Source organism: Spodoptera frugiperda, chromosome 14 (assembly GCF_023101765.2).
Source record: "Spodoptera frugiperda isolate SF20-4 chromosome 14, AGI-APGP_CSIRO_Sfru_2.0, whole genome shotgun sequence".
In the NCBI taxonomy this organism is placed as follows: Eukaryota; Metazoa; Arthropoda; class Insecta; order Lepidoptera; family Noctuidae; genus Spodoptera; species Spodoptera frugiperda.
In genome coordinates, this window is record NC_064225.1 from 1193174 (window position 1) to 1481531 (window position 288358).

General features: G+C 36.5%; 3 protein-coding genes and 2 long non-coding RNA genes across 6 annotated transcripts in view; 3 read left to right on the forward strand and 2 right to left on the reverse strand.

Annotated features, from left to right (window-relative positions):
- The window catches only part of LOC118276753 (uncharacterized), a 3442-nt gene extending 2806 nt beyond the window's left edge, over positions 1-636 (forward strand). Inside the window, exon 2 of the long non-coding RNA XR_007705932.1 lies at positions 1-636. This exon is cut by the window's left edge and continues 1857 nt beyond it. This is a non-coding gene — a long non-coding RNA (uncharacterized LOC118276753).
- Positions 637-63149: 62513 nt separating this feature from the next.
- LOC126911384 (zinc finger protein 83-like) lies at positions 63150-65155 on the forward strand. Its single transcript, XM_050698315.1, has one exon. The coding sequence runs from the start codon at positions 63211-63213 to the stop codon at positions 64483-64485; it is 1275 nt and encodes a 424-aa protein (XP_050554272.1). The 5' UTR covers positions 63150-63210; the 3' UTR covers positions 64486-65155.
- Positions 65156-77176: 12021 nt separating this feature from the next.
- Positions 77177-83262, reverse strand: LOC126911383 (uncharacterized). The gene has a single exon (XM_050698306.1). It carries the CDS (start codon positions 83144-83146, stop codon positions 77177-77179), a length of 5970 nt encoding a protein of 1989 aa, XP_050554263.1. The 5' UTR covers positions 83147-83262.
- A 9635-nt stretch (positions 83263-92897) lies between these two features.
- On the reverse strand, positions 92898-229177 carry LOC118279399 (uncharacterized). Of its 2 annotated transcripts, none has more exons than XM_035599093.2 (8): positions 229001-229177; positions 166179-166271; positions 150421-150626; positions 135870-135971; positions 132381-132489; positions 123776-123887; positions 113726-113904; positions 92898-100684 (listed from the first exon to the last, which is right to left on the reverse strand). In XM_035599093.2, exons 2-8 carry the CDS (start codon positions 166249-166251, stop codon positions 100584-100586), a joined length of 882 nt encoding a protein of 293 aa, XP_035454986.1. In that variant the 5' UTR covers positions 166252-166271; positions 229001-229177; the 3' UTR covers positions 92898-100583. The 2 variants fall into 2 exon arrangements, with proteins under 2 accessions (XP_035454986.1, XP_050554274.1); XM_050698317.1 differs by lacking the exon at positions 229001-229177 and adding an exon at positions 168423-168567.
- LOC126911385 (uncharacterized) lies at positions 110693-112478 on the forward strand. The gene is made up of 2 exons (XR_007705931.1): positions 110693-110944; positions 111368-112478. It is a non-coding gene; the product is annotated as an uncharacterized LOC126911385 (long non-coding RNA).
- Positions 229178-288358: the final 59181 nt, after the last annotated feature.

Here is a 288358-nt window from a genome sequence, read left to right on the forward strand (position 1 = left end):
ATTAACAGATTTCACCCGACGCTTCAAGATCGGCCAGATGCTTCTCTTATTATAGAAAGAGCCTTGAGGTATCAACATACTCCTAATTACTTAGCAGAATTTGTAACAAATTATAATTTAAACAGGCGATCGGTTATGTTTAGACGCATAGACGGCAGGTTTCCTCAATTAAATATATTTCCCGTATTTAGTTACTCAGAACTGATTATTTTCGCATTGGGCCCATATCAGGTAAAACAAGCACGATCATATTATGGCGAACATGTTCGACAAAATGGCTTGTATGAAATTGAAATATGTCCTGAGCTGGAACACTCTGAAGAAATGGTTGCGGCCGTTGGAGGAAATAGACCTTATTTATTAAGGGGTCGAATCCAGTCGCGCCATGTTGGTCGGCGTAAATATTTTACGTATATTTTAATTGACACTCAGCCCTCGAGTAGTAATTGCTTAGATGCAATATTAGGTTACTGTTGCAACTGTCTCGTGGGTAACAGAACAGTGGGATGCTGTTGCCACGTTATGGCCATAATATGGTATTTGGGTTGGGCTAGACACCAAGACAATATATCGCCGCCAGCATCATTCTTAGACAATATATTACTTGTAATTGAAGAATAAAACATTTAACACTTATACTGCTTTTTTATTTTATTCGAAACTTGTACTCAATCGCCACAAACCTTGAATGCAGCAATAGATCAGTATTTTATCAGTCAGAGAACATTATTTTACCCCATTTAATTGAAACAACCTAAGTATTAGATCTGTTAATAAAATAGTTATTGTAAATGCTTACAGATCAGACAGTACCTACCTAATACAAATGTTGGTATTTTTATTTGCCTTTAAGTCAAGCAGTTAATTGATGTCAAATATAAAAATATAGTTTAATACAACCCGTTCTATTTTATCACAATATGCTTTTATAATCTCATCAAAAATACCCATTTGTTGTGAGTCATTAGTCTCTTTCCATATTGAGTTCTGTTTACTCGAGTACAAGTTTTGCATCGAACCTAATCGTTTTCACATTTATATTGACACTATACTATGGAAACAAGACTAGTAGGTAGACGTAGGCCAGATCAGTGTCCTTTTATACTTAAATATAAGTGATGATCATGAAGTTCCTAATAAAAAACTAATAGCATTGCTGTCCGTAAACGATACAATGCATATAAAATATCAGTAGTAAGTTATCATGTTTAATATAAAATTACTTGTGAATCGGTGCTTTAAATGACATAAAATCTAGATATTATAAAAATACTATTAAAAGGCTATCATATGACATAGGGCTGCAATTTGGGCATCGCATGACAATGCTGACTTTTAGCTCCATACTAATATGGGCATGGTCCTTTGTTCCCTCAAAATTCTTATGTATGTTCATCGCAACATGAAGCAGAACTTCTGCCAATATCTCTGTTCAATTATCCGAGGTCACTGTGGACTTAGTTTGACTAAACATAGTTAAAACTAAGTGAATGGCCAGAATTTGCGTTTCAAGTTTATCAATAATTTCTTAGTCAATACTGAACTTACTTGATTTTAGCACTTGAATGGACCCAATAAACTAGTAGAACATGGCTACTTGCGTCAAGTTTTGTTTTAATTCATTTAAGGACTGTGGTCACTGTTCGGTTAGTGTGGTTAATTTGTCGTCGTCGTATCGTCACGCCTTTTATCTCCGAAGGGGTAGGCAGAGATGCACATTACGGCACGTAATGGCGCTGTACAATGTACACTCACTTTTTACCATTTGTGTTATAAGTCTAATGTAATAGGGAGTGAGCCTATTGCCATACACTGGGCACAGTTCCAGACTCCGTGCTACTACTGAGGAATTTTAGAAAGACCGAAGAAAGCCCGGAAATACTTTGTCCGACTTGATAATCGAACCAAATACTAACGAATGTGATTGGTGGAAGCCAAACGCATCCACAGCAACATAGCTTAACACATCTTTGGTGGAAAAGCACCCTTTAGTGAATGATCGAAACCGTTCGAGTATGAATGAAAACGAGCTATTCCTTTTAAATTCCTATAAACTAAAATAGAACAAAGCAGTACATAAAATGCTTAGTACTAGTACATTTTTAGTTTCAAATCTAGTGCATTGGTTTCAAAGACCAAATGAATAAAATATATTGAGGAGCATCCCTAGACAGATCTCTGCCGATCATATGCTCGAGCGGCTCGCTTTGCACGGACCGTGCAACTAGTGATGTGATAATGTAATTACGTAATAATATATCGATTATGAACTTATTTTGTAATAATCGATATTAGTTATCTAATACTGATTGAGTTATTGGTAAAGCAGACGTAACTAACATGTCGTATGCGGATCTGTTTTGATGACAATCAAGTATATTTTATTAATATCTTTTACAGGTTCCAAACCATATTATGTTTTTGTATATGTAAAGGTGAATCTTTATTTTTCCGTTTAAGTACTTGTTATTTGACAACATTTGCTGTAATGTCGTTGAATATAAATTGAGAGTTTATTTATTACTATGCTTTAATATAATAATAAAAACTAAGACTAAAATAAGTACTTATCGAAGAAATTAACTAAACAGTAAAGCTAAATAATTGTCATTGAAAGTTTAATTTTATTTATCCCAACATAAAATGCGAACAAGAAGAATTTAAGAAAAAAAATTTATCAAAATGGTTTTCATCGTTCGATAAAAAATATTCAACCATCAACTATCGATACCAAACACCGATACACTCCACATCACTAGTGAACCGAAGCGCGTATACAGCACTCTTTGGTACTTTCGCGATAAAGGGCAGCGAAACGCAAACGCTTACGTGCCGATGTCGATAACATGTCGTCAGGACATCGTACGACATATCAAGATATATGTCGCATATATTAACATACTATACATATATATGTATGTGTTCTATCGAACCTTTTTTCTGTCTATGTTGGAATAGAAAAGTAAATATAGAAAGAAATGGTGTAAGATTTTTTGTTGTATGTATGGAGGTAGGAAGGTTTGGTTTTTGAATTTTGAATGTATTTTAGGTGGGTTTAAAAGTACTTAACTTCTTCCTTGACTGTTGTCTTCGTGTCACATAGATTTTGGTGAAACCCGTAGCTGATGGGCTTATCAAAATTTAAGTGAGGTTAGTTGAAGCAGACATCCTTCTCACACAGGACACCCGAAACACCAGAGGCGTTACAAGTGCGTTGCCGGCCTTTTGGGGGTTAGGAATTTAAGGGTTATTAGGCAATCGGGGATTGGGACGAGGGGGTTAATTTGGCCACTGATAATCCCATGCACACAACAAAACGTTGTTTCACGTCGGTTTTATGTGAGGCCACTCTGGTGTTTCGGTATCCAGGGGCGGTGGCGATTGCGTACCATCAGGTGATCCGTCTGCTCGTTTACCGGTTTATACGGTCTTAATTTGGCTTATTATGAGGGAATTTTTAGGTTTCATAATGTATTACGGAATCTAGAGTCATGCTCACTAAGCTAATACATTTTCGCGTAACATTTCAAGGAAATGCAAATTTCATTGAGACCTTCTTGGAGTACAAACCAAATTTAATGAAAATTTCCCGTGAAAAATCAGTGTATCAACACACACCAAAAAAAAAATCACCCTGAAACAACCATCCTGATGAGAAAATCAGCTGAAATTTTAACTGAAAACCTAAACATACGTAAGTGAACATTACACAAAAATCAAGTTTCACATCAAAGAGAGGGTAAACGCGTCAACATGTAAGGTGAGAGTGAAGGTAACGAGACGGGCACGTAACGTTATCAAAGTGATTTCAGCCGAAGCCGGAAGGCGGGGCTAGGGGGTGACATAGAGGCTGTTTTACATAAAGCTGTGTCTTTTACTCCCTGGAGCGATAGGCTTGAGGTGCTTGTGTTAAATGGTTTCGTAAGTGTCGCTTTTGTTTGGTAATTTTTAGTTGTTTTTAATTTCAAGTGGCCCGGTGGTTTGAGACACCCGCTTCTTAAGTGTGAGAGTGCGGGTTTGATCATCAGATTTTAAGACGTTAAAATAGCAGACTAATTTCTAGAAAATTTGTTAGAAAAATTAAGTAGTTCATCAAATCTATGAATGAAAGTGTGATTATTTTTTGAATATTTTATTATATTGAAAAGTCGAAAGAAATTATTTTTAGACTGAGGTAACTATCCAATTCTGCCGAGTACACGTACAGTTATACGTCCTATTAATGGGTGTACATTGTACAATGGCATTACGTGCCGTAATGTGCACCTCTGCCTACCCCTTACGCGATAAAAAGGCGTGACGAAACGATACGACCTCGAAAAGAGAACCTTTCCCACCCATTACAACCTATCATTACCTAAAATAATGGTTTCATTTTCAAAACCTAAGCTCTAAAACCTAATTTACTTTGTTTCCTAACTCTAAGCACCTATAAGACCTAATAGTGACGGATTGCAGACCTTTTTAAGCCTCATTAAGTCACCCTTACCCCCCTTTAGGGTAGCGGGGGTAAGAAAGGGTAAATAAGGGTAAACAGCGTTCGTTTATGTACTTAATCAGTTCTGGGTTATTGGCTACAATGGGTTTTCGGAAAAGTTGTAACTTTTTGTTTTGTACGTAGGTAGAAAGAGTTTCTTTGTATCTGTTATATTGAGTGTGTGTGCTTAAGTATATTTATTAGGACTTAATGCTTCGCTTAACTAGAATGTCGTGGTGGCCCGGAGGTCTAAGACGTCCGGTTCTCATGCATGAGGATGCAAAGTCAAAGTCAAAGTCAAAGCATTTATTTCAATTAATCCTAAATTAGGCACTTTTGAAACGTCAAATTGAATTGTCCGTCAGTCTGTCTGTCAGTGAAGCTAGGCGCTCGTTCCAAAGTGTTGCTTCGAATGGAGAAGAACGAGCAAGAAACTCCATCGTTACTCTTTTCAAAAAATGTTTTTTACAATATCTCTGATACATTATTTGATCATTTACCTATTGTATATATATGTAGGAACAATGTAACGACAATACGACGTCAAAACTATGGGACAATAAAACCAATTTGTAAAGAATATAAATCAAAAAAGCGGGTTGTTTCAAACATAGTGCCCACATATGTACACTTACAATTTTGAAATAATGCTTCTATACAAATAAAAAATAATCTTTAATTTAATTTTTCAAATAAAAAATAAATAAATAACTGCTTGATGCCACAGGATCCCTAGACTACATTGGAATAAATTAGTACTTTAATTTAACGTGTAACTAGTGATCGTATTAGAGCATTGTCTAGTGTGAGCGAGTGTCCAGTGGAGCCGGACCAACATGCTGCCACACATTTTTATCTTCAATATAATCTGACAGTTTATAATATGCCTGTTTACACAGTTCACGCTTTATACAAGATTTAAATTTTTTCTCGTTCAGATTCAGTATGGTGGTTGGTAGTTTATTGTAACACTTAACACAAAATCCCATGAAGGATTTCTGCACTTTGGACAATCGGAATTGCGGTATAGCTAACTTATTTTTACCTCTCGTATTAAAATTGTGTCTGTCGCTTCTTTTTTCAAACAATTGTTGATTTTTTCTCACGTACATAATATTTTCGTAAATGAATTGAGAAGGCACTGTAAGAATGTTTATAGTTTTAAATAGTTCTCTCAAAGATTCGCGACGGGGCAAGTTATATATTGCTCGAATAGCTCGCTTTTGCAAAATAAAAATTGATTCTACATCCGCAGCTCGCCCCCACAGCAAAATGCCGTAAGACATTATGCTGTGAAAATAACTAAAATAAACAAGCCTTGCCGTACCTACGTCCGTTAGCTGCCTAATCTGTCTAACTGCATAAGCAGCTGAGCTTAGTCTCCCCGAAAGTGCTTTTATATGGGGCCCCCATTGTAATCTGTCATCTAATGTGATACCCAAAAATACAGTCTCCTTAACAAATTCTAACTTTTGTCCGTTCAAAGCAACATAACATTCGTTATTTTGTACGTTTGGCAAGCAAAATTTAATACATTTGGTTTTTTTCTCATTAAGCGCCAAGTTATTAATAGTAAACCACTCATAGACTCGAAGAATGGAGCTGTTCACGTCGTCAAAATTATTCGTACGTCGACCTATTTTAAAAATCAGTGATGTATCATCTGCAAACAGAACCATTTTTGGTTCATTTTCGAATATGAGTGGCAAATCGTTTATGTACACTAAAAAGAGGAAAGGACCCAATATTGAACCTTGAGGAACGCCCATTTTTATCTCAGACCCTTGTGAATTAACACCGTTAATATGAACTTTTAGCTGCCTATCTCCTAGATATGATTTCAATAGACGGAGCGCAGTGTTTCTAATCCCGTAATGATTTAATTTCAGCAAAAGTGTCTCGTGGTCAACGCAATCAAATGCTTTTGAGAGGTCACAAAAAACACCTATGGCATCCTGTGCTTCCTCCCAGGCACCAAATATTTCTTTCATTAAAGTAACACCGGCGTCAGTTGTACAACGACCTTTAGTGAAACCATACTGCTGATGGTGGAAGATGGAGTTTTTATTAAAATGATGAAGCATCTGAGACAGTATCAACTTTTCAAACACTTTGCTAAGGACCGGCAAAATAGATACAGGCCTATAATTATTAGGTTCTGTGGTTTCGCCGCTTTTAAATAGTGGGATAACCTTGCTATATTTCATAAGGTCAGGAAAAACACCGTCATCTATACTTTTATTAAAAATCATAGCCAGACAGGGCGCTATAGTTTGAATAATTGTTTTGCAGACTTTCACTGATAGTCCCCAAAGATCTTCAGTTGATTTTATTTTAATTTCTTTAAAGACCTTTACGATCTCTAGAGGATTCGTATATTGAAAAATAAAGTCATGTTGACATGATTTTACATTTTTTTTAAGCAAACTAGCTGAGAGTGTAGCTGAAGAATTTAAATCTCTAGTTATTTTAATAGGAATATTAGTAAAAAAATTTTCAAACTCCTGTGCTACATCACATTTTGAAGAAATTTGTCCAATTTCAGATCTTAATTTAATTTCTGAATTATGTTGTTTTTTCCTACCAGTCTCGTTTTGTATAATTTTCCAAGTTGTCTTTATTTTGTCATCAGCTGATTTTATTTTATTGCTGATATAAAGACGTTTTGCGGCTTTGCACACTAATCTAAAAGTCTTTGAGTACGATGTTACATATTGTTGAAAATGGGGGTCGTTATTATATGGTTTCATGCCATAAAGATCAAAAAGTTTATTTCTACTCTTTCGAATACCTACAGTAGCCCAATCGCTAAATACAAATTTGGTATGAATATCTTTATTTTTGAGTGGCAAAATATTGTTAAATTCCTTGTTTAATAATTCAAAGAAATCGTTGTACAACTTATTCACATTACTAATATCAAATGTTTTTATACTTAATTTACTAGCTAAAGAATTGTTTAATTTCTCCAAATTTCTAAGTGTAGTTTGTCTAAATCTTATTTGAGTTTTTAGCAAAGGTAAATAAGAGCTATACGCAACCATCAGTCCACAGTGGTCGGATGGCAAGCTATTTATAATATGTTTTTCTTTGTAATCACAATTACAAAAAACATTATCAATGCAGGTGGCAGTCGAGGATGTTATTCTAGTTGGTTCTAAAAAAACATTTTTTAAATTAAATGATCCAAACAAATTTAACAATTCCATACTGCTTGTACTATTTTCTAATAAATTAATATTGAAATCGCCACAAACAATTATTGACTTGTGACTAGTAGAAACCTTTCTTAAAACATCCTCCATGACAGAATCAAATAAAGGAAGATTCTGATAATTAGGTGGTCTATAAACACAAACTACAACATGTCTATCCAGCTCAACACAGGACAACTCAATGGTGTGTTCAACTGACAGTGCTACAATGTCTTTCCTTTCTTTAGATTTAATACTATTTTTAACTAATATTAGGGACCCATGCATGCAGGGCCGAAACCTACCAATGGTTCTTCTCGTAACACATTGAACGCCATAGTGGTTTTCTGTTGGCAGTCAAAGACTTAAAAATCAAAAGTAAATAACAAACACTTTTCTTCATAATATTATGAACAAAAATCCCACTGAGGGTGTTTTTCCACCAGAAATGTTCTATGCTACGTTGCTGTCGATGCGTTTGGCTTCCACCAATCATATTCATTGGTACACATAGCTTAGTACTGGTGGAAACGGACTCAGCTAAGCTATGTTTTTATATGGAAAAATACTTGCTATGGATGTGTGCTATAGATGACTACTACCATCGATACATCACATTTTCGAGCTGCGCATCTTCTTTACACAGCTACTTTGCGGCGACGCATCTTCATAGCACGTCTTATTCGCACAGCTACACAGCTTAATATCAGTGGAAACGGCCACACAATTTCACAGCTTAGCTATTACATCCTCACAGCATAGCTACATAGCACATCTCTGGTCGAAAAACACCATAACCCACAACCACGTCATATTTCACCTCCTTGCAAAACAACGTCTGTTCTGTTTTCAACAAACCTTTCAATTTCTTTCGTAAGTCGTAAATAATCGGAATATAACATGCCAATCAGAAAATGGACAGCTTGCATTCGAAATGGAATATTAAGTCATAAATACGTGTCGAACTTCCAAGGCTTGGTGGCGGGTGAAAAAATGAATCCTGTCCATCAAATACTTACTTTATTTATAGGTGTGTATGGTATTATATACTTTGGCAGCGTTGGTAGATTGGATATACATACATACGAGTATATACTACTGAGACTACAGACTGTCTCTTACGATGTTCAGTTTAATTTACAGTTTGTTAAGGTCAATGACCTTGACCATTTTTCATTAGACTTTAATTATGAAAGTCAAACATACAAATAAATAATTCAAAGTAAAAGTACGAGTGTATGTATACGTACTTCAGTTACGTCGAATCATTAAAACTTTAGACACCTCATTTAAAGCAGAACACAGGCCATCCTTTTTCGTTTTTAACGGGAGAAAAACATCCAATCAGTTCTCTCGCCTTACCCAAGGCGAGGGAGTGCCAGACTTACTGACTAAAAACCTCCTCGTTCCTATTCCTGCTCTACGAGCCGGAGCTTCCAGTAACCAGCTACGTGGTCCGTTGCTCCGAGTCTTGCGATCTTGCGACGCCTCCGATTGCTCACTAAACTAGATAAGCTGACTGGAAGGTCTTTGCGTCTACGGGCTTCCAACTAGACATCACTCATGATCTGCACAAAATTGTTAGGTACTTTACTATTTAATTGATATAGGTACAGTTCATTTTAGTTAAGGCTCAACACTGACTTCAATCTTTGTTATGAATGAAACGATCAAGTGTAAGAAGAGAACATGTTCTTCATTCACACAGAAAATCAATATAGTGAAACTTATAAACACCATTTCGTGGGTGTATGGCAAATTTTATTCTACTAGGCTACGATGAAAAATGCTTCGCTCCACTTGGTGGAATTCCTTGCATTGCTACGAGAGACTTATTCATAGTGTTGACGCGTGCTTTTTTGTTTACAATGTATTTTGTTTTATTAATTTTGTTAAGAAATATTCTTAACAAAATTAACATTAGAATAAAATTTATTTACTTGTACCCCGTGAGAAGGCGTGGTTAATATTTTGTTTGTTTGTTTTCATAAAGCAAATTATTAATTAAGGAATGGGACCTTTTGGAACTAGCAAATAGCTAATACTAGAGAGAACAGACGGACATTTTTTTAATATTGTAATATTTGCTTTGACGTTCAAAAGACCGGAACGGCGGTCTATTTGAAACAAATAATTTCGACTTTGAATTGCAATAAAATTGAAATTGGTATTTTTTAAAGTGAATAAATACGTAAAAATATTTTGATTGATTAAACAAAAATCTAAATAAGTATTTCAAATTGATAAATCAAACATCACAGTTAAACAGAAAACCTTTTTAAACATCCCACTACATGTCAAATTATCAAAACATCAACCACCTTTTAATATAAAAGAAACAAAAAAAAAATACCACATAAAATATCCAGCCTATGAATGTGACTCGAGACAAACCTAGCTACGGTTTGGTATGTAATAAGAGGACTGTTCTTTATAAACATTGAACAATATTACCATATACATAGCATTAGCTGCACAGTGTATTGTGTGGGTCACACTTTATATTGGACTAGCTGATGCCCGCGACTTCACTCGAGTGAATTATGGACTTTTTTATGAAACACGCCGTTAAACGAGCAGACGTATCACCTGATGGTAAGCAATCGCCGCCGCCCATGGACACTTGAAACACCAGAGGCGTTACAAGTGCGTTGCCAGCTTTTTGGGGGTTAGGAATTTAAGGGTTGTTGTTCGGAAATCGGGGATTGGGAAGATTGGGAAGAGGGGAATTGGGCCTCCGGTAACCTCACTCACACAACGAAACACAACGCAAGCGTTGTTTCACGTCAGTTTTCTGTGAGACCGTGGTATCACTCCGGTCGAGCCGGCCCGTTCGTGCCGAAGCATGGCTCTCCCACACTTCACTTTGTGACTATAAAAGTATAAGTTTTTAAACTGACATGGTCACTAACACTAACATTAAAACTTAAGACGGGATATTTACCATGTTTATTTATGTCTATGAGTTTCCGATATTTCGACACTGTTGCAAGCGCCATGATCATAATAGACAGCTTACTCTTTTGCAGGATATGTATGTATGTATCGTCACGCCTTTCACCTCCGAAGGGGTAGGCAGAGGTTCACATTATAGCACCGTACAATGTACACCCACTTTTCACAATGCTACTATTGAGAAAATTTCGAAAAACCTAAAAATAGCCCAGCATTTCTTTGCCCGACCCGGGAATCGAACCCGACACCCCTTGCCCGGCAGTCGCACTTACGACCACTCGACCAACGTGGCAGTATAATGACTGGTAATTAGTATAAAATAGAGTGTACCCACAAAAACTATTTGCTCTCATTACCGAGTTTGCTAATTGCTACAATAACACTGAACGCTGTATTGTGCTAAGTTTCTAGCTTAGGTAATACTAGGTTTTGTTTAAACGTTTTGTTTGAGGTGATTATACTCTTGTGTACAAACTTGTGTTTATAATTGTTTTATTATGTAAGTTGTTCTAAAATTATCTGTCACGGCTTTAATGGGAGGTAGTGTTGTGTTTGCGGATTACAATTGTGACGAAATTTCGTAACCCAGATCAGTTAATTCAATTTAAGAATATAAAGATGTTAAATAAATAAAAGAAATTAAATAAACATTGACTCTAGTATGTATAAAGCGGTTCACAAATACGCACTACGCCTCGATCAATGAAAATAATTGCTAACAATTAATAGCAATTGTTTTTATTGACGAAGCGACAGAGACAGTGAAAGTGAAAGGGATAGCTCTTTCATATCCAACTTATACCTAGATTTATTTTTGTATAAAAAAAATATATATTTACTATTGTAATCTTCAAACACAACACTACCTCCCATTGAAGCCGTGGCAGATACTTTTAGAACACCTCATATTGGTTTTCAACAAACACCATAAAACCTAAAACGTATGATATCATCGACATACAAACATCAGCTTTATGTACCATTATCATCAAGAATGAACACATAACCAGGCAAACAATAATCAAACTTCCCTAACCCTTAACACATAAAATCCTATGAAACCAATAAAACTCACGCCCAAACTTTATTCATGAAACGTGACTAAACTTCAGGCAATTATACACCTTATGGTACTGAGAATTTGAAGTACAAGGCGAAGTAATCAAGGGATTTAATTAAGACCATAGTCAACTAAATATAAAGTTTAGTTTCAAATATTTGACTTGACAAATTACGTATGAGGTTTATAGTACTTGGAGTTGAGTTATGGGGTTGTTCTGTTTTGAGGTGTTTGAGTGATATTGAACCTTATGGCTGGGGATGTAAGGTCGTATTTTGTTAGATTGGGGTTTTGAAGGGAAGAAAAATACTTATTTTTTATTTGATATTTAGTTATTTTGTTGAGGACTATATAAATATATATATATTATTAATTCTGTTTAATAAAAAGAAGCTGAGTTATTAGCTTGATTTCAAACACTTAGGCTCAAAAGGGTAAACTCTCCGGTAAACAAGCAGACATATCACCTGATGGTAAGCAATCGCCGCCGCCCATGGACACTTGAAACACCAGAGGCGTTACAAGTGCGTTGCCGGTCTTTTGGAGGTTTGGAATTTAAAGGTTGTTGGGGAATTGGGGATTGGGAAGATTGTGAATCGTTAGGTATTTCAAAAGAAAGGTATTTCACTCCGGTCAAGCCGGCCCATTCGTGCCGAAGCATGGCTCTCCCACACTTTCTTTTGAAATAGCGATTTAAATGTAAATTCTTTCAATCAAACTATTTACTTGGTCGTTCCCCTACAGTTTCGCTATAAATCATGAATGTTAATTCCCATACAAACACCATCGCTCGTCTGCATTCTCATACTTTATTCAAATCACATGAATACTTGAGTGACACGTAAGATGTTAGATCTTTGTACCTAACTTCACTGACAGACAGACTGACGGACAATTCAATTTGACGTTTCAAAAGTGCCTAATTTAGGATTAATTGAAATAAATGCTTTGACTTTTTTTATACTTTTTTTTTAATTCTTTGCAGTATATTTTCTACGAAATCACTGAAAATTTTACATGTGGAAGTTGATTTGTTTGGATGTTTGTCCGTCAATAGCACTAAAACTAAACGGATTTTTCTGAAACGTATACAGACAGTATTTGAGCTAACTTGAGTGATAGGATTAATATTTTTATCTATTCTCAATATTCATATATTAAATTTTCGTGAAAAGAGTTTTTATGTCGCATATTAAATATAGTATACATAGTTAAATGAATTATGGAATGGAAGGAATTTGGTTACACCGAAGCACCCGCAATCCGCAGTAATGTCCAAGGGACATAACTACAGTAGTGGCGTAGCAAACATTGCTACGACGCCGTAGTAACCGCTACGCCGTAGTACATTTGCTACGATTTGTTGTAGTAAATACAGGGTATTTCAACAAGAACTTTGTTTTTTAAAACAAAATAAAATAAAGAATTTGGTGGAAAATGAATAAAATTTTTATTGTATTAATAAGAGAAAAGTTTGGCAATTATGAATAAACATAATGATATCTGACAAATATCCACCACGACCACGCTGACAGATGTTGATTCTTTCATCCAAATTTTTTATCACTTTCCTAACAATCACACCTCCAGACCACATAGCACACCACACAGGGACACGTTGAGCATGCAAAGGCTTTTCAATAATTGCTTTAGGATTTTCAGAAGCCCAAATGCGGCAATTTTGCTTATTGACATACCCTGACAAATGAAAATGTGCTTCGTCTGAAAAAATGATTTTTTGAGAAAAACCAGCAGGTTGTTCTGAGCAAATCTACGACGATTTGAATTGTCGGTCAGCTTCAATTCCTGCACCAGTTGAATCTTGTAAGGCTTCAAAGCCAAATCCTTTCGCAAAATTCGCCATGTTGTGCTTTTGGATAACCCCAATTGTTGAGAACGTCGTGAAATTGATAACTTTTGGTCTTCTTCAACACTGTGGCTCACGGCAGCGATGTTTTCTGTTGAACGACCCGGTCGAACACGTGTTGGTGTTGGCACATTTTGTACCGAGCCTGTCGACTCAAATTTCGCGACCAAATTCTTGATAGCGATCTCAGAAGGACGATTATGTTGCCCGAAAATATCACGAATTTTACGAAATGTAACTTTAACAAAACGACCATTTTCATAGTGAATTTGAATTATTTTAATGCAATTTTTGAGCGAAATTGAATTCATTGTAGCAATTGCCAAAGCACCTACTACGAATACCACCAAAAATTAAATGCCAAAACCTGCCACGTTCTTGGTGTTGTTCTAATTAAAAACAAAGTTCTTGTTGAAACACCCTTTATTATAGTGATTGTATTCTACTTACTAAGTCATTCCATATAAACTAGACTACACTGGAAACCTCAAAAACCAAAAGAAAACTAAAAATTATTTGATTAATGTGTAAATGAACATATTTTTTCCTAATGAAGTAATTTACTGTCTTAAAAAAAATACTTTTGTAAATAAAGAAAATGTAAGACGTCTGGTGTAATAGCTCCTAGCCATTTGTTTCAGACGAGACGAAATACGAGCAGAAAGACGGTAATCACACAGTAAATGAAATCACGCAATGTCATTACGTACATCTCTGTAGACTGTAAGAAAAACAACGTTCTTTTGTAGTGTATGAACTGAAAGTCTGAAACGCTAAGTGGGGGAATTGAAAATGACTATAAATCTGTCTGTATTTGCTTTGGAAATTTAGTACTGGGAAGCGGTATACTTTAGTTTTTCATTTGATTAAAAAAAGCTTTATTTTTAATCAAATCTTGATCTTGATCATCTCCTGTGTCGTGAGTGCCTTTAAAAACATACACGTTCACATACACATGACACCCAGACCCGGGACAAATATTCGTGGATCACATAAAGAGTTGCTCTGTGCGAGAATCGGACCCGTGACACGTTGCGCGGTAGCCAACTTTTTTAGTGCTGTCTAGATTATGAGGCTTTTATTTTTGAAACTATCAGCAACAACTTATATAACGTTTTTTATGGATTTAAATAAGTATTTTAGTAATTTAATGGTTAAAATAACTAAAATTTACGAAAAATTAAATAATTGAAGGACCCAATAAATAATCTAACACGAAATGCCCTTTTCTTACTTCACCAACAAGACAGTAATCTTGCTTCTTTTTTGTCAAAAAAATCGATGTCGATTACAGGTTTTTCCGTCATTATCGAGATATCTGCAACTGGATTAGGATTACTTTACTCGAGGATCGCGTCTAATCTCCATCGACGAAGCAATCAAGTCAAGGTTACTTTATTTAGTCCACATCTGTTTTTGTAACCAGTTGAAATTACTTCCTTATTACATTATTTACTTTCTGTAACAAACTATTATGCTGAGTGATTGATTCGATGTTGATATTTTTTATGGTATAAGCCGGTAAACGGGCAGACGGATCACCTGATGGTAAGCAAGCGTTTCAGGTGTCTATATACCCGAAACACCAGAGGGGTTACAAGTGCGCTGCCAGCCTTTTGGGGGATATGAATTTAAGGGTTGTTGGGGAATCGGGGATTGAGAAGATTGGGAAGAAGAGTAATTGAGCCTCCGGTAACCTCACTCATACAATGCAAGCGTTGTTTCACGTCAATTTTCTGTGAGGCCGTAGTATCACTCCGGTCGAATCGGCCCATTCATGCTGAAGCATATTTCTCCCACACTTATATCCTACAACCTCTCACATTCATCAACACACAAAACAACACGACCTCACACTTCACAAACAAAACAAAGAAAGTCCACAAAGGCTCGAATAATAATTCACACTCAGCGCTAATCTCGAATTGTGAGCTTAAGAAAATCTCAGGACGGTTTCACGTGTCAACGCTTCGGGAGTTTTGTTGTAATGATAAATGAGCCTATGATGGACGAGTGACCTTTTTTGCCTCTTACAACTGAATCTGTGAGCCTTAGACGGTCAATTAGTTCGTATTCTTTCAGTGTGTTTCAGATTTCACTCGGATTTGGTGGGAGGTTTTCGATTTAGTTGGAGTTTCGTTTTTTTGTTGGACCGAAAGAAGTTTGGCGAGGATTTGTAACATAATATATTATGGATAGTTTTAAAATGAACCGAATATCTTTTTTATTCTCGGCATCATTCGGCCTCATCTAGTTATTTAAGAGATTGACGTGTAAAAGAGTTACATTGTATTATTTTTGTATAACCTATTTGCAAAATAAATATCATTTATCATTAGTTTACGTACGGTAATTTTGTAGTTAATGTCAAATTGTCGATTATGGTTCTGATGTATTAAATATATATGATTATGAATGCATACATGCATGATAATAAAAACTTTTATATCCGACTCCGGTCGAACCGGCACATTCATGCCACGAAGCGTGGAAATAACATATTAAAGATAATAAGAAATAGTATATTGTAACGATCACTCCTTCCCAGGTTCCTGAGAATTCTAGCTTGTAGAACAACAGGTCCTTTAGCTTGCGAAACTGCTGCCAATCGTTATTCAGGTCATGCGAACCATTTTTATTTTTCTATTGCTTTCTATTGTTTGTGTAATTAATTGAACAAGTTTAGTATGTAATCGTGATTTCTATTATAAAATGTTATGTAAAAATGTTACTCTGTTTTAAATATAAAACTGTTGTAAACCATCTTGTCTTTTTAGGGTTCCGTAGCCAAATGGCAAAAAACGGAACCCTTATAGATTCATCATGTCTATTAAATAATTCTCTGTCCGTATGTCACAGCCATTTATTTAATACATTTGGGCCATAATTCCTAAAAATATAATAAAGATCATTAAACCTATTAATTAACACACAATTATCACCTCTCTAAAATATCTTCAATCAATTATTCCGCGACAATTTCCTCCATTCAAGCCTCACTCAAACACAATCCCCACTCACACTAATCACCATTCCGAGTCCAAACATTATTTAACAACTTCAAAAAGAACAAAATTAATGACCTTTTGAGAGGCTTCAGGCTTCAAAACTGAAGTTGAAAATGAAAACGTCAGGCTCTTTATTCGTAATAAAGGAAATAAGGCATTTGAAAAAGGAACGCCATGGATGTATTATGTTATTTAGTGTTTCCGTTTCCTGTTTTGCGTGTTCTCTTTTTTTTTCTATTTTAAATTTTTGAATGGAGAATTTCTTTTTTTCATGTTTGTTTGGTGTTTTTGTTTGTTTGTTTGTCAAATTGTTTGAAGGGCATGTTTTGGCTGCTTAATGTTTATTGCTTTCTTTAAAAATAAATTGAATGGATTATTTATATTATTGTGAGTTTTTCCTTAAATCTGTATTGCGTCGTAGTATATTTATAAAAATCGTTTATTCCTCTGAAAAATTATGGTCAGTATAGAGATTTAATTATATCCAGTTAAATATCCAGAACTATTTCAAATTTAATTATGGACATTTTTGTTTTAATAAATGTTAAGTGTGGGAGTGCCATGCTTCGGCACGAATGGACTGGCTCGACCGGAGTGATACCACGGCCTCACAAAAAACCAATGTAAAACAACACTTGCGTTATGTTCTTTCCCGATTTCTGTTTCTCGCAACAACCCTTAAATTCCTAACTCCCAAAAGGCCGGCAACGCACTAGTATTACCTCTGACTGAAATCATATTCTTACTGACTAAAAAACCGTTCCTACTCCTACTTATCCAACCGGAATCCCGGTAAACCTAGGTATACCGCAGCTCAGAAGACAACTAACCCTAATCTCCTCTACACACACAAAAATAATCAGCAAATCACAACTATCTAAATACATAAACTATCATCTAACAAATTACAGTTACATAATAAATACTCTCACAAAAAGCCCCATCCAGCATTATACACAGAGGTAGATCTATGTCCATCATCCGTTTCATCTGCATTAGTCGTCGACGCCTCGAGGCTCCACTTAATAGATTTCCGGACCCTGTCTGTTATACTAAGGTCACGGAAACCTTTCTAGTAGCTATATCTCTTTGTTAAAGAGTAACGAGTGGACTGAAGTTTGTCGGGTATAATAGTTAGGTTAAATTTGTTGGTAAATGTAATTTTAAAATGGGATTCTGGTAATTTTGTTGTGTGATTTCGTTGGTTGTTTTTAATGTTAAATGGTGGTGTATGGTGTATTTGTGATTTATAAGTTAAGGAAAATTGTTATATAGCCATATTGAAAACGATTAATACCAAGTCGTAATTTTTTTATTTCAAATACGTTCTGTCCGTATGTAGTAGGGTATATGACTATTTTTTAAAATTTTAATGTCCTGTAGATTTATTTAAAACATTAGACATGTATTTTTTTGTTACGGGAACAAATACTTTCAAAAACTCAACGTATACTGAAATAACTTCATACGGAGCATAAATACATGGCATTAGACCTAGAACTTAGATGAAGTACTGGAGCGTTATATACGCTTACCACAAAGTGATTCATGTACTCGTTTACCATCTATCCCACAAAAATACAATAATTTTACGCCCCTTTTAATCTAATACAACACTTCTTGACAGTTCCAATTGCAAATTCCCAGATAGTCTATAAGACTTTTCCTTTTACAATACTCTTGAATACTGGCACCCAACTTAACATAGGCGTCTCTAACCAATTGACAACGAAGAAAAAGAATTTAATAATCCAACGCATTCCTATACAGGCAAATAGCGAGCCGTAGCACAGTTTCACAAGCGTAATTTGGCACACACGAGTAAGCGTGTTGGGGTAAACTGGACAGGAGCAGTTCTGGATACAAGATCAGGGGTTCCGTTTAAAGCTCTGATGGTTCTTTAGTGATAGGTACCGCGTTTGACTGTCTTGATGATTTTTTTGCAATTTTGGCTCTAAGATCAAAAGATTTTTACGAACGCTAGACAGGTTTGATAGGTATGTTAAGATTCACATCTACAGTCTATAACTGGCCACTACTGACCAAAGGCCTCTATTTGTACGGAGAAGTTTTGAGTATTAATAACCACGCTTGCTCAATGCGGGTTGGGGATTTCAAACTTATAATTTGTAATTATAAGCCCAGGCTCACGATATCTTCTTTCACCGTATGTCAGTGGTGTCTAAAAAGTACATATAAATCGGAAAAGTCATATTGGTACTTTGCCGCTGGTACGATCCGAACCTGCACTCTCATGCATGAGAACTGAACGTTTTAAACCTCCGGGTCACCTTTATGATTGTCTCGACGATTTAGTGGATAATGCTATTTTTGGAACATCAAGCTTAAATAAGAAATAGTGTAAAATCTAATAGTTGTGGTTACTGCTTAGTACAAAATTGTTACCTAAATCAGTTTTGTGAAAGTCTTTACTTTATTTTAAGCATTTTGTTTCATCACCTTTTTTTAAATTGTTTAGACGACTATACTTTTTATTATTTTAACACTAAGTATTATTTTAAACATATTTATGTTAAACAGACGAACAACAATAATCTTCCACTAAACCTAAAGGCCCCTAAAAAGGGGGTGAAATAGGGTAACAGAGATAGTATTGGATAATATTGACACGAATTTACTTAGTGAAGCGAGGCTTATCTTAATGCCAAGCGTGACCTTGAGGCTGTGGGAATGTTTTGGGAAAAACATGGCGTAGTTTGCCCCTCTTTTATCTTGCCTTAAATTTTTTCTCCATATATGTATGACGTTTTATGACAATGCATGGAAGTTTTATGGTGAAACGTATATTGCTTAGCTGTTGTTCCCTCGTGGTCTTTTTATTTATTTTATAGCAGATTCTGTCAGTGGCTTGGCCCGTGTTCCTGTGGGTAAAAGTATCTTATCACCCAAATCATCTCATACCCTGTCTGGATACAAAATTTCATCAAAATCCGTTGTGTAGTTTCAGCGTGATTAACGAAAAAACATCCAAACAAACAAACTTTCACAATAATACTATTTACTCGTATTAGTGTGATACGCTTTATTTTTTGTTAATTATAATTGTGTACAAATACTTGTCGATCTAAAAGTCTTTGGGGGAGTTCTCTATGTTGCTATATATTATATTATGTCCTTTTTATCGACTTAAAAAAAGTAGGAGGTTAGTTTTTTTTATTTTCCAAAAGTAGGAACCTATTCTATATCTACCTTGACTTAACTGAACTACGTTTGAAGAATTTTGAAAAATCTCAAGTTCCACTTATTCCTCTTTCGAACCCGTCACTCTAGCGAGCAACAAAACCCATGGGACCTTCGATACATGAAATTTTATAACCAATAAACGTCTTCTGAAGGCTGAACAAAATATGTGTAAAATGTTTCACTAAGGCTGTATGAGGCTTTCAATACGCTTCCTGATTTCAGTAAATTTTACTAAGGAAATGACTTTCAGATGGGGTGTCGTAAATGTTGGCAATTGATATTTTTTTTATATGTTATGGGAGAAGTGCCGAGAGAGGCATGCTTCGGCACGAAGGGGCCGGCTCGACAGGAGTGATATCACGGCCTCATAGAAAAACTACGTGAAACAAACTTGCGTTTTATGAGTGAGGTTACCGGAGACCCAATAAATGCCCAATCTTCCCAATCCCCGATTCCCCAACAACAACCTTTAAATTCCTAACCCTCAAAAGGCCGGCAACGCTTCTGGTGTTTCGGGTGTCCATGGGGGGCGGTGATTGTTACCCATCAGGTGATCTGTTTGTCCGTTTATCGGCTTATATTTTTCATAGTCAAAGCATTTTGTTAATAATGCCGTAATGTAAACCTCTGCCTACTCCTTCGGGGATAAAAAGGCGTGACGATATAATACTTTTAAACAACATCTTTTCTATTTCTACCATCTTTTCTATTTCTGATTGCTCCCCCACAATCAATCAAAGGTCGCTTTGAAACCATGAAAACAGCGTAAAAAGTCTTTCTATTAGACGTTTTTCTTTTTTGTAATTTCATTGGCAAAGACAACTTGCGGTACAGCCAAGAGAAAACCTTTTTACGCACGGAGAGATAACAAAAGATAAAAAAAAGTTGAAACTATGTTGCCATTGAGTTTTATTGGTTTCTTTTTTAATCCAAGTAATGAAAGCGTGGTTCAAGGAGTTTGGTTGCGACGGTGACGCGTGGGTAGATGGGTTGCTAGTTTTAATGCCAAGATTTGTTTATTGAATAAGATTTTGTAATGAAACAAAGAATACAGCCAAGGGAAATAAAAACTCAAAGTCAAAGTCAAATTATTTATTCCAATTAAACTATATACTTAGGTACTTTTGAAACGACAAGAAAGAAAGAAATAAACTATAGTCTGTCAGTCTGTCCATCAGTGAAACCATTAATAATGTATCTTGTTTATGTCTTTTGAAATACTGAAATACCAGACAATGAATGATTTAGAATTTTGTGATAGATAATATCTAATGCCTCGTTGGTCGAGTGGTCACAAGTGCGACTGTCGGGCAAGGAGGTCCTTGTCAAGTAAATTATTTCTGAGAGTTTTTCAATAATAGCCCAGTAATACTTAGTAGGTCGGCTCGAATCTACCAATCAGAGCGCCGAACACAGAGCGCATTCGTATTTCGATTACATTTATATCATTAAACAAACTCGTACTAAGGGTACTGATATTGCCTTGAATTTGATTGAGTTTTTGTTGTTTGTTAAAATCTCATTAAAAACGATAGTCTTCTTATAACTCAATTTACGTTATACATTTAATCGCTACATAGTATAAAACAAAGTCGCTATTTTTGTCTGTTTGTCCGTATGCTTAAATCTTTAAAATTACGCAACGGATTTCGATGCGGTTTTTTGTAATAGTTAAAGTGATTCAAGAGGAAGGTTTAAGTATATGTATAATACAGGCATAATATATCACCATTGCACCCATGCGAAGCTGGGGCGGGTCGCTAGTTTCATATAAAATACATTGTTGTATGACAATCCAGGCCCTTCTTAGCGTGATATCAAGTTGCCAAGCTTAAAAAAATCAGTTCTTTGAAATAACTACGCAAGAAAATAATGTGTACTGACGATAACTAAGTAATAATACATGAGATTGCAAAAACTTGACTTACGTTATTGTACAGGGCCGTACTTAAATCTGTACAAAAAAATATTAATATCTTACCGACGCAAAGGATATTTTGGAAAAACAAAATATAATGTTTCATTTTATTTTTATTGTGAAATAGTTTCCAATACCAAATTACGTGAGCAGTATAACATTCGCAATACTAGGTAAAAGTACATTCAATTCCCATGACGGGTAAAATGACGACCATTACGGCATTTTGAGTTTTTTCTGAAAGTTTTTTGGACTAACGAAAAAAAGTGTTACGTAAAAATATACAAAAAATTTAGAAAGCAATGAATATATAAAAAATATGAATCTTCAACTAAGGTTCTATGTATACTTAATTATCTAGGATCCTACAAATTTAGTGCCATATTAACTATTCCAAAAGGCCAGTTCTATATGTACTATGTTTTTGGTTGGCTAGCACTTTAAAAAAAGGCTCAAAATAATCTTTTTTTGCGCAAAAATTATTGTAAGATTGTGATTTACAGTACCGTTTCACCAATGGCGTGGTTAAATCTTTATAATTTTTACATCATACGTTTAAAAGGGGTAAAATATTTTGTAAAGAAAAGAAACTGCATCTTTTTCAAAGTAATTGTTGGATCATTCCCTTCAAATCCCACTCTTCTTATTATTTTTCTAATATGCTCCTCCAAGCCTACCCCCAACTCCGGGCCTGCCAACTTACCTATCTTACGATTTTATTTTCTTTGATTTATGATGTTGAAACTTCGACATGTTGTTAGAAGCGAGATCAACTTTTTTGTTATAATACGTGCCGTCAAAAAAATATCTGGAACATTTATTTAGCTTGTATCGGATGTCGACGTGAACGAAATGGGTTGCGTTGCTCTACTCGTGGGCGTTGTAAATTAATTTTAGGTAGGTCAAGTTACCGGGTTAATTTGATGCTTGGTTTTCGCGGAAGGGATGATAAAAGTAGCTAAAATTTATAATATTTTTAATGCATTAATAAAATGGAATTTATTTGTCATCTTTTGGTGGAATGTGTCCGGAATGAACAAGAAAGCAATTGTTTATTTAGTGAAGTTAGAATGAATAAGTTAGATGTGGTGTGATTAGATGTGATGATGTTGTTAAAACCGATGTCTCATCTCATTGGTTACTTTGCAAGTTTGATAAAATAAGATAAGGTCATGATAAGATTGTCCCATGTAATTGGGGGTGAGCCTATTGAGACTTACCCCCTATTACATAGCCCAATCTATGGCAATCCATATACTGAACACAATTCCAGACTCCGTGCTATTACTGAGACATAACCCGAGACCCCTTATCCGGCATTTGAGCAACGAGACAGTCAATAACAAACCTACAGCACAAAAATCATCTAACCAATCCAATAATAAATTAGTTCTAAATGCCCTTCCCTAGGAGGGATCCTACGAATTTTATATTTTGCTGTGCCCGACAGGGTCCATAATTGTGACTAAATGCTGTATTTTTCAACACCTATTATGGATGCAATAAATACTTGAATACTTGAATCCACCATCCACACAACTCAAATACCCCAATAACACCATGTCCTCCATATATCTCAACATTAATCAACGCCAGCGATTTTTTATTGCTTTTACACCATCTCCCAAGTGATAAGATCTCCCGACACCCAATAAATTTAAAAGCGTTATATTACGACTGCGATGCACGGATGATGGCAAATTGTGTCACATATGTGCCATTTGGAGTTACATTTTTTGCTTTCCCAACCTTTGGTCGCTTTAACAAGTGAGATTTGACCTTTTGGGGATTAGGGATTTGACGGTTCGGGGATTTACGGGTTGGGGATTTTGAATTAAGAGACGTTTTAATTTTATGTTGATAAAGTCTAGCTAACAATGTCGTGGTGACTCATGCATGCGGGTTCGAAACCTACTAATGGCAAGTACTAATGTGACTAGTTGCGAGTTATAGTACTTTCTAAGTTTATTACTTTCTAAGGTCCAGATATATATACTAAAGGAAAACATCGTGAAGAAACCTGGGCTTATAATTTCTAATTATAAGTTTGAAATCGCCAACCCGCATTGAGCAAGCGTTGCGATTAATGCTCAAACCCTCTCTGTGTGAGAAAAGACCTTAGGTTAGCAATGGCCACTTATAGGCTGTTGTTGTGTAAATAGATGGTCGAAAAAGAAATGCCTTTAATAACTTTTCTTCACTGATTAATCGGTTCTACAACAAAACAAACTATAAACAAAAATGACTATACAAGAAAAATACCTCTGCTTACCCTTCAAAATCACAAGAAGCGTAATATAACAAAATTAAAACAATAAGCTACATTGTTCAAGCTTCAATGGAACTTACAAAGTCAGTCACTTAAACCACAATTACACTTTATAACCTAATAAAAATTACCGTAAAACGGAACGACACTGCTTATTTATGGTCTTGGAGTAATCGCGAAACAAAATGGCGCCGTTAATAATTATCAGAATTTTTATTATTAGTGTTATGGTGATTCGCATACTTACTTTTTTTTGAGAGTACGGACAAAGTGCGAGATCCACTGATACTGACGATTAGCAAAAAAACAACTGTTTTTATAACTATAGCTATCCTTTTTAGGATAGCCCAAAAAGGATAGCTGTTGATTTCAATGAGACAATATCACTGGTTGAAACATACGCTGTACATATGAAAGGTTCAAACTTCCATCCCAAAAAATGAATTTCGTCATTTAACACATCACACACGAAAAAGTCGAAATCCGAAAATCCGTAAAAAGAGTCGCAAAAAAGTCGGATGTTAACAACAATTTGGTAACAACGTGGTCCTGAAACTTCAGTTTTTCACTTCGGGCCTCGGGTGGACCACTGAAATATTTTTCGGCGTTAAAAACCGTCCGATGGAAGCTAAAAGTTTTAATTGCTCCTCAAATTAATGCCCAACGGTGTAGTTAGTTGGGAAGATAAGGGATGCTGTTTCGGACGGGACTGCTACGATTGACATTGTTTTATGAAATAACTGAGAAATTTTCGAAAAACCGAAAATAGCCCAGTAATACTTTGCCCGACCTGGGAATCGAACCCGAGACCTCTTGTCCGGCAGTCGCACTTGAGACCACTCGACCAACGAGGTAGAAATTTAACGGCGGAGACAGAAGATTGAAGCTTAAAAGCACAAAAAGAGATTGCATAGATGGGAGAAGCCCTTAAGCACCATGGAAATTTGAATTAAAACTAAATAGGTCTTATGTGTCAGCTGTTGTATTTACTTCCAATCCAATTCCAATCGGCCATACCTATATATTGTAAGGCCGAAACGCCTAAATGCACGGAAATTTGTTCTAGATTCCACAAAGTCTGTATAATAAACTACACCTGATGAGACAATTAAATTATCTAACATAGTAGTACGTTCACATTGCCAGAGACCACACTCCCAAAATATATGATGGGTAGACTGCTTGTATTTATGGCATGGCAAAACCGCCTTGTAGTAAGTTGAATGCTTTTAGACTGTGAGGTACTTACTCACTTCGCGCCTACCGTTCCTTTCCCAATTTAATGCCCGTGTGTTTTGTTAATAATTTTTATCTGTGAAGCTGTTTGAGGCATCTCGTCAGCTGCCATTATTTAGTATTAAGCTGTTTTTATCAAGTACTACTTCGTTCGTAGTGGAAAGCGTACAATTCTCGCCTTTAGTTGGTGAGCGAATTTTATGTAGTCTAGTAACTAAAAAAAGGTTTTTTATTAGATCCCAGGGAGACTAACAAAGGTTGTTAGAATGTGACTAAAATCTCATGTTATGAGAGTGATTAGTACTGAGTTATGGTATATCGACTATAGTTTTTTCAACCACACTATAACTTATCAATGACTACTAAATGACTACTATTTAATTACTACTACTAACCACATTGTATTTAAAATTTCGTCGTTTTGTCCTTCATTGGCATCCTAGCAATGTTCATAACTGGTCCCGTTTTAACTCCATTAGGGCCAAGCCTATTTGTCCGTTGCGTCGTGTCATCGTAACAGAACACTAGTCATGCGTGCGGCGCATTGCATTCCAACTCAAGAAACCATCAGACCACCACATATGGAACTCAGTAGGGCTGATGCCTGATCCGGAGCTGCGGACTACCTAGCGGGTTTACCGGGGATCCGGCTAGAAAAGCAGGGCACTCGAGAAACAAGAAACATCAAGCTCGAGAATGAGAAAATTACCATGAAACGTGACGCGCGACTACGCAACGGTGTAATGTAGCATGTCATACAAAATATAGAAAAACGATGCTGCGACGATACAACGCAGCACCACGGCTAATTTTATTGATGCCTCGTTCTTAGGGCTTAGGAGCGAGGCTTAAGGTCATACCTAAGTAAGTTTTATCGGTTAACTTATGAAAATTAAGTATAAAAAGTACTTAAGTGGTATACCATAAAACATTCATTCTAAAGTGCATTATTACTTATTACGATATAACAAACATATGACCTCTTTAAAGAGTCCACTACTACTCCAAAATGATGTTTACCCATTAGCCAAACAAAAAAATTTACGCATTACCCATTAATTTAACTAAAACTAAATAAACCACTCAAAAACCTAACTTAATACCACTTTAAAAAAGTCGCTTTTTAGAAAAACGTTCAACTTAAACCCGTTTAATCTCGTCACCAAACAAAAAGCAAACAAATTTATTAAAAAGTTAAAAATCTAAAAGCGAAAAATGTCGCAAAAAATTGTCTCAAAGTTTTAACCCTGCACACTTAGATGCGGGGTAGAAAAAGCCCCGAACACTTTGTACACAGTTAATTTAAGCAAAAAGTTAATTCAAAAAGTTAATAACATAATGGCTGTTGTTTTGAACTCAAAACGGATATGGTTAATGGAGCATGCACGTGAGGGGTTGAAGGGTTAGGCTTTGTAGTTCCGCGGCTAAAAAAAAACGTGAATTTAATACAGTCCTGAATATAATTCCCAGAAGAGAATTTAACTGGAGTGATACCACGGGCTCACAGAAAACTGACGTGAAACAACGCTTGCGTTATGTTTCGTTGTGTGAGTGAGGTTACCGGAGGCCCAATTCCCCCCTTCCTAATCGTCCCAATCCCCGATTCCCCAACAACCCTTACATTCCTAACCCCCAAAAGGCGGGCAACGCACTTGTAACGCCTCTGCTGTTTCAAGTGTCCGTGGGTGGCGGCGATTGCTTACCATCAGGTGATCCGTCTGCTCGTTTACCGGCTTGTTCCATAAAAAAAGAGGTTGAAGTGTAATTACTATTGTTATAATATTAGCTTTTCCTAGTAGCTTTACCCGGGGGCAACAACTTTGCACTTTCCTACGAATGTAAAATAGGGATGATGACGGGCTATGAAATTTAAAAATCTATTTAGTCTGTCAGTTACGTAATGAAAAGATATTTGACAAGTATTTTTTTTTGTCATATTAGATAACAATACTTACATAAAACGAATTAAAAATTTTAGGATACCTAGAAGTGACGTCACGTCTAATCTCATACAGGCTGATGTCTGGGATATCCTCAGTGTAGTGTAGTGTCAGTTTAGCTCTTGGGACCCGAGCTGCACCGAGTTGGTTTCCCAAATTAAACAGAAAAAAAACTCTAAAAAACAACTAGATTCCCTAGACTAAAACAGCTATGCAAAGCCCAATTTACCTACACAGAGATCTAGCAACAACCGTTCAACAAACGACCTAAACCCAATCACCACTTAACTAGAACACCTCCAATCTAAAGACACGTGTGACGTCACATAGCCCATCTTAAATCGCTCTTCGTAACTCACACGTGTGACGTCACACTGACCATCTTAAGTCTGCTTCCAGTGACAGGGACGTAGCGTGCCTTGGCCCCCTTATAAAAAATTGTTTTGGGCCCTTTTTTATTTGTAGTGGGAAGAAAATCATCCAATGACTTTATCCGCCCCTTGGATTAGACAAGAGAGATTATCAGATTCTTACTGACTAACAGGTACCTTCTTTTTTTTTGAGGGGAGAAAATCATCCAATGTCTTCTCCCGCCCTGGGTGAGGCGGGAGGGAGTGTCAGGCTCTTACTGGCTAAAAACCACCCCGTTCCTTCTCGTGCTTAGAGCCGGAGCCCCGGTAACCTTTTACGTTGTCCGCAGCTCCGGATCGGGCATCAGCCCTGCTGGGCCCCATCTGTGGTGGTCGGGCTCTATGAGGCGCGCGCGGAACGCGACGCGCCGTACGCACGGGTCTGGTTCTGGTCGGGCGGTGAGCTACCCTTGCTCGCCGTCCGCAGACCCGACTAACAGGTACCTACCGAAACTTCCGTGACTGGTAAGCACCTGTGTCATGAGGTAGGCAAGGTCTCTCGAGCCACTCAAAGAGTGGATTTACTACTGCTACAGCAGCCCATGTTTGGGGCCCCCCGTGGCCCTGGGGCCCCGTATAATTGATACGGCAGATACGGCGCTAGCTACGCCCCTGTCTGCCTCAGATAGTCACACGTGAAACGTTACAGTGGCCATCTTAAATCGGTCTTAGAAACTCATTGGAGCGATTGATTGGCCAGGTCAAGCTATCTTCAATGCCTGAAGGTTTATAATAACGGTTGGATACATTGAAGTGGACACAAAGGGTGGATGGACATGCTCATGTAGATATCGGTTGGAAGCCAGCCAATTGAGCTGGTCTGGTGAATTTGGATTGAGGATTTGTTAGTCATTTGTGTGTTGTGGTGGGGTTCTTGATTTTTGTGTTGTTGTGGACAAAACATTAAGTAGTGTAATGCATGGATAGCTTCAGAAAATCCTTCATCAACTTTTTTATGTCACGCCTTTTATACCTGAATGGGTAGGTAGAGATGCACATTACGGCACGTAAGTACAATGTACACCCACTTTTCACCGTTTGTGTTATAAGTCCCATGTAATAGGGAGTGAGCCTATTACCATATACTGGGCACAATTCCAGAATCATGTTACCACTGAAAAATTTACGCAAAATCTTTAAATAAGCCCAGTAATACTTTGCCCGATATAATAATAGTTTATGCACTCGATGATCAGGTTGAAAACCAATCCCCAAGCAGCATTTTGAACATTTTAAACTCCAAAATTCCCGTTAAAATTCATCACAAATATACCTTACACAATCCACACCCATATCACGGATCCCCAAACACACATTAGTCAAATACGTACAAATGTTCGATTTTGTAACCAAATAAAATAAGAGAAATTTCCCCACAATCCGTAAAGGTGGAAAGTCGACAGAAATGGTGGAAAAAATTGTCTTATCAGCATATACTTTGTTCTTGACACGTTACAGATGCGACCATGTACTTTAAGTATCTAAGGGTGAAGGGATGGGGGTGGGCTGTCGATAAAACGAATTTTTGATTGTCGATGTTCAATCCTTATGGCGATTTGATTGGCTTGTGTGTTATGTGCTCAGTGTAGACGGTGTCCATAGGTGTGTTTGTTTGGGATGAGAATTCAAAGTTTTGAAGGTTAAAATTTTATGTGACAATGTGATTATTTATAACTTTGTTATGAAAACTAAAAATTATCTTGTTTACAATAGTAAAAAGTGTTTTTATGATAACTATTATGAGACATACTAGGTTAACTAATAAAAATCACGATTTACTCACGTAAATTAATGGACAAAAGCTTTACTACTTTCGAGTCACAGACTTTTCATCGTGAGCTGCGTGCGTAGACGCGAAAAAATGTACTCGGACTTCTTAAAACTCAATCTTTCTAAAATAGATTCTGATCTTAGCGTATATCAAGTTCAACATTTTTAAATAAAATTTACATTTCATTATTTAACCCTTGATGGTAAATTCCGACCAAAGGCGTCATTTACCGTGTAAATAAAATATATTCATAACTTTAGTAGCATCCTCAGTCACAATAATTTTCAGTAAACTACGTTTAAAAAAACCGACTTCAATATCCTCTTTTTGAAGTCGGCTAACATACTAAAACCTGCTCCTAAGTGTAACAAACACTTTTCTGAAAATCGGTGCAGCTAATTGTGAGATAAAGTCAAACAGAGAACCTCCTTCTTTTTTCAAATCGGTTAAACATTACTCGACTAAAAACACCCGACACGGCCCTACACCTAAAACAACCGACGTTACATAACAGTTTTATCGACACTTCCCCATCCGTATAAAAGCGGGCAGGCCACCTGTCACGCCCGTATCGTTTACATTACGCCGACTTTGTTTCCCGCAAAATGGGGATTAATCTTTCAAGATACTGATAATAGGCAAAGGGTTTTGTACGGGAACTTTTAACTTTTTCCTCCATTTTTTTTTTTTGTTAAAAAGATGAGATTTCTTTAATTGTTTTGTTGTAAACGAGTTGTTGAGTTGAGGTTTTGATATGCAATTTTACTTTCCTTTTAAAACTCTACGATATGTGGAGACAGTTCTGAGAATCGTCAGTTTGCAGCACAAATATTTAAGAATAATATTTTTCTTACTTGAGTACTTTTCGATCTTTACCGTAAAATGGAATGAAAAGATACAGGAATGGGGTGAATATTTTTTTTATGGAATAGGGGGCAAAGCTAAAATCTTAATAAATCTTTTTGTTTTTAGACTCATATATTTTATTGCTCACTGTACCCTTAGTACGAGTTTGCCTTACATTGAATGAACCAACCAATCATAGCGTCGAACGCAATCTTGTTTCGTTTTTCCAACGTAAAGCAAACTCATACTAAGGGTACTAAGCACCAATCGAAACACCTTATTAGGTACAACATTTTTTTTTAAACCAGAAGAATCTTGATACGAGTCACCTGATGTTAAGCGATCAGCACCGCCCATGGACACCTACAACACCTGAGGAGTTCTTTTCTTGAACGTTAAATGATGGGAAAGTGTAGTAACATCAATTCACTCCGTTTTACCCGTACATGGGAAGTATAGAATGGAAACTAATTCTATGTATACGTAAAAGCGTGGGCATATCAATTTACAAAAACTTAGCAATCATACTAAACTCTACAAAACAAATACATAATGGAAGCAAAATCCATTTTTCATTCAATATAAATTTAATTAAATGGTGGAAAAATTTATCCTTTATATTCTTACGTATCATCTAAAGCAACCTGCCATAAAGATTATTATTAATTAATAACTCCTTACATCCAAAGAGATTACTCATACAGGATTAAAAAGCGGTAATCAATAATATTTTAAACCCATACATTGCCTAATGAGTTACGTTCGAACTAGGGATGTTACGTAACTCCGTAACTGTAACCGTATAAAATATAATTATTTCGGATATGGGTGAAGTTAAATAGAGGTAACAAGTTTTTGATTAAAATACCTTTTTTTGAGGGAAAAGAACATCCAATGACTTCTTCCTTTGCCGAGGCGAGAGGGAGAGACTCTTACTGACTAAAACCCCCACCGTTCCAGCTTTCATCGAGCTGGAGCCCCGGTAATCCGCTAGTCAGTCCGCAGCTCCGGTGATTAAAATACTAATTTAAGTATTTTTAGTATAAAGATGATCTATAATAATTCTGAATGCATTATACAAATCAAATCAGAGAGATATTCTTATTATTAATGTTGTTATAGAATCGACGACCATTGGGGCAGGCATACCTATACCTATTATGTAGTAGACGAACATGACATACGACTGGCCCTTGAATGAAAACATCCAATAATACTTTCGTCCTTGAGTGGAATGACGATAACCGCAAAGTGACCGTTAGTGGCCAAGTGCAATAAACTGAAGATTGATCACAATGATACCTTATTTATTAGAGAAGTAACAGGTGGGAGTGTCAAATGTCCGTCACATCTAAAGCCTATGACGATTCAATGTTCTACTATGAACTTACTCGATATGAGAAAGGAAATCCATCAGTGGAAGCAAACGGGTGATGATGTTGAAGATGATCTATAAACCAATATGCAATGTGTGCAATTCAATTCAATGTTGTGTTGGACAAGGGGACTCGGGTACGATTCCCAGGTCGAGCAAACTGGCTTTACATTACAGGTCGGCTTTTCGAAAAAATATCTGTAGTAGCACGTAGTCTGGAATTTTGCCCAGTATAATATGGTAATAGGCATGGGACATACATATGATACAAATGGTGAAAAGTAGGTGTACATTATACAGCTGCATTACGTGCCGTAATGTGCACCTCTGCCTATCCATTCAAGGACAAAAGGCGTGAAATTGCATTGCATCTCTTGTATACTTAGAAATTATTTCTATAACCGTATCCAGATCCGAAACGTAACACATCACTATTTTAAACTAATCCATCATAGCGTCTTGTCGGCAACAAAATGTGAATTTTACTCGCACCATCATTAAGGGAGAGTCTGGAACAAAGTTTCTGATATTTTCACCAACATTGTTCGTTTAAAGGCTTGTTTTAATTTATGAAAGAACTTGATTGTAATGTTAGTGCTGCGTTGTGCTATAATGGAGTGTCATGCTTCTATTGTGTAGGAGACCGTACATAGGTGCTTAGGAAGTAATTTTCCCTTCTTGTGTTAGCGTAGAAGCATTAGTATTGTTATTGTAAACTCAATGTCATATTATAAGTATTTAGTATGATTTTATCGTCACGCCTTTTATCCCCAAAGAGGTAAGCAGAGGTTTAAATTATGGCACGTAATGCCACTGTACAATGTACACCCACTTTTCACAATTTTTGTGGTAAGTCCCATGTAATAGGTGGTGAGCCTATTGCAAACTACCAAACGGATTTTGATGCAATTTGATATACAGAGAGATTATGAGCTGACTTGCGCGATAGGATACTTTTTATCCCACGGAAACGCAAGCGAACCCGCTGGCAGAAGTTAGTTTAAAATAAAAGTGCCCGAATTAGACCGTGACGAATACAATTAACCTAAAAACTGGAATAAGGTCAATCTATAAAAAAAATTACAATAAATCAACAGAATATATATTATATAAGAATATTTTACCCCGAGACCTGATAATTCCCTGGAACTCCATAATAGCTAATTACTTTTACTTTTTATCTTAAACTCGTAAATTGTCGGAATAAATTAGTGCTACGTGCTGACATTTTTTTTTCAGAATATAGAATCCAATATCGAAATCTCACTATAGAGTTGAGTTGATTAGAGAATAGAATTAACAATGATTACATTAGAAGAGTTTAGTTTCATTCTACTGCCTGACTGCCTCGTTGGTCGAGTGGTCGTTAGTGCGACTGCCGGACAAAAGGTCGTGGGATCGATTCCCGGGTCGGGTCGGGTTCGATTACTTGTTTTTTTTCGGTCTTTCGAAAATTTCTCAGTAGTAGCACGGAATCAGGAATTTTGTCCAGTATAGGCTCACCCTCTATTACATGGGACTTATAACAAATTAAAAGTGTCGTAATGTGCAACTCTGCCTACCCTTTCAGGGATAAAAGGCGTGACGTTGCATATACAGAATAGAAGAATTTACTTATTCTAAGTACTTCACTTCACTGGAAGGACCCTTCCAGTGAAAATTAACTATAGTAAATGAGCATTAAGTTGAACTCAAGTCCTGCTTACTCTTGAATCCAATTCCGATCGTTCGACATTGATATTTATTGTGAAATTTCGCACTCTTGAGTTGCAACACTAGCGTCCATTGCATCCGTATTGCGTGGATATTGAATGAACTAAATGGTATTGAGTTTGGCTTTATATTCCGTACTCTGAATGCTATTTTAACAGTTACGATTGGGGTTGTATAGTTTTGACATTGAATAATTATTGAGATTTTATTGGATTGAAATTGCATTGACATTGAAATTGGTTTCAAGAGTAAGCGCCCTGATTGAGTTAGCCAAGAATTATTCGAATAATGCTTGAGATAAGAGAATTTTTAAATCAAAACTTCTAAAGATTTGATATCAGATTGCACGGTTGGTGCGGTGGCTGGGCATCCGGCTGCCGGGCAATATGTAGCGGGACCGATTCCCGCACGGAGCAATTCTTTGCGTGATCCACAAATTGTTGTTTCAGGTCTGGGTGTCATGTGTATGTGAACTTGTATGTTTGTAAACGCACCCACGACACTGGAGAAGATCCTAGTGTGGTGCAATGTTTTTAAACTTAAGAAAATAAACCTTGTTCACATCAAAAACCGTCATACAACGAACCACTTACTTACTTCATTAAATCTCAAAGCGTAGAAATCCCAAGCTAAAACCGCTGAAGGAAATTAGAAAATGACTGCGGAAAGAGTTGAAAAAAAAATACAAAGAACTAAAATCCTGGTTCAGAAGTGTCTAGAATTAAATCCTTTGGCTTGAGGCACCCATTCACGACCGCTTCAAAGTTGAAGAAACGTAATATAAGGAAAACGTTCACTAACCTACTCGTACCCGGTGTAAATGGTTTAAATGTACCGCAAACTTCTACTTAATAGTGTAGACGGATTAAAACTATTATGGATAGCTCGTTTACGTAGGAATTTCGCTTTATGTAGTTCTGTATTTGGTCAAATAATGAAGGATTTAAGAAATTCTGGGCTGGGCTTTATTCGGTTTTTCGATTTCTCAGTAGCAGCACGGAGTTTGGATTTGTGTCCGTTATCATACTAATTATTAGGCCTGTTCAGCAGTGGACGGCTCTCGGCTGATAATAATGATGATGAACATACTAATATTATAAATGCGAAAGTTCGTGAGTTTATGTATGTGTGTGTATGTTTGTTACTTAATCCCATTAATTTTAGTGGCGGCCATTAATTTTAATTTATCGAAATTCATCAAAATTGCGATAGTAATTTATGATTAAAAATTTATATCTGGTAAAGGCCAATCTATAAAAACAATAACAAGAAACTCGAGCTGTATCGGGTACCTTATAACCGCCTTTTCAAATGCGAAACATACAATTTGAATGTCATAAAACAGATAAAAATTTCGTCAACTAAGTTGACTTGAACTAGATTTTACACATCTATTTCACGTTTAATTAGTCATGTGTAGACTAATTAAATGAATAAAACAACACAAATTACCAACTTAACCATCCACTACACAAATACCCAACAACACAACACATCCAACACCCAAACAACTGCCAATTACTTCCCCCCACAATATTAATGTCGCAGCCAATAAAAAACAGTCCTTATTCCCTTTTTAATAAAACCACCATTAAAAGGAAACAAAACACCGTTTTATTATTCGTCGGACAGCCCCTAAATTCGGCAGCGGGCGTAATTAAGCTCATCGGGTGTCGGAATAAATCTGTCAGGCCCGATTGGAACGACACTTTTCATTCGATATAAAATTGCTAATGATCGGATAGGGCTGCATCCACTGAGATGGAATAATTGCGTGGTAAACGTTTGTTGGATGTGTGATTGGGTGTATTTTTTTTATTTAATGTGCTGTTGTTTTATAGGTAGTTATGTTTTGAAGTTTATTTTAAGAGTTTTTGGGTTTTTGTTTAAAGTAAGATATAGACAGATAGAGGTTTTATTAAAAGAAAACCTATTTTTTTTAGGAGGAAAATCATCCAACAACTTCTCCCGTCGTGGGTGAGTTGAAGGGAGTCTCAGACTTGACTAAAAACCACCCCGTTCCTTCTAATGCTTTCAGCCGGAGCCCCAGTAACCTTTTACGTTGTCCGCAGCTAAGAAAACCTCTAACGTTCCTTTTATGTTGCGTTACAAGTTCACACACATATGTGACACCAGATCCAGAATAATCATTAATGGATCACACAAAGTAATGTTCCGTGCGGGAATCGAGCCCGCTGCACGTTGCGTCGCGGCCGATTGCCCAGCCGCTGCGTCAACAGTGTAATCATTTTATTGTATACCATCCATTATTACGTACAGAAAGAAAGCAGATAACATAAAATAATTGGCACAAAGGCAGCCTTATCACTGATACATTAGACTAATGAATTCAATACATTTAGATAATGAATTAACTGAGTAAAAAATATCTTTTAGCTACCATTTTTTTATTATCTCAGAATACATTGTTTGCTATTCTGACTTTAATATGTAAGTTACCTATTTATATTATGGTAATAACAATGGTAAGTTTTTACGAATAACAATTAAATAAAAATGAAAATACAGGGCGTCCCGTAAGTCGACGTCCAAATTGCATCAGATGATCGGCAAAGTTCCGACTGTTATCAGAAAAATATAAAAATAATCGAAATTCTATAATTTTTTAATTACAATCATACCATGATTTGTTTAATTTTTGAAATTTAGACAAACTAAGGTTGCTATATCAAGCATCGAAAATGTAGTTTCGGCTTTGAGGTTAGAACCAAAAGCAAAACGAAATTCTATTTCTAAATAGGTAAAGCACAGAATACTATAATTCGAAATTCTCAGTTGCATAGTTTCTAGAAATGTGTTCCATAAACAATTTTGGTTTTGGATTTCAATTAGTTGTTTGAATTTCAGATAATCCGTTGCATTTATTAACAGTAGTAAGCTAAATATTGATTTTGCTTTTAACCATTTTTTTTTTTCGTAATAATTATCGTGTAATATACTAAATTAATAAATAAAACGGCTTACTCGGGTAAATATATTGAGAAAAGTTCTACTAGTTTCGGAATTACCGGAGGCCCAATTCCCCCCTTCCCAATCTTCCCAATCGGGGATTGGGAAGATTCCCCAAACAACCCTTAAATTCCTAACCCCTAAAAGGCCGGCGACGCACTTGTAATGCCTCTGGTGTTTCGAATATCCATGAGCGGCTTCGATTGCTTTAAAAAAGCACACACACACACAACTTCACGCCTTTTATCCCTGAAGGGGTAGGCAGAGGTGCACATTACGGCACGTAATACCCATATAAGATGTGCTATAAAAAGCATTATAAACATAAAGAGCCCTATATCCACCACTAGATGGAAGCGAGCTAATTATGATCATAAAACTCCCATATCAAACGCAACACTCGGTACTCGATACTCAAACTAGTAAACACTCGACTTGTTAGTAGAGTCTACCACGGAAGACAAATGAACGTTATCAATCTACATAACAGATGAAGGCAGTAGCGTTGTGCAAGACTACTTGTTAACTAATAGTTCTATTGCTTATCAAATGGCTACTCGTAGTTCGTGTTTGAGGAAAAATTCCCGCGATGCTGATTGGATCGGGCCATGAAGTCTGTGGGTATTGTTTTTGTCAGTATATAAATAATATTGGGTTTGTTTGGTTTGATGCGAATTTGCGAATTGAATGCGCTTTGTCTCTGGAACTACTGGTCTGAATTGAATAATTCTTTTTGTGTTGGATTTTGCATTTATTGAGGAAGGTTATAGGCTAGAAAACATCACGCAACGACTAATGGAAGCCGAACTGAATTTGCGAAAACCGCGCGGAAATAGGCTAGAGCCTTCCTCAATATATGCACTATCCAACACAAAAATATTTATTAAAATCGGATCAGTAATACCGGAGATTAGATAAACAAACAAACTGCATAGACATATAAGTTTTTAAACTGACATCACTGACATCGATGAGTGTCCGATATTTCGGCACTGTTGCAAGCGCCATGATCACGCCATGACACTCTATATAATATTAGTATAGACTAGCTACTTCCGTGCGGTTTCACCCGCTCTACTTGGCTCCTATTGGTTACAGCGTGATGTTTTTTACCCTATAGCCTTTCTGGATAAATTCACTATACAACACAAAAATAATAATTCAAATCGGGACTAGTAATTCCGTAGATTAACGCGGATTAGATAGACAAACAAACTCTTCAGCTTTCTATTAGTATAGATTACTCATAAACACAGTATAGTTAACGCACATGACATATGATAGCAACAATTGTTCTGACCCCACGACCTCGATCACTGGCGTAATTAGTGCTAACCGGGTAACCGCTAGTCATTAATTAATTTTCATATAAAAGCACGCGATTGCAGTTTTGATAACATTTTGTATTATAGTACTACACTCCTGTAGAGAGAGGGTTTAGAGAAAGTTCTCTCTCTCCCTCTGATCATTCCCGTGGCCAGCATCAGGGTAGCATCTGTAGATTATATAAACATTAAGTGTCCTTTAATATTGAAATAATATGCGTCATTGATTATAGGTTTCGCCTTACCCACGTAACTGTTTGACGAGGAACTCGACTAGTTTTGAGCCATGTTAGAGGCTTATATTTATAGAGTAGTAGCGCGACAGTCACCGCGTGTCGCGGAATGCGACTCATGAATATGAGCCTTTAACATGGCTCGAAACTGGTTGTCTTTGTTGTTGTTGGTTATGTGTGTCTCACGACAGTTGTAATACAATATCATGCGTCATTGTATAGCATTTTCGCCTATATTAATGTAATACACTTAAAGCTGATAATCCCATGCAAGTATGCAATAACACGCACATAGTGTAATCAATGCATATTTTATACAAATTAGACAAAATGTACCGATATGATGTGTGTGTTTTTAATCAAACTGTTTGTTCATATTTAATCATCATCTGTTCCTATGTTTAACAAGCACTTTTCTGAAAACCCCATTAAAATCAGTTCAGCCAATCGTGAGGTTATTGCACACAAACATACATATACAATGATGTAGTTATGAAATTTGTTTAGGTTTATGTATTATGTGTTTAGAACACAATTCAATTTGACGTTTCAAAAGACCCTAATTAGGGATGAATTGCAATAAATGACTTTGAGAATACAATTATTATTATTAACTTCCATCTCTATAAAACACCATAAAAACATCAATAATATTAAAAAAAAACAATCACCGAATAAACCAAACATCCCCATAAAGAACCCATTAAAAAGGGGGTGTAAACAAAAACACCCCTATACTTTCAATACTCACGCCTAGAGGCCCCAAAAAATAGGGGTCAATTTAATTAAATCGTTCAAACGAACCGCTTTTGGGGGTCTAAATAAATCATGGCAGGCTTTATCAGTGGCCAGTTGGGCTTCTATTAATGAGACCTCCTTGGGATTCTCTGGTGCAAGATTTTAACGCCATTCGACATCTTAAGTCCAATTCAACCCCTTAATGAATGCTGTTTTGCGTTTGATTTGGTAAAAGCGGGATAAAAATTGGTTTTTAAATGCTGGGGTGAGTTTTTTGTTGCTGTGATTGGGAGAGAGACTGCTCAGATGATGAACTGGATTTGCTTCTGTTTGGTAAACTGCATATTCTCTTTTTCCTGGAAAAATCTTTTTTGTTGGATAGCTCATTTATCGAGGAAGGTTATAGGCTATAAAACTTCACTGTGCGACCCATAGGAGCAGAGCAATGAATGATAAATTATATAAATACAAAAGTAGGACTAACTGATAGATTAAAAGTCGGTGCCATAAGCTCATATCAAAATAATATTACTTAACGCAATGTCACGCCTTTTATCCCCGAAGGGGTAGGCAGAGGTGTTCATTACGACACGTTATGCCGCTATACAATGTACACACACTTTTCACCATTTGTGTTAGAAGTCCCAAGTAATAGGGGGTGAGAATCTAACTTAATGCACACGAAATTGTAAACAGCTTAGCTTACATATAAGGTTTAAATGAATAATTTTGTTTAGTACTTCTGGCACCGACCTGTCAGTTAGTACTTATAATAGTCATTTTATGCTTTTGAGTTTTAAACTTTTTGTTTTAGGTTCTGGTTTTTTGAAGTCAGTTTTTTTTTCTAAACAAATAGGCAAATAAATATGCCATAAGCGTTCTATATTAAGCAAAGACAAAACAACATATTGGGACCAAATAACCAACCCATACCCTTTCCACTCTATTATCCCCATCTGTCGCAAAAATACCCCATTTAAGCAAAAAATTTGACCCAAATTTCTTGAAAGCATTAATTCGCGAAATACAGCGCAGTATCTCGGTAAAATAAACCATAGCTTTCACAGTCAAGGAAGTGATTAAATGTGACTCGTAAATCAAGTGGGGCCCAAAAATAGACTTACAATCCATTTAGATTTGTTACTGTCATCCAATTTGTGGTTCCCTCATTGGTCGATCGATTTTGCTCTTGTTAAATTATATGGGTGAAATGCTCTTGGGGTTTTTTTCGGGCTGTTTCTGTTTGTATAATATGTGTATGTGTGTACGTGTCGTAAAATCGGACGTTTGTGGGGAGTTTGGTGATTTTAATTCTTTTTTTTATAGACTAAAATTGATTGTTAAATTGCCATAAATTATTACGGCAGTAGGTGTACAAAGGTGAGTGACCTTGAAAAGGAGATGTTTTTTAAAATATTACAGATTCCGTAATAAGTACCAATTAAGTATATTTATTTCCATATATGTATACATGTCACTTGTTTACTTAGTGTATTTTATTATTACTATTCTCCCCTTTTCCACTGGAGTTGCACACCCGATTAAATGACTAAACATTGATAGAGATAAATCTATGCACCATTTTTTGAGGGGAGAATAGAGAGAGAAGAGATATAGTGTCTTCCAGGTGAGGGAAAAGAGAGTGTCAGACTCTTACTGTCTAAAAACCACCTCGTTCCTACTCACAGTTATCCAGTAGTGGGCTATCACTATTGTTGATGATAATTACAAAAAAATGATTTAAATCGGGAGTTCAATAGACCTTTTTGCGACCAACCAAGATAGCAAAAATAAATAAAATTTCTTCATAAAATTAAGAAAAAAAGTGCTTTAAAATAAAAGGCTGAAAGTTTCTGACTGCAATATCTTAAAACCTCGACTTAACTTAATTCATCGAGGCAATCTTTGAATTACATCGAAATACGTGTTCAATTTATTTATCTGATTGGCATTAAGGGTTTTTAATGAAGAATCTTAATCACCAGTATTAATTAAGAGGTTTTTCTTAATATTTTAAATGCAAATTGCACGCTTAATTTGAAAAGAAAAGTTTTGTCATGCCTTTTATCCCCGAAGGAGTAGGCACAGGTGCACCATGCTTTACTGACGGACAAACTGACGGATTATTATTTATCTATTTCTTTGTTGGCGTTTATAAAGTACCTAAGTATTTATGGTTTAATTGAAATAAATGATTTGACTTTGACTTTCACACATCACAACACGTAATACCTCTGCACAATGTACACCCACTTTTCACCATTTGTGTTAAAGGTCCCATGCAATTCCAGATTCCGTGCTACTACTGAAAACTACTACTACTACATGCACACCAACATACTGGGTATCAAAACCCGAGTGAATAGGTTGCTTATGGGCAGACGTGCTCTATCGTAGGCCGCATCATCACTTACCATCAGGCGAGATAGCGGCCAAACGTCGACCCATTAAATGTAAAAAAAGATATCCAAAAACTTGTAGTGTACTAGAAATTAATGCTTAGACTTTGACTTTTACAATTACTATAAAACATTACATACATGGCCACAAAAAAAATCACAAATAATTTGAAAGAAAAAAAAAACTTAAGCCCAACATCGACTCCACACAGTCCGTGTCCGTCGTTTCAATAATTACTGCAGCGGCTCCACGGCTGCGCTGTTAAGACCAAGAACTACACAGTAGACACAGCGACGGAGTGACACTTAAACATGTAGTATATATAGTACCAGTACATTATGGACGGTATTGGGGACAGTGAGTATCATTAGGTACAAGAGTTTTAATAGTAGAATTAATTACCTATACTTAGTACTTATAACAATTATAGTAGAACGGGCTTATTCCCTAAAAACTCGAAACTAGTAGAGCTTTTATCCATTAATAATACGTGACTTAACCGTGATTTTTTGTTAAACAAAGATTTATTATGTGTGGTACGAACCCGCGATGCCCTGCATAGAAGCAGGTTACCGAGTCACTGCTCTAGCCTTAAAACTACATGCCATCTTAATAATACTAAAAATACGAAAGTTTGTGTGTGTGTTTACGTTTGTTACAAAATCACGTCCAAACAGTTGAAGATCCGGATCCGAATAGATTGTTGACTAAAAATCTCTATTTACTCACGTAGATTAATGGAGTAAAGCTCTATTAGTTTCGAGTCACAGAGGGACTCTTCATCATGAGCAGTGTAGGAAGACGTGCTGACGTCGCGCGCCTACTCTGTGACTAGAAACTAGTAGAATTTTTCTCCCTTAGTATACGTGAGAAAACCGAGATTTTTAGTTAATTTAGTATATCTCACGATATTACGTCATTATAAAAATATAGGAATATATTATTTTTAGTGATAACTAGAACACACATGGGCTATTTTTTATACCACAGAAACACGGGCGAAGCTATGGGCAGAAGTTAATTTGTCAAAACGCCATTCTCTTGCTGAAGATCTCACCCATTGCTATTATCGTGAACTTTTTACTATAATGCAAATATGTCTATCAATAGATTGTATCTAATGGTGCTCCCACACAGCAGTTATATAACGTTATACAACATTGTGTAACATTTATAACAGCATGTAACATACTCTACAACCACTGTTATAATTTGTTTATACACAAATGTTATTGTTACACATTGTTGTATAACGTTATATAACCGCTGTGTGGGAGCACCATAAGACACATACGTTCGACGTTTAGACAGGTCTAGCTGTTGAAATGAAAACCCAAAGATAGGTTTAAATAAATTAAATATTTATTCTAAGTTAGGAGAAATAAAAATACGTGGCAGACATTTTGAAGGGTAAAACAACCAGAGATAAAAATTTAAAAACAATAATTGACATAGACAAGTGTTGACATTTTTTCAGTTGCGTTCATAACTTCCAACATTCTCTCCTGGACGCAAACCCATAGCTTTCATGAATACTTCATGTTTTGGCCGATGAAGTCCTTTGGTCAAGACATCGGCCACCATTTGATCAGTCCCTTTGTATTTGACTTTGACTTGATTGTATGCAACCTTCTCTCTGATGAAATGGTATCGGACGTCGATATGTTTACTTCTTGCGTGATAACTTTCGTTACCTGAAAGACTAATGCAACTTTGATTATCACAATACATTAATAAGGGCCTGCTTTTAAGTTCAGGCCAAAACTCTTCTTGTAATTGTTTCAGCCATAATGCCTCTTGTATAGATGCTGATAGAGACATATATTCAGCCTCTGTGCTGGATAATGCCACTGTTTGTTGTCGTTTAGAACACCAGCTGATAGAGGCACCCTGAAAAATAAAAACATATCCTGTGCAAGATTTTCTGTCTTCAGATTGACTTGCCCAGTCAGCGTCGCAATATCCAACAATTTCACTGTCATCTTTCTCAAATGTTAATTTATAATTAACTGTAGCTTTTAAATATCTTAAAATTCTTTTCAATGCACTCCAGTGTTCTGCAGTTGGCTTATTATTGTATTTACTTAAAGAGTTTACAATGAAAGTTATGTCTGGTCTTGTTCCTTGAGACAAGTATAGCAAACATCCAATAGCTTCATGGTATGGTATGGTAGTAAGTATTTCACTCTCATGTTCAGCTTTCTTTAACTGAATATTTGCTTCACACGGTGTCCAAACAGGTTTACAATCAGACATGTTGAAACGTTTTAAAATTTTCTCTATATAAATTGATTGATCTAATGAAATTGTATTCTGCTCTTGTGTGATTCTAAAACCAACGCACTGCTTGACTCTTCCCAGGTCCTTCATGTGAAATGTTTCCAGTAATTTATTTTTAATATTCTTCATTGTATTTTCATCATTGAAAAAACAAATCAAATCATCTACATATACACTTATAAATAATATATCTTGCATGTTAATTAATCTGTAATATATACAAGGATCAATCTTTGATCTTTGTAAGCCAATGTCCAATAAAGCAGTGTTTAATTTCTTGTTCCACTGTCTACTGGCTTGTTTCAAACCATATATAGCTTTGTTTAGGCGACAGACTTTCTCTCCTTGCTCAAAAGATGGTGGTGGAGTCATGTAAATCTCTTCATCAATGTCTCCTTGTAAAAATGCTGTAACAGCATCCATCTGGTGTATTTGTAGACTATATTTAGCAGCTATTCCCACAAGATATCTTATTGAAGAATATCGGACAACAGGTGAGTATACTTCATGATAATCTATTCCTTTTTCTGGTGAAAACCTTTAATAACTAATCTTGCCTTGTGACGTATTATATTTCCATTTTCATCTGTTTTTGATTTAAATACCCATTTACATGGAATAATTTTCTTACTAATTGGTTTATCTACAAGTGACCAAGTATTATTTTGAATCAAAAACTTATATTCCTCATTCATTGCATGTTTCCACAGATCAGCTTTATCACTCTTCAGTGCTTCTTCCAAACTTTGTGGGTCACTGTTCAGTAGACTCATTGTGGACTCAACATTCATACAAAGGTAAGACGTTGAACTATCATGCATTTCCATTCTTCGATGAGATCTTGTCTGCATCCTAGACGTCTCAGGCTCCTCAACAGTTTCATCTGGTAAGTATGTGTCATCATTAGGATCATCATAGATTGACCCTGAGTGTACACTAGAAGTATCAGATATATTAATATTATCTTCAATTTCAGGTTCTTCACATTGCTGTTCAGATAAAGGTAAGTATAATTTATTCTTCTTTTCACTTATTTTTGAATTAGTTTCATGACATACTTTTTCCTTTTCATTTTCATTAATATTTTCTACTTTTCTTTCAGATGTAGAGGCTGGGACTATATTTCTTTTAATATTATCTTCCAGAAACACAACATCTCTACTTATGATAACTTTTCTTGTTTCAGGATCTACAAATCTGTATCCTTTAGTAGTATCGCTGTAGCCAACAAATATTAATTTACGTGACTTCACATCAAGCTTAGATCTGTTTTCTTTAGGAATAAGCACCATTGCAGGACATCCAAAAATTCTCATGTGACTCAGGTCAGGCTTCTTTCCGGTCCATACTTCATGTGGCGTGGCATCAGATAAGGTGCAGGTGGGAGAGCGGTTCACAATGTATGCAGCTGTAGCTACCGCTTCTGCCCAGAATGTGACCTTGCCCCTCCTATAGAAGTATGTTGCATAGGTCCACATACATCACTGTGAATGACTTCTAGCAAGCTGGTTGCACGGGAGCCTTCTTTGGGGAATGGTTTTCTCATTTGCTTACCTTCAAGACAGGTTACACAAACTGGATTTTCGGTTCTCTGAGACAGCTAACCTGTTGAAATGAAAGCCCAATTGTCTCGACCCGTTAACTTCTCAATAGACATCAATGAGTTATGACCAGCCATATTTAATAAATATTATTTGTATATTTACTATTCAATCTGAAAATAGCTGAAAAAGAAAAAACAAAACACTCGCGAGCGCGGTATCTATACGTGAAGCTATACTCGCGATTTTACTTTTTCTATTTACTGTTCGAAACGCAAAACTAACTTTGAACGGCAGTATTTACGCGTTCTGGGCCCATAACCTGTTGAAATGAAAACCCAAAGATAGGTTTAAATAAATTAAATATTTATTCTAAGTTAGGAGAAATAAAAATACGTGGCAGACATTTTGAAGGGTAAAACAACCAGAGATAAAAATTTAAAAACAATAATTGACATAGACAAGTGTTGACATTTTTTCAGTTGCGTTCATAACTTCCAACACTAGCCACCTCCCTGAGGTACCATAAGCAGTTCACTGTCTGAACCGAATTGAAACGGCCATTGACTCTTTGTCTATTGTGATAACTGACAAGTGATGGGTAAATGCATTTTTCTAACATCAGTGTGGTTTGGTAAGTTTTTTTATAGTATAAGCCGGTATACGAGCAGACGGATCACCTAATGGTAAGCAATCGCCGCCTATGGACACCCGAATCACCAGAGGTGTTACAAGTGCGTTGCAGGTATTTTGGGGGTTAGGTATTTAAGTGTTGTTGTTGTTTTTTTTTAACTCTGCTCCACACTAGCATTTTCTCCTGTATCGTGATTGTTTTTATAAACATACAAGTTCACATACACATGACACCCAGACCCGATACAACAATTTGTGAATCACACAAAGAGTTGCTTCGTGTAGGAATCGAACCCGCTACACCTTGCGTGTCAATACAACTCAACACTGTATTTTCTACGTTAATAATTAATTTAACAGATTTGTGAGTTAAGTTAATAAAGGCTTAATTCTTTCAATCTCCACCATATCCCAAATGCCTAACCTCCATTGGATCAAAAATAAAAACACAAAATATTATAGTAGCAAACATTTATCATTCGATTCCACAGTTTTCCCTGTTCATGTTTGTGCACTGACGAAGTTGTTAGCGGGCGGCGCAGTGATCATTTCGTCTCCGGTTCTGGGTCCCTTTCTTTCCCATTATCTCCGCGTCTTTTGTCTCACTCTCTCATTTCCGTTCCTTCCCTTTTGTATTTGTCTATACTAAACAATATTATAATTTTCGCAGTGTAAGTGAGAATTTGTAGTTCGTTGTTTATGTATTTTTTGAAGGGCTTTGTTGGTATGGGTAGCTAATGTAAATGAATTAATTAATCTCATTTGTCTTATTTTGGGAATATCTGTAATACTAATTACTAATGATCCAATCCCCCCTTCCCAATCTTCTCCGATTCCCCAACAACGTTATTAAATACCTAACTCTAACAGAAATCAAACCCGAGACCCATAGTCCGGCAGTCGCACTTGCGACCACTCAACCAACGAGGCAGTCTAAGTGGCTACTGCTGACCAAAGCCCCCTTCTTACATGGAAAAGGTTTGAGCATTAATCACCACGCTTGCTCAATGCGGGTTGGTGATTTTACATTTAAAATTAAAAGGTTTCTTCACGATGTTTTCCTTCACCGTTTCTAAGTGGTGTCTAAATACTCTTAGAAAGTACGTATAGCTTGAAAAAAGTCACATTAGTACTTGCAGTTGGTAGGTTTCGAACCAACACTCTCATGCATGAGAAACGGGCGCCTTAAACTACCGGGCCACTACCACGAAAATCTTGATTTGAAACGCACAACACGCGAATTTAATCAAAATTCATAAGATGCTATAAATCCAAGGGGTGTCGCTATCCCATAATGAAATTCCATAAAGTGGACCTTTTTGAACCTTTCAGATGGATTAGGGATCTGGGTTTATCAGTCTATTTAAGGGTTTAGTAGGTAGTGGGGTTATGAATCAACGGGTGATTTAGGTTTGAAGGTATCTCATCTCTTTTGGGGTTTTTGAAGGTGGTTCGTGTTGGGTTAAAAGAATATGTGGTCTTTTGGAGAAGTGGTATGTAATGGTGTGTCGTTGTTGATTTGAGTTTCATGTTAAGTAATTGATGATTTTGGATTTGTACGTTTTTGTAAGAATTTCAAAAATTTAAATTATAAGTAGTTGATATTATATATTAAGTATATGGATATGATATATGGTCAAACGTTAAGCATTGCCAATCAATGTGACAATGCTGCCAATCTTTTCGGCATCCTACCTCACTACTCTGATGAGAGGATTATTTTTTCGACGCGTTAAGTTAGGCTTTTTTTTGTTTTCGAGTTGTAAATAATTTTAGTCATAGTTATTATTTATTATTTAGTATTTACCTAGTCTAGTAATTAAGTACATTATAATATTCTTGAGTAATAAAATCATACATTTGATTTTTGAGTCAGGAAAAAACTGGTTTTATTTTAACTTTCGTGAGATATACTAAATAAAATATTATGTTATCGGCTTACTCACGTAACTGTTTGACGAGTAACTGCTGCTACGGCCAGCTCTAGTAGCAGCGGCGACTACTAAAGCTGCGAGTAGCAGATCGACAATCACAGCGACGTGAGTCGCGAAATGCTGTTCATATGTCTTCTAAAGCATAAGCGAAAAAATCCAGCAATCCAACAGATTCAAAACCGAGACACCGATTATATCCCAGCTCCATTGCACAAAGCAAGAATGGATACATTAAAAACTAATACATCTTATCTTGCAAACCAAAGAGAATGCATTTAGCTCTCATCTTTGATGATACCTTGAAGATAAAAGCTTAAAGACGACGCATTTCTTTGTCATACCCACCGCACATCAAAATACGCACAACCAATATACGTTGAACTCTGTATCTAAAAAGAGATATTTGAAAGAGGGTTCAGCTTATACTGGTAGTTCTTACCAGTGTAAGATGAACTCTGATTCTGTAGGAAGTAATTCTGGGGAGGGTTCATGTTATATTGGAAGTTTAGTTCCATGTGCTGTTAGCAGTACTATTGTTACGTTATTGATGACTGACTATTGTCTGAAGCTAATTATTATGGGAAATGGGGGAAGAAAATTGTCTATTGTACTTTTAGGGGGTTTTGAGTGGGAATCCGTGTTTTTGACTTGATAGGACTTGTTTGGACTTGTTAATTTAGTGATTTCAAATGTTATGAAGTTGTTCTACAAATAAAAAAAGTTAAAGAAAAGCGAATTCCTTCTTTAAGGCCTGCAACACACCTGTAACTCCTATGGTGTTGCGGGTCCATGGGCGGCGCTGATCGCTTACCATTAGGTGACACGTCTGCTCATTTGTCCCCTATTTTATTGTGTATATATATAGTTACTTCCGCGCGGTTTCACCCGCTCTGCTCGGCTCTTATTGATCGTAGCGTAATGTTTTATATACATAGCCTATAGCCTATGTCGATAAATAGACTATCCAACACAATAAGAGTTATTCAAATCGGTACAGTACAGTACCCTTTCCAATCTACCCCATCCCCGATTCCCGAACAACAACCCTTAAATTCCTGACTCCCAAAAAGCCGGCAACGCACTTGTAACGCCTCTGGTGTTTCAAGTGTCCATGGGCGGCGGCGATTGCTTACCATCAGGTAATACGTCTGCTCGATTATGTCGGGTTGCATAAAAAAAAACACAAAAATAATTATTCAAATCAGACAAGAATCAGACCAACAGTTCCGGAGATTACCGAATTAAAACAAACACACAAATTCTACAGCTTTATACACACATTGGTATTATAGATTTCGACACACATTTCCCCCACTCCAGTAGTTTCCCAGTTTAGTTTCCGAACATAGACTTACTACGAACTGTAATACATGCAAATATCTGCATTGAGCACGGTGCCGACGCTCAGCCTTTGTTATGGCACCGAAACATTACGTTAGGCTGCCTAGTGCCTATAGTCGGGTTAGACTATATTTTATGTTGTATTGGTATCTTTGGTAAACGTGTATGAGTGTGTATGCCTTTTGATAGCGATGTGTATATATATATCTTTATAGTTGATAGCAAAAGTCTAGGAAAAACTAAAATAAAATCAGAAAGATTTCCAAAAAAATACATATCTATTCAACAGGGTAGATGACTAGTTTATTATTTTAATGTCCGTCTTGTAGATTATTTTAAAATATTAGACACGTATTTTTTATTTTCTTACGGAAGCAAATACTTTCGAAATATCGCTTGACGTCACTTCTAGGTACGTTTTATACGTAGAAATGACGTATTTGCTCCCATTCCTAAACTATTATTAAAGTATATGTTAAAATAAAATTACGCGCCTAATATTTTTTTATTACCAAACTGATAGATTAAGAAGATTTTTATTTTTCATACCCCGTCATCTTCCCTATTAGCGATAATTTTTAAGACGTTTTTGATTTACTTACACTACCTACTCCAATTTCTCCAATATTTTACAAACAAGAGAAAAGTCACTATAAAACATTTACCAACAAAAAGACAATAAAAAATATTTAACTAATAAATAACTGGCTTACAAACCCGAAGCTTCATAAACCACTCAAGCCAGAATAGTTAGGTTAAACCAACTTAAAATATAACTAGTTTATTAACACGATCATGTCAGTATATTAAATCAGACCGTAACTGAACCCTCCCAAGAGCGCAATTGAACCTCTCCGCTTACTTCACGGGATCGCGCTAGTGATGTACCCTTGCGGTCCCGGATTTTGGGATTCCAATTCCCGGGAATGAAGTTTTTGAATTTGATTCTTGCCTTTTATTACGTCATAATATTACACTAGGGAGTGTGTGAAAAATAATATAATACTTACTCAATTTTCACGATTTATATTATGAGATTTATAAAAAAGATGGTAAAAATAATATTGTCATTCAACCGTATTTTCTATGTATATACAATATAGGGTGACTGGTAATTAGTGAACGATATTTAAACACGTGATTGTACTCATGATTACAAACAACATCTTGCTAAAGAAACTTTATTGTATACTCATTAGTTTTATTATTGTCATAATAACAAAATAACAAAACTTCGTTAACACTTAACTTCCAAAATACCTACTAGTCTTCCTATTTTGCGGGTGCGGATGCCTCAATGCTAACTGTTGATCATCCAAAAACACGCGCTGGCGATATTTTGTTGTTTTATTATTGTGATAAAAATAAAACTAATGAGTATACAAAAAAGTTTATTTTGGGAAAGTTGTTTGTAATCATGAATACAATCACGTGTTGAAATATCGTTCACTAATTACCAGTCATCCTATATATAATTACATACCTAATTTGCGTACAAAATACTGAACTAAGTAATAATTCCTGGGTTTTGTTTACGGCCACACATTGTATCTAATTAATACGTGTTTACAAATAACAAATACATTGTATTTGAATTTAAATTAATTAGCAACTAGTCTATGTAATTTGTGTTCACATAAATATAATGCATGAAGTTTATTGTTTGCGTTCGGGCTATAATTATTACATTTTAGGGAACAGAGAGTAAAGTTCCCTAAGTAAAGGAGGATCCTCCGACCAGGCGAGGTGATCGTGGCTGGCGAGCTTTCTATCTTTATTAGAGACTTAAGACAGGTGCAACGCCTTTTATCCCTGGTTAGGCAGAGGTGCACATTACGGCACGTGATGCCACTATACAATGTAACCCCACTTTTCACAATTTGTGTTATAAGTCCCATTTAATAGAGGGTGAGTCTATTGCTATATACTGGGTACAATTACAGATTCCGTGCTCATTACTGAGAAATTTTCGAAACACTGAAAAAAGCCAAGCAATACTTTGACCCGACCCGGGAATCGAACCCGAGACCCCTTATCCAGGAGTTGCACCTGCGACCACTTGACCAACGTAGCAATCACTTTTGAACCAAAGTTCTCTTATTGTCAAACGATTGCATTCTACACGACCAATCCGAACATCAACATAAAAAAAAAAACATCCCGTACACCAAAAAAAAATTCAACAAAAATCCCGGGACACAAAACCCATTTCCCATCACTACGTCGACGTAGCAAGTTCGAACTTCGTACTTAATGGTGCGACCGCACTGCGTTTGACGGAGCACAATACACTGATTGCCGCTAAATAACGAGTTCACCTTAGTTTCTAGCTTAGGGACTAGTAGGGCTTAAAGTCTTGAGAAACCTTAGGAACGCTCGGAGTTGTACAAGTTAGGGTTTTGTGTGTGCCTGTGTTTGTGTCTTGAAAGGGATAAAAGTGTGTGGTGTTTGTTTTAAGTACCTATGTATGTATGTGTGTTAGGAAGCCATTTCTATGCGAATTTTATGTATAATCAGACCAAGTCTGTCGGATGCATATATTTTTTTAAACGTTGAGCGATCTAGAAGCGAACGCGAAAACAACAAATTTTTAAAATCTATTGACGTGGCCTACGGTACCAACCGCACGTGAGATGCGGTGAGAGATCAATTGGCTTGGTTACACCGCATTGCGTTGAAATCGCGTGTCACTGCACCGCTTCGCGTTCACTTCTAGATTACTCACCCAAGATGTTGCGTTCGGCGCGTCACGTTCCGCGCGCGCCTCCACCACAGATGCGGCCCAGTAGGGCTGATGCTTGATCTGGAGTTGCAGATTACCTAGCGGGTTTATCGGGGCTCCGGCTCGAAAAGCAGGAGTAGGAACAGAGTGGTTTTTAGTCAGTAATAGTCTGACACTCATTTTTGCCGGGAGAAGTCATTGCATGATTTTCTCGTCTCAAAAAAAAGCAATAAAATGTATACTTTCAAAACAAAAATTTAACTGAAAACTATACAAAATCAGATCAAAACACCTTAACATAAACCATCAAAATCTTCCACATACACAACCCTCTAACAACACACACGACTCGGACCCGACCTGACCCCTTTTTGCAGCCCTAAGATAAGAACGAGCACCGTGGCATTTCTTATTCAAACTATTAAAGTATCGTTCATACCTCGTCCTAATATTTAAGGTGGGGCCTAAAGTATATTATGTAAGATTAAACTGTCAGGGGGTAACCCTTGACTCACCTTGGGACATTCTTAGAGACTGCGAAGGGATTCAGTTTGGAGCAGCATTAGAATTTGTAATTTTGAGTGTGTTGGTTGTGAGTGAGAATGGTTATTTGAGCTGTTTGGCTTGTTTTTTTATGGTATAAGGTGGTCGACGTATATGGTATAAGACGTTATATAAGACACCTTGTTAGTCGAGTGACTGCCGGACAAGGGGTCTCGGGTTCGATTCCCGAGTCGGATTTTTTTCGGTTTTTCGAAAATGTCTCAATGGTAACACGGAGTCTAGAATTGTGCCCAGTATATGGCAATAGAGCCCTCTATTACATGGGACTTAAAACACAAATGGTGAAAAGTGAGTGTACATTGTATAGCGGCATTAGTGCAATAATGTGCACCTCTGCCTACCCCTTCGGGGTAAAAAGGCGTGACGTTGTTATGAGTTGAGTGTCACGTATATGTGAACTTATATGATTGTAAACGCGTCCACGACTCAGAACAAAAGCTAATGGGTTTTAAAAATAAAATCTTATGCGTTCTTTTTTTAATAATTATAAACTGTACCTAATTTCTATATTAAAGAAAGTATTTAATTAGTCTACCATTCGCCCTTTGACCTAACACAAAGGTCAGAAACCAAATAATTGTTCTCAAATTTAAACAGCTATGAATCCTAAAATGAAATCTCTCAATATTGACTTTTTTGGGGTACAATTTCACTCTGAATTAATTAATAGAAGACCTACGAGTTTAATAAAATACAACCGCTCTTTATAAAGAAGATAACTTTATGTCTGATATTGTGAGAAGGAAGACAGGCTTAATTACCTATAGTATTTTACTTTAGCTTACCGAATCTTTTTTATGATATAAATGGTATAAACGAGCAGACGGTTCACCTAGTGGTAAGCAACTGTCGCTGCATATGGTTACCCGAAACACCAGAGACGTTCCAACTGCGTTTCTTTTGGAGGTTAAGAATTTAAGGGTTGTTGGGGAATCGGGGATTGGGAAGATTAGGGGGAATTGGAACTCCGGTAACCTCACTCACACAACGCAAAAAAGCGATTCCAGCATTAATCACCACACCTGCTCAATGCGTATGAAAAGTGCATCCATGAAAAACAATAGAGAGACAAATGACTAATAACTTAAGTTATACAACATCTACGCCAATAGACTCAACGTCTAAAATTACACAATTTATCTACATTTTACGAAAATCATGTATCTACTTACACTGTGTATCAACACCTATTACATGGGACTTACAACACAAATTGTGAAAAGTGTGTGTACACAGTGGCATTACGTACCATAATGTGCATGCCTACTTCGGGGACTAAAGGCGTGACGATATGTATGTATGTATGTATGTACTTACACTGTGTTACATATTTTTTAAATCGAATCACGTCCCACTCGTCCCTTTGAAGACATTTAACTAAAATGTCTACCGAATATCAAGTGTATAAGGATTTACAATGCGATATTATAAAAATGTTTTACTATTGTATAAAATGTTATACAATTCGTATAATGTTGTGTGTTTTATGCGTGTAACATGTGTTCGAGGTTACTCGAAGATTCTCGAAGATATTTCCTTTTGTTTTATTTACTTGAAAGATTGTTCTTTTGTTTTTGATTTTGTTACATGCAATGTAAGACGCCCGCTTCTAATACATGAGAGTGCGGGTTTGAAATGTACCGAAGGCAAGTATCAATGTGTCATTTTCCGAGTTATATGTACTTTCTTAGATTATTTAGACACCACTGACAAACGGTGAAGGAAAACATCGTTAGGAAACCTGGACTTATAATTTCTGATAAGTTAGAAATCGCCAACCCGCATTGAGCAAGCGTGGTGGTGGTTAATGCTCAAACCTGTTCCATGTGAGAAGCGGCATTTGTTCAACAGTGGCCACTTATAGGCTGTATTTTGGTATTTCGACTGCATTTTGGTTCTCAGATAATGATTTTAAAATAATAAATAGATGAAATTCCCTTTGTCTATTCTTCGGCAAATAATTAATAGTGATATTATATTCGTGTAATTTAGTTAAAGTATTAAACCACCAACCGTTGAGTAAAATATCCATTCATTTTTATTTTTAAAAGTATTATTTTATACATATGATATTCCTCTCTGTTCATATCAAAACGAAACGGAATATTAATGATTCTTCATCCGATATCATCTGTACTTATAATATTACCCACAAAAAGGAAATAGACGAAAACAAATAAAGAAAAAAAAAAACACATCAAATCCCCTAAACGTTTAAGTACCCGGATAAATGATAGAAATACCCGGATGTGCCCGGTTTACGCATCACCGATACATAATACTCGGATATACCTGCTCGAACAGGATTTCCAATTACTTAAACTCGTAACCGGTCCACATATGTTTGTACCGGAATATAATATTCGATATTACCCACAATCCGGATGTGTTTAACCGGGTGCCGTAGTCAACGGATACCTTTATGTGATTTTAATATAATAGCTAATGTTTTATTTCTTTTGTAAGAGTTCTTTTTTCATATTTGAAGATGAAAGCTTGAGGAATATTTTGTAGCATAAAGGGTCGTGGCTTTTTGGTAGTTCTTTGTAGAAAAGAGCAATTTAGTAGAGAGCATAATATCTAGATAGAAGAATTTGTAATATGAAAAACGTGGTGTAGTTATTTAGTTAATAATACTATGGGTAAGAAACTAATGAAATTGTTTCTATTTTTAGGGTACAAACCAAATTGAAATCATTTATGGTGACCGTTAATAGTCAATAGAGATAGTTTTTGCAAAACAGAAATCAAGAAGAAAACAGAAGAACTGTAATTTTGTAGATTGTCTAGGAATACACAAGGATTATTCATATTGGTGCAAACAGAAAAATTGCGCTTTCTGGCTTGAGTACTATGATTGACAATATTTCGCTAATTTTTCATTTGTGTGTTTATGTGTGGTTTAAATTAAGTCCTATGAGTTTTCTCAATACGTATAATCGATTATACACCAAAATGCTTCAGTCACATTACAAGAAATATTTTACTCTTCTCAACCGGAATACCCACTCAAAATAAAAGTCTCAAATTCCGCCCTCACACTTGAATCACAGAATGAACGAGACAATCTAAAAAAACCTACAGAAATAAGAAACTTTTTCACGAGTCCATTAAAGAAGATCCTACAATGAAAACCGGCTTCGGTGAAACGAAAAAAAAATAAACACTTCACGGAGTTATGAACAGCAAAAACTACGAGAAAACTTATGATACACGCGTTAAAGTTACAAAAAAATATCCGTATCGTATACATTTTTTCACGAACTACATACGATGGAGATGGAATGAAATTCATCATTATTCCGACCCTCAGGCTTTGGAAGTGGGCGAAAAATACTCAGAGAGAAAAAAAAACGCGAACATAGTCATGTTTTGTATTGTCAGTGTAAATCAAAATAACGAGGATTCCTAACAAACAAACATATGTTAAGGTTGTTGAACACTAGAGAGACCGGATAAAAATGTGGTTTATCCGGTTTTTGTAATAGTTCGTTGGTTGCAGTGTAATATAATAAACTGCTACTTCCGCGCGGTTTCACCCGCTCTACTTGGCTGCCATTGGTCATAGCGTGATTTTTATTGAATTCAATCTTGCAAAGATAGACAGATTTCGTTTGCATTTTTATTGGTAAATATATAAAAAGGCATTTTAAATAAAATCCAAGTCAATATAACATGAATATGTCTAGAGAGCTGACCAACAGACAGACATTGTGTTTTTTTTTTTATATTGTAATATTTGCTTTGACGTTCAAAAGTCTATTTGAAATAAATAATTTTGACTTTGACTTATGTATAAAGAAAAATATGCTCAAAATTAAAGAAATACGGTACATTAAGAGAAGGAATCGCTTAAGCACTCCTCCATTTTTATGGAGAGGACATTTCTCCGTATATATTTTTAATTAATTGGCCAGCTCCCAACCTCAATTATGTTGGGTGGATACGATACTGACCACAAGTGCTCTGTTCAATATCTTGATATAGGACTGTTGCTTATGTTTTTTTCTTAATTAAAGCGATTAAGTGTTTGCAATTATTATTGTTATTTGATTTACTTTTAGTTGCTAATTTAATGTTATAACGTGTCGTATACATCAATTGACGGAAAGGTTGGTGCGGTGACTGAGCAACCAGCTGCCGCGAAGCGTGTAGCGGGTTTAGTTCCGGCACGGAGCAACTCTTTGTGTGATCTACAAATTGTTGTTTCGGGTCTGGGTGTCATGTGCATGTGAAATTGTATGTTTGTTAACACACCCACGATAAAGGAGAAAATCAGTGTGAGGCAAAATATTACTTAAGGATATAAATGTAAAAAAAAATCCTGTAAAGTTATGTACCTAGTATTCATTTTTACACCTGGGTATGATTCCAATAAGTAGAATTACCTACTGGGCTAGACAAAATATTTCAAAACCTTCCAGGTCTGTATTTGTCTCAGCTTTTACTGCACAACGACGAAAACGTAATGCACTCCAATATTACTTCTGCTTTAAATTTCACAATCAGCTTTGACCGGGAATCACAGCAAATATTTCTGTAATATTGAATTCTTATCCGGACCGAACTAGTGAACGAGGGGCACAAAGGTAAATTTTACCCGGATTTTCGGGTTTGTAAAGGTTAGAGATCAAGAGTTTGCTTGCTCCTGGAAATTTTATATGTACCAGATGTACCTGTTATTTATAATGACAGAGTGAAATAGTTGTCTAGGACTTTTTATATGAGGTCTTCTATCTGTACCCTTAGTATGAGTTTGTTTTACGTTTGACAAGATCAAAACGAAATTGCGTTCGGCGGTTTTATTGGTTGGTTAGTTAGAGCCGGCCAATTAAAGCTCCGAACGCGATCTCATTCATTTCGATCTCGTATTAAGCCTTTTAGTAGGTGTAGCGTAGAGTTTAGGATTTTTGCCTCACTAAAACCATATTGGTGGCCACCGTCAGCGCCTGTAAGGTATGTGTGTGTCCTGTCCTGTGTCCCCTAAGTAGAATGCTTCGGAGCCCCCACGGTACAACACCTGTTAGAACTCATCCCTAGACGTATGTACATGGCTAGTCTCCTACTATTGACCGTCATGACAGAATCGATACGGTTCTTCATTATTTGCATATTTCTACAATAAGATACTCGTTACCCTTGAAAGGTCCTACCAATGTTGAAAGATAAAATTAAATAATACTTTAAGTAGCAGTACGTATTCCATTTTAATTAACATTTTCAAATATTCATAACAGAAGTTCTGTTAAGGCGAAACGTTTTGTGTAAACTTTTAATGGACGGCTCTACGAGCGTTATTGTGAACTTTTTATTTATTTAATTCAAAAAGAATATTTTATGATACCGTACTTAGTAAGTACGGTAGTAGTAGTAAAAGTGTTGACCAAGATTAGGGTCAAGAAAATTAGAACTGACAAAGAAACTTTTTTGTTATTGGTATAGGCCGGTAAACGAGCAGACGTGACCGGATGATAAGCAATCGCCGCTGCCCTTGGACACCTGAAACACCAAAGCCGTTACATGTGTGTTACCTCCAAAGGCCGCCAACGCACTTGAAACGTCTCTGGTGTTTCGGATGTCCATACCTTCAGGTGATCCGTCTGCTCGTTCACCAGCTTATACCTTAAAAAAAAAAAACAACTTAGGTAGGCAAAAAAACTACTTTTAACCGCAGACTAATCTTACACAAGTTATAAAAAAAAACCCCTTGACGCAACACAGCGATTTTAGCGAGCAACAATCTTCTCTCAAGAGTAAAAGTAAGAGTTATTCACACTTGAATAATACGACGTTGTGGCGTTTTATCGTACAGAGAGTGGTTATCGTACATCGCTATTAGGCGCTAGGGTTTGGCCACGGAACTAGCGTAAGACCGCAGATTGTTACAAATGATTCTTTGTAATTTGTTGAACATAAATAGTGGGCAGGTCGCGTTATATTTTACGAATAGTTATGGTTCAGGGTTGCGTGAGGTGACAAGGAAATGGGACCTTTTTATTATGTTACGTAGGTAGGTATTACAATAGACTGCCTTGTTGGTCGAGTAGTCGCAAGGGCGACTGCCGGACAAGGGGTCTTGGGTTCAATTCCTGGGTCAGGCAAAGTTTTTCGGTTTTTTGAAAATTTCTCAGTAGTAGCACCGAGTCTAGAATTGTGCCTAGTATATGGTAATAGACTCACCCCATTACATGGGACTATTATATTACATGGGACTTATAACACAAATGGTGAAAAATGGGTTTACATTATTGAATAGCGGCATCACGTGCCGTAATGTGCACCTTTGCCTACCCCTTCGGGGATAAAAGGTGTGACGTTGTTGTAGTATATTGGAAAAGGTACCTACCCTTATAGAATTATTTTGTTCCTGAATAGTCTGCCTTTGTTAGTCGAGTAGTTGTAGGTAAGTTGAGTGTGGGAAAACCATGCTTTGGCACAAATGGGCTGGCTTGATCGGAGTGATACCACGGCTTCACGGAAAAACGACGTGAAACAACGCTTGCCTTGTGTTTCGTTGCGTGAGTGAGGGTACTGGAGGCCCAATTACCCCTCTTCCTTGTTTTCCCAATCCCCGATTCCCCAACAACCCTTAAATTCCTAACCCCCAAAAGGCCGGCAACGCACTTGTAGCCCTTCTGGTATTTCGGGTGTTTATGGACGGCGGCGATTGCTTACCATCTGGTGATACGTCTGCTTCCTTACCGGCTTATACCATAAAAAAAGCTATCCAAGTTTTTTATGTAGAGAACCATGTTTCAATATTAGCACAAACCATATTTATATAGACTAGATGTGTTAGCCAGTCTTATATTGTTAGTGTCAACAACAAACGAGTGAGTCTAATGGCTGTCGCGTAGTCGGACGTTTCAAGGAAAAGATTATAAATTATCTGGCTCTGGCTAGCTAGACGATATTTTTGTCTTGGGATTTTATAAGTGGCGTAGCGTGTCTTAGCCTCGTATATATAAACATTTGTTTGGGTGGCCTTTTTTTTGAGGGTGAAAATAATCATCCAATGTCATGTGTTCTAGCCCTGTTTCTCAAGCCTTGAAGAGTTGGCTTACCGATGCTCTAACAGCGAGTCCATGTTTAGGGGCCCTTATGATGACGTTAATTAACACCTTGTATGCAAATATATTGGCAAATTCATACGATGTACTCATACTGACAGAAACTTGGCTCATTTCTGATATACATGACGGCGAATTCATTGATGACCGCTATCTAGTATTTAGATGTGACCGTGACAGACTGGCTACGAAGAAGTGCGATGGAGGCGGTGTATTGGTGGCTGTTCGCCGCGAGTTACATCCGTCTCAGGTAACAACGCAATTTAATGCCGCCTACTTTGAACACGTTCTGATACGTTTACCTGCTTCTCAATCCAATAAGCAACATATTATCAGCGCCGTATATTTTCCACCAAACACTCCTGACCATATTTACAACGAGCACTACGATATGTTGCAGGACACTATTAGTAATTCTGGGGTCGACTCATTTTTTATTGTCGGTGATTTTAATTTACCTCACATTAACTGGCTAGACAAGGGCGATCACGCTGACCCATGCTTAAATTCTACTTTATTCAATTCAACCAACAGGCTCTTGCTTAATTTTTTATCCGTATGTAATGGCACTCAATATAACACACTTAAAAATACCTTAGGTCGCACACTTGACTTGTTTATCTCGAATGTCGAGTCCGAGCTAGTAGCGGAGGGTGCGTTATTAAACTCGGACCCTCACCATCCCCCTTTTTCTGTTATAACTACCCTCAACACACAATTTATACCCATGAAACGTCATTCAAAAGTCGGTTTCAATTACCGTAAAGCCAACTATGACGACATTAATAACGAACTTGGCAAAATCGACTGGTGTAAGGCACTCTCTCACCTACCTTCTGAACTGGCCGTTAATGTTTTCTATGATATATTATACGGCGTCATAAAATCGCATGCTCCCTTAACTTGTCAGAGAAGTACACGATTTCCCTTATGGTTCTCACCTAATTTAATACGCATTTTTAAAAATAAAGAGCGTGCTTGGCACAAGTGGCGTACCTATAGAAATTACTCTGATTACGAACACTTTTCTAGATACCGCAAGTTGTTACATAGGGAGATGGCCGCATGCTTCCGCAGTTACATTAACTTGGTGGAGGATAGTATTCCTAAAAATATTAAATACTTTTGGTCTTACGTGTCGAGCCGTAAAACCTCTTCTAATTACCCAAGCCAAATGTATTATAAAGATAGTTCATCTGAAAACCCCACGGTGATAAGTAACTTATTCTCTGATTTTTTCTGCTCTGTGTTTGAACCTTCTAGTCATAATCCACAATCATGGCAACCCACAAATCAGTACTCGGATCATCCGAACTGCATATCCGATCTTTACCTTTCGGATGATTCTATTCATAAAGCCCTTAAATCATTAGATACCTCGAAGGGAGCGGGTCCGGACGGCATACCACCTTACTTTTTTGTAAATACAGCCAAGTCGTTACATACTGCATTATATATTTTGTTTAATAAGTGTCTACAGGAGTGTGTTTTTCCATCGGAATGGAAAAAAGCTTTTATTACACCCATTTATAAGCATGGAGATAAAAACAATATTGAAAACTACCGTCCCATCTCGATCCTATCTACCTTGTCGAAGTTATTTGAACGACTTGTGCACGGCACACTTTACAGTCACTTCCATCAGATTATTATACCCGAACAACATGGCTTTGTGAAAAAACGGTCCACCAACACCAATCTTATAATTTTCGTTGACCATTTGTTCAAGAACATGGATCAAAGGGTGCAAGTGGATACAGTGTACACCGATTTTCAAAAGGCCTTTGACAAGGTTGACCACGCGCTTTTATTGGACAAAATTGCCTTCAATGGTATACGCGGTAACTTGCTACGGTGGTTTGCATCCTATATTTTCAATAGGACTCAACGAGTGGTTATTAATGGTTTTCAGTCGAACTCTATCGTGGTCAGCTCAGGGGTGCCACAAGGATCTATACTGGGGCCACTTCTGTTTATCATATACATCAATGACATAAAAATTTGCTTCAAAAACACAAACTTTTTACTGTACGCAGATGATTTAAAAATTTATAAAACTTGCAGAAGTATTCATGACTGCCATCTCTTACAGGAAGATCTCGACAGGTTCTACGCTTACTGCATACAAAATAAATTGTTTATAAGCTTCCCCAAATGTCATACAGTATCATTCACAAAAAACAGATACAAAGTTAGCTTCAATTACTCAATTAATGGGACTACACTTAAAAAAGTTGGCGTAACTCGTGATCTAGGTGTGATATTGGACTCCTGTTTACACTTTGACCAACACGTAGACAGTATAATTAACAAGGCCTACAAAATGTATGGTTTTGTACTCAGAGCGTCACGTGACTTTGTGCGACCTACCACTTACCTGCTTTTATATAAGACTTTAGTACGGTCACAATTGGAATATGCTGTCCCGGTTTGGAATCCTATTTATGCCAAATATGTTTATATGCTGGAGATTGTTCAAAAGAAATTTCTGCGGTCAGTAAATTATAAATGCAACAAGCCGCGTGCCACCTACGAGCAGTTGTTGAAACAATTCAACATGATTAGTTTAGAGTCACGCCGTTTGTTGCTTGAAGTCATGACACTTCACGGTTTGTGTAACAATAAGTTTGATTGCCCAAGTCTAACGAATCAACTATGTTATGTTGTACCTAGAACTGTCTGTAGGCGAGAGGTGCGGTTACCCCGTCTGTTTCACACTGGAACCTCCAGAACCAACGCTGGGATACGTGCACCTCTTCGGCGTCTCGTGGATACTTATAATTCCCATTTCATGGACATTGACATATTTGCTCTTTCTAATATGCAATTTAAAAGGCAAGTTGTTAAGTCACTAACTGAAACTGTGTAATCTACGTATTAACAACAATCGTACAAATCTTACATCCATGTCCTACATCTGACCGAATTTTAATTTAAATTTTTAATAGTTAATCCGCGAACAATGGTGTGGATCATATGTTTGTTAAGTGTTATTTATTACTTTTACTGTACTAATGTAACATATGATTGTTAATTGTTCCTAAATAAATAAATAAATAAATAAATAAATAATTTTCCTAAAATTGCCGTCAACTTTGGAGCACATGATTTACCCAATGTCAAATTGTTACTGACCAAAAGCCACCCCGTTTCTACTCCTGCTTTTTGAGCCAGTGCTCCAGTAGCCCGTATTCTTCCGTGGCTTCTAATTGAAGAGCACTGATGCCCGATATCAGCTAAATGCGCAATGCCTCAGTTTACCCTTACGACGATACCTACGGTACGGGTAGCGGTGTTGTTGTCTACTTACCTACGTAGGTACATACATAAAAATATATACTTTCCTGCGTATCTAGTTATTTACCTAATACTTACTTTTTGATTACTTATTACAAAATACCTACTCAATATAACAAAAAAAAAAAAACGCTAACCATTTCAAAGCTGCAATAAAACACCAACCAATCACAATTAAGCACAAGAGAACACAAAGTCTTTTCAAAAACAATGTTCGCTTATTTCGCGGCCTACATATTTTGAAGCATTCCTTTGCCACCCCGTGGTACGCTTTAATGTAAACACTATTAAGACTTATTTAGGCCACAAATAAGATGAAAGACGTCGTGGAAGTTTACGACTGTGTTACGCACATCTATTATGTGTTAATTTGTAAGGGATTTTATAGCTTTACTCTGGAGGGTGGCTAAATAGCTACTGCGAACGATATTGCTTGTCGTGTTCGAAAAATAATATCTACTTAAGTGTATCTAATACCTACCTAAATTATGAAACGTAAGTCAAGTTAAGCAGTTTCAAGTTTCAGGAGAAACAGTTTTACAAGAAATAACAATTGTGTGCATTTTCAACTTTGAAACAAAATAAAGCGTAAGAAATTGGTGAGTCAGAAGAACGAACGCTTTGAGAAAACAACCAAAAATTGTCTACTTATTAAGAACTTTTAACATCAAAAAATCTTTAATTTTAACCTCAATTGAATAAACATTAATATTATTCTATATTTAAAATATTAAAAACTAGAGTCAATATATTTTTCGTAAATGTATTTAGTTTTGTAGACATGAACTCTGCGTGGAACGAAACGCGTCGCCGCAGAGCTGTCAAAATGCTGGCTTGAAATTATTGTCAAATGTCAAAACAAACAAGAGTCCTAGACGGATTATTTTCTTGAAAAATACTACAAAACGATAGTTATATAATGGATAAATACGAAAATATGTTCAATACTATATGTAGACTGTGTTTAAGCCAGAATAGTGATAGTAAAATGGTGTCTTTAATTGATAATTCGAGTGAAGATGGACTCAGTTGTTTCGGCAAATCTGTTTCGATAGTGACCAATGTTTTGTTGCAAAAGGACGATAAACTACCTACAATGATGTGCCAAAAGTGTGCTTATCTACTAAAACAAACTATTTACTTCAAATTGAAGTGTGAATCGACGGATAAACAGTTGAAACGACTCGTCAAGAAGAGCGTAAATAGTGACTCTTCAGATCCAAATTACAAGGAAATTGTGTGCGAATACGTGATGTTTAATCAATATTTTCCATCTGAAATTAGTACTAAACGTACCAAACAGAATAGCAAACCTAATCGAAAATTAAAAACGAATAATTTCAAACACAAAAGCCTTCATCAAAATTCCATTGAAAAATCCCAATTAGACAACAATTATGCTGACAATGTGTACGATTTTGACGATTTTATTGACAATGAAGACAATAAAAACAATTTTGGTGACCAACAAGATGAATACTCAAAAGAAATCAACAATATTTTGGACTCAATAGAAATTTTAACAAAGTCGGACACCACTATGCCTACTACACAGCGCTCAAAACGTAAATTGAAAAGAGAACAAAGATTCAAATCTGTACGGAAAATGGAACGTAACTTAATGTGTAAGCTATGTCATAAGATCCTGGCAAACCGAATGACATATGACCATCATATGCAAAGACATAATAACTGTCGATTAATCTGTGAGCAATGTGGTAAAGGATTTCCTATCCTCACCGAGCTACACATGCATCAAGTAGCCCGTCACGGCGTTGGCCCGTACCTAGAATGCGACCACTGTCAGTACAAAGCTCCTAGAAAACTAGACTTAATAGAACATTTACGAATTCATACCGGAGAACGACCGTTTACATGTGACACGTGCGGATTAACGTTCCGTCGAAAAGCTATATGGAGGAATCATTTAATCTGTCATATGGAAAAGCAGGTCCAATGTACGTACTGTCCGAGGAAGTTTTACCGCCATGCGTCAATGTTGGCACACTGTAATAACGTACATGAACGGGTGTACATGTATATCTGTAGTGTTTGCGGTGTGACTTATACGAAAACAGAGACAGTGAAACGCCATATGCTTGTCAAACACGGTATTCCTAGGGAAAAGCAAGGTAAAATACCGAGGATTATAAGTGGTATGAATACCACCCAGTTTCCTAGTAAAGCAGTTTAAATGATATGTAGAGAAAATTGATATTAAGTTACATCAACTGTTTTGTTGAAATACAATCTTTATGATGTTGAAATTAAGTTTCAATTTTGGTTTACACAGATAGTTACTGTAAATGATAATTTTGTATTATTATACCAAGATTTATTGGGTTGTTTTCTTTTTTTATTTTATAAATTAAATGATACTCACCTAGACTGATAGTAGTTAAGTTACATAAGCTCTTTTGTTGAAATCCATACTCTGTGGTGTTAAATTTAAGTGTGGGAGAGCCATGCTTCGGCACGAATGGGCCGGCTCGACCGGAGTGATACCACGGCCTCACAGAAAACCGACGTGAAACAACGCTTGCGTTGTGTTTGGTTGTGTGAGTGAGGTTACCGGAGGCCCAATTCCCCCTTCCCAATCTTCCCCATCCCCGATTCCCGAACATAAATTCCTAACTCCCAAAAAGCCGGCAACGCACTTGTAACGCCTTTGGTGTTTCAAGTGTCCATGGGCGGCGGCGATTGCTTACCATCAGGTAATACGTCTGCTCGATTGCCGGCTTGTTCCATAAAAAAAAAAAAAAAAAAAAAAAAAAAAAAAAAAAATGAAGATTCAATTTTGATTTAACTACACAAATGCTGTAAAAATACATAACATTTTTTTTTTATTAAACCTTGAAAAGTGATTGGGCTTTTTACTTCTTCTTGAGATTAATGTGTTTTACTTACTAGTTTCTTGCGAAATCAGTTGATTGATACCATTTCTATGTAATTTCATAATGAAGTACAGTAGGAGTAAGAATGGGGTGGTTTTTAGTCAGTAAGAGTCTGACACTCTCTCTCGCCTCGCCTCAGGCGGGAGAAGACATTCGATGATTTTCCCCTCTCAATAAAAAACTACTGAATGCGATTTGTATACCGCAAATACAAATCATCGCGTCTTTTACATTATAATTAACAACATTATTTCTAAATAGGGTTGCCAACTACTAAAGTATATCTAGGTCGGAGAAGGAAAATAAACAGTAGGTATAGACATGTGCTACTGGCTAAGCTCGATAAACCTCACAATCAAAATTGTTATTTAAATAAATATGGACCTCAATTTTTATTTAATTAATTAAAGCTCTATTTCTGTCTTCCCGCCACTTTGCATTCATTATTGAGAAACAATTCATTCTTAATGTTCATCCGACATTATTATACTGAAAAAAGTATTTTGTATAACTATTTTATTTTTTGAACAGTAAAAAGTATAAAGTTTTTAACAGTATACTTGACAACCCTACTTCTAAATGACATTCACATTTGAAACATTCAAGTATCTAGGTAGATATGCACCTCTGCTACACTCCTTTGAACATAGAACCATCCCACATCGCTTCCTGGAAAAGCAAGCGCCGTTTTAAAATAAACACCGATCCAGCAAAACGGCTTGCAATCACAAGAAATTCGAATTCATCTCATTTACATAACTACACACACAGACACACACATAAGTAAAACTTCGTACACCACAAACGAGTAAATTCGTTTCCCTAACACTTTGTACGACTATGAACCGACTAAACTTAATCTAGTTGACTAAACTATGTAATGCTCTTGTGTGTTCTGTTCAAAGCGTTTTTGAGCTATTACTAAGCTATAAAGCTGGTACTAAGGCTTTTGAGTTGCATATGTATGTAATGTAGATACCTCGTACTCATCTTAATAAAGTTATTCTTTGCGTAAATTGTAGAAAAGATTGTAGTTTTGGTGTAAGGACAGTCAGTGCAGGTATTTACTGCACAGATAAGAAAATAGGAATTGATTTAGTAGGTACAGAGATAGTAGCTATTATTATGATTTTTTTATAGTATAAATGGGTAAACGAGCATACGGATCACCTGATGGTAAGCAATAGCCGCCACCCGTGGACACCCGTAATACCAGAGGCGTTGCAAGTGCGTTACTGGCCTTTTGGGGGTCAGATATTTAAAGGTTTTTGGGGAATCGGGGATTGGGATTGCTGGAGGTCGCAAACCTCCACGTTTCACCCAAATATCATGGAGGGATTAAAAAAAATCACGGTAAATATCGAGTACCTACCTAATCTCCTTCTCCTAAGGTCCTTTTGCGCTCAACGGTGCGCTTGCTACTTTATCTATCAACTTTCCGGAGCTGCGGGCTACCTAGCAAGTTATCAGGTCTCCGGCTAGAAAAACAAGAGTAAGGACAGGGTGGTTTTTAGTCAGTAAGAGTTTGACACACTTGCCGCACCCGAAGCGGAAGAAGTAATAAGGATTATTTACCCCCTCTCAAAAAAATAAATAAAAATTCAATAAACTCTAAAACGTCTACTCCTATTCTTAGACCAACATATTATATTTCTGTCCTTGACCAAACATATCTTTACATACTATAAACTAGAGCAACACCCCATTACGATAGAGTTGAGCCTTCAACCAGAACTTCGTTATTTACTTAGGTCGAAAGCCTTCTGAATATTTGGCCGATAAATAATGTAAATTACATTATTTTGTTTTGAAAGGCCATTCTGCAGGTCAAATGGTGGTGATCAAGGGCATTTTATGTTTTAAATAGTTTACTTATACTATGTGTATTGTGTACAAACAATATACGGGACTATAGATATAAATTTTTGTCACTTTTTTGGTTATTTGGTGATACGTTAGTTTGAGGAATACCGGAGGCCCAATTCCCCTCTTCCCAATCTTCCCCATCCCCATTCCCGAACCCTTAAATTCCTAACTCCCAAAACGCCGGCAACGCACTTGTAACGCCTCTGGTGTTTCAAGTGTCCATGGGCGGCGGCGATTGCTTACCATCAGGTAATACGTCTGCTCGATTACTATGATTTTGTGTGTTGTGTTGTGTTTCATAAAAAAAAAGGAATGGGTGTCTTTTATGTGTGGTTTCTGGGTTGGTCTGGAATTCAGTACCCTTAGTACGAATTTGACGTTGTTTTTTAATGTTGAAAAGTCTGCGTTAAGCCACCAACCCGCTTACTGCCAGAACGGCAAAGCGAATTATCTTTACATTTAAAGTAATCGAAACAAGTACGCGTTCGGCGGTCCGATTGGCCGGCTCGAATAAACCAACCAATCAGAGCGTACAGACGAGTAACGATGCATATTTTGCATGAAGAGTTTAATTCGATCCGTGACCTAGAGTGAACTATCGATTTTGAAATTATCAATTTTATTTATACCACGACGGTGCCAAGGAATCACACAGCCCACCTGATGGTGAGTGGTTATCGTTGCCTATGAACAGTCAGAAGCACACAATTATATAGGGCGCGAGCGAAATGTTGTTTTGTTATTGTGATAAAAATAAAACTAATGAGTATACAAAAAAAGTTTCTTAGGGAAAGTTATTTGCAATCGTGAGTACAATCACGTGTTTAAATATCGTTCACTAATTACCAGTCACCCTATATAGTATGTCATAAAGTCATGAAATTATTCTGAACCAGAAAAACTCACGCCGACGATCAGTAGGTACCTATGTATAATTATAATCTAGTTAGTCGAACGAAGCGTTAATTTCTAAGTAAGTATGAGTTATAAGAAAATGACCTATTACCCATTACCTCTTTGAAGAAATGAAAGACCTAATAAATATTTTGTCAACTTCCCCAACACAGTTGACCATTAAATTAAACCGTCAATAATGATGACCAAATAATTATTATTCTAAAGGGCTAACCTAATTAATAGAGAATTTAGTGACTGGCGATCGAAGGGTCAGGCTACAAATTAAAGTTACGTGACCGTATTGAACTGAGGGACATTCTTGGAAAACTATGCGGCTTAATTAGTGAGGTCTGACTGTTATAATCATATCATATTATCACGTGTCTTTTTCCCCAACTACCCTTAAAATCTTTTTTTTAACGTTGCCCCACACTATGATTTTCTCCTGTTAGTGCGTCTTACAAACATACAAGTTCACATACACGTGACACCCAGACCCGAAACAACAATTTGTGGATCACACAAAGAGTTGCTCCGTGCGAGAATCGAACCCGCTACACGTTGCGTGGCAGCCGGTTACGCAGCCACCGCGCCAACCGTGCAAATCCTAACCTCCAAAAGGTCGGCAACGCATTTGTAACGCCTCTGGTGTTTCGGGTGTCCATAGGCGCTGGCAATTTGCTTGCCAGGCTTGCTGCTTATACCATAAAAAAATAATGGGGTAGGTAGAATGAGGTAGGCTCTAGCTTTAGTATAAACCTCTCGTTCTTCGTCCAATAGGAAATTAATTAGCGCCACACTACACATCTTCGTAACATAGCTACATAACAACCTATTTACATACTAGGTACCGCTTTGGTTCTTTACACGTGTTGTATATGAGACCATCTAAAAACAAAATTGTACCTAGATTATTTGGTACTAAAGTATATTTAATTAAATTCTCTAAACGGGCAATAGATATATCATTTTCCAATAAGCCTAGGCATTAAATACTTGCCAATCCTAGGTCTTTGTGAGACCCTTGTCAAGTAAGACATTTTTATTTAAATGCCAACTCCTACACACTGATGTAGGAACAACTATATCTTCAGTTAGGTACATAGTTAAATTAAATCTATTTATAAAACTAGCCTTTTGCCAAGGGATCGTCATTGTGGAATTTAGAAGATTTTTGCTTGTAACTATGTTCACTTTTTGTTTTAGTTAATATCGGGTTTTCAGCACTATGTATCCTGTCCACTGCTACTTCAGCTTGCTTATGCTGCTGGGCTATGTCGGCTACTTTTCTTTTTTGCGGATGTCCTCGTTTTAAGGTTAACACGACCTGATTATGGTCGCAGGGTGCCGTTGGATGCAGGTCGCTTCCAACCGATGCGAATCTATAAAAAGTAAGCTTTACGGTAATGGAAGATTTCTACAAACTGGTCCAGTAGTTTCAGGACCTATTCAATTAAAAAAAATCTCTGTAACTGCTACCTCTTGAGGAAAGTCTTCTCCAGCCTTGGGTGAGGCAAAAGGGAGTGTCCCCCGTTTCTTCTCCTGCCTTTCAAGCCGGACCCCGGTAACCCACTAGGCAGTCTGCAGCTTCGGATCTACTACCAACTATTCCTACTCTACCCGTCTCTTACGTGGCTACTCAACAGACTAACCAAAACTGAACGCTCAGATGACAAACCTGGGTATTTGAACCTGTTTTCATACTTCACAGAAAAAAATATCAAATAGACAGCCAAATCTTAGTAACATTTTTTTGCCAAAAATACTCGAAAATAGCGACAAAAAAGAAATTAAGTTCTCTTTTTAAACATTACGCTCAGTCTGTTTATAATTGTACATAATAATTTTGATAAACATCTTGTAATGAGCGAGTCAATTAACCTTTTCATTGCCAACGGACCTAATTTAAGTTATTTTTTCCGTTTCAAACGTTAAAAAGAAACGTGGGCACAGAATTTGAGAGGTTTAAATTTAATATTAGGACGACATTTTGTCCCGGACGGAATTAGGAGTGGTCCTAACTTTTTGTGGCCTTCCCTATGATAATTAGGCCTGTTTTGTATTCCAAGTAGTCTACTTACCTGTTTATTAGTTGGCTGTGATTTATTTATATGAATGATATTGCATTTCTTTTTTCATTAGTAATTAGTAATTGTGAAGTTGAGATGTTTTTGCTTAGTAACAACAAACTAGCACTTATGAAAGTGAACCACAGTTTTACTTATAGAGCAGGTACATAAGCATAATTATGGGATTTGCTTAAAGCACGTACCATTTTTTTTGTTTTTTTTTTTAAACGTTAACCCAAACTAGGATTTTCTCCTGCGTCTTGTGTGCGTTTACAAACTTACAAGTTGACATACACAGTGAAACCCAGACCCGAAGCAACAATTTTAGGATCACACAAAGAGTTGCACCGTGTGGGAATCAAATCCGCTACATGATGCACGGTCAGCCAGTTGCCTAGCCAACGCGCCAACCATGCGGTCAAATTATGTAGTACATAACTGGGTCATACAATTAGACCATTGCATAAAGTACAAAATAAAACTCAAAATAATGCAGCTCTAAAACTAAACTTCTAAGCACATCATGGATACACGTAATCTGCAAGAGTCCGAAATCTCATTTGGCCATTAACCCCATAATATCAGTTGCAACCCCTCACGAAAAAAGCTTAAATCACACACTTAACTTTCCTTTGAAACCGGTCTAAATGTCCCTAATTACGGGCTGGAGCAAGTAAACAGGGCGAAAAACATTCCAACTGGTCCCGATGTCAAAGGCGATACGGTTAACCGTATTTCACCCGGGCAAAAGTAACATGGGATCTAAATGACCAAGGTCCCTTCAGGTAAACGACACGCCGCCCGTGGGACCTAGTAGCCTGCTATCGTTCAAAGTTGATTGGAGGGTTGAGTTGTGATCGGAAAGCGGTTTGTATGTACCGCGGCAAATGTAGTGGAGATTATAGTACTGATGAACTTAGTTCGAGTTCTTTTATCAAGATAGAAGATCATAAGAAAAAATAGGGAAAATAATAATTAATTAAATTTATCACTACCTGAATTATTCCCGTGGGCGTTATAGGAAAGCCAACAAGGTATATTTTGACAGAGACTCGTCAACAGTGATCTCTTATAAATCTGAACCCTTCTAACTGTAACTCCGTTAGGATGATTGTCCATGGACAGCTGGATGATTGCTTAGGTAGGTGTAGTTTTCGCCCGTTGTTTGTTAATAATACGGTACGGTACTTACTTACGTAATATGTTCATCACGTCCATCACGTTCAAATGTGGGAGAGCCATGCTTCAGCACGAATGGGCCGGCTCGACCGGAGTGATACTTACAGAAAACCGTCGTGAAACAACGCTTGCATTGTGTGAATATGGTTACTGGAGATCTAATTACTCCTTGTAACAAACACTTCTGGTCTTTCAGGTGTCCATGGGCGGCGGTGATTGCTTACCATCAGTTGATTCGCTTGCTCATTTACCGGCTTATTCCGTAAAAAATGTGTCTGCGTTTAAAAATCGCTTTCGCCCACAACTTGTATCAATCGCAAATAACAGATGCTGGAAGTCAAGGGAAAATAATTTAGACGTACCTACCTACTTGCAGTTAGACAGATTTTTCCTTTTTACCGCTATAAAACGTGATAGTTCGGAGCGAGACGAGTTTCCAGGGAGCTGAATATATACGCTAAGTAATTAGGATTTTATAGTCTTTTGTATTGCGTGGCATTCATATTGCGGTGTGCTTCGAGTACGGTAATATACTCACGGTAAATTGTCTTATTTCATTAAGGGGTTAAAGGAGTATGTCAATATTCTATTTAATTTCTTACATGGCAGAGTTACTTTTTTTTTTGATGACGGATGGAAACCTTCAAAAGGCGCCTCGCTTTTTGGGGATAAAAGACTAAAAAGTGTGGGATTTTTACCTCACTAGAACCATCCCGATGGCCACCCTCAACACCTGTAAGGGGCACCGAGCCCTCTTAATAGAACTGCTCCGGAGCCCCCAAGATGCATCCCTAAGTAGACATGTGTCTCTTATGAGCCTAGCTGTGCAAGTTACACGGCAGCACGTGACTATTGTGCCACCGTCTTACCTGAGGTCACTGGGTGAGCGCCTAGAGGCCCCATGAGAGAGTTACCTATGCTTCGAATAAGTCAATTCGAACGGAGTGATACCAAGACCTTATAGAAAACCGACCTGAAAGAACTCTTAAGCGTTGCAAGTCTCAAAGACCCATCAGACCACCACAAATAAGGCCCAATAGGGCTGATGCCTGATCCATAATAGCTGCGGACTACCGAGGTTTACCGAGGGTCCAGTTCGAAAAGCAGGAGTTGAAAAGGGAAGGTTTATAGTCATTAAGGGTCTGACATCCCCTCTTGCCTCGGCCAAGGCGGGAGAAGAAATAAGATGATTTTGCCACTTAAAAAAACTAACACCAGAAATGACGTTAATCTACAAAATATGAATACTCACATTCACTACAGTAAGGATCTCTGGATTCGCTTTAAACATATGGAATAGGTAGGGTAGATGACAAATTTTTATTTGAATGTCCGTCTTGTAGATTATTTTTAAATATTAGACACGTATTTTTTATTTTTTTACGGAAACAAATACTTTCGACAATATGTCGATTTGAAATATCGCATGATGTCACTTTTGAGTACGTTTTATAACTAATAGTGACGTTCTCAAAAGTTAATGTGTTAGCTCCCACTCCAAAACTTTGACACGTTTTATGTAAGCATTGTTATCTTATCTGACAAAATAAAAAAAATATACGTCCCTAATATTTTTTAATTACCTAACTGACGGACTAAATAGATTTTTAAATTTCAAACCCTGTCACATCATCCCTTTTATATAATAAAAGGTTACTAATACTTCTTGCACTGCACAATGCTCTTTGTGGCAGCAACGTGCAAACTAATTACCAAATGTGATCCGCTCCTATTCACCTCCTCGTAAGCTATTGGTGACGTTAATCCATTTAGTCACCTTGACAACGTCCGAGCTATTGTGCCATTAGGTGACCTAGTTTTCCTAAAGACTAGATCTAATTTCAAAGGTGTACTGATTCACTGACTGTTTGTGACTTACTTCATCATTGAGCGAGCCAGTACTTTTTGAAAATATCTAAATATTGGCACGTTGTTTGCAAAAGCCTCTCCACTCCCCTCTTCCAAGAATCCAAAGGATATAAAATAATATTTGGGTTTAGTCGGCTTGAAATAATTTCCATCAATCTATCTGAAGGGCCAATAACTGGCCAAAATCTATACTATACTAATATTATAAAGCTGAAGAGTTTGTTTGTTTGTTTGTTTGAACGCGCTAATCTCCGGAACTACTGGTCCGATTTCAATAATTATTTTTGTGTTGGATAGTCCATTTATCGACGAAGGCTATAGGCTATACAAATCACGTTATGTCCAATAGGAGCCAAGCAGAGCGGGTGAAACCGCGCGGAAGTAGCTAGTAGATAATAATTAGCAACATTTTATTAAATTATCTAGTTATTTGATTTTGGAATGGTGCAGATGAGCTAAAAGCTCTTACACATGAGCGTCATGTTACCAACGGCAGAGACAGCGGCAGCCGTCGACGCCATCCGTTGACGCGTCGACAGCAGCATAAAGCATTACAACTTTCAGATAGAAGACGGTTGCCGCTGTAGTGAGCCTATTACCATATGCTGGGCACAATTCCAGAATCCATGCTACTGCGATTTTTTTTAAAACCGAAATATACAACCAGCTATATTTTGGAACACAAAAGACGTACTTGTGACCACACGACCAACGAGGCAGTCCATAATATTTATTTATTTATTTATTCTTCATCACAAAAACAGTGAATGGCGGACTTAATGCCTTAAGGCATTCTCTAACAGTCAACCATAGGGTAGTGCAGAGAAATGAAGCGGATTGATGCGAAGCCAAAACTAATATATGTCTTCAATAATTCAATATCAACGAAAAATCTTCAGCAAAAACCCCTTTTAGCAGCTAATTACGAACATAACAAGCACTTTATTTAACAGTAACACAAAGCGTCTAGAACTCTCAAGATATGGCTGGTATTTTCGCGGCGTTTCCTACAAATAGTTGTGAAGTTTGCCAAAGACAGCGAACTCATTATTAACTGCAGTCTACCTGAACGTCGACTCACTTGAGGTTTATTAAAATGCTTGGATAAATTGATGTCACTTTAGTTTTTTAGCGATATAATCCGGTATTTTTTTTTAATTGCATATATTATTTATCCTTTAAAACTTGCATCATACTAGGATTTTCTCCTGTGTCGTGGGTGCGTTTAAAACATACAGATTCACATACATATGACCCCCAGTCCTAAAACAAAAATTTGTGGGTCAACCAAATAGTTGCTCCGTTTGGGAATCGAACTCGCTGTACGTTGCGCGGTCGCCCAGCCACCGCACTAACCGTGCAGTTAAAATTGAAAAAAAATCTATTGTGATATCTTGTGCAATGATTGTTTCTTTCTGTTGTCAATTTAATGCTTTGTACTTGTTGGTTAGGTTTTCAAGACGCGTCCACTTTTGTTTAACACTGAGAGTAAAAGTTTTCGTCAGTTGTAGTTCACAATGTAGGTACATAATACAGTTGTTATAAATTTTTTTTGAGTTCAGCTGTGTCCTAACCAATAGTAGGCTTAGGACATTTAAAAAAAAGTCATAACTTGTGGTCAGTATCAGTCAGCCAAGCGCGGAAACAATGGAAATCTCTGAAAGAAGATAGTCCATAATAATATTTTATATTGATAGCATAGTCCAGTGGATTGCTACCGGCGTCGAGGATCGCGCTACGATCTCCGGCCACCGTAAGTACGGGCCTAGGACATTTAAAATAAACGTCATTACCCGCCTGTCAGGCAGAAATTATGGCAAACTCTTTTTATCGAAATCCATGGCACAATCCAGTGGATTCCTACCGGGTTTTAGTGATGATGAAAAATGTTTTTCTAGTAAAATTATCTGACTTGGGAACCAAACAAGCTATACCTTATTCTACCAAGAAGCCAGACACAAAATAACAAGATTCCCGAAGTACGCATTCAGCTGGCCAATCAGAAAGTTTCTCTCATTAGTCGATATCTTTTTAGCGTTAATTAGTTAAGTCAACAGTTGTCGGCAGTCGGTTCCCTTCCTGTGCAGCAACTTGTTACAAACGAGCCTTATTGTGTTCTGGACTTCAGTTCTTTGGAAAAAAGGGAATTAAGAAGTTGAAGTCGGTATGTTGTTAGAGTGTTGTTAATTTTTTTTAATAAGATTTTTGATGGAAATATGCTTTCTTATTTGACTGTCAACCCGCTTTGAGTAAGCGTGGTGATTAATGCTCAAACCTTTTCCGTGTGAGATGTTTTTGGTCAGCAGTGGCCACTTATAGGCTGATGACAGTGAAATACAGATTTCACTATCCCCTCAGTCCAGTTTTTTAATACCGATACGATTTTTTTTACAAATCCCGATAAGTTTTTCTCTAACCCAGAAATAGAACTCAGACCACTGAAACAATGAGGCAGAATTTTTTATTTATCTTTTACTATACTTAAATTCTAAATTATAAAACACTAGGGCTTCGGGGCAGCCTGTAGCCAGTTATATACATTTAAAACATCCCCTACCACAGAAAGACTAACAGAACAGTCTCTGCCTACCCCTTTATGTATTTATTTAACTCACAACTTGGACGGATGTAATTAAAAATTTTCAACCTACGCCCTTTTTGCCCAACTGCGCCAAAAAGAGGGTTATGTTTTTCAACCTTATTTCGTTCAGCCATGTTTGCTCTACAATGTTAAATAATTAAAGTTTTTTATACTCGCAATTTTTAATTAAATGTTAATTTTTAACAATTTAAAAAATAATTAAACTTGTAGGTACTTAGCAGTGAGAATTGGAGATCGCAGTTTAAAAGGTTCAAAGTTATTAAAGAGTGCTGTTGTTCGGTCGCTCGCTACTAATGTAAAATCTTTTGCAAGAAGGAGATGGTGACAAATGGGATAGGCCGGCTAACAAGCAGACGGATCACCTGATAGTAAGGCATCGACGTCGGCGATGGACACTCGGGCGGAGGAGTAAAAAATGCATTGGCCTTTGGAAGATCTAAGTGTGGGAGAACCATACTTCGGCACGAATGGTTCAGTTTAACCGGAGTGATATCACGGCCTACCAGAAAACCGGGACGAGAAACGATGATTTTCGTTGTATAAGTGATGGACCGAAGGCCCAATTACCCCCCTTTCCAATCTTCCCGATCCCTGATTCTCCAACAAACCTTAAATTTCTAAGCCCCAAAAGGTGTGATCCGTATGGTCGTTTACAGGCTTATACCACAAAAAATATAAGGAATTTAAAGATTGAGGATTTACTTATATCAAAGTGAAATTGGACACTGATCTAGGAAAGCATACCAAAATTGTGACTATACACAGTTTTGTATAGTTCTGGAAAGCTTAGCCGAACAAACAAGCGTTTGTATTAAAAATAATTACGTCCCAAATATCAAAGTAGGCAAAGAGCCGGCTGTTCAAACGTAATTTGGAAAGACCCGAGGATTGTCATAAGCCGAGTTAATTGAACAATTAACAGCTAGTATTATGACTATACTAATATCACACAAAAGAAAAAGGTTCACAATTATTTCATACAGAGGTTATATGTTTATTTACATTTGTTCTCCACGGACTCTTGGTCCGTGCCCTTGTCATACAATTTGTTTTTCTTTTTACAATAAATTTTATCAATATGGTATCTACCTTACACACTACAATTAACCACAACTATTAAATTATAACTACAAAAATACTTACGCATTAACATATTTGGGTTTTTTTGTCCACTAAATTAAATTTACCGGCGGCTCTGCCAAGTCAGTCCACCGGCGCACTGGGAGAGCCGACCTGCCCCAGCAGAAGGCACTCGTTCACGAGTATGACGTGTGTGTCAGCAATTGATCCGGTCAACCATTTTGTTGGGAACGGAACAACCCAACACACAGCGCCACCGACTGTAGGACATTTATGTGTGCATGACGCCTCAAACCCTGTCGGGTGGGCTGACTTCAACAGAGCTTACAGAAGTCAAAGAGTTAACAATTATATAATTATGTATATAGCAGTTATGTACTTATTTACGCTTTCCGCATACACATTACCCCCGCTATATAATTTTTTATTTTAGTCCAAGGAACATTTCTCACCCAAAAGCGCCCCCACAACTGCCGCGTCTCTGTGTTTGATGGCCATTTTCAGGTTGTAGTCCATAATCCCATGGTCGCTCTCTTCAGCAGCCCTTCTGATCAATTTACTTATCGCGTCATCACAGTTGTCCGTGTAGTAGATGCAACTATGTGTGTGACGCGATATTGCAACTACTGCATGTGGTACGCTATCATGAATTTTCTGCCTCTTTGTTGCTGTGTTCACAACTACCACCTTCGCGGACGAAAGTCCCTGAGCCTCGTGTATAGTGAGGATGCGTGATCCCTCGCCCGACCCGTATCCCTGGTTCTTAAGGGATTCCTTTTCTGCCTGGGTGTGTACCAGGTATAAGGTGTCGGGGAGTGATTTTGGGATCATCGCTCCCGAGAATCTTTTTGTCTCGAGGGATCTCACGCCCGACCTGGACGAGTATATGCCACTGTAAACTGTGTTGAGAGCATAGGCCACGTCCATTGGATTCCTGTGGGTACACAGCAACTCCTGACTTATGGGTGTGATATGTGTAGGGCGGCCGTAGTGGAGAGGGAAGAGGTTGTCACGATCAATGAACGGAAGCTGATTTATGTCACCAATTAGCAGGACCTCCTTGGCTAAAGTTATTCGGGCGGCCATCACCACGGCTCCAAAGTGGTTCATAAGAGCCTCGTCTACCATTAGTCGAGTGCAGCTCTCTCGCCCCTTCAAGCCGTTTACTAAGATGGACGCCATTGTTCGAACCCTAGATTTGGCTAGTAGTCCCCCAAATCGGCAAGATAGTTTGCCTCTGAGGTCATTTGCTGCTTCAGTTGTTGTGGTGACAATTAAATCTTTGTCCGCATCAAACTGATCCACTATCCAAGTCGTTTTACCGCATCCAGGGACCCCGTTCGTCCAGTGAAATCTCGGAGTGCACCAGCTCTCAAAGGTTATGCCGTCCGGTCCGGATTCCGATATGGATTTTGCCATTTCTAATATCCCATCGTCTAGCATAATCCTGGTACACTTGGCAACCACCACTAGGGAATCGTTGGGGGGAGTTTTAAACTTCACTACTCCGCATCGATTTGATTCCTTCTCGTCCAGAGACACAAATCCTGCAGTGGCGTTGTAAGCTGCCATACTACGACTTATAGAGGTTCCTCTCAGCACTCTCGATGTATTATTGTCGTATATGACTGCTTCTGCTGCTTCGAGTCTATCGTCCAGTATCAGCTCGTTACCTTGCAGATAAGTCTGCAGGATGGCTTCGCAATTCCGCAAGTTAACCTGCTTAGTTGCTTCTATTACTGCGACAAACTCGAGAAAAGCGTTTATGAGATGGTCTCTGGGAGTGGCGGCTTGTCGAAGCTTCGGTGGACAAACGTGGCCCATAGCTGCTCTTGTTGGGGATGACCTAGAATGAGCAGACTGTATTTGAGTGGGACAGCTCTCCGATCCTTGAGTGGACTTGGATGCATTTTTCCTGAAAGGTGACGCAATGAGTCCGGTTACTGAGCATATGGCTGTTGTTATTGCCCACATTCTGCCTCGGGACTGTAGTTTTTTATTTTCCCTTTCGGTGGCCCGCTGTTGTTGTTGCAGAGCGCTCTGTTGCAAATATTGTTGCTGTAAACGCTCTGAGCCGCTTGGAGAATCCACCCTTGGCTGGCGCGGAACTGACCTCTTGAGGAAGCTTAAATCTTCCCCCCTGTCCTCGTACACGATGACCTCATGATGTTCCGAGGCCCTAATACAGCCCATAAGGTCTGCCGTTTTCCCTTTCTCATAAGCCACCACTGCAGCGTCTACGCTAATTATTCTGGAGTGTATGCCTTCTACGTCTCCCCACTCACCCACGCCTGACAGCACCTCACATGCTTGTGCAAAACAAGTTATAGAGTCGACGCTGGAAAACATTGCGATTGTTTTATTGCGTGTTCGCAACAATCGACAGCTTCGACCCAACAGTTTCATGTCTGGTAGTGCGTCATAGACTTTACGTCGCATGCTTGTTCTGGATGTGCTGCCATTGATCAGGGAGGCTAGGCCCGGTGAAATAGTGAGCCATTTGCTATTCCTTTTTTCGCAGAAGGCTATCCCTAGTCTTTCGCTGCTGGTGTTCATGAATAGGGCTACACCTCGCAACCGTATTCCTTTGGTGCCGCGTTCTCCATGTAGGAGTATTTGCCTCTCATTGATTATGAGCGGCTCATTAGTACGAGGGGTCTCGGGTACTGCCGTGGCAGTTGTTAGTTGATTCTCCAAGGTGGCTATTTGGTGTCTATTGTTTAATGTGCTGTTTCTTTCAGCTGCCCTGCTAAAGATAGTGTCTATGTAGCTCAGGAAGTGCGGTCTTTTGACTTTATCAGCTAGAATGGTACTCAGATTGGAGGTATCCAGATTTGTATCTATTTGAGTTTCCAAGCTGGATCTGGCGGCCAGAAAACGGGGACAGTCGAGAATAATGTGCCATACTGACTCACTGATGGTTAAGTCGCATTCGCAACCTGCATTTTCTTTTAATTTGAATCGATGCAGGTACTCAGCGATCCCTCCATGTCCAGTCAACGCTTGTACTTGGGCAGGTGTTAACTTTGTCGATCTCACTAAACGATATGCCTCATTGACATCCGGGAGAAACGTCTTAGTGACCTGCCCAGTAGTGGAGGTGGTATACCTGTCCTGCCACTTTCGGATGGTTTCGTCTCTGATTTTCTTTTTGACGTAGGACATGGGTACCATACAGTAGTCTGCCGTGGTGTTATTTTTCTTTTTGGCAGCAATTTTAGCTAATTCGTCTGCCCTCTCATTCCCGGCCGTTCCAACATGGGCCCTCAGCCAGTAGAACCGGATTTCTCTTCCCTGTTCCTCCACGGTCTCCACACACTGCTTTATTTCTTTGGCCAAACGATGGGTAACTTTGGGGTTCTTTAAGATGTCGAGTGATGACCTAGAGTCACTCATGATGTTTACTCTAGTTGCCCTGCTGTCAAGAACCATTTTGGCAGCTCTGTTCAAAGCGTATAGTTCGGATTGGAAAACCGTGCAGGAAGGGTCCAGGCTAAAAGTGGAGAACACCGACTCACGACCGTCCTCCCACCAGGTCAAGGCAGAACCGACGCCTCCCTCAATTCTGCTTCCATCTGTGTATATCTGAGGGCCGGTAATTCCTTGGACGAGAGGAGTTCCAGAGTCATCGCTCTCCAGAAGCTCATAGTTGATAGATATTAGTTTTGAGGGATGTGGCTGATCTAGGTAGTTAACCTGCCTTTCGAGCTCCTTTTGAGGTGGTAAATAGTCCAGAGATAATCCTCTTTTAGTTAGATACAAACTGGCACACTCCTGGACTCTCAAGTCGAGTGGGAGAGTACCCGACAAGACTGTTGCTGATGTGAGCGACACTGTACGATACGCTCTGCAGATTTTTTGTGCAAATCCCCTTTGAAGAGCATTTAACTGTTTTTTAATCAACTGTAGCTCCGTCACTGGGGCCCACACGTTTGCGGCGTAAAGTACAATCGGCTCAATGACCGCTACGTAGATTGTTCTCGTTATCTCGCCATTAAGACCCCATGTCACTTTTGCTGCGCGTGCCAGCTGTTTGTAAATATCCGCAGCTTTTTTACACGTTGCGGATATGTGTGACCTGAAGGTGAGTTTTCTGTCTATGGTGAGGCCCAAGAGCTTTACCTCATCTACGAGGTTTATTCTGGTGCCTGTCATGAACAGTTCTGGGGGCTCAAAAACAAGCCTTTTTGTCAGCAGCATAGCGTTGGTTTTGCTTGCCCCGAACCTAAGCTTGTTGCTGACCCCCCATGCTGCAACTATTTCCAAGGCACCATTTACCGATTGCTCCAGTGCGCTCACCCTATGGTTCGAGAATAAGAGAACGACGTCGTCCGCAAATGCCTGGCAATAAACTCCTTCACCTGTTAGTCTGTGTAGCAACGAATCGAGGATAAGGTTCCAAAAAGTGGGTCCACCTACGGACCCTTGAACACAGCCCTTATTTGTCCCCTTTTCGCTGCTGGCTCCGGCGAAGTTGACTTTGACTCTCCGTTCGCTGAGGTAGGAGTTTACCATGGCATACAGGTTTTTCGGACACTTCCTGGCTATAAGTTGATGTTTCAGGGCCGGCCACCAGGCGTTGTCAAAGGCGCCCTCTATGTCTAGTGACACCAGAACGACTATCTTTTTTTCATCCATCTCTGTTTTTATGCGGTTGACCAGATCATACAGTGCGTCTTCCGTTCCGCGTTGAGGCAGAAATCCATACTGGTTTTTGTGAAGAGTTGGAAGGATGTGCCATTGGATTCTGCCTATCATCAGTTTCTCAACTATTTTTCCAAACACAGACAGAAGTCCAATTGGTCTGTAGGACTTTGGATTAGTGTAATCATCTTTGCCTGGTTTTCGGAGAACTATAACATGCGCAGATTTCCATTGCTTTGGGAAGTATGCCCGCTCTAAGCATGAGTTCGCTATGGCAAGAAACACCTCCCGTCGACAATAAATAGCTTCTGCGCAGATATCAGCTGTCAGACCGTCGGCGCCGGGGGCTTTTTTAGGATTGATCTCATTGAGAATCAAATCCAGTTCTGCCTGTGTAAAGTAAGGGTCGCTTTCCGACAGCTCCTCCATCTCACCTAGACATCTTCCATCCGTTAGTGCACGAAGGTCAGCATGGCCGGGATCATCCGTGGTGGTAGTGTCATCAGGGTAAAAAGTTTTAGCCAACAATTCCGCTGACTTGTCCGGGTTCAGTGTTTGACCCTCAGAATTTCTAAGCAGGGTGTTTTCTCTACATTTTGTTGTTTTCCTGATGACCCTGTATATCCCGTCCCACATGCTTTCCCTCTTTTGAGTCGAGCAGAACTCCTTCCAACTCTTCGTTTGTTCTTCATCGGCTTTTGACGTGTATGTTTCTTTTGCCCGCAAGTATTCCTCAATGACGAACTGTTTGCGAGAGGGAGCTGCGTTCCTTATCCTCCTTTTTCTTCGAAGCACGTCAGTTTTGAGATCCTCTAAAGAGCTCGTCCACCACGGGGGTTTTGATTTCCCTTTCCTCGGCTTATTTTTGGGTAGGGTGGCATCGCATACCTCCGTGATAGCATTTATGTAGGTCGTAATCACGGTTTCCAGCTCTTCAGATGACTGAACACTCATGATACTTTCTGGAGTTATTTGTTTCTTCTCTAGAGAATCTCGCAGGTGTGATCTAAATTTTGTCCAGTTTGCGTTTTTGGTGTTGTAGACTCTTGTTGTTATGGGCTTTGGGGGTTCCAATGCCTTTTCCAGCTGCAAGTCAAACGTTATGGCATTGTGGTCAGAGGTTGTGAGGCCTCTATCTACCATCCAGTTCTGAACTTTTGCTAGCAAAGATGTACTGCAGGCTGTAACGTCCACTATGCTTGTGAAAAGTCGGTCCCCTCTGAGTGCTTCGAAAGTTGGCGTGTCCCCTGTGTTGAGGATGTGGAGGTCCATTTCGTTTAGGAACGAATTATAATCTGCTCCCCTCTGGTTCTCCGAGGCGCTGCCCCACCACGGGCTCCAGGCGTTCACGTCTCCAGCTACGATGATATTTTTTGTGGTCAGTTTAGGTATGGACTCCTTTAAGCGGATTAAATTGAGATGTATGTCTTGGTCCCCCTCAAGGTAAACCGATATCACTCCAAGCCGCAGGCTACCTGAGACCAACAGTATTGCTACTTCAGTTTCTGTTACAAGCTGAGGATCATGTATAGTCCTCAACTGGTCTGAGAAGACGATTACGGCCGCTTTTACTGGCTTTTGTCGATTTATAGTACACTGAATTATTCTTGTGCCAGGGTATTCTTGCATTTCACCAGTGTTCCCTACGTAAGGTTCCTGAACCAGTGCTACAGATATACCTTTTTTCTCCGCAACTTGTAGCAATTCTATGGTGGCTAGCCTGGAGCGATGCAGGTTTGCTTGGATGATACGCATTCTGCCGTTGTTCACCTTTGAGGGGGTTGCGTCCTGATTCGTCTGGTCAACTTTAGCAATATGATATGCGGGAGCGTGCTATAGCATCCCATTTTTGACGTTCTCGACAGACTTCGCTGAAGGCATTATGCGTTGTCTCCGGCCCAACTCCCTGCGCCCTCAAGCAATTCCTGCACGTCGGCGGTTTGTTCGAAAGCCTATTTGGGCATTTCTCCCAAGTATGTGGGTCTCCACAGTGGCTACAGAGATGTTCTTTAGCCTGGCAAACGGCTTTTGTGTGACCGTATTCTAGGCATTTGTTGCATTGGACCAGTGGGGATTGGTCGAACACTGGTCTCCTCTGCAATCCCACATAAATTTTACCGGCCTCCAGGAATCGCTTGTGAGTACCCGGTGACAATTCCAATACAGGGTGACACTCATGTGGGTTTCGTGCCTTTTTTCTGTACTTCACCCTTATGATGTTGTCTTGCATACTGACGTCACCCAGAAGATGTTTGTTTTGGGCAAGTATGAGTTCTACTAGCTCTGCGTCAGTATGGTAGGACAGCACATCCGCTATTCTGAGCAGTGGGTTACTTGCTTTGGCAACTTCCACTTTGAGGTCGTCCTTTTTTTGGACCTGGCTTTGGACCAACTTCATGTCTTCTTTGGTGCTACAGCTGATAACTATCTTTTGGTTCTTAGCCTTTCTCACCTTTTCCACTTTTGCTCCGGTTTTTTTACAGTCCAGAGCAACCCTTATCTTTTCAATTACATTGTCCCCTGTGTTTTTGGGGTCGGTTGAACTGATTATAAGGGTGTGGTTTGGTCTGTGGACAGGTGGTTTGGATGCCACCTGCGCATACGTAGGTTGACGGATTTGTTTGACAATGTCTGCCAATGCCATTTCCGTACATACGCTGTGTGCAGGTGGGGGAGGCGTTCGCTCTTTGAGCTGCCTCATTGTCCGCAGTTCTGACGATACTGCATCCAGGCGCTCGGTGATAGGCTGAAGATTTTGTTCTAATTGAGGAGCTTGTGCCGATAGTGTGGGGGCGTCCTTAATGTGTTCCGCTATGATGTTCATAGTTTTTTTAAGTTCGACTATGTCTTCCTCAATTTTTTGCTGGCTTTGGTTTGTTATTTCTGCTGGAACATTTTGCTCACGAGAACCTAACTTATCATTAATCTCTTGGCTTACTATCTGGAGGGTGGTGGTATTTTCTATGGCCTTGTGTTGCCATCTGCGCAGTTCGTCTAGTTGCTGTGACAATGTTTGTACTGTCGTGAGCAACTTAGCCTGTTTTTCTTCAAGAGATTTGAGGTCTGATTGAGATTTCTGTGGCGATTTGTGACTTAGGTTTAGTTTCGTCACAGTTGCATTAATCTCTTTTGTTGTTCTTTCGATGTCTTCTATCCTCTTGTACGGTTCCATTGTCTCATAGCCCAGCCAAGCACGGATAGCCTTTATTTCTTTGAGGCTCACTGTTAAATCGTTTCGGGCCAATGCTATTTCTGAGGTCAGTTCTTTTGTTACCTCAGCAATTTTTTTGTTGTGGGCCCTCTCGATTGCAATAATTTCCCGTGCATGACGAGACCTTTCCTTCTCCAGGTTTAGCATGTGTCGTGACCTGGAATCTGAAAGAGCGAGACAAGTTTCGTAAAGGGACTGAAGACACTCTATTGCCGTTACTTTAAATTCTCGCTTCATGTTCCCGGCAGATTCCAGCGCTGTTTTGCCCCGCTGCAGCTGTTCGTTGGCATATTTGTTAGCCAGGTCCATGGTAATGCCCGAGCGTTGTCTGCCTGTGGTTAGCATGCTCTTTCTTCCTTGCAAGTCTGACGCATCCTGAGATCCGATTTCCCAGGCTTCGTCGTCTGATAGGATGTCTGCCTGTTCCCAGATTTCTACCTTTTTTATTGCTTCTGCAGCTTGGCTGGAAGGTGAGCGAGTCGTAGATCCGTCGTTCATGGATGACGTCCCTGCCATGGCCATCAAATGGTTTGGCGTACGCGTCAGTGACGCACACCCGGACCGCGGAATGCTCGTCACTGTTTTTTTTACAGGAGATGGTGATGTGATTGTGATGGCGGCTGAGCGCTTACCGCGTGTGCTGCTAGTGGTAGACATTTTTAGTCTTTGTGTAAAACACAAAAAAAAAAGAGGGGGAAATGTGTATGCAGTCTAGTCTAACAGAATGTTTGCTTTGTTACAGTGTTGTATAATATTAGTATTTTATAGATTATGTTAGTTTATTTTCTAGGGATTATTGTTAGTATTGTTAATCTATGAAGTATGATACTATCCGACTGGTCCGCTGATGTCCTGCAGTGGTCGGTGTGTGGTGATGTAGCGCGCACGGCCCGACGTGTGTAGAACCACTGGTGTGATTGGTCCTGATGTTTCGTTCGTTGAGTGTGAAGTCCGCTCCTCCTCGCACGGGGCCAAACAGATGTTGCCTTTCCCAATTGTTGACGACCAGTTTTTACGGTCTATGTCAATGGGTCGGATATTTAGCCCTTAGCACCGCAATTCTTGTGTGCAACGGAATTTGTTGTGTCAGCAGTTTTGCAGTAGTCAGTTGTTATCGCCTTTGATTAATATGTTGATATATACGAACGTGCTGACGGCGCGTGCCTGAATGAAGGTCACGTTCGTGCGTTTGGTGATGCGGCGATTTGTAATTGTTGATATTGTTACCGAAACATATGGTATTATTGTTTTGATGTTTGTTTAGGGACAGAGAGTCTCTTTGCCCTTAGTAGTGCCTGCAGGTTGTGATGCGGCTATACCAATGTTCAGTTTCGCCGGAACGAGGTGATTACACTGACCTTTCTGGGTTTTATTGCTGAGTACCAGGAGTCTGGCTCTTTATTCCTGATCCTGTTGAGTTCCAGATTTGCCCACACGGTCGCTGATGCGTTGAGTATTTAACTTACACTTTTTAACGATCACACGCGATTAGCTCAAAAATATACTATTTATAGCAATTTTTACGCGGAGCTAGATGTTTCTTGTTCAAGAGTCGTACGTGTTCTCTTAGGAAGTAGCTTCATACAGAGGTTATGTAACTGTAATTCATACAGAGGTTATGTAACTGTAATTACTGAAGCATGTAGCCGTATGACTGCAGAGTAGAATAAAATTTGCCACCTCTAGTCTTCTCACGGGCGTTCTGGATCCGATTAAGAGATTATTCTTTTGAATGGAAATCTCAAGCCGTGTGGTAGTGGAGTGGCAGAATAGAATTCTTTAGTCATAACCCTTCTTCGCGTTGGGTATCGTGAGACCCAATCAAGGATCACCTTCAACCAAGAAGCAAATACAAAGAGGAGATGTCATAACTGGATTTCCCTTTAACATAATGCATGACATTTTACGGTGAGCGCGAGAAGTCACAAACGCCCCTCTTTATTTTCCATCTAGCGGTTCCATACTACAAAAACGTTGTCAATTGTTCTTATTTTAATGTGCCATTTTTTGAGCGCTTATAACCTATCTACACCACAAATATATCAATCAGTTTATTTGCACCGTTGCATTGTAAGATATTGCAGGAAAACAAGAAAATATTATACATAAAAAAATTGTAGCCCGAGTATGATGGCTCGAGTCACGGCGCTGATTTTAAGCATTAGCCAGTATGCAAAGGAAGACCATAGTCCATTAACAGACTGTCACAAGCTATTGATGTATGAATACGGAAATACCATTTATAATGATGATATTATCAGATTTTATATACTTTGCCAAAGAATCTTTAAGTATATTTTGGAAGTGAGTTTAGGGGAAAATGGATGAGTAATTAGTTAACAAACTCCATTGGATATTACGGTAGAGTTTAGAAAGATGAGCGATAAATAATGTTACGTGGTGTCGGGCGGTAATGTGTAAAAATAGTATGTTATTAATAACTTTTGTTAAGATTCAATAGAAGTTTTATTATAACTTTCGTGAGACGTACTAAATAAATTATTTTTATGTTATTGGCTTACTCACGTAACTGTTTGACGAGCAGGTTTACAAACATATAAGTTCACATACACATGATACCCAGACCAGAAACAACAATTTGTGGATCACACAAAGAGTTGTACCGTGTGGGAATCGGAACCGCTACCCGTTGTACGGCAGCCAGTTGTTTAGCAACCGCGTTAACTGTAAAACCACAACTACACACGTATACATATATCATCTAATTATAACTTCCACGCACAAATGTATCAAAATACATAATCCTCACAAAACTAAAATCAGATTAACGGTGCATTTCCACCAGATATGTGCTATGCTACGTTGCTGTGGATGCGTTTGGGTTCCACCACTCAAATTCATTGGTGCACATAGCTTAGCACTGGTGGGAACTGACTCAACTAAGCTATGATTTCTTTATATGGAAAATGGCTCGCCATGGATGTGTGCTACGGATGGCTTTCCTACTATCGAAACATAGCATACTTATGCTGCGGATCATCTTCGCACATCTAAATAGCTTAGTATCAGTGGAAACGGTCACATAGTTTCACAGTTTAGCTAGGAGTTGTGGACTGCCTATAGCGGGCTACCGGGGCTTTGGCTCGAAAATCAGGATCGGAAAGGGGTGGGTTTTAGTCAGTAAGAGTCTGACACTTCCTGTCGCCTCGTTCAAGGCGGGAGAAGACATTGGATGATCCCCCCCTCCTTAAAGAAAGACAAAAAAGCTATTACATTTTCCTAGCATACCTACATAGCACATCTCTGGTGGAAAATCACCCACAAACAAAACATTACCGTCGCCTAGCAATTAACTATTCATTCCAGCTCGCTCAATTACACTCACAATACCGTCCTATCATATCGTATTATATCATACAGTATACAGTTGCAAATAATTAGTGTCAGTTTGGATAATAAACAGAAATATACATTAATATTAACGGTACCTTTTTTTAAAGGGGAACATCATCCAATGACTTCTCCCGCCTTGGGCGAGGCGAAAGGGAGTTTTAGTGACTCTTACTGACTAAAAACCACCCCGTTCCTACTCCTGTAAATATCCTAGGTTGTCCGTAGCTCCGGATCAGGTATCCGGATAGCCCTACTGGGTCTGATTTTTGTATATCTGTGGGTTGCATGAAATTTAAGTACATCTTAGTATGTGGTCGTTAGTAAGTAAATCTAACTCCTTTTCTATGCCCCGGTCACGGTATATGGCAAGCTTTGCCCGATAGGTCCGTACTAGCCTGACATTAATGTTTTATTGATAAAACGACCTCTGAGTTTCTTTCGGCAATTCTTCTCAGAGTAGTCCGTTTCGGAAATGCCGAACTCATCCAGATATTGTTTATAATAATTTTGATATTTCCTAGGTTCTTTGTAGCCTATTTGCAATATACATATATTAATTTAATTTCATTTAAATATAAAAAGCCACTCAAAGTAGACACTTAGGTAATTCTACTTGGCAATCAAATCACCCACTTGATCAATAAAGCAGTAGATATATTCAATCAAAGCGTCATCATTATGGTCACAGCCAAACCACCAATGGCATGCAAGCTCACTAACTATCTGCCGCTGACTATACCAACAATTCGTGTTTAGTATCAAACCGCAGCCAAGCCAACTGACAGTTATTGCGAACGTATGACGTGAAACTTCATGGCAATAATACCCACCTTTTACTGCAGTATTAAAATGTTATAGTTGCCGGAATTAATTCGTCGAATGCACTTTGATTAAAGTCGTTTTTATTTATACAACGTGTAACAAAAAGGGGGTATACATATCAAGTACACGGCTTCTAGATAACATAACAAACGATACGGTAAGGGTTTTTTAAACTAATTTTTTCATGGTACCAAGTTATGAATTTTTCAAATCGTGCCGCCGCGTTATTCAAAATTAAGTAGACAGGTACTAGGCGCTCAGATTGACAGAATAAATGTTTCGTAATATTAGCGAGTGACCCCTGTAGTGTTGTGACATGTTTGTATGATTTAAAATCAAGAACCATGCGATACCAAGTATTTGGTACCAATTTTTTTTAAACGTATTTTAAGCTGAAACTTCGTGTAGAGACTCTATTCAACCTGTATTCATCAGGGCTTCTTGATGTATATGGGTATTTTGTTACACGTTGTATAAGTAAATTGTATTGATGTGACTGTTTTTGTTGTTGTGTTACTTTATTATAACTACATAATTATTTGGTGAATCGATGTTTGGCTATTATCTAGCCTGGTGGGAAGCGATTATGCGGCTTACGATGGAGCACGTCTGCCCATAAGCAATCTATTTATTTGGGCCTTGAAGACACCTAGGTTGTACTCTTTAGGAAATACAGACTCCGGCTAAGAATTCCACTCCTTAGCAGTTCGCACAAGGAAGCTTGAAGCCAAGCGCTTCGAGCGTCATGAAAATCACGGTTTACTCACGTAAATTAATGGAGAAAAGCGCGGCAACGTCGCGTAGTCTACAGGCGTCTCCTCGTCTGCGTACACTGCTCATGATGAACAGCTCTGTGACTCGAAACTAGTAGAGCTTTTCTCCATTAATGTATGTGAGTAAACCGTGATTTTTAGTTAATTTAGTATGTCTCTCGATAGTTATTATAAAGACATAAATTATTCTTTTATTAAACATACAACGGTTATAAAAGTAAGCAAAGAAATAAACAAAAACAAAGCAAGTTATACTATTGAAAATGAAAAAAATAAATACAGTCATTATCTACCTCAACTTCTTATTCCTACCCAAACAAACAAAATCCTGAACTAAGAACACGCCGTATTGTCAACAGACAGACAGCTATTACACACGCGCACCCTTTTATTATACCGAAACTATTAATCAAATGCTATTTTGTGCTCTTCTATTTTATTAGCAGACGTCTTCACCCGACGGCGTCTGGGTAACGTCTGACATTATTAAGATAAGTTGGTACTTGAAAATGCTTGGAGAAAATTAAGACGGATCTTGATTTTGCTGATGGATTTTACTTTGTTCCTGCTTCGTTTTGGTTGGTTAGTCACTGGTACGGTTGCCGACGAAAGGGTCTGGGGTTTGATTCTCGGGTCTAGTGAAATATTATTTCGGCAATCGTACAGATTCTAGATTTATACCGAATATTGTTGTTATAGGCTCATCCAGTAGGAAATGGGATTTATAACACAACTGGGTGTTACTTTGTGAATGTGCATCTATTCATCTCACAATATTAACAGCCTATAAGTGTCTACTGTTTACCCAAGGTCTCTTCTCACACGTAAAAGATTTGAGTATTAATTACCACGCTTGCTCAATGCAGGTTGGCGATTTCAAACGTCTAATTAGAAATAATAACCCCAGGTTTTCTCACGTTGTTTTCCTCCACCGTTTATCAGTGGTGTCTAAATAATCTTAGAAAGTACATATAACTCGGAAAAAGTCACACATTAGTACTTGCTGTTAATAAGTATCTCCCCGCCCTCTTATCCATGAGAAGCGTGCATCTTAAGCCTGCGAGCCACCACGACATTCAACGACATCTCTATATACGTATTTATTCTTAAAATAAAACTAAATTAAAGTTACTCATGTCCTTTGAGAAAACTCCTTTAATATGATTAGAGGAGGTCAGTGCACTCTGCTCTCTGATTGTAAAGATTTAAAATTTAATGTAAACAGAGGATTAACGAATTCAATTAAAACTATGTTTTCGTAACTAACGTGATAATCCCAGGATTAAAAAAAACATGTGTACTTGTCTACATAATACCAATTTTGTTTATGTTTTTAAAACATTGTTTTATCAACGTTAAATGCTAAGCAACTTATATTTAATTTCTATATGTTTTTATACTTAATAGGATTTTTTTAAGGGAGGATTATCATCTAATGGCGAAAGGGAGTGTCAGACTCCTACTGACTAAAAACCAACCGTTCCTACTACCGGTAAATCCGCTAGGTAGTTCGAAGCATCGGATCAGACATCAGCCCTACTGGGCTCCATCTGTGGTGGACTGGCGGCTCTTTGAAACACTCGGAACGCGACGCGCCGCCCACACGGATCTGGTTCTGGTCAGGCGGCGAGCTACTCTTGCTCACTACCTATGAGCAAGCTGTTGACTAGGGGCTTGAAGACACTGTTTAATATAAAACTTTAATAGGTATTTATCAACCAGGTTATGGAAATAATATCATTGGTTCTACGCATTAATACATGGCTTAACTTGGAAATCGGACCCAATGCCTTTTGAATTGCAAAAGAGAGCAATAACATTTTTTTTGCATCACGTTCCGACCATCGCCCATTTAGGAAATTTAATCAAAACTAAATATTGCAATTACTATGTCTAGTTCGGGCAATTAACTTAGGACACGTGCACCCATCAAAGACATTTCATTTCGAGAACAAAGCGATACATAATATTTCAGTTCAAACTTCATCAAAGCCGTTTCAGTATAATGAAAACTGAATGAACCCGAAGGCTCTTTCGCTGTAACTGAAATTACAGTTTCAGTCTAAACTACTAGATGAAAAGGCTCTATGTTTTATTGACTTTTTTATGCTGAACTACTGAAAATGCGGCGTTTCTTTTGTAAGGAGACAAATGAAAGTTTCAGCGTTTGAAGCAAATGAGATGAGATGAGATGAGATGGTGCGTTTTTAAATTATTGTTTTTTTTTTGCTTTTTAGAAATATATTTTGTGATTGTTTTTTTGAATGTGTCTGTAGATTGACTGACTTATGCGAGTAGCGCTTACTTTTAAATAACTTTTTTTTTTTTTAATCTGAAATCACACACCGTCTCGTTAGTCTGGTTGCAAATGCGACTGCCGGGCAAAGTTTTACGGGGATTTTTTCGACTTTCGAAAATTCTTCAGTAGTAGCACGGAGTCTGGAATTGTGCCCAGTATAAGGCAATAGCCTCACCCCTTATTACATGGGACTTATAACACAAATGGTGAATAGTGGGTGTACATTATATAGCTGCATTACGTACCGTAATGTGCACCTCTATCTACCCCTTCGGGTATAAAAGGCGTGTCGTTGCAAAAATGCAAAAATATTATGTGTTGTTATTTCAATATTTAACTTACTAAATCTAGAACGTAAAGTACCTCCAAAGTCTGTTAGAACCCATCATTTCACTTTTGACTAGCAGTATTATAACTAAACTGCATGTTCACCAAACTTCGATAATTTAATCTTCGATGCGGCTACATGCGATTAACTATCATCAAAGTCTATTAATACATAAGGTGTTCTAATATTATCAAGCCACGGTTTTAATGGGAGATAGTGTTGTGTTCGAAGATACAAAAGTGAAGAAATTTCGTACCTCGTTAATTCAATTTGAGAACATAAAGAAGTTAAGACATAGTAAGAGGCCCAATTCCTCCCTTCCCAATCTTCCCAATCCCCGATTCCCGAACAACAACCCTTAAATTCCTAACCCCCAAAAAGCCGGCAACGCACTTGTAACGCTTCTGGTGTTTCAAGTGTCCATGGGCGGCGGCGATTGCTTACCATCAGGATTACCCGGCGTGTTACATAAAAAAAAGAAGAGCGAGAGGGATTGAAGGATAGGTAGAGGTGCAGGAATTAAGTAATTACTAGCTTCTGCCAGCGACTTTGCCTGTTTAATCAGATGCAGATATTATAAGTTTGAAATCGGATTGAACAAGCGTGGTGATTAATGCTCAAATCTTTTCCGTGTGAGAAGATACCTTTGGTCAGCAATGGCCGCTTATAGGCTGATGATGTATGTATTTTAGTATGGGTAGGAAAATAAAACACATATAAAAATGAACAATTATTTTATATAATACGCGGCTCGACTTACATTTAGTACATAATGTGGTAGTATTTACAATTTTACAGACATTTTAATATGAGCGTTATCACATTTACACTAAGTTTTATTTACAGTTTTATTTATTTATATAATGTCTAGTATATAATATAATAGAGTTTAAAACCATATTATACATTTTAGACTAGGAATTTATTCACAGAGGATTTTATGATAGCGTACAAAAGGTTTGACTATCAGTACCCTTTTTTTTCAGGGGGGAAAATTATCCAATGACTTCTCTCGCCAGGGCAAAGTGAGAGTGTCAAACTCTTACTGACTAAAAACCACCCCGTTCCTACTCCTGCTTGTCGAGCCGGAGCCCCGGTAAACCCGCTAGGTAGTTCGCAGCTCCGGATTAAATTATCAGTACCCTTAGTATGAGTTTGCTTTACGTTAAACGTAATGGAAACGAGAGCGCTTTCGGCGCTTTGATTGGTTGTTTTATTCGAGCCGGTCAATCAGAACGCCTATCGCGCACTACTGAGGGTACTGACTTGTTTTAGTAAACGATTATATTGAGTGTTTCAGTTTTTTTAATTTTCTGTGATTTTACGAAGTTATTTTATTTTTTAACGACTTCAAATAAAGAAAGATGTTCTTTTATTGACCTGGGTGTATGTATGTACGTTTGTGCGCAATTATCTTACAATTTGCCGAACCAATTTTGAAACGGTTTTCAAAAAAGTGTTTGTTACACTTGGGACCAGATTTTGGTATATTAACCTACTTCAAAAAGACAGTAAAGTCAGTTTTTTCAACCATAGTTTACTGAAAAATATTAAACATAAAAAATAGGTGTATATATTATACAGATTTTTAAAACCTCAAGACTATGATTGATCCTTTAATTTTTATAACTTAAATACTAATCACCTCTGTCAATAAATTAAACTCCAATTTTAGAAATAGTTATACAAAACATAACGTATTCAAGGAGTAAAAATGTACACAAATTCAATATAAACAATATTGGATAACAATTACAATTGTACATACATATATACACATACTATTTACTAAGATAGTGATCTAATATACTACATAGATGGCTTATGTAAGTGTGAGAGAGATGGTAAGAAATTTTATTATAACTTTCGTGAGACATACTAAATTGATTATTATGTTAGCGGCTTACTCACGTAACTGTTTGACGAGGAGCTCGACTAGTTTAATAGCAGTATGACAGTCAACGCGTCGTGTTTCCCGGAATGATCCTCATGAATATGAGCCTTTAGCATTTTTGTTATGGATAAGGGGACAAACGAGCATTCCTGTCACCTGATGGTAAGCGATCAGCGCCGCCCATGGACAACCGCAACACCAGAGGAGTCACAGTTACTTTGGCAGTCTTTTAAAAAGAAGTATGCTCTATTCTGGAAAGTTTGAAGGTCGTATCGGTTTGGAAGTGCCGCCGACGATAGCTTATTCTGTGGAATGAGCGTGGCTTGAAACTTGTCGAATTCCTCATCAAACAGTTACGTGAGTAAGCCGATAACATAATATTGATGGTAAGAAATTTTTGATGGTATCTAAGTCTCTTGATTACAAAATAAATGGCTTTTTTAAGAATTTACGTGCTTGTTACATACTTATGTATACATTTTTGAAGTTTGTTAATGTGGATGCCTTTGGCTTCCACCATTCATATTCATTGGTACATATAGCTTAGCACCGGTGAAAACGGACTCAGCTAAGCTATGTTTTTTATATGGAAAGATGTGTGCTATAGATGGTTTTCTTTATTTATACATTGTATACCAGAGTTGCGCATCTTCCTCGCACAGCTACATAGCTGAGTATTAGTGGAAACGGTCACATAGTTTCACAGCTTAGCTATTACATCTTTGTAGCATAACTACAAAACACATTTCTGGTAGAAAAACATCCCAAGAATGTTAATCGTTAATAGACAGTAGAGACGATGAATGCGTATGAAAATTAAAAACCTATTTAGTCTGATATATCGATGACTGATAAAGTCGATCAAATTTCTCGATACAAAGTCCAACTTGCAACCATTTGATGAACGAGGTATGAACTAAGGTTAGTTAACTTTTAACTTATTATTAATACAAATTCATTCATCATCTTCATACATTTAATTATAATACATTAGTTTTAAAAACGTGTTTTTTTACATAAATAATTTGCGTGGAGTGAAATTTTCAAGGTTACCTTTTACCGTATATTTGAAATTTGGCCTGGTCATGTGCTGATGATAAAGTAGTATACATGAACCACTGCAATTCTTCCCTCGGGAATCGAATGAGTTGATTAAGAAACTTTACATGCAATGCTTTCTGATAAACCTGTACAGTTTTTTTTTATAAAATATGCCCGTAAACGAGCCGTTTATAAACTTGCCATTTAAATTTGAACATTAAATCTTATGTCATAAGATATATTTTGTAATGTCAATACAAAAAGCTGTAAGTGTGCCGGCCGCGAGTTGGCAGCGCACTTGCAGCTTTTTGTATTGTTTTCAATGCAAAAACGCCTTGACGGAGCCATGCCGTTTATGTGTGCGGTGACTTTATCATCTACCATTTTTTCAGTACCTAAACAAGAAGCTTGATATAAAGCTATCATTGTAACAAATTCTAAGAAAGTTAGTTTCAACCATATTGATTTCATTTTACATTGTACAACGCTGACCGCACGTCAAGTTTACAAGCAAAAAACACCTTTATTGCAACGTAATACAGTCGCTGTCAATAACAAGCATGTCACTGTCAAAGAGCGGTGTATTGATATGATTAAAAATTTTATTCGGTTTTTGATGAATTCAGAATTTTTTGTTCCCTACTCAGGCTGGGCAAAAATAATAATAGTTTGCCTGACACGAGAATGTATGGCTTTTTCATCAATACAACAGTATTGAAGGTAAAAAGTGGGACTTTGACTTTGACTGACGTCGAAGACAAAGCATTTATTACCATTAATCCTCAATTCCTCAATACTTTTGAAACGTCAAATTAAATTGTCCGTCAGTCAGTCTGTCAGTGAAGCTAAATGCTGTTCCAAAGTAAAGCTTCGAATGGCGAAGAACGAGCAAAGAAACTCCAACGTTAGGCCGCGAACGCACAGGCAGGTGGCTTGCTTAGCGCCTAGTGTCTAGCGCGTCACCTAGCGAGTAGCCCAGTAAAACGAACGTTCTAAAATGAACATGGATGCACGCCAAGCGACTAGCTAGGCGCTAAGCGCGCAGTGCAGCCGGTCGCGTTCATTTTAGAACGTTCGTTTTACTGGGCTACTCGTTAGGTGACGCGCTTGACACTAGGCGCTAAGCAAGCCACCTGCCTGTGCGTTCGCGGCCTTACTCTTTTCAAAAAAGTATAATAACTGTATAACTTTAACCCCTTTAGAACAAAGTCATCCAGAGCTGCGGGCTTCCTAGTAGATCACCGGGGCTCCAGTTTGAAAAGCAAGAGTAGGAACGGTGTGGCTTTTAGTCAGTAAGAGTCTGACACTCCCTTTCGCCTCGCCCAAGGTGAGAGAAGTCATTGGATAACCCCCCCTCAAAAAAATACCATTAAACGTATAATAGAAATTCATGTAAACTATCTCCATACAAAACGTATAAATTGCACCAATTTGCAAAATGAATCAACCGTAGTTACCAGTAATTTATTTGTGTCTCCAAAATTGTCGGGTCATCGTTTCGTACGAAGAAATTGTATTCTAATGGAAAACACATTAGCCAAATTGGATTTCACAACTACATTTTACATGTTATGCTATATTATGTATCTACATTAGGGGTAGGCAGAGGTGTACATTACGGCAACTATTGCCGCTATACAATGTACACCCACTTTTCACCATTTGTGTTATAAGTTCCTGCAGTGTGACGTCATTTGTTTTCTGGTTAATGCGTAGGTGTTTAATTTTTTTTTTTTAAAAAAACGTTAAGAGAAACTCCTAATGTGGGGCACATTAGGAGTTTCTCCTGTGTCGTGGGTGCGTTTACAAACATACAATTTCACATGCACATGATACCCAGACCGGGAACAACAATTTGTGGATCACTGCACGGCAGCCAGTTGCCCAGCCACCACGCCAACCGTGCAGTCAAATTTTTAAATGGCAAATTGAAGCAATTGACATTTGGACCAACGGCTTAACGTACTTTGCGAGGCATGGTGTACATTGTATAGCGGCATTACGTGCCGTAATGTGCACCTGCAGTTTGCACAGTTGACGCGGTGGCTGGGCAAGCGGCTGCCACGCAACGTGCAGCGGGTTCGATTCCCGCACGGAGCAACTCTTTGTGTGATCCACAAATTGTTGTTTCGGGTCGGGGTGTCATGTGTATGTGAACTTGTATGTTTGTAAACGCACCCACGACACTGGAGAAAATCATAGTGTGGGACAAGGTATAAAAAAATACCTCTGCCTAACCCTTCGGGGATAAAAGGCGTGACGATACACAGTTTCTGATATTTCATCCTTCCATCTTGAATGTACACTTACGGTATACCTTTTACTCGACTTTTCAATAAAAATGGGTCATGCTTTCACCACGATACATCGAGAAAGCGACAAATCCAATTCACTTCGTCAATTTTGAAACCTTTCTCGTTTTAAAAAGAACCTACACTCTTCATTTCTACTGCCTTGTTACGAAGTTTCCTTGTTTCAATTCCCAGTTGAGGTAAAGAATTATTAGGTTGTGTGTCGTCGAAATTTTTAATGCTAAGTGTAGTTTGGAATTGTGCCTAAAACTTGAGAATGTATGTGTTAGGTATAGTGTATTTTCTTTATAATTTCTTTATAATTTCTTTTATATTTTTTTTTCGATAAACGATACAATCTAAAACAAGAGAAGCCCAGTCGTCAAACACCAAGGAAATTGTACCAAAACTAAAGGCGTCCTATGTGTGAAGCAAGTATAACTGCTTTCAATAATAAGTACGACAAAGAAGACTGAACGCTTGGAAATGATATCTCAAAACTCTCAACAAAGAAATAATATCATCACCTCTACTTTAAATGAAAGTCACCTTAAACCATTAACCAATAGCAACAACCATATAACTCTCCAAGCCATAACCACAGTATAACTTTCAAAGAATAAAACTGCAAGTACGGATAGCCGACCCCTTTTTCTTCAAGGTAAAAAGGCGAAATCTTTAAATTCTCAAGGAAACTCTCAATCCATAAAACTTTATAGCTACAGCAACGGAGACCATTAAAACGAAAGGGTCCAACAATCCATTGAGAAGCGAGAGGTCGCTACTGCAAACAATTGTAATCATTACGATTTTATAAAGGCATTGCTTAAAAGTGCTATTAAAATTAGCTATACGACGCATAATGGGCGGCGCTTTAAAAGGTTATTGAATAATAGATTTGTTGAGTACAAAAAGTCTGGGTGTTTTTTGTGGTATAAGCCGGTAAATGAGTAGACGGATTACGTGATGGTAAGCAATCGTCGTCGCCCGCGTCGGACATTCGAAACACCAGAGCAGTTACAAATATGTTGTCGGACTTTTGGGGGTTCAGAATTTTTAGAGTTGTTGGTGAATCAGGGGTTGGAAACATTGGGAAGGGGGGTAATTGGGCTTACGATAACCTCACTCACACAACGAAACACAACGCAAGCGTTGTTTTATGAAATTTACTGAAAGGAATTTGATGAAATTTGTTATACATGATAGGGGTGATATAATAATTTTTATCCCAAGAGAACGCGGGTGAAACCGCTGACCGAAACTAGTTTTTAATAAACTGTAACTGCAGTTCCAGCTAATAAGTCAATTTAAAACCAATATAACACTTTCATTTCATTTTAAACTCCATTTCTTCTTCAAAGCGTAAAATTTTAACCGTCCAAACGTTACATTAACGGGCTCTCAAATTGATTCAAAATATCAAAACGTCAGACGCAATGCACTGAAACCCTTTAATGTCATAATTAAGACTTGGCTACATGCCTTCCATTAAAACCGTTTAAACTTGAGACACTCCCTTTCTAATTTTAGATAAATTTATTTTCATTGGCCATTGTTCTAAAGTGTAGAGCTTGATCAATAAATATTTGTAAATGATAAAATGATATTTATTTTTGCAAATAGGTTACAATGTAACTCTTTTACACGTCAATCTCTCAAATAACTAGATGAGGCTGGCATTTCCCATCGGACTACTCTGAGAAGAAATGACGAAACAAAATCAAAGGGCATAGTCTGTTTTAAAGTCCAGACAAAAATCAATTAAAGATGTCGGAGAATTTCTAGTATTTGAGTTGCACAGAGTCTGGAATTCTGCCCAGTGCATAGCAATAAACTCACCCTTTATTACATGGGACTTAATAACATAAATGGTGAAAAGTGAGTGTACATTCTATAGCGGCATTACGTGCCGTAATGCATCTCTGCCTAGTTGTTGAATAGTTGTTATTGACAGAATTATTTTTGAAAGCGTCTTAATTACAGTGACCTTTGAGTATAATGAATGACCACCAATGATCAAATCCGGATTAACAGTTATACCTCGCTACGAACCAATCTACTCACAGAACCAGATAAGTACGTATATAAGTGGCGATCTCTTGACCCACATCGATGGGAAGGCTCACTGATTGCATCGGAGGTCTCTAATGAGAGGAACGAGGATAAAATTTCCATTTACAAATAAGACTAATAACCGTAGCGTAAGATAGCAAGGTTCTCTTGAAAGTGGGTAAAAAAATATTGATGGTTTTGTGTTAAGAATTTTATTTTTCAATAAAAGCTTTAGATGGTACAGCTATAGGTTTTTAATTTTCCGGAGCTGCGAACTACCTAGCGGGTTTACCGGAGCTCCAGCTTGAAAAGCAGGAGTAGGAATGGGGTGGTTTTTATGCAGTAAGAGTCTAACTCTCCCTCTCGCCTCGCGTAAGGCGAGAGAAGTCATTGGATGATTTTCCCGAAAAAAAGGGTTCCGTAGCCAAATAGCAAAAACCGGAACCCTTATAGATTCATCATGTCTGTCTGTCCGTTTGTCCGTCCGTATGTCACAGCCATTTATTACCGAAACTGTTGGGCCTACATAGTTAAAATTTTGTTTTATTATATGACTGAATAAAAAAATACTTGTCAAATATTTTTCTATTACCTAACCGAGGAACTAAGTAGATTTTGATTTTTTATTCCCCGTCATTATACCTATTCGCAAGAAAAGCCGTGGAATAGCATCAGTGCTAAACTAGGATGCGCTTCTAGTATGATATTAATAGTGTAATATTTTAAACTGTAATCAAATAAAGACTAAATACCATTACTCATAGATACGAAAATCGATAAACAAAAGAGTTCACGTGACGCTTTAAAAACAATGAATAACTGAAAGTTTCTACGAAAAATTATTCCAGATGAAAACATTCAGCCAAACAAATATCACCTTTAACAAGATAAAAATAGATGATAAATTCGATCAGCCTGATATTTTTACCTTGTAAGCAACAAACAATTCTGAAAACGAGGCTCTAAATAAAGTAAAACCAGCCAAAGTAAAAACACATGTACACTCAACGCTCTCGTTACTCCTAATAACCCTTCAAATTTATACGTCAAATTTCACTCCACGCAAAAATAAACCATTTCTCTATTACATATAGGGTACATTTTCAGTTGATGAGCTAGTGAAATTGTCACCGTATCAGATTATAACTGATGAGGGTTGGTAATAAGATATTATGTAGACGGTTGATGAAACTAGGCGAAGAAGACTGCATAGCGGCGGGGTTTTCACCTGCGAAAGAAAAAGATAGATTAATAAATGTCTGTAATATAAGTCTTGTGTTATATTTTTTTGGTTTTTGGACGGTAAACAAATCTTTTTTGGTCTTTTTTTTAAAAAACGTTGTCCCACATTAGGATTTTCTCCTGTGTCGTGGGTGCGTTTACAAACATACAAGTTCACATGCACATGACACCCAAACCCGACACAAGAATTTGTGCCTCACACAAAGAGTTGCTCCGTGCGGGAATCGAACCCGCTACCCGTTGCGCGGTACCCAGTTGCCCAGCCACCGCACTAACCGTGCAGTCATTAGACAGCAAGTAGACAGAAACAAACGAAACGAGAGTGCGTTTGGCGCTCTTATTGGTTGGTACATTCGTACGGGCCAATCAGAGCGTCGAACGCGCACTCGTTTCAATTACTTTAAACGTAAAGCAAACTCGTACTAATGCTAAATTAATTATGTTTGTAACTTAATAACGTAATTCGTCCAGTTTAAAAAACGAGGCTAGGGCTCATATTCACCATTAATGATAGGGCCCAGAAGGGCTGATGTCTGATCCGGAGCTGCGGACTACCTAGCAGCTTTACCTTTTTAAGCAGGAGTAGGAACGGGGTAGTTTTTAGTCAGTAAGAGCCTGATACTCCCTCTCGCCTCGCCAAAGGCGGGAGAAGTCATTGGATGATTTTCCACCCTTAAAAAAGGGGCTCATATTCAAATATGAATGATTTAGCTGCTATACTTTTGCGTGATCGCGTGTCGCAGTGCTGCTTATATTCTTACTAGTCGGGTTACCTCGAACCAAGCCTTGAAACACAATGAATATAATAAATGCTATTAACGTTTTCTTAAACTTAGACAAGGATAGACAGATATTTATGACGGTACGCTTTTAATTTAATGCTAGACTGGATTCTGCTAACGACGCCTTGACTCGCGGTGAGCGTCGTCGTTTGAATTCAAATCAGTCTGACTCTGTTCTAGTGAAGTCAGTTGAGTAGAAATGGACATAAATATTAATTTTGTTACTAATAATTGTATTATTGGGGAAATTTAATATTTTCGAGGTTGAGGTTTGATCTATTGATTGGATTGTTAGTCTAACTGTGTATTGGTTATTTATGATGTCCAGTTTTGGATTAGCAAAAAGTATTATTCAGTCTGCCTCGTTGGTCGAGTGCTCGCAAGTACGACAAACCCGTGCATGCTTAAAGAGCCATCAGACCACCGCAGATGGGGTCTGATGCCTGATCCGGAGCTGCATACTACCTAGCAGGTTTACCGGGGCTCCGGCTCGAAAAGCAGGTGTAGAAATGGTATGGTTTTTAGTCAGTAAGATTCTGACACTCCCTCTCGCCTCGCCCACGGTGGAAGAAGTCATTGGATGATTTTTCCCCCTTCAAAAAAACCCAAAACTTTACTAACACTCATCTCAACGTAAGAATAAAACTTAAAACCTTAACAGTCTTACATCATTTCAATTCATTCTTTTCTATCAAAACAGTAACTAGAAACATAACCGCAACACTAACGACAAAAATAAAAACATTAAAAAACAGCGAACAAAGACTTCAGAAAGCTATTTTTATTTCCTTTCAAAGAAAATATCTTTAAAAGACACCAAACGACTTCATATTAGACTACTGCTATCGATGAAGACATTTTCATAGTATAAGAGCTGCTGAAGCGTCCAAATAAAGTATGTCCTGTAAGGCCAATTTTTGCCGATGCTAATGAACCATCCAATCAAAGCACCGAACGCGGTCTCTTTTCGATCTCGTCAAACGTAAAACAAATTCGTACTAAGCCCACAGATTCGTGGCTTAATTGTTTATAATACGCTAAGGGCAATAATTACAATATGGTGTACAGCCAACTCAGTACATTCAGGTTTGGATTTGTTATGTACCAATATAAGCTGACCGTTAAATGTGTAGAAAGAACATAATAATATAAAGCCAGACTGTGATAAACTGGATTTTTAAAAAGAAGATGATGTGCTGTGCTGTTTACTGCCAGGTTATAACAGTGATTAGTGTCCTTAGCGTGTAATAAATAATCATCCTACAAGCTTAAGTGTGGGAGAGCCATGCTTCGGCACGAATGGGCCGGCACGACCGGAGTGATACTACAGCCACACAGGAAACGTTGTGAAACACCGACGCTTGTGTTGTGTAAGTAAGGTTACTGGAGGCCACTTACCATCAGGTGATCCTACTTGTTTACCATATACCATAAAAAAATTATTAACTTTGCAGGATGAACTTTAATCGACATGTTCATAGCTCTTACACTATCTGAGGAAACCGCTTCGGTAACAATGAAATTAAAATTTACGGTTCGAATTGTGTAGAGTATCGAGATTCTGGTGGTACAGTTATTGACTTTGTAATGTTGGGTGGTTTTGTTTCAATGTGAGAGATATGTGTGTTAAGTTGGTTGTATTTATGACTATGGATGACGAGGACTTATCGCCGTAGTCGGTCATTTAATTGTTTTTGCAACAAAATTGTTCCTTAAGAATAGTGAAAGTCTTTGACTGCCAATAGAAAACTGTTGAAAGCAAATCCTCCGCTAACGTCGGTCACCGGTGACCACCACGGCGTTCAATGTGTTAAGTAATCATTAAATGTCTCTCATTAGCAGTTAATCAAGTAAGTTGAAAATAATGTACCTATGGATTTTATCATCTGATTAGAATTATGTACTTTCAATCCAGTTAAAAATGATTTGAAAATAGGGTAGATTACTGATTTTTATTTTAATGTCCATCTTGTACATTATACGTAGAAATGATATATTTGCTCCTACTTTAATTTGTTTTAATCTAAGTATTGTTATCTTTATCACTAATATTTTTCATGTTTAATATGTTTTCATTACCTAACTGACGGCCTAAATACATTTTTAATTTTCATACCCCGTCATGATCCTTATTATCGAATCTAAAACTATTTGCTTCAACCAGAATCTTTTATTATTGAATCTAAGTTTATTTTTCTCAACACTTCCTCAGCATCAAACTCTATGAATAATAAAAAGAAAAAAGTAAAAAGCGAACGGAAGAAAAACGCTAAGAACCTGAGGCATAGTATCTGCAGTATTTTAAAAAATAAGGTTAGAAGTCAATCAATAAATTCATAATAAATTATGCAAGGTTGTAAGTGAATTGCTGTCGTAAAATTCATTCATGTGGAGAAAAATATCTCGATGGCATATCGGAATACTAAATTATTTGGATGAGGTGCCTACGCACTCGGTGCGAAATACGCTGGGAAGGTGATGTTACTTTCCATTTTGAGCGGTGCGTTGCACAACAATATTTTTTCTGACATTTTATTAGAAATTCTTTTTTTATGGAATAGGTGACAAACGAGCAGAGTTCTGATGGCAAGCAATCAGCACCGCCCATGGACACCTGCAATACCAGAGGAGTCACAGGTGCGTTGTCGGCCTTTAATTCTAACTAAGAAGTTTTCCCCATGGATGCAAGATGAGTCTAATCAGTCGATCGGGTGATTATTTGGGATTAGGGATGCCTATATCCAGCAGTAGACGTCTTACTACTGATATATACATACATACAAAAAAAAAACTTTGCCCCACAATAGGATTTTCTCCTGTGTCGTGGATGCGTTTACAAACATACAAGTTCACATACACATGACACCCAGACTCGAAACAACAATATGGATCACACAAAGAGTTGCATCGTGCTAACCTTGCCAAACTAAGAGATGAGGATAATGAATCGAATCTTAATTAGGGACTTAACCATATTTTACGAATAATTCTGTTAGAAATGATACTTCTGTATAAATATGTACAGTACTATGTACACATAAATTGACTCACCACGATACAACAGATCATTTTTGTTTTTCAGAGGGGATTGTTGAGAGATATACGGAAGAGAGAGATCAAAGAAAAACTGGATATATATATACGTACGGGAAACAACATCAAGGAAAGGAGGCTGTAATAAAATGATCTTTGAACAAGATGAAGCTTGACTTTCTATTTTTGGAAATGAAAACTGGAAGATAGGAAGAGATTGTTTAAATGTAAACAAGACAAGGCTCAAAAAACAAGGAACAGCTTTAACTGTTGCACTTAAAGACATTTAATGATTACTTAAACTATTCCTTAGTAATGCTTTTGTTCTGAAAACAATTGCTAAGGACTGGGTTAAGCAACCATTAAATGACTCGGAGTACGGCGGCAAATAACATTTTTATAATAACTATCGTGAGACATACTAAATTAACTAAAAATCATGGTTTTACTCACGTACATTAATGGAGAAAAGCTCTACTAGTTTCGTTGAGTTTGCTATGATATCCTCGCTTGGTAGGCGGATTAGAAATAATAGTCTGACTATAACATGCTAAGTTTTTCATGCATTTCGCATAATAGGGTAGATGATTAATTTTTATTTTAATGTCCGTTCATAGATTATTTTTAAATATAAGACATGTATTTTTTATTTTCTTACGGAAACAAATACTTTCGAACATAATATTTAAAATATCCCGAGACGTCACTTCTAAGTACATTATTTATACGTAGAAATGACGTATTTGCTCTCACTTCTAAACTTTGATTCATTTTAACTAAGTATTGTTATTACATATTAATTTTTTTCATTACCTAACTGACGGACTACAAAGAGATGAGTGGAAAGAAGGCAGAAACGCCTTTGGCCTGGGGACCACCATGGCTGAAAATAAAATAATAAAATAACTGAAGAACTAAATAGATTTAAAATTTTCATACCCCGTCATCATCTCAATACCCAAAAGAAGAAAATACCTTAAAGCTCTTTACAATACTCATACTCAATTTCCTAGTACTTTGGGAGTCGAAACATGATTTTGATGGACATGAATTTATCCGCCACGATTCCGAAGCTTAGTGCGTAAACCCTGTGAGATGTTTGAAATATTCACGGCCCGATGAGCATGTGATTGACTCGATTCCTTCACCCAACTCTTAGATAGCCGGTTTTGACTCGCTCAACCAATTCTCGCGATCTAAATTGAATAGTTAGAGCTTTGATGGGGGTATTGAAGTTTGGTTATCTATGTTTGGGTCTCGGGTTCGATTCCCGGGTCGGGCAAGATATTTTTTTTCGGGTTTTTGAAATTTTCTCAGTAGTAGCACGGAGTCTGGTACTGGAAATTCTGACAATCGTCCAAATGATTGGAATAAAAAAATTAAAGTACACAAAAAAGTAATGCCGCCGGCGGCGATTGCTTACTATCAGGTGATCCCTCTACTTGTTTACGGCTTTTTCCACAAAAAAACATTCCCTTTCTATGTTTTAGGGATTTTTTTTCAATATTCTCAATTATATTAGGAATTTAAAAAATCAAAAATCTATCCATTTTATTGCAATAATAAGGACCAAGCTTAGTACTTACGTTTCAGTAAACTTTTATTCGACGATTAAGCCGAAAAGCAGCCTGAATTCTGTTATAAGTGTAGTAAATACAGCAATTTGATGGATGGCATAATAGTCCATTTATAATGTTCCCTAATATTTCATCTTCCGATATTTTTCCTTTGAATTCTTGATTCTAGTGTTAAAAGGCCTTTTTGTTGGGTGAGTAGGGGTGGACTGGCCTAGGCTTAGACTGATGGGCACCTATTGTCTTCGATTTACGTATTATATTAAGTTAAAATGTAGTGATCAATCAACGTATTGGCTATGTTAGGACTTACTAGCTTTTTTTTTAGTATAAAAGTGTTTTCTTGTTAAATTAAAAGTAGTCTTAACCGACGAGTATGCATGAAAAGACTGATGACTGTTGATGAAGTGAAAGTGGTATGGAAATATCGTGGTAATTGGCGCTCCATTGGGTCTGCCTACCACCATGGGAGACAGGCGTAAGGTTATATATGTATGTTTAAGTAGTAGTGTTACAAGTACGGTGCCGTTTTGGGGGTTAAGAATTTAAGGTTTGTTGGATTATATGTGATTGGGAAGACGGGTAATAAACCTCACTCACACAACGAAACACTCCGCAAGCGTTGTTTCACGTCGATTTTCTGTAAGGACGTGGTATCACTCCGATCGAGCCGGCCTATTCGTGCCGAAACATGACTCTTCTATCCTTATTTGAACTGTTAGACCAACGAAATAAGTTCCATGGTAAAATATAATTTTGCAGCTATATAAAAATATGTACGACACAAAACAGTATCACCCAATTTGAAGATAATCTTCGCTAACATATTATTATTACGGGTGTATTATACGGCAAAATTATGTCGACCCAATTTCATAGCGTATAATGTGACAAAATTAAATTGTACCCTAATAATAACGGGCTCAAATACTTCCCTATATTAGGAAATTGTAATCTAGACTAATAAATAAAATTGGATTGTCTTTTTTTAATATTGATAAAATATATTTTTATTACGTGTATATGAATACATATACTAAAATAAGTAGCCTAAGTTACTCTTAGCTACCTGCCATTAAAAGAGCCGTCAAAAATTGGTCCAGCCATTTCAGAGATTAGTGGGAAAAATAGACAAATGGACAGACAAAAATTGTAAAAAATGTGATTTGGATGTATGTATCGTTTGGTATGTAGTAAAAATTTGTATTTTGTATGGTATAAGCCTGTAAATAAGCAGATGGATCACCTAATGGTAAGCAGTTATTTTGCTCATGGATATCCGAGGCGTTACAAGTGTGTTGCCGGCCTTATGGGGTTTAGGAATTTAAAGGTTGTTGGGGAATTTGGAAGATTCGGAAAGGGGCTCCGGTAATAATTTAACTCACACAAAAAAAAAACCCAAGCGTTGTATCACGTCGTTTTTCTGTGAGGTCGTGGTACCACTCCCGTCGAGCGTGCCCATTCGTGCCGAAACATTGTTCTTCCACACTTAGCATGACTCTCCACGGTTATTTTAATATTACAAACAGACACTCCAATTTAATTCAGTAGTCTAGATCCTTCACACATTCTGTGTTCACATGTTTTTTTCTCATCTAGTAAGTAATCTTGTAAATCCCGAAAAGACCAATAAATGCCATACACAATACTAATCTCCAAAATCACAAAATTTAATATCACTTTTTTCAACTCAGTGATCAAAGTAGAGACTCTCAGCATTTGACCTTGGCTCCAATGAAGCAGGCACAAAATATTTGACCTTTCTAATGTAATATATAATATCATACTATATTTTGGCGACCCTACTCAAATTAGTCGGCGAGTATTACAATTTATTCGCGAAGCTTATTTTTATAGGCGACGAAACGGTCCCTTGGATTTTTTCACCTTATTTCGTTCGTTCGTTGGATCGTGTCGACGTTACCCGTGTGTAATGAGAATTTTCGACGATCCGTTTTATTTTGTTTCGAGTTTGTCTTTCGAGATATTTTTACTTTTATGTCACAGGAAATTCGTGTATAAGTTAATTATGGTATGAGTGGTTATGTGAATGACGAAATAATCTGCGTATTTGATGGTTTTTTTTTAAATTCATTGAAAAATATAGCAGTTTGGATGTGTGATGATGCCTAAATGGAAAGAATGTTAGAAGAAGATTACATCATCTTCTATGTCAATCTATGTAATGGGCTTTTCCACCAGAGATGTGCTATGCTACGTTGCTGTGGATGCGTTTGGCTTCTACCAGTCATATTTATTGGTAAACATAACTTAGGACTGGTGAAAACGGACACAGCTAAGGTACCTATGTTTTTTTTTATATGGAAAGATACGTGCTATGGATGGCTTCCCTACTATCGATATTTCGCATACTTCAGCTGCGTATCTTCCTCGCACAGATTAGGATCGATTTCTAGAACATAGTACTCGCATAGCATCGCATAGCATAGTTTTGTATCAGTGAAAACAGTCAAATAGTTTTACAGCTTAGCTATTACATCTTCATAGTATAACTACATAGGACATCTCTGGTAGAAGAGCACCATATAGGGACAGCAACTGCACCACTATAAACTATCACTGGGAATTCCAAAATCCGAAAGAATAAGTTTTGGTGGTTCTTCTTTGAGAAGTGGGATAAGAATGGTCTCTCCATTCAAAAATAATTTGATTTCAATAAACTTACCAACTCAATATTAACCCCAATCGAGAAATTAAACCATTTTTTACTCTGAAATAAAATATTTACCAATTCTCTCTCCACTAAAGTTTATCGGGTCAGCTAGTAATAAATACAGCGAAAAATATTAGCCCAGTCTGTTTAATATAACGCTCGTAAGTAAGGAACGCTGAGAGCCAATAAAGCAATATTTGAGGAGATGAAAAAAGAGCAAAAATGGTAAAAACTCAAGCAAACTTGGCTTTAGGCCAGGGAGTATAAAAAGAAATTGCAAGTATACTGTCCTTCTGAATCAAGCATCTAGATTGTTTGGGAAACTGGTATGGTTGTAAATTAATGAGGCGTGGACTGAATGAGTCGATGCTATAAGATTCTTCCGTTTACAGTAATTGACAAAGGGACAACTGCCAAAATTAGTGTTTTACATAGTATAGAATAGAAGAGTCGACGAACGGCGATGGCGACGACGAACGGACTGCGATCGATCATATAAGTGATGATTACATCTAGACATCCGCAATACCAGAGTTATTTGTTTTCTGAAGGGAACCTGGATGTCTTCAAGGCCCAATTGAATATGTTGCTTATGGAAAGACGTGTTTCATCGTAGGCCGTATCGTTGCTTACCATCAAGCGACATAGTGGCCAAACGTCGACTTATCAAATATAAGAGGGAGAGAGAGAATATAATGTTGTACGGGGGGTAATTTATCCAATGACTTCTTTTGCCTCGGGCGAGGCATAAGGGAGTGTCAGACTCTTACTGACTAATAACCACTCCGTTCCTACTCCTGCTTTTCGAACCGGAGCCCCGGTAAAACTGCTAGGTAGTCTACAGCTTCGAATCAGGCATCAGCCTTACTGGGCCCCACACTGTGATGGTCTGATGGCTTTTTGAGGCGCGTGCCTAACGTTACGCGCTGTACACACGATAATCTTTTAGATATGTGTACCATAATATGACGAAATACAATGCCAATTGATTTTTACCAAATTATGTGCGAATATAAAGTAGAAATTAATAGATAATAGACATAATATAAATAGAAAGCAATACGAGACTTATAGTAAAGATTTCACAAATCAAAACACCCAATACCAATAGCATTTAGAAACCAGAACAATCGGATTACTAAGGTCTTAGTCTTGATTGCCTGGGAAAGTGATATTACATTTTCAGTACGGTACCCATAATACGAGTTTGCTTTACGTTGAACGAAAACGAAATGAGAGCGCGTTCAGCGCTGTGATTGTTTTTTTTTAAGGGCGAAAAATCATCCAGTGATTTTCGCGCTTTGGGCGAGGCGAAAGAGTGTGTCAGACTCTTACTGACTAAAAACCACCCCGTTGCTACTCCTGCTTTTCAAGCCGGGGCCCCGGTAAACCCGCTAGGTAGTCCGCAGCTCCGGAGGTAGTCCACAGTTCCGGATTTGACTGGTGCGAATAAATCAGTGCTGATCGCGCTCTTGTTTCGACGTAAAACCAACTTGTACTAAGGCTTCTAATTTACAAATTCTCTTCTACTGAGTCTACGTATGTAGTGAAGAATAACAAGCCCCATGTTATGTATGTCCAACATATGTTTGTTAGTTAAAGTGATATAACATTTTCAGTACTACGAGTATGCTTTACGTTGAACAGCGCCGTGATTGGCTAGCGCGAATAAACCAACCAATCAGAGTGCAGAACGCGCTCTTGTTTCGACGTAAAACCAACTTGTACTAAGGCCTCTGATTTACAAATTCTCTTCTACTGAGTCTATGTATGTGGTGGAGAATAACAAGCCTCATGTTATGTATGTCCAACATATGTTTGTTTGTTTACAACGGTCCGGGACGAGTTTTCTAGGTCACCGATATTGTGTTTGTTACAACAAAGTGCGTCACTTCAAACATATCCAACTTCTTGATTGTTTTGACATGGTTTCATACATGGATAAAAGAAAGAGACTGGATTGGCCTTGTGGGCGGGCCACGCGTGCCGAGGGTGCGAACGAACGTGCATACCGTTGTCATAACGCTCAAATGTTCATACTTACCGGCTAGCAATCGCTGTCATGTTTTGACAGCGTACGTATCTCCGCAAAAATATTATATTATGCCGTCTTGCGCTATTATAACGTGTCGGAAAAGAAACCAGGTGTGTAGCATAGCACGAGAAGGAATTTCTTTTCACCGGTAAGTCCAAAAACATAAAAATACGTGTGATATTTGTAATTATAACATTAGTATTATGAAATTTATAGACAAAAACGATATAATCGCAAGCAGACTAATAGTAATACATTGCTTGCGATAGATGAGTACAATCTTGCACTACGTGAGCAATCGCGCAATGTATGACGTCCATTGCGAGAGTCCCGAGTACCGAAACAAAAGCTCATTTCCACAAAATCTATGACATCGATAGTGTTGGGCAAATTTGTAATCAATGTCGATTGTTACTATGATACAGTCTATTATAATCAATAGCACACTTTATAATTTAAATAATAAGTATTATTTATTACGACTAATTAGTAATATAGATTTTGAGTGAGTTTTATGTTTTTATTTTTTTATAGAATGTGACATATGATTTATTTTAATATTATGTTTTAGGTTTCCAACAGATCCAGGTGTAACAAAATTGTGGATTGACACAACTGGTAGAATTTTTTTTTTTTCAAGTTCCACCACACAGATTAGAAACTGCGTATATTTTTATCTCCACCATATTTATACAGACATTGGTCTTAAAAACTAAGCTTATATAATAATTAATAGTATAATAAATTATGTAGCAAGTTACACGACCAGGTTTAAAACAATTGAAATGACAAGTGGTGGGATTCAGGAACCCAAACTAGGAAAACCTGTACTATGGGCTCCTGGATTACTACTAAATGTAGCATATTTCGTTCGCAACATTTCGATGTTGATAATTACATAATAACAAAGTCAGGGAAAAGAAACTTAAAATTAGGCGTTTATCCGCACAATATCGCAATGTGTAATTCAGTAAGTAAACTGATTTTATTTTAGAAAATTTTAAATTAGTCTCTTTAAATCAGTTTTTTTGTCTAAAAATGGCGATATTTAAAATATCATCTTTCGTAAATTTAAAAAATGAAATAATATAACCATGTTATTTCAATGTGTTCTGTACTTTATACAGATTATTGTAAATGTGAGAGCCCTGTAATTAGCTAAATTAGACTAGTAGAATGCATTTGTGTCAGCTTAGAGTTGTCATGCTCACTCAAAGGTCTCACTGGCGGTGGCACGGGCATTGGATCGTTCGATTCCCTGCAACATGGTTGAGTTGGACGGTGCTGGTGTACGTGTCATGTTGGTGAACGAGCGCTGTCAACTGGGACTGGTCAGCTCCAGACTGTATTAATTTTGTTGTTCTTAAGGTTTTTTTCTATCGCTTTGACTGAATATTAGTTTTACATTGTTCTCACATAGTTCAAGCAATCGATGCAAAGAAAAGCAATGTTATCAAGAATTGTATTGTGAATCTAATTGAAAAAGATCGAAGAACAGATCTTCGATCTTCTCCATAGGAATCTACACTTTGGAACGAGCAAATAGCTTCACTAGAGGGCTGACCGACAGACAGACGTTATTAATATTATTATATTTGCTTTGACGTTCAAAAGTGCCTATGATTTATTTATTTTTTACTGATTTTTAACTTATTGAGTATTAAAATTGGTTTTAAAATTCAGTTGTGTATTTTTTATTTATTTTACTTTTATTACTTGGTTTCTATTTCGCATGAATACAATTTCACAATATTCAACAATACTTGTAAAACAAAAACAAGATTACTTAAATTTTATCGATATCAACAATCGACCTTTGTCTCGCCCTAGTATACATGAGTTTTTATGCGTGTTAGAGTGTACGTCAAATGCAGTCATTGCGTTTGTGTGACAACCAATAGCAAATTCGAGATTTAAATGTGTGTTATTTATTTGTGGGGGTAATCCGCTCAGACATTGGTCTCTTGCTTGTAGTGAAATTAAAGGGTGGGAGAAACGGCGACACGCGTTCTGATACAAATCAGGAACTATTTCATTTCTACTCTCTTTATATGTTCTGTGGTTTCATAACATGATGTTATGTTATTTTGTGACATCATTTTGTGTTATGTTAGGTACATTTTTATCTTAGTCAAGAGCCTTGCTGCTATAAGATACCGTTATATTTTGGTGTTACTGGATTTTGTCTTAGAAGTGAGATAGATGACACAATACAAAATGACTGCACTGTTGGCGCGATTGGCTGGGTAACTGGTTGCCGTGCAACGAGTAGCGGTTTCAATTCCCGCACGGAGCAACACTTTGTGTGATCCACAAATTGTTTAATTTCACTAGGATTTTCTCTTGAATCCTGGGTGCGTTTACAAACATACAAGTTCACATGCACATTACATCAAGACCCGTAATGACAATTTGTTGTTCGCACGGTTGCTCCGAGCGGGAATCGAACCCGCGACACGTTGCACGGAAGCCAGTTGCCCAGCCAACCGTGCCATGCCATTTTGTGTTGTGGCATGACAAAATCCAGTAACACCAGGATAGGCAGTAATCGAACCCGCTACACTTTGAACGGCAGCCAGTTGCCTAGCCACCGCGCCAATTGTGTAGTCAGTCAGTGGTCAAACGCATTCTGTATTAATAATTTTATTATAACTTTCGTGAGACATACTAAATTAATTATTATGTTATCGGCTTACTCACGTAATTATTTGACGAAGAACTCGACTAGTTTCAAGCCATGCTAGAGGCTCATATTCATGAGCAGCATTCCGCGACACACGACTCGTTACCGTTAACGAGTCAACATCGTCGTGCGCCGAATAGTGCGCGTGATTCCAGGCAGAGGGCGCGATGGGCGCGAAATTCGAGTCGCCAGTAGCAGCGTGACAATCGCATTCTGTATTCTAAGAATATGTTTTAGATAACTTACCATTAAAAATATGGACGTATATACTAGCAGGAACAGCGTTGTTCGGCACACAGGTGTAGTTGCCCGCATGCGAGACGCTTGCTGCGGGTATCAGCAGATCGGATAGTCTCTGTACAGGATCCGTGGTGACGTTGATACCTCGTTCCACGTCGTAGTTTATCATTCTGCTGTTGTGGTACCTGAGGACAATAGAGAAGGATTTTTAGTTATATTTTTTTTAAGAAGCAACGTCTCGCCTTTTATCCCTGATGAGATAGGTACGAGTACACAATACGGCACGTAATGCCGCTGTACCATTGTACAGCGGCATTACAATGTGTTTACATTTAAACACATTACACGAAAACCAATAATAATTTGCCCGACTCGGGAATCCAACCCGAGTCTTCTTGTGTGGCAGTCGCATTTGCGTCCACTCGACCAACGAGGCACTCATCATTTTTTACCGGGCTTATAGTGACCAGATTGGCGATATCTATACATAGTATAAAACAAAGTCGCCCATTTTGTCTGTAGTCCCTTCGTATGCATAAAACTTTAAAACTACGCAACGGATTTTGATGCGGTTTTCACTAATAGAAAGAGTATTTTCTCCGACAGGTTTTTATATATAATTGAAATACATTGAAACTATATTAGCTGAGTTATAGCGATTTATGTCCAAGAAGTCAGAAAAAAAATCTAATTGAAGATTGTATTTGTGCGTGCGCCGCTTATACCGTTGGATACAAGTAAGAACAATGTATAGCAAAAACATTGGTCTTTATTAGTTCTACAAAAAAGTCCGCGATGACATATATCCAGCTTTTTTATTTAAGTCACAAAAACTACTTTTCTGTATTAAAAAAACATTTAATTCGTTGGGTGATGTTTAACTGGTGATATAACCAATAATACATATATCCTTATCATAATAAGTAAGTTCATCATCACGAGCATTTAATTTAGATTATTTTTGCAGTTTACAGTGTGTTATTTAGACATATAGTTTAGGAGATATCACGATATTAGTATTGCGGCACGGTACGGGCCGGCCGCGGCGGCGGGGGCAGCGTCCCTATAAATAGCGCGTCGGCGGCAGCGGCTCCCCATTAGCACTTTGAAATTGAAAAAAAAACAAAAAATATAAAAAACGGTACATAAAAAATAAATAATATTAAAAAGTAGGTACTACGACTTTGATCTATACATATAAGACAAAAAAAAATCTGTACATTACTTAAATATTTTTTCCAAAAACTGATAGGGGGGGCGATCAAAGAAGAGTCACAGAAACCAAAAAACATTTTAATATTTTAAACGCGGTTAAGGGAAAGAGAAGTTATTGTGAATTGAAAATTAGTATCCAATATGTGTTGGTGCGTTGACTGTATTTGTCGAAGTAGCGGGATACACGCAAACGAAGTTGCGCGGGTCAGCTAGTATTAAGGCGCTGTGCATAGTCAAAATAGGATTGATTCAACAGTTTTTTTGCCCAATGTTTACATGTTAGAGCAACAAAAAAAATATATGTTAATCTTGATCATTTTTATGAATGGACCACCTTCTCCAAAACACGATTTCTATTAATTTTCTCGATAGAAAAAAATCATAAACTAACCATTTAAATTGAAATTCTAGCCATTGTAACTATATTATTTATGAACATATCTTAATAAAATTAATAACAGTGACGTAATTTAAAATAATAAAGGGATCTGCCTTATTTATTTGTCGATTGAAATGAGATATTTGTAAGAATTAATATAATTCATGATAAATAACTCAGAACGAATCGAACAAAACGTCGTCCGATCATGACATCTATTCGTTTCTCTTTCATTCCTACGCGGACCGGCAGTGACCGCTGAGGCGCGCTGCTTGGTGGACCTATGTCAGTTTGTGTCAATCGCCGCTCAGAAAATAATCATTCACTAACATATATTTTTGCTGTTTGTAATATTTTATTTTGTAATTAGCTTTTTCTAAGTTGGGTTGTCAGTATATTTTTTTGTACGAAATCGATTTGAATTATAAGTTGTGTAAATACAATTAATTTTTTCATATACTACATATTACCGCGTAGCATGGTGCAGATGACACATTCAGTAACGTTCCGTACCATTCTTGAAAGGAGAAGGGGACTTTTGGGTCCAGCAGTTAACTAGTTGAAATGTATATTAAAAAAACCGTAATTTTTTTCTAAGGGAAATCACAAAATATGGTACCTTGTTTCTATCTGGGAAGCGAGAAAACTTAAATTAAGTTATCAAACATTTATGATTATTTAATCATTTATGTATAACGTACTCTGTGATTTAAACTTCTTACAACACTCCTGTCTGATATCAGTCATATACCGATTGACAGATGACACTCGTTCATTGTGTTTCGTTCTGAGTGCGCACGTATTTTCCATGTTTTATTGTTTAACCCCACGACCTCGGCTTTATAAAGGACTTTTGACGGATCTTGCATTTCTAAATTACCTGACTCTCTATTTTGGACAACTGTTTAAGCCTATCAATTGGATATTGACGACATGGATCGCTGTGTAAATTGTACAATTGCGACTGGTCGCAGTAACTCTATTGGCAGAAGAGTCTTGGAATTATTAGTTATTCGTCAGTGGCGTGCATCTCAGCCTGTATAATATGGTATCTCAGTTGGGAAAGATACCAAGAAAATATACCCCGACCCCCTACCCAATTCTTAGATGACATTCTCCTAATTATTGAAGATGAATAATACATATTTTATACTAATATTGGTGTTTTATTTATATATCCTCCTGTCCCTTTTTTAGTTTTTAAAAGATTAGTGCCTACTGCGTCTGAGGGCCTATGCACACCACGTTTTTTAAAAGCGCCGTCGACGCGCGTTTGTAGCGACACAGACGCGATACGTAACACCATAGACGTGTTTAGTGATGAGATGTACTGCTATGATGGATATGGATAGGAAGTCGATGATTTTTTTAATAGAAAACAAATATTGTGCGTAGTTCAATTTTTATTTTTAAAAAACCCTTAATTATGTTGATGAAACAACGGAACATTATAAGATGGGTTAAAAAGTTGCTAAGAAAAATTATTTACTTTTTATTCGTCCAAACTCATATTATTATCTGAGTCAGGATCATCTGAATCTGTATCTGTATATTGACATTATATACACGCAGATAAACTGCACAACTAAACAACACACTTTAATAACAAAATTAAAGAGAATTCAATGTATGCTGCGAGTATCGATAGCGATAAAAAAAATCTTTCTAATGTCCATCCCTAATCATGTGGTACTGAGAGACGTCAACGACATACAGGCAACTGTCACTAGCGCAAAAACTATAGTAGTAGTAAGTTTGTGTAAATTATTGTTCGATTTCGGTTTTAGTCATAAATAAACTAATAAAAAAAATAAATAAAAATAAAATAAAAATGTATACAACATAATATCGAAAAAATAAGAAAACAAAAACTAATACGAGTAATGAGATTCGATCTTAAGGATCACGGAACGCGAATCTAGACAGCAACGCACTGGGCCACTCGTCCATGAAACTATAGTAGCGAAATTACGCACCTAAATAAAATGGAATACGCGTATCAATGACATTTGCACGGTGCACCCCTCAGTACACGAGACCCACTTCACCTGCTTCACCCCCTCAAATACATAAAAGTTGTCTATTCACCGCGCCTTAAATAAGGGCCAAATTAAAAATACCCTTAACCGACGAGCATGTATGATAAGACTGATGACTGTTGATGAAGCAAAAGAGGTGTGTAAGATTCGTAGTAATTGACGTTCCATTGTCTCTGCCTGCCACGGTACTATTATTATTAACACAAAATGATTATTATTTACTAGATAATTCCATAATTGTATCGCCTTCAGTTTGTTTATATTCACTGTTAGATTTTCAACCTTTTGTAAATGTCGTCACTCTACTTAGCTAGTACGATCAAACGCAACCTTATATTCTGTAGCCAATTTTTTGTATCAATCAATCAAAAAATACTCCAATTATATTTATCCCCGGTAAACATAGATCCAAAATAATAGCAACTACTTTCCTTTCAAACAATAAAAGGCAGAAAGGCGAAAAAAGTCACAAGGTACTTTGTTCCTTAACTGCCATATCACGCGTGGAAAAAACATACCTTTAACAATCATCATTTTCTTTGAATACCTATACCGAGACTATAAGGAAAACATAATACAGTTATTTAACGAAAACAATACGCCTCGAGCCATTCTATAAACCATTTTAATTAATAAAAGATGAAAATCAAAATGGCCCCTTTGAAATCAAGCTGACAACAGACTAAACAAACAATGTTAGAACAAAAACAGAAGTCGATTCTACTAAAACATTTTATTAGAGAAGTAAACAACTCGCTACAAATAGGCGATCCATCTTAGTTCTGTTGATTTTATTAAAAAATAAACGTATTGACAATCTGCTGTGATTGGTATTGAAATACTGGGTGGCTAATAAACAATGCTTTTGTATTTATTGGATTTGTTTTCGCCTCAAGGTTAAAGTGAAAGTTTCTTCATTACTGAATCAATAACATGGTACCTATTTATAGACCTTCTGAAGAAATTGTCTTTATTCTAAACGGGGAAAAAACATTCAATGGCTTTTCCCGTCTTGGGCGAGGCAAGAGGGAGTGTTAGACTCTTACTGACTAAAAACCACCCCGTTCCTACTCCTGCTTTCGCGACGGAGCCTTGCTAACCCACTAGGCAGTCCACAACTCCAGCTAAGACGTGCTTATCATCTGCGTACATGATAATTATAGAATTTTCTACTAATGTCAATTTAGTCCCATTCTAGTACGGGTTTTGTATATTGATTATTCTCTAGTATGTTTTAACCCCTTTAAGCATGGTAGAGGGTGACATTATTGATAATCGTTGACTCGATTATAGACGATTAATACGAGAATACCCAAAAATATTTTGTATGGTAGAGGGCGACACCATCGTTAATTGCCGACTCCATTATACACGATCAACGAAAACCCTCGAGCAATTGAACTGGAAAGCTCTTACTGCAGTCAAACTATGTCTCGTACTACAACAATTGATTAAACAAATAAAACCCTAACATATTCTCTCAACAAAAACTAGACCTAACACAACAAACGCTAAAGAAATACATAAATCGTGAATCATTACCAGTCTAAGAGAAAATGTGCCTACCAGCCAATTGGGCCATTTGTCTAGCTATGTAAGAAACTGTTAGATTCAAGCCTAACTGTTGCCAAGTCTTACTGCCAAACTGTATTTGCTGAACAAATTAAATTGATGGAGATGTCTTCGTTTGAGCTTGAGCTTCAGTCGCGTTTGCGTTACAAGAAATATTGTAGTTTGTATTTTTGGTTGTCTGTGTGAACTTATGTTTTAGAATTATTTGGGGGTATACTTTCTAAATATAAATATATAAAAATCAATTGCTGTTCATTAGAACGATTGGACCCACAGTTGGACCGAATTAGCACGTGTAGGTGCACATGGAAGTCCAGAGAAGGTTTAAGCGGTGAGAAAAATTATAAGTATATGAGGTGGTACGTAGTTTGCCGAGCCAGTTATCAGTTCCGAAATATTGTACCTGATTCAAAAACCCATGCTATATGTTTTGTTCAGAATTAAGTACATTGTTTTTATGGGATAACAGGCAAAGGAACATGCGAATCACCTAATGGTAAACGTTAAGCGCCGCCCATGAACACCTGAAACATTAGAGGAGTTTCGGGGTAGGCAGAGGTGCACATTACGGCATGCAATGCCGCTATACAATGTACACCCGCTTTCCACCATTTTTGACATTAGTCCCATGTAAAAGGGGTGAACCCATCGCCATATACCTGGCACAATTCTAGACTCCATGCTACTAAAGAGAAATTTTCGAAAAACCGAATAAGTACTATAATACATTGCTCGACCCGGGTATCAAAACCTAAGAAAGTATTTAACTTCTACTAAAAACTACAGTGAGAAAAATAAACGAGAGACTAAAAAAAAAAACATAAAACATCTCATCCAAAGATGTGTGTCAGAAAGGTTGCAGCTTGACACATTTTTAAAAACTGGACCAGTTTTAAAAGAACAAGTTTTTAAAAGCAATTGGACCGAGTAGTGGGTCGTTGGAGACTGGCCAAAATTTTACCTCGATTTGATTTACTGGAGTTTGAATCAAAATTGTTTGCTTAAAAGTCCATCTTTTAAATCTTGTTATTAAAGTCAAATATCTGCATACTTATTTGTACTTATTTTAAAGTCAAAGTCAAATCATTTATTCCAATTAAACCATATACTTAGGTACTTTTGAAACGTCAACAAATGAAGAAATAAATAATAGTCTGTCAGTTTGTCCGTCAGTGAAGTTAGGTGCTCGTTCCTTATACCTAAAAACGATCAATATTAGCACTTCATAGAAAGCACTGTTTAAAATTTCGTATTATTGCGGAGAATGACAAAATGAGAAAAACTCAATAAGTGTTTCCGAGCACTAGTAATGCATGCACTGAATCAACGGATTTAGAGAAAACATTTGCCTTTTTAATGGGGGCAAACGAACAGACGTGTCATCTGATGGTAATGATTCAACGCTGCCCATGGACATCCGCAACGCCAGACGAGTCACAGGTGCGTTACCGGTCTTCTAAAAATGAATACGCTTGATGAGCCATTGCGAATATCAGGCAAATGTTTTCTCTAGTATTTTACAAAATGTTGTATTTGTGCATCTCATAGTATATACCCTTTCAAGAAATAAAAGGTGAGAATTTATACCATATACATAAACATAGAACCAAGAACCACAACCGTAAGAGCAACTTAATCACAGATATACGTAGAGAAATTCAACATAAAAAAGTATATATACATAGGGAAAATATCCTGAAAACTGCTATACGGAAATCCGTCTTAAAGTCTAAGGAATAGAATGCACATCTGAATAAACATCTCATACAGATGGTCGGCAATAAATCGTTGAAAGAGGTGAGTACTGGTTTCTGTAAAAGAAAGCGTACTTGTGGTACCTTTGTTGGGTTTTTTATGGAGCCTTTAGTGATCAGGCGAAAGAATTTTTATTGCGAAACTGGATACTGTTAGGATCTAGGTCTCGGGTTGAGTGAATGTTTTATGAATTAGAAGTAGACTGCGATTGGATTAGAATATTCCTTTTTTTCTCTCTCATGTCGTACCTTCATTTGTTTGAGTGTATTTTTCTTGGTAAAAAGGTAGAGGCTTATGAAAAGCCAATTTTTCGAGTAATGGTATGATATATGTGTGAATGAGATTACCGGAGGCCCAATCCCTGATTCCCCACAACACTTTCCTAACCCCTAAAAGGCCAGCAACGCACTTGTAATGCCTTTAGTGTTTCAGGTGTCTATGAGCGGCGGCGATTGCTTACCATCAGGTGATCCGTCTGCTCGTTTACCGGCTTATACCATAAAAAGTAAGTTTAAATGCAACACCAATGATAAAATATTCAATCTTTGATCCAGTTCTCATCAAAAGGAACAGAGCAAAAACAAAAAACGAACGAAGAAGTCGTCCTCGATTCAAATGCCTCGCGACAGGCAGTCAGCAAAATTTTTTGATGAGACCTCCAATTGAATTTGCACCCAATTCTCAACCAATCACGGTATAAAATCTATTTTGTGTAGTTCCGTCGGCTGGCTTTTTGTTCTGCCATTTTATTAAACATGTTTATTTCAATAGAAATGGAAATGTAATGTGAAATGATTTCTATTCGAACGACTTATTGTTTATTTTTGTTTGTCTTCAGCGAAGTACGTATACGGTTGATACGTTTGTTTTGATCTTTTTATTAAAGAAGTCGATTGAAAGAAGTGTGCGGTTGATGTGGAATATATTTGTATTAGTTTCTTTTTGTTTATTTAATTTCATTATGTTTGTTTTATTGAGTAGAACTATATATACAATGTGATAGGGGTGAGACTTCTAACCCGTTAAGGCTGAGTACTAAATCTAATTTTATCGACAAAAGTCGATCCCCCTAAAAATTATGGCTATTTTAATATTTTTTCTACTTTTTTTGATTTCAAAGGTTGTATGCGTCGTAGAAACAAAAAAAAAAAAACGACAAAGGGTAGCTAATAACCTTGGCTAACTAATTCATTACCTTTTTCATATGTTTGATAATGTTTTGATGAGAAAAAAAAATCATTTGTGTTGAATGTTGAAAAAATCACTATTTTTCAATATTTTCAATTAGGGGTTCAACACCCCATATTATTTTTTTTGTCGATAAAATTAGATGTAGTACTCAGCCTTAACGGGTTAGAAGTCCCGCCCCTATCACATTGTATAATAATATGTATAATAGTCTTTTTTCGAGAGAGGGTTAGACGATTTTTAAATTTTTCATAAGAAAAAGATCTTTAACACATTACACTCCTTAGGGGGCAAATGATTTATGAACTAACACTGCATTTGCATTAAAAATAAGCATTTTTTTTACAACAATAATGGTCTAAAGGGTACTTTCGCAAATTTTTGCTTTTGCCCCCCAAGGAGTGTATTTGTGTGACGCCTTCACGCAAAAACGGCTTAAACGATCGAGATGAAATTTACAATCATCAAGGGTAGATTATGGTCTGGAATAATATATAGACTACTTTTTATCCCTTAGAAACGCAGGCGAAACCGCTGGAAGAAGCAATTTTTTTAAACGTTGCTCCAATTTAGGATTTTTTCTTGTGTCGTGGGTATGTTTACAAATATACAGGTTCACGTACACATCACACTTAGACCCGAAACAACAATTTGTCGGCCACACAAAGAGTTGCTCCGTGCTTGCTCCGTGCGGGAATCGAACCCGCAACACGTTGCGAGGCAGCCAGTTACCCAGCCGTCGCACCAACCGTGCAGTCTTGAATAAAATATTTTCAAAATATTTAATTTTGCTTCGCTCCGAGAAATTCGCATTCATTTACATTTCCTCCTCACTCTCCAAGAAATCTTCCATAATAATAATAATTTCAAATATTCTCATACGATTAAACAAAGTTAAAACCATGATCAGACTGCGGTTTGACCCAAATACTCGACGGAGAAACCTCAGCACTCCGACCGAATCTTGGAACCTTGGCAATAGCACCACATCTTAAACAGCAGTATATGTCAGTATATGTCAGTATATGTCAGTATATGTAGTACTAGCGACCCGCCCCAGCTTCGCATGGGTGCAATGGTGATTTATTATGCATGTATTATACATATAAACCTTCCTCTCGAATTACTCTATCTATTAAAAAACGCATCAAAATCCGTTGCGTAGTTTTAAATATTTAAGCGTACAAAGGGACATAGGGACAGAGAAAGCAACTTTGTTTTATAATATGTAGTGATGACGCACTACACTTTAAGACGAGTAACTTGCTTCACTGACGGACAGACTGACAGACTTCTATTTGTTGACATTTCAAAGTACCTTTTTATGGTTTAATGGGAATTTAGGGAACAGCGAGTAAAGTTCCCTAAGAAAAGGAGGATCCTCCGACCAGGCGAGGTGATCAGCCTGGCGGGCTTACTGCCCAACTGTTGTTCGTTGGGATTTTCTATCCGTCTTAATTCGCATGTAAACTTCATATGTGCGATGCAGGATATTTGTGACGTCATCCGTTGATTTGCTCGTCGATAGTCTATGTGCGACTTCTGTCATCTGTCACTTGTCAATGCGTCGCTACAGGAATAAAATATGACTTTAACTTTTTTATCTTCGATAGTATTTATTTTCATATGAAAATTGAAATTCCATAAGAAAATACGTGTCTCATATTTAAAAATAATCTACAAGACGGACAATAAAATATTGTTATACCTCTGAGTTTGTTTCGGCATTTCTTCTCAGAGTAGTCGGATAGGAAATGCCGGCCTCATCTAGCTATTTGAAATATTTACGTGTAAAAGTTTTATTTTATGACCTATTTACAGAAATAAATATCATTTATCATTTATAAATTAGTCACCTACCCAATTATAGGAAGATTATGTATGTTACCTATAATAAAACTGACTCACCAGAATACAAAAGCCGGTGCCTCTGTAGTTTGTACCACGGAGCACTGGAGTCGTAACGTTGATCCAGGCTTCAGGTACTTCTCCGTAGGCCCTGAGATCTGGGCTCGCGCCTCTGTGGACAAAGAATATATAAAGTATTAGCGAAGGATTTATTTAGTAGTCGTATATGCATGGATCACATTAAGTCACAGGACGATTTTCTCCCGCAAAAAAAACGGTGTTAAACTATGTATGTGTCCGTTGATATTAAGCTATGTAGCAGTGCGAGGAAGATGTATCGTTCGAGTATGCGATGTATCGTTAGTAGGGAAACCATCCGTAGCATGCTTTCATAGCAACTTTCCATAGCACGCATCTTTCCACATAAAAAAAAAACATCGCTCAGTCCATTTCCACCAGTTCTAAGCTATGTGTACCAATGAATATGATTGGTGGAAGCCAAACGCTATCCACAGCAACGTAGCATAGCACATCTCTGGTGGAAAAGCACCCGTAGACTTTATAAAAAACCAGACAGAATCTCAGTGTCTCAATCAACGATCCAACCTAAAATAACATAACCTATGACATTCGTTGACATTGCTGAATTAAATTCTGTTTTCATTCCATCGTTTGGCTGTTGTTTTAGTATGTTATCAAAACTATTACTGTATAGATGTTGTGTTAACATTGAGTTGATAAAAATACTTCTTATTCAATCATAATGTTGTTTATGAAAGTAACTTTAGCTTTTTGTTTGGTTATTCTCTATAAATAACTTGATAATTTTTAGTCATTTTGTAGTTTCTTTTAGTTGATTGAAGTAAAATTTTGGCTTTGAAATCAGTACCTACTAGATAACATTTAATTCTTATCGGTTAGGTACATTATTATTATTAGAGGTCAAGTAAATCTAACATTTTTTGTATTGAAATTTAATTCCATAAATAATAATTAATTAATAATTCGAAACTATATTTATGATGTTACTAGCGAAAGAGGTATGTGAAAATCGTAGCAATTGGCGTTCCATAGTCATTTCCTACCTCCACGGGAGACAGGCGTGAGGTTATGTATGTATGTATGTATGTATGAGATTACTGAGAATCATAAAATCTTAAGTATCATACTTTGGCTACCGACCCAAATTAAAACAAATGAATTAATGACTCGATTGATTGAGCAGTCTTAGGACTTGTTTCACAATATCTAGTTTCTGTATTCCGTATTCTGGATAGCCTCTATGTATCAGATAACTTTCAATTAAGAATGTAATTTGTATGATGGTGAAATAGGCGCTTAGAACCATTTCTATGCGCCAAATTCTAAACCCAGTTTTTACTACACAGTTGCCAAACCACAGAATTTGCACGCGCTGTAGTAAGCTCAACTGAGCTGGTTCACACAACAGCTAACTGTTATGACAGTCGATAACTAAGCCTGCATACTCGATGGTCTCGACATTTCACCTTAAATCTCTTGTGGTAGCTTGAACGTGCGATATATCGATGTTTCGGTAAATCGAGCGAGTTCATTCGAGTAGACTAGTAATATTTCTAGGCTATTGTGGTATATTGTTGTAGTGCCTAGTCGAACAACTATCAACTATGAAGGATGAATCAATAATTCTTGCATGATTCGTCTGTCTCAGTTTGTGATTTTTAACCCTATTAATTGATTAATGGCTGTTTTTACCGACGTCTTGTCTTTTTTTATATGGTGTAAGGCGGTAAACGAGCAGACGCAAAACGTGATGGTAAGCAATCGCTGTCACCCATAGACACCCATAGACACCCAAAATACCAGAGGTTGTTCGGGAATCGGGGATGGGGAAGATTGGGAAAATTGGGCCTCCGATAACCTCACTCACACAACGAAACACATCGCAAGCGATGTTTCACGTCGGTAATCTGTGAGGCCGTGGTATCACTGCGGTCGAGCCGGCCCATTCGTGCCGATAGCATGGCTCTCCCACACTTAATCTTATTATTTACACACACATTATATTTTAAAATATCTTGTGATTTTGTGATATCCTAACTATGTTAACATCAATAATTATTTTCTATGACACACATAATCACATTATGTTTAGTTACTTGACTGAACAGTTGTCGTGGTGACTGAGCAACTGGCTACGGTGCAACGTGTAGCGAGTTCGATTCCTGCATGGAGCAACTCTTTGTGTGATCCACAAATTGTTGTTCCGGATATGTGAAATTGTATGTTTCTAACGCACCCACAACATAGGAGAAAACTCTAATACTACAACTTTAATAACCTAACTCAGTCAACACAAAGTAAAATCTTCCTCCGCTGACAATCGCAGAGAGTGCCCCGAAATAGGGTCAATAAGGAGATTTATATAAAATATGTTTCACAAAATGTTGTCCCTCCAATTTCTAGAGTAATTCGTTCGCGTTACTATGGACATTACTTTCGCATGACATCACTGGGTCCAACACGAAATTTCATTCCTTTACGCGGCTCGCGATGGATATTAGTCCGTCAGGTCCATATTAAGCCGACATTTTTGCACACGACAGAAAGAATTTAAAATATTACGTTTAAAAGAGGAATATATTATGTTTTAAAAATATTTTACGCGATAAAAATTAAAGAGAGGAATTTCTTGTCAGGAAATTAAAATTAAAAATTGTGATGGGATGTGGCGGTTTTTTTTTACTGGTAGGTAATGGAATAATAAATTAATCGTAGCGAGCTGATGAAGTGGTTTTACTGTAACGAAATTTACTGAATTTTCTTGTTTAATAAATTTCGTGTTAAAATTAACAATATTTCGTCTCTTTTATATCATGTGATTCACCATATGATATAATTTTGTTTTCAAGTGTGGCAGAGCCATGCTTCGGCACGAATGGGCCGGCTCGACCGGAGTGATATCACGGCCACGGCACAAAAAACCGACGTGAAACAACGCTTGCGTTGTGTTTCGTTGTATGAGTGAGGTTACCGGAGACCCATTTACCCCCTTTCCAATCCCTGATTCCCCAATAACCCTTAAATTCCTAACTCCCAAAAGGATGGCAACGGCGTTTCGGGTGTCTATAGGCGGCGGGGATTGCTTACCGTCTGTTTACCGTCTTATACCATAAAAAAACACAATGACACGGACACGGAAAGAGTTTAGAAGATTGAATAGATTTTTAAGCTCAAGCCCATATGACGAATATCAAAAAGTCCGTGCGGCCGACTCGCCGGTTCAAAAGTATAGGGTTAGAAACTTGGCTCTACACGGGATCTGATTACTTTTTGACAGTGCGAGCTATATGGTCTCGTATTGGCAACATTTAACATGAAATGTTTTTGTGGGATGCTCTTTAATGATGATAGGAGCGTTATCAAAACGCGCGCTTAACGCTTGCCATGTAAACATCCTCACGCGAACCCTCACAGCCATATATAAAAGTTAGCATGACATATAATTATATAGTATAGATACATATATATAGTATAGAAATATTTGTCGTCATAACACTTCAGAAATTACATCACTATACACAATACAATTGAAATGTTATGTCACTATTAAATCCATTGAATACAACAAACACTGTCTGGTTGACACTATTACAAAGTGGGACAAATAGTGTTGTAATTGTTTCTGTCATTGTGAGCTTCCAAGAAACATAAATTAGTTTGTAGGAACAGAATGTATTGAATTAAACATTAATCTAACATTATGGGTTTGATTCGTTGAAGAGGTGCTGAGAGGTCTATAATAGGGTAGATGACTAATCTTTATTTTAACGTTACGTAACGATTATTTTAAAATATTAGACACATGTTTTCTTGCGGAAACTAATACTTTCGAAAATACATCGATTTGAAATATCGCGTGACATAGACGTAGTTTTATACGTAGAAATTACGTTTTTGCTCCCACTCCTAAACTTTGATTCGTTTTATCTAAGTATTGTTATCTTAGTGGACCGGCTGGGCGGGAGTGATACACGACCTCACAGAAAACCGACGTGAAACTACGCTTGTGTTGTATTTCGTTGTGTGGGTGAGATTACCGAAGGCACAAGTACCACTCTTACCAAACTTCCCAATCCCCGATTCCCCAAATTCCTAACCCCCAAAAGGCCGGTAACGCCTCCGGTGTTTCAAGTGTCCATGGGCGGTGGCGATTGCTTACCATCAGGTCATGCGCCTGCTTGTTTACTGGCTTATTCCATAAAAAAAATACAGGTCAAACTAAGAACCTCCACTTTGTTGAAGTTGGCTAAAAAGTTATATAAGAAAAAACTAGAGTAAATCTTTATCTTTATAACACAATATAGTAGTAATAACCTTGAACTTATTTACTGAGAGACTTCTATTATTACATAAAATATTCAACCTACATGATATGCTAATATCGCCCTTATTCCACGCATTTCGCATTTTATGTTTCATGAATATCTAATACATAATACTATGCTTATATCATAGTAGCTTGTCGCCTGTGACTTCGCTTACGAAGCTTCGCTCTTTAGATGGTTGTATTGATTGGCGGTTGTCTGTTAGTTGTTGCCTTTAGAACTAGATGGCGTTAGTGGGCTAAGGTATCTATTTAGATTAAAATAGTCTTGATTGTATCATACAATTATTACTATTACTGGGCACATGCTGATTTTGAGATTATTTTTTACATAGGACCGAATTTTAGAAATATTGGGATAATAATTTAGACTAAGGCATACTCTTATATTTAATTAAGTAGTAGTTTATTTCCACATTCCACGGAACGGATTGACTTAGAAGAGAAACAAAATAGTATGACATAATCAATTAAGTAAATAAGTACTGTACATTCTTTTTATCTTTCATCATTTTCGAGCCGGAACGGGTACTTCTACTTATTAGAATAGGGGTGTTTTTTTGTCAATAATACATAGTTTGACACTTCTTCTCGCCTCGCCCAAGGCGGGAGAACTCATTGGATGATTTTTCCCCCTCAAAAAAAGTAGTGAAATTCTTCGAGTAATTTTAGAACTTATTTTAAACCAACGAACAAACATAAATAATGTTCCTCTTTTACAATATATATACATATACGTACTCATATACTTTTATGTAAGCGTAGAAAAATTCATCTGCGTCAGGGATGAATTCGTTTTAATTTTATTCGGAGCTTCAAGTTCTGAAGCTATGGCATATTATTAATTTATATTTACGTCCTTTGGTAATAAGATCCTGTCAGTATCTAGTGGTAGGTATTGTCGAGATGTATAAAATTAAATATATAATTATTTCTTTTATAGAATAGAGTCATACGTTATTTTGCGGAAATCCATGCTACAATTTATTATAGTTTTTTATTCCGCTTTGTGCCCAATTCCAGACTCCGTGCTACTAAGCTATGCAAGATGCAAGTATTTGTCATTTATAGTTCGCCTTTTCTCATTTGTAGATTTTTTATGGAATAAGCTGATAAACGAACAGACTGATCACCTGATGGTAAGCAATCGCCGCCGCCCATGGACACTTGAAACACCAGAGGCGTTACAAATGTGTTGCCGGCCTTTGGGGGTTAGGAATTTAAGAGTTGTTGGGGAATCGAGGATTGGGAAGATTGGGAAGGGGGGTAATTGGGCCTCCGGTAACCTCACTCACACAACTAAACACAACGTAAGCGTTGTTTCACGTCGGTTTTCTGTGAGGCTGTGGTATCACTCCGGCCGTGTCAGTCCATTCGTGCCATGGCTCTCCCACACTAAAAATTGATATATTTGTATAATTAATTTCCTCTGAGGCCATTACGTTTTAAACTCAGACTAAACCCAGACACCAAAATGAGTAGTTCAAGTCAACGACTCTCAAAACAAAAGCTAGACTCATAAAAAAACAAAATATTTCGAAACAAATTAAAACGCTCACGTCGCTCCTAAAATTAACAAGTAACTGAGTTTCGCAGACTCATCTCATAATCCTAGCTATCATGTTAACATTAAAAAAATAAACAAACAAAAAAAAACCTTTTATTTCTACCAAAAAAATTATCCACACATATTTTTTTAAACACCATACAGATTTGGCGACGAAATGAAGCCGTATCCCAGTGTTGCCGCAGTAAAATTTAAAACATTTTAATTATTTTCACGGGTAACCCTGCCCTTTCTAATATGGCGGGTGGGCATTGCGTTTAAGGCCCTGTTATTTACATATTAATACTGGCTCGGGTCGAGAAGTACTGACATTCGGTGCTTAGTCATATTATAAATGAGTATATCGAGTATTTCATTGTTTAGGCTAAAGTATTAGATTGGAAATTGAGTAGAATGTTAAAGCGATGATGGAAATAATTATGTTCTCTAAAGCCTGTCGTTTTTCAAATTCTTATCACTTTTAAGGGGGAAAATCATACATTGACTTCTCTCGCCTTAGGTGAGGTCAGAAGTAGTTTCAGACACTTAATGACTAAAAACCACCCGGTTCCTACACCTGCTCTTTGAGTTGGAGCCTACCGCTTACCGCTTCATGGTAGATATCCCACCAACTCGCACGAAGCGCTTCGCTTCAAGCTTCCTTGTGCGAACTGCTAGGGAGTGGAACTCCTTGCCGGAGTCTGTGTTTCCTGATGGGTATAACCTGGGTGTCTTCAAGGCCCGAGTGAATAGGTTGCTTATGGGCAGACGTGCTCCACCGTAGGCCGCATAAACTTGCTAGGTAGTCCGCAGCTCTACTTAAAGAGCGGAAATGCCTACTTGAAACGCCTCTGCTGTTTCGGGTGTCCATCAGGTGATCCTTCGGCTCGTTTACTGACATAATCTGCTACATGTTTTTGCAATTATTGAAATGCAAATTTATGTTTAATCCAACAATTTAACTGTCGAAAGCAACATGAATAAACAATTGTATTTAGCAACGCATAAAGTAACGTTCTCTTTAAGATTGAACAAAAAAAAAACTGCCAAGATTATAAAGACAAATCCCACAACCCCGATCAACAACCTCACCCCAAAGCCAGACATAATAAAATCCAATAACCCTGAACGACTCACATTCGCTAATTAGCAAGTTTAACGAGATACAGTATAACTTTAATAAGGACTCCATAAAACGTAGCCATTATATTCATGTGACAACGTTACAAGCTACGTAATGCGTCTCCAAGGCAAAATTCTGTGAAACAGGTGTGCTCACTTTACACTTGAAATAAGAAAAATGGACCAAGTGCGAGTCGGACTCACGCATGGAGCTCTGCATTGTATATTCATTTCATATTTTGAGCAATAAATAGTATTTAAAATAACTTTTAGGGGATTACTTTGTACGTATGATATAGGATGAAGGAAATCCGGAGCAAAAGTAAAAATACATCATCTTTCCTTTCAAATAAAAGTATTATAATCTTTTTGTTTTTCAACTGTCTAAGGGTGTTTTTTTCACCAGACAAATATGCTATGTAGTTGTGCTACGAAGATGTAATAGTTAAGTTGTGAAACTATGTGACAGTTTTCACTGATACTAAGCTAAAATACGCCGCAGCAAGCAGCAAAGTAGCTTTTTACTCTTGATACATCATTTGTCCAAGTTTTAACTGGCTAGCTATCACGGTTCCTTTAATACAGGCAGACAGTCACACAGTAAAGCAAAGTCTTAGCAATAGGGTTCCCGTTTTTATCCTTTACTTATGGAACCCTAAAAACTTTCAAGCCTATTACTCTTCTGAAAGCTTAAACTTAAACTGAATTGCTTAAGGCAGTTTAAGTCTAGAATTTTTGCTTATTTGCGACTATTATTGTGCTGAGGTTTTAAAAGAAAATCTTGTTTTTGCAATAAACGTGTGTAAGGTAATGAGTTTTAGGTGCTTTATTCTTTAAAGAAACAAGTTTTAAATGGAACTTTGTCTCACTCTACGAAGTTTGTATTAGACTAAATAGCTGATAATTTCAACAATTTAGGCCTACTGTATTTTGTCTAGGCGGGTTTAATGTTGTCTTTTTGTGGACAGTTTCCATTATTTCTAAGTAAGACGCAAGCATTTGTCATTTGTAGATCGTCTATTGTTGATCTGGAGATGTGGACAACGTAACGGTTACCAGCTCAAAGCAGGAGTTGGACCGGGGAGATTTTCAGTCAGTAAGAGTCTGACACTTCCTCTCACCTTGCCTAAAGTGGGAGAAGTCGATTAATGATTTTCCCCCTCAAAAAAAATGCCATCTATGTTTACGAAAACATATATTCGTTAAATGACGTAATGTGGCAAATTACCTTTATAGAAAATTTTACGCCAGACTGCAAATAAAATTCAAACAAAATTCATCTCTATTTAACATATTGAACGCCGTGGTGGTCACCGGTGACCGACGTTAGCGGAGGATTTGCCTTCAACAGTTTTCTATTGGCAGTCAAAGACTTGTGTAGGAGAGCCATGCTTCGGCACGATTGGGCCGGCTCGACCGGAGTGATACCACGGCCTCACAGAAAACCGACGTGAAACAATGCTTGCGTTGTGTTTCGTTGTGTACTTGTACCGGAGCCTCTGGTGTTTCAAGTGTCCATAGGCGGCGGCGATTGCTTACCATCAGGTAATACGTCTGCTCGATTACCGGCATGTCTCATAAAAAAAAAAAAAAACACAGTATTGATATAAAAATATTGTGTAAACACTCACCGACGACGTCAAGTCTTAGAAAGATGCTCGTGGGAGGGTGGGAGGAGACTTGGCACTCGTAGATGCCAGCGTCCCTCTTCTGTACAAATCTTACTTTCAGCGTCCAGTCCTGGAAATTAAGAAAATATTTTAGAATACTACGAGTATCAGTATATACGTTGGCAAAACTACGAAATGGTTTTTCAAAAAAATCTTATATGGTTTCCTAGGAAATTTTTGGATTTTTGACTAAGAATTGTTAATTAATTGCAAAAAGTACCCCTCTTCCCAATCTCCCAAATTCCCCAACGATCCTTAAATTCCTAACCCACCAAAAGCTAGTAACGCACTTGTAACGCCTTTGGTGTTTCGGATGGCCATGGAAAGCAGCGATTACTTATCAGATGATCCGTCTGCTCATTTACCGGCTTATACCATAAAAATCCACATAATCAGATACACGTATTAATATACATACATATTAATGCCAAGAACGAATTCAGAGTTTATTTACATAAAACATAATAAAATATTTGAAAAAGTAACGAATCTAAACACTAATTGGCTGCAAGGAGAAACTTCAAAAGCACGAGAATCCTTTTACGTAGAATAAAATTAAAAAATAGAAACTTCAAGCTGTTGCTATTTTATTTCCCGTATTACATTAAAAATAAACCATGGTTCCATAATATTAGAAAAGTTTTAAATGATATATCAAGTTTTATTTCGACCTTATTTAGGTCTATAATAATTATGGCTACCGTACTCAGAGTAACTTAGTAATGACTTAATTGACTCCTTAGTAACGATTTAGTTCAGAAAATAATTGCTAATCGGATTAAGTAACCATGAAATGTCTCCGAATAAGACTTGTTTTTTTCGCTAATTCTTTACTTAGGGAGCCATTCGTGACCTTTTGGACATACATATAACATTAAAAAACGAGAGTTTCTCTGTCAGAAAAAAATGTAGAAAATTTGCGTTTCTTTTTAAAAACTCGTAGGTATGTTACCTACCTACGAAACAGAAAATATTTTTTGACAAACCTCACTAAAAGGTTACCTAAATATTTGTGAGAAAAAAACTTGAATGTGGATATAAAAAGACTGCTGTAATTTCATGAGTACTGAAGGGTTACACCACAGAATTTGTGCGGTTCCCAAAATAGGTACGTTTGAACTTTACATGGTACACTGCGCAATAAAATTTGCGTGTTCTTTTCAAATGTTTCTTTGGTATTTTAAGTAAATAAGAACTTGAATATTATTTGTCTGTCAAAAAAGTGAAATTGTCGTGGTGACCCGGAGGTTTAAGACGCCAGCTACTCATTCATGAAGGCGCGAAACCTACCAACGGCAACTATTAGGGTGACTTTTTCCGAGTTATATGTACTATAGACACCACTGACAAATGGTGAAGGAAGATATTGTGAGGAAACCTGCACATTTAATTCTCTTTCATTACAAAAAAAAACAATTTTAACAGTTTTGGGAGCATTTGAAAATTTCTTTACATAAGTTTTCACGCAAAAATGAACCTAAAATAGATATTATACGCAAAGACTACAATTCCTATAGACGCAAACGTGATACTCAATCAATCCAAGCAGAATTAATTAAACTACACTCTCATATTATATTTCCCGAAATTGCCCGAGCATTGCCGAAGACACCCGAAGCAAAATGATTGTACAGTTAAGACGCCGAAGACTTGAGGGTTTAATATCTTAGCCTAGCGCTCACCACAAGCGCTGTTAAGGGCCTAGAATGACACCAAATTAATTAGTACGCTTATTCACTTTACCTACCATCTGTATAAGAGGCGATGGAAGGTATTATAGTCCTTTTATACTTATTCGTTAGAGTGTAATTTTGTTTGGCTTTGTTAAATGTGAGTATAGAGGTTCTTGCTTATTATTCTCTATAGGAATTCCTAGTTTGGAACGAGCTACTAGGTTCATTTTGCCAGACAAGGGCACCAACAATTTTGTTGTAATGCCGACATATTTATGATGTTTTCAGAGCATTATAATAAATATTTTAAACAAATATCAGAATATTTATTTATTTACAGGTAACCGCGCAAGGTAGTCCGCAGCTCCGGATATTTTTGATAGATGGAACCTCAAAAATTAAACTTTGGAGAGGCGGGTAACAGGCTCAAACCCATAAAAGGCCAGCAATGCACTTGTAATGCCTCTTGTGTTTCGAATATCCGTCTGCTCGTTCACCGGCTTATACCATAAAAAATGTTTCCAAAAATTCAGCCATCACTTCAAAATCCACTCCAAAAAGACACATCAGTGACATTATACTAAGAGATCAATAAGTAATCCCTTGGAACCCATTCTATTTAGTTTCTCAAGATATGTGACCCAAAACCGAGAGGAATTAACATGCGTCCCCAAGATTATTGGTTTTCCCAAAGTGTAGTACCTTTGAAGAAACTTCCTAAATCTAAGTTTAGCTAACTCTATCTCCGGAACAAAAGGGGTGAATGATATTATTTTGTAAACGTAATAATATCTCGTTCTTGTATGCAAATTGTTTCTATTTATGGGTTATGGAGGTTGTGTTTTAAGTGCCTGTTAGGATGTTTTAAAGTCAAAGTCGAAGTTATTTATTTCAAATAGACCGGGATGATACTTTTGAATGTCAAAGCAAATAGTACAATATTACAATAAAATGCCTGTCATTACGTGCCGTGATGTGCACTTCTGCCTACCCTTTCGGGGATAAAAGGTGTGTCGTTGCTTGAGATATATTCCTGGGACCTAATTGCGGAATGATTCTCAATTGATTATTTGGTTTTATTTATTTATTTAAGGTCGGCTAACAATTGTTAACACTTTACATTTTTAAAAATACATAACACAACACTACATTCGTGAGTGTGTAACAATCACTTAAAAGCCAACACCACATGCCCTAAATGAGGCTACACATAACTTTTTAGGTTCTATTCCAAAGCCTGTATCGTTTTTTAAACCCTCCATTACGATTACTGGTAACTCTAATGACGTCATAAATAGAGGTTTGTATCTTACTCGCCTGAAAAGCACTGTTGCTAAAATAAGAATAATAATTAAAAATGTAAGTAGCCTAATTACTAGCCTAAGTACTAAGTACACTTAGGGCATCACTATTTAATCTTGTTAGGAGCTATTAACGAGACCTTATAGCCTAAAAATCTTTGCTCTACACTTTCTTAGGCGAAGGGACTTCGTGAAAGTATTCTGGTCTATATTAGTAGCTTAATTTTATTAATGGTATAAACACGAGTTAAGTAATATAGGAAACCTAATGTGTGGCAGTGACCAAGATATCCCAGTCCTTTTCATGAATTTTTGATTCTACCTTTTTTGCTTAGCATTTTAAAATTACCATTAGGGTCCTTTTTTACCTTTTTTAGGCAAAGACTATGTAAAGCCAATTGCTACGATTCATACCTCTTTTTCGTTCACTCGTCAAATACACTTATAGGAAAAAAAATGTAGGAAAGTATACTTGCCTCTGAATGCTGTAAGTGAATAGCCTGAAACCTTTGGTCCGAACTGTATGTGGTCAGGCCAACTGTTAGCAGGTGGTAGTCTTTTCTTCTTATCCATGATACCTGGAACAAAGGAAATTATGGTTAGATGGCTAATGGAAGTGAACAGTTCTGTTGTTTCATTTTTATTTTTATTTAAATAGGATGGCGTTTGGCCACCACCTCATAAGAGTTAGCTGTTCAGTTGGGACTTGAAGACACCCGAATAGTATTTTTCAGTAAACAGACTCCAGCAAGAAATTCCACTCCTAAGTCGTCTATTATTTTTTAATCTTGTATTATTTAGTCATATTTTTTCAGAAACAATCTAAACTTTGATCAAATAGAGCTAAAAAGCTAGCCTTTGTGTTATTCCACAATATAATCTACCCCTATTTCAAATTTCATCCCGATCTCTTAAGTAATTTTTACTCAAAAGACTAACAAACATCCACACTCACAAAATTTCGCATTTATAATATTAGGTAGTCAAACTATGCAACATAAAATAAATTCTCCTAAACGTGTAACTTTTAAAATCTCTTAACTATAGTTAACGGGAGCTTGTAACTCCAGACCTGGGTGTTTGCCAATGTGTTTAAGTAACACTGAGAGCGATTTATCGGAGGCTGCAATGTTGCAAAATGGCGGATTTTACACCGATACGTTAGCTCGTTTTGTTGAGGTTGATATTTAATACTGTGTTACGGTGTGAATTGTGGTTTTGTAGTGAAGTGACTGAAGATATTTATTTGAAGTTTTTTTTTTTTTATATTACGCAGTTGTGGAGCTATGGTGAATTAATAGAATAAATAGTTGCTACTAACTACTAGCTTCTGTCAGTAGTTTCGCCTGCATTTTCGTATGATAAAAGTATCCTATTACCCAAGTCAGCTTATACTTTGTCTGTATACAAAATTTCATAAACATTCGCGTGATTAGTTTCAGTGTGATTGACTCTTAATTTTTTTAATGGAGATAATCATCCAATAGCTTCGCCTGTATTGGGCGAGGCGAGAGAGAGTGTCAGACTTTTACTGACTAAAAACCATCCCGTTCCTACTTCTGCTTTCCGAGCTGGAGCCCCGGTAAACCCGCTAGATAGTCCGCAGCTCCGAATTAACTCTTACTTAAGAGTATATTGGTAAGAGATGATGAAAATGGTCATAGGATTATCAATAGCTGCATTCATAGTATTGAAATAAATCGCTTTTGAAAATACTATTTTTAAGTCTTTGACTGCCAATAGAAAACTCATCATGTCATCGGTGACCACCACGGCGTTTAAAACTTGATTTTAATCTCCAGTTCAACTTCACAGTTCATAGCACAATATAAATAAATAATAATAATAAAAAAACAGTAAATTACACACATAAATCGAGCTTCAAACTTTAATACAACCAAACCGCAAGCAAGGCTCTGATGGTAAAAGAAAATCAATCATTCCGGTGTGTGACTACAACTATTTTTCACACTTAAAACGGTTCAGCGGGCCTGAAAATACAGCTCGCTTGAAATCTAGCTCTGAAAATAAATTGCAGTACCAATTAATTTAATAGGCTAGACCAGGCTTAAATATATTGAGGTACAGTCAGCCATGTTATTTGGTAAGCAGGTGAGAAAATAAAGATTGATTTAGAATAGAGACAGTAACTATTGGTGTCAACCAATAGTTACTAGAAAGTGTGCCCTCACTAAGTCTTCATATTTAGAATGGGTCCCGACTGCTTCAATTTTACGATGACTTTCTTGTTTTAGGGTTTTTGCATTTTCATATTATGAAGAAACGTAGTCGGGTTTTTTAGTTTTTTAATATATTATGTCATCTACTTGCTGTTACGGAACCCTTCATGGGCGAGTCCGACTCGCACTTGGCCGGTTTTTTTTTTATTGATAGTGGCACGGTTGACTGAGCAACTGGCTGCCGTGTAACGTGTAGCAGGCTCGATTCCCGCACGGATCAACTCTTTGTGTAATCCACAAATTGTTGTTTTGGTTCTGGGTGGGTAAACGACGATGGAGAAAATTATGGTGTGGGGCAACGTTGATTTTTTTAATTTGTGAATAGTCTACGTTTAGCTACTATCTCGCCTGGTGAGTAAGCGATAACGCGGCTTAAGATGCAGCACGCTTGCCTAGAAGCAACCTATGTACTCAGCTTTTGAAGATACCCAGGTAATATCCTTCAGGAACACAGACTCTGGCAAAGAAATCCATTCCTTAGCAGTTTACACTTGAAGTAATGGATTCTCCTTAGAAGACACTTGAAGTGATGTGCTTAGTGCGAGTGCGAGTATCTTTGCCGATTGTCTTGGGTAAAGGACGTATATTGAGCATCAATCCGCATTGAGCAAGCGTGGTGATTAATGCTCAAACCTTCGCTGTGTGAGAAGAGGCCTTGGGTCAGCAGTGGCCACTTATAGGCTATTGATTTGAGATGTAAAGGACAAGGAAAAATCAACTTGTACAATTATTCCATACATTTACCTAAATATCTTATTATCTCTTAGCTTCAAAATAACAATACCTTCTTCTTCTCATTTTGAAACCTTCGATAGTCACTGAAGCTGAAAATACGATCTGACTTAAAACTTAGGTCCATCTGCTTGGCTACACAATTTTAGACTTAATAGTTGAAGACGTAGAGATTAGGATTGTATTGAAATTGTGGCTTTGTAGTATTGATTAAGTAATTTTCGTTGAAGGATTTAGATGTTTGTTTCTTATTATATAGCTAGCTTCTGCTCGTGGCTTCGCCTGTATTTTCGTGGAATAAAAAATAGCTTATGTGTTATTATAGACCATAATCTACCCCTGATGCATGACTGCTTCGTTGATCAAGGGGTCGGAAGTGCGACTGCCAGACAATGGGTCTCGGGTTCGATTCCCGTGTCGGGCAAAGTATAACTGGGTATTGATGTCTAATTTTTGTTTTAAATTCCATTTGATATATTATTTAAAAATATTAGACACGTAATTTTTATTTTCTTACGCAAACAAATACTTTCGAAGATAATTATATTGATTTAAAATATCGCGTGCCTTCTAGGTACGTTTTATACGTAGAAATTACTCATTTTCCCACTCCTAAACTTTGATTAGTTTTATCTAAGTATTTTTTTTTCTTATAATATGACAAAATAAAAAAAATGTGTTTAATATTTTTTCGTTATCGAACTGACGGACTAAATAGATTTTTAATTTTCATACCCCGTCATCATCCCTATTATAATAACTTAAATCAATAACTTTATAGGTATGCAATCATTGTATTAATTCCATTATTATAATTTTAATAACTATTTAATTAAAATTCCTGCAATTAAAATAAATATTTTTCGAAATCATACAGAAATATAAATTAAATTTATTGAAGCTTTATACTGGCAGGATTAAGTACAGTTCAAAGAATTACATTATTTTGTATTAAGAACTCGAATTTATTTGATTCGATTCAATCAATTATTCGGTATCGAAATCATGCAAGACTAATCGATTAATTATTGTGAAGCAAGATTGTTTCATTTATACGTGTCAGTATCGAATATTTATCAATGCTATTTATTAACATTAATTAAGTATGGGTTTAACAATATCACATCGATAGAAATTCACGCTTGTCAATTTTCATATAATTAACTATACCGTACCAAAAACCTTTTGCTTTTTCTAAAAAAATACGTTGCCCCACTTTAGTATTTTCTCCTGTGTCGGGGGTGCATTTACAAACTTACAATTTCTTATACACCCAGACCCGAAACAATTTAAGTTTTTACTCTGACATGGTCACAAACACTAGAATTGGAACAACAGTGCCGAAATATCGGAAACTTATAGAAATAGAAAAACATGGTAAATATCCCATTTCAAGTTCCAATTCTATCGAAACAATTTGTAGATCACACAAACAGTTGCTCCGTGCCCGAATTGAACCCGCTACACGTTGCGCGGCAGCCAAGTTACCCAGCCACCGTACCAACCGTGCAGTTTGCTCAACTCAGGCACCGTACCCAAAACCTCGCGTGCTAACCACAAGCACCGAAACGAACACACAACATATTAATCTTCATTAATTCCACACTAACGAAGAAATTAACCGGTTCAAGCCGGAACTAACCGGATAACGCCATGTGAACGGTAATTACGGATCGCGATTAATGTTACTTAATTAAGTTAAATTATTATTGTATTTGTAGATTGTTTATATGTTACATAGATGGTGTAATGTGTTTTATTCCTCAGAGGTAAGCAGAGGTGTCTAGTCTATTTAGACTAATGAATAAAATGACTATATATACAATACGGAAGTTGTCATATTGGTACTTGCCGTTGGTAGGATTCGATGTCGCACTCTTGTGCATAAAAAGGGGGCGTTTTAAACCTCCGAGCTACCACGACTCCAAATATAAATTAAAAAAAAAACAAAAATAGCTATATGTATGACTAACCATAAAATCGAGTGTATAACTCCACACTGACTAAATAATATTTTGCTCAACTCATAAATTTTTTTCTTGCATTACTTTTAAAATACGCCAAAGTTTTCAGTCTCCTACCAATGTAACCAATCTATAAATTCTTACTTCTATCGATTCCAAAACCCACCATTTGTTTTAGTTTACACCTGAGTATAAATTCGACCAGTTTAATGAACAGTTTACACCGGCAGTTACCTACTAATGGACTCGAAAACCTGTTGTCCATTAAAAAAGACTTAAAAATACTCTATATAGTGACCATTTTTTATTCTAAAAAGCAACTAGTTGTTGGTACACTGCTACTTAACATTAAACATATTCTTGTAAGGAGATTAATCCTGACCCATTTTCATTCTTCTTGTGTTATATCTATGCTTCGAAATGAATGAAGTCGAAAGTCAAAAATATTTATGTTAAATAGAACCAGAGAGGTACTTTTGAAAGTCAAAACAAAAATAAATTTTAAAATGTCTGTCTGTCGATCAGTCCTCTAGTGAAACTATTGGCTCGTTCCAAAGTGTAGATTCTTATGGAGAACAACAAGCAAGGAACTCTGTAGGTTACTTCGGCACTGTTGAGCTTATTTGGACTTATACCACGGCTTTAACCTGTTTGAGCTAATTGCCATATACTGAGAACTCCTGAGAATTTCAGACTCCGTGCTACTACTGAAAAAAATTCGAAATAATCGAAAAATACCCAGTAGTACTTTGCCCAACCCGGGAATCGAACCCGAGACTTCTTAATCGGCAGTCGGACTTGAAACCACTCGACCAACGAGGCAGTCATAACACTCTGCCTCACAAATATTTTATCTACAATATATGATAGTACCTATCATCGATAATATAATAATTTATTATATATACCTGAAATTATGCAATCATGTGACATCCAACCCCATTTCTGTCGGACAATAAATAACATAATTGACCGTTCCAATTAAGCCTATATTAATTTTGCTAAATTGGTTGCAGTCTGATTGGTAGTCTACCAACACATAGTATGTAGACATACTAATGTATCAATCGTATTTTAACAAGAAATACATTACGTTATTAATAGTAGAAAGGGTGTGACAATTAAAAATGAAATTAGTCCGTCAGCAAAATATAAAAAATATATTAGACACGTATTTTTGTCATATAAGGTTACAATTACTTAGACAAATCGAGGTTTAGGAGTGGGAGGTCGTCACGTAACGTTGCCCTATAAAATGTAGTCAATCGTGACATCACACGGTTTGAAATAACTATTGAACACAAGTCAACAGCCGGACAAGGGGTCTCGGGTCCGATTCCTGGGTAGGGCAAAGAATTACTGGACTTTTTTTGGTTTTTCGAAAATTTTCAGCAGTAGCACGGAGTCTGGAATTGTGCCCAGTATATAGCATTGGCATATTACATTGAATAGGGGGTAAGCCTATGACTTATAACACAAATGGTGAAAAGTGGGTGTACATTGTATAGCGGCATTACGAGCCGTAATATGCACTTCGGCCCACACCTTCGGGGATAAAAGGCATGGCGTTGCATTTCATTAATCAATCATCGAGCTGTAGAAAACACGGTAGTAATTAAGACGGTAGGGAATTGATTAGGGAGTGTAAAGAGCGCTTATTTAAGACTTTCCTCACACCACTACCACATTTACGCTAATAGACATAACAACGATTTTTCTGTGCATACAAAGTCACAAGCTAAACCTAACTCAACCGAAAACACACCCACTTAACACAAAATCATGACACGGAAAATTGTCCTACTTCCCCTTACATTAAACGACACATTAAGTCGTTTCTTGCTTGCACTACATTTAGCAAGCAAGCATATTTGTGACAACAATAAATTATAATGCGCTTTGTAAGATGTTCGGTTAAATTTGGACAATGTACTCAAGACTAACACATCAAGCTATACAGGACCAGTATAAATTGACCCTTTAACATACGGGGAGATGAAACAAAGCGAGGTCATGATAAACTGGTTTTATTGTACATGTTGATGTGCTCAGTACATTGATTCTTGCTAGCAGTGTGACATTGTTTCCTTCGTCTCAGTTGTCTTGTTGCTAAGCGAGTGTAGTCTTTAATGCTTTAATTGTCTTGCTTTTGAGCGGAGACGTGTTCTTTAAGTAGGTGGATGTTTAGAAGAGTAGGAGAGGGATTTGGTAAATAAAAATCTATTTATAGTAATGGATTTTAATTGATTGTTTAGTGTAGGAGAGCAATTCTTCGGCACAAATGGGTCGGCTCGAACGATGTGCTACCATGGCTTCATAGAAAACCGGCGTGATGCTAGCGTTGTGTTTCGTTTCTTTCCTAAACCCCGAGTCCTCAACAATCCTTAAATTTCTAATCCCCAAAAGCCAGCAACGCACTTGTAACGCCTTTAGTGTTTCGAGTGACCATCAAAAAAATTTGACTTTGGAATTCTGGTTACTAAATTGTACAGAGCCCAGAACCCAGGTTAATTCTAATTTCGATTGACATTGATAATGTGAAATTTAATTTTCATGCCCTTAAGTTGCAACACTAGCGCCCATTATATCAGTATTGGGTGGATGTTGAATGAACTACATTGTATAAAGTTTGGCTTTATATTCCGTACTCTGAATGCTATTTTAACAGCTATAATTGGGGTTGTATAGTTTTGACATTGAATAATTATTGAGATTGTATTAGATTGAAATTGCATTGACATTTAGATTGGTTTCAATATTAAGGGCGATTTTTCACCAAATTGGATGCTTCCACTAATCATATTCATTGGTACACCTAGCTTAGCACTGGTGGAAAGGGACTCAGCTAAGCTATGTTTTTTATATGCATGCTACAGATGTGTGCTTTGAATGAGAGTTATGGATGGCTTCCCTATTATCGATACATTGTATACGCGAGCTGCGCATCTTTGTAGCATATCTTACTCGCACAGCTTAGTACCAGTGAAAATGGTCACATAGTTCCACAGCTTAGCTACATCTTCGTAGCATAGCTACATAGCACATCTCTGGTGCAAAAGCACCCAAAGGGCCCTGAAATGTATACGGTGATAATAATGTTAACCGATCGGTTTGTATCATTTTAAGCCTTATTTATCTTACATTACCGATAAGAATTGCTTATACCATATTACACTTTAATTTGTCTTTTAACACAAACTCACACATTTGTCAAATACATTTTTAATGAAATTTTGCTATCCAATTTTCAGTTCTTCTACTATTGTTTTAGATTATCTTTTTCAGTAACCACTTAATTCTACTTGTACTTATGTCTTACAAAATAAAAATAATAGTCATGTCGTACATTCTGACAGCGCTATTAATTTAATTCTGACAATATTATTAAAAGTAGATGTAATTCTTCTTGCTTAGGTCTTATATGATTTATAGACATACACATTGTAAGGCTTGCGCCGACTTTTCTTGAATACTGAACACATTTTATTACATTTCTCGATAACTTATTATTTTCACTTTGGAATATAATGTACTGTCATTTATTTTAATAATATATTTGTGAGAACTTTATTATTTAAGTAGCTTTGGTAAGAAATGTGTCAGCTGTGTGTGATGTGAGTCCATTAATGGAATTAAGACACTAATGCCCATTTTTGATCGTTTAAGTGGCCACTGCTGACTAAAGGCCTCTTCTCACATGGAGAAGGTTTGAGCATTAATTACACCGCTTGCTCAATGCGGGTTGACGATTTCAAACTTCTAATTAGAAATTATAAGCCTAGGTTTCCTCACGATGTTTTCCTTCATCATTAGTAAATAATCTTAGAGAGTACATATGACTTGGAAAGACTCACATTTGTACTTACCACCGACACTCTTATGCATGAGAAGTGAGCGTCTTAAACCTCCAGGCCACCACGACATCACGACGACGTATATGCGATACATACACCTAGATCCCATTTCTAAAATTTGTGTCTGTCTGTCTGTTTGTTCTGGCTAATCTCTGTAATGACTGGACTGATTTTGACGGAACTTTTATAGGTACTAAGGAGTAACGTAGGCTACTTTTATAACAGAAAAATGATTTAAAATACAACAAAATAAAAATCCTAAACTCAGTCAGAAATCATTATTCTACGCAGACGAAGTCGCGGATAACAGCTAGTCTATAATAAAATTAGCTTGTTTCTTAATACCCTAAGTCAATTAGTAACCAAACCTATATTAATTTCATCTCAATAAATTACTTTAAGTGAGCCTGTTATAAAATTAAGTATCGAAAAAAGAAAATATTTTTCTTTACAATCATTTAAGATCATAGAAAAATAATTAATTGAGTCTCTTATAAGCTAATTGGCTGTGATTATGAACTATCTGACCTTTTTATTTGAATATTTAGAGCTTTTTTTAGCGATATTTAAATTGTAAAGTCATTTAAAAGGTAAATAGATTATGGTATGTTCACGATTCTTGGTCCTAGATGCCATAGCCGTGTACTGTGGTGGGTTCGATTCCCAGGGTGAGCGAAGTATTATTGGGCTTTTTTCGGTTTTTCGAAAATTTCTCAGTAGTAGCATGGAGTCTGGAATTATACCCTGTATATGCTCACACGCTGTTACGTGGACCTTATGAAACAAATGATGAAAAGTGGGTGCACCTATGCCTACCCCTTCGGGGATAAAAGGCATGACATTGCATTATTACCTAAAGAAGCATTCTACAGTCAGCATTAAGTAGTTTGGAATATTTATCGAGAAGTTTAAAACTCTATCCTTATTTATGTAGTCAATCAGACGCATTTTTTCAACGTTTTACTCTCTACTACTACTACTCTTTACTACGTAAACTCACACTTATACTAAAGTCAAATCAAAACCCATTTTTTACTTGGCTTCCGAAAAAAATATCGAATAAATCTACGCGGCGAGGGTCGTGCTTCGAAAGTTTGACAGTTTCCATTCTGGCTCCTGACCGAAATATTTCAATTCTTACCAACATCAGCACCTGAGACGTCGTACATCTTTTGAAAATCCGTTAGGCTGTGGTCTTATTGATGGGAGGATAGCGTTTTTGATAGGAGAAGCGGTTTTATATACATACTAGCTTTCCGCCCGCGGCTTCGCCCACGTGTAATTCGGTTATATATAGCGTTTTTTAATGATCTCAACAGGGCTTTTTCTTCCACAGGCTGAAATCTTGTTACAACTGGAATTAAATATAGCCTGTGTTACTCAGGGATGCATTTGTGCATACCGATTACGTCGAGATTTATGAACTGATTTACGTGATTCTTTTTTTGTTCGACTAGAAGAAAATACATACTATTAAACAAAGTTTCCCGTAATGTTACCTAGCCAGAAAAGTTAAAATCACATCGAAAATACAGGTGTATGCCATGGGGGTAGACAGAGACAATGGAACACCAATTGCTACGATTCTTACAAACCTTTCGCTTCATTAAAAGTCATCAGTCTTTTATTACATGCTTGTCTGTTAAGGGTATTTTTAATTTGGCCCTTTTTTAATGTTATCATAAGATGGTACATTATACAATTACTACTACAACTTCAATTAATTACCCTACAATTTTCATACTACTGATAGTCTCCACAACTACCTATGCATGTACAATATACATTATACCTGGTGTTAACAAGATTATCCACTCGCTGAGCCGACCTGACAACTCCTGGCGCGTGTGAACGCATCGCTTCTCATTATAGGTACATAGCGCTATGCAAACCAGTATAAACTTACCCCCAAATGTGTGGAAAGATTATACGAAGCTTGGCCATGATAAACTGGTTTTGTGTAGCTTGATATAGTCGTGTGTATGTATATCGACTGGACCACATGGTCCATGTATGTACCGCATGTTTAATCATTGATAATCAATTTTAGTACTTATTACTTATTTAAAAGGATTCATATTAGGTTACTAGCTTTTGCCCGCGACTTCGTTCGCGTGGAATAGTGACTTCCGGCAAATTTTTGGTTTTAACCACATAGTTCCCGATCTCGCGGGATCTCTTCAAAAATGAGATGTGGAAGATATTCCAGGGAACTCTTCAAAAATCAACATAATGAGCTCTGCGTTTGCACTTAGGGCATTGAAAAAATAGTTTAAAAACGGACTTAAACTAACTTAAAACTAAAGAAAGCTACGAATTACGAATTTATAACAATTAAAAAAGAAACTATATTACAACCTATCCTCTATGCTATAATAACCAAGCTTAAACTAAATAATTTAAAAGAAACGACTTAAATCTAATCTAATTAAAAAAAAAATTAGACTTACAATTTTATTAAAAAAACTAACTACAGTAACTACTAATAATCGATATCAAACTAAACCTACGTTAAATAGTTTAACCAAAAAACCAGGAAAACCCAACAAATAAACTTATTAATTGACAAATACAACGAAACCAATTTAGAATATACGAAACAGCAGGACCACTACAGACAAATAATCATACGACTGATAATACACTTTTTCTACGATAGTACCGAAGCGCTCGGCCGATACCATCTATCGAGGATAAAGACAACTTGGATTATTTATTTATACTCCGTTCGGGCATTTTCTTTGTACTAAAAGTTTAATTATATTGATATTATTTTTTTCATACCTTTTTACTATTTATTTACTTTTTTTCGATGAATTAAAACAATAGCATGAACCGAAGTCGTGTAACGATCGACATAATCTATACTCCGTTAGAGCATTTTCTTTGTACTAAATGTTTTATTATATTGATATTATTTTTTTCATACCTTTTTACTATTTATTTACTTTTTTTCGATAAATTAAAACAATAACATGAACCGAAGTCGTGTAACGATCGACATAGAATTATTTATAAATAATTTATTTCTTATTTTTATTTTTTGATTTTTGAAATAAAAATATATCTATGTCCTTTCTAAGGTTCTAAACTATATCTGTACCAAATTTCAACCAAATCCGTCAAATAGTTGCGGAGATTAATGGTATAAGCATAGAATGTTCGACGTGATTCTTTAATTTGACATAACTTTTTTATTTATGAACCGATTGACATGAAACAAACACTAAATGTAAATTTAAGCATCCCACAATATATTCGTGAAAACCGCATCCAACTCGGATCAGCCGTTTCTGAGATTAGCGCGCACAGACGAACAGACAAACAGACAAACAGACAAACAGATAAAAAAAAAGTTAATTACATTTTTGGGTTCGACATCGACATAACAATAACCCCTGCTATTTTTTTTATTTTTATTTTCAATGTACAGACAGCACTTTTCTACGATTTTATTATATGTATAGATATGGTTAAAAGGATGTGTGATTAGAATTGGTTTTCTGTACCTGTAGGGGCATTTCTAAACTTTACATACAGATCACATTTAGAGCCGGTTGGCTATTGGCTACCTGGTGGTCGGCAACCCAACTACTAGGTAACTAGCAACTTCGTACAGTTTTCACCTGATGGTAAGCAATCGCTTGCGCTCATGGACATCCGAAACACCAAAGGCGTTACAAGTACGTTGCCGGCCTTTAAGGGGTTAGGTATTTAAGTGTCTCTGGTACTCATACAACGAAACACAACGCAACCTTTGCGTGCCGTGGTATCAATCAAGAAAATCAATCTTTTACACATACAATTTTGTCAAGTCTACTGATAGATTATTGAAAGTAACCGTAAATCGATTCTTAATTCAATGTCAAACATTTTCTTTTAAAAACGTTATCGTTTTTAAATAAATAAAAAAATGGAGACTAAAATTGCTATCATTTGTTAAAATCTGACTCGTATCGCCTGACACGTCTCAAAGGAATTTGTAACTTAAAACAAAGATGAAAGAATTTCTTTTACAATGATTAATGTCTAGTTTTTATAATTAAAATTGATTGAGCAGTCAAATAGTATCGCTTTGCAATTTCGATTTGGTTTGATAAGAAAAAATAAATTGAAAAATAATGATTGCTTTATTTTGCTAACGATTGCTCAGAAAGTTCAATAATTTATATTATTTTTTTATAATGATTTAAACACATTTATTATATTTGATTTATGGTATAAGTCGGTAAACAAGCAGACGTATCACCTGATGAAAAGCAATCGCCACAGCCCATGGACACCCGAAACACCAGAGACGTTACAGGTGCGTTGCCGGCCCTTTGGGGACTAGTAATTTAAGGGTTGTTGGGAAAATTGGTGAGGGGGATAATATTGAGCCTCCAGTAACCTCATTCACACAACGGAATACAACGCAAGCTTTGTTTCACGTCGGTTTTCAGTAAGGCCGTGGTATCACTCCGGTCGAGCCGGCCTATTCGTGCCGAAGCATCACTCTCCCACACTTATCTTACTAAATTCGAACCAAATACTAATATCTCAATTAGCTAATTAATGATTATGAGGAACTAATAAACATATCCGTAGCTTAATCTAGTTTTAGAGGTGATAATAGTTTGTATTAGTAGCTCATTCAAAGTAAATATTGAATTTTGATTTAAGCGGGTTCTAAATGCGGGCTTTCGGGTTCAATAAATGACCAATTATACTGAATTATTCACTAATTCGGTAGTATACTTCAAATCACATCAACATCAACAGCCTATAAGTGGCCACTGCTGACCAAAGGCCTCTTTTCGCATTTTATATAATGGTATGCTTAATTTATGAATACGAATGGCAATGCTGCCAGTCTTTTGGGCACCCTACCTCACGACTCCGATGCGGATAATCTTTTTGATGATTTAAGTTAGTTTTTATTTGATTTCTTAAATAATTTTAAGTTGTAAATATTTCGTATTATTTTCAAAGCAGATAAGGCCGTGCCGTTTGTGTCTCATTTCCCGACAAACGAGAAATTTCATACTCGATTTTTAAGTGTACTTGTCAATAGTCTTAATTATTAAGATGAAAGTGTTTTCAAAATATTATAACTAAATAGTATTTTCTACTAGTCAAACTCAATATTGTTTTCGAAACGTCAAGAACGTTTACTATGAATTTTGCATAAAATAGCGTGTTGTGACGTCAAGAGATTTTTCTGTTTATTATTCCTAGAAAATTACCTAGAAAAAATCCAATGATCTAATCTAAGAATGGACGTGTAATTATTTTTTCAATATTTTATTGTATCTATTGAAAAGTCGAAATAATTTATTTTTGACAAAGAAAAGTACCTAATTATCGTTTCTCATACCCATCCCGCTACCACTTCAAACAAGCACCATACCAGAATAACCATTTTAAGTAACTCTTTAGGAAAATTTTGGAATGTAAAACGGAGAAAATTTATGAGATTTAAACTAAGCTTGGTTCACTGGTTAAATATAGCCAACTCATTAGTTTAGCTTGTAATAAGCCCGCTGCGGGCCAGATAAGTGTGATTAAGTTCCTAGAATGAAAATAAAAATGTTCATTTCCCAAAACTTGGAACTGGTTTCTCTTGATCAATCGTCTTAGTTAATTGGTTTTTTTTAAAGACTAGTTTTTTGTAATTGTAATTGCTTCAGTAGTGGATTTTAGAGAATTTAGTGCTGTTTTTGACTATGAAGATTGATCGTTGTTTGAGAGACAAGAAATTATGAAGATGTCTTGAAAAGACTTGGGTTTTTGTAACTGTCTGCCGTCTAGAAGTTGGGTAATTTATCAACATGTTGTTTACTGACACTAAATCTGTTGATTAAATTAAATTAAAATAATACAATTTTATAAATCTTGTAGGTTATTTTTTTATGGGTGGGGGTGAATTATCCAAGGACTCTCCTATCTATCTATCTACTATCTATCTTCCGCCTTGGACGAGGCGAGAGGGTGTGTCAGATTCAGTCAGATCGACTGCACGGTTGGCGCGGTGGCTGGGCAACTGGTTGCCGTGCAATGTAGCAGGTTCGGTTCCCGCTTGGAGCAACTCTGTGTGATCCACAAATTGTTGTTTCGGGTCTGAGCGTGATGTGTTTGTGTAATTGTATGTTTGTAAACGCACCCATGACGCAGGACGAAATCCTAATGCAGGGCAACGTTTAAAAAATATATATTAAAAAGAAATCATGGGTGCAATATAAAGAATAATCTACTTACAATGCCATCCCCAATATTCCTGATGACACACGGCAATAAAGCAGTGGACCCCGTCTGTGAGGTCACCACGGTATTGTTCTCAGTTCCGAAGTGCTTCTCAGGAGTGTTGCTGTATAGATCATCGAGCGGAGGGAAGGTGACTGTCAGCTCGTTCTGGTCCGGCTTCACTGATGATGAGGAGGAGGTCGGTATTGATGATGATGGACCTGTGAACAATGATTTGGAGGTTAGCAAAGACATTTTTTTGGGACAAGACAGCTACCACTTTCCTAAACCACTGCAGCTCCTGTAAACTAAAATCTACAGTAGGTACCACCATGAAAACACCGGAATAGTAAAGTCATTGTTGTCAGAGACATGAAAACTATCTTGGGTTCCGCAACGAAATAAAACAGAAGATAATACAGACGGCTGCTTAGGCCTCGGTTTGGGCGATGCGTCTGAGCACGCTGCTCATAATGAAGAGTCCCTCTATGACTCGAAACTAGTGGAGCTTTTCTCCATTAATTTACGTGAGTAAACCGTGATATTTAGTTTATCAAGTATTGAAAAGGTGACTTTGAATTAAGCAGTTGTACTCTCCACCAACAGACCAGCATTCAAGCCATTATAACCTTTAATAACGTTGAACCTTTTAATTATTACATAATTAATGCTGTAGATACGAGTACATTGGAATTTAGGAAGACTATAATTAAATTTTGAGCAGCCAAGTGTTTGGGAAACGCTTAAAGCCGGCCAGGTGGAGTTAATGGAAATCTCTTGTATTGTAAGGCAGTTCTGTTGTTGTTTTATTGCAGTCCAAGTATAAATAGTCTTGATTCTGAGCCCTGAGATTGTTTCATAGTATTTTATATTGGAATGATACGAATGACTAATATTTATGACTGCCTCGTTGGTCGAGTGGTCGCAAGCCCCGGTAAACCCGCTAGGTAGTCTTCAGCTCCGGAGAAATTTAAATTATTATTAAAATTTAAAAAAATTAAAAAATGCGTCTGCGTTTGGCTACCAACCCGCTTACTGCCAGGACGGCACAAAAACTCTTTTTTCAAACAATAACAAACCCAACAAAAAAAAAATACCGAAATCAATTCAGCTGTTCTTAAAATTTACGCATAGCAAGAACACGTTAACCAATCCATAGATCACTTACGCATAGCGACAACACATAAACCGATCCATAGATAACTTCCTACCAAAACGACAACCACACACAAACACACAAAAAAATACATCCAAACTTTCAAAGCACAACCACTTCAAATAAAAACCAACAATAATTCCCCAACATTACAACACAAACACACTAAAAGTCCACTTCACTTAGAAGAGCCCTATACAGTACTAGACTCATATAATATATCGTCTAATTAATTTTATTAGGGCCAACTCCAAGACCAAGTTCTCTAGAGACGTCCAGACTTAATTACTAAAGACCATCAATAACCATGTAAAAGGTTCTATTTTTTTTATGAAACAAGCCGGTAATCGAGCAGACGTATTACCTGATGGTAAGCAATCGCCGCCGCCCTTGGACACTTGAAACACCAGAGGCTTTACAAGTGCGTTACCGGCTTTTTGGGAGTTAGGAAATTAAGGGTTGTTGTTCGGGAATGGGGATTGGGAAGATTGGGAAGGGGGAATTGGGCCTCCGGTAACCTCACTTACACAACGAAACACAACGCAAGCGTTGTTTCACGTCGGTTTTCTGTGAGGCCGTGGTATCACTCCGGTCGAGCCGGCCCATTCGTGCTGAAGCATGGCTCTCCCACACTTTCGTTCGTTTCAATTAATTTTATTAGGGCCCAACTCCAAGACTAAGTTCTCTGGAGACGTCCAGACTTAATTACTAAAGACCATCAATAACCCTGTAAAAGGTTCTATTTACAATGGTAACGATAAAATAGGAACGGGTCCGTTGTACCAACGTGTACAATGGTTGGTAATTATCTTTCTATCTCGAAATGGATGAAAGAAAATTGTGGTAAGATTTGAAAGAGTGTTTCGTGAAAATGTTTCCTTTAATAATGTTAATTAGTGATTGGAAAAATGTATTAGAGAAATTTTACAATTTCCTTAATACATTTGTTTGTTAAAAGAGTTACGAATGGAGTTTCTTGCGTGTTCTTCTCCATTCGAAGCTTTCTTTTTTTGAGGGGGGAAAATCATCCTATGTCTTCTCTCGCCTTGGGCGAGGTGAGAGGGAGTGTCAGACTTACTGACTAAAAACCACCCTGTTTCTACTCCTGCTTTTCGAGTAGGAGCCCCGATAACCCGCTGGGCTCATTTGAAGCTACCTTTTGGAACGAGCACCTAGCTTCACGGACGGACAGACTGACATATTGTCATTAAATTTATTTCTTTATTTGTTAACATTTCAAGAGTACCCATTTCTGGTTTAATTGGAATAAAGGATTTGACTTTGACTATTATATTAACTTATGTACCTAATTAAAATTAATTTATTTTATCGTTTTGTTGACTGCAAGAGACTGGACCTCATAATACCTGATTATTCATACAGCATTAGACAGTTTAGAAACTACTGCAATCCAAATACCTACCCACACTTTTTAGACCCAACGATAACCGAGCACCACAACCCCAAATTGCCAATTATGGTCACAACGACCAGGTCATGCGATATTGTATGAAAAAGTCATTGTATACGGCCGACTAATGAAAAGACCTTTGAGGCCCCAATCTGTTTCACTCAGTCAGAGCTACAAAGGATCCAGACCCTAATTTAAAAATTCACACGTGACCTCTTTAAATTAAAATCGTTTCACTATAATATTTATGTCATGTGGTAGGCCTACCGTGAATTTTTAACAGAGGCAAAATGTTTGTGAATGGTGAGGGTTTGTGATCTCTTTATTGTGTTATTATATGACTCTGTGATAGGGAGGATGTTAAGGTTAAGCTGTTGGTTTTCTGGATTTGGTGTTTCGCTGGTTTTCGTAGATTAATATTCTAAAGTTAGTATTAATGAAATTTGGTGTTTGATATAAATATCTAATATTATAAAGACATGTAATTATCACAAATGGTCGATTCGATTGGAGCGATACCACGGCTTCACAGAAAACCGATGTGATAAATGCTTGCGTTTTGTAAGTGTGGTTACCGGTGGCCCAATTACTTCCCTTCTCAATTTTTTTCAATCCCCGATTACAACAACCCTTATATTGCTAACCCCCAAAATGTCGGCAATGCACTTGTAACTTGTCTTTGGGCTTGTCCTTGGGCGGCGGCGATTGATTACCATCATCTGTCTGCTCGTTTACCGGCTTATAACATAACTTAAGACGCATCGTTTCTAACCCACTCGTGTTAGATGGAAAATTTTCGATAATTTAACCATTTCAAAAACCAAAATGCTTCACAAACATCATTCTCAAAACGAACTCCACAACAATCTTCACATTATTATTCCCTATTAACGTATTTAGCTTTAAACCCATTCCTTCCTTATGGTAGGTGCTTAATTATCTGTGGCGTGGTAAGGCGTGACGTCATCTGTCACTTGTTTATAACGAGACGGCGCTCAATTATATGCCTTTTGCTTCGTAAAGGAAATTTAAATGGATGTCATCAGCTAAATAAAGTACTGCTCACATTGGATGCTACGGAAGGAGATTTATGGGAAAAAAGAAATTAATTTACATAAAACGCTTTGGTTACTGGGTGTGTTGGAGGGATGGGAGGCTTTTTTTAAGGGGGAAAAATCATCCAATAGCTTAGACGAGGCAAGAGAGAGAGTTTGAGGCTCTTACTGACTAAAAACCACCAGTTCCTACTCCTACTTTTAAAGCCGGAGCCACGGTAAGCCCGCTAGGTAGTCTGCAGCTCCGGATCAGAGTGTCAGATTCTTACTGACTAAAAACCACCCCGTTCCTACTCCTGTTTTTCGAGTCGGAGCCCCGGTAAACCCGCTAGGTAGTCCGCAGCTCTGGGGGATTGGGAGGCTTACGAGCAGGATTACCTAAAAATTGATATGAAAATAATCGAGATTTTTAATCGATTACTAAGCAATCCTTTCTGATTGCAAGTCCCAACAATGCTGTTAAATCCTAGACACGATACGGCAGCCTTTAAATGTAATTAAAAGATAAATTGCAGAAGAAATTTCATCAAAGCTTAATCATTGAAACCTCAACTCTATTACTTCCAATTTAAATCACACATTTAATCGTCAAATAAAAATTCCCACGTCTTTATAGATATCATTGAAATTTCAACCCTATAATCACATTTCTTGGGTTGCATTTCCCTTCTTCTATAAAAATCTCTCAGCATACTCAAGCTGAGCTTCTTTGTTGGTGTTATTTAACGCATATTCCCAAGAATTCAGTTTGAAATGCCATAGCCATGGGGAAAGACATTTCTGCATTTTTGGAATGTAATTTAAAGCAATTCACGAGATTAGAATTGGATTTTACACATTCTTGTTGCTAAGATTCAAATCGTTTCGTCTCAGGATTGTATGGGCTATTTATTCCGTTTTAGAATTTACGGGAGTGTATTATTTTGGTGTGATTTTTTAAGGAAATGTGGGGATTTTAAGGGATGTATAAAAGTTGAATGGTTACCCGTTTGTCTCTGTTATTGCATTAGGTAAATCAGCGTTTCATATTTTTATTTAGAAATTAAATAATGCTAAGGCAAAACCAAACTTAAGAATTAACTAAGTTGTTGATCCTCCAGAGTTCTAAGTCAAAGTCAAAACCAAATCATTGAAAAAAATAACGCCTCTATTTTTTTTAAGTCAGGTAAGTAATATCCCAAAAACCTTATGTCTGTCAGTAAAATACTACGCTAAAAACCACATCAAAATCGGAACCGAACATCAGGTATATTAAGGTATACAAACAGGTCAAACTGTGAGCACTCCTTTTTAATAACTCGATTAAAAAACTAAAATAAAATAATAACAATACATACACATAAATATAACAAAACCAAGAAAAAAAAAACAAATTAAATTCAAATAAGTAGCATAAAAAATTGCACTACAGAAGTTTTTATGAAACAATTGCCACAAAAATTCTCTTATACGGTCTCAAAATGGCCGCAATTTTACTAAAATTTTTAGTCAACGTACTTTTTTAGCATCGTAGCCATTTTAAAACGTGTATCATCTAATTTAGTCGAGCTAAAAGGTAACCTAAATTGCCTTTTTCAGTCTCAAATCGAGCTAATTTACTGGAACTATGTCTGAATAGCAAACGACGTGAATACTAATATAACTAGTCACTTTTAATCTTGAATTTCTATTTTAAAAGTAGTTTATATACAGTTCGTTTAGTTTGTTCTAAGATAAAACATTTAACAGTAAAGTTACTGCTGAATTTCACACATCAACAGCCTATAAGTGGCCACTACTGACCAAAAGCTTCTTCTCACACGGAGAAGGTTTGAGTATTAATCACCACGCTTGCTTAATGCGGGTTGGCGATTTCAAACTTATATTTATAAGTATGGGAAAGCCATGCTTCGACACGAATGGGCCAGCTCGACCGAAGTGACACCACGGCCTCACAGAAAACCGACGTGAATCAACACTTGCGTTGTGTGAGTGAGGTTACCGGAGGCCTAATTACCCCCTTCCCAATCTTTCCAATCCCTGATTCCCCAACAACCCTTAAATTCCTAACCCCCAAAAGGCCAGCAACGCACTTATATCGCCTCTGGTGTTTCAGGTGTCCATGGGCGGCGGCGATTGCTTACCATCAGGTGTTCTGTCAGGTCGTTTACCGGCTTATACTATAAAAATTATAAACCCAGGTTTCCTCACAATGTTTTCCTTCACCGTTTGTCAGTGTTGTCTAAATAATCTTAGAAAGTACGTATAACTCGGCGAAAGTCGCATTGGTTATTGGATTAATTATTATTGATCTCCTTGAATAAGATTATTTACGATATTTACGGTTATAATTCGTGGAGAGAAGGAAGTTTTGTCTATTAAACCACTCGTGCCTACATTTTGATCAATGGCTTTAGTTAATTTGTAAATTGAATTTGTTTCAACGTACCGAATGAAAATAGACCCTAATTCCAAAGTTTAAAGTTAAATTAATGTTTTCTGCGAATGATTTTTGAGTTAAATGTTTACTACAGGATTTAGTTCAACGAGAATTACTTTAGTTTCCATTAATAGTTTTGTTTTAGTTCTTTTTGTATAGGGTTTAAATAGTGAAATAGTTTAAATTTTGATCTGTTTACAGTCTATTCAATTTTCGGTACTAAGAAATGTTTCTGAATTCAATTGATTTTGTTTTTAGTTTTGACCTGATTTTAATTATAAGATTTGGTTCATTGAAATTGATGATTGGACAAAAACGTTAATCAATAAGTTTCATACTAAATTAACTAAAAATCACGTGGACACACAGTCTACAATCGCACAGCCTATTGTAGGCGTGTGTACTTCGGGTGCATGACGTCTTCCCGTCTTCGCACGCTGCTCATGATGAAGAGTCCGTCTGTAACTCAAAAATAGTGGAGCTATTCTCTATTTATATAACTATACATAATTAACTATTTATTTTAGTTTTAACTTAGTTTTTTTTCCTTTTTTTGGTATTTTTAAGTTGTAAATAATGTGTAAGTAATCATAATAATTTACTTCGAATAAAAACTTTTTACACATTAAACTATCAAATTAATGTACTATTTCGAACTCAAGACCGTATCGTACTATGGATATACATATCGCATGGAACTTAGCAAATAAGTAATATGTATTAGATAAATCTAAAGACTGGTTTATGTAACACAAAAGCGAATACCCAAGGTCAGTACACGAAAATCCCTATAAAGACCTAAATAAAACCTAGTTTTTACTAAAAATGATTTATGATATTTCATAATATTGTTTAGTTTGGGCTTTATTTTGTTTAGTTTTAAAAATCCCTGTCACGTCTTGTTTGTTGATAGATAAGGCCGTTGGTATATATATTTTTTTTAATATTAGTAATAACTATAAAGATAGTTAAAGGCCTTTGATAAGAAAAATGTTTGTTCAAAATTTTTGTGTTGTTTTAAGCCACAACTTAGCAGAGAATTAGTTTTTATATTTAAAGCAAAATGTTTAATAGGTAATAGGTATGTACTAGCCATAACTTTAATATCACAATTATTTTTGTTTAAAGGGAAACTGAACAATGTACCTATGGATTTTTTATGATATTTATGATTTAGGTGAGGCTAGGAGTGTCGTGTCGGACTCTTACTGACTAAAAACCATCCCATTCCTACTCTCCATTTTCGAACCGATCACCCGATATGTAGTCCGCAACTCCGGGTTGGGCATCAACCCTATAGGTTCATTGCAGTATTACTTTCTCTATTACTTTAAGATCATTATCATCATATCAGCCACAAGACATCCACTACTGAACATAAACCTCCCTCAATGACATCCAGATAGGCCGGTTGGAAGCGATAAAAGTTACTTTAAGATAAAACCTAATTATTTAGTACGAGTATAACGCGTAGACAAGTTAATACAATGTATATGGGTTAACATTCTAACCTTATCTTACCATTGACATAAGATCACTCAATACAAAAAAGCAACTTAAACTCGAAACCCCACAAATCAATTCCACAAAAAAGGACCCGAAACAAATAAATAACGCAAACCCGTCTCTAAGGACCAGAAAATTAATCCTTTTTGGTCCTTAAGGAATTTAGCAATAAGTCTTGAAAACTACAAGTAACAAGCACTTTTGTTACTACGCACACATCAAGTTATACAATACCAGTATAAATTGACCGGTGAATGTATGGAAAGATCATATAAAGCGGGATCATGATAAAGTGGTTCAGTAAAGGTTGATGTGAAGCAATGTGTCTTAAAAGACGACGGTCCTTTGTTGACTTATACAATGAAAAAGCATTTGAACTTAACAACATGAACTCAGGTTACTGTTCACAAAAGCCGGAAAATACGGAATGAATGACCGAAAAAAAGGAATTGGATAAATAGAAATCGGTAAGGAACGGGATTTTCGGTGAATTTTTTCTTGTTTTCTAAGTTTGATTCGGTGAGAAGTTTGGGTTATTGTTGTTGTTGAAAATGAAATGAAATTTTGTAGCGACGAAAAAAATTGTTTTATCGGTTTTATGGGAAAGTTGAGTAATGTCGACCAAAGTTATGTTGGCAGGAGTTTTAAAAATGTTTTTTGTTTTTTTTTTCCCGAAGATTTTTTAAGAAATATTTTTCTAATGTTTTCAAGTGTTTTATTGGGTTTTGTGATGTTCGAATTTTGTTCTGTATAGTAATGAGCTTCAAATATTCGTTTTGTAAATTAACCAATAAGACAAGCTATATATGTATAAGGTATTAAAAAAATATCTGCTTCGGGTTTAATGGGAAGTAGTATTGTGTTTGAAGATTACAATACTGAAGAAACGTACCCCGGACCAGGTCATTCAAATTGAGAACATAAAGAAGTTAAATAAACATTGACTCTACTCTGCATAAAGTGGTTCATAAATACGTACGATGCGTCGCTTCGTCAATAAAAACAATTGATAACAATTGCTTTAATTGACGAAGCGATAGAGACAGTGAAAGAGATAGCTCTTTCATAACAAACTTATAAGTAGATTTCTTTTTGTAAAAAAAATATTCATAATCTTCAAACACAACACTACCTCCCATTAAAGCCGTAGCAGACACTTTTAAAGCTCCTTACATAATTTGATTACAAACATAAAGTCACAAAAAATTTATTCAACTAAAAAAAAAAAACATTTCCAAACCACGTAGATACTGTCTCCAAAAAAAAAAGAAAAAAAAATACATCAGACAGACATTTAGATTCGTATTCAAAAAAGTTTGAAGACATCAAATGGGCGTTTGTTAAAATAATGTCATTTAAAAGCAAAGCTTGAAAGTTCAAAAATTGCTCAATGTACGTTTTTCATTGGGCCTGAAATCCCTGTGAGTTAGCCCTTAAGGGTCTCTGAAAGTAAGTCTAAGGCTTTAGTATCGTTTCACTGAACTCATTTCAGCAAATGACTGTGCCATCTGGATTCTCTGTGAACTAATGAAATCTGTGGAAATACCACAGAGTAAGGAATGTTAAGACAGAACGTGAATGTGTGTTTGTGAAATTGTTAGTGTGTGTGTGTATGTGTGTGTAAAAGATAATGGAACGTCATGAATTGCTTAAGGCAAAGTTTTGTTTTGATATAAGAATTGTTTGTTTCATAAACTAAGAAAGAATGATGTTTTTAATTTATCCTTCTAATATTATAAAGGCGAAAGTTTGTGTGTTTAGTTGTTACGTCACGTCAAAACGGTTAAAGAGATCGAGATGAAATTTAAAAAAGGCGTAGATTATAGTGTGAAATAACACATAAGCCTTTTTAGCTCGCGGGAATGTGGTCAAAACCGCTGATAGAAGCTAGATGAAAATAAAAATCAATAAAAGAAAATAAATTCATCAGAGGCGATGTAACATGAATACTGAACCACTTATTTTTCACTTGCTGATGACTTTCTTTCTAGCATTAACAAAATATACGTTGCACAATCTACCATTCTGTTAAATCCCTTCCAAAAATGCTCTCACATAATAGGAATAATGACGGGGTATAAAATTTAAAAATCTGTTTAGTCTGTCAGTTAGGTTACGAAAAAAATATTAGATACGTATTTTTTTTGGTCATATAACATAACAATAATATATGTAGATAAAATTAATAAAAGTTTAGGAATGACAGCTAATACGTCATTTCTACGTACTTACAAAATGTTCCTAGAAGTGACATCACGCTATATTTCAAATCCATATATCTTCGAAAGTATATATTCCCGTAATAAAATAAAAAATCCGTGTCTAATATTTTAAAATAATCTACAAAACGAACATTAAACTAAAAACTAGTCATCTACCCTATTCAATTATCTAAAAGATAACTATTAAAAAGTTTCGTCTAGTTACTTCTACGATTAAAAGTACTACCAAAAAGCAAAAGTTCCCTTAAAATTACTAAGATTTTGCTCAAATGGCCTTTTTAAAGATTAAATCAGATTATCTCGATATAAAAAACGACTCGCCTACATTTTGAAGGACTTTGAATTATTTAACAAGGTTTTTAAGTAATCGGAGCGTTTAGTTAAAATATTTATCTTTATTATTTATTACTATTACAGCTGTTAGGTACTGTTTAATTTGTGAAAATAATTAATTAATTTGGGTTTAGTAGATAAGTGTCAGAAAGAAATATATGACATCGTATTTCTTTTAAAGAATAGGCAGAGGTGTTTTGTTTTTAAGGAAGGGAATTCATCCTTGTTTTAAGTGTGTGAGAGCCATGCTTCGGCACGAATGGGCCGGCTCGACAGGAGTGATACCACAGCCTCACAAAAAACCGACGTGAAACAACGCTTGCGTTGTGTTTCGTTGTGTGAGTGAGGTTGACGGAGGCCCAATTACCCCAATTCCTAATCTTTACAATCCCCGATTTCCTAAGAACCCTTAAATTCTTAACCCCCAAAAGAATTTCTTGTGTCATGGATGAGATTTATAACCAATTATTATGTTATCGGCTTACTCACGTAAATGTTTGACGAGGAACTCGACTAGTTTCCTTTTGAGATTTAAAACATACAAATTCACATACAGTTGTACCACAAAAGCCAGTAGCCCATTGACTCAACACTTCAATACTAATAGACTCTACCGAACTAATCCACCGAATAATTTGCTTCCTAGTTCCTACTACAGAACAATAGAGTATGTTTACTCCTCAAGCCAATCCTGCGGTCTCATCACCGGTCTGAGAAAAGCACACAACAATACTATGACAAAGTACACACATGCTCACCACAAAGTAAATTGTGCAGAAGTATTAGTTTAATGACTGCCTCGTTTGTCAAGTGACAGGTGCGACTGCCGAACAAGGGGTCTCGGGTTCGATTCTTGGGTCGGGCAAAGTATTGCTAGGCTTTTTTTCGGATTTTCGAAAATTTCTCAGTAGTAACATGGGGTCTGAAATTGTGCCCTGTATTTGGCAATATTCTCACCCCCTATTACATGGGACTGTACATTGTATAGCGGCATTGTGCCGTAATGTGCACCTCTGCGTACCCCTTCGGGGATAAAAGGTGTAACGTTGGACGTATAAGTGTAATGTAAGTTTATAGTATTGTATAAAGTCAGACTTTACTTTGTAAAGATTCATGTTAAATTAACAATACAATTAATTTTTAGTTTTCATTCCGCTTGACGACTTTTATCAGTCGTAAGACGTCCACTGCTGAACATAGGCCTTCACCAATGACTTCCAGATAGGCAAGCTTCCAACGTTACCAAATTTAAAATAATAAACTGAACCTTCTGCTCTTATTTCCATTATGTTCTGTATTCAGTGCAAAATCCACATTAATTTTGATCCCCTAACTCCTCCCTCGGAGAGTAGGCTCTCAGTTTAATCATGATAGGTTAGGCCTGGTTTCTGGTCCTTTGTTCCCAATCCCATTGTAATATATATCTTAAATTGTTTTGTTTTAGAAAACAATATCGCTTGGCTAGCTCGCTTTGATTTAAAGGGTGTAGTGTAATTGAGGTTTGGTTTAAAGGGTTTGATTTTTAATCTGTTTAGAAATGTTTGTCTTTATCTTTAAAGAGGTTTCTTTTACCAATTAATATACAGTATGGAGAAATTACAAGTAGTACGCATCTAAAGAACCTTTAGTAATTTAAGGGTTGTTTGGGAATCGGGAATTGGGAAGATTGGGAAGGGGGCTAATTTTGCCTTCGGTAACCTCACTCACACAACGCAAGCGTTGTTTCACGTCGGTTTTCTGTGAGGCCGTGGTATCACTCCGGTCGAGCCATTCGTGCCGAAGCATGGCTCTCCCACACTCGGGCAAAATTACTCGTGCAAAAAGATGAGTCCTTCAATCCTTCATTGGTCGGTCGTATCATCAAGTACAACTAATGCTGCATACAAAACCTCGAACATGTGATTTAATTCCCAAGTCAGGCATTTTATTGGATTACACCGCTTCTTAAGGCCAGACTTAGGCACAAAGTTGGTTAGTAGTCTAGCCATTTGTAATAGGATTAATTACACAGCTAACAAATACATTACTACTAGAATCTTCATATACAAATAATATACTAAACTGGAAAGAAGTGGTTATATATTAAGTTATGTGTTTTTTTTTTATTTAAAAGTGTTTATATAGTAAGTATCTTCGGGATGAGAATAATTGTGGTATAAGGCTATGGGCTCACCCTCTTTATGTATTTACTAGTTTCTGCTAGCGATTTGGCATTTAGTGTATGGGATAAAAAGTATCCTATGATATACCCAAGTGATGAAGATGCCGTGATGGCCCGGAGGTTTAAGACGCCCGCTTCTCATTCATGTGAGCGATTTTGAAACCTACCAATGGCAAGTATCAATGTGACTTTTTCCGAGTTATATGTACTTTCTAAAGAGTGTTTAAACCTCACTGATAAACGGCGAAAGAATACAACGTGAGGAAACGTGGGTTTATAATTTCTAACTAGAAGTTTAAAATCGCCAACCCGCATTGAGCAAGCGTGGTGATTAATGCTCAAACCTTCTCCGTGTGAGAAGAGGCCTTTGGTCAGCAGTGGCCACTTATAGGCTGATTTTGTATCACGCAAGTCACTAATATTATAAATGTAAAAGTTTGTCTGTGTCGATGTTTGTTCGTCAATCATGCTGAAACTTCTGAACGGATTTTGATCGCATTTGGAACACAGTCAGGGTATGAGCTGACTTGAGTGACAGGACGTTTACTAGGTACCTTTTATCGCACAAGAACGCAAGAGAAGTCATTGGCAGAAGCTAGTTTTAAGCAAATATCACCCAACTTAAATCAATTACAAACAATCACCACTAACAAATCAACAAAATCGACACTTACGTACATACATAAACAAAAATGATTTATTCACACAAAATTAAACTATCACTCACAGTCGGCAAAAACATTTAGCTCGCCGTTTAAACCTCAGAGGCGTTATTTATTCAGTTACTTTTTTTTGTTGTCGGTACACTAACAACTAACTTTCGTTCTGTGGACTTTTATGTGGCTTGTACTATGTTTTTTTTTATTTTTTTTTTATATGAAGCCGGATAGTTCGGCCTTTTCGTGTACCAGTCTAGGTTTTTAAATAGAGTTTCTAGAACATTATTCACTCCATAAAGTCGAGTTTTTAGTTTTTAGACTTGATTTTTTAGTTTTAGTTTTGTTTAAATATTTTAGTTTATTCAATTTAAGTGGCGTTAAATGTGAACAGTTAGGTTTTATGGAGTAAATATTGCTGTTTATGAATGGGATTTTACTTTTTTTCAAATTCTGGCTTCTATCAAGTGTAAAATTATAATTATGTTTTTGTGCATGTAATATGTTTTGTCTGTTAAGTTGTTAGTCACATTGTAGGTAGCGGGTTACTGAGGTCCCAGTTCGAAGCAAAAGTAGGAACGGGGTGGTTTTTTGTCAGTAAGAGACTGTCAATACCTATAGCTTTAGCCAAGGCACGAGAAGTCATTGTGTGATTTTCCTCTCATAAAAAAGGTAGTAAGGATATTGCGGGTCTTCAAATTATGAGCACAAGTTCAAAAATATTCACTCTAAATTACACCTGTAAAATTATATGTTTCGTTGTGTGAGTCAGGTTACCAGAGGCCCAATTACCCCCCTTCCCAATTCACGATTCCCCAACAACCCTTAAATTCCTAACCCCTAAAATGCCGGAAACGCACTTGTAACGCTTCTGGTGTTTCGGGCGTCCATGGGCGGCGGCGATTGCCTACCATCAGATGATCCGTCTGCTCATTATTTATCGGTTTATATCATAAAAAAAATATTAAGCCCAGTAGGACTACAAAACTAAAGATATTTCAGTCATAATCTTTATACTCGACCACCGAGTCAATATAATAACTATTATACGAATTCTAAGATACTTTTGTTTCTCTTTGTCTTCAGAAATCCGTACCAAAAGATATTGGAATCCAACTTTATCCAGGTCCTTATTACACACTTAGGTCCTTAAGGAATCCCCCTATAATTGGCAAATTGATAGCTCCATTCTCAACCATAAACCTAAAGGTATAAAGTTGACTTTAGCACGTTACTCGAGATAATGCGTTACCTCTTAGGACTAGAAACTAATTATTGGAATTTCTTTTTGTTTTCAGATAAAAGAGGTTCTTACGTTAACGAGATATAAGTACGTACCTATGTATATACATTTGTAGTTGTAGGTCTTTTTTGATTATATCATCTTATGAAACAAAAGTACTTTTGTTCAATTATCTTAATGATGTAACGCAACGTTACGCCTTTTTATCCCCGAAGGGGTAGGCAGAGGTGCACATTAGGGCACGTAATGCCGCTATACAATGTATACCCACTTTTCACCATTTGTCTTAGTCCCATGTAATAGGGGGCAATGGCGACTGCCGGACAAGAGGTCTCGGGTCGGACAAAGTAAAACTGATTTTTTTCGGTTTTTATTATTTTTATTTTTCAGTGGTAGCACGGTGTCTGGAACTATGGCCAGTATATAGCAATAGGCTCACCCCCTATTACATGGGACTTATAACACAAACGGTGAAAAGTGACATTATGTGCCGTAATATGCCTACCTCTTCAGGGATAAAAAGGGTTGACGTTGTGTCGTTGTCTTCTTATAAAACAAAAATGCTTTTGTTCAATTATTTTGGTGATGTAATTGTTGTTTTTTTATTATTTGAGACCTTTAAATACTAGCATTGTTCATGGCTTTATGTTCTATTTGAATTGAAAGACAGAATAAATGATTATTTACAGTTTTTCAACTGGGTTTTGAATGTGTTGGTATAAAAATATTGTTTGAGTAAAAAAAAAGTTTTGCGAAAAAATCTATTATTCTTATTCACAGTCCTCTGGAATTCTCTTGAGAATTATATAAGAGTGGTATTTTTATCGGTTTCTCATCAATTAGCATACAATTTTAAGGATATAATGCATAATAAAATCCTTTAAAAAAATCCTCTTCTTTAATTTCAGCATTCGTCTTGAGTGTGCATTGAAATTATAGCAAAATCAATTATACGAAAATGTATTATTTGAAAAAATATTAGAAGAAATAGAAAAGACAATGCAAGAAAATCACACACCTGGTACCGAATAAACTTAATATCTTTATATATTTTATCTTATTTTTAAGGTAACAAAATTACTTGAGCAAATACATTAATTAAGTAGATACGAGTAAGTAATTTTCTTAATAATTAACTTGTTTTCCAAATAAACTAATTGTTTTTCCAGTAAACATGACTGAAAAAATGGAATAAAAGCAATGAAAATATGGAACAATTTCCAAAATGAATGACATAAATTACAATTAATATAGACGTTCAATTACTGTCTCGTTGGTCGAGTGATCGCAAGTGCAACTGCTGGACAAGGGGTCACGGGTTCGATTCCGAGGCGGAGTTTAGATTTACCAAGTATATGGCAATAGGCTCACCCCCTATTATATGGGACTTATAACATAAATGGTGAAAGGTTATTTTGCACAGCGGCATTACGTCCCGTCTGCAAAAAATATTATTTGACAAAATCACGTACATTGTTCTTGGTGCCAAATAAATTTAATTTTCTTAATAATAAACTTATTTTTCAATTAAACTAGTTGTTTTTTCATCTTCCAAAATGAATGACATAAATTAAAATTAATGTAATATAATATGTATAGACGTATAATTACCTTCTCCAGCGCCCGTGACTGTGTGTATGAGCAGCACTACAACACACAGGCATCGTTGGCCCTCCACCGACATTGCTGTCGTGGGATCCACACCTGCAACAAAATAAAGATTTTGCGTTATTATATGCTGCTGGAATAATATCTGGAAGTTTATCTAAGGTAGCTTTGAACTGTTAATGTCAATTTTACACCATATGTAATCTTGTGTTGGAGATCAACAAGCACTTTTGATTGCTAAGCTACAGAGTACCGGAGCTGCGGACTACCTAGCGGGTTTACCGGGGCTCCGGCTAGAAAAGCAGGAGCAGGAACGGGGTGGTTTTTAGTCAGTAGGTCAGTCTTCTGATACCCTCTCGCCTCGATCAAGGCGGGAAAAATATAGGAAGATTTTCCTCCTAAAAAAAGCCACAGAGTACTAGGTAATTTGACTTTACCCATGACTCATGGGAGACCCACGTCTCCCTAGAGATGTACCGTAAAAGGCTTTGCACCATATGATAGCGGCTCTAAAGCAAGCCTATTAATTACACAATTGACGAAGGCACGATAGTAACTCATTTTTACACATTGAACGCCGTGGTGGTCACCGGTGACCGACGCGACGTCAGCGGAGGTTTTGCCTTCAACAGTTTTCTATTAGCAGTCAAAGACTTAATAAACCTGAACCTCTCAAACTACAATCTTCACCCATCCATAATCTTATCCAATACCAAAATATACGTCAAAAGACAACATTTTTCAATTTATGTGTTGTATTACATAACAAAGAAGAAAGAGAAAAAAAAAACAAAAAGAATTGGATCCATTACGGCAGTTGAGAGCTCTTTCGTGTCAGCTACGCATCTGATATAAATGGAGTCGAGAGGAAACGTAAAAGATTAATTATTATAAAGAATAAAACAATTCTGTATACAATGTTCTTGTTATCTTTCTACTTCATTGAACTGTGTTATAAATTTTTTTGAGTTAGTACTTTGTGAATATTGTTACATTTCTTTTTGTTCTATGACATTTTTATTCCGGAGCTACGGAATGCCTACCGGGTTACCGGGGTTTCGGCTCGAAAAGTAGGAGTAGAAACGGGGTGGTTTGGTATAAGAGTCTGACACTTCCACTCGCTTCGGATGAATTTCCCCCATTAAAAAGAAAGCACTGGTGGAAATTTAACGGACTCAACTAAGCTATGTATTTTATATGGAAATATGCGTGGTATGGATGGTTTCCCTACTATTGATACATCGCATACTCGTAGGCTCATCTTCCTCGCACAGCAACATAGCTTAATATCAGTGAAAACGGTCACGTAGTTTCACAACTTAGCCATTGTATCTTGGTATTTCATATCTGGTGAAAAATCACCTGGTTATACTACAACATAATTCTTAAAATAGGTCTTAACAAACATGACCTAAGTCTCAAAATCCCACGACACAATACCACTTCACATTTAAATGAACGTGAATTTTTTTGGACAAGCTTACTTAAAGAACTAACACACGCTCTGGGACTGTTTGTCGACATGTCTAGTGGATTGCCATCGTTCTCAGAAACACGCGTTAAATTTTATTACCGACTCTTTCCTCTGACATTGGGAGGTCACCGCGGAGAGTATTTGTATTTGGCAAAGGAATATGAATGTATGTATATAGAGGAGCATTCTGGGAAAAAAATCTTGTAGTGATGTTGTATAGGTACTGTACTATATAGTTATGAGAAGGTTCGAAAATTTTATTAGAAATTGAAAGATTCCTAGGATTTTAGATTTGGAAATCCAATCCAATTTTGTTTATTTTAGCATTACAATTATTGCACTGAATCTGGAATTATGGTGCTTTTCCACTAGAGATGTGCTATGCTACGTTGCTGTGGATGCGTTTGGATTTCACCAATCATATTTATTGTTATACCTAGCTTAGCACTGGTGGCGGTAACAGACTCGGTCTAGCTATGGTTTTTATATGGAATAATGTGTGCTACTGATAGCTTCCCTACCATCGACAAACCGCATATTCGAGCTGCGCATGTTTCTCACACAGCTACATCATAGCAAATCTTACTCGCATAGTTACATGGCACATCTCTTGTAGAAACCCTTATATTTGGTAAATAGCAATGGGTTTTCCAATAGCTATTATTTTAGACACCTTATTACATTCACTTTATCATAGAATTTACTAACTGGAGACAAATTAGTGCTATGTTTGATAATGTGATTTTATATTAAAGTTTAAACTACTAAAATACCTGGCAAAACTCGCCAAACTCGAGCTCCAACGACAAAATTACGCCCCAGGGCTCCCATTCACAATGCCAGAAACAGAAGGAAATATCAATGGTCACCAATTCGAAGATAATACAGAAATATACTGAACTATTCCACCAAATCTGCGTTTAAGCACAAACAATAGGTATTCTTAATAATGGATTATTCAAGACTAATAGTTTCTTGTGTCTATAATTTGATTTGCCGACAATGGCTGACACCAGACCGATCCTATTGTCTTAAAACCTCTAAAGCAATATATTTAAATAAATTAATAGCTATTAATTGCAATAGTTGTTGGTTTTGAAGAGGTCTTAAGTTTAAGAGTTGGTTGAATGAATTTATTTTCTATTTTTGGAAGCTTTGTTTAAATTAAAGTACTTGACGTGGCTTGGATGTTTAAGGCGCCCGCTTCTTATTCGGGCTCGAAACCTACCAACGGTAAGTACCAATGTGATTTTTTCCGAGTTATATGTACTTTCTAAGATTATTTAGATACGACTGACAAACGATGGAGTAAAACATCGTGAGGGATGGTACCTGGGCTTGTGATTTCTAATTGTAAGTTTGTATAAAATCGCGAACGTGCATTGAGCAAACGTGGTGATTAATGCTCAAATTGTTCTCCATATGAAAAGAGGTCTTTGGCCAGCAGTGGACACTTATAGGTTGACGATGATTACGTTGTCAACCTATGAAATTACACTACTATGAAATTACCCACACATGTATATTGTATAACGATAATAATAATTGTGCCGATGTGTTACCTGTATACCAGATAATGTTGCTTTGTGTACATCAAAACATGTACACACATAGCTGAAGTGAACATCGAAACACATCGAAACTATTTCTATCGAAAATTCACTTCACATACCAATCAAACTACCGATTATTGCCACAAAACGTAATCCTAACGCAAAGCATTAATTACACCGAACATCATCAGCTACAACGACGTTCATCCAAATTCTAGACCGAATACCTCACCTGTTAAGCCTATAATTACGTCAAAAACAAACTACTCATACCATATCGGCCCCCAACTCCACCCCAATCGGCCCCCAAACCCCATTTTCAACCCCTTATTACGAAAACATTACATTTAGACAGACAACTTCCACGGGGTGAGATGCTCTTAATAGGCTTCAGCTGTCAATTACTCTACCATATATGTACCTTAATTAGTAATCTGTTAGTTGAGCCCCTTCATTATAGATCGTGACTGTTTCAGGTTGTGAGGGGGGGGGGGTGTTGGGTGGTTGTTCAAGAACATTTGTACTAAATTTATTATGGATAATTACGTCTTTTGTACGACAAAGGTGGGAACTTTGTAATAGGTGTTGAGTTTGAATAATTTAATTCCGTTTCCTACATGTAGTAGGTAGCTGTTTGGGAGTTTGTGATTAATTTGTTAATTCTGTTTGGTTAATAGGATTTTTTTGGCACTCGTGATCTTGTAAGATGTGTCGTATTGTCGCGACTTTTGTCCCCGAAGGGGTAGGTAGAGGTGTACATTACGGCATCTAAAGACTCTGTATAATGAACATTCACTTTTCAGCATTTGTGTTATAAGTCCCATTTAATAGAGGATGAGTCTATTGCCATATTGTGAGCACAATTTCAAACACCGTATAATTGTAGCGTAGCGTGGTAGCCCATAACCTTCCTCAACAAATGGACTATCCAACATAAACAAGATTAATCCAATCGGTAGATTGTAGTCGGTTGTAATCGGTAGATTGGATTAGGCGTAAAGAAGAGACAAAGACGTTAGTGACTTTCATATTTATAATTTGGCACCTACTGCTAGCCTCCTATTGTTTTTGTGTGGTGTTTTATAGCTTATAGCCTTTCCTCAATTAATGCACTGTTCAACACGAAAAGATTTATTAATACAATCTCTTTAACTTTTTATATTAGTACAGATATATATTCATTTTGCATAATAATGTCCCATGCAGGCAATAACAAAAACCACAATAGCCAATCCAACTGTAAAATTAGATTTTAATCCCTCAAAATCAAATATCGAGAGAAAACTAATAACTAATAGCCAAATTGTTCATGTTCATTATATCGATAATTATCATTTATCGAAACCAATTACTGCCACTCCATCTATTAGCAATGTACCTAAATTAGTCACTAATCACATTCCTGAATAATATACTAATGAACTTTGAACATAAGTACATTAGGGCGCTTTTCCAATAGTACTATGTGTAATAGGTAAGCTGTGAAACTATGTGACTGTTTCCACTGATACTAAGCTATGTAGCTGTACTATGAAGATGCTCAGCTCGAATATGTGATGTATCGAAAGTAGTAGACATCCATAGCACGCAACCATAGCACGCATATTTCCGTATAAAAAACATAGCTTATTTTTTTTAAATAAAATTAACAAATAGTAACCAAAAAACCACTAAGGTTTACAACCGTGCTATGGAATCTGCCTTAAATGTTATAATATGGAGGTAGGTACAATAATCATGCTTAAATAGTACTTAGGTAATATTTCTTAAGTTTACATTTGATATTTTTAGGTGTGAGACATTTTTTATCTGAGTCCGGTTCCACCAGTGCTATGTATACCAATGAGTAAATTATGGATTGATTGGAAGCCAAACGCATCCTTAGTAACGTAGCCATAGCACCTCTCTGGTGGAAAAGCCCTCTTAATATCGAGTGCTGAATACATAATATTGAGTACTAAGATTACATTAGATTATCTTGATCATTAGCATGTCATACTCCAAATGGCACGTGTATTAGATTCTAAGAGATTTATTAATGTATGTAAGGTTCAGCTACATTAATTTTGGTTAAACCGACAAGACCTTCAAACCTGTTCTTTATGTAATAAGCCGGTAAACGACCAGAAAAATCACCTGGTAGTAAGCAATCGTCGCTGTCCATGGATACTTGAAACACCAGAGGCGTTACAATTGCGTTGCTGGCCTTATGAGGGTTAGGAATTTAAGGGTTATTGGAGAATCGTGGATTGAGAAGATTGGGAAGGTGGATAATTGGGCCTCTAGTAACCTCACTCACACAACGCAAGCGTTGTTTCATGTCGGTTTTCAATGAGGCTGTGGTATTACTTCGATCGAGCCAACCCATTCGTGCCGAAGCATGACTCTCTTACTCTGCACAACTTGATTCCCCCTAGTCCTTTCCATCAACGAACCACAAGACAATCGGCGAGGCGTCACCGTTTCATGGTGGATATCCCACCCACTCGCACGAAACGCTTCGCTTCAAGCTTCTTTGTGCGAACTGCTAGGGAGTGGAACTCCTTGCCGGAGTCTGTGTTTCCTGATGGGTACAACCTGGGTGTCTTCAAAGCCCGAGTGAATAGGTTGCTTATGGGCAGACGTGCTCCACCGTAGGCCGCATCATCACTTACCATCAGGCGAGATAGCGGCCAAACGTCGGCCCATTCAATATAAAAAAAAAAAAAAAAAAAAAAAAACTTAAACCTTAACCTTCAAGACACGAGTTAAAAGGCCTGCAAGCCTGTGGCTTCTTTAGTATTGCCATGGGCGGCGGCGATTGCTTACTATCCGATGATTTGTCTGCTCGTTTCCCGGCTTATACAATAAAAAAGAAATTAGGAACAGCAGGAAGATGAATACAATGCTCCGAGCATGACTTGACTAAGACCTCTTCCTCATTCAGCATTATATTTAACCAGATAATCTCATTAAGAAGCCATGATTAAAACTCGGTCAGAAGGCCACGATACAATGGGCTAAAAATTCTATTTACGAACCGGGGTATACAAGCCGGTATCACGAATAAATTTCAACTGTACTAACAAAGGATTTATTTATAACAAAAGAGTTAACATTCATTTATTATCTCTCTCGGTAAAGAAGAATTATCTACATAATTATATTTAGTTAGAACATCGCTTGCGGCTTTGCTCCGGTTTTAATTTATAATTATTTCAAAATTAAAAGATCGTATAATGAAACGGCAGAGTAGAATGTATTTATTATAATCAGCCGTGCTGTTCTGGTGGGTCTTTTTATGGTAAAAGCCGGGAAACGAGCAGACGGATCATCTGATGGTAAGCAATTGCCGCCGCTCATGGACACCCGAAACACCAGAAGAGTTATAAGTGCGTTCGAATTTAAGGATTGTTGGGGAATCGGAGATTGGGAAGGGGTAACCTTACTTACCCTACGAAATACCACACAAGCGTTGTTTCACGTCGGTTTTCTGTGAGGCCGTGGTATCACTCCCATGGGGTTAGGCAGAGACAATGGAACGCCAATTGCTACGAATCTTACATACCTCTTTCGCTTCATCAACAGTCATCAGTCCTTCATTCATCCTCGTCTATTAAGGGTACTTTTTATTGTAATGTAGGGGTATAAACATTGTTCTCTAATGCCAAAACAGAACAACGACTAATTTTTTAAACTAGGTCAAAATTCAGGTAACCTTTACAAGCAATACGTATTACTAAGCAAGTTTAGATCCAATGGAAGCTGAATTAAACTTCGTGACGAGTTTAAACGCTTTGTTACGAAAAGGGACGATGAGTAAGCGATTACCGTACCTTCGCAGATTAAAAGATCTGGTTTGGATGAGATTTATAAAAAAAAAACGTGATATTGACGATGCCTTATTTTTTGTTTTGAAGGGAGTTTAAGCAACTCTTTGTGTGATCCATAAATTGTTGTTACTGGTCTAAGTGTCATTGTATATGAACTTTTATGACATACAAGTTCACATACACATGACACAATTCTATTGTAACACTTGTATGTCATAAAAGTTCATAACACATGACACATGAAATGCGTGACGAGCACCCACGCCACTAGAGAAAATTTTAGGGTGGGGCAGAGTTTAAAAAATAAAAATGTTGTAAATATTTTTTACTTTAACCGGACAGTCTCTACGACAGCAACATGTCGCGGATACGATCTTCACATGCAATAAAAATTATTTAATTTTATTTGATCCATTTATTGTAGTTCAGGGACTGAGAGTGATAATAATATTAAGCACGTGGAATTATGTGATCGTAAACGCATCCATCCACTGCAAGACATGAGCCTCTCCAATGGCCATTGAGCTCGATCTTCAGCTCTACGCATCCAACTACTACCAGCCACCTTGCGGATATCATCACTCCACTTAGCTGGAGGGCGCCCTATACTATACCTACGATACAAGAGTAAATCTTAGAGTGAGGCAACGTTTAAGAACACTAGGAAAATATTAGATAAAATAATAAAAAAAAAAAAACACTACAATTCTCTTCTAGAATAAGGTAATGCTACACGCTGTATCAACCGACGACAATGGTTTAAAGCAATTAGTATGATATGACACGTAGCTGCAACAATTAGAAGTTGTTACTGCACCTGTTACATGCAACTGTTACCGTAGCGTTTGTATGTGTAGTGATGTTTGTGTGTCGATATCGATATTTAAAACGTTTTATTTTACTCTACTTTCTATCTTTTAATGATAAATACATTACTATGAATTTTGGTTGTCTGACTGCCTCATTGGTCGTTGCAATTGCATTGGTATTTCCAATGCGGGATAACGGGACACAGGTTCGATTCTTGGGTCAGGCAAACAATTTTTCTCCGTCTGGAATTGCCCAGTACATGGCAATAGCAGTACCAACACCTTCTATTACATGGGATGTATAACACAAATAGTGAAAAAGTGGGTATACATTGTACAGTCACCGTATCATAAAGTGCAAGTGCACCACTGCCTACCCCTTAAGGGTTATAACGCGTAACGTTGCATATGAATTTCTATTTATTAACGTGACGACGTAAGACAAAAGCGATGATATTATATTACATTATTCCCTATTTCTTAACCAACGAACTAACTACCAAATATTTCTAGAGAGGAAAACAGAGGCAATTATGTAATACACGAAAACACGACTGTCGGGAACTATGAAGCGTAAAATTAAGTAAACAGTTTTCGGTTCACGGACAGACAAACAGGTGTAAAATGTTTTTGTAATTAAGGTTAAATGTAGCCATTGTTCATTCACCGTTGTAAACCAAATTAAAACACTTGTATAATTAAGAAAGTAAATGATCCTAAGATTATTACATACCATTTACCATGGACTTGAACAAAAAACGTCTTAACCACCAAAAATATTGATATACTATTTTCGACCTTATCTCGTTTAGTTTAGAGAGGAAAATTGCGAAATATGGGTGTTACTAATGATGTGTCTTAAACACCAAAAATATTGATATACAATTTTCGACCTAATCCCGTTTAGTTTAGAGAGCAAATTTGCGAAATACGGTGTCGCTTATGATGTTGTTCTGTTGTCTTTTATAGAAATCTCGCACTTCAAGCACCGCGTTAGAGCTCATATTTAATTAAAATAGATCTTAAACGTTTTGTTATCTACATAATGTGGGGCTTTTAGGTATTAAGCTTGAGTACCTATATACGCAATATAAGTACGTAAGTAATCTTAATATGTAAAATGCTTTAGTTAATTGAGACTTGTAATTTGGAAATAGTATACATAACAAACACTACACACGTTACGTCCTCTTATTAAAATAATAATATAGCCTATAGAATAATGAGAATTCGTTTTCAAACTTTAATTTTTAATAAAAAGTTAAAAGGGTATAAACATACAATTTCATATGCACATGATACTCAAACCCGAAACAATAATTTGTGGATCACATAAAGTTTTGCTCCGTGCGGGAATCAAACTCGCTACACGTTGCGCGGCAGGCTGTTGTCCAGCCACCGCGCCAACCATGCAGTTACATCATATTAGATAGAACGAGCCTATTGCCTTATACCTGCATAAATGCCTAAATGCATTTTTTTACTACTCTTATGTTTCCTACCAAGTGTCGTAAAAGTAAAAAATACGCAAAATAAACGAATAAACCTGATCCTGTTATTCTCTGTAGAATGCAAAAATTACTTTATCGAAATAAAACACACATTTTATTCACAACAAAAATATATCGACATCAAACTATTCACCAACACCCCTTCACTATAAGACAGCTGTTCTCAAACTTTCAAACAACTGGATTCGCGTTTGCTGTGTAATTTGATTGCTAACGACGCCACGTCCTATCAAAGGGAATTGTCAGGAAGTGGTTCCCAAAGTTTGTTGTTCTCTTTTCAATTGTTCTGATAAGGAAATGAGTTAAAAAGGCGATCGACTTAATATATTTTTGTCTTTTGATCTTCGAAGTTTAAGATGGAATATCGTTAAAGTCTGAATGTTTGGTGTTTCTCTTTGTTTAATTGAATTCTTATTTTATTTGTAGGGGAATAAGGTTTGTTTTTGTGTTTTCAATTTTTTGTACGCTTTAAGGAACAAAGCTAGTTCTATAGACGATAAGGGTCGCTTCATATGTGATGGATATTAGCGTCGCGTAGCGCCAGAACAGATACGGTAAATGTATAGAAAAACAATAGACCGTTTACATTCAATCGTTGATACTTTAGTGCAATTGATGATGCGCTCGACGTATTTCACATCAGATATATATATTTTTTTTAATTAAATATCGTCGTCCTTCTGCAGGGCAAAGGCCTCCCTATCCTCCTTCCACTCATCTCTTCGTAGACCTAAATTATAAACATAACCCAAAAATATGCTATTACAAATAATATTGTTTCATTATTTTAAACCAAACCAGATACTAGGCTCCAAGCTATTTAATAAATATATATATATATATACAACAACCAAAAGGATCTCCGAGCTACAACACGACAAGACAGCCCCAAACTACAACGAAATATAAACGAAGATCTTTTTCAACTCCCAACAACAGCACCCTTATTAAATCTAGTCTAGAATTTTCGACAATAATAGATGTTAAAACTTCCAGAGAAATGAGAAGGAACTCTTTAAATTTTACTCAGTTTGAACTCATTCTCCAAAGACCGTCTCGAAATTTTCCAGACAGACAAATGTTTAAGGACAAAAATAGAAGAGAAGTGTGTATTTTCGTCAGCAAATATTTACTGAGGCGGTGGCTCTCGAATTTGGATTCTTGGGTTAGGAATAACGTATAAATTCCCTAATCTTCGATTGTATGGATGATTTATATGCGAAGTATAGAAATGGGCTCGGTATTTCAAGTGACAAGTTTGTTTTGTAGGTTTAGTGGTTAGATATGGGTATTTCACCTTTACACCTTTGGTTGAGATAAAACGTATTTTTTTTTATTAGTAAACGGTTGTTAGTGTGGCCATGCTTCGGCACGGATGGTCCATCGTAGAAAACCGAAGTAAAACAAAGGTTGTGTTGTGTATCGCTATGTGTGTGAGGTAATCGGAGGCTACCCCCCTTTCCAATCTTCTCCATCCCCGATTCCTCAACAACCCTTAATTTCCCAACCCCCCAAAGCCCGGTAACGCACTTATGACACTTCTGGTATTTAGTTTTCCATACATGGCAATTGCTTACCATCAGGTGGTTTCGCGTCGGTTTTCTGTGAGGCCATGGTATCACTCCGATCGTGCCGGCCCAGTCGTACCTAAACATGATTCTCCCATAAAATATGGAATATATACTATATTCCCTACGATTTATAATCACAAGACATCAATAAAAGTATCCACACCAATACCCATGACAAAACAACCACAATAATTTATGCACATATCTGAAAAAAAAGGACAAACAAAAATCGCCCTTAAAACCAAACAACTAACGGTCATTATCATACACAAACAGTTTTAATGCTAAAGTTTTACGAGTATTCATAAGCGAGCTGACGTCTGACCGACGGGTTGACGTTACAAGATCGATATGTCAAGTTGCTCAGCCAAGATATGCCAATTACGTCATAATATAGTTTTGTACTGCGTTCCAGCTAGGGATGATTTAGTCGCATCAACAATTTTGGGTTTTATCTCGATGGAAGAAGGGCGAAGTTGTATTGGCATTTTAAACACATATAAAAAAATAATATGTCTCACGAAAGTTATAATACAAAAATGTCGTTGATTATAAATTATCTTTGCATTGCAATTTTTGACTCTACTGTTATGGAAATAAAAACTGTTTCCATTCAAACAAAATATTCTTTAATGCAACTCCAAAACTGCTCGACAATACCACTTACAAAAACAATCACCAAATAAGTCAAATACTACAAAAAAACTAATCCGAACCATTCACTCCACTTCACAACCTTTCAAGTAAAAAAAAAATCAAGGAAAAAAAGAAAAGAAAATCCTTGCTTTATACACAGTACAATCTCAACCAAAATCCGGTTTTAAATAACCACAGAAACAGATACGGGGGAAATGTTTTAGCAAATTGAAAATCTGTTGCAGAGAAAGGACATTTGTCTAGACGAGTATCAAATTGACGAATGAAGTACTGGGGACTGATGGCTTTAGTTTTAGAGGGAGATCTGCGAGCTTCGTTGATGTAGATGAATGTGGAAGTTATTTTGTCAGTATTGGAGGAAGTAGGTTTATTTATGGATTTTTTTTTTTTAAGTGGGGAAAATCAACCAATGACTTCTCCCGCCTTGGGTGAGGCGAAACGGAGTGTCAAACTCTTACTGACTAAAAACCACCCTGTTCCTATTCCTGCTTTTCAAGCTGAAGCCCCGGTAACCCGCTAGGCAGTCCGCACCTTTTTTAAGGGTTAGCGGACAAACGAGGTGATAGGCCATGTGATGATAAATGATCAGCGATGACTAGGAAGCTGTTAAATAGCAGAGATGAGTTATTCATGGGTGCGTTACCGGCTTACTTATCCAAAAAATATGGAAAACAGCGATACTGTCGTACGAGTATAGAACTAACTGTAATCATCAAAATAATTCAGTTTGATTGTGTTAAGTCATGTGCGCAAACATTTCTTGTGAAAAAAAAAATATCTTATATAGAATGCACTAGTTTTATACATATAGTAAGGCAATAATCCAAATTTTCCTAGATTAAACTAATATTGTTAACACAAAATTATGTTCGCTTGTTTGTTAGGTGCGCTTAGTAGTTTTGAAGATTATTATAGGAATGTAAAGTCTTAAAGAAAATAAATATGCAAAGATTTTACAAAAATCTAAAAGTGTAGAAAAATTGTTTGAGATGAAGGTATACTACTCGACGAAATGGTGGAAAACTTACTACATAGCTATCGAAATAGCTGTAAAATTGATGCCCTATCGCCCCATCGAAGTTTCAAGTAAACACTAGTATAATATTAAACTAGTTAGTCTCACTCATGGTTTCATACGCTTTGCAGGGCTCCTATTGGTCTAATCGTGAAGTTTCATAGCTTTCTCGATAGATGGACTATCCAACATAAAATATTTTTTCTAATCGAACCAGTAGTTTCAGTGATTGGTCCATTCATATAAACAAACTCTTTAGCTTTACACATATAATACTCGCTACTTTCATGCAGTTTTAACCGCTTCGCTCGGCTGCTATTGATTGTAACGTAATGTTTGATATTTGTCCATAGCCTTTTTCGATAAATGCACTATACAGTACTTTAACATAATAATTCAAATCAGACCAGTAGTTGCGACGTTCAAACCAACAGATAAACAAAGAAACAAGCTTCAGTTTTATACATTGTAGTATACATAGATATAATACATTATACTTATATATTACTTATATACTTAGATTTACAAAACAAACAGTACTCTTAGCCAAATCTTAAGTACAATTGCTTTCATAGTGGTTGTACTGAAATTTAGTTTTTACTTTAAAACTTTGGCTCTCGTAAAGTCTCTGTCTGCAGACTAATGAATTCAGTTTAGGGTTGTCTGTAAACTATTTTTATAAAACATGACATCCCGTTTGGTTTTACGGTGCATGGAGAAAACTTATACTTGTTTAGTTTATGTATACTTTTCTGCAGTAGGTAATTTACATACAAAGATACATAAAAAAGTGGTTAGAAGAGACAATGGAATGCCAATTGCTACGAATCTTACATACCTCTTTCGCTTCATCAACAGTCATCAGTCTTTTGATACTCCAATATTATAGTATCTACAGTTGAATTAGGTAGTTATCGCAACAGCGTTAAAATAAAGTATGATTAAAGTTTATCAATTTATTAACTTTTAATTTGGCCCTTCTTTAATATATCGCCAATCTGGCCGATATGTGTTCGTTTAGGGCGCACTCTAGGTGATAATATATTTAATAAAACATAAAAAAAATCAATCGCCACCAATGATAGATGACGAAATGTGCTGCCACACATTACAGATTAGTTAATGGTAACTATTGTGATTTTTTACAAAGATTTTTAGAAGACAATGAAAAGAAGAAACAATACAATAGAGTCTAAAAAGAAACACAGATGACAATCTTAATTGAGTCCCAACCTAATTAGCTATCGATTTTCAATCCATGCTTCTTTGGCCGATTGGTCGCAATTTTCAGCCCGATTCGTCCGTTAGTATGGACTGTGCGTTGTAAGATCACAATGTCGACAATCAGTCACCTTTGAGTTATACATAATAATATATGTATATTTAGATTTCTACTAGATTTGCAACAAGTAAATCACACATTTACACCCAAAAACAAAATCACCTACCAAATTGCTCAAACATTCCACCAATCGTAGCCAAATCAAATTCGAATCTCATTTGCACGAAAAGAAGTCACCACATCAACAAATCCAAGTCGTTATGCCACTTGATTTTATAGAGAAGCTTAAATCCTTGGAATCACCATCAATCTTCTAAAACAGGGAGCCTTTGACAACCCTGGCAAACAGCCAAACAGCCAGGGTTGTCAGGGTACCAGATCACGATAGTTAATTGTTAAATCCACTCAGAATTAATTACCTCGGTACTGCTAGAAACATAAACATTGGCCTCATTTCGTCTTGTTGAATCTTCGGGTTAGTTTAAAAAGTTCTTAGGATTCTCGATCGTGATCCTTGGGGTTTGTGATTAAAGTTCAAAATTGAATAAGTGGTTTAGTATCCATAGTATTATATTGTGTAGGTTATACATCGAAAGATTGAGTGCAGAGGCTTTTTTATTTAAAATATGTTGCACGCTAAAAGTAATCTTAATAAATATTGAATAGGGATGATGACGGAGTTTGAAAATTAAAACTCTATTTAGTTTGTCAGTTAGGTAATGAAAAAATATTATATACGTATTTCTTTTTATTTTGTCATATAAAATAATAAATATTTAAATAAAACGAATCAAAGTTTAGGAGTGGAAAGTACGTTATCTCAACGTCTGTCTGTCGGGCAGTACTCTAGTTGCTCTATTTGCCCGTTCCAAAGTGTAGATTCCTATGGAGAAGAACGAGCAAGAAAGTCCATAGGTTACTCTTTTTCAATCAGATTCACAATACAATCCTTGGCTACATTGTTTTCAATATCAAAACAATGAAGTAGTCTAATTAAGTCTAATTATCAAACATCATACACAATTCCAGACTAGCAATGTAACTATCACTTCACTCCTATTTTTGGGCAGACAAAAGAAAATCTACGTTGAATGTTGAATGAAAATCACGAGTGCTTCGCTCAGCAAACACTTTTTAGGGATCCATAGCCAAATGGCAAAAAACGGAGCCCTTATAGATTCGTCGTGATGTGTGTCTAAGTCTATGGATAGGAATTTAAAAAAGACATTAATGTTTCTAAAACCATTTTACGTGAAATCAATCGTTTGAAAGTTAGACGCTTCCAAAGTGGAACAATAGTGTCCCCCCCCCCTCTTACTTTTAAAATAAGAGAGTGGGAAAGCTAAAAAAAAAAAATATATGCTGTAGATTTCAACAGAAACTTACAACGAAAATACGTTTGAATCAGATATCATTATTAGTTTAAAAAAAAACCGCAAACGTAACTTTGTCTTTCATACAAACATTATGTAAAACCAAGCTATTTCATAACTTTCATATTATGTCATATACTTGCTGCTACGGAACCCTTCGTGGGCGAGTCCGACTCGCACTTAGCAGGTTTTTTGCAAGCCAAGCGAAGCGACTACGAGTCGTGTTCACTTCGCTTAAAGCAAAGCAAAGTGGAGTGGAACACATTGTAAAATTAACCAAAAATTTTCTCGCTCCGTCAAGCGAGCGTAAAAATCGCTTAATTTAATTTATTTATTAAGAAAGTCTTGTCAAGTCTCTTGTGGATTATATTATTATTTTATAAGTACATTGTACGTTGATAGGGTTTAAGTAGGTATTGCTTATTCATACGTTATTGTTGAAAATAACTTGAATAAATTCAAAATTAAATTTTAAGGGATTGGAGAAGATTATGAATTGTAATAGATACTTCAAACACGAGTTTTCTTTTAACGTTGGGATTTTCACTTCAATTTTCTCTTGTGCCGTTGGTGTGTTTACAAACATACAATTTCATATACACATGACATCTAGACCTAAAACAAGTATTTTATGGCTCACATAAAGAGGGCCCTGTAGTTGGGACATATTACTGTGTAAAAATTGTAAATCACACTGTACACTATAGATTCATTAAAGTAATTTGATTTTATTTCTAAGTCTGAGAGAGCCATGCTTCGGCACGTATGAGCCGGCTTGACCGGAGTGATACCAGGGTCTCACAAAAAAAACGACGTGAAGTAACCGTAGGCCTAATTACCTCCATTCCTAATTTTCCCAATCCCCGATTGCCCAACAATCCTTAAATTCCCCAAAAGGCCGGCAACGCACTTGTAACGCCTGTGGTGTTTCGGGTGTCAATGGGCGGCAGCAATTGCTTACCATTAGATGATCTGTGTGCTCATTTACTGGCTTATAACATTAAAAAACATTACAAATTTTCGCTCAGGCCAATTGCGAAAAGTATGAAAAAAAAACGCCTCAACAAAACACCTAAACGTCCACTGATCCGTTTCTAATACTAGAAATGTAATTAGAAATTCTTCCGAAGTAATTTTGTCTGCTCAAGAACACTTCACACTTTCACGCGGAACTCGCTTAGCACTTAGCCACTCTTCAATGGGAAACTTGTTAAGAATCAGCGTTTAATCTCTTGTTAGTATTATGTTTATGTTTAACGTGTGAAATTATATATTTTTTAATCTGTTGCTTAGCAACTGGCTTGTGATTCAGTGTTGTGTATTTTTTGGATGTTTTTTACTTCATCTATAGATTAATAAACTTATTACACATCACATCAACAGCCTACAAGTGGCCATTACTGACCAAAGGCCTCTTTCTACATAGAGAAGGTTTGAGTATTATTCACCATGCTTGCTCAATGCGGGATGGCGATATCAAACTTATAATCAGTTTTTTTTCCTTTACCGTTAGTCAGTGATGTCTAAATAACCTTAGAAAGTAAATTTAACTTAAAAAAAATAGTTTTGCCTTTGGTAGGTTTACAACCCGCACTCTCATGCATTACCACCACGACTTCTAATAAACTTTACCTGACATACCAATTTTACAGGTATTCTTAGCTTCTTATTTCCTACTTTTATGTGTTCCTTCAGTAGACAACACTTACACGAAATAAAAGAAAAAATAATAAATATCGTCTAGACCCACTTGTTCCACACACCAGTTTCCGACTGAACGCGTTCGAGACAGCTACTCCTAAAGATGGCTATTGATAATGTCAGACTTGACAGTTGATGAGATCTGATTCTGTCTGCTAGTCAGTCAAATGAAACCCTTCTTTTGTCACGTTAAAAAATAAGTAAATGTGATTTTAGGTTATGTTTTTGATCGGGAATTGTTTTGAAAATTATTTTTATAATTTATTAATTTATTAATTTAATAAGGTTAGTGATCGAATAAAAAATGTTGTTTATATAAGAATATTAATTTTAGGATATAACATTTTTTTGTCAACAAAACAAAAAAAAAATTAGCCTACGTTACTCCTTAGTACATCGGCTACCTGCCAATAAAAGTCCCATCATCAACGGTCAAGACATTTCAGAGATTAGCAAACACAAACAGACAAACAGACAAAAATTGTAAAAAAAACTTATGATACATGTATCATAAGTTTTTATGTTTTTGTTTAATACAAATTAAAACGAAGACAATACATGCATGTATCAAAGTAAAGAAACAAAAAATAAAACCCACAACTAAAAAATAGAAAAGAAATTATCACACAAGTCTGTGAAGAGAACCCAAACACAAGTTAACTTGCTGAACACTTGAAAAGTCACTGAAAGTCAGTTCAAAAATAAAAGTTTATTTTTAGTAAACATAGTTCGCCAGTTCACTCGGTGAAAAACTGAGATAGGTATTTGAAAATATCGACAGCTGTTGGAGTGTTTGAATGCATAATGCATAATGTATAAGGTCCAATATGCAATGTGACAATGTTGATATAATGGGTCGCTCCAACCCAATGTTTTCGTCGAAAGGATTTTCCGAATTATTCCGCTTGAATCGTGATTCGGGATCGCTTAAATTTTTTATGTTCTTTTTATGTCGGATTTTTTTTTGTTGGAGGATATTTTTAGGCTGGGTTATTTTTATGTGGTTGATGGTTCTATGAGTTTGCTTTTTGGGTTGTGCAAAATGATTTAATTATCATTAAAAGTACTTTACTAAGAGCGTAGTATTTTTCAGACCAAGGATTTTTTTGTAAGCAATCTCCGCCGCCCATGGGCTATTGAAACACCAGAGGCGTTACAAGTGCGTTGCCGGCCTTTTAGGGATTAAGAATTTAAGGATTGTTGGGAAAACGGGGATTGAGAAGATTGTTAATGGGGGAATCGGACCTCCGGTAACCTCAGTCACACAACGAAATACAACGCGAGGGTTGTTTCACGTCAATTTTTGGTGAGGTTGTGGTATCACTCCGGTCGAACCGGCCCATTCGTGCCGAAGCATGGCTCTCCCACACTTAAATAAAACTATAACAAGACATAGCATAATAAACTTTCACAGTAAAATTATAACTTTGTATCACCATTCATTCTTTTGCTCTGAACAGCTACAATATACGAGTTTAAAACAAAAATAAATGACCGAACAGCTCAAAGCTGTCGGCGAAATAATTCTGAAAAATTCTTTCATAAATAATCGTATTTTCAAGTTTCGGAGTGCCCACTTTTCAATGGCTACTCTTGTCGCAACATACAGAGGGCCAATCCACTCAATTTCAACTTTTAAAAGTACTGAAATTTATGTTTTATAACACTTTATTTTAGTTCCAAAATAAGTTGTCAGTTTGTGAAAGAAAATGTTTTCATTCATTCATTTCAATTGGATATTTGTAATATGTATTTTGTTTCGTTAAATTGTTTTCTGTTTTTGGAAAGAGTGACAGGTGTTGAGTATTGAAAACTTGTCACATTTAATTTTATTTTATTATTAAACTATTTTTTGTACTACGCAATGCCCGTGGCTAGGCTCGTATGGATTACGGACTTAAATAATATTTATATAAAATAATTCCAAAATAAAATAATGCAATTTTTTGCGCAGTTTCGTCAGCTTAGATTTTTTTTATGGAATAGGTGGCAAATAAGCAGACGTGTCACCTGATGATAAGCGAACAGCGCCGCCTATGGGCACCCGCAACACCAGAGGAATCACATGTGCGTTAATGGCCTTTTAAAAAGGAGTACACTCATTTCTTGAAGCTTTTTATGAACATGAATTTTAAGATATAGCACAATTTTCAAAAACAAAAGTAGCCTAAGTTACTCCTTAGTACATCAGCTACTTGCCAATAAAAGTCCCGTCATCATTGGTCCAGACATTTCAGAGATTAGCAAACACAAAGAGACAGACCGACAAAAATTGTAAACCAATATTATTTTAATTTATGTTTTGTATGTATATTCATTTATGCATGTAGTAAAAAGCTGTTATTTCAATATTACAAACAGACACTCCGGTTTTATTTACGAGTCTAGATTAAAAGCGCTGCCGACGCAAATAGCAACGGGGGCGATTGTTCGTATATATTTTATTACTTGTTTGTGAATAAATAATATTTAACCTGCATATATTTACATTCTATTGAATTTTACAAATTCATTATTGAATAGTGAAATATGATAAGTAAAATTCCCGTGCGATGTAGTTAAAGGATCAGAATAACAATTATGTACTTTTTATTCAAAGTATTTTGTTTTATATTAAAACATGTCATAAATATATATTATTTGTTACGCTATAAATTATTATAGGTATGCTATGTAATAACAGAATTATAGAATAAATTAACCATTCTGAGGGTGTTTTTCCAACAGCTAAGCTGTGAAACTATGTGACCAGTACCACTGATACTAAGCTATGAAGCTGTGCAAGTAAAATATGCTATGAAGATGCGTCCCCGCAAAGTGGAAAATGCACGCATCCATAGCACTCATCTTTTCATATAAAAAACACATTATCTTAGTTGAATCCGTTTCCACCAGTGCTAAGCTGGGTATACGATTAGTGGAAGCCAAACACACTCACAGTTCTTTCTCTTACCTTGAGTAAAGCGACAGGGAGTGTCAGACTCTTACTGAGTCAAAGCCACACCGTTTATACTCCTGCTTTTGGAGCCGGAGCCCTTATAAGTCCCCTAGGTAGAAGTTCAATGTTGTGTTCATAAATAACATGAGCAATAAGAAAATCCAAGAATTTCGTTTAAAAATATCAGTTTAACACTCAAAAAACTTCCAACAATGGAGCTAAAATTAAATAACTCACCTTAGTAACACTAAATAAAAATATCAGTAGAAAAAATATTCAATGAAAATATCTTTTTGATACACTGACTGAGTTTCGAAGCGTTTCAATACAATGTTTTCTCACGTGAATGAGCAATCTCTTCTCATAGAAACAACACGATTATACACTTCCTAGCAAAAATATAAACAAAAAATTGCCTCTATATTTCTGGAACCAAAGTTTTTTGAGTTAATCGACCTTTTGCGCAGTTTGTTTGTGTTCTTCTTGTTAATAAGGTTGAAAATACACTGAAAAGTGGGGCGTTTGGCATTGAACCCTTTTTTATATTAAGTTTAGGTAACCAGTCTCATTTAATAGGTTAAAGATTGACATAATAATATGTCAATCTTGACCAATGTAAATGTATTTTTTTATGTAATAAGCCGGTAAATAAGCAGACAGATCACCTGATGATAAGCAATCGCCGCCGCCCATGGACACCCATAACACCAGGGGCGTTACAATTACATTACCGGCTTTTTGAGGGTTAGAAAATTAAGGATTATTGGAGCCTCCGGTATCCTCACTCACACAGCAAAACACAACGTTAGCGTTGTTTCACGTCAGCTTTTTGTGACGCCGTGGTATCACTCCGATCGAATCGGGCATTCGTGCCGAAGCATGGCTCTCCCACACTTAAAATGTATTACTTTGTAACCCGTTTGGGGAAATATATGATTTATCATTTAACGTAAGGGCTCATTATTATTTGTCATTTAATCCCTGATGGCGTAGGCGTATGATATTTATGTGATGTAATAATGGGTTTACGCCAATTATGTTATGAGATCTATGTAATAGACGGTGTGTCTATTGTCATATACAAAGCCCAGTTCCATACTCCATACGATTATGTACTAACATTTTCATAACACCAAGAGAAATCTCAATTTGCATAATGACTGAATCGATACCAGTACTTATTCTTTGTACCCACTACTTAATTAACGAGGCACCAAAATCGAGCCTGATACTTCAGCTCTTTAGTCACATTTGCAGTTCGATCAGTCGGTATTTTGAAATTTTCTCAGAAGTAGCACAAAGTCTAGAATAATTTAACCAGTCAGATCACCCTAACTTCATCAACACCCCTATTAAAACACATAATGTGTGGGAAAGCCATGCTTCGGCACGAATGAGCCGGCTAGACCGGAGTGATTTTTTTTTTTTTTTCAGCGGGGAAAATCATCCAATGACTTCTCTCGCCAGGGCAAAGCGAGAGGGAGTGTCAGACTCTTACTGACTAAAAACCACCCCGTTCCTTCTCCTGCTTGTCAAGCCGGAGCCCCGGTAAACCCGCTAGGTAGTCCGCAGCTCCGGATTAAGCATCAGCCCTATTGGGCCCCATCTGTGGTGGTCTGATGGCTCTTTGAGGCGCGCGCGGAACGCGACGCGCCGCACACGGGTCTGGTTCTGGTCGGGCGGCGAGCTACCCTTGCTCACCGTCCGCAGGCCCGCACTTACGGTGGCCGGAGATCGTCTCGCGATCCCCGACGCCCGGAGTGTCTCTCGCGACGTCTGGGGCGTGAAGAGGTTCGTTCTCTCACGCGCCCCGCCTCCTCCTTAGCTAGCATGACTGCTTCGCAGAAGGAGGAGACGGCATCCCAGTCCCCCTCGCTCCGCACCATGGTCTGAACCAATGCCGGACGCGAGAGGTCGCCGTCGCCGACCACATCCCTGAGGACACGGCGGTGCTCAGCCCATGCAGGGCACACCGCCACCGTATGCTCCACCGTATCCTCCGGGCGGTCCGCACAGTGATGACACCCGGGCGTTTCCTCCCGCCCAATCAGAAACAGGAACCTACCGAAACTTCCATGTCCGGTAAGCACCTGCGTCAGGCGGTAGGTGAGGACGCCGTGGCGCCTCTCTAGCCACTCCTCAAAGAGGGGACTTACCGCTGCAATGACAGCGAGCCCAAGACCGGAGTGATAGCACGGCCTCACAGAAAACCGACGTGAAACAACGCTTGCGTTCTGTGTCGTCTTTGAGTAAGATTACCGAAGGCCCAATTACCCTCAATCACCGAATGTCCAAAAGTCATCAAATTCCTAACTCCTATAAAGCCGGGAATGCACGAGTAACACCTCTGGTGTTTCAGGTATCCATTGGCCACGGCGATAGCTTACCATCAAGCGATCCATCAGCTCGTTGACCGGCTTATACCATAAAAAACCCATTCTCCAGCACCACACGACACGAACCATGTAAATCCCCACAATTATGTATAAAATATATTTGTATGAGAAAGCGAATTGGAGCACTCCTGTCGAACGCACGATAAGCTTAGCTTCATACATTATGTATGGGAGGGGACGTCCGTGTTTTTGTATGTAGTTAGAGAAACTATTGGGGTTTGTACGTTTGGGGGAAATTTTATGTAAGCGGCTACTGAAGGGATGCAGGAGTTTTAGGATATTTTCATAATTGTAATTGTAATGAGCGGGTATAAGGAAGCTTTTGGTTTGCATTCATTTGTGTTTGTACGTTTTTGTGGTTTTGTCATCGAGTGGTGGAGATTGAGAGATTTTGGCTTTTGTTTACAAGTTGGTTGGATGTGTGGGGTAAAAAATTGTGTTTACAGCAAGATACAAATTTGAGCTGTATCTTGGTGCAATAATAAACAAGATACTATGCTAGTGGTCATAAATAGTCGTATGCTTGCTTCCAAATAATGTCCTCCACAAAAAAAAAAAAACGTGTGCACTAACCGCCACTTAAATCTAGGGGTGAACTAAGTTAGGTGAGACTTAACAATACATGATTTTGATTTTCATCAACCTTTGAAAGGGATTGCTTTAGGTGTTCCTTCATCCTAAATAACTCTTACTTATGATTTTGATTCTAATAATTTTAAAAATCATATTTACATATTTTTCTAAACTAAGATCGTTAGTAAACTAAAAAAATATAACTTCTAAACGGCGAATGACAAAAAATTCAATAAATAAAAAAAAAGCGTTTAAATAAAGTTTCAATGACTTTATTACACTACGCATATCCCTGAAGAATAACTTTCAGCATTTAAAATATTTTTTATCACTCTTGAAGAAGAATTACGAGCAAAACTTTACGTCATTATCATTATGATGATAAAAATACAAATATTTTTAAAGATAAATCGCGAAAATTACTCGTCTTTTTATTTTTTAAAGACGTTTAAAAAGTCAAAGTCAAAGTTAAAGTCAAATCAATTATTCCAATCGTTTAATTGAAACAGTACTTTTAAAACGTCAACAAAGAAATAAACAATAGTCTGTCCGTCTGTCCGTCAGTGAAGTTAGATGCTCGTTCTAAAGTGTACCTTCGAATGGAGAACAGATGCATTGATAAGCAATCTGTTGGTATGTGTATCAAAATACTTAAAACTGTTGTGTATTAATTTAGTTACTTTAATATTTATCTATGAATAGGTTGTAGCAACACTTATTATGTGAACTATATACATATATTCTATTTGGTTTAAAAAATTAATACAGTCTGTTGTGAAAATCTAACGACTTTCAATTCAAATCTATTTCGACCAAGAGCTGCGGACTGCCTAGCGGGTTATCGAGGCTCCGGCTCCTAAGTTGGAGAAATCAAAGGACGATGTAAAAAAATAATATCAATCTATTTGGTAGCGACGAGAGCAGAATACATTTGTGACCCCTGTTCATCATGCGGGTGTATGAAACCCGACTAACGAACTACACAACCATGTTAATCATCAAACTTAATGTTTTTTATTTTTATGGAATTGGAAGCAAACGAGTGGAGCGGTCACCTGATGGTAAGCATTCGGCGCCGTCTATAAATAAAACAATTACAGATTCTTTTTTTCCTTAAATAGTTTTTTTTTTCAAATAAAGTCAACAGCTCAACCTCGCCAATTGACTTGAAGAAATCCATTCGTAACCGACCTTCACAGTTACATAAAGAGTGTAGGGTGCCCCCAAGTTGATCAGTAATCCGTACATTACCGCAGAATATATTGGTAGGGTGTGCTCACTGCTATCGATTACTCCGGAGACGTGAAGATGCGCTGAACTCCGCTTTATTAGTTACACTAGAGGCGTTATGTGGAAGGGAAGCAGGCAGGAATTTAATTATTATAGTATTAAACGATAGTTTCGTGTATAAGTTGAATGGAATAGTGATGAAAATTGTGTTTGTTATAACACTTTATGCAATCTGTACAATGGCGGACTTAATGCCAGATGGCATTTTCTATCAGCCAACCGTTTGCTTTAAATTCACCGAGGGAAGTGGAAACTAACGTTTTCTTTTTCTTCTCCTTTAATAATATCTTCTGATTAATTTCGTTGCGGTATCCAAGACTTAGATCATTCATGTCCTTGGGACGCGCCGGATTTCAGTTTTCCGGTGTTTTCATGACTGTATCTACTGTAGATCCTGGCTTACAGGAGTTGTAGCGGTCTTGGGAGGTTGTGGCGGACTTGTCCCTTAAAAAAGTGCCAACCAAGCCCAGGTTTCCTGACTATGTTTTCCTTCACCGTTTCTCGATGGTGTCTAAATAATCTTATTCCATCCTCAGACTATCCTCCTTCAGTATTCGCCCTAAGTATGTATTGTATACCTTTTTCTTTTCAATACACCCATTATGGTAGAAAACCTTTCTACCTCCATAACTGTCGACACATAGTCGTGCCTAACTGCCAACGCGACGACAATATCTGCCTATTAAGGACATTCGCTTTTATTACTATTCCTAGCTTCTAGCTAGAGTGAGACCATGTAATATGGCGTCAACTATACAATATTCATGTCAATTATGTACAAGTATATTGCTTTTATGTATGTACTAAGTGATGTGAATCAGTTGCTTGTTATATTTAATTTTCGATGTAGGCATTTTGGAGTTGAGAGCGAAACCAAAATTATATACTAAATGTTTATTGCCCTACTCATACATATATTAGAAGAAATAATTAAGTACATATATACAATACACAATATAGTTTAGTGCGATGTCCTGCGTAAGCGATTTATAAGCGAAATGAACGCAATACGGTGCGACGCGGCGGCTATGTCCGACGTGTATGCGAATCTTTTCGTTTTTTGTCTGTTTTCGACATTAAAAACAAAAACGTGACGCCACGTTGGCCACCTCAATAGGTTTTGACAGTTTGTGGTTTTAGATCGCTCACATAGAACGTCGCGTCAGCTTGAATATGTACCGATGTTAATAATCGAATATTATATGAAGAGATTAGGTCTAACTAACGATATTTTTCGCGAAAATTCATAGAACACTATTTTAAATGTATTTCTTTTTTGTCTTAAAGTATGTATATTCGTTTGAAGTTAATATTAGTTCAGTCAAATATAGTCCAGACACCAATACATCAAACTAGATAGTATACTCAATGCCAAGCACTGTAGAAACAACAGTATAGTAACAAATAATAGAATTCTACGTTATTGTATTTGAAAAGTTCGAGCGTAAATTTAATACTTATGCTAACCGATTAGATCTAGAAATAGACAGGTCTAATAATGTGATGACCTATCTCAAAATAGCCGATCGATAGACTTGAACGAATTGCTTTTAAACAGACATGGTCATGTTGCAGACTGATTTTTTTATGGAATAGAGGGCAAACGAGCAGACGGGTCACCTGATTGTAGGCGATCAGCGTCGCCTATGGACACCCTCAAGTCCAAAGAATTCACAGGTGTGTTGTCAGCACTGATCACCTACCATCAAGTGACCCGTTTGCTCGTTAGCTCGTTATTCCATAAAAAAGAGACGGACCAATCAAATTCTCTGTTATCCATACGTTCAGCATAGCACCATCCATTTCTTGGTAATAATAAAGAAGGGGCCCATTCCGAGTTAGATTTATATGGCAGCGCCTTTTTGTAGGCCACGTTTGTTATCCAATAAGAGGAAAAGTCCTGCTAAGTATTGATCGTTTGCTAGATAGTTAGTAGTTCTGATTTTTTTGGCGATGAGATTTACCATTATAGTCCTTTTGGTTAAGATTTTATAGTTCAAAAATATTTGGTTACTGAATGCATTAGTTGCAAATACTTAGTTACCGTGTCTAACAGTTACCTTTGTCCAGCCGTAGTTAATTTTTTTATGTAATAATTCGGTAAACAAGCAGACGGATCATCTAGTGGTAAGCTATCGCCGCCGCCCATGGACACTCGTAACACCAGATACGTTATAAGTGCGTTGCCGTTGTTTAGAGGTTAGAAATTTTACGTCTCACTTCCACAACAAAACATAACGAAAACTTTGTTTCACGTCGGTTTTCTGTGAGGCCGTAGTACCACTCCGATCGAACCGGTCCATTCGTGCCGAAGCATGACTCTCCCACACTTAAATGCAGCTAGAAACGGGGTATTGGACCAATTTTCAAAAATAGCATGTTTAAACTTTTCACTTAGTAGTATTTTCACTTAGTTGTAGTTAGTAACTTAATAGCTGAACACCTAAGTTATAATTATGTAGTCACTTACTTTTATTTATTTATCTTTCTTTTATGCTAAAAAAGCACTCAATACTAAGACTTTTGTCTCCGTCATCGATTCGTCCACAAATACTAATTCCACATACACATCACGGCCAGACATGGAGAGAGCAAATATTGGCCGATGATACGAATATATTTGTTCCGTTCCCACAATCCGACAATATGTACTGCTTTGTCTACAATCTGCAGACTATGCAGCAATACAATTGAATGGCATAATAACTTAATGTAACCTTTCCTTGTATGACTTTATATTTTGCTTGAAAGTGTATGTATACTGACGTTGTAATGAGATAGTGTAATTAAATAAGAATGTTTTTTTTTTTGTAATTGTCTGGTTAGCCGAGTGCTTGCAAGTGCGACTGCCGGGCAGGTCTCAGGTTTCACAGGTCGAGCAAAATGTAACTGGGGTTATTATTTAATATTTTTTTTTGTAAATCAAAGACAAAGTCAAAGTCTGTCGTGCAACGGGTAGCGGGTTAGATTTTCCCACAGACAACAAATTGTTGTTTCGGTTCTGTGTATCACTTGTATGTAAACGCATCAACGACACAGGAGAAAGTCTAGTGTGATACAACGTATATAAAAAGAATTATAACGACCAAAGTCGGTTAAAAACAGTGACGACATCGTTATATCTACAAAATTACAACGATCCTCTCAGTAACCAGACCACACTTTGTAAATGAACTTCAAATAGATTCATAATTCTAATTCCCTGACCTTTACATAGTAATAAGAAAAGATAAAAGATTATTATTATTATTTAATAATACATTTGAACATTTAAATATTCCTTTAAAAGGTTTAATGTAGCACAAATTCGGAATATTGCCTCCAGCCATTTTAATTGTACAAGTATTACAATTTCGGAGCTATCTCCGACTTCTATAAGTAAACGTATGTTTTATATATGATTTTCTATTATTATTTCAAGATATATCTTATCTTACTAATATTATAAATGTGAAAATTTGTGTGGTTGTTTGTGTGTTGGTTACTAAGTCTCGTCAAAACGGCTGAAGGATAAGAATAGAATAGGGAAGAAGAGATAGAAATAGTATACCGCTTGTGTTAGTATCAGAACCAGCGTGGCAAGTTTTCTCTGTTCTGTGGATGAAGGGATAGAGATGAAAATTGAGCAGGCAATGATTGAACAGGGGTAGAAACCCTGTTCCAATAATATAATCGTGTAATCAAACAAAAAAAATTATGTTTTGACTATATTATGTACTAGGTTCAGAAAGTGGCTTCACTCGCGTTTCCATGGGATAAAAATTATCTTATAACCCAAGTCAGCTTGTACTCTGTCGGTATGCCAAATTTCAACAAAATCTGTTCAGTAGTTTCAGCATGATTGAGGAACAAACTTTCAGATTTGTAATTTTGTATTAAAATATTAAAACCTATACCTAATAATAACAAGCGATCTGTCTCAGCTTTGCCCCGGTGCAATCTTCTGTCTTCTTATTATTTTTTTGTTCTTCTTAAGCCCCTTCTGAGATAATAAACAATGAGAATAAAAGGAAATAGCGAAGTTTGAAATAACAATGTAACTCAAACTTGACTATTAAATTTTTATTGATTTTATATCAATTTTAATAATGAAATTAAAATCAAGAGTCAGTTAATGTTCGATATTTAATAGTTTAAAATTTGCTTCAAAATGAGCTGCAAAATGCTAAATAATTATTTGCTCCAATTAAGATTTTTAATGAGCTCATTTATTAATCAAAATGAAACTTATATTTTTAAACAAAATAATAAATTACACAACGTCACGCCTTTTTATTCCCAAAGGGGCAGACAACACAAATGGTGAAAAGATACATAATTTTCACCATTTGTGTTATAAGTCCCATGTAACAGGAGGTACTCGTATTATCATATACTGAGCACAATTTCAATCTCTGTGCTACTACTGAGAAATTTTCGAAAAACTGACAAACGCCCAGTAATACTTTTATCGACCCGGGAGTCGAACCCGAAACCTCTTGTCTGGCAGTCGTATTTCGACAATTCGACCAAACGAGGCAAAATAATATGTACAATGTACATTGCACAAATTTTGGCAAAGTTATTGATCGTTTAAAATATTAAATATACGTAGGTATATTTATATCATTTTAATTAAATAATTTTCATACACAAAGCTTATGTATTATATAGTGAACATAATAACTAAAACGAGTTATTTATTGTTTTTCATTACTTCCCATTTTAATTTTGTCGAATTTTCTAATCATGTGGAACTCCACACAGTCTCGAAATAGATAATAGAAACGTCTCAAGAATAATACGACACCTATACTCAAGTAGGTGACTTTCTTAGAAATTGTATACAGTTGAGTATTAAATTAACCTTTCAATTATCCAAAATGTTTGTAATCAAGAAACAAAATGATTAATGAGATAAGCGCTTATGAATTTTAATTCAAGTAGTGTGCAACGAATTCAAAGACGTAGGCGTTACGCTACGAGCGTAGGCGATATGCTACGCGTTGCTACGCGCGTAGGCGATATGCTAGAAGCGTAGGCGATATGTGTACGTCAATTTCTTAACACAAAATTAAAGTAAGTAAAATATATTTCGGTAAGCATTTTTTGAGGAGGCAAAATCATCCAATGTGTTGTTTCGCCTTGGGCGAGGTGACTGGGAGTGTAAGTGTCAGACTAAAAATAACCACGTTCCTACTCTTGCTTTTGGAGCCGGAGCCCTGGTAACCCGCTAAATAGTCCAGCATATATCGCCACGCCTTTGATCCCCGAAAGGTTAGGCAGAGGTGCCATAATGGCACGTAATGCCTCTGTACAATGTACACCAACTTTTCACAATTATTTATGTTGTAAGTCCCATGTAATAGGTGGTCAGCCTATTACCATATATCGGACACATTTCCAGACTATCGCGGTAAGCTAATGACTTATTTGAGAATATACATATTATAGAGTTATTTTCGAAAAGAACAAAAATGTACTAGAAAAGTAAAAAAACGGTTTTGATATACCACAAAAACTGTCAAAACAGATTTCGAGGAACTATATTTCAGACTAGATTAGTTCCCGTTGTCACCCAGTGTATTGGAAAAAGTTAGGCTTGCTACGGACAGCTTTTGACAAAAAATGTTTCGTCCAAAATGACTTGTTTGATTCCCCGAAGGGATACATACTGTCATACGTGGTCCAAAAAATACTGACGGTAAATGAAAACATCGTGAGGAGACCTGGGCTTATAGTTTCTGATTATACGTTTGAAATCGCCAACCCGCATTGAGCAAGCGTGGTGATTTATGCTCAAACAATCTCCGTGCGTTAAGAGAGAGGCCTTTGGTCAGCAGTGACCATATAGGCTGTTGATCTAATGTATGTGTGATTTTAAACCATATTTAGTTATTAAAGACTAATAACTTCAACAATTCATGAGAGAGTTCATTACTGGACTGTAATGGGCCTTTTTTACATAACATGGTGTATCATAATATAGCATAGTAGGCGAATTATACGTTGCAGTTTAAAAGACTCAGGATTATCTATACTATAATTGTATATATACTACTTTTACTACCTACACACATATAATAATAATATGAAGAAGTTAATTTGTTTGAACGTGCTAATCTACTAGTTCAAATTGATTAATTATTTTTGTTTTGGATTGTCAATTTATCGAGGAAAGTTGTAACTTTCCTACAGTCTGTAGACTGTAAAACATCACGCTGCAATCAACAGGAGCTGAGCAAAGCGGGTAAAACCGCGTGGGAGTATCTAGTATATACAATATACATATAACTAAAAACATGACTGGTGTGAAGTGGATGAACATTGTATTTGCATCTCTGTATACTCCTTTTTATAAAGGACGCTTCTGTCTAGTCTCCTTCCTGTCTATATCCATGAGAAGTATAGAGGTGGCAATCAAATGACTCTACCCCCAACAAGCAAAGTAATCCTATAAGGAAATATTATAAGTCTGTCACTACTAATAACGCTCTTGTAAAGGCATTGCGATAGACTTTTTAACTTATAATAGCATTTGCCAAGCCTTAACATACTCAAGTGCATTTGTTTTTATATCTCGGTCTTGTAGTTCGCTACAAGACTGATCTCTAAAACATTTATAGGACATTTTTACTAGTAATAGCATTTCACAAGCATACATATACTCAAGAGTAATAGCCTTTATAACTCAGTCTTTTAGTTAACTATAAGATTATCTTTTAGGACACTTTAAGGAATAAGTCTCCTATAATTGTTTGAAGTAAGACTAAATAATCCTGAATAATATTTTGATCCTATAGTAGCATTTTGTGAGAGAAAATGATATTATAACATACTTAGCTGAAACGATTACAAGTTTGTGCCATCATAGTCTTGCTCGAGACTCTTTTAAATCTAATAGTACTTAAAAAGAGAGCTATAAGATCAAAAAGGTTTATAAGATAGTAGATCAATCACTTTACTAGTAAACAACAGGATCGGGATATAAATCAAGCGCGTCAAGTGCAAACACAGGTGAAGTAATTGAGGGTTCCGCGATCAATAATATTTTTTCACCCTTTTCCCACTACTCAGAAAGTAAAGAAGTTGAAAATTGGGAAGAAGAATACGATTTAAATAACGCAGAGACCACTGACTATAAAAAAATAACAAATGTCAAAAAAAATATTATCCGATAAAATTATTTTAACATTAAAAAATTAAGTACTTATGGGTGTGTTTAAAAAATATGTGGATACAAAATCAGTAACAAATTGTGCATTCATCCTCGATGTAATGGTCATATATACTGTACTGGGAGCAAATCGGGAACCAAAAAAGATTTGATGCAATAAAACTATTATGTTTTCTTGACTACAAACGAAATGAGTAGGTCTATACATATTGTTTATATAAACTGGAAATCCACACCCATTGCAGCTTTCGGATAACACAAAATGTGTATTTGTCCAAGGCCATCTTATATTTGTAAGTAAAATCAAAGAAGATTTTGTCAAAAAACAGTCGACATCAGAGATGGTCGTATCAGAAATACGACCATTTTGTTAATTAAATCCTAAAAAAGGAAAATCGATCATTAACAGGCAGACTTCAAGGGAACCCTAATTTGTTTTAAAATGGAGGAGAGTTATCTGGACAGAAACTGTTACAAATACTAATTTACCTATAATGATTCTATAAAGTACTTAACGAAGAGCAATTTTAAAACATGGCGGATATTCATGACATTGTTGAAATAATTAATTTACAATAATATACTAATGTGCTATTTTTCGGAGGGCATTGTGAAATTAACTAAATTTTGGTACACATTTACAGTAAATATGACTTTCCCACGGGTTCACACCCTATATTTTAAATGTATTATTAGTTATATTTTACAATAACACAAAATAATAGTTACGTTTTTATTAAAAATAAATGACTACAGAACAACCGGCACCACGACCCGAAGCAACAACAAAAATAACCTCTTAAAATATACTTATAACTAATAACTAAGTACATTACTAGTGCCATATAAACAAGATTGCTTTAGTAAGATACTTATGTCAGATACTAACAAGAGCGTTTGTACTTGTAATTGTGTAGTCTCATAACATTATAGAAGCTATTGCGCTTAGTCAAGTATATTATAGGGCTTAGTAACATTTTATAAGTTGATTATAAGATAGATATAGAAATAACTGATCTTATAACTGCGCCCAAATCCAGCTTTGTAGAATGCTACAAGTTTCTTATAAGTGAAAATAAAAGTAGTCTTGAGATCGTTTTAAGTACTGATTTTGCTAGTTGGGCCGTCACCTCGAATATTAAGTAAAGTTCAGATAGTAAAGAAAATACCTACTAATATATTACCTAACTAATCCAGTCTCTCATCCTCATCATAACTTAGTCGCAATTTATTGTCCAAATACACAGAAAAACAATAGAATAAGGGTGATTTTCCAACAGAAATGGGCTATGCTACGTTGCTGTGGATGCGTTTGACATTCACCGTAATTTTTCGTAGAAAAATGCGTGCTATGGATGTGTGCTATGGATGTGTGCTATGGATGTGTGCTATGGATGTGTGCTAAGGATGTGTGCTATGGATGTGTGCTATGGATGTGTGCTATGAAAGTGTGCTATGGATGCGTGCTATGGATTTGTGCTATGGATGCGTACTATGAATGTATGCTATGAATGTATGCTATGGATGTGTGCTATGGATGCATGCTATGGATGTATTCTAAAGATGATCGTGAGTCAGCAGTTCCTTTGCAATAGCGCATTTTCATAGCATCTTACTCGCACAGCAACATAGCTTAGTATCAATGAAAAGGGTCACATAGTTTCACAGCATTAGCTATTACATCCTCACAGCATAGCATCACACATAGCAAATCTCTGATGGAAAAGCACCCTGATATTTTTACCCGACTGCGCCAATAAAACACGTTATGTATTTTTCCTCACAGAATTCATATGGGTCGTAAACATAATCAGATAAGCGAGTATTTTTCTTACATTCGCTCCTAGCAATCAATTTTCCAGCTTTGCGTAATAAAAACAGTTGTTAATGGTATTACATTGTTTGTTTTTACCCGACTGCTTCGGAAAGGGGAGTTGTGTTTTTGATGCGAATATGATTGATTGGTTTTTTCTTATTCTTCGTCTGAGTCATTTCTTATTACAATATTTGATTCTTATATTCTCAGTTTATATCAAGAAGCAAGTATAAAGAGGAGATGTCATAATGTGATTGTGAACTTTGACACAAAAAGAAAGTAGTCCTGCCTAAGAAATAAGGTGTAGATAGGTTATAAGCGCTCAGAAAGTGGCACATTAAAAATAATGTGGACAAAAAAACTTAGGGTGCTTTTTCACCAGAGCTGTGAAATGTAGCTATGCTACGAAGATGTAATAGTTAAAGCTGTAAAACTATGTTACCTTTTCTACTGATTATAAGCTATGTAGCTAAGCGAGAAAGATGCGCAGCTCGAGTATGAGATGTAGTGATATGAAAAATATGAGAGTAGGGAAGCCATAGCACGCATCAATAGCACACTTATTTCCAAATTAAAAAAAATTGCTCAGCTAAGTCGGTTCCTACAAGTGCTAAGCTATTTGTATCAATAAATATAATTGGTGGAAGCCTAACGCATCCACAGTAATGTAGCAGAGCACATCTCTGGTGAAAAATCACGCTAAAGGTACACCCAACACGTCACTTGGAATTTTCTATAATAAACAAAAATCTGGATTTAGGTATGTCTAGAGTCTGACTATAAGTTTTTATTACACAGAATTTATAAAAGTGATGAATAGTGGTTATGTTTTAATTTAATATCTGAACATTAGCTTATAAAAGGCGTGATCTTATGTCATGAATATTAAAATACGGTCCATTTGAAAAATTAATAAAATACAAGCAAGATGAAAATATTTCATAATGTTCGAACATTAGAGCTGTCTGATAAAATGACGATGCAAATTAAACCCTCTCTGTATGCATACAAGGTGTAGTTTAATTTATTAATTAAAATGCTTCACATATTTTGCAGTTCAAATAGATTAATTGGTGCTGGACAATATTGCATTTTTTCTTTGCAATTTTATCACCACGTCATATTCTTTACTATGGCATTGGTATTCTTCTGGACAATTTTTTATGTGTATGAGTTTAGAACTTAATATAAATGTAGTACTTTTTTCTAAAAAAATATCAGATTGTAATAAGGTACGGTACCTACTTCAAGAGAATATCTTCTAAAGTAAATATGTATTAAAACTTTTTGTACTGTCTCTTTTATTGTTAGTTAATAAAAAAAATATGGCAAATCAGTAACATCTAATTTCTTTTTATTTCTACTGAACTGTAATAAGCAATTTCTTTTTATTTTCACCTAACGAGATCTTTCTAAGCATGGAAAATCCTGCAATGAATTCTCACGCCTTGGGCGAGGCGAGAGGGAGTGTCAGACAGACAGCCAGAGCTCTGGTAAACCAGCTAGGTAGTCTACAGCTCCGGGTTGGGCATCAGCCCTACTGGGCTCTATCTATAGTAGTATGATGGTTTTTTGAAACTCGCGCGGAAGGCGACGCGTCAAACGTACGGATCTCGTTCTGATCGGGCGGCATACACACCTAACTAGACCTTGCTTCATAGCACATGTAAATACAAACTAATTGAATATTCAATACACAGACAGATTTCAGATCATTACAGATAGTAGTATTAGATAATAATAGTTACATCAGTCCCGTGTTGTTGTATGTCACGTATATGTTAAATGTGACCAACGTGTGTTTGTGTATCATGATAAGGTAATAGAGACTATCATAGGTGAATACTAGAGTACTGGCTTTAGTAAAAAGTAAGCTATAAGGCTTCGCATTTGTTTTAATGAGACTAGTATTTTTTTTATAATAGCTAACGTGAGACATGTTAAATTAACGTAAATTAATGTAGTAGTATTAATGTGTGTGTGGGCAGGGCGTGTGTGTGTGTGTGTGTGTGTGTGTGTGTGTGGGCGACGAGTGTCTGCGCACACTGCTCATGACAGAGAGTCCCTCTGTGACTCGAAACTAGAAGAGTTTTTCTCAATTAATTTACGTGAGTAAACCATGATTTTTAATTAGCTATTAAAAATAACAGCAATGAACCTGTTATTTTCGTCAATTTGTAGTTGGTGGCAAAACGATGACGTGTTTTTTTTTTGTGATAATGCCGCTTAGCGAGCAATTAGATTACTTGATTGTAAGGAACAGCGTCGTCCATGGAGACTTGTATCACCAGAAGAGCATTGCCCGCATTTTAGGCTTAGGGATATGAGTATCGGGATATTTGAGAAAGCAAATGATTGAGCCATACTTTAAAACTGATACAAATACTACTAGTTGTACTGTAGTAGATATTTTTACGTATGGCTTGAGAAATTAATAATTAACACAAAATAATTTAACGGACAAAATCAGAGGTTAAAAAAGAACTCTTAATAGAGAAAAAGAGTGCTTGAAGGTCATATCGGTACGGAAATATTGCAGACGGTATTTTAATCTACAGTTTTTATATTTTAATCTACAGTTTTCATATTAGAGCAGACATTTTCATAAAAACCTTAGCAAAAGATCTTTATTACAGAACCCAGTATAAATAAAAATTCTCAAAATGAATTAATATTATAATACTAATAGCATTAGCAGTTAAAACTGAGAATGTAGCTTATATTCTGCTATAAAATTATACCTTTTAATAAAACCTCATATTACTTTTCAACGCAAGAGATATTATATGAGTATTAACTCTAAAGAATAAATAAAAGGAAGAGAAACTATTATATCTCTAGTATCTCTACCTCATTTTAATTAACTTTAATCTTTAAAGCATTATTTTCTATACGCAAAGTATACTTGGAAATTTCATTTATGAAGTGGGTAAAGTGGTATTTTGTCATTGCAATTTTATTTCAATCTTTATTTTCCTCAGCTGGGAATGGAATTCGAAATCTCGCCCATCACACTTAAGACGACTATTTAAATCGTAACGACCACTCTACCTATCTTTGTTTAAGTTTGAATTTCTGAAACCTACTAATTACTATCATATCACACATCAACAGCATACAAGTGGCCACTGCTGACCAAAGGCCTCTTCTCGCACGGCGAAGATTTGAGTAATAATCACCACGCTTGCTCAATGCGAGGTGTCTTTTTCAAACTCATAATTAGAAGCTTTTCTAAAAAAAATCCTTCGTCGTTTATCAGTGTTGCCGAAATAATCTTAATGAAAATGTAACCAGAAAAAGTATATCTTTATTTATTTGTCCAAGGAAATTCAAATAATCTTTCAATACAGTCGCAAAACGACTGAGATCACAATGCCTTCCATCCTGTGTCAGCTATTGCATTGTACGGCAGTAGCATCCTAGCAATTTGCATATACTTCGCATCCGGTGTCTATCTAGCATACTGAATGTACAATTTATAGATACAGTTGGGAGCAAAGAAACGGAGCCACTATAATAGCAATTTTTGTATGTATAGGTATGTGTTTGTGTGCGATTATCTCGCGTTTGTTGGAACCGATTTTAATGTGGTTTTCAGCAAAGTATTTTTCAGACTTAGCAGAAGGTATAAAAGTATATTACCTGACACAAAAAAATTAACGGTAAAAAAATATGTGGACTATATATGTTTTCCATCTAAAAAAGCACGCCCGAAGCCGCAGACGGAAAGCTAGACTTCGAATAAATTTCGTTAATATTTAAACTCTATACTTGCTCTAAAATAACCTTAATACATAATAAACTTATTACTTAACTTAAATCTAAGCCCTTCTCTTTAAAACTCCCACAAACAACCCCTAAACCTTAACCGTCACTTATCTAACAAGCAAAACCTAATAATAACTCGTAAACACTTTTAAACATAAAAATTAAGGCAAAAGAATAACTTTTTATAACTAAAGTAATTCCGTTGGGAGGCTCAAAAAATGAGCTATATAGTTTAATCGGCGTCCATCGCTCGCTTTTATTACAGCCCTTTACGATGCTACCCTTATAATATCTTAATAAAGGAGGATACAACCTAAAATATTAGGGAGAAACCTAGCCTTTTTGGGGATGGACATGTAATTTGGAGAGTTGCTCGAAATGTGATTTGGTGGCTCGATTTTTGGGACTAAAACTTGCCTGAGTTGCGTGCTTATAGTAAAATATTCTTTTTTATGCTACGTTTATTTTATAGTTTGCTGTTTAGGGTTATAATTTTCAGTGTGTGTGGCCAGTTTCTTGTGTGATTTGGACCTTGGGTCGGGTTAATTGTTTGGGTGTTCGATTAGCATATTTTTCCGTGATAAATGGAGTTAAAATTTGAGTAGATATTTATGTTTAGTCATCCATTATAAAGTTATTAATTAGTAACAAAAACTGCGGTACAGACAAATGTAAAGCGAAGCGCCACCGCTTCATGGTAGATGTTCCACCCACTTGTACGAAGCGCTTCGCTTCAAGCTTCCTTGTGCGAACTGCTAAGAAGTGGAATTCTTTGCCAGAGTCTGTGTTTCCTGATGGGTATAACCTGGATATCTTCAAGACCCGACTGAACAGGTTGCTTATGGGCAGACGTGCTCCATCGTAGGCCACATCATCACTTACCACCAGGCGAGATAGCGGCCAAACGTCAACCCATTAAATATAACAAAATATACTTATATTTTAAAAAACACAAAACGCCATCTTGCAATAACGACAAAAAAGCCTATTCTCCATTCCACGCACAAAGACTTGACCAGAATCTTGAAAAAAATAAAAATAATAAAATAAAATCTAAACATTCTTTCGGCCCTCTAAGATTCTCGAACATATTCATTTTATGTTTAAGCATTCCAGCCTACCCGTTTATGCCATTTGCACCGTTTACACGTTAACTGAAAAACGGACGAGAACGGAATCCAAGATGGCGCAGAATATTTTTTGTTGTGAGACACGGAGTATGAAGATAAGGAGTGCTAATGTTAACACTGAAAAAAATGGCATTCGAAAAATATATTGTATGCTACCTGAGTATTATCCACATTAAAAATATTTATAGAAATGTAGTGGGAATATTTTATTTAATGTATTTCATATTTATGTAATATGTTTTTATAATAACTAAATTATACTATACTAAGAGTTTTTCTCCATTAATGTACGTGAGTAAACTATTATTTTTAGTTAATTATTTGCGTACTTTCAACTTTTTAATAACATTTGTTCCTAACAAAATACCTATTTTGATTTACATAGAAATAATAATTGGCACATAGTACTACTCATACTATTTTAAAATTACAGTCAATGATGTAAATTAAATTTAACAAATATTTTCCATTAGAATTTCACTCTGATATACTTTGATAATAAACACTATCTCATATACAAAGACTCCAAACCTCTATAATCTACGTTGCGAACCTTTTTACTCAAAACATAGGTTAACACCTGTTTCCTATTTTGAATGTATTTATTTAGAAGACCCTTGTTGGTGAGCGTGTATAATTTTACCAAACTATTTTTGGTTTACCGAGATTATCTCGTATTTATTTTGCAAATGCAATTGTTGACCGAATATGAAAACAAGCTATTTCTTTCTTTTTTAGAGAATAGATACAAATATAAAATTGTGGGTTATTTAATCAATATAAATAGAAATGAATCGACGTATGTATGTCCAAAATGTATCTACGCGTATAACTTCTGAACGACTGCACCAAATGGGATGATTATTTTAATGTCGTCCTTATTGTCAAGAGGTTTGTATAAAAATACGTTATAGAACAGACTTGCTGTTCGTTAATCTCTCTAAAACTCGAGAACTGCTGGACTGATTTGACAGATTTTGGTCTTGTTTTTAAAAATACGACAAACGCAACATACGGCAGATGGGACCACATTATGGGACAGAGAGACACGATCACCTCGCCTGATCAGAGGATCCTCCTTTTCTTAAAGAACTTTATTCTCTACTAGCTTTTGCCCGCGACTTCGTTCGCGTGGAATAGTGACTTCCGGCAAATTTTTGGTTTTAACCACATAGTTCCCGATCTCGCGGGATCTCTTCAAAAATGAGATGTGGAAGATATTCCAGGGAACTCTTCAAAAATCAACATAATGAGCTCTGCGTTTGAATTTAATAGATGTATACTCACTTAGGGCATTGAAAAAATAGTTTAAAAACGGACTTAAACTAACTTAAAACTAAAGAAAGCTACGAATTACGAATTTATAACAATTAAAAAAGAAACTATATTACAACCTATCCTCTATGCTATAATAACCAAGCTTAAACTAAATAATTTAAAAGAAACAACTTAAATCTAATCTAATTAAAAAAAAATTAGACTTACAATTTTATTAAAAAAACTAACTACAGTAACTACTAATAATCGATATCAAACTAAACCTACGTTAAATAGTTTAACCAAAAAACCAGGAAAACCCAACAAATAAACTTATTAATTGACAAATACAACGAAACCAATTTAGAATATACGAAACAGCAGGACCACTACAGACAAATAATCATACGACTGATAATACACTTTTTCTACGATAGTACCGAAGCGCTCGGCCGATACCCAACCAAATGAATGTAACGAAACCATAGCGCGATCTATTTCGATCCCAACGCCATCTATCGAGGATAAAGACAACTTGGATTATTTATTTATACTCCGTTCGGGCATTTTCTTTGTACTAAAAGTTTAATTATATTGATATTATTTTTTTCTTACCGTTTTACTATTTATTTACTTTTTTTCGATGAATTAAAACAATAACATGAACCGAAGTCGTGTAACGATCGACATAGAATTATCTATACTCCGTTAGAGCATTTTCTTTGTACTAAATGTTTTATTATATTGATATTATTTTTTCATACCTTTTTACTATTTATTTACTTTTTTTCGATAAATTAAAACAATAACATGAACCGAAGTCGTGTAACGATCGACATAGAATTATTTATAAATAATTTATTTCTTATTTTTATTTTTTGATTTTTGAAATAAAAATATATCTATGTCCTTTCTAAGGTTCTAAACTATATCTGTACCAAATTTCAACCAAATCCGTCAAATAGTTGCGGAGATTAATGGTATAAGCATAGAATGTTCGACGTGATTCTTTAATTTGACATAACTTTTTTATTTATGAACCGATTGACATGAAACAAACACTAAATGTAAATTTAAGCATCCCACAATATATTCGTGAAAACCGCATCCAACTCGGATCAGCCGTTTCTGAGATTAGCGCGCACAGACGAACAGACAAACAGACAAACAGACAAACAGACAAACAGACAAACAGACAAAAAAAAAGTTAATTACATTTTTGGGTTCGACATCGACATAACAATAACCCCTGCTATTTTTTTTATTTTTATTTTCAATGTACAGACAGCACTTTTCTACGATTTTATTATATGTATAGATTCCCTAAATAATTGAACAAAAAACTAAGCTAGATAGACGGCGTTATAAAATTATAAAATGCATGGTTGGTGCAGTGGAGGACAACGAAATACATAAATCGGTGAATGTTAAAAAAGTTTTTAAACCAAAAGAGAGTTTTTTAACCTAAAAATATAAGAACAACGCAACGGGAAAGTTTAATCAAAACCAAACAGAATTTTTACTTTTCAATACCTCTTCCTCTACCTATGAAAAACTTGGTTTAACTCAATTTTTATTATGAAATAGGAGGCAAACGAGCAGTCGGATCACCTGATGGTAAGCAATCAGCGCTGCTCGTGGACACCCGCAGCACTAGAGGATTAACGAATTATTCTTCTGACTAATTTAATCAAGATTAAACTTATTCACTGTAATAGTTACGGTACATACACAAAAAAAAACTTAAAACTGTTTGAGAACCGCTTTCAAGAGTTAAATTGTGGACTTAATTTTTTTTATGTCGGCTAATGTACCTAAATCCTTTTCCTAAGTCTGAATAATACTATGCTGAAAACCGTAACCAATCGGAAAAAGTGGGTGTACATTGTACAATGGCATTAAGTGCCGCAATGTGCACCTCTGCCTATATCTTCGGGCATATAAGGCGTGACAATACTGTAAACCGAATCAAACTCGGTTCAGCCAAACGGATGATAATTGCACACAGATATACATACACGTCAAACTGAGAACCTCCTCTTTTTGGAAGTAGGTTAAATAATAAAACAACATAACGGGGAAGCGATACAAGCGAAAACGGAATCCACGTAAAAATACAACATGCGACACTTTTATCTGAATCTGGATTGGCGATACATCGAATCTCATTTTACAAGCTTGCGATTCAATTTTCTTTAGCCGTGACAGAATTCTGTTTTGGTAATCAATGTTTATAAACAAACAAACACATATCATATCACACCACACATAATGAATAGCTCTATATTTTAGGCCCCCACCACATCTCATCACATCAAGAACTTATATAAGTGGCTACTGCTGACCAAAGGCCTCTTAATACACTGGGAAGGTTTGAGTATTAACACACTATTCACCACGCTTGCTCAATTAGATTGGCGATTTCAAACTTATAATTAGCAATTTTAAAGTCCAGGTTTCGTAACGATGTTTTCCTTTACCGTTTGTCTGTGGTGTCTAAATAATCTTAGAACGTACATATGACTCGGAAAAAGTCACATAGGTACATGCCGTTGGTAGGTTTCGACCGCACTCTCATGCATCAGAAGCAAGCGTCTTAAACCACCAAGCTACTACGACATCAACAAACAAAACATTCACGTTTAATTTTATTATTAGCAAAAATTTCCTGAACAAGTTTAAAGTTTAAAGTCCGTCCAAACTCCTGCGTCCACTGATTCTTCGAGACTGCGCTGAAAACGGTTGCAACTCTGAAAAATGTTTACTTTAGTTACAGTTTGTCATTCTATTCGTTACGTGAAGTGCTGAATAGGGATTCTATTCTGTTCAAGTTTTGCAGAATTGTTGAATGCATTCTCTTATTTATTTCGTTGCTTGAAACGAAACTTGGCACTGAAATATGGTAGCTAGTGTTGCAAAGTGTATAAAAAATTAAAATGAAGTTAAAAATATCGTTGAATAAGTATCATAATAACATTATTTCTTTTAAGGTTTGATAGTCATAGCTCTATCTTATTTTAGATTGACAAAATTCGTGTCATTACTGAAAATCCCAATATATCAAACTAAGCTACACCTAGCGGACGACGAGTTCGATTTCCGGGCCAGGCAAAGTATTACTGGGCCTTTTTCGGTTTTTCAGAAAATTTCCCAGTGGTAGCACGGAGTCTGGAATTGTGTCCAGTACATGGCAATTCGTTCAACCCCTATAACATGGGACTTACACAATATTTGTGTACAGGTACATTGTACATTGTACAGTGGCATTGCATGACGTAACGTGCATGACGTTTCGAAAAAAAGAGTATAACTAAACTAAACTTGAATCTCCATCCACACCCAAAACTAAAAACCTCCAATGAAACAAATATCAACCCAATACCCAAACACTTTCAGTCAATGAATCTCCAAAATACAAATTGATAGTTCATTTGATCACAAAGTTTCATGCAAGTTTCAGTCTTACAGTTTGCGCGCAAACATTTCAGTTGGGGGCTCATGTTTATTCAATAGTTTACACTGTAAACAGGGCCCATAAGTTTTCCTACTGTATGTGGCGCTAGTGGCTTATTAATGGAGGTCTGGCTATATGTTAGGGGTTATTTTTGTATATTCGTTCTATGCTTTTTTAATGTATGTGTTGTGATGATGATCAGTTGTTTTTATTTTTTGCATGGGATGACATTTGAGCTGATTGGTTTTGGTAACTATTGTCATTTGCATCTCGTCTGTTTCGCTACACAAGCGCGTCAGGTGTGCAAAGGTCTACAGGCTGCGTCTAACTTGCGTGCGTATCGCGTCTGTATCGCTACAAACGCGCGTCGACGGCGCGTTTAAAAAACGTGGTGTGCATAGGCCCTATAGTTTGTAATTTTTATTGATCACGCATTACACAAATTTGTAAATAAATAAATAAATAAATTACTTACGTCATCATCATTATCAACTGCTGGACTTAGGCCCTCTCTAATAGCACGCAATTATCCCCTCTTTGAGGAGTCAGACTTGGGAGGCGCAACGGCATCCTCACCTACCGACTGACGCGCGTGCACTTTAAGTACGGGCGGCGAGCGTTCCGCGCGCGCCTCAAAGAGCCATCAGACCACCACAGATGGGGTCTAGGTAGGGCTGATGTCTGATTCAGAACTGCGGACTGGGTGATTCTTCAAAAAACTTTAACTTTTATTTAACAAATCATTATTCTCCCGCGTTATTAAGCATCATGGTATTTGATTGGTTGAGAGCAGTGTCACAACTTAATTTATTGAAACCAAATTTTGTGTTTCAATCGCCAGAATTGTTAACTTTTGAGTGAGGATAATGACGCCGTTAACTTTTTGTGACTTTTTTTGAAGAATCACCCGACTACCTAGCGTATTTATCGGGGCTCCGGCTCAAAAAGCAGGAGTAGGCACGGGATAGTTTTTAGTCAGTAAGAGTCTGACACTCCCTCTCGCTTCGCCCAAGGCGGGAGAAGCCGTTGGATAACTTTCTCCCCTCAAAAAAGGCGGTATTATTATTTCAGCCTATTGATGTGGCAAAAAAATGTGCGAGTTTAAAACCCAATACACTGACAATTTTCATAAACAACTTCAGATAAAAATATATATTTAAACTCCCCAAGTAAAGCACAAAGTATTGCAGAGAAATAAACAGAAAGATAATGGTTTTATAAAAGGAAAAATGTACTTTATTTCATTATTTTCCCGATAACAAAGCAATAGTCGGTGCAATCAACCTCCCCGTCTTTACCAATCCCTCCTTTTATCAATTAGCTGAAGTCATTCGATTCCCTTTTATTAATCAACCACAGTCAATTAAAATGGAAAAGAAAGAAATATATCTTTTTTCCATCAACAGCAATCTTTACCTTTTTTTTATCTTTTTTCCGTTATGCAAATATGCTGAGCGCGGTATTCTCGTAATTTCAAATGATAATTTTATGACGTTCGATTCTAACTCGATTTGAAAAAGGAATTATATATTTCTTTATTTTTCTCTGTTGGTGTATTTTATTCTTTTATCGGGTAGTATCGTGTTTCATATATTTATCTGAAGTTGTTTTTCATATGATTACAACTTGTTCATGAGCAAATAACTAACTAAGTGTGGGGGAGCCATGCTTCGGCATGAATGGGCCGGCTCGACCGGAGTGATACCACGGCCTCACAAAAAACCGACGTGAAACAACGCTTGCGTTGTGTTTCGTAGTGTGAGTGAGGTTACCGGAGGCCTAATTCCTCTCTTCCCAATCCCCGATTCCCAACAACCCTTAATTTCCTAACCCCCAAAAAGCTGGCAACATATATGTAACGCCTCTGGTGTTTCAAGTGTCCATGGGCGGCGGCGATTGCTTACCATTCAGGTGTTACGCCTGCTCGTTTGCCGGTGTTTCAAAAATAAAAAATGGCTTCATATATGAAAATGGCAAATATGATTTTACCTACAACTCGGTAGACAAAACCGTCTCGCAATTGACCTATTTTATACACACATACATAATACGCGTATAAATATAATTATTTCTACGAATAGCTTATTATTTTCCGGTTAGTGAAACAAAACAAAAAGTTATGGGGAGATATATAAGGCAGGGAAATTTCCCCTTGAATTAAAATTAAACGCTTCTACCTATATATACATATACATGATATAATGTATTTTTAGTGGTTGGGTATAAAATTTGATATATCATTTTCTCATTTGATAAAAATAGGAGGCTTATGGTATCAGCTGATGGTATATTTGTAGTCTTTTTATGGTGTAGACAGAAACGAGTAGACGGATCACCTGATGGGAAGTGATCAGCGTCCAAAACATCTCGTAATACTAGAATTTTGCTAGTTTTATATAAAAAAATATGTTTTCGTTGTAGATATGATTTGAATATTAGGCTATTAAAAGCAATAGACACAAAAACCTCCAAAAAGAGGCGAATGGAAGGAGAGCCTTAATTTCCCTGCAGTGGGACGACCATGACTGAATTAGTAATTAGGTTATAGACTCATTATTTCACAGAATTAAAATACGTTTAAGTTAAACACCTCAATCTAAGCCCTAATCCTTTTACAACACTAAATGAAGCACCGTATAAACACTAAAACATACATCCCTTAAACCAAAAAAACAAAAAAAAAAACAGAAGTGTATATTTGACAAACAACCGTACTCGCAGTTTTTCTCTTTGTGACGGGTTAACAACAAGAGTCTTAGAGAAAAACAACGTGTTTGAGCCCGAGTTTAAATGTTACCATTCGCCACACATTGCCATCCCTTTGGGCACTATTACGTCCTATAAACAGCCCGTGTTAGTGCTGTGTGTGTTTATTTATCACAGGTATAAGTAACAGGTATTGTAGAGATAACAGTTGTTCTTGGGGATATATTATTATAACAGGTGTTGGAGTTGTTATATCTAAAACAGGTCTAGATTTGATCGTTTCGTGGTTTTTATGGTAGAATAATTTACTGTAGATCCTGGTTTAAAGTAGTTGCAGTGGTTTTAAGGGATTGATATATTACTACTATAATAATAAAAAAACAAATAACAGTGTTTTTTTCTTGGGTATTCTGATAAAAGATATTATTGCAAAGTAAATCACAATCACAATTTAAATAACGACTAAATAGTAACTCATTACCTGTTAACGGAATGAACAGGTCTACCTCTGTTACTGAAAATCTATGCTCGTTATATTATAACAGGTATTATAACGTTATATAGGTATTTTTTACGGAACAGTAACAGGAATAACAGGTATTATGTTTAACCTGTTACAACTCATATCCACGTTGTATTCCCCAACACAAGTTTAATTTTTCACCAAGAGTATGTAGGTTAAAAATAGGCTGGAGGGACGTAAATATTGTGGTTATAGCTCCCCGTAGGGCGTGAATGAAGAGGAAATTTCATGTCAATTATGTTTCTATAAGGAAAACTGGTAAAATTACATCTTTGGGGTAAACCAATAGTTTCAATAGTAATATATACAATATTACAATATCTATGTAATATGTTTTGCAACAGTGAGTACGAACAAAGCACATTTTTGACTAAATCTTAATGTATTCAGTACGTGTTTCAGTACAGGAGATACACCATAATATTATAAAGAACATTAAAATTATTACTTTTCTCACAAATTTCATGGGGCCAGATTAATTGACGCTCATCAGCAGCTCTCTCTGATAAATCTAAAACTTTTTAACAACAATCTCAAGATAGAGGATACTTCGACACGCATTCATAGCACACATCTTTCCATATAAAACAAAGCTTAGCTAAGTCCGTTTACATCAGTGCAAAGCTGTGTGTTCCAATGAACATGATTGGTAGAAACCAAACGCATTCACAATAACGTAGCGTAGCACATCTCTGGTAAAAATGCACCTAAATGCATTTCATCACATAGAGGAATCCCATGATCTACCAATGAAGTTGGATGATGTTTTTAAACTACTTTTAAAACAACCATTTCTACATTATTTTGCTTTTTTATACGAGCGAAAACCACCATCAAAAAAACAAGTTAATAAAATAAACATGGTGAGAAGTACGTGTGGCATTCGGAAGAAATAAAAAAGGCATAATCATATTATGTTACGTTTTTATGTTATCCCACACCATAGCACTCCCATGGGTAAGATAGCGTGTGTAGATAGATGAACAATTCTTTTACCAATAGCTTGGCAGGTGATATAAATTAATATTATATTTTGAGAGATAAAATAATATGGTTGTATTGAGCTATTTCGTTGGTAAAGTGGTCACAAGAGACACAGTAAGAAGTTTAAGGATATCAATTTTAGGCAAAGCATGGAGTTCGTAAATGGAGACCCACCTTTACCTTTAAATTCCTAATCTTCAATAGGCTGGCAACACACGTGTAACGTCACTGGTGTTTCGAAGGGCGGCGGTGATCCGTAATAATTTTGGACTATTTAAACTTGCTACTAATGAACATTTGAATGCACATTTGACGTGATGTCTGGGTAACTGTCGGCCGTGCAACGTGTAGCGGGTTCGATTTCCGCATGGAACAACTCTTTGTGTCTGGATGTCATATGTATGTAACTTATTTGTAAGCACACTCACTAACCGGAGAAAATACTAGTGTAGGGCAGTATTTAAATAAGAATTGAAATAGAGAAACACTTTTGTATTTAACCATCAACCACCCCAACCCTCCAATAAGTAGCGCTACTTACCCCCTACTACACAAACACGATAATGTGACATAACATAATTACATGCATAATAAAAGAGCCACGCATGCTACCGGCTGTTGATCAATATGTGGTTTAATCACAGCACAGCACTATGGTAACTTTTGTTAAGCTCATCACTTTTACCGCAACCACACATGTGTTTTTTAAATTTAAACACGTTTTATGCAAGCATAGTACGAGTATCATGCTAGAAAAAAATTTAAGGTATATTCACAATCACGAAATTACACCACGTAACTCAACTAGTTTCAAGCGCTACTAGGGACCCATAAAATCTTGTATGAATTAGTTCATTAGTTCCCTTTAATTTCGTCGAACAGTTATGTGATCAAACTCTATTTAGTCAATTCAATTATCATCTAAAACGTTTCTAGTTATATTATGGGATTAATTGACTGCTCGTTTAGCGCAGTGACTAGGCAATTGGCTGCCGCGCAACGTGTAGCGGGTTCGATTCTCGCACGGAGCAACTCTTTGTGTGATCCACAAATCGATGTTTCGGGTCTGGGTGTCATGTGCATGTGAAACTGTATGTTTATAAACCCACAACGCAGTTCTTTTTTACCATCACCTGTTCGCAACGTTCGGGAGCGTATCGTGCAATGTGATGTGTGTCTAAAAACAGGGAGATATTTGTTACTAAAGCTCATTCTAAAACAAAAGTTTCAATCAACTCCTTCTCTCACTAAATACTGCACAAACACGAATCAATTAATTTGAAGTTACGTACAAATTGAATGCACAGAGGACATGTTTGAACTCGTCTGAACAGGCCCGGACATGGTCTTGAGTAGTTTTATGCAAATACTCTCGTCCATTCAATTCTAATCTTTGGTTCCATGTTTGTTGAGTTTACTTTTGAATTGTTTTTATAATGGATTTTAACAATAGGCTAATTTTAATGTCCGTTTTGTTGATTATTTTGAAATATTAGACACGTATTTTTTATTTTCTTACGAAAACAAATACTTTCGAATATAAATATATTGATTTAAAATATCGTATGACAGGTACGTTTTTTTATATATATTTTTTATATATACGCATCTAGGTACAATTTTTATACGTGGAATTGACGCATTTGCTCCCACTCCTAAGCTTTGATTTATTTTATTTAAGTACTAGCTTCCGCCCGCGACTCCGTCCGCGCGGATGTCGGTCTTCGCGTGGTTGTTTTATTTCTCCGTTTTGAGTAACTCTGACAATGACATCTTTAAATATCTATTGGATCCAAATACGTCGAGGTCCATAATAATTAAGTAGATCCCTCTATTGAGCTACTGCTGTTGAGCTCGCGTTCTGTAGTATAAAACTGAAAAATTAAGTTTTTTTTCTACGTATTTTTCCAGGATAAAAAGTATTCTATTTTATTCCCAGGATAATAATGTATAATTATACCAAGCCTCATCGAATGAATGAATGTGTTATAAACGTAAGAGTAGAGAAATATAATCAGAAAGCTCCGAACTGCTAAGCTATCGGGAGTTATACGTGTTATTGTGAGTCAACCATAAGAGATAGACATTTGCTGTCGTGGAATATTTTTTAAACAATTTTATGGAGAACATTTCCGTCATACATATTTTCTATGTAGCTATAACCATTAAGGCTGCACACGCGACGGAAGCTTAAAAAATGTAGTAATTTCTCCTGTTTTCCCAACATTTTCCTTCACTGCTCTGCTCCTATTGATCATAGCGTGATGAAAAGTATACAATAACCTGCCCAGGAGTATGAAGAACAATTGTACCAAGTTTCGTTGAAATCTGTCGAGTGGTTTTTATTTCTATAAAGAACATACAGACAGACAGACAGACAGACAGACAGACAGACAGACAGACAGACAGACAGACAGACAGACAAAAAATTTTCTGATTGCATTTTTGGCGTCAGTATCGATCACTAATCACCCGCTGATAGTTATTTTGGAAATATATTTCATGTACAGAATTGACCTCTCTACAGATTTATTATAAGTATATAGATATAGATTTCAATAGTATTTACCAAGAATAAAAATAAAAAATCTAAATGTACATGAATGTAATCCCAAACCTACTCACCACCTTCAAAACAAAACAAAAGCCTTTCAAAAATAAACCTCTTGTCATTGAGAATACGAATTAGAATTGAATGCAGTCTATTTGCGTTAGTACTAAAAGGTTATATTCTGAGACAGGTTCAAACATGTCGGAGTCCTGTCTTCAATTAATTCGACACCAGCAATTTATACTACGCTAACTCAAAAAAGCGTACTTTACAGTAGAGGCGTTTAAAGGGAAAAACGTGATAACTTTTACATTAATTAAGATACTTTTTTGAAATTTGGTATGCTTAATATTTAATTTATTCATTGTAATATCTCATATTTATATTTCCTTAATTATTTCTATTTTTTGATTTAGCGCAAGTTAGCCGTATATAAACGTAATTCATCAAAAAAATGTTACATCGTATACACGTCTAACTAATGATAGCGTAATGTAGTACGGGTGGTCGTAGTGCATGATCAATCATCTGATGCATATTTCAATATTTTTATAAAGAACATGTACTTACTTACAAAAAGAATAGTCAACGTACCATTAATAAACTAATTAATACGTTAACACATAAGTATTTACTATATAAAAGTCGCCAAGTAGTTCATTTTACAAACGAACAAGTATACACACGAACGCACTAAGCTACGCTAACTATGAGTTAGCGCAGTGTTGCACAGATTTTGACCAAAGTGATCCCCGCGCACACTCCGCTAATAATAGTTGGCGTAATATAAATCGAGTGATTTCAAAAAGTACCTTTACTTAGCGTTTTATAAGATTTGTAACTTTCTTATTTTTGCATATTTCTTCTCAATTTTTTTATGACGTATGTAAAAACACATTTTAAGCAACTTGGCATAAAAAAACGTTTTTACCAAATTACGAGTTAGCGTAGTATAAATTGCTGGTGTCGAATTGTTCAGTACTAGTGCAAGCTATAGTTCTGCCAATGTTCTATTAGTGAACAAATAGATCTTTTGTTAACAATTTAGCTTGAATTTCGTGATATTAGCTGCGTTTAAATTGGTATATGTATATCTTGGAGTTTGATAGATATTTACATGCTATGTTAACGATTAAAACTTTACAAGCGTATTGTAAATTGTTCCTACAAACCTATATCAAAGTCAAAGTCTTTACTTTTGAAATGTCATCAAATAAAGAAATAAATAATAGTCTGTCCGTCAGTGAAGTTAGATGCTCATTCCTAAGTGTTGCTAGATCAACGGGTACACCGCATCATTCTCGTCCACTGCTGGACATAGGCCTGTCCCATGGCACGCTCTTTTTTTTGAGGGAAGAAAATCATCCAATGACTTCTCCCGCTTTTCGAGTCGGAGCCCCGGTAAACCCGCTAAGGGTAGTCCGCAGCTTCGGAGCCCAATGGCACGCTACTGATCGATCTTCAGCTCTCCGCATCCAACTACCACCTGGTTAATCACCTGGTGCCGCCCATGAACCAGTAACACCAAAGACGCGTTACCGGATTTTTGGAGATTGATGACACAAGTGTTATTATTTATACAATATTATTATTTATTTATTATCAATTGGTGTACTATTTTAATTATTATGTTATTGTTTTGACGAAGAACTCGACTAGTTTCAAGTCATGCTAGAGGCTCATATGCGCATTCCGCGACACACGACGCGGCGATTGTCGCGCTGCTACTGAGTACGTACGCGCTGCTACTGAGTGTGTACGTGAGTAAGCCGACAACATAATAATTAATTTAGTATGTCTCACGAAAGTTACAATAAAATAATGGTGTACTATTATCTATAAGTACAATCTCTTTAGACTTCATGCGATTTCTGACTAAGACTCCTATCTTAATAGTCGCATTAGTGATCACTTGACTAACAGGTCAGCGACCTATTAATCAGAGGCTGTCAAAAGGCCTCAGAGTGCCATAGGAAAAAACACAGAAAAAATAATAATATTCTCCATAATATCTTTTTCCATCATAAAAGCTCGTCATGTATTTGTAGTGGACGATCGATCGTGTAATCTAGATGTAAATATCATTGAACTTGAGTGAACATGTCTCAAAGAGGCTCAGACGAGCCTAAGTATTTCTACTACCCTTGAATACTAAGATCTTGCGTATAATATTGAAGTTTCTTGATGCTTTTCTTCTTTCGTTATAATATTTCGATGATGATATAAGTTTTGTTATTTGTTTGTTTCTTTTTTTTTTGTTTATATTATAATGTTATGTAGACGTCTATGTTTTTGTTTAGTAAGTATCGATATGTTGTTTGTGTTTGAGATCGAAAAATATATAGAGTTGTTGTTGGGTAAAAATATGATGATTTTATTATGGCTGTTTTCATTAATCACCCCTAAACAGTCACTTAGCGTGACGTAACACCTAAACTAACCACTTACTTGTATAATTAGCTGTCACTTACAGGTTGTTGACAACAAAAAATACATTAAGTGTCATCTATCTGAGCTAAGGACATCCTAGCGGGTTACCGTGGCTCCTGCTCGAAGAGCAAGAGTAGGAACGGAATGGTTTTTAATTAGTAAGAGTCTGACACGCGTTCTTGCAAAGACGGGAACGTCACCCTAGACGGAAGAAGTCATTAGACGATTTTCTCCCCTCAAATAAGGAGGTTTCTTTAAATAAAGGGGAGTTGTGTGTGTGTGAGTAAATGCATGATGTTAAATATTCCTTAATGATATTCAACATAAAACACAATTCATTTTTAACCAATTATATCACTAATTAATATTCCTGGTAATACAACTATACCGATATATAATTATTATATTACAAGTCTCTTGGGGGTGATTTTCAAACCATTAGCGAGGTACAAACCGCAACCCCAAGTAATAAGGTATTAAGAATTTCATAATTGATCAACTCGATTACATTTTCTAAGAACCGGAGATTCGAGTCTGTGTATTTGAACTTGCTTTGTTAAATAGGCTATGTAGTATTTATTGATTTAAGTAAATTATATATTATAATGGTCTGGTCTTATTGAAAGAATCGATGTTTAAGTTCAGCGGTTAGTACCAATGTGAATTTTTCCGAGTTTAGAGTAGGTTCTATGATTATTTAGACACTATTGAAAAACGGTGAATAAAAACATCCCGGGTTGGTAATATCAAACTTATAATTAGAAATTGCGCAACCGCATTAAGCAACTGTAGTGATTACTGCTCAAATCTTCTTCATACGATTAGAGACATTTGGTCAACAGTGATGTTAAGAAATCGAAAGGGAAGTATCCAGTAAGCATGTTTAGAGCCCAAGTTAAGAGGCTCTTTAGATATTAAAAAAAAAACTCTTAATAATACTTAAAAGTTAGAGCTTTAAACTTCAACTATTATGTTTATAAAACTATAATCCCTATACCAAAAACAGGACCTAAGTACAATACAAAATAATTTTATAAGTAAGTATAAACAATTATCGTAAAGTTCACTTTAATATAAAGGAAAATTACAAAATTACTGAACAATTACATAAGCCTTATCATAGTAAAGCCGCAGAAATAACCCAGTATATTACTTTGAGCACTAAAGGGGCGCAAGCCACCCCAATGTACAGCTATCGCTATTATTGCTTTAGTTTTGAAGATAATAATATAACTTAAATGTTTGTGTATAGTTTGGATCGCTTTCAAAGAATGTTGAGCAAGTAAGCTGAATAAAATGCTTTGTAAGCTGAATAAAATGTTGCATTGTTTAATCTCTATAAAGTGGTAGATAGACCTAAATGTATTTTTTCTTTATGGTATATGTATCATTGTATATGTGATGAAGGTAGGGCTGATACCTGATGCGGAGCTGCGGACTACCCGTTATGTTACTAAAGAGTCTCGGTTTTTGGAATTTCTCAGTAGTAGCACAGGGTCTGAAAATGACAAAAGCCACAATAAAACTTTGTCCAAACTGAGAATCAAACCCAAATATTATAAAGCCAGAAGTGATGAAAGCAATCCTACTTAAAATTATAAATGCGAAAGCTTTTCATTTATATGTATGTTTGTTACACAATCACGTCAAAACGACTGAAGGGATTGGGATGAAATTTGGAATAGGGATAGATCATAGTCTTTAATGACATATTAATATAGGCTTTTTATCTCACAGGAGCGCGAGCGAAACAGCAGACAGAAACTAGTGTAAATAGTACAAATTAGATCTCTTTCAAAGAATCTCATACAAATTAACAGACGTAAAAATTTAATTCATTAATTTTCCTTCAGATCTTCAAATGTCAATAGAGTAAAAGGTTAAGAGGGATTAAAAAAAATGGCGTACTGTGTTTTTTTTAAAGTCGTTAAGTCGTTCTACCCTTATTTTACTACAGACAAAGATACGCAGGCTCCTTTGTGATGTCCATTATGTAATTTTTATTAAAATTTCTTTAACACTTTTCCTCTTTTTAGCAGATCCATTAAATTATTAGGTTATGCTGTTTCACGGTAATTGCTGGAAGGATAAGCAGAGTTTGTGTTAAAAGTTATAATAGCTCCAAAATATAAGAGTTCTTCCTCTTCACAGAGATGTGCTATGCTACGTTGCTGTGAATGCGTTTGGCTTCCATCAATCATATTCATTGGTACACATAGCATAGCACTGGTAGAAATGGACTCAGCTAAGCTATGTTTTTTTATGGAAACTGCGTTCTGCGAATGCGTGTTATGGATGCGTGCTATTGATGCTTACTATAGATGTGTGCTTTGCATAGGTTTCCTACTATCGACCTACATCACATATTCGAGCTGCGCCTCTTCCTCACACAACTACTTTACGGCGACGCATCTTCATAGTAGAGCTACATAGCTTACTATCAGTGGAAACAGTCACATAGTTTCACAGCTTAACTATTACATTTTCGTAGCATAGCTACATAGCACATCTCTTGTAGAAAATCACTCTTAATTTGAGGTGTGATGAAAATCATGAATACGAAAATCTTTATAAAATTGCAACTTTGAACAATTTCAATGAAAATATATTTCACCAAGTTTCAAGCACTTTACTGATTAGACTGACAGAAGATAGAAAGATAGACTGAATGTCAGTGTTTCACGACTGACACAAATGTAGATCAATCTATCTCACTCACACTCGAATGAATTTTAAATAGAAAAAGAATTGCATTACATTTCAATATTAAAGAATAGAAATGTAAAACTTTATTCACATTTTATTTTCATTTGAAAAATAGTACGATTATACTTATCATTTTATTCGTGGTAAATGTATTCATTATGTCGCAGATCGTGTGTTAATTTAGACATTTTATATTAAGCTGTCTTGTATATTATAGATACACTTGAAATAAACTTAGATCATCATGGTTTATGTAATAGAATGTTGTGATAGTAACCTTTCTGCTCCCACAGACCAACAAGAAAAATGAAATCAAACTAGTGCACATAAATATCAATGTAAGTTGTTTTTAAGTGTGGGAGAGCCGTGCTATGGCACGAATGGGCCGGCCGCACAGAAAATCGACGTGAAACAATGCTTGCGTTGTGTTTCGTTGTGTGAGCGAGGTTACTGGAATCCCAATCAATTACTTCTCTAATCTTCTAAGTCCCCGATTCCCCAACAACCATTAAATTCCTAACCCCCAAAAAGCCAGCAACGCACTTGTAACACCTCTGGTCTTTGGGATATTCATGGGCGGCGACGATTGCTTACCATCAGATAATCCATCAATCTGATCATCATTCTTCTTTGAATTCTTAAAGAAAAACTTTCGCATTTATTATATTAAAATAGAGCCTAATTTAGACACAAAATCGATATAAACAATTTAGTGTTACTAACGGTGTAATGTGGCGGGTTTTAGTCAGCCTAATTTCACAACGGCGGCCGTTCGCGATACGCCTCGCCAGTTTCCGATTTGCTTAATTTAACGCTCGTGCTACTACACAATCTGAAATGTTGAAGCCGTGACTATATTTTCAACGTATTATTACTTAAGTAAAACTGAAAGAACATTACTTACATCATTATTTCGTCAGAACTGATTATGTTCTCCAAAGCAACATTAATATTTGTGAAAAAAAAAACACACACACAACGTCAGGCCTTTTATTCCCTAAGGCGTAGGCAGAGGTGCACATTATGGCACGTAATGCCGCTATACAATGTACACCCACTTTTCACCATTTGTGATATAAGTCCCATGTAATAGGGGATGAGCCTATTGCCATACACTGGACACAATTCCAGACTCCGTACTACTACCGAGAAATTTTCGGAAAATCCGAAAAAAGCCCAGTATTTGGCCGACCCGGGAATCGAACCTAAGACCCCTCGCTCGGTAGTCGCATTTGCGACCACTCGACCAACGAGGCATTAGAAATGTTGAAGCCTTTAAACTTAAATATCGTAACTTACATCATAATTTCGTCAGAACTGATAAAGTTTTCTAAGCCAACATAAATATTTGTGAAAAAAAAGTTCTAACTATTTGCTGTGACTATTGACTATCAGAGAATTAAATACGCCGTTATTTGTACGAAAAATATTTAAAATAAATAAATTTGCAAAGCATTGCTTATATTTACGAATAACGTATAGTTCTTTTGAATTATGTAGGTAATGAGACAAAATACAAAATTCAAGTAATGAGATGCAAACACGAAATTAAACTGGAAAATATCAAATATTTTTTCGGGCAATAAAATATCAGATGAGTATAATTATTACGCATTAGTTATAAAATACCAGGGTTTTTTCACACAGGTTATCTATAAGACCGTGGTATCACTCCGGTACAGTCGTACCAAATGTACCAATTAGTAGGCTTTTTAACACGCTCAAACACAAGTAAGTTGGCTTTATATAATTGCCATAAGTTGGGTTATTTTTTCCTCTTGATCTGTTTGTTTGTTTGGATCTAGTCTAGTAATTGTAGAGATATTTCTGTCTCTTCCTGACGACAGATTAATCTGATGTTTTTATTTCTGTGAGCACTTGGTATCACTCCGGTCGATTCGTGCTGAAGCGTGGCTCTATACTTGGTGGAATGAGTGTGTATATGTATGTATATTTGGTACACACTATTATTCTTGATGACCAATACACATTAAAAATCGTTTATCATAAAAATGATTATGTTTATGTCTTACTTCTATACAATGTCGTGACGTACTTATATATTGTATGTTAGGCACATACGACTGAAAGCATAGAATTTATGTCAAATATCTAGACTGTAGTTTATTTTTATAGAAGTACCTACTTTTTATAGACCTAATGGACTTTTCAAATAAGCACTAAACGCCTATTCGAAGCCTAAGTAAAGTGTTATAGGCTTAATCGTAAAAATATATTACGTAAATAGTTCTAAAACTATAGTTTGTGTATTCAATAATGGTTCTTATTACAATATACTTAAGTGCCTAGTATCGGAATTTTAGTCGATTGTTTTCGCAATAGAAATACTATAAACACAACATGTAGTAAGATATTATAAATGTTTGTTATGTAACTAGCACTCAAGTCAAGTTAACGGGGCTCCGGCTTGAAGAGCAGGAGTAGGAACGGGGTGGTTTTTAGTCAGTAAGAAAATGACACTATCTCTCGCCTCACCTAGGGCGAGAGAAGTCATTGGGTGATTTTCCACCCTCAAAAAGAGCACTCAAGTCACATAGTAAAGGTGAAGTAGAAATTCATTTGTGACCATCTCCAGTCTTCTCGTGGGTATTTTTTATACTTAAAAGGAAGGCGTTTCTTCAACATCTCGCCTGGTGAAATGAATGAAAAGAATGAGCTATAGCTTCGAGTACTATTTTTATAAATCTTATAAAGCACATGGTGTTTTACGACTAAACAAGGCATTTACGAGTACGTATTGTACAAATCTAATATTAGATATTTTTATAAATATATATAAAAACAAGACTCTATATTATAATTAGTACAAGCAAAAAGGAAAATCAGTCGTCAAAAATGGAAATGTATACAAAAATAGTAACTTTTTTACATTGTCTACCCATTGTATACGCTTCGGGCTACATGCTGTAGACATATACATATATAAATATAAATATACAAGTAGGATATAAATATTTTACGTCGCAAATTGACGATAAGAATAAAGATGGATTTGATAGTTTACGTTCAATGTTCGTGTCTGGTAATAATATTGGGAATTTATTGACGAATCCTCTTTTACTTGAGTTTTATATTCAACTAGGTCTGTACTTGCGAATTTGTGTAGAATCCGTCATGGATTCTTTGGCTGTTTAGAAACCGAATATTTGTTCTTAAGGGATAGTATAGTAAAGTAAAGTATCCTGTGTTTTATTCCAAACCATAAGGATATAGCCAATTTGGAACAGTGGTAGGACAAATTTTGTCTTGATATCTTCAGCCATTGTGACATAATTGAGTAACAAATATACATAAAAACTTATAAACATTTGCATTTATACAATTAGTTAGCAAGACTATCCATTTCTAATCAATGTCATCAACATCTGTATCTTAAGAGTTAACCAAAGAAATATTACATTTAAAAGAGATCATATAGCAGCGCTCTCGAATTCTCTAAGTCTTACCAAATATTTATAATTTCAAAAGGAATATTGTTTTTTAAATCTTTATATTTAATACGAATGTTTTTTCAATAGACTATTTATCATCCGCATGATTGAATACAATGCGTTATTTTTTGCCTTTTTACGCATAAACTGCTGGACCAATCTCCATCGAATTTCGGACAAATACAGTTGGAAACACGAAGAAGATCTCTTATGGAAAATTTACGCAAAACCTTATAATAAATAATAGTTTAGATTGAACATTATTAAGTGTTGTGGGAGTAAGCTGACACGTTCAGTCGTCTGTCGTCTGCCACATAGGATCGATACGGTATGGTAAGCATGATAGCTAGGTATTAGTCCTGTGGTGTGAATGTATTGAGGCGTATTAATTGATGGAGAATTGTATACAAAGTATACATAATGTATTTTTGTTTGTTACTACCTGTATTTATTTTAGTAGAAACTCATATTTTGTTTTTATTTTAGATCATCAGCCAATCAGTGGTTATTTCTGACCAAAGGTCTCTTCTCACACGGGTAAGGTTTAAGCATGTATGTATGTATGTGTCCTTTATCCACAATTATAAGTGAGGACCAATAATAATTAAAGACATAATTTATAAGTGAGAACAAAGTATGAAAAGTAACTTAGCGGAGAAAGGATTTTGAACCTAAATCTGTTTACTAGGAAACTTGTAAAAGATCGCAATAAATTAGAGAAGATTGACCTAATTCCAGTTATAGCCAATTAGGTTCATATTCCAAAAAAATCACGCCTTTGATTACTGAACAGAAAACTTTTCAAGACAAATCTTTCGCTAACGCCCGGCCACCGGCTACGCGGCGGTTAACGTGTTAAATAGAGCCATGAATAGTAGTAATTATTCTTAATTACTATTTTTTGGATTATATGGAATGTTAAACATTGTTATAATCTTTTGCCTGCGCGATTGATATGATGGCTGGATAAATGGCTGCCACGCAACGTGTAGCGGGTTCGTTTCCCGCATGGAGCAACTCTTTGTGTGATCCATAAATTGTTGTTCCGGGTCTGGGTGTCATGTGTATGTGAACTTGTATGTTTGTAAACGCACCCACGATACAATCCTAGTCTGGGGCAACGTTTTATTTCAAAGAAATAAAAACATTGTATTTCTCATGGAAAATACAAGTCACATAAGTCATGTCTATCCATCAACAGTTCCTCAACCCTTTTTAATGCAAAACTCATGGGAGTTAAAAAGAAAAACATTTTCCAACCAATTCATTCGAAAAACAAAACAACGAGTCCTTTGTAAATAAATACCATAATCCCTTGTCTTCCGATAAAAATAAGTCATCATTTCCTTTTCATTTTTACATTTGTTTGAAAACCATTTTGGCCCTTAGAGACATGATGTAAAATCCCAAAGGTCTCCGAAATCAGTTGAAATCCCTTTGTATCCTACATATGATACTTTTAATATTTGTATACATTTGGTAACAAAATAATGGACTGTATTTTTGCTACTCATTGTATTCTTCTTCGTAAATGTTTTCCACTTTAGAATTCTCTGTTGTAGCTTAGAGTTGGGAATTGTGGTCGGAGTATGATAATAAGCTCGTCCCTTATTACATGGAACTTATAAATGTGGAAAAAGGAGACCTAACTATATTATATACATTTTGGATTATACGTTTAGGGAACGTACTCGTTTACGCGTAACGTTACGCATTGTAAGTATTAAGTTTTAATTTATCATTCATATCTAAAAGTCTTACACTAAGTACATTTGTGTTACATTTGACTGCACAGTTAGTGCGGTGACTGGGCAACCGGCTGCCGTGCAAAATATTGCTAGGCTTTTTATTATTAAACCCGAGACCCCTTGTCGCACTTACGACCACTCGACCAACGAGGCAGCAAATATATTCAACTCTACCATCAAAGACACAATGACATTTATATTAACAACGTCACATACAAAGGGATATACAGTCGCAATCGTGTCATATTATAACAGAGTACCTACCCTGCAATATGACATAATAATGTAACTAGATTTGCAAACTAAGTCGTATTAGGATTGCAGAGCTCCAATCCAATTATTGTATAGTTGTCACTCTCGCAACGTGTTACGGTTACAGTTGCACGTCTAACGTTACATGATACTATGTTACAAGCTATTTGCTATTACTTTGTATGTGTGCTATGTAAGTAAGCGATTTCATTAGGTAATGTAATTTAACGTGGTATAAAATATCGCAACTTTGTGTAGACATTGAAAAGTGGTTTGACATTGTCATGACTGACAATATCATCAGATATCGTAGAAAGTCATTGCATGCATCATCAGCCTATAAGTGGCCACTGCTGACCAAAGACTCTTTTCACATGGACAAGGTTTGAGTGACTACGCTTACTCAATGCGGTTTGGCGATTTCAAAGTTATAATTAGAAATTATAAGCTCAGGTTTCCTCACGATTTTTTCCTTTACAGTTTTTCAGTGCTGTCTAGTTTTAAATACTTATGTTAAAAAGTACATATAATTCGGAAAAAGTCACATTGGTACAAGTACCAATACGGCAAGCCGTTGGTAACTTTTGAACCCGCATTTTCATGCATGAGAATCGGGCGTCTTAAACCTCCGGGCCACCACGACATCAAAGTCATTGGATTCAAGTCAAGTCGTTGGATGCAAATAACGATTATTATTTGACAAGGCAAAGTATTAAGTAACATTTGTTCATCTCTATGTAATTGGTGAAGAAGATGATAATGTTTCGAAATATAAGGTTAAAATGTAACGCTAACACCGAGTCAAATTCCATAATGTTAGATAAATCTAGTGCTGAATTTAGACTCTCCAACATTCTACAATTTTAGTTTCATGTCTTTATATTTGTCTATAGTCAGACACAATAACATGACTAACAAAAAGAAAATAGTTTTTCATCAATATAATTTTCAATAACTACTCATGTATTTTTTTCTATTACTGAGCTTAAAATAAAATAAAAAAATCTATACTGCCCGAAAACTCTTTATAAGTCCTGAGCCAATGTAAATGTATCCATTCGAAAATAAACATTAATATTAAAATAATGAGGTACTTTTTCGAATACGAGTAAAATGGGTGGGCATAAATGGCAATACTTTAATGTATTTGCGGCTGTGAGCTGTCATCGCTTGTCAATTTGGAGAACGGCCGATATTTTTACCACGAACCATCGTAGGCAGGAACTACTTTTGTAACATTTCCTTTCACTATATTTAATATTGTATAAAATATATTGTGTATTGTATAAAATTATATAATATTTTGTACAATATTTCTCACAATATACATTTTTGTGTGAAAAAATGTATAAATAGAATACGCTTATCAAATTGTGGCGTGTCAAATTACATTTGAATATTATCTACATATTCAAGTTCTGTATGAAGATAATCTATTTTCGAAACGTTTACGCTGACGTACGGCTATATATTTTTGTAGAATTGTGAAGAGTAGATATTTATGAGAGAAAAAATTATATTGAAAGCCCGCCGGGGGCAAGAAAGAGTAGTTTTTTATGCGTGACCCGGACGAGCGGACCACGATAGGAAATACTCAGCGATTTCCTAATATACCTCGTTCATTTTTACCAAATAAATAAATCATCTATGAATTTTGTACATTGATTGTAACCGACTTTAAAAAAATGGAGGTTCTCAGTTTAACTTGTATGTATGTATGTTTGTACGTGATTATCTAACGTTTGGCTGAACTGATTTTGATGTTGTTGACAGCATAGTATTTTTCAGATGGCAGTAAGCCGAATTTAGAAAAAAATAATGATTACTTAAATTATTCCGTAGTAACGAAAACAATTACTAAGGACTAGGTTTAGTAATCATTAAATGTCTCTGAGTATGACAGTTAGGAGATATTACAAGTATATTTACCCAACTTAAAAAAAAAAATGAAGGCCGTAAGGAATATTGAAAGCGGTTCCCTAAAATAAAATATATATTTATATTAAATTTCTACGAAAACCAATTATTAAAAGTCCTACTACGCCTCAACAACACTCGACAGTTATTAAAAATCGCCCACTATCATTAATTGGTTGAACCTAACGTATTTAACTTCAAACATTATTTATTAAAACAAGTCAAAGCCAAAGTCAAATCATTAATTCCAATTAAACCATAAATACTTTTGAAAAATTAAAATATAAAGAAATAAATAATAGTCTGTCCGCTAGGTGCTCGTTTCATAGTAGCTTTATACCAATTGGTAAAACAATTTCATCAATTTCGAATATCATTTTAAAATATGAAACCTAAATAACTAAATATTCAACAATAATCACCAAATACTCGTATAATTAAACAACTCACATCACATTAATCGTTAACATGAAACACCTACATATAAAATTAAGATATAAAATAAATATACACCTAAAAGACTAACTTGTAACCAGCCCGCACTATAAAACGAACACATATAAAATATACTCGCACTATAAACCGCACACACTCATGTCCTCAAGAGAATACAAGCATAATAATTAAAGTTTATTTATGTGTTTATTTTCCGTAATATACTACCTTTGGGGTTGAAATTACGCAACAACCATGAGCTCTCAAGGGTAAAATAAAATAATATTACGCATAATAAAATAAATCTATAAAATTACCTGTTACGTTACGCTATTTTATTTTTGAGTAATTTGTAAAATAATGATTAGTTTATTCAACCTGTTACTCGGTAATTAGACTTGAACAGTTACGGATAGTTTCAAAACTTTGCTCGCTTTAATGGTTATGTAACGTAAAAATTAATCTGTTTATAATGTTGCAATTTCCACACAAAAATAATCAATGTTTTTGTAAATAAATAACACATTATATTAAATTAATAATTCTGTAATTCTATACATATAATACTAGTTACTTATTACTCACCGAAAATCACTTAACACATCACTAAAAAATCACTCGTTTTTTTTTTCAAAATTTTACCACACTCACTTTGAATAAACACATATTTTTTTCCAACTTTTACAAATGTCACTTCACTGCATTTTTTACACTGCGCGCGAATCGTAATTCGGTCGAAAAGGCGTGCAAACCCTCCCGTTACGCGAACCGGTCTACCCCCACCCTTAGAGGCTATGCATTGAACAGAACGCATGCGTCGTGAAAATATCTTTCAGATCATCCAAGCCTCTGGATTTACGTTTTAGTTTTCTTCTGTAAAAAAGCTATGCGTATTCTAATCACATTTAAATTATATATATAAGAAAATAAAGATTAAAATGTATTTAACATAAATTATAAATTTTTTAAATGTATTTTTAAATTAAAAATACAATTCAAATTTTGACCATTAAATGTATTTTTTTTTGTATTGTATTCTAAACGTGAAAATGAAAAAAAGGTTTTCGCATTTCCCGATGATGGAAAGTCGTTTCCAGACTTCGAAATTATAGACGACCTTGAATTCAAGCGCCACGGTCAGCATTGAGTGGTTTAATCGAGTATTTTATTTTTAAAGCTACAAAAGCGCTTAGCGGTTTGTTGTACTGAATGAAAAGTGTGAAAATGGACTTATTTTTTTTATTATTTTAATCTTGTTATTGGTGCAAACGGTGAGTAATTGAATCGATTAAGGTTTTATTGAGTTTTTGTGTGCGGTTATTTCTCTTTCGGTTTTCAATTTTATTTGTATTTTATTCACAGAATATTACGCTTGCTTTTTGTTATAGATACGGATAGGAAAGTCTCCGTGGTGTTACTGGAAATATTCGTAAATGATTCTGGATTAGAATTTTGGATGCTGAGGTCCAGAAGTGATAATTACACTCATTTATGTAATTTAACAGGTGGTGTAATGTCGTCGTCGCTCTTCATGCATGAGGGTGCTGGTTCGAAACCTACCAACGGCAAGTACCAATCTGACTTTTTCCAAGTCATATGTACTTTCTAAGATTATTTAGACACTACTGACAAACGGTGAAGGAAAACATAGTGAAGAAACCTGGGCTTATAATTTCTGATTATAAGTTTAAAATCGCCAACCTGCATTGAGCAAGCGTGGTGATTAATGCTCAATTCTTCTCCGTGTGCGAAAAGGCCTTTGGTCAGCAGTGACCACTTATTATAAGTAGGCTGTTGATGTGATGATGTGAACTCTTAACCGTATAATGCAACATTTCAAAATTTAAGCTCGATTCGCAATTCGCAATTGGAAAACAATTTACAAAAACAAAACACATTATTTACAAATTTCTCTCAACCGGAGGACACGACAACAAATAACAAATAAAAAAAAATGCCAGTTGTCCTTTTAAGGAAACGCATGACCCTCTTTAGCGTTGCTGTAGGTTAAAGAAAGAACTCCAGCCGTGATATATGGAGCAGTTTATCACTCGAGCATGTTGGTAGGAAATGCTGCTCTTAAATTATGAGCATAAGTCTGCTTTTACATATTATTATAAGCAGGACCTCCTTGCGGTACTTTTCGGTCGGTTTGTTTTGGTATAATTTATTATGAATTTACTGAGTTTGTTAGTTGCATTGGCTGCGTAATGTGTTAGGTGAGACATGGCTGGTAGACTAGATTGACGGACTTTTATTTATTTCTTTCTATGTTGACGTTTCAAAAGTACTTAAGTGTACGGTTTAATTGGAATAAATGATTTGATAGATCTTTGGTTTTAATAGTGCAGTGACAAGGTAGATGTCATTATTATTAAGACTAGAAGTGCGTTGTTACAATAAAAATAGATGGTGTTACAACGTATGCAAGCAACAGAACTGTTGGCTTAATCCAAGTAAAGAGAATCATTATGAAATAAAATATTTAATTAAAATTTGCTTACACTAATTAATTTTACTCTATTGATCGTAACTTGATGTTTTATAGCCTATAATCTTCCTAGATAAATGGACTATTAAACTACAGAAATAATGATTGAATTAAATTCGGACCAGTAATTCCTGATATTAGCGTGTCAAAACCAACAAACAAACTCTTCAGCATTATTAAGGATAAACGATATTTATTAATAAAAACTGGTTACAAGATAACACGTCTACACTCTGTGCATCACTGCATATCCCATCGGAAATAAAAAGCGTGACGCCACTAAAAAAAAACTAGTCTATAAAAATACGCTTTAACTTTAAATCAGAAAACCATTTTAAAAGATTATCCCCAACCAAAACTAACATCCACACATACAAACTAACATACTACATAGAACAAATGACAAAAACCCACTTCAAATGTAATAATTAAGGCGCGTCTACACCGGCGGTGTCCTATCACTGTCCGTTGTAAGCCGGGTATTCATCAGTGTAGCCGAGACTTATATTTTATGATCGCGTCAAATGCTTTGTCATTTTCACCGCTACGGTACTGGTGGGCACACAAGCGATTGTGTTTTGTTTTTTATTTGAGTGTTTGTGTATGGAATTTAATGTTTTTGTTTTTGAAATAGAATGTTGAGCTATCAGATCAGCACAATTGGGGCCCAGCAGGGCTGGTGTTGACCCGGAGAGGTTGCGGACTGCTAGGGTTACCAGGGTTCAAGCTCGAAAATCATTAGTAGGAACGGGTTTGGTTTTTAATCAGTAAGAGTTTGACACTCGCTCTCCCCCGCACAAGAAGGGAGACATTAAATAACTTCCCCCTAAAAAAATTGGATTGCTTCGTTGGTAGAATGGTTGTAAGTGTAACTACTAAGCAATGGGTATCAGGTTTGATACCTTTTGTTTCATGAGGGGGGAAAATGATCCAATGACTTTTCGCGCCTTGATTGAGGTAAGAGTGAGTCAGACTCTTACTGACTAAAAGCCATCCTCCATACTCCTGCTTGAGCCGAAGCCCCGGTAGCCCGTTAGGTTAGGTTCAATATCTAAATCAAGTTAGTTATTTATAGAAATTCGATTTTCTTGATACCTAATTTCTCAATTCCAGCACAGATGTTAGAATTTCTTTTCACGTGTTAGATTCTTGAACAATTCCGGGTGTATGGCAATAATCGCATTCCTTATTACCAGGAAAGGAATGGGAAAACGGATCATAAATTGGATTGTACACCTCTCCCTACCCCTAAACCCCGCCTCCCTAGGATTTAAAGGAGTAACACTATGTAAGGCTAAGTGTTTTAAGAATTATATGGTTAAATTTATGGAAATTATTTTTTTATATTTTATTTTTTTTAATGTTAAATGAGCCGACGTTTGGCCGCTATCTCGCCTGATAGTAAGTGATGATGCGGCCTACATGGAGCACGTCTGCCCATAAGCAACCTATTCACTCGGGCTTTGAAGACACCCAGATTATACCCACCAGGAAACACAGACTCCGGCAAGGAGTTCCACTCCCTAGCAGTTCGCACAAAGAAGCTTGAAGCGAAGCGTTTCGTGTGAGTGGGTGGGATATCCACCATGAAACGGTGACGCCTCGCCGATTGTCTTGTGGTTCGATGATGGAAAGGACTAGGAGGAATCAAGTTGTGCAGTTGCATTCAGGACAATCAAGCAAAACTCAATAGTCGATATTCAAGTTAAAAATAACTCCTAACACTTTTGCCACCGACGATACATCTTGACGCGCCCATGACGGACTGTAACGAGATTTACGCTTTAAAAGGATAATAACTAAAGTGAAAACGTTACGTAATCGGTTTATAAATATACTAGCTTTATCCCCTGGGTGCGGTTGCTTTTCATGTACTAATATTTTAGTGAAGGAAAATTATGATTGTGTAGATTTGTAGGAAGGAGATGAGAAGACACGTAAGGAGCTGCGGACTACCTAGCGGGTTTACCGGGGCTCCGGCTCGACAAGCAGGAGTAGGAACTGTGTGGTTTTTAGCCAATAAGAGTCAGACACTCCCTCTCGCCTCGTCCAAGGCAACAAAAGTCATTGGATGATTTTTCCCTTTAAAAAAAGGTCATACCGCATGGAGAAACTCATATGACTTAATTACAAGAAAAAGGAGCGAAATAGGACCAGTAGTTAAACCTAAAAGTGCATTACGCTCTTTGAGCTATTTTGAACACTCTTTACAAATACGGCATTATAACAGCCGCGCCGCATGTCCGTAACATTCTTAGACAACCTAGAACATTACAGTTCTTCTGTGGTCACGAAACATGAAGCTGATCCCACAGAATTTAATACTTGATAAAAAAATTTGGTAGGTAAGAATTTAATACTTGATTAATTTAGTTTGTAAATTTCTGTTTTTTTTAATTTTCTGTTTTTGTTAAAATATTGAGTTGTATTATGCATATCCACAGAAGTGGAAGAGTACTACTTGTAGTTTCATTTTAATCATATGAGCGATCTCCATACTGTATATAAATATTATATAATAATATACATATTAATTAAACCCAACCAAAACCTGAATATTATACAATAATATACATTTAATTTTATAAACATTAGAAGATCTCGAGGATCATATTGCTATCAAAACTTTATCCCGCTTAGATTTATTTATGAAAGTTGCCACTAATTGGTAACATATTTTAGATTAATTACCAACTTAATGTACAAAGTTTGCAGCACTTTTAATCTTGCTCAGTTTTATGACTCCCAGCGTCCTTCTGGACACTGGGTTGTTTTTTTTTTTGTATTATGTAATTCTTTTTGCATATTCTGTCCTTTTGGGAGGTATATCAACCCTAAGGTTGACTGGTAAAGAATACTATATGGCATTAAGTTCGCCTTATGTACACTATTTAAGTCTTTGACTGCCAATAGAAAACTGTTGAAGGCAAATGCTCCGCTAACATCGGTCACCGGTGACCACCACGGCGTCAATGTGTTAATTGTATTGTGTACATTAAAGATTAAATAAATAAATGTGCACTTAAAATGAACTTTAGTTTTATTGTACGGCTGGTGCATTGACCGGTTGACGCATATGATGCTGTGCATTTATGCAATGTGAATTGGGTTCGATTCCCACACGAATACTTCTTAGTGTGATCAGTAAATTCTTGTTCCGGGTCTTGTTTTTTTTTGAGGGGGGGGGGGGATTATCAAATGTCTCCTCCCTCCAGGGCGAGGCCAGACTCTTACTGACTGAAAACCACCACGTTTCTACTCCTGCTTTTCGAAGTGGAACCTCGGTACCTCGATGTTCTGAGTCTGAATGTAGTTGTTTGTATGAAATTATATTATAGTAAAAACAATAAAAAAAAGAGATAGCAATAATAAACCATCTAACATAATTGCTCTGCATTATTATGGAAAATTTTAAAAGAAAAATAATAATGAACCACCTACAAAGAACCCAACCCAATGAACGCAATATAACAAAATTAAATTACCTTATTCATTTATTTGCACATTAAAAACACAGATAGCAGATAAAATATAGCCCAGTTAAATAGGCCATCATTAACAAATTAACCTACTTTATTACAAGACTTCTCAACTTTACAGCATTATAACTTAACAAGAAAATATCTTGAAAAGTTTTGCAGCAAAATCGTTGGGAATTTACAGCGGTCATTTTTATTAGTATAGTAATGTTATTAAAATAGTTTTGTCGGAAATGCTGTTAGGTTGCTTCTAGGAATGCTGGAGATAGCTTACTTTGTACTTTTAGCTGGTATTTGGAACGTTTCCAAATTAGGATATATTTATTTGTATGTGACGGTTTTCCAGGAAATGTTTCTCTTTATCAGTTTATCTTTCTAGCTGAACCGTCAAACTTCGTTATGCCCCCAACATTTTGTTCTTACTTATAATATCTAATTTAAAAAGAAGGCTGAAATAACAGCGGTATTGGAATTATATTTATCATTTGTTTTGTGCTATGGTGTGTGAGTGAAGATTAGCTCTAGGTAAGAGTGCTTTTGCACCACAGATATGCTATAGCAAAGTTACTAAGATGTAATAGCTAAGTTGTAAAACTATGTGATAGAGCTCAGTGGCGTGCCATTGGAGAGGTCTATGTCCAGCAGTGGACGAGAATAGGATAATGATGATGATGATGTGACGGTTTCCACTGATACTAAGCTATGAAGCTGTGCGAGTAAGATGTGCTATGAAGATAGCCACCGCAAAGTAGCTGTGCGAGGAAGATACGCAGCTTGTATCGATAGTAGGGAAGCCATTCATAGCCCACATCCATAGCACGCATCTTTCCATATTAAAGCATAGCTTAGCTGAGTCCTTGATTTCAGTATCTATGTAAACAATGAACCACACAATCGTTTTAATCCACCAAAACATTTCCGATCTATCTGTCCTTGTCTATCATGCAGCTGTTTCATTCTAACTCGTTACCTAATGAGCTCCATTCATAATGCTGGACTGTAGCGTCAGCGCTAGCCGATGGAAATTCGGCCAAGCGTGACGCAAATATTTGATCTGGAAATAAATTATTATAGCTAAAAGGTTGTGTGCCTACTGATACATTTTTAAAACACTGGTAAAGCACAGTAGCATGTATAATGTATATTATATAGCGGCATTACGTGCCATAATGTGTACCTCTGCCTACCCTTTCGGGGATAAAAGGCGTGACGTTACGTTGGTGAGGCACAGTTAGTCCTTTTTTTAAGGGGGAATATCATCCAATGACTTTTCCCGCCTTGGGCAATGCGAGAGGGAGTGTCAGACTCTTACTGACTAAAAACCACCCTTTTCCTACTCCTAGTAGGTAGTCACAGTGAGTCCTATCGTGTTATTAACACTCCATCGTTGTTCGGGATGTGCTAAATGCTTACCATTAAGTAATTTGTCTACTTATTTGTCATTTATTGCTATGAAATTATCCAGTAGATTAAGTGCGGGAGAGCCTTGCTTTGGCTTGGAGTGATACCACGGTAGAAAACCGACGTGAAACAACGCTTGCGTTGTCGGAGGCCCAATTACCCCCCTTCTCATTCATCCCAAACCCTGATTCCCCAACAATCCTTAAATTTTAAACCACTAAAGGCCAGCAACGCATTTGTAGCGCCACTGGTGTTTCATGTGTCCATACGCGGCGGCGATTGCTTACCATCAGGTGATCCTTATACTCGTTTACCGACTTATACCATAAAAAAACCTATCTAGAAATACAATCTAGTAACAAGAACCAGTAATTGATTCCATAAGGTTGTCCCCATTGTCGTTCGTTAGTGGGATAATTTCTTCAGTTACGTAGTCCGAAGTGTTGAGTGTCCGCTAATAGGTGTAGGGTAACCATAATACCGGCTAATGTTAGGATTTTTCCTTCAATCTTCGGATATAGGATGTATGCTTCCTTATCTTAATGTAGCTAATCGTCTGTGTTAATTTTTGCGTGTTGAAGTGTGGGGTTTAATTAGGTGAAAGATAGTTACTATAGATTCTCACAGATAGCAATGTATAGGATTAAACTTTTTCATAGCAGTTTCTTTTAATACTCTACTATTGGAAAAATGTATCAGAGAAACTGTTGAATAAATATAAATACATGTTTACATGTATTTTTAAAAGAGTAACGAATAGAGTTTTAGCTCGTTCGTCTCCATTCGAAGCTACACTTTGGAACGAGCACCTAGCTTCACTGATGGATAGACTGACAGATTATTATTTATTAAATGAAATTTCAAAAGTACCTATTTATGGTTAAATTGGACTAACTGATTTGACTTTGACTCTATTTCACAATAGATTGACAATATCACAGTTTACCTCCAAATGTTGTAGGTGCCTGTAAATTTATGTCACAATGTCAATCAGGACAATATAATCCGATGAAGGTCCCGATGATATTCCTTTGATAAAAAATTTAATATTTTTTACCACGATGTCCGTAATATCGCTAGAATCATACACACATCAATAAAATAGGATCTCTTCATTAGCTACAAAGACTGCCCTAAAAAATATCCCGTTACAATACACGTAACTCGAATACTTTGCTCAAGGTATAACACACAATTGCGATATATATTTTTTGTTGATAAGGCTTTTTATGAGAAAATTTCGTCTTAAATTTTGGAAAAGGAAACCTTATCTTTTTTGTACAGATTATCAGAAAAGACATACGTATGGTAAAAAACTATTATTAGTTGCCATTTTTCCAAGAAAACGGTGGCGCAAGTGTCACAAAATATATTTTTTAAGTGTTATTATGTATATTTTCCCCTACAGAGCACACACAAAAATTTACAAAATATGCCGACTAAAATCACTGGACTATTGAGCTATGTTTGAGACTAGATAAAAAATAAGACTGACGAGCATGTCACTGATAACAGCGTTTAACTTATCGTAACTGTAAACCAACTCTTATGACCAATATAAATACATACAAACATAAATAAGTATATTATACAATCATCATGTAATTAAAACGACATAAAATGTTCTCATTACCTCGCTATCTCGTTAAAATATGTGTTTGTAAGGAGATACTGGGTACGATCCCCTAAATTTTGGTTTCAAGGATAATTTTCCCAGACTCAGGGTGCCTAGATAATTATATTTTGTCTGCTATTTCACCTAATATCTTGTTAGTCTAGACTAAACTTCATAAACGAGTGTAAATTATTGCAATAGGGGCAGTAAGATCAAGGTTCATGCTTTTTTTAGAGGTTGTTTTGTAAAACAACTTTTATCTCTGTTAGGATTATATGGATATGATTAGGATTAAACGAAGTGGTACTATTAGTACAGTCATCAGAATCATCAGCCAATTCCCGCCTTCCCAATCTTCCCAATCCCCGATTCCCGAACAACAACCCTTAAATTCCTAACCCCCAAAAAGCCGGCAACGCACTTGTAACGCCTCTGGTGTTTCAAGTGTCCATGGGCGGCAGCGATTGCTTACCATCAAGTGATACGTCTGCTCGTTTACCGGCGTGTTTCATAAAAAAAAGCCGGAAGACGAGCAATACTGAATAAAGGCCTTCCCCTTAGTCTCCCACGTAGAACGACAAGCCGCCTGCATCCACTGGCTCCTTGCGACTCCAACGATGTCGACGTTTCACCTAGTGGGAACCTGTCTGCCCACGTTACGTCTTTCTGCCCTCGTTCGCCACTCGATCACTTTCTTGGCCCAGCGGCCATCAGTCCTTCAAGGGACGTGGCCTCCCCATTGCCACTTCAGCCTGCATTATTACAGTATCTAACAATTATGTTTCTAATCTTCGTTTAACTACTGTTTGATTATTTTGTATGGGCTTCCTCTAGCTAAAAATGATTGCCATAATCTCACTAGGTATGTCGTGGGTAAATTAAAGGGAAGATTGCAGTTTTATTTAGAAAACTAACAACTTTACATATTTATAATTTACAATAGGTTATGTGAATTACAGAGATTACGGCTAATAAGAGGTTTCCCTTTTTACTAGAATTTGTGTACATACGAACGGACTTAACGCAGTTTAAAATGTTTGGGCATATTAGAGAGAACTGCTACTTAGTTTTAAAATGTGTAAGTTTTATAGTTGGCTCTTATGATACCCCCGAGAAAAATAGGAAACGTGAGCAGCTTATCGATACTAGCAATCACGTAACAAAACAGACTTTATATCCCCGTATTAAAGTCTCTTTTGCCAAAAAATGTAAAAACAATCAAGGAATGAAATTAAATTTGGCTGAAAAAAAAACCTACTTTTAGTTAATTTTAAGATGGATTCGATTGCGAGGTTATCTATTGCACTTAATACCAATTTCGTCCAGTGGTTCAAGTGTAATTGGGGCACATTTTTCGAAAATTATTTCCCATAGCCGGCATCGGGATTGCATTAGAGATAGCTATCTCCGATTGGGTAACGTTTTTCTTTTGCTAAAATTGCTTGTAGCAAAGGTTTCATTATCTAAAAAGGTTTTGATTTGTATGTGTGTTTGTGATAAAGTTAATGGGGAGTATTAGAGTATTTTGTTGGTCGAGTTATGAGATGTTTTACCGGTATTTTTATCGATAAATATGGAGTTATTTTTTTAGATTTTTTGCTTAATGCTTGTGTTGTTATTCGCAAGAAATTACACTAATGTTAAAAATGTGAAAGTTTGCTTGAATGTTTACATGTCAATCACGTTGAAACTACTGAACGGATTTTGATGAAGTTAGGTATACAGACAGGGTATGAGCTGACTTAGTAGATAGGATACTTTTTGTCGAAGCCGCTAACAAAGGCTGGTAAATAAAACAACATAGCTTTGTTTTTATACATAATGAATTGACATGTCCTGGTGACCGGGAGGTTTAAGACACCCGCTTCTCTTGCATGAGAATGCGGGTTCGAAACCTACCAACGGCAAGTATCAATAACAAGTACAAAGGTTGGCAGATAACTTGGCAAGATTTTGTTATCATTTTTTTTAGGAAAATTACTTTATTAACTAAAAATACGCGGACGCGGACGTTCTATAGTCAGCGCAACGTCGCCGCGTCTGCGCACGATGCTTGTGAGGACCAATCCCTGAGCGATTGGCGGAACTTTCTTATTATTAAAAAAAAAATTGCCAAGTTACGTGCCGAAGACTATAGCATAGACGCAATATATGAAAGTCTTGGATGGAAGTTCAAAAGCAAACAATTGAATTCCTGTAATTTCAAACGTAATTAAAGTCAACATTTTCAAACTAAATTACTCAATACTCAGAAGACAAATAGAGAAACAGACTCAAGGACAAAAGTATTTTTAAAAGACCAGACATTTAGAAAATATAGTAGAAGAAGTAAGTAGGTCGTTCCAGTTAAACATAATGTTTTATGACCTAGTGTATAAATTCTAATAATTCGCACTTTATCAAAAAAGCAATTATATTATATTTTCAAAAGAATCTTTTAGAGATCCTTATCATTTTGTTTTATGGAGAAAATTAATTGAAATCGAGTTATTATAATATGTTCACAATGTCTCTTGGTGTGATCATGAGTGCATCTTCACTATCTCAGGCTTTTAATATTATACATATTAAGTGTGGGAAATCCATGCTTCAGGACGAATGGCTCGGCTTGATTGGAGTAATAATAATAAGGCTTCACAGAAAACTAACGTGACACAACGCTTGCGTTGTGTTACGTTGCACAAGTGAGTTTAACGGAGGCCCAATTACTCCCCTTCCCAAACTTCCTAATCCTCGATACCCCAACAACCCTTTAATTCTGTTATGCCTCTGGTGTTTCGGTTGTCCATGAGCGGTGGCAATTGCTTACTATCAGGTGATCCGCCTGCTCGTATACCGGCTTATACCAGTCTCGCCTCGCCCAAGGCGGGAGAAGTCATTGAATATACACTCACCCCTTCAAAAATATTATACATTACCTTGTTAGTTATTATTGTCTCGTTTAGTAAATACATAAGAAACGAAAAACATATAGTTACATGTAAAATCGTCTTGAAACGCTTCTATGATAGTAGGAACAAACAATTTAACAATCAATTTAAGACAAGCAACTTGCATTTCGTAAGCAATTTACTTTAAGTACACAATTATTTTGCTTTGACTATGCAGTTCTCAAAATTTTATCTTGTAGAAGCACCTATTATAGTCTTAAACTTGAATATGAACCAGCATAAGATGACCTCATGTTTGATAGTCGTTTCATATAATGAGAGTTCCTAAAATAATGTGTGATATTTATTTTTATATTTGAAAAGCGTGGCATGGTTTTATTTTTGTGTTAGTGAAGACGCATTTTGAACCACGAAATAACGATTGCATGAACACATATAACGGGTATTATATATTTTAGTGTATATAAGTATTTACTTCAGAAAATTCAGGTCATAAATGTGATAAAATTAAAACTAATGAGTACAAAAAAGTCTCTTTTTTATGGTATAGCCCGGTAAACAAGCAGACGGAACACCTGATGGCAAGCAATCGCCGCCGCCCATGGACACTTGAATCACCAGACCCGTTGCAAGTGCGTGGCCAGTCTTTTGTGGATTAGGAATTTAAGGGTTGTAAGGAAATCGAGTTTTGGGAGGATTGGGAAAGGGGGAATTGGGCCTCCGGTAATCTCACTTACACAACGAAACACAACGCAACTGTTATTTCACGTCAGTTTTCTGCGAGGCTGTGGTATCACTCCGGTCGAGCCGGCCCATTCGTGCCGAAGTATGACTCTCCCACACTTACTTTGGGAAAGTTGTTTATATTCATGAGTATAATCACGTGTTTAAATATCGTTCACTAATTACCAGTCACCCTATATATCCGTTTGTAACATATACCATACACATAGCATACATAGCCTTATGGGTATATAAGGACGGCAGAATGTATCCTTGAAAGATATTTGGTAAGAGGAGCACGCCTCAATATCGATGGTGCCAAATGCACTCAGAATTGGGAGGGAGCCCTACTATCGGTTTGGTCTGGGTATTATAAGTAGTATTATTTTGTGAAATGTGTTTATGAAATGTGCCTACAGCATGTCAGTATTGTATTTGTCGTCATATTAAACATCTATCCTACGGACTGCCTAGCACACGCGTCTATATAAGCACAGAAATATTTTTTTTTTAATTCATTTAATCTTTTAATACAATTGAATAGTGGTACATAAAGCGAACTTAATGCCGTATGGCATTCTCTACCAGTCAAACTTAGGGTTAGATTATCTGTCGACATTAAATTTCATCTCACTAATGATTTATCACTCGAGAATGTTCGACTAATTTCGAGCCACACCGGGGCTCATAATCATGATCACATACGTGTAAGCCATGGATAAAATATTTTTTCATCACTTTCAAGATTTTTCATGCAATAAAATAACCTTCTAAAAAAAGCTAGAACCACACACACACTTGTAATTTTATATGAACAATATAACTAACTCAAAAATGATGACGTCACACAACAGTAACTCATGACAAACGAGCCATTGGTAGTTACAATCTAGTTTGAACCGGTATGCACTAGTATATTTATCACAGCATACGAGGTTGTGAAGTGAAACGAGAAAATATGGCGGTTTAGAATATAAAATTCAAATATTTGATGGGAAATGTTGAACATTTTATATTGTTGTCCTTTTTTAACGTTGTTTTAAGGTTTAGTGAGCGTGTAGGGAATATAGACAGTTTATGTATGGTAGTATCATAAAAACCTGGAGCTGCGGAAGATTTTACAATGCTTTGGCTTAAAGTAGGAGTAGGAACAGGATGGTTTTTATTAAGTCTGAGACTCTGTATTGCCTGACCCAAGGCGGGAAAAGATATTGAATGATTTTCTTCCTTAAAAAAAGTATAATGAGAACTATCTAATTTTATTAGTTAATACGTTATTATATAGTAACTACAATATATTATGCAGGGCAATATGTATACCTGCTCGTATTCTGAAACTGGATATTGCATCTTAATGGGATTCTTAGAAACAGCCCACATGAGGATGAAATTACACTCGGGTTGAAAATCATCCAATGACTTCTCTCTCCCTCCCATAGGATGAATCATTTGATGATTTTTAGTGAGGAAAATTATCTTTTTCTTTCTCCTACCTTGGGTGAGGCGAGAGAGAGAGCCAGACTCTTACTAACTAAAAACCACCCCGTTCCTACCATCTTCCGTGCCAGGTATTTTCTTATGCAAATTATAAACAAAATGCTAATGCAATAGATAAAGCACCTTAAATCCTCATTACAAAAACCCATTTCAGAATAATGTACTCTTTATTCTATAATACTATGTATGAAACTAACTTTTTAATACATTTTCTACGGCGTGTGAGCTCTAATGAGTAGTGATAACGTAAGCACTATCGATAATGTTACGGTATAAAACTTAAGCGTTCTTGATAGCTATGATTAGGGAACATAGTTTCAATCTATTTAGTCTTGAAATACCTTAAAAACTTCAGTAATATAACATGAACATGCTTGTTATTTTTTTATACTTGATGGGTCGATGTTTGGCGGCTAACTTGCTTGGTGGTAAACGATGGTGTGGCCTACGATGGAGCACGTCTGCTCGTAAGCAACGTATTCACTCGGATCTTGATGACACCCAGGTTATACCCATCAGGAAAAATAATCTCCAACAAAAAAATCCACTCTCTAGCAGTTCGCATGAGGAAGCTTGAAGCGAACGGCTTGTTATGATTTGAAGAGAGAGAGAGTAAGGATGGCGCAGTTAAGCAGTATATAGTGACGAAATCATCATTATCATCTACAGCCTGTGGCAATCCTTCAACGGGTCAGATTTTGAGTCTTCTATTCCTTCTACTCTACTTCTACAAGAGAGTTTGTTATATGAAAATCACCACGCTTGGCAAACTGGATTGGAGATCAATAAATCATGTTCATTAGTCAACGCAATGCATAACACTAGGATTGCGTTGACTAACCTTTGCTCATTTAAATAAGAAGGCTTTTATTCAACAGTTTGTTGTCCTCAAGGTTATTTTCTTTTTCTATCTCTTTGACTGAATATTGGTGTCACATTGTTCTCGCATAGTTGAATCAGTCGAACCAATGTAACCAAAATTGCATTGTGAACCTGATTGAAAAAGAGTAACCTAAGGAGTTTCTTGCTCGTTCTTCTCCATAGGAATCTGCAATTTAGAACAAGCAAAGAGCTTCACTAGAGAACTGACCGACAGACAGTCAATTATTATTATTTTCATAATATTTGATTTGACGTTCCAAAGTGCCTTCCTGGTCTATTTGAAGTAAATTATTTTGACTTTGTATTTCAACCAGCAGATGGCAAAACAAAAACCTAATATTATGTTATTTTCTACCCCCATGAACCTTGAAACTGAAACAACACTCATATATACGGAAACACTCTTATATCCGTGTTACCACGAACCTCGTTTAGCCAACAAGGAACAAAACGGTCCCAAAACAACTGCGAACAACTAAAACTTCGTACCACGTCTCCCAATGCCCGTATTCCGAAATCCCCTAAAAAACTTTCGGCAAATATACCTATATATGGGGAATATATAAAAAGCCATGTAATTATGTGGGTGGCACCTACCTTATACTCGTAACAGACGTGACTTCGGTGGGAAAATTGTTTGGATTTCTCTGAAAAATATTGTCGTGTAGAAAAAGAATAGAAATAAAAGCGTTTTTTGTATTGGAATTTGACGATTGGCGCAGTGACTGGGCAACTGGCTGCCGTGGAACTTGTAGCGGGTTCGATTCCCACACGGAGCAATTCTCGGTGTGATCCACAAATTGTTGGAACGGGTCTGGGGGGGTCATGTGCATGTTAACTTGTATGTTTGTAAACGCACCCACGACATAGGCGAAAATCCTAGTGTTGAGCAACGATTAAAAAAACCTAAATAAACTTCCTCATAATAAACAAGGTGCGTAAAATTTAAACAACCATCGACCTTCAAATATGAGATCGAGGGATGGAAAAATTAGATCAATTAGCACCGGCATCCGGGTGTATCGGTGTTTTTTTAAACGAACAACATAATTGCTTTAACCGGGAAACCGGGTCCTGAAAAGGTAAATTAAAAATTAAACGATCACCTGTCAGAACATCTAATTTTGTGATGATTATGATGTTTGTCAAGTTGAGAGGGTTTGATGTGTCGTATTAGTATCAGAGTTTTTTTTTCGGTGGCCGGAGATCGTCCCGCGATCCCCGACGCCCGGAGTGTCTCTCGGGACGGCTGAGGCGTGATGTTCTCTCACGCGCCCCGCCCTCTCCTTGTAAATCTCAAAATCGGCATGTTTTTCGCACCATGGCCTTATTCGCCGTAATTATTTGAACTTGTAAAAGAACTCGACGTAATTATTTGACGAAGAACTCGACTTGTTTTAAGCTATACTAGAGGCTCATATTACACACTATGCGACCACTGTCGCGTTGCTACTGAAGAAGTAAGTCGAAAAACATATGTAATAATAATTCATTTAGTATGTCTCAAGAAAATTATCAAGACCAAAATCAATGCGTATGACCATAAACTTACATAGATAGCCTTTACTAAACGATTTAATTTATAATTGGAAGTAACTCTACACCACCCTGCTCACAACCACGACAAAAAAAAAATCGTATCAAAAATTCTCATCTCAACCCCACCACCTTGCAACATTCTTCCGCACGAACTACCCCACAAACATAGCCTGTATCTATACACCAAGAAAAAAACGAAAGCAATCATTTATCATTTGCGAAAAAAACAAGTCGATTGTAAAGAAATACTTATAACAAGAAAGATAAGAATAAAATAACCCCATTTTTCACGTCGCCACGTCAATGGCTCGTCGGCGTTCCGTCCGCGTGGAAAATGACGTGATATCGCTACCGAGAGACATTGTCGAGCTACGAAGGACATTGATTTGACGTTTCCAACATCGTAAGCTGCAGACGAGAAAATAATCGCTAGATTTAGATAGAGAACCCATTTGATGGGCTGTTGTTTCTTTTTGCTTGGTGATGATGGGATTTTGATTGGGGCTTGTGTTAGTTTCTGGTGGAGTGGATTTGTTATTTGTGGTGTGGAGATGTATCTTGAAATGCTTACTTGTATGTGTGTGTATTTGTAAGGAGCTGCTGGATACAGACTGCCTCGTTGGTCGAGTGGTCGCAGGTGGGACTGCCGGATAAGAGGTCTCGGGTTCGATTCCCGGGTCGGACAAAGAATTACTGGGCTCTTTTCGGTTTTTTGATAGTATGTAGTAATTTCTCAGTAGTAGCACGGATTCTGGAAATTGGTATACAGACAGTGTATGAGCTGACTTGGGTGATAGGATGACGTGATATCGCCACCGAGAGACATTGTCGAGCATCGAAGGACATTGATTTGACGTTTCCAACATCGTAAGCTGCAGACGAGAAAATAATCGCTAGATTTAGATAGAGAACCCATTTGATGGGCTGTTGTTTCTTTTTGCTTGGTGATGATGGGATTTTGATTGGGGCTTGTGTTAGTTTCTGGTGGAGTGGATTTGTTACTTGTGGCGTGAAGATGTGTCTTGAGATTGTGTGTGTGTGTGCAAGCAAGATACAGACTGCCTTGTTGGTCGAGTGGTCGCAAGTGGGACTGCTGGACAAGAGGTCTTGGGTTCGATTCCCGGGTTGAATAAAGCATTACTGGGCTCTTTTCGGGTTTTTCGATAGTAGTGATTTCTCAGTAGTAGCACGGATTCTCGAAATTGGTATACAGACAGTGTGTGAGCTGACTTGGGTGATAGAGTGACGTGATATCGCCACCGAGAGACATTGTCGAGCATCGAAGGACATTGATTTGACGTTTCCAACATCGTAAGCTGCAGACGAGAAAATAATCGCTAGATTTAGATAGAGAACCCATTTGATGGGCTGTTGTTTCTTTTTGGTCTTGATGATGGGATTTTGATTGGGTCTTGTGTTAGTTTCTGGTGGAGTGGATTTGTTACTTGTGGCGTGAAGATGTATCTTGAGATTGTGTGTGTGTGTGCAGCAAGATACAGACTGCCTCGTTAGTCGAGTGGTCACAGGTGGGACTGCTGGAAAAGAGGTCTCGGGTTCGATTCCCGGGTCAGGCAAAGCATTTCTGGGCTATTTTCGGATTTTCGAAAGTGTCTCAGTAGTAGCACGGATTCTGGAAATTGGTATACAGGCAGTATACGAGCTGATTTGGGTGATAGGGTGACGTGATATCGCCACCGAGAGACATTGTCGAGCATCGAAGGACATTGATTTGACGTTTCCAACATCGTAAGCTGCAGACGAGAAAATAATCGCTAGATTTAGATAGAGAACCCATTTGATGGGCTGTTGTTTCTTTTTGCTTGGTGATGATGGGATTTTGATTGGGGCTTGTGTTAGTTTTTGGTGGAGTGGATTTGTTTCTTGTGGCGTGAAGATGTAACTTGAGATACTTGAACTTGTTTGAAAAAGAGTAACTATGGAGTTTCTTGCTCGTCCTTCTCCATAGGAATCTATACTTTGTAACGAGCAAATAGCTGCAGGTTTATGTTGACCAGTGGCCGCTACATAATTTACTTATGTCATGGTGATTACAAACACCAGTTTTTGTTGGTGAATCAACCGTATAATCATACTTATTACGCTCACGTTAATATTATGAATGTAAGTTTGTTTGTACGTTTGTCCATCAATCACGCTGACAGAAGGTAGTAAGTAGTCAATAATTTACTATTATTTTCAATCTAGTAATATTTTAGTACTGAAAACATTAAAACATAAAACGTAAGTAGCACTGATTTTCCCCACATTCAGGTATTTGACTTTTAGCTTATGTCAAAAAATACTTTGAGAAAGAATCAATAGGTACAATATATTTTTGTTTTTATCCTTTTGTAGATGTATTTTCAGCATGTAGTGTGTAGCACCACCCTGACACCCGCAATGAAATGTCCACGCAGCAGAGGTGCAACATTAAAACACACAAACGAAACACAATAAAACACTTGACATTTGGCCCCTCCACGGAGCATCTTCTGGACCCGCCGAGGAAAAAAAATGTATTGTTAGTGTAACATGGATTTCCGCAAAGTAACGCTTGATTCTATTCTATACACCTACTCTGAGAAAGTTAAACACATTTCTTTATAGTATAGGATCCCGTCATACAACGACCTTCACCGAGCTGGTTAATGGATGAAAGATATTATTTATCAAATAAAATAAGTCAATAAATATATTGCGAATGGGTTGTCTAAAAAATTTCAGTCCAGAATATGATTACTTAACAATTTTTTTTCCACCACCAACCAGCTCAGTGAAGGTCATTGTATGGCGGGATCTTAGCCTATTATAGTCTCAAAAGAACAATCCAACAAGGAACTAGGCCAATGGGCATCGCTTCACCTAACGCGAAGAGCACTTCACTTCCGAACAAAATTAATAATATTATTAGCCAACAAACACAAAAGCAGGGTTAAACTCGATTGCTGCGATAAGCTCAGTTAAAAACTCCAATGGCTTCAATCCAACCGAAATATTATATTTTAAGTACCATAATTAAAACTTTCACAAATTAATTCTAAGTACCAAAGTTTGGTTTCCAAATATTTTTCTTGGAAATCTGTAATGTTTTACGTGTAAAAGGTAAATATGTAGTAGAGGTACCTTTCAAATAATATGTTATGAGGAATTTTTAGATTCTTGTTTTATACGTAATGGATTTTCATAGAATAATACAAAAGATAGGTCTTGCTGATATTAAAATTAATTTATAATTTAAATTTAAGGTACTACTACCGAGTACCTACCGTGTTTACCGAGGCTCCGGTTTCAAAAAAGGGGTGGTTTTTAGTCAGTAAGAGTCTGACACTCCCTCTTACTTTATTTATATAAAAATACTAGCGGACCCGACAGACGTTGTCCTGTCTACACGTCTTTAATTTGAAAATTTTAAACTTTTTTTAATAAGCTAAAACATTCTGGACCTTTTTGATGAAAATTGTTATTCAAATGTTATGACAATATCTAACGTCATTAATATTTGACACTGCGATAGTAGCGCCGTCTGTCGGATCCAATGTAAAACATTCCAAAATCAACAACTACTAATAAATTAAAAACTAATTAAAAAACTTTGTCCAGCGGACAAAATTGTGAATCTAAACCATTCTCAGATCCTCTTGAACACACACAAAAAGTTTCATCAAAATCCGTCTAGTCGTTTAAGAGGAGTTCAGTGACATACACACGTACAGAAGAATTATATATATAAAGATTGATTTTACTAAATGAACAACAAGCAAAGTATATGCCTGATTATTTACCAAGTGAACAAGCAAATATATTCACTGTTTCGTTTTTTAAAAAGAAACGGAGAAGTACCAATACCATAGGATTCTATTGTATTTTTTTCACAATTACCGATAAATGTCTGTTGGACTAATGGATCTCCTCTAAACATAATGTAAGAGAATTAGCCATAATTATCACACTCAGCAAAATAAGTTGGAGATCGCAGTTTAAAACATTCAGATTTACCAAAGAGCGCTGTAGTCGGGTCTCCAGTCAAATGTCTTAGGGTGCGTTTCTACCAGAGATACGTTGCTGGGGATGCGTTTGGCTTCTACCAATTATATTCATTGGTACTGGTGGAAACAGACTCAGCTGAGTTATGTTTTTAAATGGAAAGATGCGTCCTATGGATGGCTTCCCCACTGTCGATACATTGCAAACTCCAGCTGGAAACGGTCACATAATTTCACAGCTTACCTATGTCATCTTTGCTACATGATATGTCTTAAGACATTTACGGTAAAAATTGTGGTAGTTTCCAACATACTCTGCGCGCAACAGATAAATGACAAAAGCAGTTAGGCAGAAAACTATATAGGGATCCAAAAAATATAATCTATGTTCAATAAACAAGAAGGTCATATAAATTGCCCAAATGTCCTGAGGCGATGTCTACCGTCCAGTGAAAGGTACGCCCACGCACAAATAGAAAGGATTTGTTTATACTTTTATAAGTATAAACAGTTTCATGTACCTACTTACCTACTTGTGTTCATTTTAATTGCTTTGCAATATTGTTTTGAAAATTATTTGTTTGTTAAATGGTCAGAAAAGTGTTTTCATTCTTATTTTTTATAGAATAAGCACCGGCTTACGAGCAGGTGGATCACCTATTGATAAGCAATCGCCACCGCACATGGCCACCTGAAACAGCAGAGGTGTTAAAAGTGCGTTGCCGCCCTTTTGGGGATTAGAAATTTAAGGGTTGTTTGAGAATCGGGGATTGGGAAGATTGAAAACTGGGGAATTGGATCACCGATAACCTCACTTACACAACGACAAACAACGTTTCACTCCGGTAGAGCCGACCCATTCGTGCGAAGCGTGGCTCTTCTGCCACACTTAGATAATCTCCTACATAATAATTAATCGTCAATAACTCAAACAAACCCATAGCTACCAAGCAGTATTTTAATAATTTAAAAGCCCAGTAAGAAACATGAAACCCTTTTTCTAAATTAGACCTTAGTACAACAGCACTTTCTCCACATCTTTTCAAACGGTCAAAGACCTTCACTCTCGGTTCTATTTCCAAAAGGGATTATAAGGTATCTTTATCAAATTAATCTAATATAAACAATTAACTCTATACCAAAAGTTATAAGGTTTATAATTGAATGGGTATTGCTTGTAGCTAAAATAATATTTATTTAGTCAATAGTTTTTGTTTCATTTTAACATTTTCTGAAGTGATCCTTGAAATTTACTTTATTAACTGGGCTTGAAATTAGTACCTGGGGTCTTAGTACGAGTTTACTTTACAAAACGAGATTGAAACGAGAGCGCGTGCGGTGTTGTGTTTGATTGGTTTATTGTAATCTGCCAATCACAGCGCCGAACGCGGTCTCGTTCCGATTACGTTAAACGTAAAGCAAATTCGTACTAAGGCCATAGTAGACTATTTCTTTGAACAAGTAGATCTCTTAATATTTTGATTACTATGCGGATTCTATTTTTGTATTGTTATAAATCAGAAAATCAAACTCGGAATTTATTGTTTTAATAAAATCTCAATGTCAGTGCCATATTTTCAGTCCAATAAAATCTCAATAATTATTTATTGTTTATGCATCGTTGGCCGAGTGGTTGCCAGTGTGACTGCCAGACAAGGGGTCTCGGGTTCGATTCCCGGTTCGGACGAAGTATTACTAAGTTTTTTTTTCTATTCAATAACCACCAAAAAAAAATTATAACTTTCGCGAGACATACTAAATTAATTATTATGTTTTTTGGCTTGCTATCGCGCTGCTACACAATTAAAAATAAAAGCAACAGCGCGACACTCGCCACGTCGTGTGTCGCGGAATGCTGCTAATGAATATGAGTCTCTAGCATGGCTTGAAACTAGTCGAGTTCCTCATCAAACAGTTACGTTAGCCAAAAAACAATAACATTCTAAAATTTTGTAAAAGATACACTTAACAACCATCCCTCAATTTATACCAAATCCACTTCATCACAATTACAACAGCAATTTTCCTACAATAGCGTTACAAGACACACACAAACAGACACGTATGCACCAACCCACACATAGAACTACCAAGCAGATCCAACTAATCAATTGAATAGTAGTTACTGATGAGCTTCCAAACTGTCGTTTACCTGAGCCACGTCTCTGATTGCAGTAATTGGTGGTCTGCTGCCACTGAGTACGGAGTTTCAAACATTTTCAAACATTTCACTGCAGTTTGGCAATTTTAGCAGATTAGCCTCGTAGGTATGTAGGTATGTGTGTAGGGTGATTTATTTGCAAAGTTCAATTCGTTGGTTTTGTTCGAAGATTTGTTTAATGTATGTATGTATGTAAGTGCTTGTGTTTGCAATGTTTGTTTAGTTTTTGGTTTAATTTAGTTTTTGGGAGATGGGGATGTGATAGTAGGAGCTACTGTTAAATCATCAGGTTTGTTGCAGCATTTTCTTGTAATGATTACTATAGGTAAAGATTGAGGTGCTTTTTATGGAATATGAAACAAGTCAGCAACACATCAATAGCCTATTTATTAGTGGCCACTGACAATCAAAGCCTCTTCTGCTATGAAGAAGATTTGAGCATTAATCACCACGCTTACTCAATGCGAGATGGCGATTTCATACTTATAATAAAAAAGAAATTATAAGCCCAGGTTTCCTCAGAATGTTTTCTTTTACCGTTTGTTAGTTGTGTTTAAATTTTATTTAATCTAATTTTATAAATAATTTTATCTAATTTTAGATATTACATGATATAACTCGGAAGGAGTTCCATTACACTATCTCGCCTGGTGGTAAGCGATGATGCGGCCTACGATGGAGCACGTCTGACCAAACTTATTCACTCAAACCTTGAAGACACCCAAGATATATCTATCAAGAAATAAAGACTCAGGCAAAGAATTCCACTCTTTAGTAGTTCGTACAACGAAGCTTGAAGCAAAGCGCTTCATGTGAGTATGGTTTTGTCAACCATTGTATCATCATCATCATCATCATCAGCCTGTTCTCGTCCACTGCTAGGCATAGGCCTCTCCAATGGCACGCCAATGAGCTCACTAAACACATTGATACTAAAGCACATTATAGTTTGTTTAACAGCGTAAACGTCAAATTCTATCGAACAAACACCTTTTCATCATGATTCCGTACCTGCCATTAAAATACCTTAACCGTATATCAGAACCAATATCGATAGTTCGGTTGCAAGCTTGAAATGAGCCGACGTAAATTAGACTCTATGCATTCAGCAAACAGTAGCTAATGAAAAACAAACAATTTCTGGGAACTGAGCAATTTTGTGAGAACTTGGAGTATGTAATAATTCCATCATATATTTGTGCATACTTTGTATTTGGTAGAGTTTGATGCAAGTATTACATAGGTGTTAAAATTTTGTACAATAATTTTGACTAATGCATATTATTTTCAGGGATATCGTCAAACAATCTCATGAATCATTTGATAGTTTTTAGGGAGGAAAATTATACTATGTCTTTTATTGCCTTGAGTGACCCGAGAGGGAGTTTTTTTTTATGGAACACGTCGATAATCTAGCTGACATATCACCTGATGGTAAGCAATCGCCGCCGCCCATGGATACCCGAAACACCAGAGACGTTACCATTATGTGGGCGGCTTTTTAGGGGTTAGGATTTTAAGGGTTGTTGGGGAATTGGGGATTGGGAAGTTTGGGAAAAGAGGTTATTGGGCCTTCGGTAACCATCACTCGCACAACGCAAGCATTGTATCACGTCGGTTTTCTGTAAGGACATGGTACCACTCCGGTCGAGCTGGCCCATTCGTGCCGAAGCATGGCTCTCCCACACTTATAGTTCATCTGAAATAGAGAAGTAATGCTCAATAGTAAATAACTCAAAATATTGTAGCATTTTTCGTAATAGAAAAAAGCAATATCCTTACTCCAGAAGAGAATTTTTACTACAGAATAATCTAACTGGAAATAAGGTATACAATAATGAATTGTATTCAATAAGGGTGCTTTTCTACCGGAAATGTGCTATGCTATATTGCTGTGGATGCGTTTGACTTCCACCAATCATATTCATTGGTACACATAGCATAGCAATGGTGGAAATGGACTCAGTTCAGCTATGTTTTTATATGGAAAGATGCATGCTATGGATTGCTTCCCTACTATCGATACATCACGTACTCAAGCTGCGCATCTTCCTCGCACAGCTATTTTACAGCGTCGCATCTTCATAGCACTTCTCACTCGCACAGCTTCATAGCTTAGTACGAGAATCGGTGGAAACGGTCACATAGTTCCACAGCTTAGCTTCGTAACTAAGCTATAATATATCTCTGTTGGAAAAGCAGCCTAATGCTTCTTTAATTTCTCAGCCTACCTATTCAGGGAAAACGAGGCGTGAAAGAGTGTGTAATATCAAACCTATATCTAATTCTAATAATAAATTGTGGCACAACGATGCTGCCTAATATCTATAGTACTAATACTGTAGATGAGAAAGTAATTTGTGTGTTCGTTTGTATGTATGTTTATTTTTTTTTCTCAGGGAGTCTGAGCATAGTACCCTCAGGGGACCGTTTGCGATGACCATACTCTTTCGCCTTCCAGTCCCGGTCACACTAGACATCGGGTTGTATTTTGTCAAATCAACACAGAAAATATTGGGATTGATCATAGCAAACTAATGCACTACACAAAGCATACATAAACAATACTCTACACAATGCATAGTGTATTTTTATCGTGACACATACTTAAATTACCTAAAAATCACGGTTTACTCACGTATAATTAATACTATTACGCTTACTACTATGCATGTAGGCTGCGCGACATCTGGACTTTTTTTCATTTTCGAAAAAAATTCAGTAGTTGCGCTAAGTGTCGAAATGGGCTTGGTATAAAGCAATAGGGTCTAGCTATACATGGGACTAACAACATAAATTGTAAAAAGTGGGTGTACAGTAGTATTACGTGTATAATATATAGGTAGGCAAAGAAGCATATTACGTGTATATGCATCTTTGCCTACCCCTTCGTGGAAAAGCGTGACGATATAAAAAGAAAAACTATCCAGACAAAGTCACAGAAAATACTAGTCCCTAATATGTCAAAGTAATGTGAAGAAGTCTGGTTTTTATATTGGTGTGTTCTAATAAAAGCCTCGGTTATGAAAAGACTTTTTACGTCGGTTTTAGGGTTTTCCTCTCAAGAAACTCTTCAATGTTTGATGAAATGCGTGGTTCTGCATGATTTCAACTCTCTCCGTGTTTTATTTGGGTGCGAGGTTTTCGCAATAAATTTCCTTAGCCGTTTGGGTTTATTTTTATCTTCCGCAAATGATATTTTGATTAAGTTCGCCTTAAGTCTCAAGTAGTTGGGTTTGGAATTATTTAGTGTGGTTATAGGTTTATTTGTATGTTAATGAGATGATATCGTTTTTATAATTTGTGTTTCAACACCCTGTGTTCCTTAGTTACCAACATCAAATCTGTTTTGTAGATGGTTAGAATTACAATTACTTACTGACACATATTTCATCAATATTATATTATCGCATTGTGGCAGGGAGTCCTATGTTTTCGGTTTTTCGGAAATTTCACGGAGTCTGCAAATTGTGCCCAGTATATGGCAATACTCTCACTATTACATGGGACTTATAACAGACGGTGAAAAGTAGGTGTACATTATACAGTGACATTACGTGCCGCAATGTACCTAACCCTTTAAGGGATAAAAGGCGTGAAAATACGATATGGCTGGTATGATGATAATGACAGTAATTGTGCAAGCACATGGACAAATACTGATTTTGATTTTCAATTACCTTTGAACACTAAAATTCTTATACCTATTTTACCCAACCCATATATCGAACTGAAATCCGAATCAACAGCTGCTTTTACGACCAAGACAATAAACTGAAAATAATTTCACAGTAAATCGAGTCCAGATAACGTAAGTTAGGATTGGTGCGACCACAGTGACATCTAGCGAGTTTGAAAACAAACTATTGCGAGCAGGTGAAAATTACTCGGCGTGGGTTAAGTGAGAATAAGTTGAGTGAGTTAGTTCTGAGTTAGAATAGAATTGATATATTAAAGTGTATTTTATTTTATTTCGGTTTAAAGTTTAGTTTTAAATGAATATGTGATTTTTATTATAGTTGTGTAATTTTTGTTATTTATAAAATAAAAAAGTGTTTATTCATTTTTATGTACTTACAGCATCATGAATCTTATATTAAGTTAGCCTACGTATAGGCTAAAATAATGGCTAATGGTCATCACACGACACGGCTCCGGCACAGCGATTTTTGCTTTGAAAACAATACAAAAATGTTTTACGCGCGCTGTCAATGCACGGACCGCGCGCTTACAGCTATCTTATATTAACGTTATGAAATATATCATACGACATACGATTTAAGGTTCAAATTTAAATGACAAGTTGATTGATGGGTTCGAGCCGTGCGTGTTATTTGTGTTAATATTATTGTGTTTTAAACTTTCTTTCTAATAATAAGACATGATAGATATGCAACTATTTTATATTTCCTTTTATAAAGTGGTACAAATTCTCACCTTAAATTACACTTCAATCCACAAATACCTGCCCCACTACTCGTCCAATCTGCATCATTCATACGACACTAATTACCCGTCCTTTGTCCAAAATATTGTTCGAAATTTCATCCAAAACAACGAACCACAAGTTTGGGAAACACTGTAGTACAGTGGCGTGCATAACAAAGGTATTACCGGAGATGCATTGAAACTAGTAGAGTATTACGTAATTAATTTGGCTAGAAGTGTGTGTAGGTATTTCAGTCAATGGATGAGTGTTTAGACTGTTTGAAGCTGTGACGTGTTTGTGATTTAGTGTATTGTGATGTCATAGTTGTGAGGCTGGTTGAAGAAATGGAGTGAAGTGTAATATACAAAAATATTTTTATCAAAACTATCGTGAGACATAACTAAACACCACGGTTTACACACGTAATAAATAATAAAAGTTCCACTAGTTTGGAGCCATAAAGGAATACTCTATGCCACTCGAAACTAGTAGGGTTTTTCTCTATTAATATATTACGTGAGTCATATATGCAATAACATATAGCCCATAAGTACAACTCGTGGTCCAAAGATCTGTTGAAGGGTAGACCGCAATTAAAATGGAAATATGACATTAAAGAGATAGTCGAAAAAAAGCTCAATATAGGACGAAATGGAAAGAAATGAAATTAACCTACACCAAATTGGTTAAAAAATATGATAATATGATATCATAACAAAGCTTAACAAAACCATAACAATAAATTTTAATTTTAATAAAAACACCTTTTTAAAATAAAAACAATCCCTTACTATGAAAACACTAAACATTGCCGCGTGACTAAGCCGAATGTTTTTAATCCCCCATCAAAAACGAGCAAGCGAAAACCTAATTTGAATTTCAGAACAACTGTCGGTACACGTTCGGCCAAACAAAAGGCAACAGCGAACATTACTCGGTGTTCAACGTAAAAGTTGATGTGTTGTGTGAAAAAGTTAGGTGTACCAATTAATTTGGCTTAAAGTGTACGAAACGACAATAGGAAGTTTACTTTTTCATTTAATCTCTGTGTAGCTATTTATTATTTAGATGTGTATCGTGTTAATAGCTGAAGTTTTCTTATTGGGTATTCTGATTGAGTGTGTAGATATTTTTTTAAAGGGGAAAATAATCCAATGACTTCTCTCGCCTTGGGCGAGGTGAGAGGAAGTGTCAGACTCTTACTGACTAAAAACCACGTCGTTTCTACTTCTGCTTTTCGAGCCGAAGCCCCGGTAAACCCGCAAGGTAGTCCGGATCAGGCGTCAGCCCTGCTAGGCCCCATCTGTGCTGGTCTGATTGAGTATGAAGATAAGATAATCTTTTATGGGATACGACGGCAAACAAGCATACTGATCACTTTATCATCATCGACAGCCACTACTGATCAAATGCCTCTTCTCGCACTAAAAATGTTTAGGCATTAATTACCATGCTTGCTCAATATGGTTTCAAACTTATAGTTAAAAATATAAGCCCAGGTTTCCTCACGATATTTTCCTGCACCTTTTGTCAGTGATGTCCAAATAGTCCAAAATTTACAAAGTTTATGATCTACGCGAGTGAAACTGCGGGCATCAGCTAATAAACAAAAAAAAATATAATTAAAAAAAAAACAATATGACAACAACAAGATTCCAAACAAATAATTATATACAATAAATAATTCAAGTTTTAACAAATGATTTTATTATTTGATTCGGACGACCGCACAAAACAGTTACGACATTAAGAAGATTAGTGGGCGAGGCGTAAAATAATAATGAACGAAATTAATTATTATATAATTTATCAACAGCTCAAATGGTCAAGGAAAATCTTGGTGGGAAATCTTCAGTTCATTTATATAGAAGAAGACAGTATAATTTATTACCACATTAATCCGAGACTTATAAGAAACAAAGAGTTGCCCAAATAATATTATTCGCTTCTTCATTCATGGGGTTTGTATTGTTTAAGTGTGAGAGCCATGTTCGGTACGAATGGGCCGGCTCGACTGGAATGATACCACGGCCGAACAGAAAATCGACGTGAAACAACGATTGCGTTGTGTGGGGGACCGGAGGCCCAATTACCACCTTCCCAATCTTCCCAATCCCCCATTCCAATAAATATTTTTTTAACAATTCTTAAAGTCCTAACCCCCTAAAGGCCGGCAACGCACTTGACTCCTAGGCAGGGGGTCTCGGGTTCGATTCCTAGGTCGATCAGACTATTGCTGGGCTTTTTCGGATTACCGAAAATTTCTCAGTAGTAGCACGGAGTCTAGAATTGTGCACATTACATGACAATAGTGAAAAGTGGGTGTACATTGTACACCGGCATTACGTGCCGTAATGTGCACCTCTGTTTACCAATTCGGGGATAAAAGGCGTGACGATACTTCTTATGTATAAATAATTACATTATTTTTTATAATTATTATGATGAATCATGAATAAACAAAATATGTATAATATATCTTATATTTAAATATATAAACCGTGTTGAAAATGTCACTTTAAAAAATTCCTCGGCTTCCGACTGAGATGACGTAATCAGGGATATGACGGTAACCAGTCCTAAGGGACGTCAATATTTTTCACTCAGCGTGTTATCCACGCTTTGAGTATTAATAAGACAAGGTATATGAGCTGCGGAAAACGTAAATGGTTACCGGGGCTCCGGCTCAAAGCAGGAGAAGGAACAGGGTGGTTTTTAGTCAGTAAGAGTTCGACACTCCCTTCGGCGTCACCCAAGACGGAAGATGTCATTTAATGATTTTCCCTCCTCAAAAAAAAAAAGGTATATGTAATTTTAGAATTTTAAATGAAGATTACAGTTATGCGATGTCCTGTATTCGCATTCGCTTTTAGATCGCTTGATCGCGAATGCGTAGCAGTAGAAAACAGCAAACTGTCGAAATCTATTGAAGTGGCCTGCGTGGCCAAAAGCACGTGGAATGCGGTTCGAAGCGAACGCGATCAATTATTGGCATGATAATTTTGTGTGAACTGGATGCAGTCATCACTTTATACTGAATCAACCGTATAGTCAAATTCTCACCTTTGCTTATTTCTTCGGACATTAGAAGACATTATGTAGCTATAGTACTAGTTTATGTTAAAGATAATGTCCGAATACCTACATTTGATTCGAACCGAGTGACGTTACCGTAGGGCCAATTACACTCCTTCTCAATCCCCGATTCCCCAACAACCCTTAAATTCCTAACCTCTAAAAGGCCGGCAACGCACTTGTAACGCCTCCGGTGTTTCAGGTGTCTATGGGCGATGGCAATTGCTTACCACCAGGTGATCCGTTGACTCGTGTACCGGCTTATACCATAAAAAAATATGAAAAGATAAACATTGTCTCATTTCTACTCCATGTATCTGAAAAGTTTTTGCTAAAGACTTTTTCGGGTATAATATTGCCGTCGGAGCCCAACAGGGGCGAAATTTTTCATTTGTACACGTCAATCGTGACAGACAGACATACCGATAGACAAGTAATCCTATCTGTGTTTGTGTAGTCTCTTGATAAAACGGATTCTAAGAAAGTTTTTCATTTGTTGTATTTTTTCATGTTTACTTTGTATTTTTTCATGTTTAGTGTGTATTTTCGGTCATTCGGCTGTTGTAGTATAAGATTAAAATAGGGGTTTATTACTCAAGGGTCTTGATATAAAGTATTTAATGAAAATTATATTTATATTGGTCTTGACTTCACTTGACTTCATATTATAAATGTGAATGTTTGTTTGTTTGGATGTTTGTGCGTCAATCACCCTTAACATGCTGAACGGATTTTGATGAAATTTAGTTTACAGATTGATTTGCGTGATAAGATACTTTTTATCCCACGGGATTGCAGGCGAAGCTGCTGACAGAAGCTTTACGATAATGTTTATCGATTTCGAATCGATTTTGACACAAGAGAGCCATAATTTGCCACGAATGATATTTACAGAAATACTTCTGTGGAATCATTCTGTGGGTCATTGTCCTGGTCATATTCCTAGGACAATGACCTGTATGTCTGTTTGTTCCAACTAATTTCAGAAATGGCTGGACCGATTTTGACCGTGAATTTTATTGACCGAGTAGCTGATATACTAAGGAGTAACTTAGGCTACTTTTATTTTAGAAAATGTTTTTATTTTAGAAATTAGGTTACAAAATCCGTAATCCACGCAAGTGAAGCTGCGGGCATCAGTTGTAGATATGATAAAAATATACTTATGAGTTTATTGTCTAGTAGTTTATGCTTCATACAATTTCATACATGTTACAATACAATTCATTTTACTGCAGCCGTAAAATAGAAATCACATACTCGTATCTACAATAGTCGCACCAATTGCGTATTAAATGGAATTTTGAACCTAAATTGCCATACATTGCATAACAAAACGTGCCTATTTTCCTATGAAAATATGTTCGTTACGAACATAACTGCACATTTTGATTGGAAAGCAATGTGGTGTTATTGCAAAAGTAATTCTATGTGACGTGGTATATGATTGAATTTTGAAACTGTTGAATGGATCATTATTTTATCAGTTTTAAATTGCAATCTAGTGAGTTATTATTATATTAGCTTCTTTAAAAGAGCAAGCAGAGACGATTCCTTAGTTTTTTTTTTGTCAGCTATAAATAAATGATAAATGTTTTTATTTTTGGCAATTGGTAAGAATTTAACACTTTTACACTTCAATCTCTTAAATAACTAGATGAAGCCGGCATTTTCTATCGAACTACTCTGAGAAGAAATGCCGAAACAAACTCAGAGATCATAGTTTCTTTTGAAGTCCAGACAATCAAATAAAAAATGATGTGAGAGAAACGTCCAAGTTTATTCTGTAGTGGTCTTTTGATGAAAGAACCGCAGCAGTTTCGGCTCGAAAAGCAGGAGTAGGTACGGGGTGGTTTTTAGTCAGTAAGTGTCTGACAATCATTCTCTCCTCGCCTTGGCGAGAGAAGTCATTGGATGATTCACCCTTAAAAAAGCGTAAAGATTATTGCGAATCTTCTTATAGAGTAGAGAAGGCTCATAATCCAAAGGACTATTACGGACTGATAGCAATAGACCGAGATAGTTTAAAATAAGACAAAATGTACATACAATTATTTACCAACCAAACTTTCTAAATAAAAAAAGTAACAATCCTCTCAAACAGCCGAATAAAACTGCATACTCGTAGCATTCACTCACGAATTTTATATAAATTCATATTCCATAATAAACATAAATCCTAATATCGGGATATGTTATTTAATAGATACTTACATATATCCCATAGTCGGAACGACATAAAATTTTATTTCTATAGGTTACCCTTTTATGGAGGTATGAGGGTAAGAGGGCTTTACAATAATATTCGTAAATATAAGATTTTAGTGTACTTAGAGATTTTATGGTATGGATGGGACGAGATGAAACAGAAATGTGAACTGAAGGCCTTTTGAAGACATAAGTTTTAATGATGTCTAGTATAGGACTATTGTTTTTGGTTTGGGAGCAAATATTCTTGAAGAAAATAAAGATAAAGGGTTGGTTTGCATGTATAAAGGCTGATAAACTGCTTTGATGGTTGAGTGATTGCTAGTGCGTCTGCCGAGTGAGATATTTAAGGTCCATTTCTGGGTATTTTCAGAAAAGTCTTTTATACGATTTATCGAGTTTTCGAAATTGTCTTGGTAACACTCTGCCTCTGTAGAGTAATCTTAAATCTCATAAGCACCCTTCTCTCCAATCACCCATATACGCTCCCCCCCTCCCCCTCCCGCAACGCTTCCAACGCACTTGTAAAGCCCTTGGTGTTATGGATGTCTATGAGAGGGCGTCGATTGCTTACCATCAGGTGCTGATACCTCATACAAACATATTTATGGTTTAATTGGAATAAATAATTTATTTATTTATATATTGCACAATATACAAACTTATACGACTAGTACATAACCCTGTTAGGCCATTGCAATTTTATTATATTACAGTAATATAGTAATTTGAGTTTGACTTAAACCACCACGACATTCTCACCCGGGCCACCGTCATATTCATAATCACTGAAAATCAATAACTCACCTTATGTTATACTTATACATATTTATATTCAAATACCAATTATTTATTCTTGTTTTATTTTAATTATTATGTTATCATCTTACTCACGTACTGTTTTGACGAGGAACTCGACTAGTTTCAAGCCATGCTAGAGGCTCATATTCATGAGCAGCATTTCGCGACACACGACGCGGCGATTGTCACGCTGCTACTGGCGATTCGAGCTACGCGCCCATCGCGCCCTCTACCTTATTGGTTTGGTTATTGCCTTGTTTTATTTTAATCGCATCGAACCCACGAATGCATATTATTAAATCTAAAAAGAATTTTAAAACATCGATAAAAGATAAAACGTATTTTAATAAAATACCTTATTGTACAGCACACAAAAACGAAAAGAGGATTTAGCACCCACATATACTTAGATACATACATATGTATAATGCACCATATGCTTCAGCTTTAGAGCTCATTTCTTAATGAAATTGCTCAAGGACGTCCAGATTTAAAAGATAGCACTTTCTTTTAGTGCTTTGTTTGAACACTAGACAGTGTCTAGATACTAGATAGATATTGGGTTGTCTAGATCTTAAAGTTGAAAGTTTTTGTTAAAGTTTCTAGTACTTATTGTGGGTGAAATAAATAAGAACTTTTAGACAATACAGTTTGGTATGTATTATGTAATGTCTGTATTGAATGAGTGGTTGGGTAAGAGCTCTTATGTTTAATTCCTGCTTTTTGTAGATAGTAATGTAAGTGTAGATAAGTGTGGGAGAGTCATGCTCCGGCACGAACGGGACGGTTTGACGGGTGTGATACCACGGCCTCACAGAAAATTGACGTGAAATAACGCTTGCGTTGTGTGGCCGGAGGCCCCATTACCCTTTCAAAACTTCTTTATGCCCGATTCCCTAGCATCACTTAAATTCTTAATCCCCAAAAGGCCTTATAAGCAGGTGGTCCGTCTGCTCGTTCACCGGCTTATACCATAAAAAAGCACCCAGTACCTATAATACAAAGAAATAATCTACTAAGGTAGGCATCACACACAATAAAACCCACAAACACGTTTTCAAAACATTCACTCGAAAAACCGCTAACAAAAAAAATAAAATAAAACAAAATTGCGTAAACCTGTAAAACGCCACATAGCACCACACAGCCACAGAACCACAATCCCAAATTAAAACACAAGTAACCCATCCAATCCCGCACAAAGCGAAAGTAATCATTTTAAAAAAGAAATTTACTCTTTTAAAACATGCAAAGCGTCCCGCTATCCCGCCATCCCGCTATATTCCCGTATCCCCCCTACATTTTTGCTGTGTTGCCCAAAATTGTATTTGGCAGCAAAAATGCAATGCCGCTCGGACGAATAGTAATGCGATGCAGTTCCCGGACTCCGGGATATAAATCCCGGGATCCGTCGACGGGTTTGACGTGACTAGAATGAGCATGAAACTTGAAAGGACTAAATTAAGTCAATATAAGCCATACGGTAATAATGTTTCGGTGTTTGTGGCGTAAAGAACGATTTACGTATGTTTTAAATGGTAAAAGAGTTGATGTGGGGAAAAAATTGTATTGGTTAAGTAGTCGTAAGGATGACTGAGCTGTGTAAGAAGCCCTATTTTGGATGAATGCTTGTTGGTCAACCAGTATTGGAAATTTTCCACACAGCTGAATTGAATATTAGAATGTAGTTTAATCCCCTGAGGTAGGCTTTAACGATGCACAAATACATTGTAATACCCATTTTTCACATCGCATCAACGGTCTATAAATAGGACAGGCAAAAGACCTCTTCTCACATGGATAAAGTTTGAGCATTAATCACCACGCTTGCTCAATGTGGGTTGGCATTTCAAACTATAATTAGAAATTATAAGCCAGGTTTAATCATGATGATTTCTTTCACCGTTTGTCAGTGGTGTCTAAATAATCTTAGGAAGTACATAATATGACTCGGAAAAAGTCACATTGGTACTTGCCGTTGGTAGGTTTCAAACACTCTCATACATGTGCAATGACGAGGCTTCGAGAGCAAATAAAGAGACGTGTTGTTCTTACAATTACCTTTAATTAACTCTCTTATAAAACTAACTTACGCTACTTATATTTATAGTATTTTGTGTTTTAGTATAGTATTATTGTATTGATATGGGCCTTCGTTGCCTGATATGAATAAATAAATAAAAAATAAGGGCGAGGTGACACACACACTACACATAAGAAGCCTCTTAGGACTTAAACCTGGGCCACTACCACACTCATTTTTCACCTGTATTTTTATGAGTCTCATTTAATATAAGATACGCTGAATACATCTCGAGTTCAAGATGTTACTGAGAAATTAAAAAGAAAATAATAATAGTCCAAAGTCACTTTCTCCGACCTTGTTTATTGATAGCACTTGTGATCACTAATTAGTTAGCTAGTAAAATGAAAATCTTACTTGTCTATATCTTCTATACTTATAATAAATCTGTAGAGAGGTCAATTCTGTACATGAAATATATTTCCAAAATAACTATCAGCGGGTGATTAGTGATCGATACTGACGCCAAAAATGCAATCAGAAAAATTTTTGTCTGTCTGTCTGTCTGTCTGTCTGTCTGTCTGTCTGTCTGTCTGTCTGTCTGTATGTTCTTTATAGAAACAAAAACCACTCGACAGATTTCAACGAAACTTGGTACAATTGTTCTTCATACTCCTGGGCAGGTTATAGTATACTTTTCATTACGCTACGATCAATAGGAGCAGAGCAGTGAAGGGAAATGTTGGGAAAACAGGAGAACTTATTCCATTTTTTAAGCTTCCGTCGCGTGTGCAGCCTTAATGGTTAAAGCTACACAGAAATGATGTATGACGGAAATGTTCTCCTTAAAATTGTTTAAAAAATATTCCACGACAGCAAATGTCTATCTTTTATGGTTGACTTACAATAACACGTATAACTCCCGATAACTTAGCAGTTCGGAGCTTTCTGATTATATTTGTCTACTCTTACGTTTATAACACTCTCATTCAACCCTTGGGCATAAAATAGGATACTTATGGAAAAATATGTAAAATGAAATCTTAATTTTTCAGTTTTATACTACACAATGCGAGCTCAACAGCAGTAGCAAAATAGAGGGATCTCTTTAATTATTATGGGCCTAGCCGTATTTGGGTCCAATAGATATTAATAAGATGTCATTGTCAGAGTACCTAAGAACTCAAAATGGAGAAATAAAATATCCACGCGAAGACCGACATTCGCGCGGACGGAGTCGCAGGCGGAAGCTAGTATTTAATATTTATTTACTAGCTAATAAAATATTACGAATGCGAAAGTTTGTGTATTTGTTTATTTGTTACTCAATTGCGTCAAAATGGCTGAAGGCAAATGAAATTTGTAACAGGATCAATTATGGTGTGGAATAACATATAGGCTACTTTTATTCCACGGAACGCGGTCATTGCCGCTGACGAAGCTGCTAGTCTCCAATAAACAAAGTATGATTAACATTTTAAAACCTAATTACGTAACTGTTTGACGAGGAACTTGACTAGTGTCAAGGCATGCTAATGTACGAGTGCGACAATCGCCGTGTCGTGTTTAGCGTAATGCTTCTCAGGAATATGAGTCTCTAGCATGGCTTAAAACTAGTCGACCTCGTCGTCAAACAGTTACGTGAGTAAACCGATAACATAATAATTAATTTTGTATGTCTCACGAAAGTGCAAATTTAACTGCACGGTTACCGCGGTGGCTGGGCAACTGGCTGTCGTGCAATGTGTAGCGGGTTCGATTCTTTGTGTGATCCACAAATTATCATTTCGGGTCTGGGTGTCATGTATTTGTGAACTTGTATGTTTGTGAACGCATCCACAACACAGGAGAAAATCTTAATGTGGGGCATTTAAAAAAAGTTATAATAAAATTTTAAAACCTAATTGCACAAAGAAATACAATTTGCCTTAACCAATATGATCGTTTCTTCGAGGCAAGTTAGCCACAGAATCGGTGCAAACATCTTCTGACGATTGGATTGGAATGTAAATTGATACGCGAAGTTTGAAGTCGAATTGACAAAATAGGAACGATTCATTTTCCTTTCCCATTATTTGTTTTTCAACGTCTATTTATATTTTATTGATTGGGTTTGGCTTGATTTGATTGTTGAGGTTTGAAAGTACTGTTACTTTTTTATGGGTAAAGGAAGTAAAGGAGCTAAGGAATCACCTGATGGTAGGTGATCAAGTTTTTTTTGGATTTCAATTGGTGAAAACGAAATGATATACCTTATGGGAAAACCTCCTGTGATATAATTTAAACCACATATTTGTTATCATCTTGGCTGACAATATACAAAGAATGAGCGTAATTAGATAAACCAAAAAGTGAAATTTTCGCTTTGAACTAATTTTAACACTCTTTACAAATACGGCATTGCAACTGCCGGTCCATATGTCCGTAACATTCCTAGATAACCCACAACATTATAGCTCTTCTGTGATCGAGAAATATGGAGCTGTTCAGACAGAACTTAATACTTCACTAATAATTTAATTATTTATTTTGTATGTTTTTTTTTCCAGTTTTCGTTGAAATATTTGGTTATATTTTGCTTCTGTAGACTAGTGATACTTGTAGTTTCATTTAATTCATATGAGTAATCTCCATACTGTATAAACATTTTCAATGACGTTTTAAGTTTTAAACCTCAATTAAAATTCATGCAATAAATTAATGCTGATATGATTTACGTCTACTTTAATATAATTTGCTTTTAAATTAACAAAAAAATATGAACACTCAAAAACTCATAGAAAAACCACTTTCATTTAAACAAAAACTTCATAAAAAAAAGCTGCATAAACCAGAGACAGAGCCACAAAGCGAATGTTTTGTTATACTTTTAATAAGACGAGATATTTAACAAAAGGCCACGGACAGAAGTTAACCCGTAAATCTCTCCAGAACTGAAAGATAACGCCAACTTTCAAACTATGGACATTTGCATCACTAGGGTTGAGTGGCGGTGATAGCGAAATAAGAACAGACTTTTTAAAAAGAAAAATTGGTTTAAAATATAAATATATAGGTGATATTAAAATGTTCTTTAAATTTCAGAGAGTCTTTGAAGGGTGTATATTTTTATTAAACAGAGACTAGATTTTTCTCCATCAGCATCATCAAGTAGTTGATCCGAGTTTGTGTTTCCTGATGGGTATAACCTGAGTGTCTTCAAAGCCCGAGTAAATAGGTTGCTTATGGGCAGACGTGCTCCATCGTAGGCCGCATCATCATTTACCATCAGGCGAGATAGCAGCCAACCGTCGACCCATTAAATATAAAAAAGATCCCGTTACGTTAAACCTACAAAAGACGATATGCCAAAATTCTGACACTTAGTAGAGCATTTTTTGATAATTATCCAATCACTTCTCTCGCCTAAGGTGATACGAGAGGGAATTTCAGACTCTTACTAACTAAAAACCAACCCCGTTCCTACTCCTGCTCTTTAAGTCCTAGCCCCGATTACCTGCTAAGCTAAGTAGGCCGCAGAACTTAGTAGAACGTGAGAGATAATCAATTTTCAGGTTAACGATTATTCCGGAGCGGCGGACTAGCTAGCGGGTTTATCGGGGCACCTGGCTCGAAAACAGGAGAAGGAACGCGGTGGTTTTTAGTCAGTAAGAGTCTGACACTTCCTCTCGCCTCGCCCAAGGCGGGAGAAGTCATTGGATGACTTTCCCTCCTCAAAAAAAAAGGTTAACGATTATCCGACAAACTGACTCTGTCAAATGTGGAGGTAGTCCTTTGGAAGGACTAAGATTTAGGTTACGGGTGGTATCAAATGTGCCTATTCTATTCTGCCGTCACTAATGGTGTATCCTGATTCAGATTTATCTAAATAAAAGCAAAATTTCTCCAGTATATGTATATGCATTTATGTATGTTTTGTGCCACAATCGATTACACTATTACTTGGTTCTGCTACTGTTGCACATCTCTGCTTCACCCAAGGGTTGACTGTAAGAGAATGCCACCCAGCATTAAGTCCACCATCGTATGTTGTATACAGAAGTGTAAATAAATACAATAAAATTATAGGTTCTCTCCTAAATTAACTAAAAATAACGGTTTACTCGTATAAATTAAAGGAGAAAGGCTCTACTACGCGTTGACGTTTCTCATGTCTGCGGACGCTGCTCATGATAAAGAGTCCCTCTGTGACTCGAAACTACAGTGTGTCTCACAATAGTTATAAAAAAAAGTTCTCATCTCCTCTCCAGCAGAATCCCGCTCCCACTGCCACCGCACCTCACTATTTGATACGATCACGCGTCCGGGATAAAGTGTCCGCTTTACATCACAACACTAGCGCAGTGTGCCGCGATACACTTGTCTTGTGTACTGGACACATGTTTTATATTTTATAGACGTTTTACCATCAGTGTGCCTGCATTGTCAAGTAGGGAGCGGATTTTTATATAAAAATAGTTTTAGTATTCATTTCATAAGGAAATGGTAGTTGTATAAAGATTTATACAATAGGAATGATGACGGGGTATTAAAATTAAAAATCTAATTAGTTCGTCAGTTAAGTAATGAAAATAACATTAGACATATATTTTTTTATTTTGTCATATAAGATTGTAACAATACTTATAAAATACGTGATTTCTATGTATATACCTAGATGGGACATTAATAATTCTTCTAAAGTATTTGTTTTGGCAAGAAAATATAAAACACGTGTCTAATATTTTAAAATAATCTACAAGATGGACATTATTCAAATAAAAATTAGTTAACTACCCTATTATTAGAACTATGTAGGACTGGATAAGGTTACTTATGGGTAGATGTACTTCATTGTAGGCCATATCATCGTTTACCTCCATAAGCGACAGTAAACAAACGCAGACATTTTTTAAACATAAAACAGATTTGGTTCAAAAGTTAGGCATGTTCAAAATTAAGTTTTTTAACAAGTCTGTAAAACTGAGATCCTATTTGAACCACAAAATATCAAAATAAATAGTTCTAAAAGAGCTAAAACATTTTCGAATATCACTATCATAGAGAAAACATCGTCAAACCAGCAAAAGATATCTTAAACGGTCATAAAGTGTCTCAAAAAATCCCTTTTGGATAAGGAAAACATTATAACAAACTTATTTGCGTCCCACAAACATCGAATCAGACAAATCTCAACCGTACTGCTATAGGAATAAAAGCCATTTGTATTTTAAAGAACTGTTTTAAAAGAGATGCACGATATAATCTTAAATCGATGGCATTTTGTTATGTTGTGTATGAAGATAGAAGATGTTTTCTTGCAAAGAATCAACAATACGTGTTTCTATTAAAGGATATAGATTATAGTATATTTTGGTTGCTCAGGGGGATTTTAGTTAAACGAAGCAAGTCATGGGATTTATGGTTTCGGCACGTCGCGTTCCGGACACGCCTCAAAGAGCCATCAGACAACTATAGATGGGGCCTTGTAGGGCTGATGCCAACCCGGATCTGTGGACAGCCTAGCGGGTTACCGGGATTCTGGCTCGAAAAGCAGGAGTACGAACGGGGTGGTTTTTAGTCAGTAAGAGTTTGAATCTCCCTCTCGCCTCGCCCAAGTCAAGAGGAGGAAACTTTTGAGATGACTGTTGATGAAGCGAAAGAAGTATGTAAGAATAGTAGCAAACGCGGCAGCAGCAATCCATTGTCTCTGTCTACCATTATGAGAGACAGGCATTTTCCGATTTAGATTCAGTTAACGTGTCACCACGTACGTCATTGGTAATCAGAGTTAGCGGAGGATTTGCCTTCAGTAGTTTTCTGATGCCAATCAATGGTTTAAAGACTTAACTTCAACGGTAAAAGTGCTAATGATGAGTATGCAATTAAAGTATAAAAGTCGTAAAAATGTTTGAAAGTCAAGACATGTTTGTAATATTTCTTTAAATATTGAGTAAAATCTTCTTAAATTATTACAGGACTTAAGGTAATTCGAATCCTACTAGACTTTACAAGGTTATTACTGATATTACCATGGGACAAAATTGCCCCATAAAAAGTTCAGTGACCTTAGTCCAAAACTGCCATAGTAAAATTTCTTCTGGAAATCAAATATATTACTATGAATATATAAATGTACTCTAACTCCTTTTCTACTAGCTTTTCCTAGGAATAACTTACATAAACTGCTCCCCAATTATCAGTTCAAGGTCATAGCATACTTAACCATAATGTCTCCATAAGTACCAGTAATTGAGGATGATAGCAGCTATTTGTTCCAGTTACCACATTATCTTTGACTTATGTAGTTTCAAGAATATCCATTACCAACTAATAGTTTTTTAGAAGTCTTTTTCTGTGGCTATAGGGCTTACTGTCATAATTGCTTTGTTGGTTGAATACAAGTGTGGTCAGCTCGACCGGAGTGGTACCACCGCCTCACAGAAAACTGACGTGAAACAACGCTTGCGTTGTGTTTCACTGTGTGAGTGAGGTTAGTAGGTCCAATTGCATCCCTTCCCAATCTTCTCAATTCCCGATTCCTCAACAACCCTGTTTAACCGCATAGCAACTAATCTGTCAAAACCCGCGATTCAGTCAAAACATAGTTCCAAATTTAGCTAATAGATGGAGCTTTTTATTTGAGTCCGTTTTCTGAATCGCGGTGTTAAGATTCTCAGGCTATAGTATAAGTATCCTGAGAATCTATGGGAATGTTGGTATCAGGTATCACATCAACTGTCAGTACTATATCATTAGGTTGGTATAGTAATTCGGAATTAAAAAGAGTTTGGTAATCACTATCTACCTCCTTTTATTTCAAATCAAACCCCAGCTTAACCCTCAAGATACCCAGGGTTAAACATGGTCCTTCGAGCCGGATGCTCTTAGAGTTTTTGGGGTATCTGCAGCACGGACAACAGTGGTGGGTTGCCACTGAAGTGCTCCCAGTGTCGCCGACAGAGGGCGCCACTGCAGTACAAGCAAGTACTGCAGCCGGAGCTGAACATCATCGGAAGAGGTATCCCAGGAGCTGAGCTGAGCATCGAAGCGGCGCTACTACTCATCAGCAGCAGCAAGCAAGCTGCAGACGACGACGTCGTAAGGAAAGGAAGTGAGTGATAGTGCGCGAAAAACGTAAGTAATTTGTGAATTTATTCAAGCAAAAGTGAACTTTAAAAACTAGAAGAATTTAACTTTGAAAAAATCTTGGACTTGTAGAATTTCAAGAAATCTTGGACTTAGAATAATTTAGGTAATTTTAGATGTAGACTTAGGTAGATTTAAGCAAAATTCTGTTCAGACGGGGAACCTATGCCCGATTTTTAGTAGATTCCCCAAAATTCCAAACACTTGTAAAAATTTCATCTCTTCTCAAACACTTAGAAAATTTTGTTTACTATACTTTTTCGGAAACATTTCAACCTCTTTAGTTACAGAATTTTTCTTAAAAAATGTCTTTGGAATCGCATGTCAAACTTCAAGATGACATTCATGTCAGATTGTCAAGAGCAAAAATTAATTTTAAAAAATCACCCAAAGATAGGATTTCTGTACAATATTTAGAAACTAGATTAGAAATGATTGAAGATTTATGGGCACAATTCACTTTAACACATTCACAAATTATTAAAGATTTTGATTATAAAGAGTTAACATCTTCACCATACACTGTAAACGAGGTCTATTTTAACACAGAAGAAATATATTTAGATTTAAAATGCGAGTTAAAATCCGCATTATGTAGATTACAAAAAAGCGATGTCTTTCCAGCTATGGGGTCTTCAAATAATAGTTCACCTGGTAAAAGCATGACTATTAAGTTACCCAGAATAACGATTCCCACTTTTTCCGGGAAATACACTGAATGGCCTACCTTTCGCGACTTGTTTGTGTCCGCAATTCACAAAAATAGTAGTATAGATAATGTACAAAAATTGCATTATTTAAAAAGTTATTTGTCTGGGGAAGCCGAGCAGCTCCTCCGTCATATACCAATTTCTGAAGCTAACTATGAAAGATCCTGGGCTCAGTTGGAGACTAGGTATAACAATAGAAAATATTTGTCACATTGCATTTTAGTAAGATTGCTTAGTCAGAAAAATATTGTACAAGAGTCGGCTAGTGCTTTAAAGGAATTATTGGATACTACATCTGATTGTTTAAATGCGTTAACGAATTTGGATATTGATGTAACTTCATGGGATATCATAATAGTTCACATAGTAACATCGAAGCTAGATCCTGATAGCAGAAAGGATTGGGAACTAAAGGTCACTAGTAATATAGATTCAGACGAGTTGCCTACATTTGGACAGCTTAAAGAATTTTTAACAGCACGTTATAGGGCACTTGAATTCTTAGGTGCTAAGTATACTAAAAACATTGTTTGTAAGGAAAGGGTATTCCACACAGCAGCCAGTACATCCAAGTTATGTCCGGTTTGTAACAGTAGCGAGCACAAAATAAGGAATTGTAAACAATTTGTTAATAAAGATGTGGATGTACGGCGTAAGTTTGTGCAGGATCATAACTTATGTTTTAATTGTTTGGGATTCAAACACTCTGCTAGGTTGTGTAAATGTACAGCCTCGTGTCAAATATGTAAGCGTAGACACCATTCTTTGCTGCACCCTAAAGGTGAACGGGAGTCTGGTGTCAAGGGAGATTCATCAACGCGAGCATGTTCAACTACAGTCGGGGTGGAATCTCAAAACAATATAGCAACTTGTTTCTCAAAGGGTGGACTGGATAGTCAAGTCTTGCTACCAACAGCGCTAGTGAGGGCTGTATCCAAAAACGGAGGTATGTATATGATCAGAGCACTATTAGATCAAGGCTCACAAGCGTCTTTTATTACGGAGCGTACTGTGCAGAGTTTAGGGTTACGTAAACAAGCAATAAAGGGTTCAGTTACTGGCATAAATGGTCATACTAAATTAGTCTTTAATTCAGTTGTTGAGGTCAAAATTCAATCTAGGATAGATCCGTCATTTGAACTTGTAGTCAAAGCATACGTTCTCAAATCTATAACGTCTTATACACCGGGTAGAGAAACGTCATATTTAGATTGGGCTCAAGTCAGGGACATCGAACTAGCGGATCCTAGATATCACAAACCTGATAAAGTAGATATGTTGTTAGGGGCAGAGATTTATAGTCAGATTTTACAGAACGGGTTCAAAAAGGCATCAGCTGGCAGCACAGTAGCTCAAGCTACCACATTAGGGTGGATTATATCGGGTACAGTAGCTTCTGCTTCTCAGAATATATCAGATATTACTGTGATGCATACTCACCTCAGTGAGAGCGAAATCCTGAAGAAGAATCTAGGAAAAGAACATACGAGGGAAAAGCAAAACTATAATCATATGAACGAGTTACTAGCAAAGACAGGATTCACTGTACAAAACGGGTTAAGCAACAGCAGTGAATTACTAGGGAAAATTATCGGGAAAACACACTCGTTCAAGGGACTAGATGAGATAGGAAAAGAAATAAATAAGCAAGCAAGCAATAAAATAAAGCAAAAGGGACTTACCTGGAACAGAACCTGCGACATCTTCCAGTATTCTGTTCAGTTACCTGTGCGGGAAAAATTTAAAACTAATAGAAAAGAGGAGCTTACCTTACCTTGATTCTGTTTATATTGTCAGGGTGGGCGGTAGACAGCAGCATTCTAATCTTGTAATTAACGAAGATAATAATTTACCTACCTGTCGGTGACTTCTTAGCAGACTGGTTGAAAAGCATTCGGGGTTAGACAATCTTACATGGGTAGTTACAATTCGCAGTAATGGTTCTATGTTCAAAGGTCAACATCCAAGCTGTGTGTATTACCTATTACCTAGGGATATTCATAAGTTAGGATAGTTTTAAGTACTGTTGTAGAATTGTAATTTTGGTTTTTTTATCATTGTAAGCATTGTTAAGTTTAGTTCGGGTTTTTTATCATTGTAAGCATTTTTATGTTAAGTTCGGTTTCTATCATTATAAGTTAGATTTAAGTCATTTTGTAAGGGTTTTTCATCTGTATTTTGGTATTTTAACTTTAGAAGGACATATTGTTTCACAAAATGTCCTTGGTGGGCGGAATGTTTAACCGCATAGCAACTAATCTGTCAAAACCCGCGATTCAGTCAAAACATAGTTCCAAATTTAGCTAATAGATGGAGCTTTTTATTTGAGTCCGTTTTCTGAATCGCGGTGTTAAGATTCTCAGGCTATAGTATAAGTATCCTGAGAATCTATGGGAATGTTGGTATCAGGTATCACATCAACTGTCAGTACTATATCATTAGGTTGGTATAGTAATTCGGAATTAAAAAGAGTTTGGTAATCACTATCTACCTCCTTTTATTTCAAATCAAACCCCAGCTTAACCCTCAAGATACCCAGGGTTAAACAACCCTTAAATTCCTAACCCCCAAAAAGCCGGCAACGCACTTGTAACGCCTCTGGTGTTTTGGGTGTCTATGGTCGGCGGCGATTGCTTACCATCAGGTAGAGTTACTGTCCATTCCAAAATAATAGGATACGCTATCACCTACGATATTTTCGAACCGATATGACCTTTAATTTCAATTTAAGTTCCTACTTCTTTCGTGAGGCCCATAAAATATTTGTCAGCTCTGGTATTGCGAATGTCCATAGCAAGCATTGATTACTTATGTTGAGGTAACCCGCCTGCTCATTTACCCTTATAAAATATATTCCTACCACTATTGACAACTTATAACAAGGCCTTATTACAATCAAATTAAAGTACTGAATCGTCTATCAAATCAAAGCTTCCTAGTCGATTAAATTCTTTGAAGTAGATCGATTTAATGCGCTTAATAATGGGAAAAGACCACATGTAGCGGTCAACGGGTTCTAAGAAAGTTTATAGTAAGTGTGTCAGTCAGTGGAACAATCTATAATAATCAGTTGTGCCATGATTGGAGTTGTTATCGAGTTATAGCTTTGATGGCAGTTAGGTTCGTTATTTATTACATAGGAGTTACAATATAATAGGGATGATGACGGGGTATGAAAATTAAATTAGTTTGAAAATAAATAAAATTAAATTAGTCTAAAAATCTAATTAGTCTGTCTTTAGGGCTATGTTCAGCAGTAGACGTTTGGTGGCTGATATTATGATGATGGTGATACCATATTTGGTAGAAAGAGAGTGAAACCTAGGATGCCATGCTGTGGGATAAGTTGACCGGTTTGAATGAAGTTATGCTCATACTTATATCTACGTTTTAATTCGCCGTGCAAGTAAAGTTACTGGAGGCTCAACTCCTCATTCCTAATTCTTTAAACTCTATAAGACCAGCAATACACTTCTAACTCCTCATGGTTCTCCTAGTGTGACAGATATCATATTATTATCATGAGTTAATTGGCGTGACTTCCAGATATGCAGATTAAAAGCAATCTGCATCCAACGGGTCCTTTTTATAGGGGAAAATCATCTAATGACTCTCTAATAGCTTGCTTGCCGTCCGCACTTATGGTGGCCAGAGATCGTCGCGCGATCCCTGACACCCGGAGGGATCAGCGGAAGTCATTGTGGGAGGCCTATTGTCAGTAGTGGAGTCTTATGGCTGATATGATGATGATGATGATAAATTGTTCAGTTCAAAAACCCAAATACACGTATAACTAGAATTAAATTTCAAACTTTATAGACAGTTAAGAGGCGATCAACTAACGCACTGTGAGATTAAATAATAAAATTTCAAACTACTTCATATAGCTCATTATGTTAAGTTACTGTGCAAACTCCAAGTTAAAGAGAACTGGGTGAGTCTTCGCTGCTCCATACTTAAGTCAGTATTTAAGTTTCAAACTTATAAGTAAGTTGACATGCTTCTTGAAGTGGGTCGTTGTGTATTGTCAGGTTTTATTGAGCTTACAGAAAAAATATGTGGTGGCTTGGAGGTTTATGATGCTCGCTTTTCATGTATGAGGGTGCCTGTTCGAAATTTTACAACGGCATGTACCAATGTGCCTTCCGAGTTATAATATACCACTTACTAACGGTAAACGACAACATCATGAGGAAATCTTGATTTATAATGTCTAATTATAAATTTAAAATTGCTAACTCGCATAAATGATAAATTATATTTATTTTTGCAAATAGGTTGTAATGTAACTCTTTTACACGTCAATCTTTTAAATAACTAGATAAGGCCGGCATTTCCTATCGGACTACTCTGAGATAAAATGCCGAAACAAACTCAAAGGTGCAGTGAGCAAGTGTGGTGATTAGTGTTTAAACCTTCTTTATGTAAGAAGAGGCATTTGGTTAATGGAGGAGCGGACCCTATTGGTGGGTGCCATTAGTAAAAGGTTCTGAATCAGTGAGCCTATTACCATATACCAGACACAATTGCAGAGCCTGTAGATAATTTTCAAATAATGACAAATTTTCGAAAAACCAAATATATCCCTGTAATACATGGTACGACCACTTCGTTCCTCGTCGGGCAAAGTTTGTTAACCCCACCAACGCAATCACAAAAACGTAATTATTTAAAAACCCCACTTTAAATAATTACAAAATGCACATTTAATGAAAAACGTTGATTGGATGTAATTAATTAATAAATCTTTCAGAATAATTCATGCTGAAACATTTCATTGCAGATTTCAGTGAGCCCATTTCAGTAGGGACGGCTCTATGAAATATGAAGTGATGTTTTCAGTTTTCGTGATGAGTTAAGTCTGTTTAGTAAGTAGCAACCCTTAAGGGCAAGACATATAACACGCACCGCTCCGACATTTCATTTAAAATTGAACTTTAAATAGTATGGCGTATGATATATTTCATAACGTCAATACAAAAAAGCTGATGGTATAAGTGGCCAGTGCACGGTCGTTTTGAGTTGTAGTTGAGGCGCTCGGGCGCTTTCCGTATATGGACCGCTCGCTGCAAGCATTCTTGCAGGCAGGCTACGTGCTTACTACTCGCCGACAGCCAGCTGGATGTCCGCAACCCGCCTGGCAGGCGTAAGCGAAACAACATCGCATCGCTCGACGTCGGCGCGACGACTGCGAGCTTACACCTCGCGGGCGACTCAACACAAGTACGTTCTCATCTAACAGTAGCCATAAGTTGTGCCGAAGCCAAGTCGGACCCGAATCAGAACCGTCAGTGTTAAATCTGCTTTGACCTTTATTATAACTACGTAGGAACTTTCCCTATTTCTGTAGAACTTTAATAAGGTCAGACAAGCGTTATTATTTAGTTGATTGATTCTTAGAACAGGTTCAATTGAAAATGAAAATTCTCATTAACATTTGAGCATCAGAAAACGAAACTATCTTAATATTATATTAGCATCCTATAAATGAACTACTGTTGATCAAAGGCCTCTTTTTACACGTAGAAGGTTTGAGAGCATTAACCACCATGCTTACTCAATGCGCTTTGGCAATTTCAAACTAATAATTAGAAATTATAAGCCCAGGTTTCCTCACGATGTTTTCAATCACCGCTTGTCAGTGGTGTCTAAATAATCTTAGAATGTACATATAACTCGGAAAAAGTCACATTGGTAGTAGGTTTTGAACCATCGCCCTCACGCATGAGATGCGAAGCGATCTTAAACCTCTGGACAACCACAATATAACGTCTTTATATATGTGAAACAAATCACTATCAAATATCTAACCCTGATTTATAGCGACCAATTAGCAAAGCAATTAGATGGTGAATTAACACGATTGGTCAGATTACACGAGATGAACTATTACACGTCTCTGATTGGTACAATATTGTGTTGGTATAGAATAGTAGTTTCCGTATTAGGGAACTGGTATTGTGTTTTGTTAATTAAAAGATTCTTAGTGTACGATGAGCGAAGTGTTGCGTTTGATTTCTGGGTAATTTGTATTTTTGGTTTTTCGGTTTTCAAAAGAGTTTAGTGTATAATTTGTTATGATGTTTAGTTAAAAACATCCATATAGGGATATTTTTCTTAAACATAATTTGATACTTTTTTTACATAAAACTCAGACCCGCAACTTTAATTTGTAAATCATACAAAAAGTAGTTTCATATAGCTATTAAGTAACGCAAAAAAGCGACGCCACGCCTTTTATCCCGAAGGGGAGAGCAGAGGTGCACATTACGCCACGTATTACTAAAATATTACTAAAATACACGATTTACACCCACTTTTTACCATTTGTGTTTTTTTTTTTCTATTGGATCTATTTTTATATTAGAATTTACCACGTTGCATAACAGCCACGCAAAGAAATAAAAGTATTTATGTGCTAGTTTTCAAACTAAAATAAAAATAATTTTATTTTTAAAACTAGCACATAATTTATAATAGTTTAAATTATTAAATTTAAACTGTGTACCAAATTCATACAAAAGTCTAACCTTTAATATCACAAATCTAAATGCTTATTCACAAGCCAAGATTTTCGAAAAATACCTCTTTCAATACAGACACAATAAAACTATCGCAAAAGAGAAAATGGTTACCTTTGAGACTAGCCCTCTTTATTCCCTCCCGATGCTCTCCCGAAGAGAATTAACTTCACTCAGAGGTTATTAAGATATCCTCTCTTACTGAAAGTAAATTACATTTCATATATCATCATAATTAGGTGAGACTTGGTCATGTAATTACTTCTTGTTGTATGATTTTTGTGTGAGAACAAAAAATGATTTTCTTGTTTCGTAATTTGCCGTGAAAATAGGGATGTTGACGGGGTATAAAAATTTAATATCTATTTAGTCCGTCGTCGGTTAGGTAAAGATAAAATATTTGACCCGTATTTTTTTATTTTGTCATTATATTTATAAGATAACAATTCTTAGCTAAAAGGAATCAAAGTTTAGGAATGGGAGCAAATACGTAATTTCTATGTGTAAATCGTAGATAGAAGTGACGTCATGGGATATTTCAAATCAATATAATTATCTTCGAAAGTATTTATTTCCGTAAGAAAAAAAAAATACGTGTCCCATATTTTAAAATAATCTACAAGAAGGACATTAAATTAAAAATTAGTCATGTACCCTATTTCACATCAACCATAAAACTACGAGTATTTCAGTATTTTTAAGCTAAAAATACATTAAATAGAGAAAACTAATCCAACTTCCACCAAACACTAAATACAAGCAAAAAATATTAAATATCAAACCCCTGTTAGTGTTTAAAAAGTGCATGCGAATATAAAACTGAACTCCTTTTATTTACGTCTGCAATAAAAACTAGTTTTGTGTGCAGTTTACTGGGTCAAATAAATGGATACTGCGCTCTATGTAAAACTGTTAACTTGTTTGGAAACAATTATTACAAGCGAATTTTATATATTACGGTTAAAAGGATTATATAGATTTATTAAATTGATTTAAAAATTAAACTAGAATATTTCCATATATTTACCTTACTTGTTGATTACATTAAAATATTTAATTAGAAAAAAAAAACGTTTAAAAATATAAAAACAAATTATAAACTAGATTAATTATTATTATGTCATCTACTGCTCACGGAACTGTTTGACGAGGAACTTGACTAGTTTCAAGCCACACTAGAAGCTCATATTCATGAGCAGCATTCTGCGTCACACGACGCGGCGATTGTCGCGCATTAATGACATAGAAGATCCCATTTAGTTTTTTTAATTCCATCCTAGTTGAAACGTTATCCATAATATAAAAATAAGTCGGGTTTTCCTTCCTGACGCTATAACTCCAGAACGCACGAACCGAATTCCACGGTTTTGCATTCGTTGGAAAAGTCTTAGGCTCTATGAGATTTACAGCAAAGAAAATTCAGAAAAAAAATCAAGAGAAAAGCAGTAAAAACAGGGTGAATAATTGGTGACGAAACGGAGTTCGCCGGGTTTGCTAGAAATTTCTAAATGTTGAAAATAATCTTAGTAAATAGATCTAAAAAATCACCAAAACACTCTTCTAATTAAGACATTGAACGCGGTGGTGGTCACCGGTGACCGACGTTAGCGAAGGATTTGCCTTCAACAATTTTCTATTGGCAGTCAAAGACTTAAAGTGAAAAATCACATTAACTAACACAATTGATTAATCACAAAATAAAAGGACATGAGCTATACTAAAAAAGGGACAAAACTAACTTGAATAAGTTAGCTCCAAACTCAAGGTCGCGGATAGGTCACTGGGGAGTGATCCGCATAGTTCCCACCCAATAATACGTCTAGTGAGGAGAGTTTGAAAAGTTGGATGGGAAAATAATGACATAAGGATGGTAGTTTATCTTCTGGGTCTAGTTCGAACAATTTATTTGACCGTAGTTTTATTTGGGAGATGGGGACGCGTGAAGGAATGGGATTTTTGATATAGAAAGCACGGAAGGTTTTTAAAAATGTTGGTTATATGTGATTACAAATATTGTAATTGGAGTTGATTTCAATTGTATACTAAAAATATATTGAAATCTTCAATTAGTTTGCAGAATAGAATCAAGCGTTACTTTGACTATACTACACTGAGACTGCATAAAATAATTAGTTTTTATTCCACTGTAGAAGTGTATTTCGAACGGGATGGTTTTCGGTCAGTAAGAATCTGACACTCCCTCTCACCTCACCCAAGGTGGAGAAGTCATTGGATGATTTTCTCCCGTCAAAAAGAGGCCTATATAGGTATTTAGCTGTTTTTGTGTTGTTGATAATCATAAATAAGTCTTTATTTATTTAAAAATGTGGTGATGAATGTTGGACATCAATTATTATATTGACGTAATAGTGAAAATTGAAATGGAATTATATAAAATTGAATTTGAAATTTAATATAAAGTCAGTACAATTTGTAGGTAATTTATGTGGTTGAGTTTAATCAGCAAATAATAGCGGTGTCCCACAAAATTATTATATTTTATGCAAGAATAAAAATCAAACCTCGACCGCATACATAATTATATTAATTAACATTTCGAAATTAGTTTTAATCATGTATTTAATCAAACGGCGCAAGTATAATAACGTTGTTGGTTATTATATTTTTGAGCCGTTTGGGGTTGTCACTTTTGGTCCATCGTTGGTTTTGGAGCTGCGGACAACGTAACAGGTTACCGGGGCTCTAGCTGAAAGCAGCAGTAGGGACGGGGTAGTTTTTAGTCAGTCAAAGTCTGACACTTCCCCCGCCTCGCCCAGAGTGGGAGAAGTCATTGAATTATTTTCCTGTATCTCGTGATTGGAGGGTTGATCTGTTACTTAGTCAGAGGATATAGCAGATACCATACATACGTGGCAATAGCTGCGAAAACGTTAAAAAATACATAAACAAGACCATTATCATACTTAATATCATGGATGAGAAAGTTTGTTGGTTTGGATGTTAGAATGTTTGGTTATTTTGATGTTTGTCCGTCAATTACGCTGAAACTACTGAACGGATTTTGATGAAATTTGGTACACACACAGGGTATAAGCTAACTTTTTACCCACGGGAACGCGGGTAAAACCGCTGCCAGAAACTAGTATTATTATAAATAACACCATAATTTCCTATAAATTTGGACTTGTGTAACAGATAAGCCACAATACGGACTCTATTACAGCCAATAGCTTATTATTATAGTTCCTCACATGAGCATTGTACACATCAAGCTACACACGACCAGTATAAGCTGACCTTCAAATGAGTGGAAAAACCATACAAAGCGAGACTATGATACACTGGCTGATACGAACACAATGCGTTGAATGGGCGCTGTGTTCAGGAGATAAAAACTGTCCCATTGACGTAAGCTACTAGCTTTTGCGCCTCGTATTCACCTGTATTCAATACGATTTTGTTTTGTGACTATAAAATCCATTTTGTGGATTACTGTTTTGGTGTAATGGATTTTTTTTGAACGCAGTTATTGATGGGAAAGCGCTTAAAGTTCAATAGTTAGTTTTTATTTGATGAAAACTTGTTTAGTTGTACGTTTATGCTTTTTGTCTGTTTCATATATTATATAGTCACTTTTACTGCGAGTAGATGATCTCTGTTATGTTTCTTGAGTCGTTCGCTTTTAACCTAACCTACAAACATATCTTAAACTTTTTTTTTTTTTTTGAGGCAGGCAAATTATGAAAGCTTGGGAGAAGCATGAGAAGGGGTGCCAGACTCTTATTGACTAAAAACCAACCTGTTTCTACTCCTACTTTTCGGGCCGGAGCTTCACATCAGAATCAGGCATTAGCCCTACTAGGCCCCATCTGTGCTGGCTTGATGGTTAGCTGATGTACTAAGGAGTAACATAAGCTAATTGTATTTTACAGAAAATGCAAACCCCAAATTCTGTCGTTTGTCATTATTCTACTCAATACTTTGCATACTTACACACCAGGCTCTTAGACTCTGGCTGGTCGCGCAACGATCTTCGGCCACCGTAAGTGCGGGTCTGCGGACGGCGGGCGAGAGTAGCTCGCAGCGCGACCAGAACCAAACCCATGCGTGCGGCACGTCGCGTTCCGCGCGCACCTTAAAGAGCCATCAGACCACCACAGATAGGGCCCAGTAGGGCTGATGCCTAATCTGGAGCTGCGGACTACCTAGCGGGTTTACCGGGGCTGCGGCTCGATAAGCAGGAGTAGGAACAGGGTGGTTATTAGTCAGTAAGAGTCTGACACTCCCTCTCGCCTTGCCTTAGCGAGAGAAGTCATTGGATGATTTACCCCCCTTAAAAAAAGACTGGCTGGTAATAATTTTTTTATTTATCGTCATCAACAAATAAATTACAACGTTCAAACGAACAATGACACAACTATAACTAACCACTCCTAGTATCGCTTGTTATGGCACATTTAACTGAACAAAACCACAACTAGTTGGACAAATCAGTTTAACTGCCAACTTGAGTAGAACGAAACTTATAATTGGATGAACGGGGGATTTTAGAATAAATTGTTATCGTCGTATATTTTGGCTGGTATGCTTGAAATTGGTTGGTTTTCGGTTAGATCTTCTAAGTATTTACATTGGGTATTTTTCTTGGAAAGAGCTTACTTAGGTACTTACTTCTAGTAGACTTACTACTAGACTTAGTTAATAATAATTTATCTGATGTCGAGTGGTTGCAACTAAAACTAGATTTTATTACGTAAAGCGTAAAGGCTAATTTTTTTTTTTAATTTCTCAGTAGCTGCTTTAACCTAAGTTGCTATTACTTGTGACGTGATCTCCCGGAGATTTAAGACGCCCGCTTCTCATGCTTTCGAAACCTACCAACGGCAAATACAGATGTGACTTTTTCTGAGTCATATGTTCTTTCTAAGATTATTTAGACACCACTGACAAAAACATTGTGAGGAAACCTGGGCTTATCATTACTAATTATAAGTTTGAAATGCAACCTGCATTGAGCAAGCGTGGTAATGAATGTTCAAACCTTCTCCGTGTAAGAAGAGGCGTTTGGTTAACAGTGGCCACTTATAGATTGTTATGATTTGCTATTATATGGGACTCATAAAATGGGTATTACATTGAACATAAGCACCTTTGAAAGCAATAAAATCACCTTCCTTAATTATGTTTTTTTTAACATCCAGGAACAACTCTCAAGACCAGAAACTATCCATTAAGAGATCAATCTCAGTATCCTTTCATACTACTAAAACCTCATCCACAACCTTTTTCTTCTTAACTCACTTAATTACTATAAAAAAGTAAAAAACTCCCACGACTTCTGACTCGATGAAATCTCGAACAAGTAAATCCTCTCGGCCATTTAAGTCTCGAACATACCGACCGCAAGTTGAACTATACCAATCTTTATACACCTCTAAACAAATTTCAACTCAATTCCTATGAAACTAGGGTTGGTAATGGTTTGAAGATGTCTCTCAGATTGGTGTATTTTGATGTGCTGGTGTAGTACTACGAATTAGTAACTTGAGCCGAGGTATTAGCAAATTAAGACGTCGAAATGTTTCAAGTAATCTATGGACGGGTGGAACAATCTTTCGGAATCTTTGCTTGATTTAAACTTAGCGGTTTATGCTTGTACTTAAGCGTGTTTTAGTTTCAAGTTATTTGACTTTAGTTTGGATTGGTGATTTGATGTTAAATGGAGCGTTTCGGTGCAGTTTGTGTTAGTTTAAAGTTTTAAGTCGTTGTTTGTTATTGATAATGTGTTGATGTGAAGTTTGTTAATTGAGGGTGGTGATTATTGTCGTTTCATTAGCTGTACTGGGGTTTTTGATGGTCGTGGCTTTTCCATCGCTGATCACTGAGTTTTTAGTCATGCAATTTAGATTTCTCGACAAATTTTAGAGACTAGCTTAAATTCTAGTTTAAATTGAGATTTATCGCCTGATATTCGTACATCACTCACAAACACTCACATGACCTCACGACTGTCTTCCATCAGCATAGGCAGAGAAAATGGAACGCCATTTGCTACAAAACTTACATACGTTTTTAATTTATCAAAAGTCATTAGTCTTTTCATGTAATAAACCTATTTAGTTTGTAATCGATCTTACACTAGGGTCAATAATTAACGAGACAACACAATTAAAGAGAGCAAAAGGACAAACAATTAACTCATATCATACTGTACTGTGTACTAAATTATTTCATCAAAAAAATAAAATAAACGACGTAATAATATTCAGTAAACTATGTTTTAAAAAACCGACTTCATCCTTCTCTTTTTGAAGTTGGTTACTATAATATAACCTGGTTGGCTGGCTGTTGTTGTTTAGCAAAAACTTTTCTAAAAACAGCATCAACATCTTTTCGGCCAATCGTGAACCTTCTTTTTTGAAGTCGGTTAAAAAATAAACCATTTTCATCTTCACCAGACTGTCGCTGTTCCAATTAAAGTTTTCGTTGATTGCTCATCGGCGGTAGTGTGGAATTAATTAAAGCACTGGAACGATTCCAATTCCCAAGCATTTTGTCTGCACTCGCTGCGCTTAGTAGATGCATGGTTTTGGAGACAGATTGCACAAGTAAGGTTTGGATGTACTTTTGTAGGGATGGTGAATTTCGTTCATTTAATTTAGGTTTAAAGTAGAGTGAAGGGTTTGTGGTCTTTTTCACTAACCATCTACCTTAGGAGTAGATTTTTTAATTCGATTTGTCTGTTCGTAAACATCCACCCGCAATTACTCCAGTTTATCCGTGATCATGGCACTTGCAACAGTGCCGAAATATCTGAAACTCATAAAAATTTAAAAACATATTAAATATCCCGTTTTAAGTTCCAATTCTAGATTTTTTAAGGAAAAGTTACTTAGTGTGAGAGAGCGCTTATACCAACCCTTTTTTATGGAGGAATATCATCCAATGACTTCTCCCGCCTTAGGCAAGGCGAGAGGGAGCGTCAGACTCTTACTGACTAAAAACCACCCCGTTCTTACTCCTGCTTTCAGCCCAGAGCCCCGATAACCCGGTGGCGCATCTTCATAGCACATCTTACACCTACAGCTACAGAGCTTAGTATCGCTGGCGACGGTCGGATAGTCTCCCAGCTTAGCTTCTTTGAAGCATAACTACATAGCACATCTCTGGTGGAAAATCAACATAATCTTTGGGTGAATATGGCAAATTCTATAGACTGCGTTTCAATAAGCTGCTATTATTTTCCACACATTATTAAGTCAGCCTTTATTCAAATAGCATCGCGGTATGAGAAGCAATCAGTCTAATTGCTTCTCATAGTTTTTTGTCCTATTATAATTTATTTTTTGTTCTGCCGTAATGAAGGATAGAAAATATTAATTAATAAGCCAACAGCTTTCCTTCCTTGTTTTAATTGATATCTTCTTTATTTCTAGAATTTGCAGGCTCATTAGTTATTGGTGATGTTTAAAATAAGTTAGCTATTGGTTTTGGTTTTATAATATGTAGTATTCTGTTTCGTTTTAAATGGACTAATTAGGGACTTTAAAGAGCTTATGGCTAGTTTAACCAATCTCCTAAGTGTTGGAGAGCTATGCTTCGGCACGAATGGGGCAAATCGGCCGGAGTGATACCACGGCCTCTCAGAAACCCGACGTGAAAAACGCTTGCGTTGTGTTTCGTTGTGTAAGTGAGGTTACCAGAGGCCCAATCATCCCCTTACCAATTTTCCCAATGAGGAATCGGTCCTCAATAACCCTTAAATCACTTACCCTCAAAAAACCGGCAACGCATCTAGTGTAACGCCTCTGGTGATTCGTAAGCAATCGTCGCCGCATATGGACATGAACGGCGACGATTGCTTACTATCAGGTGGTCTGTCAAGTGGTTTACCGGCTTATACCATATTTTTTATCTGTGATATCGCTCCTGCCGAGCCAGCCCATTCATGCCAAAGCATGACTCTCCCACACTTGATATGATTCGACATGTGTCAGCGTTTGAGCACATAAGTACTTATAAGAAAAAATAATTTTGACTTGCTTAATTTCATCAAACCATAACATGTATGACGAGTTCTAATATTTCATGCGCGCGCAGATATTTCATAAAAACTTTATGTGGTCATAAATCTTTAAGGCCAAAATCAAAGGGCGTGTCTGTGAAAGAATTTATTTCAAACGATTCACAAAGTTATTGGTATTTCATTGGCCTTTTGTTATTTTTTCATGAATAGTGAACTCTGTGAAATTACTATGACTATAACTCTCATGGAAAAAGTAATCTTATATGTTAACTAAAGTCTGCAAGCGGCTTCGCTTGCGTTTGCGTGGGATAAAAAGTGCAATCCTATCACCCAAGTCAGCTGATACAATGTCTGTATAGCAAATTTCATCAAAATCCATTCAGTATCCAACATAAAATCCAACCAATCCAACATAAAATTGTGAAATGTGAGTGTATATTGTCATTATATGCCATAATGTGCACCTCTGCCTAGCCCTTCGGGGATTAAAGGCGTGACGTTATAAAAAAAAAAAAAATTCTCGAGTGGTGTGATTGGGGGTTCGATTCCCATTCTCGGGTCGGGCAAAGTGATGTCAGATTTTTTCCATTTTTCAAAAATTTCTCAGTAGTAGCAGGAGTAAATTGTTTCTAGTATATGGCAAGAGGCTCACCCTCTATTACATGGGAATTATAACACAAATGGTGAAAAGTGGGTGTACATCGTACAGCGGCATTAAGTGCCGTAATGTGCACCTCTGCCTACTCCTTCGGGAATAAAAGGCGTCACGTTGCGTTGCGCACGTATACCTATTAATATCTTGCCTCAAAACGACATGACATAACCACACAAGTTAATCAAACACCAATTACACCAGTATTTCTATACGGAATAATAAAAAAAGAACGAATTAAAATATCACACAATTCATATTCGTAACACAATATTGTTCATGATGGGAATGCTTAAATATATTAATCCCTCCGCCCTCCCGATATGAATTTTTATGGCCAACAAACAGTAATTATAATAAAAATGAAGGATTGAAGTGCCATTAATTTGTTTTTATATTCGCTCGGCGTGTGTGGGAAATGTTATAGTAATTAGTCGATGTAATGTCAGATTATGTTTTTTCAGGATATATATTATACATAGACTAACTTTTGCCAGCGGCGTCACCCGCTTAGGCGTCGCCCCCTTAAATGTAACCTATCACCCAACCCAGCTCATACCCTGTCTGTATACCAAATTTCATCAAAATCCGTTCTGTAGTTTCAGGATAAACGGACAAACATCCAAACTAACGAAGTTTCACATTTTGAAATATTAAGTATGACTATGTTTGTGATTCATCTTTAGTACATTTTAACAATTACTTCTAACGTTGTATGAGTGAGGTCGCCAGAGGCCCAATCCCTGATTCTCCAACGACCCTCAAATTCCTAACCCCCAAAAGGTCGGCAACGCACTTGTCACGCCTCTGGTGTTTCAAGTGTTCATGGGCATCCATCAGGTGATACATCTGCTCCAGCACCAACGTGTTCCATAAAAAAAGGTATAAAATATACATTACACAAAACACACCTTCTATAGGAATAATAAAATTTTAATACGTAAAATGTTCTCCTTTATAAATATGCTGGTAAATACCGAAACCGTTTCCATGTTCCGACCGTTTCCTGGAAGCAAAACCATTCGGGAAACTCATCACAATAATTTGTTTTATGAAATATTGTACGGAGCCTGTTATTTAATGCGTCATAAAATTATTTATTGTTTATATTATTCGAATATATAATATAATATTCGTAACAATAGTGTTGTGTTGAAAATCTATTTAATTTTATATGTATTTATTTGTTTTTGGGTAATTCAATAGTTCGTCAAATATTGGGTTTTCAAAGCAAAGAAAATAATGTTATCTATCTCATTGATTTAATGTTCGCTAGTGTGACTGCCGAACAAGAGGCCTCGGGTTCGATTTTCGTAATACCGATGACTTTTCGAGTTTTCAAGAAACACGGAGTCGGAAATTGTGCATAAGCAAGCCTGGTGATTAATGCTCAAACGTTCTCCGTGTGAGAAGAGGCCTTTTGTCAGCAGTGGTCATTTATAGGCTGTTGATGACAATGTTTATCATGATGATGATGATGTTTATCATAATGAGCAATTAAACAACTACCTCTTCGGGGATAAAATAAAAACTAATATTGCAATATTGCAGTTTTATAAATCGACAAACAATACTTCATTTATACATAGCTATGCTATGCTGGTTATTTATATGCCCCTAATAGTTAACACTACGTAATAGTGAGCGTACTATCTAGTACTATAAATTAATTCAATAATAAATTATTTACTACTGTTAAAATAATTGTAGTATGTATTTGAATAGTTTTGAACAAATTTAATTAAAT

What these genes read in the sequence shown, in the direction of transcription:
- LOC118279399 (XM_050698317.1), bottom strand. Translation starts at nt 168,480, where the DNA reads ATGGGAGCCCTGGGGCGTAATTTTGTCGTTGGAGCTCGAGTTTGGCGA. An exon ending in AGTCACGGGCGCTGGAGAAG is followed by an intron (nt 150,627 to 166,178) that starts GTAATTATACGT and finishes CATTGTTCACAG; the next exon opens with GTCCATCATCATCAATACCG. An exon ending in ATACGTCCATATTTTTAATG is followed by an intron (nt 100,685 to 113,725) that starts GTAAGTTATCTA and finishes TTTCTTTCGCAG; the next exon opens with GTGAAAACCCCGCCGCTATG.
- LOC126911383 (XM_050698306.1), bottom strand. Translation starts at nt 83,146, where the DNA reads ATGCGTATCATCCAAGCAAACCTGCATCGCTCCAGGCTAGCCACCATA.
- LOC126911384 (XM_050698315.1), top strand. Translation starts at nt 63,211, where the DNA reads ATGGATAAATACGAAAATATGTTCAATACTATATGTAGACTGTGTTTA.